The sequence below is a fragment of the Anopheles bellator genome, chromosome 2, assembly GCF_943735745.2.
Source record: "Anopheles bellator chromosome 2, idAnoBellAS_SP24_06.2, whole genome shotgun sequence".
Taxonomy (NCBI): Eukaryota; Metazoa; Arthropoda; class Insecta; order Diptera; family Culicidae; genus Anopheles; species Anopheles bellator.
This window is the reverse complement of record NC_071286.1, coordinates 31,674,760-31,956,029: the sequence shown is the minus strand read 5'-3', so window position 1 is coordinate 31,956,029 and position 281,270 is coordinate 31,674,760. Positions and strand designations below refer to the sequence as shown.

Sequence of the window (281,270 nt, the reverse complement as noted above, 5' to 3'; positions counted from 1 at the left end):
TGTGGGCAACAGCATCGACGAGATCGTGCTGCAGACGACCACCAATGGAGAGGTGATTCCCCATGAGCTGGAACCGAATCGTGTCGGTAGTGAAGTTTTGCTCATTCGTAGCCATCGGCCACTGAGCAGCGTACAGGATGGCCAAGTTGTGCTTACGATATCGTTCAGAGGGCAGCTCGGTCGTGAAAAGAAGGGTTTCTACCGGACCGAATATCGCGGAGCGAAGCGAGTTCCCGTGACGGTGGCCGCGACACACTTTCAACCCTGCTACGCTCGATACGCATTCCCGTGCTTTGATGAGCCTGCCCTTAAGGCCACCTTTCAGCTGACTATCGTTAGCAACGATAGCCACCTGGTTGCGTCCAACACGCCCATCGCGAACGTAAGCCCACTATCGGGCGGACGTAAAATGGTCCAATTCGAGCGCACCGCCCCGATGCAAACCTACCTGGTGGCGTTCCTGGTGACCAACTACGCGGCCATCCACACCACAAGTCCCTCGGGGGTGCAAGTTGGCGTTTTGGCGCCGCCAAAGGATAAAAAGACACTTCAGTTTAGCTTGGAAGTTGCATCCTCACTGCTGACGCACCTCGAACGCTACACCGGCCAGCCGATGGGGCTGACGAAGCTGGAACACGCGGCCATCCCACGGTTCGGGAATGCGATGGAAAACTGGGGCCTAGTGTCGTACGACGAGCAATTTCTGGTGTTGGCCGGCAAGAAGGTACACCGCCTGCAACGGATACAGGCGGTACTGACGATCGGTCACGAGACGTCGCATCAGCAGTTTGGCAATCTGGTCGGACCCGCCTGGTGGTCGTACCTGTGGCTGAGCGAAGGCTTCGCTACGTACTTCGAGATTGTACTGGGGAACGCACAGTACCCGGAACTGATACCGCTGGAGGAAACGTTTGCCATGCGGCACATGAGGCCAGCTTTGCATGCGGATGCTCTACCCATTAGCCATGCACTAACCGTAGAACCTCTTCCGGCGGACACGGTGCAGATCGAGGAACTGTTCGATACGCTCACGTACAGCAAAGCGGGTTGCATTTTGCGAATGATCAACTGCACGATCGGAGAGTCAGCGTTCCAGTCCGGTGTTCGCCGATATCTTGAAACATACCGAAACGCTGTAGTGCGACCGACGGATTTGTATAACAGCTTTGCCAATTCGACCCCAGGTTGGCCACCCGTGGAGGAAATGTTTCGAAGTTGGGCGGATAAACCTGGCTACCCGGTTGTGACGGTGGAGCGATTGAGCGCACGGTATGTGCGACTGCGACAGCAACGGTATCAGCTGCAAGAGGTGACCGCCGACCCCACATCACGATGGCATATTCCCATTACGTACTACACCAATAGCTCTCGCGGAAGATACGAGTATCGTCCGGCGTTTTGGATGCGTGAAACCGATCGCGAAATGGTTGTTAAACTAGAAATGACTGGTTCCGATGTGCTAATTGTGAACCCGCGGCAGGTTGGGTTCTACCGTGTAGAGTACGATGAAAAGGGCTGGCGCATGATTGTGGATTCCGTCCGAACGTTTCCTCCGACCACACAGGCCAAACTGATAGATGATGCCTTCGTGCTGGCAAAGGTTGGTTTGGGTGGATACAACGCGTGCATCCGCTTGCTTCAACAGCTGCCCGGTCTACGGGATCCTTTGCCATGGCTCACGGCGATGGCGGAAGAAAACGTTGGCTTCTTGCAGCGCAATCTCCGCTCACAGCGTTTCGATCGCATCGTCCGTGGATTGGCCGGTGAAATGTTTCAGTTCTTCTCAAACGCCCGTACGGCATTCGATTCCGAGGCCCTCGACCGGGCGTACGATTGGTGGAAAAGGCTCGGTGGAACAACAATCTCCGGTCGTCGCAAGTTCGGTCCCGGCTTTGACACAGGATGTCCAGTAAGGGCCACCCCGCTGACGATACGGGAACTAGTTTTAGAACTTAGCTCACTAGACGAATTAATCGAGTTGCGTGTATTTGCACGCATCAAATGCCAACGGAACGCACGGGACACGTTGTTCCTTGCCGCGTTCAACCGCATGTCGAAAAACAAGCTTCTCTCCATCGACGAGCTGTACAAATTGCTCGAAAAACTGATTAACACCGATGCTACCCGATTCCTCGGAACGGTTCTACAGTTTTTGTCGAGCACATCCCACGATGGAGGCGCCCAGGATGCGATGGCCATTGCAGAGTTGCAGCGATTACTCAACCGCATCGTAACCGAGGTCAATAACCGCGAGCAGATGGCGCTGGTACGGAAGTTGATCGTCCGAAACGAGTCTCTACTGCCGGGTGGTTTTCTTCAGCACGCCAACACCATTATGACGTCAACCATCAGCTGGCGTGAGGCGAATGCGCAGGAACTGAACCAACTTATTGCCCACTTTGCGAATTATCGGCCGTAGAAAGCGGTTTAGGGGCTGAATATCGAACGGCACACAAAAACCGTCACCAATAACGATTGCTTTAATCAAATGTCCTTTCGCTGGTTGGCCCCTATCGTTGATGCCTGTCGTTCGATTGCTTCAGATGAAGATGTCCGGATTCAGGAAGCTATGTACTTTGTCACTCCGCGTAGGGCCTTGTGTATCGGCCCGTAGCCGCACAAGCTGTAACAACTTTGGCGCACCATCAGAACTCGCACAGCGTTCCGCCGATACTCGACTAGGATGCTCGTAGCAATCTATCGGCGCAGTATTTTACTGATTTGACAAGTGTTTTTTTATCTTATTTCAAATTGTTCAATATATTCTCTGCTGTGTTCTATAACAACGAGTTTTTTTTATCGTTTTAATATCAGTTTCGGTATTTCTCCAACTAGGCTTCGAAGTTATTTTCGAATGATACTTAAGAGATAATAAAATACAACTGTAAACATATTTCAAAGAATTGACTAAACTTGTAAGAAAAAAACTGAGGTAAGTTCTATAACAAGTACTTTATCGTTACATTATTTTTGAGATGCCAGAGTGCGGGACGATATTTTTTTCCCCCTTTTCCGTTCACTGTTCTGATCATTTGCGTTTTGAAAGTTTAAACAATTTTGCCCAGATTAAATCGTTGGTTTGTGCACCTGGAGTGTGCGGAGAAGAATGCATCCTTTCGTGGCGACCACTGTCGGGTGCCATGTTTCGTCCTCGTTTCAGCTCTAATGTCTAATTTATGTGTGGTGTTATCCGCGCGTGTTGCGCATCGTCCCGGCTCCGCACGGTGGGTCCAACTTGTGACCATCAACGGATCGGGTGGGTGTTGCTGTTATGATTGTTTGCTCTTTCGCCCGTATCGGTCGCCAACAGGTTGGCGCGCACCTACAGCTTCCCGAGCGATCATTACATTAGTCAATAGAATCAGTCCACGGGCTTATTGGTGTTGGAGTACCGGAGAGGTGTCTGTGGTCGTCACTCGATTCCACGAATGGATGATTTCGGGTTGTGACTCGCTGCCCCCAGGACCTATTGGTCAGTATAAATAGTGTCCACCTGCAACACGCTAGGTCTCATTCATCGGTGAACTGCAGAGCACGTCGAGTATCCTTTTGGCGGGATGAAGTTTGCCGGGACTGTCGTACCCGGAACGGTGCAATAGTGATCGTTCTGCTCGGAAGCTGCCAATAGACCTTGTGTGTGTTTGTGTTCCCGTCCCGGGACGTAAGCGTCCGGGATGTGGCTACCGTTGGCACTGTGTGTTCTGCTGGAGTTTGCCGACATTGTCAGTGCCTCCGGGAGTGGTCTGGACGATGCGCTGGAAGTGACCTTTAGCGAACGAACACGTGCCGACTGGGAAAAGGTTTGGCACCAGGAGAGCCACTCGCGATGCCGCGAGAAGTTGATCAGACATCTGTACTGGGCCTGCGAGAAGGATATCTATCGGATTTCGAGGCGCGGTAATCGAGACGACAGCATGGGACCGGAAAAACGAAGCGACCCTTTGATTGTGGATGGTCCGGAGATCATTGGCAGAACCAACGTCGCCTTTCCGTGGGCAATCCGTCCCGAAGAAGCTCATGCATTTCTGCGTACTCGACGGACGGGTAAACGCCGTTCCGGTGGTTCCATAACGGCCGAATGCTGCAATCGCACCGGATGCACATGGGAAGAGTACGCCGAGTACTGTCCATCGAACAAACGGCTGAATCACTATCGGCGCAGAAAATGAGCTCAGATTTGGAGCCGCCGTTGTTTCATGATTGGTGGTGATGCGCCGCGCCATCGTCCGCGTGCGGTTCGTAAAGGACTATCTTCAGAAGTACTGACCACGACCAGCAGACGCTAAGCAAGCCCACACACGCCTGAAGAGGTAGAACGAGGAGGACTTCTCGGTATTCTTGATCATCGTACACAGCATAGGTTGTAGAGTTTCTAGTGTTTCGTTCGAAATATTTGTGAAATAAAGGTAACCGCACTACCCAACCGCCATAAGCAACAGTTTTTGGGCGTTTGGTCGGGCTGAAGCTATTGAGAAACCACACGGAACTGGCACTTGCTTATGTTAAAGTCAAAGGTTTAGTTTAATCGTTCATGACTCAACTCTCATTTTCGTACAGAGATAAACAAACCTGGCTAAATTAGTACATCTTTTCAAAACGCAACATTTATTACAATAATTTACAATTTATAAATATCATAACTTTTTGCAATCCTTCCTTGTTGCCTATTACTTTTTCTTCTTCCTATCCGTACTGTGATCGATATTTTTCGTCAATAAAAATGATATTTGATAGGAAATCCAGAAATACAACACCCCGACGGCACAGTATACACTTGTCAGCAGTAGTGGCACGAAGGGTAACCGTTCCCGGAGACCAATGGCATCGTGAACTAAATTTTCGTACACACAGAGTATAGGAAATCCGGCAAGGTAGAGAAATTCCGGAAGACGGAAAAAGTTTCCATGATGCAAATGTTTCAAAAGCGCTACGCTGACCGCGGTGTAAGCTACATGCAGACTGATCTTAACAATCGTTAGTTCCGGTTTAAAGAGAAGCGGAAACAGTGAGTAATGAGCGACGATGCCCAGGAAAACGGTCCAACGTGCGTCGTTCGCGTTGACGATCGACAGCAGCGTTAAAGGAATGAGCACCATAAGAATTGCTTTCTCGTGGACGTGCCAACCGAAGAGAAACGAGGTACAGCCACACAAAACGATGGCCCGGATAAAGCAGTTACCAAGGTATGCAGTTGATTCTCTTCCAGCGACCGACCACAGCTTGATGGCAACCGGAAGCATGGCGACGGCAGTGAGAACGAATGTTACGCCCGGCGTGACAGACGGCAGGACGGAATGCTCAAATGTTTGCACCAAGCCACTGCTCGTTCCAACAGGCAGCCCTCGGCGTCCCAATGCCAGGGCGAGCACCTTATCCGCTGCGTTGTAGAGAGCCCACAAATTCGGTGCCCAGTAGGCATGCGTGAGGCCACGCTTGAAGGGGAACAACCGCGACAGCACCTTAAACAGGAAGAACGTAATGACCGTATTGGGCCATAAATACAAATTAGTATCGGGACACAACCATTAAAGGGCACAAAATTGCACATACCTGCGGAAGGTGGTTGTGGAACGGGCCAAACGACAGCAAACAGACGCCCAGCGTGATGGAGCCGAGTTTGATTAATTTCATTAGCGCTTGTCCGCCACTCGAGCCGCGTAGGCAATAAAATCGAAGCAAATAAACCGCAAAAACTGGGGCGATGTAGATGAAAATGTGCTTCAGGTTAAGCAGCACCGCAAATAGTAGTGCCGACTGTAGCGGTTTGCTTTCCAGCAACGCTCCGATGCTCAATAGTAGTACGCCGAACAGGAACCCATTGTACTGGAAGTGAATGTGGTCCACCATGAGCAGGCCAGCGTTGGCGAGAAGCAGAGCACTGCCGATGAGCTGCCGAGACCGGGCAGGGTTCCCATCATCGCCTGCCAGTGCCCGCAAGCAACGTCGGGCACCAAGTGCGTAAATGACGTCCGCAACAATCACGGAGCACCGTTGGAAGAGGACCGTTTGTTCGGAGGCATAGTTGAGATTCTTCACCTCCAGCATCCGTGGGTCGAACGATTTGGCCAGCTGCGAGAGGGCCCACTCGAAGTAGGCAAACAGGGGTGGGTAATCCAGTGTCCATTCGCTGGTTTTCTCGTAGTACCACTGCGAAAGCGGTAAACTGTGTGTGATTGCAAGCCAGTTACGGTGTACCTCGAAATCAGTGGAGCGACTGTGAAACGAAACGGAACCATTGCGTTAAACGGGGCCTGTTTTATCGGATGTGCAGGGCTTGTACGTACTATGCAGGAATAAACAATAGTTTAATACCCGAGGTTAACAGAAAAACATGCCAAAACATCGTTATGTACCGGCTCGGATGAAACAACCGCCACTGAAACTTACGTGTTTGTTGCCACGGAAACTGAACTGCGTTGAGAAAGCGTTTACTACGCTCGGTCCATTTCTCCACGCATATTGCTATTAAAAGTTCAAGGCTGTGCTTCTGCCAACAACAGCCAAAATAACTGCGTTAGTAGTCAACACAAAATATCTACGAGGAATTAAATTTATTTTATGCTACAAATGTATTTTGTGAGAATTTTAAGTAAACACATCTCTGGAACAGATTTCGATCATAGCGAACTGTTCGCTTCGAAAACGTAAACATTGGCGAGAATGCTTTAGCGTTTCGGGGAATTTAAAGAAACCATAACATTGATTGTTTCCTATATTCCAAAGTGAAACAAAAACAGGTAAAAAATTTGCTTTTAATAACAATGATGTAAAACATACGAAAAAGTGCCAAAAACTAGCATTACAAGAAAGAAATCGAAGCGTTTTTCATTGACAGCTAAAACGCTTCACCACGAACAGCTGATTGATTCGGAGAATACAAAAGGGAATTTCGGTGGATGCGAAAAGTAGGTTGACTCAACAGTTGCCTCGCGATATGTTTTTACATTTTTATTTTCGCTAAGTGTAAGAATTCTGTAACTGTATTAGACCCTTACATCAAACTACTTTTTCGCATTGATTTTCCTTTCCTTTTTATTTCATGTATTTTATAATTTTTTAAAGTAATTGATGGAAAATTAAAAGGGTATGCTGGCAGTATGCTTTGGTGTAATATGTTATTGTTAAAGTTAAAATCTATTTCTAAATGCATAGAATCACTACTAATTATTAGTTTAATCTATTCTTTTTATTTATCAGCCCATTCAGCCATGTGTGCACCAGCGCGATGGACAACTTTATCTACAGCCAAGCCAAATGGTTCCTGTCCTTCGAGGATATCCGCGTTCTGGGCGAACTCGCTCATTGTTGTACAGCCAGTAGAAGTTGCCTTTGAAAAAATAAGTTTTGCCTGGGGCGGGAAGTATCCAAACGCCAAGGACACATCCAATGGAAGAAAATATAGTTATTAGCCTCAGGCCTCCATGGTCTGCCGTCTTTCCGGCTATCGTAGGCACCAGTACATACCACTAGCAACTGCAGTCGCCCCGTCGATATTGCTCGGAATGCCAAACCACCGATCCATGGACAACGGATAGCCTTCATCCATCTCACCGGCCGTGTCATTGTACCGCCAGAACTGATCGCCCGCGAAAAAGTATGTTTTGTCATTTTTGGCTGCAAAAAAGACACCAAAACAGGGGTAGTAGAGATCGTTGACGAAACCATGACCAGGGTACGACACGCACGCCAAACCAAGGCCGCATCGAGGCGTTTGAGGTCCTCCGGCAAACCGAAATCCGTTATGGGACGCACTTCCGGCTGGAGATAGTTCAGTGCATCGAACACCCAGTAGAAGCGGCCGGAAAACAGGACGATCGCATTATCGTCCAAGCGCTCGTACACGGCATCGATGTGAGTGACTGTTTGGGGGAAACCACGGAACACTTGCCAAATCTGCACCGGATAGCCTTCCTTTATGCGATACTTTTCGGTCAGCCTCCACAGGTAGGGTCCTTTGAAGATGAACACTTCCCCACGCAACAAACCGATCGCATCGAAACTCCCGCTACAGATGTCCGGGATCGGGTGAGGTTCCGGTGCCAGCGATACCGGTGGTGGCGAATGATGCCGAATGATGTGATCGTCCACCGTCTCGTAGTCCCCGACGTATGTGATCGGAACGTTGTACACCTCGGTGGTGGTGCTACTGGAGGGAACGTGCCCATCGGTCTCGACCTCCAGATCAGGCAGCCGAGGGGCAGCCGTTACAGTGATGACCTCCGTGATCTCCGGGGTCGTTTCCGTGGTGTACATCCAGTCAGGATCCTCCGTTATGTGCCGGTTTTGTACTGCGAAGACGGAGATTCACCCATTTTTAACTGCCCTGCTGCAAACCCCTACGGCAAAGCCACTCACTGTACAGCTGGTACATGGCCAGAATATCGTCGTAGTCGAGCGTCCCCTGCGTGATGCCTTTGTAGTACGGGAACATGAGCGACGAGTAGACGGGCGAATGCGCAAGGCCCAGCGAGTGGCCCAGCTCGTGAATGGCAACCGAGTAGAAATCGACCCCTTCACTAAGGTGCGTCGAATTTTCCTTCCAATTCTCGTCCTCGTCGAAGTGGATGTCACCGCCGTACGCGTTCATCTCGTACGGGTAGAAGGCGTGCGCCAGAATATTGCCCGGACCATCGAACGGGTAACTATTATTTTGGGAGTATTCGTTTTTGGCAACATTGATTTACTTGGTGGTCACACCTTTCAGATACTACTCCGCTACTCACTTGTCCCCGTGGTGACCGCTACCAAAACCGACTATGATGTCCGCCGATGGGTCGTAAACTCGCACGAAGCGCAGCTTGCTGTACTTGCTCCACTCGCCGAACGCTTTGGCCATAAACCTGGCCACCGACTCTTCGCCGACCTTGCTCGACCAATTCGCTATGCTGTTTAAGACCGTTTCCGGACCGACATTAGAAGTGGCAAGACCAGGTGAAACCCCCACCCCTGAGATGGCCCACGGAAACGGTGTCCCAAGTTCAGATTGTCACTGTTATAACGTTGTACAAGTTCTGGGAGGATCCATGGACAACCCAGCCGTGATTGCCGGTTAATTGCAAATTGCCAATCAAATGAGGCCCGCTCGCCGTGAGTGCGAGGAATTCAATATTCCTTTCCAGTTGCAGGCTGGAAATCGATGAAAATGCTAATGTCCAAATGGCACCTGTCCGAACGGCTGACCGGCTGACCGCCCCGAATCATGCGCAGCGAGACTCAGGCCTCGGAATGCACGCACGCACGCACCTATGCACTCTCATGATCGTTTTCAATTAAAGTGAAAGTTTATTCCTTTCCATTTACAGGGTGGTATTTTTTGCCTCTCTTTCTCTCTCTCTCTTTCACAGACACGCACACACTCCTTCTATCTCTGGCTGCTAATGCTGTGGCCACGGGCAAGTTGACCCGCCCGTGGCTGGATAATGAATGGCCGTACCAATTAAACGAAAATGGGTATCGCAGCGAAAGCTAATGGCCGCCGCCGAGAAGGTGGAGACGTGGATTACTTTTTTTTCACCGACTGTTTGGGTTGTCGTCAGCAAAAAATGGGGGCTTTCGCACGCAACCCTCGGATGCGGCGCCGACAGTGGGCCGGCGGGCTGCCGTTTAAGGTCGCGGTGCAATTGAAAATTAGTGCGCAATTTTGCTTTATTTTTCGCCAAAGGACCCAACGAACCGTTTGCGGCGACCACAAACCATGACGATCGCACTGGGTGTGGTTTACTAATTTTGACCGGGGGCTTGACCCCAGTGTTTAAACGGGTTTAAAATGTCAAAAAAGTTAAGCAAACCAACACCCGATGGGACCGCCGAAACCCGATCGGAGGGCTTGCTGGTCCCGAAAGGGTTAATGCCGGTCAACTCGTTTCGTTTATTCGATGATCGATCATAGATTATCGTCGATCGTTCCGGACACAGCATCGAGCGAGCCCGGTGTCTGACAGGTGCCGCCAATCCCCTCCATCCCGGGATGGAATAAAAAATCGCCCATCGATAGCGCTGCGCCATAAAAGGACGCGGGAGGTCCAATTGGGAGGTTCGATTGGGCTGTGTTTGGTCGGTGCCCGTCTACTTTCGCTCGTTCCTTCTCTCACTGTCGGAGGGGACTTGGCACCGGTGGGGGGGAAAGGTATGGGAGCCCGCAACATATAAAACATACCCGCCCTCTGGTGTGTCGCTGGGGGAAGGTAAAGTGGCCACTTACAAGTACGTTATGCGCCGCTTCCGCCAGCTCTCCGAACCGATCACGTATCGCCGATGGCGCAATGATTGATCGTGCTGAATTACGTCGGCCACACCGCACCGTGGCGCGGACATTAGCTGAAAGGATGAAGATGTGTTGGTTTTTGGGGAAGCTTTTCCTTTTTGGGGGAATTCGAAAGGGAAGAGGGATCAGACGGCGGACCGGTGGTGATACTACATGGTCTGAGCAAGTCTGAGACACAATCGCTCAATTGGTTCAGTGGGACCCCTTTTCCAATGGATGATCGAGTTGTTATAACGTGTTTTTCTAAGGACCTTCATTGCTTGGACTCACAAGTCGTCAGGTACTACGCGCCATCGAGAACCCTACCTACCTGTAGAGTGCGACGATCCAGGACGCCCGTTTGGGGCAAGTTCCCGAACTTCTGCACGTGTCGGATCGCGTCCACGATCGCCTCCGCGCTGTACAGGGCTTCGGCTTGCGTCGGCCCTTTCTCCAGATACCCGAAGCGGCGCATAAAATCGAGCTACAACACCAAGATTGGAGGGCCGTGAGTGAATCCGATTGCTGCCGGTGTTGGTCACTTCACAGACACACAAACCATTTCTTTCGTTGGCACCGTTGGAGCACCGTTGGCCGGCAACATAATCGAGCTGGTGATAAGACAAAGAGGAACCGCGAACACGAAAAGTGTGGGAATCGCCCCACGAGTCCAGCGGTCGCCATAATCCGTTCCAACCGCTACCAGCATTTTACGGTGATCGATCACTGGATTAGGGATCGCTCATGAAAGCACACAGACCTACACACTCTGAGGCGTGCAAATAACGAGTGGACCGGTTCCCGTTGATCGACGACCGAGCTGACAACCACTGGTGGGTGATCCTCCTCTTGCGAGGCGCATAATTAGACTGCGGCTCTGACAGCGGCTGCCCGCGTTAATGCTAATTATCAAACATACTGCGGAACTCTCGCTCTCTCCTCGCAGGAGAGAGAGAAAGCCAATCGAAAGTGTAGCACTTGGAAGCTGGAGTGACGCAGAATGTGGTTCTGCTGTCATCCGCAGCCAGAACCGTCCTCGGCTTCGGTTTTAATTTTCTCTTCGCTCCCGCACCGCACTAAGCGATCGTTCCTTGATTTGCTCCAATTAGTGCCGACAATTAATGCGCCCAACGCTCGGCCAGCCTTCCGCAAAACTCGATCGTAGCTTCCGCCACGCGAGGTCAAGACGGTCAGTCTGCGAATGTCTTGCCGCTCGATGGAGATTGCGACGCCATTCGCTCGGGGATCGTGGCTCGCGTGATGCGTAGTCAGCGTCTGATCAGTGATTAGAAAAGAAAGGGAAACACACGTTTTGATACGTTCCTTAATGGTCATTATGTCGTTATGTATATTATCCGCCATCTGTTGTGGGGCTAAATGGTTCCGGATTCGCTGTGGCATTTCTTTTCAGGAGCCCCCAAAGACCGAGTGTTACGTCAGGCAGTCGATGTTACTAGCAAAAGTTGCCGTACGGCAAAATAAATTTAAAGTCATCAACTCGAAGTATTGTATTTCATAGATACTATGTGTTTGAGTAGCTTAGCGTAAAGTTATAATGAAAACAACATGGCAAATTTCATTTACTATGAGCAGAACATATAATTAAAAAGGAGGGCAGAAAAACGACGATGGAAACAGATAACTTTCTCAAAGAAAAACAAACACGATTTCTAAAACTTCAGGAACACTTTGGATTAGATATCATAAAAAAGGGGAAAAAAGAGTAATTCAGGGAAAGTTTTTCACCGTTGCCAAGCTCTTAACGCTTTTTGGGAATAGACTGCTGCTGTTGGACGATAGTTTTCGCCCCGAATGGAACAGATAGTTAGGAAAGTGTTTGAAAAATACACATACAAATACTTAAAAAATGAAATAATTAAAACAATGAGTGTGATTTGTTTGTGTTTATGCAAACACGATGCGAAACCTAGCGATTTCGATGGGGAATGCCATCTAATCCTTAATGAAAGGGGAACCTGGAGAGGACGAAAGAGAAAAGAAGAGCTCCCACACAAACGTAACCTACAATTCGGTATAATTTGGGTTGTTTTCGAGCAAATCGAAACAAATTCTGCATATGGGAGTTTTTAGGAAGGTGAAATGTTCTGAAGAATGTTTTAAACCCTTTCCCACTTCATAAATGGGGGCTCCCATTCAAAATCTTGGTTAATTTAATCAAAACTCGTACAGTTTCAAGGAGTTTGATTCAGTTGATGCGAGTTTTGGCATCTATCCAACGGGAAGCTCGAAGAGAAGCCGATCAGATACGATCAGACGCCGATCGTCTGGAACGGAGGAGAAACGGAAAATGAGAAAGGAGTCCGATCAAACGTCGTCACCAAGAAGTACTTTCCTTTGAAACGTATTCGAACTAATATTCAAATTGGCATTCGTATTCGAAGTACACGAACAGACGATTTAAACGGCGTTTAAACCGAACAACGGCATGTAGTCGCATTACTCTTACATGCTCGTCTCTGGCATGCCCTTTTTATTAAATTCCCTCTCCCGGCCCGGATGACGTGCTGTCCCCGACGTTTACCACATTCGCCACAGATTCGCCAACAAATCGGCCGACCGACAAATAGCCGTTGCCAGGCGGCAGTAAAGTAAAACGAAAACGGGTGGAAAAAATGGTGGAAAGCTTTCCGACGCAATTTCCCACGAGTTTCCCGGCGGCCCCGGGAGGAAACGGGCTCGTTTTCATGCCATCTTTCGAACGCACACCGAAGACCACGAATGTAACAAGGCCGCGAAAGGAAGGGCGAAAAACAAGCGCACCGATGACCCGGCGTCCGTCTGTTTTGTCGACTTTCGTCCGGAGAAACCCCAAATTATACGCAAGCTAATCACGGCCCGGCGGACAACAATTGTCCGAGTGTCGGGCACGATTTTCCACGCTTTCGGTTTCGTCGGTGGAAATCGTCTGCTTCGCGCGCGACAGATCGCGGACAACATTAAGACATTTTTTGTTGTGTACCCACCACAAAAGAAAAACCCCAAAAAAGCATGTTTTAGCTGTTCCTAGGGATGACCCGGGCCGGCCATCCAATTTGCAATGGTCGGCCTTTCGGGTATCATTACGACAGCCGTGGGGCCATGTCGTGAGAACGCTTTGAGATTAGGTAACGACCGACCACGGTTGTCGGCCTTCGAGTTGCAAGCGGTAATACCTTGAGAAGCTACACACCGGTTCCATCGTTTAATTATTCTTTTCCCACCCGAAAAAGGGTGTTCCGAAATGATGCACCTACCTCCGAGTGAGCCATTCGCCTGTCGTTCCGGTGTGAAGCTCCGGAAAACCAGCTCGATTGTTCCTCGGGGGACTCCGGGGCGCATCGCACAATGCGCGCCTTCGACAGCACAATTGACGGCCGGCGGAACACAATTGTAAAGAAAATGCACTCCTCGACAGGCAAAAAAAAACGAAACGAAATGAAAGAAAAAACGGCAACAAAGGCAACCGGCTCCAGTTACTGACTTCACGCGGCCCCGGGCGACACCGAGCTACTTTCCAATCAGCACCCCGGCAATAACGCTATCACTGCCTCTACCGCCGCCGCCCCGGGCTGGGATCCTTTCCCGCACGTCCTGGCCCGAATCCTGGCCGGCGAATTTTTCGGGGCCCACGACGCCGTGCGCAAGTGGAATTCGAAATTGAGTCGAAAACTTTTCTCATTGCTCCCGCCGGCGCCCGGGCCACAACCCGAGCCACCCGGAGGCCGGAGCGGATGGAACCGTGGCCTCGGTTGTTTAGCGCACCCTCTTACAACGGTGTAGGGGAAGGACGGGGAGGGGAAGACAGCAACCGGCAAGTGAAAAGAAAATACTCGGAGCCATCTCTTCCGACCGCGCGCATTTGCATTCAATTTCCAGCCAAACTCCCCGAACGGAACTTACTCTGGCCTTCGGGGGCGGGGGGGGGGGGATGCCGTTTGGTTTTTTTTTGCCTCTTCCAAGGAGCACGGAACAGGGATGCTTGCTGTGTGCCGGTGTTCCGGTTCCGGGACGACAGGCACTTTGCAACTTTGGGGCCGCCAATCGCACATCAAACTTTAACCGGCTCCGGCGTTGTGCGTGGCGTTTGGGGTGGGCTCCATTTTCGCCACCGCTTGTTGTGTGCTCACTTTGCTCATTCCCACCGCTAGTTCCGAACGGGAGAGTTTATTCATTCCGGGTCTTAGCTCGTACTTTGGCCTTGGCTTTGACATTTACATTTTCCGCCCGGCTGGCGAGTGCGTATTACGTAAAATTATTCGCTCGAAACAGCCCGGCAAAAGTGGGAAAGGAAAAAGAAAACTGGGGTTGGCCCGAAGGTGTGCCCTTTAGGTGCGAGTCCCGGTTTTGTCGACGACGGAACAGAGGCTACCAAGAAATGGCGGCGTGGCAAAGTTAAACTTTACCTGTCCCTGGTTAATGCGCGACTGTGATTAATATCGGCAAAGCGAACGAATTTCCTTTGCCGTTCGGTGTCCCAAAAGCTCTGCTGCTTGTGGAACTAGAGTGTAAGGACTTTATGGCACATCAGGAAAAAGCCAATCGTAATTCGTAATCGATCGAATTGCTGATTGATTATTGACTGGCACAATTTGGAACTAAACCCACGTGAAGTATCGGCCCATTGACGACTACTAAACGGAAACGGTGAGCTGTTGGGAAACACTGAGATTAAGATGAAGAATTGTGGAATTTATCAATGGATAAACAATCAAATGAAGAAGAAACAATATTAACGAAAGTGACTGGTATTAGAATCCATTTTCATGTGAAAAATGGATTGATATACGAGGTCGGTACAAACAGTAACTTTATCGCCGAGCTTTACTTAATGCCACAGTCTCCATTGGGAATGATTCCGTGCACCTAATTTCGTTTTTCACACCAAAAAGGATACAGATTCTTTGCCATCCATTTATTGAAATAGACAAAAATCGAAGGTGCACCAAAATACGTGCAAGCAACAAAAATTACCTGAACATTCAATGGCGGCATGAGTACCGACCTAATGCCTGAAAAATTGCAAATCGAGTATACGTAACCCACAGAAATTTTAAATTCACGATACTTTTAAATACTTCGTAGTGTAACGTAACATAAAAATGGCTTTCAAATCATAACCAACGAAGATTGAGTCCTGCTGAAGAGCCTAGAAGGTACTTCCTTATGTAAAACCCCCATCATCACCGGAAATCAAGCAAAAACTTCAAAAACTCAACAGAAACAGCAAATAGCAAACTGTGTCCTGACTGGCTCACAAACGTGCGCAGAAACACCGACCTTGCATTTAGCCGCCATTTTGAATCCGGAACGGTCAGGCGTATTGCTGTTGGAACTTTGGTTGCAAATTGCGAAACGAAATGAGAATCTCTTACTTTCTGCTGTGTTTCCCGAAACGAAATGAAGTTATATTGAGTAATGTCCGCTTAGCGAGAAACAACCACAAAACTAGTAGCGAGCAGCGCCGGGCGCAGCATAGGAATGCCGAGCATGACTTGGCCCTTGTGTTCGTCATGCCCTCCGCTGCGTTGTTTCCAATTATGGTTATGAAATATTTGCAATTTCTACGCCAAGAACTGAAGGGCCGATGTCGGACGCGCTCTCGAGAGTGAAGAACCGCACGCCCCGTGCTGTGCCTGGGCTGGATGTTTCGCCTGATCTCCGGTAACCTGTAAACATTTCCAGGAACAAGCGAAGGCCGAACAGATTATCATTTCTCCGTGCGCACGCCAACCCGGTCGCCGGCTGAAGGCTGGATTTGAAGCCGCCCGGCCCCTTGGCAGAATGGAAATTATTCGCCTTCAAAGGCGGACCATGCTGGCTTTCTTCGGGCACGACCGAGTCAACGCAATCAAAGGATTAGGCCATCGATTAAAAGCCCTCAGCGCGCGCGCGGCGATTACGATTTGCGGGGTCAGGAACTCCAACTCCCCGGTGGGGCAGTTCCAGCGGGGAGCCGACGGGACAGCGGGAGGTCCATCGTGCGGTTCTAGGTTCCACCCGGGGCACATTCCCGGCCCACGCCAGGACACGAAAATCGTTTCAGGCGCTTTCAATCGCGTTTTCGACATCCGGCCTGCCCAGTGGCTCGTCCGCCAGCCGATTGGCCTAGGGGCCTGCGAGAAAAAGTATTAAATTTTTGTGTAATTCATTAGCGTGAAGTGCCTCGTCGGACGCATTTTTCTTTCGCTAGACCATCCTCCTCTTGGCGGGTCGCGGCGGCCAAGAACGTAACCCAAGCACCGTCGGTGAGCCGGTGAAGCCATTTAAATGAATTCCAAGAAATAGTTCTTCAACGCAGGAACCCCACAAACCGGTTCTACCCCGAGGGGGGGCGGGAACAGTGGTGGATAGGCACCGGGCACCTAGGGAGCGTTTCTCACGCAGCAGGACCACTCGTATGGCCGCATGTCAGGATGTTAAGATGAATTACCTTTTAATTCACCATGTAACATGCCGATGATGATACCGAGATGCTTCGGCCCGGGGCCCGGCCAGTCGACCTCACGAACCCCTCGGGCCGCTCCGGGCGTTGGATTACGTCGAGGCGGCCCGGAGCCTTGCGGTGGACCACATTCTGCCCGGTCATTACGGCGAACGAGCGATCCGAAGCTCGGGCTGGCTTACCCGTCCACGGCGCATTCTGACGGTTCATGGGGTCTTCTTGCTTTGTGGTCGGTCGGTTAGGGGGCCAAGATGGTCGGGTCGGGCAATATTCTGTTTGCGTCTCTCGACCTCCTCCCGGCGGTTATGCCGAAATTCGTTCCTGGGGAGCGATTGCCTTCAGCGCCCAGGAAGCGGCCCGAGCGCCAGTCATCACGTAATAAACCCTTCCGAAGGCAGCCGGATCCAATTTTACGCCCACCGTGTGCTGCTCCAGTTGATGATTTAATCCTTCAAAGTGCATTCAAACGGACTGAATGTTGGCAACGTTGATACCATTAGCTCGGCAGAATATGGCCGTCGGATCACAATGGTTGATCACACGTCCGGGTGGGGGCCGATCGAGGAATGGGTTGAAATGCTACGGTAATTACGATCAGTTTTGAAGAACTGAGCTCAAGCTCTAATAATAACATGCACGCAAATTTGCACCAAATGGTCGGTTGACATTAACAGTTAATTAACGAGTAAATTATTTTAATTATCCTAAACTATAATGGATAATTATCCTAACTGTAGAGAAACTATTCCGATTTAGGTTATCGCCTTCGGAAGGCTCGATGGTTGCCACACAGAATGTTCCCTTAGCGTACCAAATTGTCTTTACTTAATGATTTTTTTTTTCCTATTATTAATTAATAGAAACATACCAGAGTATTCGTTACAGTTTTGAAGCAAAGGCCAACGATGAAGACATTTACACAGCCTTAAAGTTATATTCGAATATTTTGAAATATACGAATATATATAGGGTGATACTTGACTTTTAAAACGTTAAACTTTACTATGGAGCTTGTAAACATTTAGTGAATCCTCGACATTTAAGAAATGTGACGTTGTACGCCTGCAAAAAATTGGGAAACATAAAATTAAATCTTACTTCCAAAGTGGTGAGTCTTCTACTTAATCTGTACAAGATTTGAAAAGCTCATTTCATTTAAGTTTTTTCCCACCTCGGTGCTTATGTTAATAAGCAGAATTGTCACGTGTGGGGCTCTGAAAACCCTCACGTGTCGTGCAAGAGAAGCCAATGCACTCACAACGAGCGATCGTTTGGTGCGGATTTCGGGCACCATCGGTCCATTTTAATTTTTTCCGAGATGTGTTGGCTGATTGGTTCTTTGGCGAAATTGAAGCCCAAAACTTGGGCAACCTTTTATTTCAACCGGACGGCGCTACGTCCCATACAGCGACAGCCAAAACCGATATTTTGTGCGCCATCTTCGGAATGCAAACACTAGATGGACCCCGCTACAGTCCATCAGCCGGAAGGGCTTCCAGGTCTCTCCGAACCATTAAAATTACGAATACATCTCCAGCAACCGGGGCAGCTGCCGCTCGTGCTCGTGCGAAACCAGCGACGACCGTAATTATTTCCGTTGTTAACCATCGGCCAACAAAAAAATGTCACCTGCGGTACACTTTGTGATTCGCCTCCCCGTTTGGCCCATAAAAACCGGTCACAAGGGCCGGTAAATAAATGAAGCATAATTAATATGTTTACCAACGAGCCAGATGCCCGGTGGCAGCGAATTGCAGCATTTCGGCGTAGTTTTCGGCGATCTTACTCAGCTTCCCGGTTGGAAGCGGGAACTACCATTGTTGACCAGTGTTGCATTCCGCGGCCTGGCCCAGTTCTTCGAAGTTCGGTTGAAGCGGAGCGGCCGGGCGAGCTTCGAAATTCGAAAGTTCTGCCGGTGGTAATTGCTCATGGAACGTTATAATGGCGCCCGTACCGTTCGCAGAACCGGGCGGCCGGCGAGTCCATGTCGATGGATGATGATATACGCGCGCCCTACGCTGGCCTCGTTTGGCGGGCCGTGTGGAAGTCAAGGAATGCCAGGGCCGGGAGGAATCTTCGATGCGTGTACCATTACCGCCGCGGCGTGCTGACGCCGAAAGGGTAAAGTGCCACACCGAGAACCTGGATGGGTTGTGCCCATTGTACCCTGGTTGCTTGGTATGTGTGATAATTATTGAGCGGAGTGCATCGGAAGGAGCATCGCGCGGGACTCGACTGACGGAAGTCTTCAAAAGCCTCCCGTCGGGGTGAGGGGAGCACCCATTACAACGTTTGGTTCGGGGCGAGGTAGCAGTATCATCTCCACTTGCGGTTCCCGGGGCAACCATTGGCAGCCGTTCCGTTCCGTTCCGTTCCGCTGCACCCGATAATGACATGGCATCACGGTGATCACGACGATCGCCGGTGGAGTGGTTTGGGATCGATCGATGTGAAACTGTCCCCGAGGCGCTCTGTCAAGTGGTCATTCAAAGTCGCTCGCTACCAGAGCTTCTTCACACGTAGAACGGTTTTTCGAGTGAGCCCGGGGGTTTGGCGGAGATCGAAAAAAATTCCAGAGTCACAGGGGACCATAGGCCGTTTTCTATTGCATAACGACAGGCGTTGGAAGGATGGATCGAGACAACTAGGCAAATTGAATCGATTGCAAACGATTTGAACAATGGCAATGATGTTGTGCTCGGTATTGTTGTGGTGTGTGAAACCTTCCTCTTCCTCTCGCTAACACGCAGTTCTCGAAAGGGTGCTGCCGGCATCGTCCGCATCGCAACCCATACGCAAGAACGAGCGAGCGAGCCGGCCAAAGTTAAAGTATTTTCGTTTGCCATTTTCTTTCGCTTCGTTCGGTTTCTTTTAAATGGCCGGCGGCCACAGACCACCCTTCACGCAATTATCTGCCTCATAGCCAGCCTGCGCATAGGCCTCCCCGTTAAACACAGGCCGGCCGTCCGTTCTCGGAGCGCTCCGGCTTCGACATTTTCCACCTTTCCTGCACTGCCGCTGGTGGCCGGCGGCAGTTTTTGGATAATGCTGCGAAAACCCAAACTTTGGTAACGGCTGCGCCCAGGGCGCCCCCGGGGATGATGGGCGTGCACGATAGCTTAGGCAATTTCTTTGGTAGCGCCGAAGCGCATTAGCGGAACCTCCAGCCTCGAAGCTTCTCGCGGTCGCTTGGAAGACAAAGCAAAAATTGAAAGTTGCTGGCAAGCGATAGTAAATGAAATTACAATGTACGGGGCAGAATGGAACGAAGCTCACCTTTCGAGAGCCCGAAAGGTGTATGTGTATTACATTCTTTTCTGTTTTTACATAATTGAAAATATTTGCGCCCGCATTGTCCGCAAACAATTGCCAGCGCGAACAAAGGGGCCATCGTTAGAAGAATGCGACAATGTTGTAGTCGTCTTCGGTTAGGGGTTTTGTTTAAGCCATCACTTTGGCTGATTGTGTTTTACCCAAAAAAAAAACAATAGACTGCTTCGGTTGAGAGTGAAGAGATGCCCTTGATGCATTCTTAGGCGACGAAGGTCAGAATTGAGGTCAGATCAATCGCCGATCCTTCGGACCAATGGACAAATCCACACTTCATCTTAAATATGGCCGAACATTTAATTGAAACCATGAGTTTTTGGAATGGGGAAAAAAAATCCTTCACAATCTTGCGGTTGCAGCAAAAGTTGCTTTGAAGTGGTTCGCGATTCGCTTCGCTGTCCGGCTGCTTTAGGCGGCACAAAAACTCCACCGGACCACAGGGCAGCTTAACAAGGAATCTGCCGAAACATAGCCGTCTTAAAGTTCGCCCCCAAATAATGCCCCAACTTGGGGAATCCTGCAGGGCCCGCGGTCGTCGCTAAACTATTCTCATGTGAGCCACAAACACACCATGACGAAAAAAGAAACAAACACCGAAACACTGTACGGAATGTGTTGCCACCATGCTGCCGACCACAGGACAAAATGTGTACTGGAAGATATCGTCCCAAACGGGTCCCCAACTCACGCGTCCGCACGATTAACTAGTTGCTGGAGGGATGGGTTGTGAAAAAACCGGGGACCAAACCCGAGCCGGGAGCATAGATTTCGGGGATTTTGCCGGTGACCGCAACGTTTAGCGAGCCTGGGGAAGTTCAGCAGAACGACGGAGTGAAACCGAAACTTGAACGCGAGGAATTTCGGCACCGGCCAAACCGGCTTGGCCAAATCGCGCGGACCAAACGTGCTCTCGGGCGCGTGGTAAACTTTTGTGCCGGAATCTCTCCGGCCGTTCGTGGAACACGTTTTCTGTGTGCTCCGTCCGACGGTCCGGGTCCGCGGACGGTTACGTCTTCTTCACCGCCGCTCGGCCGCCGTCTGTCAGCGGTAGCTCTTTATCTTTCCAGCATCATCCAGCCACCCACCGGACCCTCGCCGGGGGCTGAACGCGTCGCAGTGCGGCTGGCTCAACATCAATCACTTGCCGGTGGGGACGGACTCCGGTGGTGATGTGATGAGGTGCGATGAGTGCGAAGGATCACCGGTACACGCGCGATAGGCGATCTCGCCGAGCGATGGAAAAGTTAATTTTCATTCATCATAACCACATTATTGTCGGGTCCGGCGATCTGCGGAACCGTTCGGCAAACCTAAGCCCAGTCCCGGAGGACCCGGAGCATGAACGGTTTGCCAAATGTTTGCAGCCAGCCCGGCTAAGGATGGCTACTCGGTGAATTGTCATCGTGTTGGGTGTACAGTTGTTTCAACTCGAGCACTCGAAAGCTGTGTATCCCTGCAGGGACATTTGCATAGGATTTGGGGTCCGAATTAGTGTCAGCACGCCTGGCAGTGGTGTGCAAAAAGTACAACAAGATATAACCACCAGAGGAAGCTACTAGGTTGTTTACTAAGTTTTACGAAGGACACATTTTTATGGTTTGAAACACACTTTGTTATTCAGTATACAATACGATAAAATTGTTCCAACGAGATTCTAACTTAAGAATTCCGTCCCCGAAATAAGATTCTGGAAAGTCTTCAAAATACGCTTCCACAACTGCTATGACGTCATCATTTGATGAAAAACGCTTTGAACGCATGATTTTTTTTGGTCTGGAAACAGATGGACGTCACTGGAGGTCAAAACTGATAAATACGGTAAATGCTCCAACAATTCGAACTTTAATTATGGGTTTTTGCCATTTTCAAATTGTTCTTGTGACCTGGTGCATTGCGTCCATTTTTAGCGAATTCGGCTTTTAGGAACCCAAAACTTCAGTCAAAATATTGGTACATACTGCTCAATGAGATGGCTAGGCCTTATACTAAATCTCTTTCAGTGATTCAGTGAGAGTCCTTATACACTTTCAGCATTCATTCATAATTTTCGTTTGCTTTTAAACCTTCCAAAAATAAAAATTCAATCACTGCACGATACTTGGTTTTTTCCATTCTAAAAAATACTGTGACCTGTCGATACTAAATGGGTCGTAAAAAAATAAGTGACCGATTGAAATTAAATGAAATATGAAGAGTGTACTAAAATAACAAACAAAAAATTAGGCTGGTGGCAGCGCCCTCTGGTATCGACCCGCAGAACTTTGTAAACAACCTAGTACTTTACAGCATTCAAGACTAAGGTTAAAGGCAACCCAGCTGGCTGATGGCCGCCTTCACCGGGTGTCCGTTAGTCTCCGACTATCCTAAGTCATAATTAATATGTCCAGCGCGTTTTTTGACACTTACGCGAGTCGTCTCGTCCTGTCGCGAGCCTCACGATGATTGAAGTTGGGCTGATGGGAATGGAGCCGCGAGCCAAGCGATCGAATTTCTCAATCACGGCACTCAAGTTGAGCGGGTCCCAGATTGGAGCCACCCCAAGACACACACACCCACAAACCCATCACTGGGACGTGCTTTTCCAGTTCGGTTTCGGGCTCGATTTTTCTCTCCTCGGTCCGTCTCGCCCGCCATTCCCGCGCCATGGCATTAGATTGTGTTAAAGTGCCGTAAATAACCGCCGTTGACAACCTGACGACGACAGCGACGACGACCGTTGTAATCCGACCCCTGGGCCACCCGGGTTCCCCGCCACCACCCACCGCTGGCACTGATTCACACAGGACCTGTTTTTGTCAGCGAGCACTGGATGGATTCGATTTCACTAAAAGCCAAGAAGGCGACCGGAACATCCTGCGGTGTGGGTACAGCGAATCGGTTTTTGGGGTTAGGTCGGTTAGGCCGGTACCGCACAGCACCGCAACGCTGGTGGTGGTGGTGGTGGTACTGGTGGTTTGTGTGGTCCCTTTCTCCACCCAGCAGCAAAAAAAAGCTTTCGGATCCCTTCGGACACACACAGCGATTGGGATTACTCGATCGGGGGCTCCGGGCCACATCCACAACTAGGCGGCAGGCGTAGTAGGCTCCGTGTCACCGTGAGTGTCCTTCGGTAAGGTATCGTGTTCCGGGCGCTACCCCCCAAAGGGTCGAATTGCTGAGCGGCGTGGCATCGACTCTAAACTCTCGGTGTGCTTTCCGTTTTATTACGCCGCGGTTCAGGTCGAAATCGATCCCGGACTTTGCGAGGTCCTGGGCCGCCCTAATGGGTGTCGCGCGGCTGAAGTAGCAGCCGACCGACCGACAACCGACCTTGCCGGTCCGATGTCCGGATTCCCCTCCGGATGACTTTCACTTTGATGGCCGCGAGAGTAAACCGGGAGTACCCTCAGTACGATCGTTCGAGGACTCGTTGAATGTGTCCCTTCTGGGTCGCGTGGAGCAAAGTGGTCCGGTGTTCTGAGATTGCGAAAGATAAAATATTTATGGCCACCGTGGGGTGGACGTAAACCCTGCTCCGAAGATATCGCGTCATTTCACGCCAGGGAGCTACCATTGCGTCGGTGGCTTGGTTCTTCGCCATTCGTTGTAAGCAAATTTTTTGGTTCTCCCACACAGAATCCGCTTGCGGGTAATTGCCGGAAGTAGCCGATTTAGACGCTCCAGCGACCAGTTATTCTTCTACCGAAATGGTCAATGAAAAGTCAACGCTTGACTCACCGCCAGCGTCACCTTTCGGTGGTGCTTCCTAAACCTGGCACTCGGGCTAATCGGGTCAGGGACCCACCTACGGCATTCGGTTCGGGAAGAAAACAAAGATCGTCTGCTACGCACCAGCGCTCGCCTGGAATCGCCATTTCGAATCTTCCGTCAACGAGTGTCCGGCCATAACCGGAGATGCTCTCGTCTAACGACCAGAAGATGGAGCGTCCACCGGCCAAGTTACGGAAAAGGGGGTCACCGGGCGTACGGAATTGGCAAGGACTTGAGTCGCACTTTTTGCGACCGTTCACCGGTCGTTAACGGCGAAGAACCCCATTCAGTCAGCTGCTTTCGCCCGACGACGACGACGACGACGACGACCGGTAGCAAGCAGTGCTTTGTCCGAACCGGTTATGGGCATGCTATGTGCCAGCATAAAAGCCGCGGCCGTGCGCAAACCGGCCGTGCGCACAGATGAACATAAATAACAGATCAAAACGGTGGAGGGCACCCCAAGAAACTGTGTGGCGGTGTTTGTTGCTCGGAAGCTCGAAAAGTTGCTCACGCTCCGGCCGCGATTGGAAACTGAAAGTTGTGGTCTCCACTTGCCCATTGTGTGCCATTGTGTTGTTTTAATTGAAACTTAATTAGTGGACTGGTCCAGCGAAGTAATTGTGGTGGAAAGCAATCAATTCACCCGCACCGATTGTGTAGCGCCGAGATAGTAAATAGTGATTTTGTCTGAACTTTACCACCTGTTAGGGAAGGCAGATGCAAGCGAAAATACAATTTCATTAACCACCGGGGGATTTCTATCATGCCCAACAATAAGGGATGGCACCGGAAAACTTAGCCATAGTAAGTTGCCCCCATGGTCTATGCTCGACTATGTTCTCTAGTAAATAATGGCTGTAACGAAACCCCACTGGTGGTGTTACGTCATAGAAATATGTTCTGTTGATGTTCTGATATGGGGTTTGAAAATGCAGACGAAACTACAACACTTATTGAACTTATTGATGGACAACGCTATCGACAACAATTAATACGTTTGAAGCAAGCTTAGGCCATAAAATACCCACATCCCATTCTGGGTCATAATAATCTGATTTTTCATCATGAGAACGATCGACGGATCGATTTGGCAGCACAACGCAAGTTGAAAAATGGATCTCTGACCGGATCGCTGCTAAAGATGAGGAGTTCTATCGACACGGTATCCGGGCATTACTTCAAAGATAGGAGAAATGAAAGCAGCCATATTAGTCTATAGTTAGACCACAATTGTTCAATAAAGACTGCATGAATTAATTCACAATCCTACTATGTAGAGTAAAAATAAATAAAATAATAAATAATATTGGTAATAACTTTTTATTAAATTAAAAAATTATTGGTTCAAGCTCTAGGACTCAACTAGTTTAAGGCACGTTTTATGTTTTTCTGGCCCGAAGCCTTAGCAACTTGTCATTATGGGAAGGACGCTAAGAGAAGATATGCAGACCATTTCATCAATATTGTGCTGAAAGAGTGCAATCCGCCAAGCACCCTAGAACTTCTTGTAATTGACCGATTCTTTTGAAATACCGTACATTACGGGTATTAAGACCCTACATCTATTAAGACCCTCATTTTTATATCAAACATTTAAGATAAACCTAAATTACTTTTTGTTATTTTTTAACGACTTTTTTATAACTCATTCGTCATAGAAATTATGTAATTCTTCAGTCTCAAACATATCTTCTGTTTCCAAACATTGATTAACCAGTTTTCTTAACTAATTCTTCCATGTCATCATCATCTGTGTCTGAGGAATCACTTTGGGCAAAAATAGCGTCACCTTCAGAGCCATCTAATGCATTACTAATACCTGCTTTTTAAATGATTTGAGGATAACATCGTTCTTGATGGCTTCCCATGAAGTTTTCACCCACTGGCAGACTTGTGAGATTGTTGCCCTCTTCAACAGGCCTGATGGAGTAAGTTTGTATCCGATTCACTCATCCATTTGGTCCACTCCTCCTTCATATTTGCTTTAAAAGGTTTATTGATACTGATATCAAGAGGTTGCAATTGACTTGTGACACCACCCGGAATGACTGCTAACTGGGTTCTCAGTTCTTTAGCCTTTTGCTTTACTTTTTCCGTCAAATGCCCTCTAAACTGATCAAAAATCAAAAGAGAATTCTTCTTCAACAGGCGGCCAGGTAGCCTAGACCATACCACAAGTTCATGCATTGCTGGTCCATCCATCTGTTTGAACGAACATGAATCAATACTCCAGAGGGGATTTTGCCCTTATGGCCGATCTACACGCTACGATAACGATAACGATATCTGCGTAAGTGACGTCTCTGGAGACGTCATTAATGTCACTGACGCAGATCTACAAATCTGAACAAACGAGCACCAATTTGTGAACAAATTTCAAACAAGTGCCAGTTTGTCGGTTGACTTGTTGATGTTTTGTTTTGGCCTCTTATTTATATTTTGGACGCTTCGTCAACGTTCGCGAAAGTGTTTAACTGAATTTATAAAAATTTACGAAAGTCTGCCATGTCTTTGGCAACTAAAAAATAAAAAATATAGTGATCGCAATAAAAAGGCGGAGGCATACGATGCCATTTAAAAGCGATTTCCTCGACCTTGCATACGCTTTTGGAAGCAATGTACCATTCCTATTCGCTGATATAGCAACAAAAGCTAAAAAAACAAAAAATATCCACAAATCAATTTATTTGTCTTCTAATTCTGTTTTCTCGGACCAAAAACACGAATGTAAACATGTTTGACATTTCGTTTTTATATTTTTGCTGCCACACGAAGCATAAAGGATCTGACGTTTTCACGGTCCAATTTATTCCATTCCATTCCAAATTATTTCATTATTACAAAATAAGATAAATTATTCCTCGTTTGAATAATGCATCCCACATAAAATTTCGTAAGAAAAAGGACGACAGTTTTCATCGTTGCTTCTTCCATTATTTGCGGATCTTTTAGAGTTCCTTTTTAGGCCATATTGGCTGGGCAATTTAGTTTGCCTTTTGAAGGCGCTCAGTCTGTCCGGGTGCAGCCAGCTCTTTTGCTTGGCGCGAAAAATCGATCATATGACCCAGTCCTCATAGCTGTGGAAGGTGGTCCCGGTGCCAATCTTACGCATGCTCCTACGCGAGCATCGGTATGCGCAGCGGCCAGCAGCGGCCTGTTCGACGGAACGGCCACGATTTGTGTACAAACAAAATGCTGCGCAGGAGATAAAAATAAGCGGCTCACGCACGCACCGCCAACTGTCAAGCGAGCGCCCGACTGCGGATTTGGGGCCAGAGCTGCCAGACATTGCCGTTTGGCTGCACCCGAGAAGCTGACCGACCGCAACCTGTGTTGCCTTTCGTCGTGGACACTCCGACTCCTCGAACTTACGCGCTGGACGGAACCTTAGGCGGAAGTGGTTCTACATTCGGCGATCGGTGTTTCGGTGTTTACAGTGCTTTGCCGACCGCGGTACGAAGACCGCGGTAGCTTATGTAAGTAAGGTGCTTTACGTTTTGCACCAAACAAGTGCCGTTTCAAGGCCGACCGCGCATGCCTAGTGGTGTTGGTTATTTATTTCGGTTTCACCAAATTCTTCCCCCGTCCGTGCAGCGAAGCGAAGCGCCATCGTGCGGAAAGACGACGCAGAACGGTGTCGTTTGGTGATGTGATCGGAACCGAAATCCCGGTGCCGATAGAAAGTTTCTTCCGCTAGCTGGTTGCTGGTCAAACAACAACAAAATGTCCAAAAAGATTCCGGTTCGTACGCTGAGCGAAATAACGCTCGCGGACCTGGCCGGAACCATCGTCGGAGCGATCGGGACGATGGTGCAGACAAGCTACACGTTCGGCGTCCCGCCGGACTACACGCTGCTGATGGTGGAGATCAACTCGTACCTGGACAGTATGGGGGCGACGAGCAACATCTACGACGATCTGCTGCGCGTGATCCTGAGTTCCGACTCGCTCGAGGCATCGATGCGCTTCTGCTGCCTGCAGATGCTGCTGAACGAGGGCGTCCAGTGCCTGGCGACCGAGATATTTCCGGTCGCGTACTACGAGCGCATCCTGCAGGTGATCGCGGCCCAGGGGCGCGGTCTGCGCCAGCTCAACATGAAGGGCGTTTGGGTGAAGGAGGAGAGCATGTGCTACATGTACGAGATCGTGAAGCGGTTGCCGCGCCTCACGAAGCTCACGATACCGCACATCCCGAACGATGACCTGCTGAAGCACATCGCCGACTACAGCAAGTGCCTGCGCCAGCTCGACATCAGCGGCGAAACGGACGTCACCGAGATCGGCATCGAGTACCTGTGCTATGGCGAGTGCCACGAGCTGCTCACCTACGTGGACATTGGGTCGCTGGGCGAGGAAAACATTTGCCACATGGACGTGGCCCTGCTGCTGATGCACCTCCCGAACTTGGCCACCCTGCAGTCGTACTCGTACGTGGGCCGTAGCTTGCTGCACATCGTCGAGCAGAAGGATGCCGGGTTCCGGTGTAAGCTGGCGTACGTGCACGACATCGACACGAGCGCCAAAGCGATGGACGCCATCGTGGCCACGTGCCCCCGGCTGGAAGACCTGTACCTAGACTCACCGGAAGTCGGCATACTGGCGAAGCTGGAGGGGGTGCGGTTGAAGCGGCTGAAGCTGTACAAGTTCAGCTGCTACGAGCTGACGGGGCTGCTGGAGCCTAGCGGGGCCACGCTGTACCACCTGACGGTCATTAAGGGCTACGGCCCGCTGGAGGTCAATCGGATCGTGCGCTCGTGCCCGAACCTGATCGATCTGGACTTTTACATGATGGACTCGCTGACGTTCACCGGCGACCGGAGCTTCGACAGCCTGCAGGGGCTGGAAATCCTGAGCAGCCCCATTTCGAAGCCCAGCTTGCGGGCCTTCATCTGCAAGACGACGTCCTTGAAGCGGCTCGCGGTCGATGCGGTGACGTTCAGCGACGAGGACATCAGCGCGATGGTGATTGAGCACGACTTCTACCAGCTGGAGGACGTGTGGTTTACTTCCGCCCCGTATCTGTCCCTGGCCACGGTCGAGGTAGGTTGAGCCTCGAACGCGGACCGCACTTTCTGCCCTCTGTCCCCGTTCTTTCCAGATCCTGATGGACCGCTGTCCGGAGCTGCAAAGTGTCGGGCAGCTGAGCGGTTGGGCCCTGACACCGGACGACGTCACGCTGCTGCGCGGCATCCTGAAGAGCTGCAATGCGTCACTGGTACTGTCACCAGCAAGTATATTTCCCTAAGACTTCGTCCCCCCCCCCCCCCCCCCCCTTCGTCTGGCCCTGCGCTCGTGCAGATCCGTGGCGTAGCTAAAGCGTCTATCAACCATTCATTTTTCTATGTCCACCCTCCATGTGCCGGTCTCCGGAATGTCCATCGCGCGCCCGTGGCTCTCGCATCCTCGCAGATCCTGCGCCAGTGTCGGCTGCGCGCGAAAGTCCCGCACGCCCGGTCCTGGTTACCCGGGATAGTTGTAGCATAAAGTTACCCAAATAAACTGCGCCTCCCCACAATCGCAATGTTTTAATTTCCCCATTTTTCCCCCGTTTTCCAGATAATACAATCACTTTGATGACGACACGGGGGAAACACTTTGGAAGCCGTTCGATGCGCCTTGCTGACGTGGCGCGTTGAGAAATTCCCGGCACACAGCCAGTCCACAATAAAAGAAACGAACACAAGCAGCAGCATAATTGGTTGTAAATGGTTGGTTTGTTTTTTTTGTACTGTAGAGACTTTGAGCTGTAATAGCCTTACATTCGTCTCTTTTCACATACTAAGAGCTTACTACCTTAATTTAATTCTAATGAAATTTTTAAACCTAGTACCAATTTGTCAATCGGGGTACCTGGGCGATTCAAACCCTGGCCTTTCCGAAAGATTTCCACTGGCCTGGAGGTCTGAAGTACAAAAGCCCCGACTCTGAGGAGTCTGCGACTATTAGTCGTCGGCAAAGGTTCGCAAGTGAAGGAAAACTCTGAAAGGGTTTATGACTCTTTTGGGTAAAGGCTTTGATTGAGTCTTATGACTTCATTGGAGAAGACTGCACGATCTCTTCGAGGCGTCCATAGCTCTCCCAGTCTCTCCCAGAAACCGTAGATCCGTAATGAAGGTTAGCTTAGAAGTAGATGTACCCTTTGACTCTAAAAGAGTCGGTGACATTTTCATATTAGTTTTTTCCAAAAGGACTGGTTGTAAATGGTGAATTCTGTGCTTCAGCCGTCCGTACATCTCCAGTTCCAGGATTCATTCGGTTTCTATAGAGAGAGCAAATCAGCGTGTACCTATTCATTTGGTTAAAAAAAACGGCAGAAATTGTTTTTAATGTTTGAACTTTTACTTGAAAGAGTGATTTATGTAAAACAATTTTGGTCAAATGTTCATCACAATTGGCTTGGTAGTAGCCCATTCGTTCGACCTATTTTTGAGTACATTTTCAATTGTACCTGGTTCTATTTCGGCAATAGCAACTTGACTTTGGGTCTTTAGGTTGTCAATATTTACTAGTTTGTTCACATAACATAAGTATCGATTGTGGCTGTCGTTGTATGGCACGTAGCGCCGTCCTGTTGAAACCAAAAGCTGTCCAAGTTCTCAGCTTCAAGCTCAGAAAAAGAAAGGAGCCATTTTGGACATAAATTTTTCATACTTCCCAATTTTCTGCAACCAAAGTTGTATTTTATACATAAATTTTAAGAATCAACCTTTCAAATAAAAGTTCAAGCATCGAAAAAGATTCAGTCGTTTTTGTTTTACAACCAAATGAAAAAGTACACGCTAATTTGCTCGGTATACGAAACACGTCAGATCGAATCCTGACAGTGCATCAAATGGGCAGTAAACATTTAGCTTGATGCTAATGTGGCTCTCCTCGTTCTAACACACCTATGCCTTTGGAAATCACAATCCGCTACACCAGAAGTGTTGTTTCTAGGGCAATCGGTACAGAATGTTCCGAACAGCAGCTGCAAGATTGGCAGCACTTTGTTTTTTTTTTTTCGGCCGATGCTGCCTCTGCCATTGTCATTTGCCAAATCGACCGTACATAATCTTGAAAATGTGAACCTGCTGTGAGGAGGCTCGAACCCGTCACCCGATACCGGCAAGGTGAGTGCAACCTTTCCGCCGCATAAGACGAGAGGCTCCTTCTTAATGGATCCGCACGTAGAATGCCGAACGAAGTGTAAGAAAGCGACCGAGAAGCACAAATTGGGATGACCGGACAGCGTGGCTTGTGGTGCATCTTCCGCCGCTCTCTACCAGTTTGCCGGTGCGAAGGATAATGAAGCAAAACATCGCAGTCCGGCCGGGCCTGTTGGGAAGCTATACACGTTGGGTCCTCTTGGGCTTTCAACAAGTTGAACACCTGCCGTTTGGTGGACCTCAGGACCTCAGTTTGGCTGAGTCCACAGAGAGCGAGCGAGAGAGAAACACAGCGAACTTGTTTTTCGTCGCGGTTCACGACAACAACTTGGTCTTAAGGTCCCGATCTTCCCGGTTGCAAGAATGGTGACAAACGCTAAAGACGCGAGATGCAGTGCACTGCTCGCGCAGTTTATCGCGCCATCGCCTTCCCCGGGACATTAGCGCCGATTACGAACGTGGCTCACGAAGCCTGGTGCACCCTGCCGTGCGACCGACACGGGACGGTCAAGATTGCAACGGCAATAAAACCTGCCCCGGGAACCTGCAGATGCATTCTGAGTTCGTTACTGCGCCAAACGGAGCCGGGAGCCGGGAGCCCGGAGTCCGGTCCCTGGAGACTGGTTCCCGCGTGCCGTTCTGTTCGGTACCGTTCGGAACTTTTATTGGATCCCCGGTCATCCCGGGTGAGGGTGAGTTCGACCTTCATTCATTCGCCCGTGGGGTGTGCTATGTTTGGGTTAGCGAAACTTGTAAGTCGACGTTATGGGCACCGTTACGTCGCGGAAGACCCGAGCAATGTATGTGAAAGCGTGGCCAGGGCTCGCGTCATAAATTGGGTAGAAAGTTGTGTGCTATGACAGTTGGGATTAGCAGCGAGAATAGTGGCCTATAAACAAGCAGGAACCAACGGGCGGAAACGGGAAATTTACTGCTGCTTGGCGCGATGGCCTTGAACGGGTGCAGCAGCCCATAAAAAGCCAACTGCCAACTCTGCAGGGAACCCCAACCGGGGGGGGAAAAAAACACACACATCAAATTAACTAAACGAGGTCTTTGGGATGCGCCCGACAAGATTTATTGAAACGTTCAATTTCTCAACCGTCTCCTTGGCGGGTCGCTGGGTATTCTCTTCAATCGGTTGCCTAGTCGGCCATTGTGTTCGGCGTCGCGGATGCACGCGCTCCGTGAGAAACTCCGTTGCAACCGCTCTAATGTTGGATCCTTCGTTCCTCAGATCTCGGAAGGCACTTGCTTTGGACTCGCTACTTGCCAGTGCGCCGTTTGAAGCGGGGGCTCTTCATCGGGGCATCGAATTAAGCGGACCGATTCGGACGTACCACTACCCAGTGACCCAGATATTCCGGCGTGGCCCGGCTGGCCCCGATGTACAAATTATGCGAAACAAGATTGACGTCTACGTACTTGGGATTATACGCAGGTGCTCGTCGACTCCGAAATGCCCCTAATAAGACGTGGTTTGCGGGGCGGCCAGTAAAAGGTTACCCTGTAGCCAGGCAGCCAGGTTGCTCCATAAGCGCAAGACAAAAACGTGCGCCGTCCAAATATTTGGTCATCCCGCGCTTCAGCCTCGCAATCGAATCGGCCACGGGCCTCACCTGTGCAGCATGACGCTGCACGGTGCTGCCGATGATGTGATGCTTGATCTTTGGTAACCTTCGGCTTCGTGTCGATCCTCGGAGATAGAGAGATCCGGCCGGTCGGTGCAGTCTGCACCGCGATCCACTCCGATCGGTGAACGTTGCCAGGGGGGGTTGCCGAGGGGTGTAGAGAAATAACGTGGAGAAGTTAAACATACTCCGAGGAAACGTTGTGGTGAAATAAAAGTTGGAAAATTACACCCATCGAAGAATTGGAAAGGGTTCCGCAACAAACACTCGTGGCCGTGCCGTTATACAACCACCGGTGTGGTAAATCATAAAAGAAAAACATAGGCCAAACTCTCAAGCGGCCACAGTAAACCCGGCAGCGTACAGAGGCCCCCGGGCAGCAGGGGTTTCTTCCCGGGGCTGCGTATCTTGCGGATGAAGCAACGCCACGACGTGTCGGACGACTTTGCTGGTTGAGCAATGGCTCTTAAAGCTGACCGAATCGTGCTGCCGACGATCAACTTGAGAAGAGCACGGCAAGGCCACGGATCAGTGCGCTTCTAATTTCATGGAGATGGAGGCTTGCGCCCTCGAAAAATGATCAAACTTTAAATTGAATTTACGAGCGATCTTTTGGAGCGATACACCGGGCGATGTGGCCGATGAGCCGATCGGTGGTATCGAAAAGCAGTCAGAGCGAGCAATCAGAAGTGATCGTCCGGGTTTTCGTCCATTTTCGAAACATCTCTCGTTCGTTAGACGCGGCATCTTCCGTCCCGGTTTCTGCGGTGTCTTCGGCTTTCTTTTCGCGTCCGTCATGGCGCACCACCAATTATCGCTCGCTCTGTTCTGCTCTGTTCTACGGGAGCAGAACGGAACTTGCCCAGATCAGGGGGGCCATTAGGTGTGGAGGAGACGTAATACCGTATTTTTCCGTGTATAACGCGCACCTTTTTCACAATTTTTTTAGCTCCAAAATCTGGGTGCGCGTTATACAAGGGGAGTAAAAATTTTGTCTCCTCTAAATATACAAATGTGCCCTTTTAGGTACATATTTTATGGTATTATTGATTAAATTATGAAATGAAACATATGTTAGGAATATAATTATCCATACAATATTGTCATTAAGTCATGGCAGGGAGCTAAAACAGAAGTAGTTGTGAAATCATTTAAAAAATGTGGAAGCAGCAATGCTATGGATGGATCTGAAGATATCGCAATTTATGAGAACTCTTCAGAGAGTGACAATGAGGAGTACATTGAAGAGCAATTGGAGAATATCAATTTGTGAGACAGCAGTGAATCTGAGTTTGAAGATTATTACGAAATATAAAATACTAGTATGTCTTCTGCAATGTATACGCATTTTATCTTTAGTCTACTTTAGAATATTTAAAGAACATTTAGAATAATACATTATTATCATTTGATATTTGTTGGATATCACATTTCTGAAAAATGTATAATAAAAAACTGTTTTTTTCAATTTTTTTCTCTTAAATATGGGTGCGCGTTATATACGGAAAAATACGGTAGTTTGCCCCAGCCTCCCCATTGGGCTATGGTTCTCGGCCGCAAGAAGTTCTGGCAGAAGCCCAGTATAGCCCAGGATGAGGCGCAAGTTCAACGATCTCGCAGATACCGCGACCGCGTGCTATGGGTCCTAAAGTTGCGCTTTCGGCGCTTTAACGCCGTCCCTGGGGTAGCCGGTGCGCGGTCCTACTGGTAATTGCGGCCATTAATGGTTGATTATGCGATTCAGGTCTTTGAGGTGGAGATTGAAGGGTCTTTGTTCGAGATTTAGAAGTAGAAGTTTTTGGGGCGCCGTGTTTCATTCCCGTTGTTGTTGTTGGTGATGTCCAGAACTAGTTGCCGTTTCCATTCGCGCGTTAAGAACAGTTAATTAGCACTCGGCTCGGTAGATGGGGGGGAACTACTGACTACGAACTACGTTTGAAAGGTTTTGTGGTAAACAAGTTTGGTCGGACACGCAACCCGGGGTGGCCAGACAAACAACTCCTTCGACCGATCTACTGGTAGGGTAAAATGGCCGAGAAAAGCGGTGCTATAGTTAGCACCTTCGGGATCCGGCTGCCAACTGGGAATAGGTTTGACGAACAGATCGAAGCCCCTGTGGAACGGATCGAAGTGTAGTGCCTTTCAACTGTCGTCAGCTGACAGTACTGTTGCTTTCTGTAACGTTGTGCTTTAATGTGGACTACCCAGAGCTCCGAAATCAGGGGCTTGCTCTATGGCTCCAGCGTAGCGTCCACCTGACCACGATATCGTCAGTTTACCGAAAAAGCTCGGCACGGCCAAAAACAGCATCCATCAGCAGGGCGGCGACTACCTGCGATTAGTCAACGAGGAAAACCTTGAAACGGCCACCTAAGCCGGCACACACATGCGCAAACCGCGTTTGCGCAGCAGCATGTTCACGGTGGCCCGAAACCGATGCTACCTCCTTCTCCTATGCGGGCAGGTACGTGAGTCAGTTCAGCTTCTCCGTCTTCCGCAAGCGCCTTCCTTTCCGCCGTTGGGCTGGTGGGCCATTCGCACTCACGCACACAGCATCACCTGCGCAGCGCCTTCTCACTCCTTCGCGTGGCCGGTGATCAAGGTGTTTTCGATGGGCTCTCGCTCTCTCTCTCTCTCTGGCGCGCTCGCGCTGTATGCGTGTGGCGTAAGCCGGATCGCGCTGAACAGGTCGCGGCCGCGCAGGTTTAGTTTCTCCTCGCCACTCGACGACGACGCAACCCCCGACGTTTGCGTCTGCGTACCGCGTGTTTGTGTTCGCGCGTGTCCGCGATCTCGCCGCCCGTGTTTTTTGCAGTGACGGCGGTGGCATTTTGCTTGCGTGCATCACGAAATTTCGAATCATTCGAGGCCGGTTTTCGGGCAACGTTCGGCCAATACCACGGTCCAACGGGTGGCGCAACGCGTAGCGTGTAAGTTTCGGGTTGCAGCACCGTCACCGTTCGTTCGTCGTTGTGCTTTGTGTGCACGTTGAATCGGGCTGCGAGGTATACGCGCCATCGTCTCACTTTGAGGACCGCCGCCACCCGTCACCAGGGTGGAAAGCTTCGGCCGCCTGTGTTTGTGTTCCATTTAATCCGGGGGTCCGACTTCGACGACCGACGGGTTGTGTGTTGTGTGATCTTGTTTGGTGATGCTGCTCTGCGCCTGGCACTGAGCTGAGGCATTCGGTTTACCTTTTCGCTTTACGCTTCGCTACACCGCCCGCCGCTCGGTGGCTCTTTCTTCGGTTCGCTTCTCCTTTGCTTTTTCCCTGTTGCTATTCTTTTGTTTCTATCTTTTGCTCACTTCGTTTTAGTTCTTCCCCTTCTTTCGGCGCTTGTTTTTACCTTCTTGTGGCCTCTTCTTTGACTCTCCCTTCTAAACTCCGCGCGCCATCCCCGCGCGGACGGAGCAACCCGGTTTTCTACTGCTTCCTCTTCTTGCCTTTGACCACAGCGCCCGGTTTCGTGGCTTTCCCGCACACCCCTTTTTCGGGCACCCATTTTCCCGTGGTCCCCGCCGGAAGATGTGCGCTCGCTTGCGTTCCCCGTTTGATGATTCGCTCCATCGCGGCTTTTTTCCGGTTGTAGGAGCTGATCAGAGAGAGAGCCATTCCTTTAAAGAACCGTGCACTAAAAAGATTCCGAATATTCCGGTTACGAAACAAAAGGGGGTTCGGCAATCCGATGCATGCGGTCGATTTTTATCTCACGGTATGACGGACCCCGACTGTCACCAGCGTCAGCTGTCTGTGTGCCGGTGGGAAAGCAATAGAAATTATCCCCCTCTTACGGGACGAGCTAACCCTTCGAGCGGTGGGAAAGAATCGCTGAACCGGTCCCGTTCTGCCCGGGGAAGCCCAGTGGGAACGAATGCAGGGTGCAGACACCCCTACTCGGGGTGTCGCTCGGGTGGGAACAGAGTGTCGGAAAAGGCGGCTCATCAAATGCATGGTCACACACCACCTTTTGGGAATGTTTTTTTTTCCCCCCGGTGTCTGTCTTCGGTCCGATAAGCGCGTCAGCTTCGCGTATCTAACCCCCACAAGCGCATTCGCGCCCTCTGTTTTATCAGTGGTCCTGCCGGAAGGGCCACCATCGTGTGTAGGGGTGCAGTTTTTCGACAGCTCCCGGATGTACCGCTGCTTGTTTACAATTTCTGGATCGCCTCCCAACGACACCTTCATCCAGCTCATTCCGTTCCGTTCCTTTGTAGGTTCCACAGCCGACTCACAGTGACTAGTGTCCCCATTTCGCCCTCAGAGTCTTCGCGTGGCGAAACTTCGCGAAAGTGACGAAAGTTCGCGGTTCCTGCTGCACTTGCACCGGCTCCGTCGCTATCATCCCAGCGGACCTTCCCGGTATTTATTTTTAGGCCTCCACGCCAGTGAAAGAGTGAGCGCAAGAAACCACCCGAAGGGTGGCCGAATGATTAGGGGCTGCCTCGGTGGGGGCAAGATAACGACGAGTGGCAGTGTGTATGTGCGGTGTTCGTTAGTGTTGTGTGCATTGCACTGGCCGGCAAGTGGCGGAAGATAATCGAAGAAAAAAATAACGGCAAGCGACTCCGGCCAATCGATCAATCGACGCGCCAGCGGAAACTCCGTGCCAGGCTGGGCCGGGCGAATAACGGAAGTGCGCCAAGTGAAATCAGCCGGCCGGAAAGCTTCCGGAAAGCTCCACCCGGTGTAAGTGAAGCTGATCCGATCCGAGTGCGTGCCTCGTGTAACGGGAAGTAGGTGAAAAACACGACGGAAGAGCCGTGTAAATGAGTGCTACGAGCGAATGGTGCCCTCGAATCCGATCCGCTTCGATCCTTGCGAATGAAAATTTCTTTTTCGCTACCAACCATTTTGTGAAGCGTGTGCGCGCGTGTGTGTGTTAGATGTCACCGACGATAACGGAGATTTTGGGCATCACAAGCAGCCAGCAGACCATGCAGACGCGGGATCATCCGTTTAACCGGTCCACCCGGCCACTGCTGGAGCGCCGGGCCCAGCCGCAGGTGGTCAGCACGAAGAAGCAGTACAACGGCACGGCGGCTGGTGGCGGGGGCCTCGTGCCGAAGGTGCCGGTCCGCGGTTACAATGACTTCAACCTGATCACCCGTCAGTACGATGCGTGGAACTCGACCGACTCGCACAAGGGCTACCCGTACGGAAGTCCACCGTCTCCGACGGGCGACGGTGCTGATCCTGCGGTGCGGCACCACTTCCAGTTTTCGGACCTGGATGGGCGCCAGCGGGCTCAGCATCATCAGCGCACGGTCAATCAGTACACCGTGAACAGCAACAACAGCGATGACGATGATTACGACGAGTTGGTTTACCATCACAACCAACTGAACGCGGCCGGAAAGCCGCCGCCCCAGCAGCAGCACCAGCAACTGCGCCGCCGGCTGCTGGATGCGGCCTCACCAGCACCGCCCACTCCTCCGCAACGGATGTTCCTGGGAGCTCAGCAGCAGCAGCAGCACCATCACAAGACACCACCGCCGCCGCCGAGGCGAACCGAGTCACCGCCCGGTCCGGCAGGGACCGGGGCCGATATTGATGGACCGTTCGTGTTCGGTGTCCATCATCCGAACACCTTCACGCCGGCCTACGGCAAGGTGGCGACACTGTACGGCACCAACCCGAGCGGCGGCGGCAAGGATGCGAAGGATTCGGTTCCCACGTCCAGTCCCGACTCGAGCCAGGTAAGGCCCGGGGTTCTTTAACGGGATTTTTTCGGGGTTCCTAGGAAAGTAGTGTCGCTATGGTTTATGGCCGCTTCCAGCGGTTCCGCTGGTAATCCAGGGTCCAGAAACTCCATAGGCCCGGTTCTTGTGACCTACCCTGTTTCTGGTTAAAATAGCGAATTAGCAAAGGGAAAATTTTAACACTAGACATACGAGGGCTGTTCAAAAATTTCAAAGACATTTAAATTTCCGGGAGCTGCGTATGTTCGATTCTCGATTTCGATTTTTGCATTTGCGTGCTACACATGTCAGTGACTTATGGTGAAAAGTTTGGCTATTTTGCGTAATCGGTCAATTTTTGACAGCTGTTTTGCTTGGACAAAATTTGGCTCATCGGTGATGCCTTCTTTATCTACTAAATCGTAGCGTAGCTGCGTCCTTTTCTATCCTTTGGCAACAACTCAATCGAAGAAAACTGTAAGCAAAACTGTTCCCTTTCGACCGAACTTGGCTTTTCGACGTTCACCTCTTCTCGGACGTCTGAAAAATTTTTGAACGTTGCGTTTGGTCTTAATAGCTTCACCATAAGCCACAGTCAACATTTTGAATGCAGCCGCGCTCTTAGTTTCATTTTTAACACAAAATTTGATAAATATTCTTTGCCCTTTATTTTTTGGAAGAGACAACCATCGCCGATGAGCCAAACCTTGTCCAAGCAAAACAGTTGTCAAAAATTGACTTATTACTCAAAATGGCTCAGCTTTTCACCATAAGTGAGTGATATGTGTAACAACCTATCACTTCAAAACAAAAGAACTTACGTAGCCCGCGGAAATTTAAATGTCTTAGAACTTTTTGAATTGCCCTCGTACCACAGCGCTCATTTCGATCGGCCCGGTACAAGGGTGAGCCATTTATGATACCCTTATTTATTTTGCTGTAAACAACAAACGGCTTTATATTTTTCGTTTGTTTGAACTTTTATTTGAAACGTTTATATTAACCAGTGTGATGTGATCCTTACAAAAATTGCACAGCACTGTGTGCGAAACAGATCACAGCACTCTGCGAGAGCTTCACGGGAACGGCCTTACGGTTTCCTCAACTCCGCAGTCTCTTCTTGACGACGGTCCCTACCTGAGTGTCTAGTCTGGGGCGTCCTGCGAGGTGGCGGCAATGCAAACAAAGCAATCAACTTCGGCAAAGTCGTCCGAAGTATCATCTCGGTGCGACCGTACCTGTGAGCCCGAAGGGTCGTAAAATGGACCAGCGCAGGACGGCGATGGCTACCCGGAGAAGAGCAGTGCTGAACGGTGTGTTAGCAGCCACGACCCTATTTGCATAAGTCCGAATCCCGTGCTCTGATGGGCAATAATTTATGAGGCCACCGTAGCCTAGACCAGGGAGGGTTTTGTACTAAATTGTGGAATATTAAAGAACCCGGCAAACGACCAAAACGGCATCTGGAAGTCTGAGAAGTCGGCTGTGTGTTTCGTTCGATTGAATGCTCGGGAAAATTGTCCTCAGCCTCAGCCGGGGCCGTCTCCCCGTTCCCTATTTGTTTGCCCTTTTCTTTTCTGGTTCTGGCCGGTGCACCCAGCACCGGGGGCCGATAGTTCCTGGGTCCGGAACCTCTGCATGATGATTGAGGTCTCGCCCTTTTTAATAATCCATGCCCAGGCCATGGGTGGCACTCATTTTGGGGCGGCCTAGCGGCCCCACTGGCCGTTCGGCGGGGAAGTAATTGAATTTGATTGTGTTCCAGCCCAGCCACGCCCAGCCACCGATCGATACCCAGGACCCGGACCCTGCGATGCACCCTGGAATTGGATATTGCATTTGTTGGCGGTCGGTTTTTGGGGCGGCGACCGATATTATATGGGGCAGAGCAGAGAGTTGTTCGATCGATTGAGTCACGGTTACGACACGACTGTTATCGACGGGGCCGGAGCCAGCCAGCCGATAGCGCATCTTATCACGAATGTGTGCGAAATTCCGCTCAAGATAACGGGTCGTTGTGTCAGCCTGTCCATTCCGAGTTTCGCGTGATTTGCCGCCCAACGTTGTGGGGTCGTGTCCTTTGGGAGCGAAACAGCTGCCCCGGCTACTGTTTGCGTTGCGAGATTGCGTCAATTAATTGCACCCGGGGTCGCGCTTCAATGCGCTCCGCTGCTGTCACCGGGTGCTAAGTGGAGCCAATTAACCTGCATCTTATCCACCCGATTACGTCCCGCCCGTGGGTAGACTACGTAGCTTGGAAGTACGTCACTTTTGCACCGGGGACCGTGCTTCAGTCGCCGGAGAATCTCTTCGAGAGCGCTCTCGGAACCAGTTACCGATAATGAGCAATTACAGAGACTTAATCAGACTTTAATTTTAGAGTTCCCGGTAGAAGGATCTGAAGCTCGGTGGAAGATCCGAGCGCTACCGTTATTTCCATGAAATTGATCGCTTCTCTGCAAACCATCCGAAGGATTCGTTTGCCCGAAGCTTCTTTGGGAGCTGCACCGAAATTCTGTCCATCTTCGATGCACGTCTGCAACTCCACTGGCGTCTACGTCTATCGCCCAGCGCCCGACTTCCGATTCGCTGTACAAACACCACACTCGACACTCGGGGTGTGATGTTTACCGTGGCAATAAAGCACTGTTGCTGCCTCCCCGGAGCCGAATGTTGCCATTCGTGGTGCCAGCCGCAGGGAAAAAGTTTCCAGCTTGCTGCACTACTGACCTTGAGCAAGGCGTTACATCCGCCAAAGGGGCCCGGTTCTTGCGACTCTTCCCAACTTTGCACTTTACAATCGTTTCGGGAGAGAGCACGGATTGGATTCGCGACGAAGACCCAGATAACCCCCCCGGGGCTGTTTGGATCCTGTGAATAAACACCATCAACAGGTGCGCGATCGATTGTGGGTCAAACGATGACGACTGGGGTTTCGTTGCCCAAACATGGTCCACGGTGGACGATTTTTTTTTAACAAGAGCTTATCATTAAACTTGTTAAGAAGATTACGAAATTCTAGCTAGTGTTTGAATTCCGAAGATAGGGCGCAAACTATCGATTGTGGTTGTTGCTGTATGGTACGTCGTTCACACCAAGTGTCGTCCAAGTTTTCATCTTCAATTTCGCTGAAGAACCAATCAGCCAACATTTCTCGGTATCGTACGCCATCGGTTACGGTGGCTCCTTCTTCATTTTCGACCAAAATCTTCATTCAACAGCCACTCATTTTGGGTGCATTGGCTTCTCTTGCACGACGTGTGAGTTTTCCGAGCTCCAAATGTGACAACTCTGCTTATTAACATAACTATCGAGGTGGAAATGAGCTTAAATGAAATGAGCTTTTCAAGTTTCGTAGAGTTTTAATAGAAGACTCACCCCTTTGGAAATAAGTTTTCACTGAAATGTTTACAATTTCCAAAACAAAGTTTGTTGTTTCGGAAGTCAAGTAATCGATAGTTTAAAATTCAAGCACCTGAACCTCACCCCATAATTAAATAAATTGAGGGGCCATAAGGACACTACTCCTTACCGGGACGTTGCATCAGATATCGTAACAGTGTGCGTTGTGGTCGGTGGTGTGTGCGACTAATCTCTGCTCGTCCCAGCCCCCTTTGAAACCATTGTGCCCAGGGCCAGGACCACAAACGATATCAATTGTCATTTGTCACAAGATCTTCCCACGGAAACCGGCATCGCCCGGTTCCGGACTCCCCGAGCCTTCCGTTCGTCCCGGTTGGCCACAAATCATGCCAACCACCTTTCTGGTGTCACCGGAAGGCTGAGGGAGACTCCACAATCCGGTCCGCACGGGCCGGGCACGTTGACACGTCGCACGTCGCAGTTGAGTTGTACAGTTTAATTAAATTCATTGAAACTTCTGCCATCGAGCTTCTGCGTCGACGCCGGCCAAAAGGTTAAATCGACTGCAAAAAGGCCTCTGCTGGCGCGAAACAGGGTCTGCCGTTAATTATGCTTGCCTTGCCGACCGAATCCGAATTCACCGTCGCCGAGGTGCTCTCTGTGGACCGGAAAAGTAAGCACACTATTTGTGCGTAATGGCAATAACAATGAGCACACATTAGCAACAGGAGCAGCAGCATCGTGCGGCAGGCGCGATGTATTACCAGCCATTTCCGGCGGATCGGCCCGGCCCGGCCCGGCCCGGGGTCTAAATGGGGGCAAATATCTTCAAGGCTGCGCCCGGTAAGCCGTTTCCCGGGGCAGCATTCCCGGGATGCCGGGACGAGCGCACACAGCAGTCAGTAGGGCCCCAAGGACATCCGCGTGGTGGTGGCGCGTTCGCTAATAAATAAACCGACGAGGATAACCGTGGGGCCCGTGGAGCCTTGAGCCCCCGCATGCCCTCCCTGATCCTTGGGCGCCTGTGGCCGTGAAAAAGGGGCGCGTCGGTGTTGGGCTCTTGGTCACGTTCGGGCCCGCGTAAGGGAAAGACGTGACGAAGCGGCTCTAGGACCTAGTCGGTCGGCGTTGAGTGGGCACGTCCGACTCCTGGTCCGGTCCGGTCGGATTGTTTCGTCGGATTGTGTTCCAATTTTTTGCATTCAAATAGTTCTTTCATTCTCACACCGGATGACCAGCTAAGAACACAAGGACCCCCGAAGAGCTTTTGCTGCATCGGCGTGACGCTGGCTGGCGTTCCGCGTTGATTTAGATAAGTCATTAAACGACTTCTTGGCGACGGCTGGACCCCCCGTTACTCACTCCGCGCTCAGTCCGCCGTAAGAGAAACCATCGACCACGACAGACATACCGTCTTTCGACCGCGACCGCAACAGCAGCAGCAGCAGCCGGCAACATCAACAGCATTGCGCCACAAATGAAGGCAAACATAGTCGGCTCGAGCCACGTTATGTGGGTGAAGCAGTCAAACAGAGAGAGAGAGAGAGAGAGATACAGATTGTAACAAAAAACTGGGCCACCGGAGTTGCGCTATACGTGGCAACTTCCGTGGCAAGCAGCGCGTAATTATGCCGCAAAGTGTTGGGTGTGCTGGTCTCTGGTGTGAGGTACGCCACGCCGCAAATTACTGTTGCTTCAAATTCGGTTCCAAAAACGCACCTCCGTCGTTTGGGCTTAGCGTCGGGAAGCGTCTTAGCATAACGCCACATAATTCTGGTGCCAACCACGCCAGGTTGCGGCTATTGGACGCCGTCGGAGCACTCTCTGTGGCAGCCATCTGGCGGTGGAGGATTCAATTAAACAAGCGAGCTGCTAACGAGACCACTCCTGATGGACTCCGGGGGCTCCGGGGCTGCTGTCACCGTGGTTGGGGGGGTGGCAGGCGTTCCTTGTGCCACCCTGCGGTTGACACGGTCCAATTCCTGGCCCGTGCCCCAACCCGGCTGGTGGATGGGGCCAACAAACAAAAAAAAGAAGGAGCGCTTCGGTCGACCATGTTTTGGGTAATTATGTTTTCCGTTTAGACTCGGGCTCCGGGCAATGTCGGTGGGACACCCACCAAAAACCCTTTCACGGCAAACGGTTTTGGCAACTCCCGGGGGGCTGGCACTGTTGCAGACGATAAGTGTTCGCACATGATCGAACTAATTAAAACGTGTGTTTGGTGCTTAGCATCACATTTCGGGCACGTTCTCGGGCACGTATCAGGAGCGGGCCAATCGCGGTGTACGCCCAGCCCGGTGCAAATAGAGATGGCTTTCGAGACACCACCGAAAACGGCCAGCCCGATGGTGTGAAATTTGGAATCGTCTTACTTAAAACTGTTACAGAAAAGGAACTTTGGTTGTCTAAGGAGAAGTGTATGGTGCAGGGATCTAAATGGAATGGAACATGGGCCAGAAAGTCCTTCGGAACACCAACTCGGCATTGTTGACGAACGAAACGAAGTGTGGCTCGTGGTTTCTTTGCCATTCTTAGAGATAGTTCGCATCGTGACTTTGACGACAAGCTAAATGGAAACGATTGAAATGTGTTTAACTGCCCCGAATCATTACCATGTCTCCCATCAAAGAACAGATTGTTTGGAAAATAATGGACAAATAATTGACATCAATTGACATGCTTCATTTATGGGGATTTTAAACTATCTATTAGTTGAGTTGCGAAACGACAAACTTTATTCTGGAAATTGTAAACATTTAGTCAAACTTCCACACTATTTCCAAAGCAGTGAGTCTTCAATTCAAAATGTATAAAATTTAAAAAGCTCATTTTCACTTCGTATTTCGTATTCGTCGTATTCGGGGTTCGGAAAACCAATACGTCGTGCAAGAGAAACCAATGTACCCAAAAAGAGTGACTATTGGGTCAGGATTTTGGTCCAAAACGGAGAAGGAGCCGCCGTAATCGTCGGTGGCATACGCTACCGAGAAATGTTGGCTGATTGGTTCTTCGGTGAAATTGAGTCCGAAAACTGAGACCACATTTGATTAAAAACAGGACGGCGCTACGTCCCATACAGCGACAGCTGCGATCCCGGTAAATAAAGGAACTAACAGTTTGGCCACTTCTCCACTTCAGTTACGTAGCTCAGTTGGATTACTGTCGATGCCGTCAGCATCGTAACTGATTATGAAAAGAGTTTCAAGCCGTTCCGTTTTAACGTACAATTCATTCGCGCCTTTCGGTGAGCCCCGAGTTTGTTTAAGGGCCCAATTATCGTTTAATGAACATCGCAGCATTTGCATTGCAATTGTGAAGCCATTTGAATTAAAAATCTCTGCAAAACAATTCGCGTAAACCGCGGTACCGGACGATATCTTGATCGGTTCGCGGAAGCCGACGGGTAGTGGGCACTGCATAAGCATAAGCATGGCAGCACCGGGCACGAGCATTGAATGCCCGGCCGCCCATTCAATTGGTGCGCGGCGCTAATGATGATAGTCCCGTTTGTTACGGAATTAATTCCGCCATAATGAGATGGCCCAGCGGTAGGGCCGCTGGTCGATGATGAAAACGAGCGCGAAGAACATCGGAAAGAACCTGCCACTCGTTCAGGTTTATGCTTTGTGTGAAGCGCAATCGGTTCGGTCAGGTCTTATCGTCGGCCTCCGCCCCAACAACGAGGAAGTTAAACTTTCATTCGCTCCATTCACTAAAGTGCCACCCGCTTCGGGGCCGTGTTAAGGTGTCCCGAATTTCCCGAGCCCACGCGAGAAAAAAGGATGCTGATTCATTCCTTCGTCCAGGGAGTGCCAAGGTCGGACCGGACCCATTCGAAAGGTCGAAAAGCATCGAGCGGTGAAGTGACAACCAAAAAAAAAAAAAAACATGTCGCGAAGTAATAACAAAATGTTTTGCAAACCATCAACCAATTGTGACGATCGTCCCGAAAGTGGACTCGTCCCACGATGGAAGATACGGAATGGAGGATGTACCGCGAACTCAACAGCCATGTTTCGCCATGTTTCAGCAGCTCCTGGAGCAGGCAAATGAGCTCCCGTTTACGAGCTTTGTGTCCGGGGCGGGCGGACAACGTCGGGTCGGGTCCAAAAGGACCCAGGGAGCTCCGCGACATTAACGGCTCCCGAACCACCAACCACCGACCGAAGGGAGACCGACCGCCAGACGGAAAAGTAATTCCCCGGGGGCCGCGTGCTAAGAACTTCGGATTGCGAAGACGGCGCGGACGGCGCGTGCGGTGTGTGGTGGGTGTAGAAGTCGTTGTTGAGAAAGTAATTTTTATAATCTGATTAAAGTCGTCGGGATCCGGGGGCAGGGATGATGAGGACTGGCGCGCCGAGTGCGCCGAGCCAAAAGGACGGAACTTTCTTATCCCGTCGGTACACGGCGAAGCTGCTGCAGGAAACCAGATCCCTGTTCCTCTTCGTCCCGGGAACGCAGAGTATGGTGTTCTTCTTCAGCTGACTCCTACGAAAGCCTCGTCGTCGTGGCAGAAGCCATCCAACGTGCGCGGCCGGCCTCCGACAATGTGCCAAATGTTTCGCTCGCACAAAGCGCGAAACCCGCGAGTGATAATAGTTATCACAGTTTAGGACTGTTTAGGGCACGCCTAAGTGGATTAGGTACCTCTAGGAGATCCGGTTGTTCTGCCAGTTCGGCGTTCTGATTTGCTGCCGACTCCAAATGATTCTCCACGTGGAACTAAGCTGCGGGTCCCCAGAGACAGACAGACGAGCGGCCGTTTAGAATTGATGGACCACGATTGTGGGGGGATGGTCCGATCCGGTCCGAGCTACGGGCGGTTACGGTTCGTTCGGTCGTCCGGTACGGAAGATGCGCTTTTAAGAAGATTATCTTCCCGTTCGCCTACAGATGGCGCTGGCGAGCGGCCGCGCATGGGACGGAAAAGGTCAAACGGTAATCGGACGAAAGTTAGCAAGGGAGACACACTCTTGTGGGAGACATTCCGGTTTTAATCTCTAATGGTATTGTCTGGCTCACTCCCAGGGTCCGGGTCGTGTCCTGTTTGGGGGCTTCCGGACCTCACCGGATTTTCGTGGTCCGTTTTTGCCAGTTTCTCAGCTAGTGTCCGAGTCGCTCGATTCGACCTCTGTCTCTCGCTCATTCCGCCGGCCCGTATGGATTGTGACGGCCCGAGCCAAAGGTTGCCAGTGGCAAAGGGAACTGGTTTCTAGGTTTACGGTGTACACGTGCGAAAATTATCTTCCTCCGGCCAGGTGGCCATTATGCAGGTGTGTTGTGGCGTAATATGCAGCAATTCGGTTGCCGCAGGGCACTTACGGCCCTAATGAGACCGTATTGTCGAGATGAGTGGCCAGAGCCAGCCTATCGTTGGCGTTTCGAGCCATTTTTCATTGAACGAGGCGCACGCCAAATGTAACACCTGAGACTCTAATTTTTCTCCTCCGTCACGGTGGATCGCTGTTTATGTAAATTTATGCCATCCAGAATCCAATATAGCCCGGATCGGGATGGCTCGGACACCGTGCGGTCGCGCTTTTCAATGACACCCACTCTGGTGGAGACAAATTTATCGAATTTACCATCCTCCCGGGGAGTGTACTTTCCGCGCCGGAGCGTGGGCTAGCTGGTCCCAATCCGGCCGAAATGGATGTCGCATATTTATAAGCCGCCGAGCGCTGACTTCCGAGAACCGATTTGAAGCCAGCTTGCGGCCCGACTAGTAGCCGAGCTCCAATGCTAGCAAGTACCCTCGAGCCCGGGCACCTTATTCCAAGTATTCCCCAAGAATCTTATGAATAATCTTACCCCGCGCTGCTTGTCTCTGACAGACGCTCCGTTCCACCCGGACGAAGGGTTATAATTTTTGGTATCAAAACTTTGAAATGTTCTCGAGCGTGCAAAAGGTGAACGAAAAGGCAAAATAATCTCGCCAAGACCGTCGCCATCGGTCCGTCTGTTGGTTGTCTGCCGTTCTTGTTTGGGGGGGAAGCCCTGCTCCAGCCTGGCCATCCGCCTGCAAGAGTTGGGATAAATTTTGCATATGAATGCCTCTCGGCCAGGCCGACTTTGGGGCCATCGGTAGGTAATTCCTCTAATGGGTCGCCTGTATGGTTTCTGTTTCTGTGTGCGAGGCGTTAGGAACCGGCGTCCCTGCTCCCTGGGGGCTCCCTCGAGGTGAGAATTGTGTACTTTTAAGCGACACACAGATCCTTTCTAAATAATTGCCACCTCAGACCGGGTGGCTCCCGGTGGCTGCTCCAAGTGTAAATGGAGCTCCGAACACCGGCTGCAGACAATGCCTTTGAGCGAACGAAAGGGGAGCGAAACTCCTTTTAGCTTCCTTTTAGCTGTGGTCGGCCTCGCCAACGAAGAATCGCTAAAATGTGCCACAAAAATGGGGCTAATGCTGCGGTGTTGCCCACGGAGATCGCATACCTCCGGCTCGTGTGAGGTCGTTATGCTTAGGCTTCGCGTTTCAGTTGTTTCGAATGGCTCCTTCGAACGGCACGAGCTAACAGTCAGCTTGGGTTCCGTGCACGCCAGCCATAGCTCGAGTTCGATGGAGGGCGCTCGTGGGTGACATTTCTCTGGCTCTCGGTCACGCACCACGCAAGTCTGCGTTTGATAGCTTTCAAGATCCCCCGGCCAGCCGGCTTTGCGAAGGTGGATTGCGCTGCCATTCGTCGTTGTATGATGCTCTGGAATACGAGCGACACTCCGTACGGCAGACGGCGACCTTGTGAGGCGTCTCTACCGTATCGGGCCGTTTCTGCGAAGCTCTAATCAGTGGCCTTGCTCCAGGGATCCAGGGCTCCGGGGCCATATCGCAGGCCATGGCTTCCCGGGGTTAGGGTGATAGCGATAGCCACCACCGGCTGGCAAACGCAGCGTGACGCATTAGTCCACGTTTCTGCACCGAGATAATGTGTGTGCATTCGTTCCGCCAACGTATCTGACGAAGCATATCGTGCGCACTCAGCATGCATTTAGTAATAAGTTCTTCCGCCTGTGAGCACCAGTTGGCCCTTCAAGCCGGCAGCAGTGGAAGATTATGATTTACATCAGTCTCTAGCGCCAACAACTACAGCCTCTTTCGGGAATAGAGTAATGTCGGTTAGTCAAGAAAGTAGTTAATAAAATATTTTTAAAACGGTTTCTCTTTCGCAATTGCGATGTCGATTGAGGCAAGTTAGTGAACTTTTAGGTTATTTTCGATCCATGGCGATAATTTGTTTTCCCGAGACAGAGGTTTTATTATTTTTTTTATTGAAGATAATAAATAACGTCCGCTCTAAAAACTGTTAAAAAATTCATTTTTTTGGATCTTTGACATGTCCACTCGTTTCTATTTAGTTCGATGAGCGCTATGTTGCCAATGTGCGCAACATAGCAACCTGCTCATCGTCAAGGAAAATTATTAGGCCATTTGTCTTTGGATGTGTCAAGATTAGGTAAGACGTCAAATACTACGGAAGAACAAAAAACATTTTCAGTGCATTTCCGAGTGAAAATTCAGAGTTGCGTTGGGGCTTTGTGCTGCTTGGCTCGAATTGCCAAAGGAGTTAAATCGGAACCGCTACACCCGGCCACGGGCGCAACACTTCAGCACAGACACCAGCAGGATGCCAGGTTTGTATTAACAAATCCTCCATCACTTGCCGGCTCCGCTCACTATGCGCCGCTCAAACACTGAGAAAGGACCTGCGGAAAGGAACATTCGGAACGATAGAATGCAGCATTGGTACACTCGACTCCGGCCCGCACTAGAATCGCATTCCGGGGCGAAAATAAACATCATTAGGACCTTTCGGCAAGCCGGAATCGCCCGCGCGGCGCAGGAGCGGCGGGCCACCTCAAAACCACCGGCGGTCCTTTACCGGCCGGTGTGGCTTTCGTCCCATCCCTCGGCTGGGTGCTGGAAAGTGGTTAAGAGGAAAATTTGCGCTCCATTGTAAAACTTGTGCGAAAAGGTCATTGCCGGGACCGAAAGTCGAGTCTAGCGGCGTCGGGAGCGCGTCGGCTTCCGGAATCGCGTCGGTGTTGTGCAGAATATGCTCCCAGGCGCACTCACCACCCACTGGAAGCAAGTTCAAAAGCGACCGACACAGACCTCGCTCGTCGGGCCACCTCGCACTCTAATTTGTGGCACCAAAAAATGCCGGAAATAAAGGAAAACGTTGCCAGAAACACCGCCGCCCAGGGTGGGAAAAAAGTGGTTGCGGTGAAGCCACTCCGCGACCACCGCCGCGATCATAAGAGAGTCCTGCGCGAGAGCCGGGGTAGTGTCTGGGTCGGATATGGGAATTGTTTGCGCTTCGTTAGAGGGGCACAGCACAGGAGAGCATGAGTAGTCCGCCGGGATTACATGGGAAGTGGGTTTATTATGTTTGGTCCTTTGGTCCCGGGTGGACCACACGCCGCCCCCCGGGCTGTGTGTGGTAATGGTGGGCGTTAAAAATGACGACCAATTTCCCCCCGGGTCCAACCGACGCCGTTTGTGGCTGATGGATTGGGAGAGGATACGTTTTGCATGATGTTTAATGCCGTTCGGATTCGTTGCCATTTTCCGCTGGCAATTGTTTTAAAACTCGATTCATTTTGCCGCTCTCTCGATTTAATGGATTACTCGGACGGGTGATTTCCAAGCTCGCTTAAAAGCCTTCCGACATAAGTGGGATGCACTTTGAAGAAGACAGGGTCACGAAAGGCTTGGGAAATGTGACGTAAGAGCTGGGATATCTAAGTTCTCCGAGGAAAAATATGTTTCCTACTCCTTGGCTTTTACTAAATCCATATGGGAATGAGAATTTTAGTTTCAATATATGTCAATGTACATGTTGCATTGAAATGCATTTACATTCATTCCAGAGCTTGAAGCATCATCATTACGCCTCGTCTACAGTATGAGTTTTCTCTACAGGTTTTTTAAAATACTTGCGTCCACACTAGAAGCTTTTGCGCGAAAAATTCCGTGAGCTCCAGTGAGTGAAATGACAGTTCGTTTGTTTATGCTTTGATTTTTCAGTTTCCTTTCCTTCTCCTTCTATGGCCATTTTTGTCAAAATATGATCCGCTGTCGAAAAACTAGCCATATTTTTGGAAAGCAATAAAAATATGCCGAAATTTGCCGTAAACTGTCAAATTGAAAAAAAATACCCCCGAAACGAGAAAATATCCCATAAACATAAGGCGCTCAAAAGCAACTCAAAGTAACTCACGGAACTCTAGCAAAAGATTAATAGTTTCTTGGCCTGCCATACATTTTTTACCAAGTTTCTCATACTGTGGACCACGGGTTAGAGTGGATCTGAGGCCCGTAAAAAGCCTTCCAGAGCAACTAAACGCAGGCTGGGACTGTTATGTGTTCTGCATTTTGCGATGCACCCATTAGTGGATCGATTGAAGGCAGTGATTTTTCAGAGAATCCCATGGACATTTTGACCAGCTTAAGCGTCACCTGAGCTCTTTATCCTTGGGCACGATGCAAATTCTGTCACGTCTGAGGACGAACCATCGACACTAGCACCATTCGTCGTCGTCCGATAAAACCGAAAGTGGACGGTCCGTATTTGGTGAAGTTTTTCGGTTTATCATTTAATCTCGCCTGTCGCCACCGTCTGGACAGTAACTGAACCCTCCGCCGGCACTGCTTTGGTCTGCTTCGATCGCTGGCCTGTTTGCGTTTTTTCTCCTGCTAGGGTCTAGGGTACGTATTTGCCAACCGAACCTGTGCCCGGACTACGGTCACCAGCTGGCGGGTATAAGTAGAACCGCAGCGGACGTGACGAATGCCACCCGGGGCTACCGCCTGGCAGAGGTCGCCACTTTCTGTCCAGAAAACTAATGACAGATCGTTGCCTTCTCTCATAACCTTCTTTCTCTGTTTCGTTCCCATTACAGACCAGCAGTGATATTAGTTCTAGTGGAAAATCACGTCGCGCCCTGGTGAAGGAACGGAAGAAGGCGTCGAAACGGACGAAGAACGGTAAGTTACTCTTGGCGGGTTGGGTCGTTTCGGGAACTTCTCTTATCAGTGCTGTCAACCAATAGTTTCGTGACCGGACAAATTGCAACATGGCGGCCATCGCTTTATGCTGCCATTCCAGGGAGCGCCAGGACCGAACGAACCCATTACGTGTGGGGGGGCCATCGGAGAAAGCACAACAAACTGCACTCAATCGTTCCGGTCGTTGCAGTCGCTCGTGTTGCCGGTGGCCGGCGGAAGATCGATGGCTCCACTAAACAGGAACGGCACGTAGGCCGTTGTGTTGGGCCGTTTATTTTTCCGCCCCTCGGTGGCGACGACTTGGGGTTCACAATTTGCAAAACGGCTGGCCAAGAGATGCCCGGCCAATGGTTTCGATGGCGGACCGACGGCGATCTTCAAACGGGCGTATAAATCAAAATCCAGCCCAGTGTCCACGCGGCGGTGGATATTGACACGGGGCAGCAGTACCAGGAGCGATGTCGGAGCATGGCAGCGGGATTATTTATCTTCGTTTGATGGACCATGGAAAGCTCAGTTCCTCGTCCGAAGGCAGCCTGTTGCACGGTCGCAGTCCACCTTCCGGGGCCAGCTGTGGCACAGCGTGGTGCTCCGGTGCTAGAAGCGCCTACCTGGTTGGCCGGACCGAATCGAACCCATGTGTGCTGCTCCCGAGGGAACCGATCCGGAACCGATGCTAGGCCAGGGCAGCTGGCTGCATGCGCTGTCCCATTCAATCCAACTCCGCGCCCAGAGATGGCCCGCTTCCCAGGGCACGGCCGTGAACCATTTTCTCATGGTTTGCGTTGCCTCCGATCGCGCGAATAGGAGCTGTAAAACGGAAGGACAACAACAACAAAAAATACTGAGGGAAAAGCAAAAATCGCAGCCAAAGAAGGAAGTGTAGGAAGCCGTACGAGAACACGGAAAGCACAAAAACCAGGATTTGCCACTTCCGGTCGGGAGATGCCAGATTGTGAATGGCTTCTTCGGATACGCCAGGGATGTGCTCTTTCTTGCTTCTTTCCGCTCGATATTAATTAAATGATTCTTTGGCCTACCGAACAAGGATAACACTGCCCTTTTGGAGGGGGGGAGCTTGCCCAGGCTCAGAACCGGGCCGAATTCGCCGGATAACCGGCCCAAAACGTAACGTAAAATCATTAACATGGGCTTAGCCTATGGTGTAGGTTGTCTTTTTTTCTTTTCCCCTCGCTCTCTTTTTATACTCTAATTTTTGCTTCTCATTCACTTCGATCCGCCGTTCCCACGTTCGGTAAGAAAGTGACTTCGCCTTCAGCAAAGGAGCAGACTTCACCCTTGAGCAGAAGCGGGCGGCTCCTTTCGGGCGACCGAAGGTGACGGCACGGGATGGAAACGTAACATTTTTAATAACCAAAGCCTCCAACCAAGAAAAGGTCAAACCGGGACTCGCTCTTTGCTGGGGTCCTCCCTCCCTCCTGAACGGGTCCGAAGGTCCCGTGGTGCAATCGGGGAAAGCCATAGGAACCCGCTGGATGCGCATTAAAAAGCCGGGAAAGGAAAAATGTGTGAAAGGTTACGTTTCTGGAAAGGGAAGCGACTCATTCTTGCACAGCAAATATCAGCACGCGGCCCTGTGAGTGCATGCGTGTGTGTGCGTTACGAGTTTCTTTCGAAGTTTTTCCTTCCCAACTATTTTGCCAGGATTCCGGCCGGCTGTCCTTGTGGCTGGTTGGTTCGCTTTGGTCACTGGAATCGCTTGTGTTTCGTTTGAAGTTTCACCAATCCTGAAGTTGACCTTTTACACGTAGCATTGGGAACACCGGCGATGCCCTAACGTGATTCGAGGACATTAGACAGCCGGAACGCGCACCCCGTACGGACCCAGAGGACCCACAGAGGGTTTGCTTTCGTTTTGTTTGTTTGCATCCCTAAAAAAAACGATATTTTTTATATCGCCGAATAGATGTCAACTGAAGGACTCAAAGGACACAGGGCATCGAAAGCAGATCGGTCGAGAAAGATACGTTCCGTCTGTGGCCACGTTTCGTTTGGGTCACTGGCCAGGTGCAAACTGGGAAAACGCTCGACCGAACCAAACCTCCCAAGCCACAATCAACGTTCGGGTTGGAGGATAACTTGGAGCGTCTTGATGGACGCATCCTAGCAGAGCAGAGTTTATCGCGCGTAGAAAAAACGCATCCCTGTTTTGGGTCGCAAAAAAAGTAGGGCTCATTGCTATGCAAAGCTTTTCGGGCGGGTTGAACCACTCAATCAACATCCAGTGCCGGCGCGCGACTCGATCCTGAAGTGTCAGACAGATTGTTTCAATTTTCCATCCCGGTGACAGTTGCCGTTCCGATGGAGCTAGCAAAACCTGAATCCATTCGCCAGGGGGACCAGTGTCTTCCGCCAGTTTCGGGTGCATCTCACTGTGGACCTGCTTTTTGGTACCATTCCGCGTGATCTGATGAGCCACTGAGGGTGTTTCCTGCACGCGCCGGAAAACTCTTTTTGTTATATCGGGATCGGGATCTTGTCGTGCTGCCGGTCCAGACCTCCGACCAAACCGGCCAGTTCGTGCTGCAGTTGTGCTGGACGCAGGCCAAAGCATCCCGGCGGCTGCATTTAATCTGCAAATCGATCGCAACCGAACGTAACCGTTGCCAATCGTCGGAGGAAAAGCCGGACCAAAATGGGAGCAACCCAACTGGGCCGTTGGGCCAGCGGGTTTTGACGGAAAGCCAAAAAGCGACCGGCGCGACAATGTGCCAAACGCCACCGGGCCCATCCGGAGGGGCCTTCGGTGGCTTCGACTAATTAGCCACAGTGTGGCCGCAAACCCATCGTCCTCACCGGGCTCGCCGAGTCCGAGCTGGTGGGTCGAAAGTTTCATTCCCAGAACGTTACGCCATCGGGAGGAACCGCGGAACACCTTCTTGGTCGTTGGACACACCGAGGACTAACGACCACGTCGGTGTGGCTAAATGAGTTACCCTGTTTTCCGGTGGCAGCCACTGGCCCCGCTCTCCGGCCCTCGTCGTCCGGGCGAACAAATTAAAAAGAGTTTAAAAATTAATTTGTTTCGTTTCGTTCCATTACAAAACCTGGACGAGCGCGCGCGGGCACCAACTTTGACCTTCTTTTTCCGCCGGAAATCGGGCGGGCGGGCGTTCCGTGTCCTTGTAGAAATAAGTTTTACAGCAGCAATGCAGCAGCCAGCCTGGCTGTAAATGTCGTGGCGCCCACATTGGAGTGGGAAGAAACAAAGTAACGACACTGGCCACAAGTAATGGCACAGTGTCGGAGTGCAACCGACTGCAACATGCAAATGGGTGAAACATTGTAATGCGCAACGTCTCTGGAGCTTCCCACTCCCACCGCGTGGCATAATATTTCGTGCATAACTCTCGTTGGGCCTGCAATGATGACCACCGGCTGGTGAAGCCTTTTCCTCGGGCTGCGTGGGCTGTGCGTTTCGGACCAGAGGCAATGAGCTGTGAAAGTTCACTGTTCAAGTTCCACTTGGTTTCGGGTCGAAAATGGGGGCAATAGTATTGGAATTTCCTCAAGATGCTAACTAGTCTGTGGAACGGTCGTTCGGTGACCGGGAAGCACAGGTTGAAGAAAATTCCCGCAAGTGGCTGTGGAAATACTTTGGCGCACTCAACACTTGTTTACAAAATGCATGAGCTTTTGGCGTTTTCAACACAACTGCTCGATTAGTGCTCAATAAATAAGTGCTCGAAATACGAGCGTGGTGCTCGAATGGATTAAAAAAAAATAAATTGGATCTTTATTAGACATAACTTACACAATAACTTACACTTACACATAACTTTATTAGATTACATAAGAGTGCAGAGATTTTCCACATTGGGATTACAGCTTTTTTATAAATCTAAGGTATCAAAATGATTCAAATGAAAATGTTTCGAATTAAATCTACTAGGCTGTTCAATAAGTTCGTATGGTCGGTAACAGAGACCGCTGCTACGAGCCTGATTTTTTTGTTACATTGGTACACTCTTCAAATGAACGTATGTGAAGTTTCATTTCAAACGGTCACTTAATTTTTTTTACAAGCCATTTAGTATTGACGTGTCACAGGATCTTTCTACGGCTGTTATGACGTCATCATTTGATGGAAAACGCTTTCCGCGCACGATTTTTTTTGGTTTAAAAACAGATGGAAGTCGCTAGGGGCTAAATCTGTTGAATACGGTGGATACCTAAACAATTCAAAGTTTAATTCATGAGTTTTTGCCATTTTCAAAATGCTTTTGTGACAGGGTTCATTGCCCTGATGAAAGGGGATGTTTTTCTGCTTTCAACCGGGTCTTTTTTCACAAATTTTCACCTTCAGTAGGTCTAGAATGTTATAACAACAATCAAAATTTATTGTTTCATCAGTTTGCAAGTAATTCGCTAACAAAATTTTATTCGCATCCCATAAAACTGATGCTAACATCTTGTTTGGCATTTTTTAGACGAACTCGTTTCAGAACCGAAGAAAAAGGTTCACACCACTCCTTAGCTTCTTGTTTTGATTCAGGATCATAGTAATAGACCCAAGTCTTATCCACAGTAAAGATTCGATGCACAAAATCCACTTTATCCTATCGAAAACGCTTTGAATGTTGTCAAGAAAGATGCATTCGAATGCGTTTTTAGCGAATGCGGCACCCATTTTGCAAACAGCTTTTAGGAACCCAAAACTTCAGTCAAAATATTGGTTATACTACGATTGGTATTTTTCTACGATTTCAGGTGTTGTGTCTGTTTTTTGACGTTTTTAGCATGGATCGCCTTGAAGGCTACTACAACCACGTTTAAACTCAGAAACCCCCCTTTTAACCGCCAAATTAAAGGTGAAGAGTTCTTATACACTTTCCACATTCGTTCAAAAATCTCCTTTGCTTTTAAACCTTAAAAAAAAATTAATTCACTGCACAAGACTTGATTTTTTCCGTTGTAAAAAAACTGTGACACGTCGAAATGAATTGTAAAAATAAAATTAAGTGACCGATTGAAATGAAACTTCACATACGTTCATTTGAAGAGTGTACGAACATAACAAAAAAAATCAGGCTCGTAGCAGCGCTCTCTGTTACTGACCATACGAACTTATTGAACAGCCTAGTATTCAAAATATATGTTATGCCACGTGGCAGTGAGTCATTTCATCCTACTTGTAACTAATAACTAACAACATCTTACAATAACTAACAACAACCAATTTGACGGTTCGTATCACCGCAAATAATTATTGAAACCACCGCTTTTCTCACTGTTTTTCAGACAAAAAAGAAAAATCAAAACCGACGCTAGATAAGCGGTTCTCGGAAGCGAAAGCGTCACCGACCGTCAAGTGTGTTCTCGTCGGTGACGGTGCCGTCGGCAAGACGAACCTGATCGTTTCCTACATCCAGGATCGGTTCATCCACGAGTACGTGCCAACGGCGTTCGATAAATACAACGGTAAGTGTCGCTTTCTTCCACCATGCAGCTGATGGATGCCCCCGTTTGGGGTGTTGGTTTCCATTTTTCAGCAACCATCGCGGGTTTCGGGAGCAAACCTACAACCGGCCTCTGTTCGGTCGTTCGTGTTTGAAGTTGGTGAAGTAGTTTTGCATGGGAAGCCGTTAAGCGCGCTCTCCGATTGCAAATCATGAATGCGTTATTTGCCACGGCTGCCCGGTGCTGCCCGTTCGTTTTGGCTGGCTGAGCGTCCAAGAGAATTAAAGTCGGTGCAGGAAATGGTAGTTCGAGCATTTCCGGTCCCGTGAACCGGAGCCCACTCCGGCGGCGTACGGTACTCGGCGCCAACGGATTTCATCGAAACGGAAGAATGTGCACACGACTTCGGTCTCGCATATGGGGCAAAACCTTATGGGTTGGCTGGAGTTACCGCTTGGCTGCCGGTTTCGTTATGCGCCGCTGGAGTTCCGGACTTCCAGAAACCTCTGGAAAAGTGGAAACTGTCGACGGAAGCCATTTACACACCACGCCGACTGGTGAGAGACCATTATTTTCATCACCGGCTTCAAGCAACTGGCCGGCCGGGAGATATAGTTTCACCGGAGCGGCCCGACAGTCCGACAGACGACGACGACTACGTGTTGTTCTTAAATCACGAGAGTTCGCCAGCCCAAATTCACTCGTCCGCTGGATGGTCCACTGGAAAGGACATTCTGTTTCGTGTCTGACCTGGCCCCCGGGGGAGCCATGCTGCGCCGACGAAATGTGTGGCCGGCGAGTTTATGGAAATGGTTTTGAGTGTTGGGCACAAAAACGCCCCGAGTGCAGCATCCTTTGGCCGCCAAACAGGACTACGAAACGCGTAGGCGAAACTGCAACAGAGAAATCGAGAGGGAGAGAGAGAGAGAGAGTGAAAACATGGAGCCAAAAATAAAAATCATTATAAAGTATCGTCCGTCCGGCGCATCCAGCGCTTCTGGTGAGTGTTCCTCCCCGGGACACTCCTGTTAAATGGGACACCCTCTTGAGCTGGGATACGAAAAAAAGGGGACGCGGGAGCGAATTATCATCTTCCCGGCACTGTGTCATAGGAGCTAGCTGGTTAGCCAGCTAGCTGCAGCTTGACCGTGGACATAATTTTTCGTTGACTTCGTTGACAAATAGCCCGGTGAGCAGTCTGCGTGGGGTGTGGTCGTTTAGAACTTTTCTGAAATGAAGTCGCAGTCGACTCTACGAAAGAGGGGTTGCCACTTCTTAACGGCGGGTCCTCGGCAGTACTGCATCCTGCCCTTGTTGAGTTTCTTTCACTCCGGCGTCGCACCGGAGCAGGATAAATTTTATTACGCAACCATTTTATTATTTTCACTCCATGGCCAGGGTGGTGCCAGAAATGAATTTTGTTGCACAGTGGCCGGCAGCCTATCAGCGGTGGATCGCAAAAAACAAGCTTAAGCCTTTTTTGCGACCCTCACATTGAGGTCAATCGACGTTGCGTCGTTTGATCCACCATCCGTCGCCAATATTACTCAGTAAATTTTTAATTACGAACGGCATCCGCAGGGCTGCGGTTTTTTTCTCTCGATCGATTGGTTGTAGGCCACTGACGGCACCGGCACACCGCTTCGAATGCTCCCGTGGGTGTCCTGTTTTCTCGATACATTGGCACATTGACAGAGGGCGGCGCATTGGCGCAGCGAGCGCCACAATGTCTCCGCCGATGGCTGGGGGGCTGGTCGTGCCCCGGTGGCACACGGAAGGTGGCGCCAGCCAGCCCACTCATCCACCCACCTTCTTCCACCTTCCGTCGCATGGGTGACTGTAACACAAAAAACCCGAGCCCCATAAATATTCATAACGCAACGATGCACTTTTCTGCAGCGCACGCCCGGGGACCCGAGTCCTTTACACGGGCCCCTCCCGGTCGGTCGATGGGGGGGATATCGGGGAGCAGCCCGGTAATGTACAGGTCGTGTAAATGTTGCACTTTTTTCCATGCATTAATCGCCATTTTTTCCCACCCATTTCCCATTATCCGGGCTGGGGTCGGATTTTGGAAGCAACGCTTTGCGGATGAGGTCCGGGACGGAACGGCGTCGAAGGCGATGTAATTATGATCATCGTTAGCGCCACTCGGGTGTCGGTGTCATCTGGCTCGCTGCGTGACACGCCGTGGACAAGCTTCTCCGAGTGGCATGGAGGTTGTTGCGGAGCGCTGTTTGCTTTCACCTATGCGCTCCGGGGGCTTGCGGCTTGACGGACGTTTCTCTGCTAAATGTTATGGTTATTTTATGCAAACTTTTTCACAGCTTTTCGTGTGGGCTTCAAATCTCATCTTTGGCCTGAGAACATTATTTTATTAACTAATGTTGTCTTCCCAGATGCTAGGACCACCGAAACATAACTCGAAAGGGTGCACGAAAGTCGCACCCGGCACTGTCCTTTCGATAGCCATTTCGTGTGCCTCTTTTTTGGGGACAAGTTTCACATGGCTCCGGAATAATTAAAAAAACAACAACTGTATATGCTTGCCGGTGACCCCAATGTTTACGAGGATCATATATCGGGGGGGGAGGTGGGCGGATTGTGAATTTAGTGCCACGCAGAGGTCAAACAACGGGCCGGCGTCAGGGCGATTAAAATTGATCGATTGTTTTTTGTCCTTTTGAGCTCCGACCGTACGCCACAACAACGTGACGTGGTGCCTATGTTTGGTGTGGGTTTTTATTAATTTTCACATTGTTCCGGTTTTCCGTCCATGCGTTTGTTCTCGATCGATCAAACATCGGTCAAACTATCGATCCCACGGCCTCGTACCCGAGCGCCGATACGCCGTCTCGTGTGAAGGATAATGTGCGGCTCTCAATAAAAATGTTCAATCCGACAGCTTACGCTACATCCCTTTTCCGTATCGGATCCGAACTTTTGATTAATCCTCGCGTAGTGTGGCCGAAAAAAATGTGTTGTTTTTTTGCCATTATCTGGGTTTTTATGGGCTGCGCTGGCCGAATCTGTCCGAGCGTGATGTTCCGAAGAATTTTTCAATTTCATGCCAACCACGCCAGGAATGTGTGTGCCACGTTATTAATTCTTTCGCCCTTCAGCACACATTCCGGGCGTTTCCGTTTCTAGTTTCCAACGTCGAACGGCAGCAGGAACCCACCGAAGGGCGGGAAGATACTTCACGACCCGGCACAATTGTTGATAATTGTCGCCCACTGTCTTGCGCCTTGGCCTTGGCTTTGTTGGCACCTGGCACGGAACGCGTCCTTGCGCAACAGCACGGGACCCGGGCCAGCGGACCGGAAGCGGACGATTTTCGAACACCGGCCTCACCGGGAAAAGCCAACAAATCCTCGCACTGCGGCAGCCCAGCCCACAGAGAGAGAGAGAGAGTGGTCACGGTTGGACATGCGACGAAGGACAACTGCCATTCCGGTCGCAAGATGCCAAATATTTGGAAACCAAACAGAAGGGAAGCCCCATAACCGGCACGAGGCACGGGAGTGTCGCGGACGTTTACGGTCATCGTCTGCGAAGGACGACCGCATCACTCGACTCTCTCTCTCTCTCGAGAGAGAGAGACGACAATGCACGGACAATGTTGGGTGTTCCTCCCCAAGTACCTTCCGACCGCCCGAAGGCAATCTTTTGCGTCTTCCGGCACGCGGGATTTCAAGAGAAAAGCAAGAACGGCGAACGGCGGGCGTTACTTTTGGGTCGTTGGGTAAAAGGATTTCGGTTTGCTTCGCCGCCAGGCCAGCCTAGGCCCGGCGTGGGCCAGCCTCTCTGGCGCACCATTGATAAGCACACCGAAACGTGATATATTCGGGTGGAAATTTTTGTCCAAACAATTTTTATGCCCCGCCACGAAACGTGATCTCGGTGCCGGCAGGACGCAGGACACACTTGTCACACAAAGCTCATTATCGGCTGAGGCGTCGCCAGCAGTCGTGATTTGTTTGCGGTGTGAATTTCCGGGGCCCAGCAGCAAGAAAGTGTTTTAAATCAAAGTTTATATTACCATTGATATGTTTTACTGTAATTTGGGCACCCAAATTGGAGGTTACCGACCGGCGCTCGAATTATTATAAATTTCAACTACTGGAGCATACTACAGTAAACGGTACAGAGCACTCAGCGTTCACATCGATGTGATTCTGTTGGAGAAAGGCCCGAAAGTTCTCGAATTCCATACTAACGTGGCGCAGGGGCCAGTCATTACGCTCGTGCGTGCTGAAGATTTGAATCACGTCCCGTACGCAGAGTGTACGGCCCGCGCTGAAATTGAATGCAAACATCACGAAATTACATAACGATTTGTCAAACAAAATTTCCTCATCTATTTTCGCCAAACGACGACCCGCGTGGCGGCAGACTTGTCCTCCGTGGGAGCCAGTGACGTCACCAGACGTCAGAGCAACGTTTCTCGCTTGGGCCACGTGTTGTTTTGAGCGGATTTTAAATGATCAAGATTTATCGTCAGGGCCCCCCTCCGCCTTGCCTAGACCTCCTAAGCGACCCCTTATTGCGTCGATAATAAAGTAAAGATGGAAAACTCCACCTACAGGAAGCAGCTCTCGGTAAAAACAAATAACCGGCCCCGGTTGACGGTGTTGTTGGCCCGGGACGCTTAGGCGGCCTATTTTCTACCCACGTCACGTCGTCGTCGTCGTCGTGTTGTGGAGCGATATCGATAAGGATAACGGACAACCGGGCGGCCTCGGTTTTGCGGGTTCGACCGGACGGGAAAATCGTAGCAGCAAAAACAAAGAAAACAACTGGTCAAGATGTATCGATAAGCGACACCGAAGATTAAGACAAATGTTTGATGGTGGTGGACCCCCCCCGGTGACCCAACCGAATTCAGGACGAAGAAGCTCCAGGTGAGAGAGAGAGAGAGAGAGAGAGAGAGAAAGAGCAAAAAGCTGGGATATGTTGTCTCTTTTCTCACGCATCCTGTGATGTTGTGATGTTTTCGGCCATTCCGACCAGAAGTAATGGAAACATTCTTTAATGTTTCGCGTGATTAGGTTCTCCGTGGATAAGGTAAGCAAAGGTATGGGCAAAGGACATGGGGACAGACAAAGATGAAATGAGAGGCATCTCAGGACAGCTCTCACTTCGATTGCTGGCTCAATGATAACCCCCCGAACCCGCATTCAACAAACAGGATCTGCCCCTGCTAGGCACTGGGGAATGATGGGAGGGATCATCTTTGCCAGCACGGAACTGGACCCGGTGTGATTCCGGGTATTTCATCTATCGCCGCCGCATCCTTCACGGTGACAGTCTACTGACTGGCAATCGTTTCATGATGAACACGCAAACCTCGCTGATGAGGGTTCAGGGCTCGTTGAGAACGTTCGCAGCTGTCGTCCTTCTCCATCGTCGGCCGACTAGTGACGGGTGTGTTACCAGCTTCAAATAGTTTAATGTGAGCAAAATGGCACTCACAAAGGAGCCGCGCCCGTTTCCAGAGTACAGAGGAATTTGCTAATTGCCAAAATCAATGCCGTCCCCCGAGGGTTGTTCTTGGTCCTGCCGCCCCGTGTTCGGTGGGTGGGTGAAATGGGGCCCCGGGTTTATCTACAAAAGTGGCCATTTGTTTCACTTAAAATACAACTCCGAGAACGGTGGGTCCTACACTGACCGACATCCGGCATGGGAGGAATTTCTATAGCATTTTTAATTAAATTGCGTTACGCCTTGGGCGGAGATGGGAGCTGCTGCTAATTTTAGCACACTTCTGAAGAGCCTGTCGCGACGCGTTGGTCTTAGTGTCCGACGCTCGACAATGTCCGTTGTAAGTGTGGCTACATCATCATTACGAAATGAGGGGCATGGCAGGGACTTAAACCTTAATGCTTGGAGAGTGTCTTGAAGGATGTCTTGAATTCGAATAAAACATGTCTTGTAGATAGTCAAGCCTGTTCAAGTGTAGAATCGAAACGAAGAAGTTTGTTTCCTTGTGTCTGTTAATTACATGAACGGTTTTTCCTTTGGAACGGTTGAACTAAATTACGAAAAGGTGATAATTCGAGCTACTCACGCTTCACGAAGCGCCACGAAAACGATCAACTTCATCACGAGTTTGGTAAGATTTTAAGTCCAACTATCCCTCGTAAGATCCAAACGCAAAAATCTAATAATGCCACGAATCAATTGAATAACTTCCCAGTTGCGTGCTGAAGGCTCTGCTCCGTGCGTAGACCTTCTTCGCAACGATTTCCATTCCATCATTCCGCCACAAAACCTTTAGACAGCGAGAACGAAGCCATCTGGTGACGGAAGCAGCATCCTGTGACATTCTGTGTCAACCGGCGTAATCTTTCCGCATCAATCAATGCCGCATCGTTGCACCCGTTTATGCAAACGCAAAGCGAATGAAATTGCCCTTTTCGAGCCTTCATTTTTACCTCATATCGATGACCGTCCCGAACGGGACGTTCGGGTTGATGCGTAATGCAATAACCATCGACCGTACCGGAGATGGCTCAGGAGTGGATCCACTAGACGAGTGAACCACCACACTACTGCACTTGGCCCGCTGTTTGGAGAGAAAGACCGGATCGACCGAACGGTCTTTCCGTCGAACCGGTCAACCACTCCAGTAGGCACCGGTTCTGGATGCCGACCAGAGTGCGTTGTGCGTGGTAATTGTAGTGAAATCGATACAGTGCCTAACCGAGTTGCTGCTGATGATGTTGCGACCGCCGATGCAATCATTGCAATCGATCGACCGAAGCACTTGGTGCCGTAAGAACGGGCCATCGTTGTCCCGTCATCGGGTGGTTCTATCTGGCGAGCTCATACGGCACCCTCAGATCCGGGGGTTCACCGGAGGTTCAGGTTTCATGCTGGTGAAGGCAGCGTCTAGCCGCTTGGTGCTCCACGCTCCTCGTTCCGCGAAGACCGACTAAACTCCCATAATTAAGATATCAGAGCGTTCCACGACCGGAGCGACCGATGGCGGTGAGATGGTGTTTTATATAATATCGGGTTATAACGTATTCCCACCTTCGATCGTAAAGTCAGCCATAACACCGCGCAAGACCGGTTTCGTTGGGGGCCCCATTTAGTGTCCGGATTGAGCGTTTCACCTGAGCCCTGACGTTGCACTCGGGGCGGGCAACTTCACCTCACGGCCGTGCTCACCCCGATCGAAGGCTCCGTTATTTTTCAACCATTTTTTCCCCCGGTCTCGCTTGCGCTTGAACCAAGTTCCCAAACCCACGCTCAATTAAGAGCCAACGAAAATATGTTGCCAACGCTGCGGCGCGAACGGTGGAGCCCTCCGCTGCCTGTCCTGGCAACCCTGTCCTTTCTAGTGTCTTATCTTGTGTCGCTGTCGTGTGTGTTTTGCTTCGCCCATTCGGCCACGTGTTTTCTCGATGCTCGGACCAAGGCTGCCCCCTCTTGGCCGGGCCATTGGCACGGGACGGGCACGACGAGACAGTGTGTCTAGCACGTTCGTGACATCGTTGCATGCTCGATTCCGCTGCTGCATCTACACGTATGACCTCGATCGGTTTTGCATGGCCAATCGACAAGGAATTCGATTTTTCATAGCATGCTGTAGGGGGGGACATAGCATGCTGCGATGGAAGATATAAGGATAAGCGGTGCATTAGTGAACATAAATTGTTTTTTCAAGAATTAATGGAAAACGTTGGCCACATTGAAGAAGGTAAAAGTAAGAGTGATCTTTTGAGCCTGAAATGCTGTGACTGATGTTGTTGGATCCTTCCTGTTATGTTTACCGCGAATAAAACGACAAGTTCTAGAAATTCGAACATAGTTTTGTCTCTAGTGGACTCAAATACTTGCAGCCTTTTGACCAATTAAATAAGAGTTTTCCAAAGCATCCGACCGAAAGTCCAGGTCCTCTGGGTCCAGTTGATTGGACAAGTTTTGACAAACCAGTTCCTAGTACTCTATCTCTCCTACCAGGCGTACCGTAAGTTTTTCACTTTTAATCTTGTATTCGTTTGTCCTTTCGTTTCCCATTGACTCCCGCGAGGTAATGTCGAGGCAGCAGCCACGCGCTTGGTCCATGCTGGTTCCGTAAATGTTCCAAGAAACTATCGGTTGACGATACGGCTCGTTTAATGGTGGAAAAAAGTGATCCCAAATAACGGTTTGGAGAGCGACCGAACCCGGTGAAGTCACCTGCGCTACACACCTCCGTGTGGCCCTTTCTTTGTGTGACCGTGAACGACTCGATGCCTTCCGAGAACTCGCACAGACTGGGAGGGATGGGTTGCGCAGAGAACCCGGGGATGAAAGAAATGTCGCTTCGTCCGATAGCTCCGGTCGTTATTTAGATTAAAATATGAACTGACTCTAAACCCGCATGGCCACGGCGACGACGACGCAGAACGGGCGAGGATGCGATCGTAGCGTCCGATAGGAGCCCAAGAGCTGCAGCCCTCCACGGGACGGAATATCATACAAGCGACGTGTCGATTATTTTATGATTATTTTGATAATTGGATATAAATTTTAAAATTGATTTGACAGCTGCCGGTGTGGTGTGGTCGGGGCAGAACTTTCCAGCGCCTTCAGGCTAAACTTTCCTCTCAGGAAAGCATTAGAATAGGACGTACAGTCGGGGTCCTACCGTGCGGGGATTTCGGTCGCCTTTGAGCAACGCGCCGCCACTACATTCGAGTCCGGCCGGACACAAGTGGACCGGAAACCTATGTCTCTGTGGAAGGCTAGCAAGAAGTTCAACGTTTCGACGAGCGGGACATCCCTTGTGTGGCCCTGAACGAAACGGAAAAAAGGGTCCCGAGACCAAACTCGACCCGTTTCTCGTTTGCGGCCACTCGAGACCTCTCGGGTCCACTTGAACCGGTCCACCACATCGCGCGTGCATCGTCACTTGAATGAAACAGGTTTTTTGTCCTGCCGGTCCGAAAATCGGGCAAACTAGCCCGCGGACTGGATCATGAAGTCGCTCCGGAAAAAGGGCAAACGGATGTCCGACCCCCGAGCAACGCACGGGCACCTCCTCGCGGCGGAGTAAGTTCTTGAATTGATGAGTACGAGATGCTCGACGGACGGTGGTCCCCGTGGTGCTTGTCAGTATTTTGTCGAGAACCGGGCTCAATCTCCCCCTACGGCTTTATCCTGTACATCGCCGGGTGCAGGACATTCACGTCTTTCACCGCCCCATTCGTTCGCACACACCTCACGAACCGCTCGCTCGCTTCTCTCTCTCTCTTCCACAGTGGATGTAAGCGTCGACGGGAGACCGATCTGCGTGACCCTCTGCGATACGGCTGGCCAGGACGCGCTGGATACGCTGCGGCAGCTCTGCTACCCCGGCTCGGACGTCATCCTGCTCTGCTTCTCCGTCGTCCGGCCGGAAAGCTTTCGCTCGCTGGCGACCAAGTGGCAACCGGAAATCAGCAAACTGAAGGGCGTCTCCGTCGTGCTGGTCGGGACGCAGTCCGATCTGCGGAATGACCACGGTACCATCACCAAGCTACAGGTATGTCTCTCTTCGACTCTTTCCTCAGGGGGCCATTAGTTGTTGAGCCATTGGAATGCAACTACCCAGTTCCCGTATCTTTCCTCATAGCACGCACAGGGCGTTCGTTCTAAATTTTCCCTTTTTTCGTCCGGCACAGGCACAGGGAGAGAAACCGATACCGGTCTCGTCGGCGTGGGACTTTGCACGGAAAATTGGCGCCAAATATGTGGAAACGTCGTCGCACAAGAAGGTAAGAACTTGCCGGAGCCCTCGGAGGCGCAACAGCTGGGCCACTATCAATCGCGTTCGTGCCGCCGTTGCGTTATTCATGGCTGAGTGACGGCCGACCGTTGACACACCGGGCGCAAAACCCGGCCGCGAACCTTCACCTTAACTCCGGCCAAGGTCAGCCGGTGGTCAGCCGTTTGGTCTGGTCCGGTTTTTTGGGGAGGTTGTTTTGGTGCGACCCGCGGGTCACCAATCGACATGTGCCGACGTGTGGTGTGGTGGGCCTCCTTCCAGTTTCAAACCGTTTGGTTTGATGTGTCGTTGATTTGTTGTTTTCCTGGCCCCCGCCAGTTCGTCGTGTCGCTCGATGTCACTAAATAAGCGAAGAACTTCCGCGAACTACAAACCTTGACCGGGGGCTTTGTGTTTGGTGCTGCGGTTCCGGTTGATCCATATCTTGGTTGGCAGGTTGGACGGTTTTTGGGAGATACACTGGGAAATGCGAAGAGGGCCGTATCTATTAGGCTGTTCAATAAGTTCGTATGGTCGATAAGAAAAACACAATTTTATGGTTTGAAATACACTTTATTATTTAGGAATGGCCTTCCTGGACATCAATACACTTGTTCCAAGGAGACTCCAATTTATAAATTCCTCTTTTAAAATGAAAAACTGGAAGGTCTTCAAAAAACGCTTCCGCCGCTGTTATGACGTCATCATTTGATGAAACGATGCTTTGACATTTGACGCTTTCCACGCATCATTTTTTTGGTCTGGAAACAGATAGAAGTCACTAGGGGTCAAATCTGGTGCATACGATAAATGCTCCAACAATTCGAACAGTAATTCATGGATTATTGCCATTTTCAAAGTGCTCTCGTGACCTGGTGCATTGCGTCCATTTTTAGCGAATGCGGCACCCATTTTGCAAACAGCTTTCTGAAACCCAATACTTGACTAAAAAAAATTGGTTACACTGCTCAATGAGATGGCTAGGCTTTATACTAAATCTCTTTAGGTGATTCGACCATTTTCCAACAAGATATCCTGTTGGAAGTTGGATAGATATTTTTTCTGCGATTTCGGGTGTTGTGTTTGTTTTTTGACGTTTTGGACACGGATCGTCTTTAAGGCTAGTACGACCACGCTTAAACTAAAAAATCTCCCTTTTCATTTTCTAATTGAAGACGAAGAGTCCTTATGGACTTTCAACATTCGTTCATAAGTTTCCTTTGCTTTTAAACTTTCCAAAAATAATTATTCGATGACTGCACGATACTTGATTTTTTCTGTTGTAAAAAATACTGTGACATGTCGATACTAGATGCAATGTAAAAACAAACTAAGTGACCGATTGAAATGAAATTTCACATACGTTCATATGAAGAATGGGCCAACATAACAGAAAAAATTAGACTCGTAACAGCCCTCTTTGTTACCAACCATACGAACTTATTGAACACACTAGTACTTGAGACAAGCACCACGAGTTCTAAGAACATGCCTCCCGATAGCAGACCAGCGTCGTTGGCGTTTCGGTTCGTGACAGTTGCGGGTCGTAATGAATCGATGTCCAAGAACGCTGGATAGAACACGCGTCCAGGCGGTAGCCACCTGTTCAAAGTTCCACGGTTGTGCCACGATGGATTGTGCTGTTTACCGGCCACCGTATCAGCCCCCCACCCAATGGCAAAATTGGCCAGCAATTGAGAGGGCTCGCTTTGGGTCCGCCATAATGAAGGACATTCGCCACTCGCCGGTAAAGTTGTTTATCAACCGCGTAGCCAGGCAGCAGGTTGGGCGTTGCGTGGGCACTGGGAAAATGGCCACGGATTGGCCACGACCCATTGACAGACGGAAACACGGTTCGCCATCGAAGCCCTGTGGCCGATGTTTGCGTGCTTACGCCACGGCATTTATCATGTTTTTCTTTCGTTTGCCCTGATTCTCGTTAACCAGAGCCGAGCCGATGTAAGGTGATCCCGCCGGTCACGAGGAGAGCTTTCGGTGGGGTTGCTGTTTGTTTCCGATTTTTGGCTGATTGTTCCATGAATTCCATGGCCTCGCTGGGTCCGGTCGTTGGGCCGCCCGGCACTTAATGTTTACAGTAGGGAGCCGAGCAACATAAACAGTTTACTAACTTCACCTTTTACGTTGTTTCCGCCGCTTTTAGGAAGGCATCAAGGAGGTGTTCGATACGGCCATCTGGGACGCGCTGCAATCACAGGAGTTTAGCCAACGGAAGCGACCCCTCTGGAAGCGGTTATGCTGCTTGACCTGCGGATAACCGGAAGTGCCGCCGCCCCGGAAACCAGGGGGTGTATCAAGACTGTCAGCGCTCCGAGCATCGGCGCGCACCTCTGCCCGATGGCCGGAGCGATGGAAACGTAACCTCAACATACACAACAACAGGCGGGGAAGAACTAGAGACCGACGACAATGAATAGCTTTGCTTAGTGTTTAGTATATTAGCCTGGTTAGCGTGTAACATTATTGTACAGTAAACGGCAGCACGCAAAGACCGCAAATGGAAGACAGACCAATAGTGAGATGGTAGACTTGTAAGCGTTAGGGCGAGCGGATCGAAAGTATTACTTTTGTAAAGGAAGCAGAAACAATATTTACGTGCGAAAAAGGGAGATTGTAGCGGATTGGTTAAATTTGAAGGTTTTTATTTTTACTCACTTTTACACTCAGAGATTACGTGTCCTGCGGCGCCAACTATGGGAGAACTAGACTTATGAGCGCACTAGGAAGGTTGTGGTAGCGTCGTCGAGGCGATTAAACGGTAGTAAGGTCCCTACGGTCCATATCGAATACTGTGCAGAGTGTACCTACCTAATTATAGCGTCATCACAGATATAAACAAGCAGTTAACGAAAGACGACACCCTTTTGTGTGTGCGTAGGCCACCCCGTAAACTGTCCGAAAGATTTCCCCCCGGGACACCGCAAATGCGGAGCGAATGGGAATCTCGGTTGAAATCAGCTACGCTTCCGTATCCTCGCTATGTCCTGATGTCATTCGGTTCGAACTTAGGCATCTTCGGTAAACGTGTGGCAAACAATGGGCAACTCTGGAATGCGTTCTGCTGGCCGATCTGATCAAACTTTGGGGACATGTGTCTCCCGGGTGCCGTTCGCACACCGCCGCCAAACTAACGACGACGACGCCACGAAGCGAAGAAACTATTTCCGGTTTCGCGTAGCCCGGATCCCCGGGCTGCCACAGCGAATCGATCTCATTTGCATTTCGACAGCTTTGGACCGGCCCAAGTCGACGCCTGACAATAGATAGGACCTCCTCCTCAGCCGTGGCGTGCTCTCCGTGTGCTTCGGAACTTCGTCACGGCGAACCTGCGGAACCTGAGAACCGTCCACCACCGCGACAGCTGTCATTCTACCGCACTGCTGAGCCCCATCATCGTACGCCCCACGAGTTTGTCTGCCGGTGAAAAGTCAATAAACTGGAAAGCTGGAAATTTAGCTCACCGCACCCGAGCAGGGACGACCGACGAAGCGGCCCGGTGGGAATGGAGCAAGTCTTAAACTTCTGTCAGTTGTGTGCCGCGGCCAGCCAGAAGCTTAACGAAGAAGCGATAAGAGAGAGAGAGAGAGACCTTAAACGGAGACTGGTGCTACGAACCGACACTTGACAGTGCACGGCACGGTTCAAGTGGGGCGTGCAGTTCGGCCACAGCGGCCACAACAGCAGCGTTGCGGCTGACTGAGTCCGGACACGGAGACCGGGACCGGGTTAAACGAGTCGCATCCGGGAACGCGCCCGCTGTGTGTACCGGATCTGGAAAACTACACCAGAACACCATCGGGAAACTGTCGGGGAAAATTGGGACCTGCCGCCGCCGCCGCCGCCGCCGCCGGTTGTCTCCCAAAATCAATTGAACAGCAGCATAAACTTTTGCCGAATCGTATCGAGGACGAAGGCTTCCCCCGCACGAGGAACCAGCGACAAAAAGGCACGAACTAGTATCACATCCTTCGACGCAAGATGGACTCCCGGTGCCGTTGCCGGTGATACTTTCTTTACGCCCGGTGGACACTTTCGGAACGCCCGCTACGAACGGGGCCAGCGCAGAGTTGATGATGAACAGTCAAGTACGAAGGAACGCACGTACGGCCGAAAGCGCCCTCTCAACGATGGTGACGATAATTGCAGTTTCACCGAGTAACTTATTTCTCGGGAGGAGGTCATAATACCGACAAAAAAAGGGCACCAGCGGCAAGGTAGCCCCGTCTGTATCCACACACTGTTTGGCAGAAAAGTTTTGGACCGAAAGGACCGTGCAGCTAGAGTTCCTCCTGTACCACCGTTGACTAAATTGTATGACTTCGTGCGAACCTTCCACGTTACGGTGGAAGTAGGACATTGCTAGGGAAGGGTACCCGATTCGATGGCAGATGGCCGGAAAGGGGACCGAATGAACGCTGACAATGGCAACTTTTGACGCTTTCACGTCAAACGCAGACTGAATCCACCCGTGGCCAATGTCGTTATGCGGACGCAAAAAGAAAATCATCATCTTGGGGAGCGCAAAAAGAAAAATGAAACCCGCTATCAATAGAGTTATCGATTTCTTCTTCGTTTAACGTGTCCCTGTGCCCCGCGCAAAACGGGTGACCCATCCTCTGTCATCTTCATTCATTCGTTCCCGGGTTGATTTTCCCCATGGTTTTTGTGCACCCGTTTTTTGGTGAAGTTTGAAACTCTGCAAGACGATTCCATTCATCTGCCATCCGCCTAGCATCTGCGCTCGATTACGCGCCGCGGGAAAATGGTGACCCTCGGCGGGGACTTCCCAGAGTGTAGAAACTTTTCGTTAATCTCGCAAACCCCGTCCCGGCATTCAGGTGGTGGGAAAACGCTCTCACGACGCTTTCGTCTGCTCCCACGGCGCTCAGCATAGGGTGACAAAGGAACTGTCCGGTCTGAGGATGCTTTGTCAGAACGGACAGTGTGCTAGCAAACCGGACAATGAAACACTTTCATATGCGGGTTTTTATCCCTAATGCAATCCCCGTACAAACGAAACGCTTACTCGACACGTCGTTGTAGCTTAATAGTGTTAACGAACGAACATTCGTTAAAGCTCAATTTCCCGACCATAAAATCTCTCGGCACCTCCGCCGGATTGGGTTTTACTTATTTGCTTTCGGTGCTGGGCAAATAGTTGGAACGTTCGGAGAAGCGTGGCATCAACTTTTCGATTGGTTTATTGACAACTCTGGATTTGCCAGAGTTCTCTGAATCTCTGTTGTTGATTTAGGTCTGCATTAATTTTCCCCGGAAAAGAAACGGAAATATTCCAGAGTGCAGAGCTTCCGGTGATCCGGCGATTGCACCTACACGGAATGGCTCCACAATCTGTGTTTTTGTCGAGATTCTACATTTGTGTATGAAAAGTCAATAACCTAACTAGGTCAACAAGCAGCAAAGGTAAACAGCAAAAACTCATCCGTGTGGAGGTTTACCGGTTTCCGTGTGGGTTTCGGTATCTGCTTTCTGCTGCCCACGCATAGAGAAATCGTTGTAACATTTTCTTTTTTAACGTTTACTGAAGCCTCTTTACTGAAGCTTACAAGAATCGGTTCTATAAATAGGACAGTTCAAACAATTTGAGGCAGGATAACTCTAACAGAGAGCATAAATCCTGTTCAAACAAGCATGTATTAGGACAGGAAATAGTCCTCAAAGTTCATGACTGTTCACTCTGCAAAATGAATTGCATAATAATAGGCGTATTACGCCTAGATGTAGGCAATCAGAACGAATGCCATCCAAAGGAGCTTATGCGAGCTTTCTAAGGGCTTATGCTGCGCCGTGTTGCTTGTGTGGTGTTCCGATTTTTTGATTGATTGATTTTCACCCCAATTTCACTCTAGTTTTAAGCCAGTCGCTTTTAGTTATCTAGTTTCGAAATTAATTAGAAAACAATTAAATATTAATTTGGTTTTAACAATTTATTAGGAGTATGCATAGAAATTTATCGTTTTTTTACCAAATTGAATCGTTTATTGTTCAAAACTCTTAACAAATTAGTCAATCGAAGTAGTGTCCGTCGCTAGCCAGATCCGGGGAATACGGCGGGTGGGGTAGGACCTCCCATTTCAGCGTTTCAAGGTATGTCTTTACTGGTTGCGCGACATGTGGCCGAGCATTGTCGTGCTGCAGAATGATCGTGTTATGCCTTTGGCCATATCCTGGCCGTTTCTCCTTCAATGCTCGGTTCAAACGCATTAGTTGGAGTCGGTAGCGGTCTCCGGTAATTGTTTCATTTGGCTTCAGCAGCTCATAATAAATTACGCCACGCTGGTCCCACCAAATGCAGAGCAGAAGCTTGGATCCATGGAAGTTCCGCTTGGCCGTCGATGTTGTCACATGACCCGGGTATCCATACGATTTTTTGCGCTTGGGATTATCATAATGAACCCACTTTTCATCGCCAGTAACTACTCGATGCAAAAAACCTTTGCGGGTGTGTCGTTGGAGCAGTTGTTCACTCATGCACAAACGGCGTTCCACATCCCTTGGCTTCAACTCGTAAGGCAGCCAGTTTCCCAGATTTTGGACCATTCCCAACGCTTTCAAACGTCTGGAAATTGTTGTTTGGTCCACTCCACATGCATCTGCAAGCTGTTGTTGTGTTTGGCACGGGTCATCTTCCAGCAATGCTTCCAACTCTTCATCTGCGAACGTCTTCGCTGGTCCCGGGTGCTCCTTGTCCTCAGTGCAAAAATCACCACTTTTGAAGCGCCGAAACCAATTACGACAAGTGGCTTCGCATATAACAGCATCGCCATAAGCCTCCTGAAGCAACCGGCATGCTTCGGCTGCAGTTTTCTTCAGATGGAAGTGATACAACAACACTTCCCGCAAATGACGCTTTGTTGGCTCGAATTCGCACATGGTTTCGTGTTAATAACAATCTCACAATGGAAAAATTGACAAATGTGATGATGCAGATTTGTTGACAGATGCCTAAGCTTGACATTTGACAGTTATTTGATGACATTTGTGCCTTCTATCCAACAGTAGCGCCCCCTATATGTAAACGATAAATTTCAACGCATACACCTAATAATAGACAGGAACCATTTAACACAGTCTTGTACAGCAAACACTTGTTTCAAACGTTAGCGCTATTCAAACGTGTACTATCCGTGCTGATTTCGTTGTCGATCGAGCAGCATTTAACGAGATTCTACACTATTTTGGTCCGCTCCATACGTAAAAAAATCTAATTAAAGAAAGTGGAGAACGCCATGTGTTCCCTCAAGCATCGGCTAAGCAATAATTTCGGGCAACAAACAAAAGGGTTCTTTACATAAAGTTGCATTACTGCCAATGAAAAAGAAGCGATCAATATTCTCTCAACTATTGCAGCGAACCCATTTCTTGATGCGCCCAACACTTGGTGTCGGCAAACCGGAAAACCAAAAACGGCGTGATTTTTCACTTCCAAACCCGACGCCAAACAGCGTTGCTCTTCACGTGGCTGGCACAAATATGAATGTAGAGCGTGGACACTACATCGTCCACAAGAGGATTAGGCCACCGCCGGGAGGAGAAAACGGCCCGTTGCACTTGCGACAGCAAATCGGATCGGCACTGGCTTCTGGTGCTTCAGGAATGCACTGCGACTGTGACTCGGCGTGTCCTGCTTAACGCTGGCGTTGATCCTGGCTAGTAGCACACTGCGCCGACGGAACGGGCATCAAGCTCCTTGCTGTGCTCGTGCGTGTCCTGTCCACGGGTAGTAAGCTCCGGCTTAATCCCTGCCGAAGCCATACATCACGCAGAGAGCTTTCGGTTCGGCGGCACTGTTTTCCGTTTGTTTGCCGTGTCGGATGAGTTTTTTTATCCGTCCGTCCGTCCGGGCTTACACTGTTCTAACCAGACCCGCCACGGATCGTCCGGAGATGCAAGCGGTGGTGGCGTTGGTGCGAAACGGAATAGAAGTTGGTAATTTTCTCGTTTTTCTTTCCCAGACACGGCCAAACAATCGAATCCACGAAATTGAATTCCGGTGCCACTTATCGGAGCCGGCATGCGGCGTGATTCGAAACAATGATTCATCGACTCCCCAATCACGCGCTCACGGACGTGTGGGTGTGTGTGTGGGTGGGTGGCAGTGCAGTGGGAGAGCCGTGCCGGGTGGCACATTTCGTTCCCGGCGGAAATCGAATCATCGAATAAATGCAATTTTCCAAATCTTCTCTCTCACCTGTCGTTCTGTTTGACAACAATTTTCTTCTTCTCCCTTCTCACTCTCTTTCCCTCTGTCTTTCTCTTTCGCGTGCGCTTGCGATGGAGAGGTGTTGCGCCACGTGTTCCATGAATCCTGTTTCGTCGTCCTTCAGCAGCAATCGGTACAAACAGTCGATGAATTTCTCCACAAGGCACTCGATTCAGTTCCAATCAACTTCGGCAGTGCACCGGGCGTTCCATCGTGATGGAGCAACCGCTGCCACTGACGATGAGCATGACGATGAGGATGATGAAGTGAAAGCTCTTGTTCGAAATCGCTAAAATTAAGGACCTGTACTTGAGAACGGGGAATCGAGACAACTTCCCGTTGGCGGTGGCTCCATTCAGCGCTGCTGCTGCTACTTTTCTGCTGATGAGCCCGAAAAAGACGGAGCTTAACAGATCGGAACCCTAATCCTGAACCTTCGAGGAACGGACAGAGGGAGAGAGCGAGAGAGAAGCCGAAATACGCAACACACTACCTACGTCATCGGGGAGGTCTCGCCCTTTTTCGGGCAAAGATCGGGGAGGTCGTTAGGGATTCGTGATGCTTTGGTGGTCCTCCTGTTGCTTACTGTGCGCACACACTAACACAAATACTCACCCACACGTGCGCACCGAGAAGCTCTCCGACGTCGAAGGAAGTTTGACGAAGGAAGGAAAAACCTTTTCTCGGCCGACGCCGGTGGTGGCGACCCCTGTTGCTTCTTCTTGTGCGCATTTGTGCCCGGAAATGTTCACCGACTGCAGCTATCGAGATTTATGCTTCCCCGCGGCTGATGGAGCATTATTTATCAGCGGGCTCGTTAAGACGGCGGGTCAAAAGTACGGCGCTCGGGAAGAAACAACATCAAACTAACTTCCGAACCGAAGGAAGGCGCACGGACGGAAATGAAATATCACATTTCAAACCGTTTCGCCCCGGGACCGGGACCGGGACCGAGAGCGGGTTGCCATGTTTCCGGTGGCCACTGGCCAGCGTTTCTTTTGTTTTGTGTGACGTTAATTAATGAAACCCGATCAACAGTGGCGGTGGCTCTTCAAACCGACCGGACCGGACCGGGACGGACCGGGACGGATCGGCCACGAGGCGCGCCTCGGCATCCCGCAAACATCCGCACGGGGTGAAGATAAATGTCACCAACGGCGCAGGACAAAAAGCAATTAATTTATGTGTCAATTTTAATTTTCCAATACATCACCGATTCACTGTGTTGCGTATTGGGGCGTCGAGTGGCAACGGCCACGTCTCAAGGCCCGAGCGAATGACATATGTTGGGGCATGACTTTAATTACGGCCAACATCTTGATCCGGGTTAGGAACTGTTGAGGTGTCAGCGACTCAAGTGTAGGTTAATGCGGTGTCCTCCTGAAAATATCTTGCAAGCCGGTCGAAGGTTGTAAAAGAGTTTTCTTGGCGCACGTAGCAATTGTATGCCGGAAAGGGACAACGATGTCATTTAAATGTAAAATTTCAATCTAAAGCAGTCAAAAAGTTTCCGAATGCACTTACAATGCGTTGTGACATTAGTAAATTAAACAAACGTTAAATGTATGTTGAACTACGTTCGTTCGTACACTAAATAAAATACCTAAAAACATAAACAAAAATATTTAGTTTGGTTTGCAACTTATCTTTGAAGAGGTTAGACCATGTCGACTTTTGTACCTGTAAATAACGATTTGTGCGGATCATTGCTTTTCAGCTACCAGCTGAAGAAAACTGTTACAGAATCGCATCAAATGCTTTCGAGGCTTGGTTGTTAAAGATCGCAGAGCTTTGAGTGGTTGAAAAAAAATTAAAAATGACGATTCTGACTTAACAAGCAAAGAGCATCGGAGGACTCCCAAAAAGTTCGAGGACGCTGAACTACAAGAACTTTTGGAACTTTTGGAACAAGAACGAAACTAACATGCAAACGCAACAACAATTCGCAGATCAGCCATATGTGTCCCAATCTCTATCTATCATCTCCATATCTCTATGTTCGAAGATCCTAGGAAAGATCGAGAACATTGGAAAACGGCTGCCACAAGAACTGAACGAAAAACAAGATGGCAACCGAAAAACCGAATGTTAAATTGTGCTCGCCAGGAACAAAAGGAAGTTAATTCTCCATTAACAAAAAGATCGTGATTTTGGAAAGTGGATTCATTTTGAGACTCCTAAAAGGAAATCAATGATGGGTTAGTTCGGAAAAACCATCAACTTCAATTGCAAACCAGATCGATTCGACAAAAAGAAAATGCTATGTGTCTTGGTGGGGCCAGCGACGTGTGGTGTATCACAAGCTTCTGAAACCTGGAGAAATTGTTAATACAGGTTGCCATAAACATTATAGTGGCTGAAGCATCATTGCCAAACTTAAATCTACGTTAGAGCAACAATAGTTTGTGCATTAGAAAACCGTACGAAGTAGTACAAAATTGTTAGGGCAAGACGCTTAACCTTAAACTCTCAGAAATTCTTACATTTTTGTCCGTTTATATTAAAATTAACCTCAGACCAAGGAGAGTTTTCTCAATTGTGCCGTGAAACATAAGGATTTTTCTGGAACATTCGTATCGCAAATGCCCTCGGTTTCGATGCTGATTATCGTAGTATCATGAACAAAGCGGTAAAAATAACCAAACCGATTAGCGAGCCGACTCGCAGGATGGCGGAAAAAGTAAATAGCACGTATCGGGAGCTTGCCGCCCCACGGCTTTCCCTACCGAAAAAGCGCCATGAGCGATGCCCACGAGCACCCAGCGTCCGAGGAAACTCGCGCACCGCGCCGAAAACGGATCAATTTATCAACAAACACAAATCGCTCGTCCCGGATGGATTCACCGCCGTTGGCGGAGGCCCTTCGCCCACGTCCGCTCCCGTGGCGCTATCCATCTTCGGGCTATCGGGGCCAGCCCGGAACACCGGTCCGGTCACCGGTCGCTTACTTTCGGGAAAAATGGACCACCCCAACTCTTTATCGCACAAAACATTATTCACAATAATCAAACCAATCATCGGCGGAACGGACGAAATGAAACATTTCAACGAACCGCCCCAACGCCCCACGCTTTTCCGGCCCCTCCGGACCGCCCTGCCCTCCCCGGACGGGAAAACCTTCTATTTTCGGGCACCTTGTTTCGGTCGGGGTTTAGTGCGCCGTGGGCTCCGAACGGAACGTTGGATGCTTCTTGGCGCCAACCGGAAATTGCCCCTATCTGGGTCGGGGCAGATGGCGCAGCAGAACAAATATTATTTATTGCCACGTTATTGACCTTCTCCCGCTGGACCACGGGAAGGTGCCACGGACCGTTTGCCGCGTTCCGCTGCGCGTTCCGTTGCACGGTGCAGGTCGACGGCGACTACGATGACCATCGTGTGTCGGGACACACCATTCCGAGTCCACTCCACGTTTCTCGTGCTGTCCCTCCTGTAGGCGATGGTCTGAATCGAAATGTTCGCATCGGAATTCGATGTGAAAATTGCTATATTTCCTAAGCGCCACTGAAGGCCGACCGCTGGCCGGAAGTGCGGCCACGGAAGGGTCCCGGGGGTGGTGCGGGACGGACAGCTGGATGAACCGGTCGCTTTGTGGCGGTCGACAGTTGTACAATGGCACGTTGTTGGCACTTGCCAGTGGCTCGTAAATCAACAGGAGGACCCAGCCGAGCCGAGCCGAGCCGAGCCGAGAGACCATCGATTCCCCCCAACCCGATCCGATCCGATCCGACCCCACCCGACCCGGCTCCTGCGGTGGAGTGCTCGTTTTCGCACGTCCCATAAAATCGATCACGACGGGGCCACGGCAGCTGGATGGAGACAGCATCGTTCGAACGGCGGGAGACGGCGACATCGAAATGGGCTCAGGATGGGTCCACCATCCTGAGCGGCGGCAAAAGAGGAAGTGGCCGATTTGGCGGCAGCCTATCTTTCAAGTCCTCCCCGCCCTCTCTCTCTCCCCCAGGGGCTGGGAACAGGTTGCGACATCCATCTTGGTAGCCGGAGGCGGAAACCTCCGGAGCCCGTCGGCAACCGATGAGCTAAGGTGCCGGCAGCCGGCACTTCATTTTTGACCGGGACCAGTGAGCGATTGACGACAGTGGTTGGGTGGGAAGCTCGTCCGACCCCCCACCCCCACGGCGGGGGCAGCTGGAGGCTGCCTAAACGACCTACGCCCAGCTTCGCGCGGTACCGTAGGCCGATGCGATCCTGCGGGTATCCCGCCGCAGTCGTCGGAGATAAATTGCGAGCTGCTGGGCAACACGTTCGCGTGGTTCGGCCGGAAATCGCTCTGTCAGCAGGAGCCCCGGCCACGACCGTGACCGTGTCGGGTCGTAGCGTCAAGCGATGGAAAATCGCTCGGAAAATTGTGATCAGCCCAAGGGGGAAGACAAGGTTTCTGGCAGTATATTGGAACGGCGACTGAAGAGTTCGCGAAAAATTCCTCCAATTTTCGGATGCGCTGCGTGAAATCCGGGTTAATCTACGATGATACGGGACGAAAGGAATGCGCAATAGCTTTTATGTAACAGCCCGAGACGCCACGTGTTTGACAGCACCATTGTAGTGGCAATCGGTCGGCAGTCCGTTAAAAATATTCGTAAACAACTTTTACGGAGGCAACTTGTTTAACAATAAAATGCATAAGTAGTTGCAGTTTTTGTATAGTTGGGTTGATGGTTTTGAAAACTGGCGGGCCTTTTACAGTGATTTCGAAAGTCTAAAGATGATTTTGTGCGTCGGATTCATCACTATGGATTAGACTTGGGTCTGTCACCATGATCCTGAATCAAAATAAGAGGCTAAGGCATGGTGTGAGCTTGAATCTTCGGCTCCCAAACGGGTCGCTCATGTGAACGTTCACATGAATGGGTCTGAATTTTATGTTTGGCCTATTTAGTGTTTGACCCTTCCTGGCCATTAGTCTTAGATTGGCTACCCGTTGAACTGCTTCATGAAGCTTAGGCTCCGATAGTTATCACACAATATTGTCTGTTTTTATCCCATTTTCACCCATCCACAGTACTCATCCGTTTAAAATAAATCGGTCAATTTCATTTTGTTTGGCCAAAATTACGCAGATGACCATCACGTTTTTGTATTAATTGGTGTAGCACCCATTCATCAAACTTCTTTGTGAATCTCGCCGTTTGGACAAACTTCTTGAAACTGTTTGATGGTTAATCTTTTGCTCCTAGCCAATCCTCTGATTACTAACATACCGATCAACTTTGATTATTTCTGTAGTTCTATCGACATTTTCAATGACGCTGTAGCACTTTAAATTAAACACCATGTAATCAAATTAAAACAGACAATAAAACACCAGGTAATTAGTAAATATCATTTTACCTTTTTATAACAAGTTCCCATTAAATCCGCGCTCCACAAATCGACCCACGGTACAACAGTTTGAAATTCTATATTCCTTTCATGATGCGTTTCTTTTAATTCGTCCGATTTTAACCTCAAGTTGTTAAAATACGGCGGTGCTTAAGTACTTCTCTAGCTTCTCAGAGTTTTATGGAATCAAATAAAACTTGTCGGTAGTTCATTGAGTTGGGCCACTAACTTTGACGTTTGTAATGGCATTTTTACGTCGTAACCAACAAGGCCAAACACAGGGTAGGGTAGGATTTTACTCGCTTTGGTTTGAAGATCGTGGACTGGTCAATTGGTGGCACGTTGGCAAGTAACCCGAGCCCGACCCGATTGGCCCGACCTGTGTTATCCGTCCGGTCCACGGTGCGCAGTTTTATCGTCTATCTATTGCAAATTATCGTATGATCTGGGCTTAGGTCGTGATTTCCCGACGCCAATCTGCCCCACTCGCTGATTTATGCGATCCTGTGGCATGGCGTGGTCGGTCCGTATCCTGATGGCCACCAGCCAGGCCAGGACATCTGGTAACGCTCGGTTGGTGCGAGTGGGCCACCGCCACCGACGCCGGGCTTGCTAATCCCGGTCACGTAGATCCGTTCTTCCGGATAATTTAATTTTAATCTGATGCCAAATGGCGGTACCAGTGGCACCGAGGACCATTACCCGCCCGTTGCGCCCAGGGCCACCGCGGCTTACGAGCCATCCACAGAAGTCATCCGATCCCGGAGCCCCGGAGCGGTAAACAGATTCCCGCCGACCGCGGACAATCCTGCCCCGGACGTCAAGCCGTCAAGCCTGCCCCTCGCTGAGCCATTCAGGGGGAAACCGGGGCCAACCTATCCCGCGAGGATGCCGACGGCTTTGAATGAATGAAATTGGAGCCAAAGTTCCATTCGCCATGAATTCCACGAAAACCCGGTACGGAATCTTTTGTGCCGACTCGACTTCTGCAAGGCTCGGTCCCGGTTTCTTCGCATTGTTGAAATAGTTCCCGTTACGCCCCGAGCCGGTCAGGTCTAGGCGGCCGGTGTCCGCACTGGTAAGCGTGGAAGGATCTTGGTCCTAAAAGCCCGATCCCAGCCTGGGCCAACGCCATCGGACGCTCGAAGGATCATCATCATCGTCATCATCGTCGGTCCCAACTCATTTCGAATTGATTGCCCCACGGTCCTGTCACGGTCACGGCAATGACGCAGTTGGCTCTCCGTTCCGTAATTTCAAGGGCTTCTACGCACTTACCATCATCCGAGCGACCGAATCCGTAAGCCGAACTTTGACGCCACCAGGCGATAGCGTAGATCCTATAATTTAAGCAATTACATCCTGCATCGTCCGGGCACCGGGCACTGTTTTGCTGCCCGAGGCTAATCCGGGGCGTCGGACCCGCTGTTTCCGGTTCCGGAGTTTGATTGAATATATCGCCCACCCTGGACCCGGGAACCAGTGATGCGTCCGAGCATTCTTCGTCCATCTAGCATCAACATCATCATCGTCCTCGTGGCCCTGCTCGAGGCCAAACGAACCAGTTAGCAAGCGTTCCGTTGCGTGCCCAAGGACGACCCGGGAGTGTTCCTTATTGCCGGGGGGCCTTAGCAGTACGGCCAGGCCAGGCGGTGACATTCCGGATATCCTGCGATGGCTAACCCGCTCGCCCGGCCCGGTCCATTTGGATGGTTTATTGTCGTTTTTTCCCGCCCGTCATTGCTTAACTTTCCCCATTGTTTGCTGTTGAGTTTCTTCAAGGGCCAGGCTCAGATTGATAAAGCTAATCGCAGCCACGCGTCGAAGTGTGTAGGACGTCCCGGTCGTTCCCTACAGAGAGAGAGCACGGATACGACCGGGTTTGCTGGAAGGATACTTTCCAATCTATCTCCCGGGACAGCACCGGGAACGGCATCGAACCACTCCCGGGCAGGCAGGCACGAGAGAGAGAGTGGGAGAGGGACTATTTATCTATCTTTCCACTCGACGGGCCAATTCGGGGTTCGGCGATCGATAAATCCTTCATCCACAGCCTGTCATCACACGCCTGAGCAGCGAGAGCGCCTGAGTTTGCACCCATCCTTAAGCTGTTGCATGTTCGAGGCTGCGAGCTCCACTATGAATAAATCGTGCGGTAAACGAACTGGCTCCTGGAGAGCCCGTCCGTCCGCTATCCTCTCGCCCGGTCACCGATGAAGCGACGGAATGTCGCTCTCGTGGAATTTCCCTTGCCCATCGATGTCCAATAACTGGTCCGGAGGGCTTGTCACGAAACCGGGACGGGCGTGTGGGCTGAACTCGCAAAAACCCGGAGGCGATGCATCTAATTTGACCACCAGTTACCACGGCCACCACCACGGCACATTTCGGGGACACCGATAATGGCGCCGTTCCATTCACAAGTGAAATCCACCCGGTTCGGTCCCGCATTGGCGGACGCGCACTGGCGAGCATCCCACGCGGGATGCTTCACATTCTCCTATCTCTGTCTGTCCACCCGCCCCACCGCCGCTATCTGTAGCACCCCCGCCCGGCACCCCCCTCCTTTTGGTGCTGTGGCCACAACTCACGCACGCTACATACACCGCTTTCATTGTGACCGCCTTAGCAATGCCAACCGGCAGCACTGCGCTCGTTAAAGGAAGCGAAGTGTCCGATTTCATTCATCTTTTCTCTTCCGGCGTCCTCGGTGCTACGCCGCCTAGTGTATCTTTCGCCCCCCGTTTCTCTCTCTCTCTCTCTATCTGTCGCTCTGTCTGTCTCGTTCCAACACATATTTCGCTCACTACATCTAGTTCTACAGCTACTTCTGCTCCATACATTTCACTACATCTCTGTCTCTCTTTCTCTCTCTCTCGCAGTCACTGGCTATCCTAGCTATCATGCTTCCCCCCCCCCCGATCCACCCGGGAATCCTTATGGCCCCCACGGTTGGCGTTGCTTTTCGATTTTTCAACGACTTCGACTCCCGTCCGACAGCGCCGGGACCGAAAGCGCCGAAAGCTCTGCTCACGCCGCCGTCTGGCCCAAAAAATCAAAACAATCACACACTCGCAAAGGGAAAAACTCCCACACCGCAGCACCGGCAGCAGCAGCGCCAACCGCCAACGGCTCTCAGGACCGTCACGAAGCAGACCGACCGACAGCCGAACGCCGCACGCATGCGGCCTGTCAGCGTTCGCGTGCTGGCTCCCTCTCTGTGTATGTGTGGCAGCGACTCCTGGCCAGGTCCTGCCTCGGCCAGCCTTCCATCCAGTGCAACGCAATCCATTGAACGTGGGGGCCCGCAGAGCCCTAGCCCTCCCACGCAAAGCTGGCCGACGAGGACGCAACGTCGCAACACGTGCATTCGGATTGCCTACCTCGCAGGGGAAAGCGACGCCCGAACGATCGGCTTTCATTCATTCAGCTCTCGGGCTCGGGCAGACAGGCAGCGCGGGCCGAAAGCTCAGCCTCACCATTGACTCGGTCGGGAGCTTCGGGTACACCGTGACCCAAACAGAAGCGCGGTATCAGTTACAGCAGTGCTCGCGACCAGTGCGGAAGCTCTTCATCTGGCGCCTCGATATCCACGGCACACGGGGACACAGAGAGAGAGAGAGAGAGAGAGAATATACGATTGCACACCTGTTTTGAACCACGTGAGGTGAGCGTGAAGTGTAAGTTAGGGTCGACCCACCCGGAACTGCTGGGGAACTGCTCCTAATTCTCTAGTCCAAGTGAGTGGTCCAAGAATAAACACACATCCAGTGTGGTCAGGCTGTTGATCCTTCCGGAGCCCGGAGCTCGTCGATGGGTTCGTCTGAAGGAGTCCGCGCCGCGGTAGCCCGCCACCGTTACGATACGCAATCAAAATAATACTTCACGGCCCCCCTCAAGGTGGGTCCTTGCCAGGGTGGACGCGACACGGTCCAAAGGACGTTCCGTTCGCGTTAGTTTATCGTCGGCAAACAAACACAATGACATCGCAGTAAGCGTCGGCAGGGAGTGTAACTGGCAGATCGCGTCGCGCGTTCACGCTTGAGTAGGCCGTGCCTATCATCTCTGTGGCAGCTCCTGCGTCCTGGCAGCGCAACACGTAGCAGGGCACGGGGCCAGCACCGCCACCGTGAAGGTACCATGATCGACGTTTACAGCCGCTCGGGCGAGTGTTTGAATTGCCGTGCGATAAGTGGCGATTACACGTAGTGCACACCGAGAAACCCGGCCCGGCCGAGGATATCCGCCTCGCCGCCGCCCGTATCGCGCTGAACCAGTACTGCACAAGTGACGGCGTGCTTGAGCGTGTGCCGTTCCCCGTTCTGTTTCTTCCTTCCGGACGGACGGAGGCCGTGGTGTGGCCTGGCTCCGCTCTGTGAGTGCTTCTGGGGCTTCTGCTGAGTGAGTGCTGAAAAACCGTGCGCGTGTATGTGAGCGGAAAATAAACATGAAACCACTAAGTCGTTCCCGGGCACCGCTCTGCTGTCATCTGCTGCTGCTGCTTCCGCTGCTGCTGATCTGCGTTCTGACCATCGTTCGGGGCGCCAGCACGGACACGGCCAGCGTACCATCGTCCGCAGGTAAGTGGGCCAACCGATTTGCGCCTGAAAGTGCGGCAACACGCCCGACACCGGCGGCCCGTCTGCCAGTGGGAACGGCAAATGGGATACTATTTTTGGAACGGTCCAGCAATTCCAGCTCAAACCTTCCAGTTCCAGGAAGTGGCCACATTCATAACTGCCCCTGACGTCCACGGTTTGCGTTATCCGTGCGTAGGGTGACCATCAGCCGCACCTACGCGGTTGTTTGGGGGAATTTTTGATTCGCCATCCGCCTCTCTTGCTCCTTGGAGACGCGAGCCGAAAGCGACGTACTAATGGCGGCGTCATCGCTGCCTCGTCGATTGTGCGATTATTCGTGTTTTCTTCCCAAAGTCGACGAATAATAGTCGCCAAGACGGCCATGGTGAGCTAGGAGCGTTTGTGGGCGGCTTGAATGAATGGCTGATTATGAGTCCGTACTCCGAAAAGCAGTGGATAGATGGAGTAGAACTCTAGTGAAAGGCAATCACAGAACCTACGTTTGCAAGGCACTTAGAGCAAAGTTATGGATGGGTCCGGATTTTAACGTAGTTTGGGGTTTAGTAATGGTAGACATTGGATGTGGTGTTAAGTATATTTAAGCTTTCCATTCAGACCTGTGGGGACCTATTGGTTTTGTTTTGATAAGAAAACGCCCATTACTTCTTCGCTATGTGAGGGATTGGTTTGGGGAATCTATAGAATTGATGGCCTGCGAATGAAAATTTCCATTTCAATCCGTAATCCTCTATCCAACCACAGCAACAGTATTTGCACTGAAAACAAACTTCATATTTTCGGAAGATGCTAATTCCATTTCATACGAAGTACAATCAAGGCAGGCATCGGGAAGAAGTATAGCCGAAAGGGGTTGCCACATAAAAAGGGCCTCGTTCCTCAAGTTTCGAAACTCCTTCACAGCAGCACCTTCACTGCACGTTACCTGGTTGACAGCTCTTAGCCAAAACGGTAGCTCTCAGGGTGACAGAGTGGCAGCAGGCAGCGAATGAATGTCAGAAAATTAAATACAAAAAAAAATAAACACGACTTATTCAAAAGCCTCGCAGCGCTCGAGGAAGCTTAAGTCGGGATGAAATTAAATTTATGTTTCATTCTACACCGGGGCTCGGTCATCCCCCTTGCCCCGTCGCTGTATTTTCGTACAATTTTGTCTCCCCCTAGCTGGCTGGTGAAAAGTTCATCGAATCTGCTGCCATGCCAACACCGTCAAATGGCGCCGGCAAAGTTCACGGGAAAAGTGCGCACGACAAATAGCAACCCAAATTTCGTCCTTATTTCACATTTTATTTTTTTTTGTCGTCCTCATGCCACTTAGACGTAGACATTCGCTCTCCGATTTTTTGCGTGCCAGACCTGTGGTAGACCAAAAACTTCTCTGGTCTGGCTCTCCCTGGCCGATTCGCTTGTCAAAGTTGTTATGCGTAACCGTAGAATGAGCAGGAGGGTGAAACGTGCCTTGCGCGCGTTATTTTCTTCACGTTTCTGTTGGGCGATCTTTTGCGTGAGCTCTCTGCTCCGACGTGGGACAGAGAATGTGCTCAAAATTATCGTATTACCCGAATTCGATCAAATGGCGACCGAATTTTGCGGGTCAGTTTTGTGTTGCCGGGTCGCCGTCAGAGATTCGACAGAGATTAATTTTTAACCTTCCATCCGGGCAGAGTGATTGGATTTGCATCTCATTACCGGTGTCGGCGTGGAGGCTACCGTGCTCTTAATGCTTGTGCATGATACCGACACACGCCCCCGATGCTGTCGGGAGCATAATTTCGGGATCATTTGAATTTGCTTTTCAGTTCCGAGCACTTCCCTGTTAAACTGTTGAATGTATTCGTTTTGTTCCGACCCCGAAAAAAGAAAACGCAGCCCCATCGGTTATGCGTGCCCACTCACGTCCGAATCAATGGTTCGAAATGAACGAAAACTCCGCTCGGTGTTCGGTATGTTTTCATAAATCAATAATCGAAAGCCAAAAAAATATGTTCCAATCCAACGTGTGCGATGCGCCACATGTCACCGGCGAGATGAAGCATGGCCGGGGCACAAAGTTAACTGCCCCGGTAGATTGAAGCATAAATTATGCACGGCCATACGGCCGGGCTGAGCCCGGTCCATCCATCCGGTTTACCATTTTGGGGCGCCATGCAATTAGGGCCCTCCCGAGATGACCACTGGACAGTTGGTCGGATGGGGCTGCCTTAATAAAGTTGCCCAGGGCCAGCCCTCTAAAGCTCGTTCCCTTTCTTTTTGCTTCAGGTTTGTGGCCGGGTTATCCGAACGCTTCTGCAGGATAACTTGCTACTATTAAAATTTATTGTCCATCTCCTTCCCGAACGGTAGCGTCTGGAGGGAAAAGGTTAACTGCGTCCACCGAAAGCCCAAGCCTCGGCTAGCGAACCTGTGCGCTGGGCTGCTTTCATAAATAACTAATTAATCTCTGTGGCCATTTTTTATTCACGAGACACATTATTGCGAAAACGAGATTTTCCAACGAGCCACACGAGCGATCGTGGACTTTCATACCTTCCACGGCCCATTAGGCACGGGGTCTCGGAGCACACGGCTCGGTGGAACGGACGGATTCACGAAAGGTACACATCTTCGCGTGATGCGTAGCGAGAAGGAGTATTTGAGAAAGGATAATTACTTTTACCATCCAACTGGCTGCGGTCCACCGCGCGGCTGGTGTTATCCATGGCGAAGTCAGCTCGAAAGCTCGTAATTTTATTTATGCGGCGATGCCGGAGTGACTTTCGAGTCACAGACCAACAGCCGGAGAGGCTAATTGCGGTTAATTACCGTCAGGCCTCGAGCGCTCTTTTTCTGGCAGCGTTCGCTTCCAGGATTCCATGGTGCGCGAGATCGACGTTTGAAACGGAACCTTGAACCAAGTCGTCTTGAGTTAAAAGTTTTCAGGTCCTTTACAAGACGGTTTGTGGCAATCGCACACCACAGTGGATTCCTACATCAGGAACTAATGTTAAAGATAGCAAAAAGTGTATGGGATAACTGCAACAATTCTTCCATTGCGTCTTCGAGCTCGAATGTTTTCAAGTTGAATGGTGGACATACGAGGTGTGTTCAAAAATTTTCGCAACTTTTGAATTTCTGCGAGCTACCTATATCCGATTTTCGATATTTTGGGTGGCGTTTGGTTGCTACACATGTCAGTGACTTATGGTAAAAAGTTCACCCATTTTGAGTTATCAATCAATTTTTGACAGCTGTTTTGCTTGAACAAGGTTTGATCCATCGTCGATTTTTGTGTACTCCAAACTCCTTTGAGTTTTGGAAAAGGGAAAAAACAGGAAAAAGTAACAGGGGGCCAGATCTGGGGAATGAAGTGGATTTGGCTTCACTAAAGTGTTGTTTGGACCAAAAATTCGGGCAGAAACAACGATGTCTGAGCAGGGCCGTGACAACCAATTTTGGTTTTCCCACAAATCCGGGCGTTTATGACAGATTGTTTCAGGCAAATGGCACATAACTTGCAGGAAATATTCTTTATTGACCCTTCTACCCTTTAGCATCAACTCATAATGCACCACGACCCTGCAATCGAAGAAAATTGTAAGCAAAACTGTTCACATTCGACCAAATTTGGGTTTTCTACGGTTACATCTTTTCGGCCCTCTGAAAAAGTTGTGAACCACCCATAAACGCTGCTTTCGGTCTTAAAAGCTTCAGTGAAAATCACAGTAATCATTTCGATTACGTCCGAGCTCTTAATTTTGTTTTCCACCCAAAATTTGATAAATGTCTTTGCCATCCATTTTTTGGAATAGAGAAAAATCGACGATTAGCCACATCTTGTCTAAGCAAAACAGCTGTCAAAAATTGACTGATAACTCAAAATGAGCGAACTTTTTACCATAAGTTACTGACATGTGTAGCAACCAAACGCCGAAATCCCGAAAAAATATCAAAAAACGGATATACTTAGCTCGCGGAAATTCAAAGGTTGCGAAAATTTTTGAACACACCTCGTATATACTGCAATGTGGTTCTTGGCACATATGTTATTTCTATGACATAGTTTTATAGAAGCTGGTTTGTTTCATAGCGCACTACAACGTTGATTAACGATTTGAATAAATATGTGGTTCTGACTGAGGAGTCCATCAATTAGCTGAGTTGTTTTGGGTCGTTTTGTGGAAAATCTTTTCCTAGCTTTAGTGCCACTTACAAGTACGGATCTCAGATGCACTCCACGCAGATCAAAATTCCTGCTCAGGTCAAAAGAGCTATTCCTTCGTCTATGCCTTAACATACCATGCCAGGGAATGGTAATCAACAACCAATCGGGCGGAACATTCAGGTCCATGCTTCGTAAACCCCTTCACGCGCGGTCAGGTGAACCGAAACGGACCGCATACGTTCCCGGGGAAAACCTCTTGCGATCCTAAACCTCACCGACGGATGGGTTGTGTGGATGCCTGCTGCCAGGTCCAGCACCAGAGTTCAGCTGGAGATCCCGACCTGACCAGATGGGGAGAGTTGGATTTATTTCACCCCCGAAACGTAAGCTCAAGTCGCCGGGGCACTTTCCTCTGGAAATTATTCAAATCATTCACTTACCACATCCGTAATCCTTTCAAGTTCGCACTTCACATCACCGGAACGTCAGCCGCAGCCGGCGTCCGGGCCAGAGTCCGGTCTTTGTCTCGGCCCAGCCCGAATGAGATGTCTCCGGGTCCGGGGATTCACACCGGCCGACACACCGGCCAGTCAGCAGTCCGTCCATCATCAGCTCACCTTCCCCCCACCAACCAGTTCCTCGGCCGAACGTGTCCGGCGGCGGTACGGCGAATGTTATCTTTCGCAGAGACGACAACAGCCACGGTGACTTTGGGGTGGCCCACAAAACCCATCGGCCGACTGTTGACGGCGAACGTCACGCGTGTCCGTATAATGCGATGTGACAGCGCTCCGGCGATGGAGCACCGGAATGACAGACTCCTGCCCGGTGTGTCATAAATAATTCAACTGCGACGCCATCCCAAGATGTCGAAAGATGGGTTCTCAGAAGCCACCGGGCGTGGGCTCGGATGACACTCTCGGTGCTCGGTGCTAGAATTCGGTGAAAAAGGATGGATGGGCCCGTTTGACCCAAGCCACAGGGTGAATCAAAATCCGACGAAACCCGGTGGCCCGAGATTTGTTTCGTTTATTTTATGCCATTTTTCGCTATTTCTCGCTCATCCCACTTTTTTATTCGGAGTTTTGTTATTGAAAAGTGATTGCTTCTTGATTGGCCGTTTATTGCGCCGCTTCTTGGTGGTGGTGGTGGCCCCGGCTCTGACTGTGGGGATTGAAAAATATACGATGCGCCCCACCGAAGGGTCAGGGCAATCGGCATTCGGCATTCGGTTATTGCTATATTATCGATTGGGTCGTGTCCCGAGTTTCTGCACTGCTCCTGCTCCGGCACCGGTTCTGGGGAGGGGCTCCGTGGGAAAGCACTGAACGTGGACGGGGCAGAAAGCGATTCGATTTATGATGGGGTCCACGGGCAGACAGGGCAAACGAGGCCCTCGGTTCTACCCCGTTGAATTATGGACCTTTTGCCGGAGGTCATTCCAGCGGCGGGGGTTGCCCACTGCCGTTATAAATTGCCTTCACCGAGCCTTGCCTTGCAAGGAGGCCCAAGTAGCCCCAGCGTGATCTATAGTTATTTGCCAGCGCACATCACTTCGCTGCTGCACTTGGCGCACCTCACCTTCATGGCCGACTTTCCGGCTTTTCCGGTTCGAAGCGCTCACGGCCTGTGCTGCGTCCTTGCGTTGCGTGTGGAACACGAAAAGTGGGCTGCATATTCACCCATTCGCCGACGCGGGTTTGGCGCACATCAATCAACGTCTATCGAGGCCTCCGGCGGACACTAAATTTCGCATAAAACCCCGAAAACGGCACACGTGCCGTCAGCCCGGTCCCGTAAGTTAAGAATCAGGGATAGGTGTGCGTGTATGTGATTCAATCCTGGCCGGGGCCAAAGCGTTCCCTAAACGTCCTTCAATTTGGGGCCCGTGCTCGGGGTAGCCTCGTAAATATGGCTCGTAAATGTATCGCAGGTACACCTTTTTTTATTTTGGTCCATTCGCCACGCCTCGGAAAATTATGATATTCCATTCCTTCCCGGTGCCGTCCCTGGGCTCCTGATCCGCCCTGTCCTTGGTCTAAGCGCCGTTTTTGTGCTAGGCGAGAGGATAAGCTCATAAATTCATAAAGTTGTGCACTTGAGCCATGAGCGTCGGTCCCTTTTTTATGATTGCCAAACACCACCCGCCCGTCGGTCCCGACGACCGTCATGCAAATAACAACTCGTTCCCGCCCCAATTCCTGTCTCTCTCTCTCTCTCTCGCTCGTTCCCGTGCAAACACACAGAACAGATTTAACGGTCGCTTGCGGAGCCAAATTCGAGCTCCCGGGGCTCGGGACGGGACGGGACCACGTTTATCCCTTTTGCCCGAAGATGGATGGCGCCCCACGGCACCCATTGGGTTTGAGTATTATAAAATGATAAATATTACCCACAAAAACCGGCACGGCACCCCCGCCACGCACCGGGCGCTGCCAACTTCCGGCGTCTGCGTTTGGCGCCATCTGGCGGCGGTGCGCTGGCGGTGAAGCAAATTAAAAATAAATTAATTTCAATCATCGCGAATGGCGAATATTGCGAGTGTGCCCGGTGGCCCCTGACAGGACCTCCCCTCGGACCACCACCACCACGGCGGGTGTCTGCGGGGGAAGATTGACGACCGGAAATTGTGGTGAATCATCGCGCCCGGAGCGTTGCGAACGCGTGTCAAGCTTACATGCTAACCGATTGCCCCGCTTAGCCGGCGACAAGCCTTGGGCCAGGCCAGCGGTGAACGTGTAAGCAATTAGGGACAATTGAAGAAAAAGGATTAGAGTTGTTTTCAGACCGTGCTCGTGCGGAATGTGAATCCGGCGTCCCGTCGACTCCAAGGAACGCTGAAGTGGCTGAATAAGATGCCCAGGATCCTGATCCGAGGGTTGGGCGGGGGGCAAATTAGGTTTCCACGCCAGAAGCGCTCTACTGGCAGCTGCGCAAAAGCGCACGGGAACAGCACGGGAATCATCAATCACTCCCGGGGTGCCGGGTCCGGTCCGGCCAGTTGGGATAGTTTTCTGCACCGACATGGTGAAGCTTCCTCAGGGGGAACCGGTTTCATTCGGTGTTCTTTTAAATTAAACCTTCCAAAGGTTTTTCATGCATTCGGCGCATCTCTTCCGGCGTCGTAAGGCTGTGTTTCCACTACACGACTGGACTGCACGACTTGTGATTGAATCATAGGATATTTGTGTGCTATTTTGGAGGGTTGTGATGGTCCTTCTTAATGGAACTAGAATTGGCATGGCATTGGCATTAGCTTAAACATTCTCCTATCACCGTGACTATCCCATTTGTTCATATTGTGTTTTATATCCTGGATTTTTATATTATAAATATTTTATTTTTTTCAACATACCGAGATTTTCGGAGAAGGTTGCTATTTTAAGGTATTTCATGCCAAACTTAATAATCATTGATTCAATTGTACCCTTTTAAATACATTTCTTTACTTATAATTGGTAGATTATCCTTTCACCCATTAAATTATTTAAAAACAAAAGACACCAGGCGCCTCCATTCGACTTTAAAAATGGAATTACAAGATGAGTCTTTATTTTGAAATATAAAATATTTCAGTCACTAACAAACGTACTTCGTTTGCATCAATATCCAAGGCTTCTCTTTTTAATTTAACTCATGAATTGATATTGATTTATCAGTATATCTATACAATAAGCACCACAATAACCAGGCGCCTCCATCGTGAACTTAAGTCGCCATACGCAACATAATTCTACACTTACAGAAACTAAAGTAATTGTAAGTCCACTCGTGTTTAAAACTGCCCCAATTCAGAAGACCCATACTCTGCGAACATTTTCCTACCATCGTTTTGCTTCGTTTGCAAACGAAAGAAAATTTCGTTTAAATCGTTCCACCCATACACCAAGCTAATGTGCCGGCAGCCGTGCCGTTAGTCAACACTCTGGCCAGCGGCACCACAAAGGAAAACAGCCATCGGACAGATGAGTGTGCTGGAATGTGTGAAACGGAAGAGCTGTTGTAGCAGCCGTAAGCAGACCGACGATAATTGCAACCCATAATCCTCTAATAGGATTTGGCTGGATTTGGTCGGGAGCACCGGCACACACTCTTGGCTGAACTTTGCCGAATCAATATGGACCGAGACCGTAAATGGAGGATCCGCAAACACAAATGCCGAGTTTCGCCGAATTTTGTCCACCACTCCGACACCGAATTGCATAATGGCACGAACGGCTTTCGGCGGATCGGAGATCAATAATCCCATCGGCATCGCAATAAAACCAATCCGTAAGCATTGCGGTGCCCTGGCCTTGGCGTAAGTTCTCTGTTTTATTTTTTCTTGGTTTCAAATGCTATGTTTCGACAAATACGCTACCACCGGCTAGAATGTCAAACGTGGGTCCCGATGGTTGGTTGAAGCATTCCATCAAAAGCGACTTCCAACGACGACGACGACGGAACGTGCCACGTTTGCTGGCCGAGGGACGGGCAACTCCACGGATGACGCACGGACCGACACTTAAGCAGTGCCTGAAAACTTGTCGACATTTGCTGAAGATTAATTATTTTTACCCTCCGCTCCGTCGGGCGAAGTTAGTTCTCCGTGTGTTCGCACCGTGCCGCGCCGGAGAAAGTATTTTTAATGCGGCCTGCATTTGGCGCACAGGGTGGGACACAAAAAATGATCATCTCTCGACGTCACCGAGCACCGAGAAATGAAATGTACAAAATAAACGTGGACGAGGAGATCGTGATGTGCTAAACGCCGCATTCCTTCCTGCCGGGCGAAGGGCGTTCATTAGGAAAACCTCAACCTCCCTGTCCCGCTCTCTCTCTCTCTCTTTCGCACACTGGCATGTTTTTCTTTGGCCGGCTCAAGAGTGCTTAACTTTGTCGCCCCGTTCTATAGGTGGGTGGAAAATGGAAGCTCGGAGCATTTTGCACCCACACGCGTCATCGAATTAAAAGTTTGCAAAACGAATCAAGAAATTTGCCATTCCGTAGATTATTGAATCGTGTTATGGCCCGAGGCTGGAAGCCGGAAAAGCGTGTTTACCACTCGTGGCAGGCAACATCTTTAACCAACTGTAACTGGCTGGCTGGCAAGACAAGACACAAGGGATTGTTTTTAAAATCCTTTCGCTGCTGATGGTTAAATTCTCACGAGAGGTGTGCTCTTTGCAGTGCATAACGCCGTGTTACGATGTTGAAAGCTTATGCTAGACACTATCGCCCCATGTCGGGCCAGATTCGTACGCCGGCGTATGGGGAGCCGAAAATCATTAAAGCGCTCAGACTCGGCGCCTTCACCGTTGTAGACGGACGTGAAGCGTACCTAACGGTGGCCGATTTCTTCTTTTAGTTTCCCTACTATGCCCCACTGTTTACCTTCACTCCATTGCACGGAACGGATCTGTGGCGATATGCTAATTAAATAAGCAAATACCGTGATTAATATCGTGCGCTTCTTCTGAATGCGTGTGCGCGAAATTAGCGTGAATTATTGGCGCTGCGAAGACAGCAGATTGCGCGAACGTAGCGTTAATTAAATTATATCCTTCGCAACACCCCGGACCGGTGCGAGGGTGCAATGGTTCATGGAAACGAAACGCGGATTGTTGATTATTTATAACGTGTGGGATGTGAATCGGAAGCCTCTTAGTCAACTACTTTAATAATAATGTTTGCAAATTTTAATCATATAGTTTATGTGATGAATTAAATTAATATTTTTCTCACTGAAATTGGCCAATATCTTCAGGAGTTGATTTCGTTAATATATTTCTTAGATATATTTAAGACGATGGCAATGGTTTTCTAACCCAGAGGTCTTTTGGTTACTGCTTTATGAAACGTTTTCCGCTTCACAACATTATTTCATAAATATTTCCGCGAATCTTTCATTCCATCGAACGGTTCTTTTGATGCTCTTTGGCCATTCAGGACGTTCCACAGTTCAAATTGTGCTAATCAAAGTCGCTGTAAATCCTGAACACTGGTTCATTACATTCATTACCTACGATTTGGCGCTTGTCCCACGGACGACCGGGATGCTCATTTTCTCTCGACCAAGAGCCCACCCGTCGTTGACTGCATTCTTCTGTCGTTTCTGAGTATTTGGATCCACAGATCCGATCCCAAAATCAAACCGAGTTCTCCGAAGGAAAGATGTTCCTACGCACCACGTGAACCGGAGGAAATAATTGCCGAAAAAGAGGAGAAAAACTCCAGTATATGAATAATCTCTCCCGGGGTTTGTGACCCCGGTGCCTCTGTAGCGCCCTGTAGACACCAATGTCTGCCAATGCATGGGAATTCGTCACGCCAGTTTTTTTTGTGGCCCGAGCGCTCTGAAGTTTGGAGGCATTTTTTCTCTCTCTTTCGAAACGGCTAACGGAATCTATGCCATTCCGATCGTCTCTCCTACTTCCGGTGGTCCAACAAAATTTGTCGAACGAATCTCTCTCTCTCTCTCGAGGTAGCATCGGACCGCAGGCCGCCGACGGATCGAAAGGTAAACTTCCTTCACAACCCAGGCGAGCTCCGAAACCGAGCCGGTCCGAAAAACACTTTGCTTCCGTTCCGTGTCTGCCGGAGAATGTGATTTCTGCTTTGATGTTACGCCGATCGCCGGTCGCTACGACTACATCGACCGGCAACAAAAACGCCGTCATCGTTCGAGGCGAAGCTGCAGACCACGTGACGTTACGGTGGTGGGCAACTTCCGGAGATACACTTCGGTGTGCCGGCAGGACTCATACATGTTTGATGCGTCCATCGAACGGCGCGTGAGGAGCCGGAAAGAAAACAAATCCAGAACTTTAATTTTCCTTCTCCCTGTCGTACGGAAGCGGTTCATTTTTCCCCCCCTGATGTCCCAGCAATCCAATATGCGCAAAGGCCTCACATTGACGTTGAGAAACACTCTGCTGTCACTCAGGGCCCGTGCAGCGTGTCCAATTTCGATTGCTTTCCTTCGGGGCTCCATGGGTGGTGCCATTTTTCCACAAACATCGGCCGACCCAAATCTCACACCATTAATCATACGTTGCCCTGTCACGATGCATATCAGTCTCTTTTCCCGTGGAGCGTTTCACTATCTCGCCCTATCAACGATAACAGGCAGTGAGCCAATCACAACAACATTGGGCCGATCAGCCGAATAACAAGCGCGGTGTAGGTGCGAACGTAAACAACGATGACAGCGCCCCCGGGAAGTTTGACAAGCGCGCGTGCGTTTGGCGGAAAATAAACGGTCCGTGCTGTTAGTGCCAGGTCACGGACCTTGTGCCAAAGCATGCTAAAGCTTTGTTTATCTCCAACAACTCGCGGACCGGGCTAGGGCCGTAGGTCCGCAACTTTGACATCGCACGGATCGATGGCGCAGATTTTGCGTCTACGTTGACGGCCATAATAATGGCCTACATCAACATTGGACCAGACTCGCAAGACCTTTGATGTTGGGGAGGGTTGTTTCAGTTTGCCTGAGCCGGATTCCACCTGGGTTAGCGTTGGCGGCAAGGTTGGGTCCCTGATTGACGGAGACATCACGCTCTCTACAGCGGAATATGATTAAATACTATATCTACAAATTATAGCGATGACGCTTCCACCGTCTGAAGAAAACCTAAAACCGACGTCAATCTTGCTATTCATCCGGAGCGAACTCTCGAACTTAATTAGCACACACTCTGTTTGTTTTTACCGTTCGCTATCGCTCGCGACCACCGGTCAGTGCGGTGCATATTTACTTCTCTAAACGTCTTCATTTTGTCGCACTAAATTCGTACCAACCGGACTTGTTTGTCATTGGTAGACGATGGCTTCATTTGGCTGGTTCCGCGTATCTCCGGTTCCGGTCACCGCTGCCGCACGGCCACGACCGTCACGGCAGTCCATTTTTCATCGGGTCCACGGTGGGTGAGACCACTGGCAGCAGCGGACCAGTCTTTTGGGGCAGTTAATTAAATTTAGAAAGAACTTAAATTGGATTATCTTTTAATTATTATCCTTTGTGTTTGTTCCTCCGACCAGGACAGTGGCACAGTGTGTGGTGGTTTTTTTTTGTAAGATCTCCGCGGCACACTACTGGCACGTACTGACCCGCGCCGCTTGGCACGCAGTCCTTGCCGCTCCTGCGCCTTGCGATGAAAATTATAAGAAAAAGAATAATTGGAATAAATTGCCAAGCCAAGCGCACTGCTGCCCGTGCCTCAAGAAGTGCCAGCGATGATGGAGCACATCATCACGGGACGTGCTCGTCGGGCGACAGTGCTGGCGAAGCTTTCATCTGCGGACTGCGGATGCCACAGTCGTGACTCGGTCCGGTTGGCAGGTTTTCAGAGATTCAATTAATTTCCCATGGTCGTCACGTTCGGTTATTAAAGAAAAAAAAGGAAACGTCAGATACACTGAACATAGCACCGAAGCGCACACAAAATACAGCCTTTCCTCTCGGAGCTTATCGCAATGCGTGACTATTTGGGATAAGAGCCGGAGTTCGGCTTGTCGGTGGGCGGGCTGTCAGTGAGTAGGGCAAACATTTACACTGATAATATGATTAATTTAATAACGGGGTTTTTATCGATCCTGTGCTGTGTGCTGTGCTGGTTTGCTAAAGAGTGGCAATGCACTGCCAAGTGGCTTTTTTTTTTTTTTTTTATTTAATTCCGGTCAAGCCGGCGCTGCGGAACCCCCCGCTGCCTCGGGCCATAGGATTTCGCACGCGGGGGGACCGTGACCTCATGTGGTCAGCCTTATTGTTCTATACCCGTTGCCCCCCGGCCGCCGTTGCCTCGGCCCTCCGCCTGTCCCGCGCGAGAGCGGCCGCCAGGGTCCGTTGCTCCGCGCGCCACTCCGCCTGGAGCGTGCGCAACATCTCCCGGCAGGCCGCCGCAATCGCCGTCCATCGCGCGGGACTTTCCAACATCTCCGGGACCAGCCTCTCCGGTGTGTTGGGGAACCCGCCGTCGCGCAGTGCCTCCCACCGCCAACACTCGAAGACGGTGTGTTCGGCCGTTCCAGGGACCCCCGGGCAGCTGGTGCAGTCAGCAGACGGCGTGAAGCCCTTGACGTGCAGGTACTCACGGAAGAACCCGTGTCCGGATAGCACCTGCGTCAGGTAGAAGTCCACGCGTCCGTGCTTCCGACCGCACCAGGGTGCTACCTCGGGGATCAGGCGCGCCGTCCACCGCAAGTAGCGGGATGCGTCCCGGCCGCCGGTCTCCGCCGTCCACTTCCGTTGCCACTCCCTCATCGAGCACTGACGTAGTGAGCTGCGGGTGGTCGATGTCCCCGCTGCCGATGCCGCTGGTGCTGATGCTGCTGTCGTCGCCGAAGACGCCGTCGCCGTACCGATGTCCCTGCTGCCACCGCCACTGAAGCCACAGTCGCCGCTGCCTCCACCGGTGCCACTGCCGTCGTCGCCATGACTGTAGCTGCTGCCGCCGCCGCCGCTGCCACCGCTGCTGCCACCGTCGCCGCTGCCGGGCAGGCCGTGACGTGCACGGTACAGGTCCGCGTCCTCCCGCAGCTGGAGCTCTATCGGCACCATGCTGGCCAACAACGTGGCCACTGCCCAGGACACACTGACGAACGCTCTGGCGACACGCTGCGCCGCGGTCCGCTGAACAGCGTTCAGTTTACGCCGGATGTCCTGGATTTTGACGCCGTCAACCCAGACCGGCGCCGCCTAGCGCAGCGCGGACATTGCGCAGTTCGCCAGCAGCCGCCGTGTCTCCTCCGGGGGTCGGCTGTGGTTGGGCAGCAGCCGCCGCAGTGCCCCAACTCTGGCTGCCGCCTTGGCAGTCTGGTGCTCCACGTGGTCCTTCCACGAGAGGTGGTCCTGGACGACCACTCCCAAATAGCGAATGGAGCTCTTTGCATCTGCGCTAGTCCCGCAGACGTCAATAGGTGGCGGCTGCTGACGGCCACCGCGGTGGCAGCTAACCACCATCATCTCCGTCTTGCTGGGAGCCAGCTGGAGTCCCACGCTGTCCACCCAGCGAGCCACCTCTCCAAGAGCCCTCTCGGCTTTGCCCGCCGCGGCTTCGGGGCTGACGGCGCGGACAACAAGCGCCAGGTCGTCCGCGTACCCTACCAGCCTCACCGATGGTGGGAGGGGGAGGCGCAAGACGTCGTCGTACATGGCGTTCCATAGAGTCGGCCCGAGGACTGACCCCTGCGGAACGCCAGCAGAGACTGTGCGCTCTTCCAGCCCCAGGTCCGAGTGGTACTCTAGGACCCGACCACGGAAGTAGTCCCCCAGAACTGCCATGAGGCCAGGGTGAACTCCCCTACTGCTCAGCGCTGAGCCGATCGCCGTCCAGCTCGCGCTGTTGAACGCGTTGCGGACATCCAGTGACACGACCATGCACTCCCGTTCCGCTGAGGCGTTCGTGCGATTAATCGCCCGAGCCTCTGCACCACTCTCCACCACAGCCCGGATCGCGTCCACGGTCGAGCGACCGGCGCGAAATCCGAACTGGGCGGCTGATAGGAGCGGGCCGTCAGCACCGCACTCCAGGGTGTCATTCAGGCGGTCCAGCAGGACCCGCTCGAACACCTTTCCCAGGGCATTGATCAGGCAGATCGGCCTGAAGGAGGAGGGCTCGCCGGTTGGTTGCCCTGGCTTGGGCGCCAGCACCAGCCGCTGCCGCTTCCACTCCTCTGGGAAGGTACCTGCGTCGAGGAGCCGTTGAAACAGCTCCCTGAAGACTTCGGGGTGCTCCCGCATGGCCGTGGTCACCGCCCCGTTGGGAATACCGTCCGGTCCTGGGGCCTTGCGAGGGGGCAACCTGTTGGCGATGGCCACCACCTCCTCGCAGGTCACCGGACGTAGCTGTTCGCGATCCGCTGCGGCACTCTCCGCCGGCCAGACCATCGGAGGGTGTGTCGGGAACAGCGCGTCCACAGTTCGCCGTAGCACCTCCGGGTCCGTTTCCCGCGGCTGCCTCCGGCCAAGCAGTCTGCTCATGACCACTCGGTATCCGGTCCCAAACGGGTCGTCCGCAACACTGTCTGCCAGCTCAGCTTCACAGCGCCGCTTGCTGGCCCGGATTTCTCGCGACAGGGTGCGCCTCAGCTCGCGGAACTCAGTTTCGGCCGCGTCTCTGGCGGGGACACCGCGCGCCCGGTGCCACCGTCGCCTCACTGCCAAGTGGCTCCCGGCCAGACTGTGGTATTGAACCGCCCGATGAATGACTTTTATCAATTACACACTTTAAGTGTAACTTAATATTTACTTTTAAAACTGTCATAAATTGTCGGTTTTCCCCCCCCCCCAGGAGACCATTGAGCCTTATTTTTACATCTTTTGCCACGCATTATGGCACCCCTCAATGGAGGCGCCCGGTAACCAAATTCACTTGGAACACGAGCTACCTGGCGCCTCCATTTGGTGCGCTTCGCATTGGAGAGCCAGCAGGTAACGCGCAGTAAAGTTGCGAAATTTATCTAACGGCGAGTTAATTGTGATGCTCGATCATGCAGATTTGGGTGTAAAATGTAAACAAACTGATCGTATTGTACGAAATTTGTGTGCTCGCTGGCTGTGCTCCCGAACCGCAATCGGTTCGTCGGCCCGAACCCGAAGCCCGAGACTCTTGCAACGCACGCAAAACGCGAAGCAACAAAAACTGTTGCTGGTGTACCCTTGTTAACGGCAAGCGAAAAGGGTTCGAAGCAGGGTAGCAACAAGGGTTTTGTGAAATTGGCTTTTCATCCCCGCGGTACCGACCGTCCGATAGTTGCGCTAACGTTTCATAGTGTACCTTTTTCTCATTGTTGCTGGGCGCAGGAAGTGTTGCCACAAACGCTGTTTACCACCACCACCACCATACGGCCATAAGGATAAAGCCCGGCGAATTAGGCACAAAGCTCCCGTCAGACGCTAAACCGAAACACGCGTTTTCACCGTTCCGGAACGTGTCGCGGTTTTGTTGCGGGCCTACCGACAGCAAAAAAATTTAATCTAAATTCATTTAACACCGCGAAGCGTTATCAAATATGATGAAGAGATAATTTATGGCCACTCTCAACGAAGGACTCCCCTCTGTCGATGGGTTCTGGCGCTTCGGGCGCTCGTTACCGGAGTTTTAGAGGCATAGAGGCCCGAAATAACAGAAGGAAAAAAAGGCGAAAGACATAATTTATGAAGGAATGGTGTTGGGAAAACTTTGTCCTGGCGCAATCCTTCGCCCATTTAACGCGCGCCCGGCCTGATCGCGCGGCGCTTGTTTAATAAACGCGAAATTCATTGCGTTCGGTCCGCAACTTTTAGTACGCAACAATGAGGTGCACGAGCGTTACGATTGTTGCCGTGCCACGCGTCAAGGTGCGTCCTTTTTTTTTCGGTCGCACTTGTCTGTCCCCGTCCGCTCGTAGCCCGAGTGTTGACAGTTTACGAGAATACGGGAGTCAAAGTTATTGTTCCGCCCCAGAAGTACCATTTAATAGCCTTCCTAAAGGGCAAATGAAAAGATTATGATGATTTACTGTGTGTTCGCCCGGGCGCAGAGCGAGACAGAGAGAGAGAGAGAGAGTCAAAGTTGGAGACAGCGGACCTCGGCTCGTGGAAATAAAACGGGAGCAGAAAATAAAATAACATCGCGCCAACGCGCGTTCCGTGTGTCGCGTAAGGACCTCCGCGACGTGACGACTGCACGGGCAATATAACCAACCGGCTCCGGGCCGAGCCGGGCCGGCGGCGGCAGCATCTTGATGCATATCGAGAGCCGCGGGTCCAGGGCCGTATCGTACGCCTACGCCTTCGCGTGTCGTCTCCGTGCGAGTGGGCGGATAAATGGGAGTTAATGAAATTACTCATAACACTCCCGGCACGGCCGGCTCCCCCGTTGCGCCGCAGAAAATGCCACAGGGTGCTCCGTTCCGGTCGTAAGAAAGTTGGCCACCCGGCCACCACCGGCTGGCTGTAAAATTGATTGCATAATGGGAAAGAAAGTTGTAACATTTTACGATTATTTTTATATTACTCCCCTAAGCTGCTCAAGCCGGCTTAGCGCCGCGCCGGCCACGGACACGCAACAGCCCTCACGCCGTGTCATACACTGGCGTCGACTCCGGTCCCGGCACAATATATGTACTTGTTTTATGGCGTTGTAACAAACCGATTTTACGCGTAGGCGGAATGGGCCCGACCGAGAGCACCGATTCGACCACACTCCAGCGTAACGGCGGCCTTCTGACACTGCACTCTGAAGTGATTTTAATGGGTCCGCCCGAAGCGCCGATCTTCCAATCCGATTGCGCTTTTCTTGGTGACACACGTGAGAACCCTGAGTCTGAACGGAGTTTTGCAAGGGTTTTTCCCGGGGTTCTTGGTGGAAGATTTCACTTTAATTCTCTCTATCCGAACACCGGAGATTGACGAGGGTACCAAATGTGCTAGCACCGTGAGTACCGGAGTTTTACCGGAACCGAACCGTTTGCGCTTCGCAAACACACATGTCTCCCACATCCCAATGCCAACGCCGAGGTCCGGACCCGACGACACGTGGTTCAAGTCAAACAGAACACTGCCCGACTACCTTCGGGATTGGCCCCTAATCTGATGCCGGCCGGGTCGACGGACCGGTGGAGCTGCGCTGAGTAGACGATCCTTGGACGCTCTGTTGCGCCCGTGCGGTTTCGGACCAGCCGGCAGACATCGCCGTGTCTGTGGCGGGCCGGGTTCGGATGAAATTTGGGTAAAGCAAATTAGCATATGTATGAATAAAATTCACTCATCTGATTCAAAGGGACGGGACGTGCGCCTCGACATACGCGGCGTAAAAGAAAACACTAGGTCTCGTAGGTCGCGTCTTGGCACTTCGGCTTCTTCTAGACACGCGTGTGTGGAGGTGAACATTCATCGCAAACACTTCAAATAGCAAGCATCAAGCACAAAGCCCGCCACACATTGCCCGTGAATGTGTGCTGCGTTGCGGGGTTGCATAACTCGTAGGCGCAAAGGTTGTTGCCTTCATGGCGGCGTTCCGTGCTGCGCGGTGGCCGCGGCCAAACCTCTTTCCCGTGTCATGAAGTAAGTGATTTCTTGCCTCATCCGTCATGAAGACGAGCTGCCGGGTTCCGCTGTCCCGCACCGCTCGTCGCGCTGGTTTATGAGCGCAATGGAAGACGAATTTATTGCAGCCCGAATGCTTTGAAGGCACCAGACGATGATGGGACCGGGCCGTTGCCACACAACGCACCGCTCCCGTATGCTGTCACCCCTTTCGGTGGCAAAACAAATGGGCAGGAGCCATCACCGGGCCAGGCCGTGCCGTGCCGTGCCGCCATCGTTGGAGGTTGTGAAGGATGAAAAATGGATTTTGATGAAATGACTTACTATCGTGTTACATGCTCCGCGGTTCGCTCTACGTGAGCCAGCAGCCCACGCAGTGGCAGCCACCGTTCGCCACCGTTCCGAACGATAAATCGTCTCAAGTGGTTGTTCCACGGAAAATCACGCGAACCGGGAACCAGAATCGATGTTTTTCTTTTTTGCTCCCCATTTTTTTTGCCTGTGCCAACGAGGATGCAAAGGAATTTTCCCCGGGGGCCATCATCCGGTGTCTGGTGCGAGCGAGTCCTTCTCGAGACCGAACGGTGCCGGGAACGAGCGAAAGGCTTGTTGAAATGATTGAATGGATTCCTAGCAACGAGCGGCGCACCTCGAGGGCAGCTGACGATGGAGAATGTTAACCGTTTCATAAACTATTCACCCGGCTTTCTGTTGGTTTTCCTTTGCCCGGTTTGGTGCTTTTTATTTAAACCACACTCTTCCTTCCACCGGTTCCAACGCCTAACCCCCTTAAGAGGGCCCGCGGTGGAGTTCTTTCGCTGAGTTTTCCAACATAAAATAGGCTGCGCTGCGCCACACTATGCACGGTGCACTCCAGTTTCTTCACCTCACTAGCTCGGCTTTTCTCACCCGTCGGAAAGTTATGGAAAGCGGCTCGATGCTAACATTTTCCCTCGTGGCGTACTCGCTGAGTCAACTGAACCAGAAATCAAAAGAAAAACAAAACTCCTTTTCACTCGCTTTCGCACTCCGCGTAGCAGTCATTAATCTTTTCACGCGTCCGCATACGTGGACCTACGCCACTCGTCTCGGCAGAGCGGAGCATAAATTGGAGCGCAAGAAAAATCGGCTTTGTGAAAAGTTCCACCCTAGGAAAACTCAGTTCATTGACGCTCGACAATGAATGGGAAACACGGGGGAAAATCAGCTTCGCCACCCGAGTTACGCTTCACACGTTTTCCATCGACTTTGTGCACATTTTATCGATGTCATTCCTTCGCCTTGTTTACGGGCGCTTGTGGTGTGATTGGCAATTATTCAACCACTTTCCGCTGGAAAAGAAGTACGTAGTTCGGATTATTTTCCTCTCATTAACTGTGCTGTAAAATCGGTGGTAACGTTGATATTATGGCTCATCTGCCTCACCAAAGTTACAACCATGTTGGAAGAGCAGTTGTAACAGGCATTTGAGTGAGGGTAAAACACTCAGGAGCATAATTAATCCGTATCTTCAACGGAAATTCTCGACGGATGGTGGATCTTCACAAACTTAAATCTCCATACCGCCAAGTGAAACTCCAACGTTAGCAACTAACATTGCACATGATGTTTATGCTGACCTTTCAATTTTTGATGAAAAAGCACGAATGTAGTATTCTAGCACAAGGTTTGCGATTTTGAATAAATTATGAATTTGATGTTTAAAAAACCCAAACAACAATTAGTGCATAAAGTTTCCCCTTTATTTTCCTCTCTTGTGAAAAATCTAATCAAAAACGAATAGTAAGCAACAAACAAAGTAGTAAGCAAATAAATAGAATGTTCTTGTCCATAATCATACTTTCCCATAGTTGAAAGCACTGGAGTACCGTCCTAATGGCAATCTCGCTTCGCCGGAGGCACCACTTACCGTAGGAAAGGCCTTACGAACCTCTCTTTGGCAGGAAATATGCTCCTAATTATGTTTACAATTTTCCAATCGCTCGTTCGTATCGGAAGCAACCTAATAACATATTCATGCTTCGTACCATGGCGCACATCGGCACAGGGGATTCGGTGATGGCTTCGATCGATGATCTTCCGTGCTATCAGTTAATAGGCCGATACAGGCCAAGCCAGCATGGTAGGACGGGAAACGACACACGCCAGGACGTGAAATCAAGTTACCCAGCAATCCGATTAACCGTGACGACCGCATGCGTATTTGCCTTCCGTTTGGTGCGGCTTGCCAAAACGGACATCCTTCGCCGGGGCGAGCAAAATGTAAGCCAACCATAACTCATTTACATCGTTAGGTTCCGGTCCAAACACGGGACGGAATTTCATTTCTTTCTTTTGGTCGCCCTTCTCCGGGGCCGTTTGCCGGTGCCGGTAAAGCGTCGCCCAATTTCACCGTTAATTAAAGTAAATTAAAACGCTCATTACAATTTTATTCAATTACCACACGCCAAGTCAGCGTCCTGGGTGCTGCAGGACCTGGAGTCTTCAGCCGCAGTAGCCGAGCAGCGGCGATGGCCATCGGACTAATGCGCACCACAAGACGCCAGCCGAGCGTGGCCGGTGGCGACGGTGGCTCAGTGATTAAAATTAATTATACTAAACCGCCAACCAGTCGTGCGTTTCGTGCAGAAAAGCGTGCACCACCGCGAACCACCGGAACGGCGTGGCCACCGTGGCGCAGTGTTTGGCTAAGTGGCTGGAGCGCGAAAAAGTCACAAGTACTAGCGAGCACCAGCAGCAGACTGACTAATGCCGTTCCGTGCAGGACTCCGAGACACGTGGCCCCACCAGAGCCACAAAATGGCCGCCCGCCACACGCAATCAGTTGATCGATTTTTCAGCGCAGCGTTTAATCGATGACTGGTTTGCCGTAGTGCTGTAAGCACATCAATCATAAAGTCAATGCACTGCAGCTGTTCTGTCACGCAGCACTTTAATCACGCATCGTTCAGCGTTTCAAATAAATTGCAATCGTTTTTTTTTGTAATGTACCTTCTGGCCACGTCACTACGAAAACGTTTCTGTCAGGTTTTAGCGCTGGCCGATTTTTGCTTTCCATTCTGCCAACTTTTGATGACAGCGAACGAAATCACCGTCAGCCTCTGATTTTCCCATCGACAAAGAAGGCTGAGAAAGCATTCGAGCAGTTTCGAGCACATTTGGGATAGTGCTCGAAACTGCACGAATGGCGGATATTTATGATAATGTTTCGAAGTAAGAACCATACGGTAAACTTTAAGGCTCAAACGTGCCATCTAATTGTGCGGAGCGATAGTTTACTTCGCCTCCTTCGATACAGAACCGTCCATTGGCACAAGTAGTTTGAGGATCTAACGAACGGCACACCGGCACGGTTGGCAGTCCCCTGACCGATTCGCAGCAAATAAGATCCCCGGTAAACCAGACCCTGGAAACCGGATCCGTGGAACACTTTAGCGACCGTAGCTGATGGCTGTCTCACTTTCTGACCACAGGCGCCCGATTCAGATTACAGTTTGGTTTCGGTGCCAAAGCCAGCGCCATGGACTGCAGCCGAGGGCCCCGAAGCACTGCGCTTCATTAGCTTCGAGTTGAGATTGTTGTAGAACCGATTCATCAGCCCCCGACCACGGACCGGGACCGGGAGGTTCCTGTTGCTGACGGTAGCAAAGCGACAAACGTAGAGGCAGTGCCACCTCGGCCAGTGCGACCTCGGGAGGCCTACTCGGCTGTGGGACTGCACGAAACTCAATTAACGGCCGAAAAACTTTCGATCGGGCTTCCATCTGCCGCAAAGTTTTCGCAATGAAAGAGGTAAATTATGCCCGGACCGAAGCGTCCCGTTATCCGCCGATGGAGGGAACTGGAGCCCCCGACTGGAGGGAAAGTTTCCATTCGTTTCGGGAAACCACGGGTCGGGCTATCGAATGGGTCGCTATGTGCTGCGGTAATCATTCCGACCGCCTCGGGTGGATATTTATTTTGACGAGCAATCGTTTTGCTATCCCGGCCGTGGGCGAAATAAAACCATAATTTTCGAGGTCGCAATCGCACGATTACGATTGCGGGGTGACTGTTTCTCCCGTTGCGATAACAAATAATCGGGGCCTGGTAAACCATGAGTTGCTCGCTGCCTTGGGCTGGCACCTCGGGAATCAATCATCTTGTGCGACGCCTGCGGAGGGCAGTTGTGATCTCATTAAAAGTTACTTTTCTATCATTAGCGAACCCGGTCACACCGGGCGGGTGGAGAGAGTGGAAAGCAATTTTCTTTGGTGCCACTGGCGGGTAGATGAATGGCCAACTGTCGCTGGGTTGCACGACCACGTCCGCCATTAGTCCGTATACCGGCTCCCTAAGGCACGTCCGTGGACGACGTTTGTCGACTCACTTATGGCCTGAAGTTTGAACAATTGTTCAAACAGTTGTTCAACCAGTTGTTCGAGCAGTTCTTCAAGCAGTTCTTCAAGCAGTTGGTCGAGCATCGTTTTGGGACGAATAGTAATTGTTTTGTAATGGCCCTACCAATTGTGATACGTCGCAGACAATACAGATTTCATTCTAGAGATTTACCAAAACATTATTGACAGTATTTAAGCATTCATTCCAGAATTTATTCAGATACTGTGCACATGTAATTTCTAGATTTGGAATGAAATTAAAGACAAATGGTTTAAATGAAACAATTTCTAAGACTTCATGTTGCCAGATCTACTACTTTCGAACTACTTTCTTCGGTCCTCAGATGAATTGAGAATGGAGCAAATTTAAAGTAAAATAATGTTCAATGTGTGACGATATTTCCGTATCTCAAGTTCGTTTTGTTGAACGCTGGTGAAAGCTTCAAAACCCATTAAAGCTCTACTTTGCCGGTCTTCACTTTGTAGGTGGAAGGAATAATTGGGAAAATCACATTAGTTTCACCTCGTTCCTATGTGGTGTTGCTCTCTTGTACAGGGACATTTTCACAACTCCAGCAGACCAAAGCCCAGTACCTTCTGTAAGATCACCGATGGCCAACAGATATAGAAATAGGCGGTGCGTAGTGTCCAATACCGGATCCAGCCGTTCCCTCGGCTGCTTTATGTCAAAGACTTGTACACATCAAGATTACTCCGGCAGAGAAGTGCATTTCCCGGACAAGCAACGGTTCGTTGTTGCAAAGTCAATCCGTTTAAAGGCTGTACCAACGGAACGGATGGTCCATGTTTTCTTGGACCGTCCGCCCACTTCCACCGCCGCCCAGCAACACCGCTCAGTCAACAAACTCACGTCATTAAATCAAAACCGTCATCTCATCGCACGCGGTGGTCCGTATCTCCAAGTCACGCTCGATGAAGCACGAACCCCGTGAATGGAATGGGCTGTCCATCGCTGGGACGGCCCTTCACTCCGTTCGATCCTGGCCGGCCCTAGCTTCGCTTCCCTTACGGTGGGGCTTGAGTCAACAAATTTCATACGGACAACTTTTACCCCGCCGCCACTTCACTGCCAGTCCTTGCGCGAGCCCCCCCGGGGCCATGGACAATCTGCTACGTCCTGCAGCGCTACTGATGGCACATAATTTCGATCCGGAACTATCCGTCATCTTAGTGCAGTGCTGACTTCTCCGCCGTCTTCGCCTGCGCCAGCTCAGGATAGAGCAAAGCGGTTTGGCTTTCCTTCTCCTGTTCTACGCTTTTTTCCGCTGAGGTATGCAAAACGGGACGGACCTTCGGACAGTGGATGGCCGGGCGCAACAGAGTGTAGTCCACCTGGCGTGGCAAGCCAAAAAAATTCCCCACCATCGGGGCGTAACTTCCCGCCTATCCCTGCACCCCGTGACGCGAGTCCTTGGCCTCGGCCTCGGGAAGGAAAAGTGTTTCCATATCAAAGCAGCGGAACGTGATTTGAAATTTTTATTAGTCTCCACTCGACTTGCAACGGCACGTCGTGGCCCTGAGGCGGGGCCTTCGGTAAGACCTTCGACGGGTCGGTAACAGCCAAAGGAATAAAAGGCTATAAAGTACATCCTTTCCCGGTACAGCACCCGCCGGTTGGTCGGTAGCTGGAACGGATTAAAATCGTGAGACGCCATCGTGGGGCGGTTATCCTTGGCCTGCCCGAGCTAGTCCGGAGCGCGCCTCGTCCGGGTCCGATCGGGCACGTCAAAAGTTCCGTAACCCCCCAGCTCCGATCGAAGCCTCGATTGTGGCCCGAAAATGATGGTGGTTCGGATGGAGTCGGGAGTGAGGGGGGAGGGGGCTGACGTAAAATTATCCCACCCACCGATCAGCGGTCGATCCCTTTCGCAAACGGTTCAATCTGCCCGACGACGCTCATCACGTTCATTAGCTGTCGAATTTACGTACCAAAAGTTTACGGTACCCGTACATTCGGGCTGGATCGATTTCCCAGGATCCCTATCCAGGAGCCGGGTCCGAGTGAAAATGTGAAAAGTTTTCCCTTTTTTGGCCACCGGCCCCCGTGGTAATGGCGTCCATTTTGGATGCCCAATATTTTGCCACCATCATCGAACCGAACCGAGGGTCGTCCCTATTTTGACGTGAGTGTACTCGTTCGCGCATGTGTGTGCGCGAAGTGTCAAAAAGCCAAAGTTACACCCTCAACAGCACCCGGGGATCAGGGTGGTTGTTGATTTTGGGCCAATGACTTTGGGCCGAGCCGGTCCAAGTCACTCCGAACTAACATCAACATACGATAAGCCTTCGTCGACGGGAAATTTAAAATTAGTTTGTTAATTAACATTCAGAAGCATCGTCCCGGGACTCGCCGTACCACTACGGGGCCAGAAAGGTCAACAGCAGCAACAGCCAGCTGTTGACCGAATGATGTTTTAATCGAGTGCTCGGTGGAAGGAAATTGAAAAATGGAAAATCGAGCGATCGATCGAACGGGCCCGAGGATTACACCAATGATTGACAGCCCTCTGGCGTGCCAGTCATTTCGGTGCTTCCGGTCGGGCCTGATTGTAAATCGAGTTTGCGAGTTGACCCACTTTCGCTCCGGATCCGGCAGTCCTTCGGGCGAGTCCTGTACCCGGCCCGAAGCGGCCAATGCATTCTCGGGCCACATCCTGGTGGTGGTGGCCATCCGAACAACATTATTCCGGATGCTCTGCTCGGCCGGAACATAATCAAATGTTAATCTCTTTTCTCTCTCTTTCACTCTCTCTCTCACCCACTTACTCACTCTCTGTTTCATTCTCTCTCTCTCTTTTTTTTCGGTGGCATCCCTCGTCATCGGCCTCAAATCCGGCAGATGGTCCCAAGTCCTCGCAAACAAGCTTAGCGGAGCACGAAACCAATCCGAAGGTAAGTCTGCGGTCTGCGGCAACGGCAAGAAAATAATTCCCTTCCCGATGCGCTCACACAATGGCCGCTCACACAGAGTGCAATCGAATCTGACGTCAGCGGTTCCGGTGGAGGCCCACTTCCGGCGGGCTCTGTTTTATCGCACACACGTACACATTCACACACGGTTCCTTTCGCTTCCGGCGCCAAATCCGATTACATCACTATCAGCCGCCCTCAGCCCCAGCAGCGCCCACGGTGTCATCGCGATCATTACCGTCATCATCACCGGATCGGTCGGAAATGGTCGCCTTTCTGGCAAATCAGCCTCTGACCGTTTGTTTTTTTTCTTTTTGGTTCGTTCGTTCACGCAAACCGTGCTCGTGCTAAAAATAATGATTCGCCCCCGGGTTAAAACCCGGAACCCTAAAAGTAAAGGCGATCGGTACTGTGTGGTCCTGCGGTCCACACGCGCTGTGGATCCAGCGGACGAAAGCAATATTTTCCCGTGCCGAACCATGTGCCGTGGCCAGTGACTGCTTCGGTGTACAGGTGAACGGAGTTCGGAACCGTTCTAAGGGGCAAGGATTTGCCAGCACGGCCGATGCTAAGCCTCGGCTCGAGCGCCGAAACCAACGACGATAAGCCTCCGGAACAATGCATCAAACATTGAAGACGACGAAGCCTGCAGCGCGAACTGGCTCCCTGTGATCCCTGAAGTCAACGTTGCCAGCCTCGTTCCGTTCCTGGCCGTTTCGCGGGTGTCGAGTAATTATTAATAGTTTTGATACATTTATTGAGCGCAGCGTGGACCGTGTAGACTCTCACATGGAGTGTTCCCACCGTGCTTCCCACATATCCGGTTTCCGGCTTTAGTAGCGCCGTGTTTTGGGGTTCGAGTCATGTTTTATACACGCTTCCGGCAGACTTTAATTTGTAGGCATACTACTGTGACCAGCAAATATCGGAAATTCGCTTATAGCTCAAAATTTCATCTCTCTATGTCTACTTTTTTCCAAAAAGTCCTTCTTTGGAAAAACCTTCGACACCTCGAGCGGCGTCTTGAGCTTAGCGAACAGCCGAATACGATGGTTGCCGGATGATATGGCTCGAGTTTTTGGCAAAATGATGCCAAAATCACGAGGAAGTTGAACCAAGAATTGATCCTCTGAACAGTTCCGGGAAAAGAGCATCTTGAGCTCCGGGAAAAGAGCAACGCCTAGCATCTTGCTTCACTTAAAGTTTTCATTTCTTCCTCTTTCATTCCTTCACATTAACATAATTCGAGTACATTGTGAGATAAAAAATTACTTTCCTTCAGCGTACGTTACAAAGCTCCCGAACAATGAACTGTGGGCAACGTAAACTCATTTGATGGACCCGTCTAACCCGGAGTTCGTGAAGGATAAAGTGTCCTATGCGGTGGTTTACTTTTTTTTATCGCGTTAGTTCTACTCTTTCCCCCAAACGACCAGTTCATCATGATAGATTATGAAAAATGGGAAAACCCGACCGTTCGGGTCACCACGCCAATGAGATTGAGCCCTGCCCTACGCACCCCCCGGGATACTTTGACGTGTTAGGCCGCAGGATCGAGGAAGGATCGAGGAAAACGAGGAATCGATAAGGATATTTGATGCCGACGAAAGCGACCGACCGACCGACCGGGCGACCAGTTGATTGAATTTTTGGCCAAAACCAACACTCTCAATGCTCCGCCAGGGGCCGGATGCCCCAAGAATCTCCACCGACCGTACCGAGCCTGGGTCTGGACCTGGGGGCCAGGCTTTTCGGGAAACGAAAGCGCTCCGAAAATTGGAAAATACCATAAAAGTCGGGTAATCAATGACTACAACAGAGCATTGATTCCAAGACCCCCACCAGGCTCGGGATCGGGAAACGCGGCCCCATTGGCCGGGCGCTGATTGGGTGGCGCACGGTTCTTATCCGTTTTGCTGGGAAGCGATCCAATTTGTCCGATTAGGGCTTTCATTAGGTGGATTGTGTAGAAACTTCGGCGTCACTTCGGCGTACCGCCGACCAACCCGCCCGACGCTGTCTGGGAAATTAGGCGACGATAGGTTGGGTACGTTGCCGGCACCGGAAGCGTCGCTTCGCACCACGCAACAGGCCGCGGGCTTTAAGAAGCTTGTAATTTCCGGCGGACTACGGGGGACGGTAAAAGTGCCAACTTGAGACAAGCGTAGAGCCTTCGAATTTACAACTTTGGAATTTACATATCATTTTAGTATCTTAATCTTGCTTTAACCGGAAGCCGTTGGTCTCCCCGCTAACTGTATAATGGGAGCTAAAGAGCTCCGAGGCATTCAAATCGCTTAATTATCGTCTTGGACTGTCATCCGTGTGACTGACGCAATCTAACCACAAACCAGCGCCTAATTATGCGACAAGTCGCCCCGTGGGAGATTGCCAAAGTTCAAACGTCTTCGTCCGCCGTCCATTACGTCCACTGTTTTCGGTGCCACGGCACAGAAGAAAGCGCAAAACTATCGACCGCCGGCAAACGACCGCTGAGAGACAGGCTCATTAACGTGCCAGCGGAACCTCTAAGGGCAGGCAAACTGTTTCAGGATTTTCCCCTTCGGTCGACAGCCCAATCCCCACCCCAGGTTGTTTGCAACTAACCTCCGGTTGTTGGTTTGGGAAAACAGGCATTAGCGTCATATCTGGCGCTAGGAATCGATAGTTGGCCCGGGTGTTTGGAAACGGGACTGGAACAAAGCGTGTTGAGTTTAACAAATGGCCCACAGGACAGGACTTTTATTAGTGATTGTTTTATATCAGCATACGTGTAGCGTCAGGAATCACAAACAGCGGTTTAGGTGAAATACGATGATTTACCAAGAGAGACATACCAGTCCAGGCAAGTATTCTTGACAGAAAGTTCCCGTTGGGCGGTCCATTTTCATCACTCGCCGGCAACTGCAACAATGTAGACGGGTGGAGAGGGGTCGAAGCGGGTACCGAACCTGCCAATGTTCAGCGACATTAAACATGGACCGCGTGGTCAACCGACATGGTATTTCGCAGCGTGCGACTCAATTTATCGATAATCTGATTATGGCCGGAGTCAATAAAATTACCATAATCCACCGTTCGACCGGATCATGTCAACGGTACCGGCCGGATTCCGGCGGTGGCCAATCGCCACGAACGAACATAATTATTCCCCGGAGAGTCCATCGCAGACCACTCCGTGCGCTGGAAGCTGGAAACATTGCAACACACGGCGACCATCCCGATCGTTGACGGGTAAGATGCAAATGTCACCGCAGTGACGGCCGAAGAAGGAGCCGGAAAATGCCAAGAGCCTAATTGAATTTCCATTGTGCGACGGCTGAAACCGTAATTGATTTATATTGGCCCTTTGGCCCACCGTAGCAGCCAATCCACCGAAGGAAGACGGCGACGGACCGAAACGGCGGCCGCCCGGTGCGATGTTTGCGATGTTTTTGCAGGGTTTTCCACCCCACCCAGCCCGGTTGCCCGGGTTGCCCCCCTGGTTGCCCCCCTGGTTGGTGATAAATTTTTCCACGAAATGAGCCCGAAAATCGACTCGATTCCGACCGAAAACGAATGCAACAAATGGCTGGGCCCCGGCAAGGCTCGGATGAAGTTGTTCGCCTGGGCAAAAGTTCGGCAAGTGAGGAAAAGGCAGGAAGAAGAATGAAGCCATTAACACTCCGGTGCTTGCGACTGCCGGGCCCAGACCCGGGGCTGGCTTGAATCAAAGAGCGAACATTGCAAAAGGACAACAGGTTTCCGGTAGCCCCGAGCGACAAACGGTCCGCCACCGCTCCCCCTCGGGTAATGGACGCAATTTTTCGGCCACCAGCCTCGCACCCGGAGTGGCCTCCGGAAGTGGCTCCTTCCCCAACCATTGGCTGCCGTCGTCTGCGATTGATGAATCGAGCTAAATTCGTCGAAGTACGGTTTCGGTGCAAACAGAAAAAAAAGAAATGACGAAAGCCACCTTTCTCAAGGCAGGGCCTGTGGGCCTCAATCAGTCAACCCGAGTGCACAAGTCGTAAAACGCAAACACTGGAGAAATGGGAAATGTATGTTCGGAAGGTATCCCACCCCGAGGCCGTGTGGTCGAATGGTCCAACAGATGGCAGGAAAATGGTTTTAGCCCGAAACCGGAACTCGTGATTGCTTCATTTGGTCATCAAATTAGGACGAGTGTGTCCTGCCGCATTACGCACAGGTCCGGCTCGTGGCTCCCCCGCACTTTGTTTTGATCATAATGTAACAGTTTTACGGTTTCACTTCTTTTTATAACCTTTTAGCCATCGTGAAAAGTTATTATTTGACGCAAGCGATCAGAAGCAGCTCTGAAACTCGGTGACCAACGTTGGTGCCGCAAAGTACAGCAATTAAATATACAACTCCCGCAGCAGCATCGCTCAGGCGGAACCCGTTCATCAAACCAACATACGCCGGTTCCGGATGGAGGCGCCTGGTGCCTCGTTGGTCGCACCGAACAGAGGCGCCTAGTTAATGTGCCCAGGCAAACAAATTTATCGTCCCATTTGAGGCTCACTCTGGCACCGTACACTAATTGGTAATTTCCTCGCGCGAGTTCCGCGAAAATGGCTCGGTCGGTGAAAAGTTCCGCCAACAGGAGATCGGCATGATCGGACTGATTCATTAAATATGCGTGTTCGAATGGGTCCCGCCAGCGGTGGGACATGTTCCGACGCAATTCACCGTTGGCACTGAACCCACGGACGTGTCCGATGGGTTGCTTCACGAGGCCCACTTTGATGCCTCCATCAAAACGGTCGGTGAAAATTAATTCACTCCCATTTCCGCCATCCGATTGGAAGCTTTCCTCACGCGCAAACGGTCACAATTGATTAATTACTCGCCCCCGTACGTTGCCGAAGGGCTTCGAATCGTGTCGAATGGAAGTAACATATTCAAAATGCCGCATATCGAACAGGTTCACACAGCTGTCACTGTGGTGCCCTTTTTTCAGTCTCCCCGCGTGGGCTGCCTGCCTTAGGAGGGTCGTCTTCTCCGGCGGAACGGCTCCAGCGTGGGATGGAATTGTGAATTTATGACCTTTTCTGTCAGCGTGCTCCCGCACTCCGATTTCCGGGCACCACTCGGTTGGCTTCCAATCCTCGATTCCAGCCAATCAAACGTTCGAGCGGTGGCATCGTCGGTTATCTATTTTCAAAGTTCGCTACCAGCATGCGGCGACGGTGACACGCGGCTGGAAAAACAACCATCTGCCAGCGTCGGTCGCGCATCGGTCGTAGTAGTAGTGAGCGAAACCCGATCCTGGTTCCTGCAGAAGGAACGAATGGGGCATGTTTCGCCATTCATTCGACTGTGGGAAGAATATCGCAACTGGAACACGCTAGTAATGGAAAGGAAAATGTTTCTTTAAATATGCTCCAAACCACGCGTTTTGTGAGCCACCAGGCGCCTCCATTGCTCCTTTTTATTCTTGACAGGACTATTCAATAGAACAGTCACAATAGGAAATAGGTACCAAACATAGTGTAAGGTTCTCGCTCTTGGCACTACTTTGGAATGGAAACTTTTCATTCACCCAAACTAATAAAGAAATGGCATCGTTGGTCTTTCGCCGATTTGTCGCGTCAAACACTTCCCGTCATTTTCGGTCCAGGTCAGTCCAACAAGAAGACAGGTGACAGAAAGCGAGTAAAGATTTTCACCCTACAAATGAACCACTTTCGACACTTCAAACAATGCCCTAGGGCACCGCGGCCACCAAAAAAACGCAAACCTTTCTGTGCCCGGGAAGTGGGCTGCTAATGCCGCCATCAACCGAGTGCCACCACATTTAAAACCTCTTAGCGCCGAAGCCGAATCCGTCCGACCGCCGCGAATCCGGAAAGCGACCGTCTTCAGGCCGCACCAACACGGTGCTGACGGTGCGTAAAGTTCGCCGAAAACTTTTTCACAAAACAGCCGCCTCCGTTCCCAGCCGCAGGCACTGTTCCCAGGGTTCCGGTTTCCAGCCAAACATTCTTCCGACGTCAGCTCAGTTCAGTGGCAGAAGATGGTACTTTATGCGCCCCGCAAGCGAGCGGGCCGTGGACCAGAATTTATGCGCCCCCCCCCCCCCCCGAAACGTTGACTCGGTGGTCGCGGACTCCAACCTTCGTTTGGCGAAAATATGAAAATGATGCAAAATAATGCCTTCGCTTTTAAGGCGGATGCAAAACGTCGATGAAAAGTATGCGCACCGCAGCACCGACGCACCACCGCAAAATCCCGAGATCCTTGCGATAGGGAAAATTGGAAGCAGATCGCTCGTACCCGATAGCGGCGAATAAAACCCGATGGACGTAAACCACAAAACGAAACACCAAAGTCCCGGTAAGAGCTTCGATGCCTCCACCAGCCTCCCCAAGGGAAGCCTCCCCAAGGGGCCTCTCGCGGAGCTTTATGATAATGGTGATCATTGCAAATGAAATCGGAACCCCACTTCATCTGCCTGCCGGTGGCTCGAAGCATCGAATTATGTACCGAGCGTGGGAGGTTGTGGCATTGGTTGTCGATGTGAAACAAGCGAAAGAAAGAAATAAAATTCCGCCGGCCCCGCTGCCTCTCCGTGTTCTCCGCTCGACTCGCTGCTTGTGGCGGTCGGCAAAAATTCAAAGCGGGCAGAGAAGTGAAAGAATTTACTGATTGTTCCCGGGTAATGACGTTGTGATTTTTATTCGTATCATGAAATGCTGGCGGGTTGAGTCGAACGGTCGAGTAAATCAGCAGTTTCGCTCCGCTATTGCTGAGGGTGGATTGAGTTTTGCTGCCTAATGTATCGTAACGTGTGCCGCCAGATTTGAGGGTCACCTAACACGGTTCGCTTCGAGTAGCTTCCGTGAAAGTTTTGTGTCCGACAACAACCTTGATCACCGTTTTCTGATTGGGGAAGTAAAATTGTTTATGGGTTTCGGTAAATCTTTGCCATTTCAAATAACGTATTACTTTTTCGCAACGCTAAAGGGAGGTCTGTGTTACGACTGCAGGACAGCGACCTTTTCGCAATAACTTGTATCAGTCCTCGATGGGACGATGTCCAGAAATAACTATCACTTGATAACAAATGCAAATGTAAGCAATGAAGCGCGGGAAAATACACAACGCAACGCTCGTTGGGATGCAGGATACGTGGACCGATAAATGTGTTCTGCAGGTTATGAATTCTGAAACCGATCACCCATCCGCTAGCCGGATATGGATCATAAAGTGTCAGAATCGAAACCGGTATGAGTCCAGAATGCTAAACGAAAAGGGCCCAACGCGTCTATTGTATTGACCAGAAAAATATCGTAATTGGTTCGACCCAGAGACAGACGCAGAATGAAATCAACGCACCCAAAACCAGTCATGCAAGAATTGCGTTACTCAATCACGAGAGTTTCTCAAAGTGAGGGTCCTTCCCAATTCCTGTACGGTAAAGAACTTTCCTGCGTTGCTACAGCTGGATTGGAATTAGTTGTTTTGGTCAAGCCGCGCAATCAACTAGGAATGGAGAATAAACTTAAATTCTTTTATTCTGAGGTCCTGCAGCTCGGCTGGAACAGCACTGCCTAACTTTCGGAGACTCTGCTCAAGCTATGTTTCAATAAAAACATTCGTGTTTTCCACTTTCCTTATTTAGAACATGGATTAATATGTCCACAAGATGCTTTAGAAATAAATAATAGATGAATATTATGTGATGGTTCATGTGATCGTAACATACGAAAACCATTCTCAAATCTCCAGAGTGGTCTGATCGACTCTAGAACGTAGTGGTAGATCTAAGAGTCGACCATTGTTATACAACACTAAAACCTGCTTTTCATTTTCCATAAACTGCTCGAAAATCCTTTCTCTATCGACAATATATTTTTTTAAATGGATTATTAACAAACGAGGCTACTTTTGTCTTGACAAGTTATAAATCATAAAACATTATGTGTATTTTGTAAAACTAGCGCAACCTTTGTTGGATCTTTTGAATTTATTGGCCGTTGCAACACTACCGGCATTATAATGTTAGTCAGTTATGTAGAAGTTGTGTTTTCCTAAATGAGCCCAAAACAACACAAACACATTGCACATATTTTGATTCCGTGTTTTTCATAAACGTCAGACGTACGTAAGCGAATTTCGGCCCCAATCATTGTGCTATCTTTCATCACTCCATCACTAGGTCAATAAATTATTTCAGTTTCGGGCTTGCCAAACAAAACTCCAATTTGCCGAAGGCCGCCAGCAGCGCGCCCCAATTGACCAAACACGGCCAATGCAATCAGACAGGATATTCGCCCCGTCTGTCAACAGATATCAGCTATGTCATGATTTTAATACAGCGGCACCGTGGCACCAATTTGTGTGGTGTTTCACCTCACCCCACATACAGATACAAACATACACATACACAGAGCCGATGGCCAGCTATCGAAACCCTGCGTGGCCCAGCCAACCTCGAGCGCTCCGGGGCAAGCCTCAAATTAAATTAATTAAAACTAACTTAGCAGCGTCAGCGGGCGCAACCCGCGGCCACAAATTAATAGCGCCGTCGGACCGCGTTTTTCACCACCGGAAGTTCCGCCAAAAATGGCCCCACCGCAGGGTGCCACAAAATTTCCTAATCACGACGCCCGCCAAATTCGAAGCCGAAACCCGGTTTCGACCAAGCAAATGCGCCGTGATTGATTGGGCGCGGCTTTGGCTCCAATCTTTTTTACTTTATTTTAAAGTTCACAATTATTTTCCAACCCTGTTTCACCTTCTCCCAGTGCATAATTAATTGTGCAGCGCCCGACGGGGCCGATCAGCGACTCGAACTCTGCCTTAGCTGTCTCGCTCGCTCTCGCGCTCTAATTGTTCTAATCCCGAGACTTTATTTGCTGTTTCTTGCAGGACCACCAGCAGCCGAAGCATCGCCACCGGCGGGAAAATGGCGCCGTCGGGGACGAGGGGCCGGAGGAAAATTTCATCGCCCTCGCGCCAGATGAGGCCGATATTTATAACTTTCCAAACATGATGAGCATGACCATGGCAAACGGGCCGGCCGGCGGCGACGACGGCGGCGGCAGCGCTAGAGGCGATCGCAATGTAAATGAAGCGAATCCATTTAATGAATTTCGCCATCCGCCGGGCGGACGACCGCCAGCCGCGGCCGTGGACGACCAGCTGGCGCGGCCAACGGGCGAGAAGGAGTTGCCGGAACTGACGCTCGATGACGACGACGACGACGACGACGGAGGAAACGGCGGGTTCGGTGAGACAGACGGGCGGGCTGGTGGCAGTGCGCTCCGCTTCGCCGACGCCGCAGACGCCACCGACGACGAGGACGGCGGTAATGGGGGCGAGGTCGAGGAAGAGTCCGAAGATGATAACGCCATCGACGGGAGTCGCTTTTTGCGGCCGATACCGAACGATCGAGGTGGCGACGGCAAGGGAGAGCCGGGAGCGGCGGTGTCGCGGACCGAGTCGGATGCGGCCCTGCTGAGCAAAAGCATCGACTTCCTGAACTCCATCGACGGGGCGTACTTGCTGGCGAACGCGGTCGGGTCGGAGAATCGAGCGAAACCCGGCGACGGTCGCTCCACCGGACACAGGACGCGGGGCCAGGATGATGGTAAGTCGACGGTGTCGGTTATGAAATTACTGTTATTATTGTTATTGCGAGGGTCCTGGACGTAGACGAAGCACGACTCGGAGGGCGCGGTTTGCTTCCTTCTCCGCCAAACATCAAATCGGAGTTTCAATTGGAACATCGGATGGATACTGTTGAACACTCGCGTAACGTGAGCGGTTGCGATTCACCCCATTCAAGCAGTTTCGAGCAGTTTAGATAAATGACGGACTCAAGCTGGCCACCAGCTTCCGGTGCCAAACTGCTGTAGTTATGATAAATTCATGCAATTTTGATGTTGACGTCTACCATTATATGGGGTGTCATAAAATGTGGCACACTCTCTGCCAGCAACTGCTCGAAAACTATAATATGTGCTCGAATCCGCAGTATAGACGCAGAGCTACAATTTTTGGTGGATTACATTAGTGCATAGGCATAGAAATCCTGAACTTCAAAATAAATGTAAACAACAGTTCTAATTGAACGTTTCCGTTTTCGAGTTGACGCTGTATACAAACATTTTTCTGACTGCTTAATAGCCTCATAGCATCTCTGTTTCTATATGTTGCTGCTAAAACCGATCAACCTAGACTTCGATCAACGCCGACTCTAACAATTCACGATTCAGTTCGCTGCTAATCCATGGTCACGTATAAGGAGTATTATAGGTTTTGCCCAAACAGCTCGAAACTGCTCGAAAAAGGAAGAAAGTTTTGCGAGGTAAGGGCTGCGCAGTGCAATGCTACAACTTGCACATCATCATTGACAGTTACAGACTACTTAGACCATTAGAAGTACTCGAAGACGCCATTCTGTTGGGAATCCTAGAGACAGTTCTGGACCCTATTTGAACCCTGCAATTCACCTATTGCTCTTGTGGTGTGTGTTTCTCATTCGCAGACAATAAGCTTTCCACACACAAACCGATGGCGAAGGGGGCGACGGCGGCGGCCGAAGACACACCCGACACCGGCGAAAATGACGTTTTCGAGCAGATGGAAAAGAAGGCCAAGTCGTACCGGCTAAAGCTGTACAAGAAGCACAAGAACTTCAAGCACACGCACCATCACCGGGGCGGCCTGTACCATCAGCCGTACCACACGTTCCACCACGACTACTACCGGCGCAAGATGCTGGAGCGGGAGCGGGAGCGCTGGAAGAAGATGCAGGACCTGAAGCCGGACTACCAGGGTCAGATCAACTACTACGAGAACTCGAACAAGCTCGAGACGAACGAGGACATCATGGCGCACCTGAACGGCCGCAGCAGCAGCAGCAGCAGCCAGGAGAAGTGGCCCAACTTCGACAAGGTCATGAGCTCGCTGAAGACGGAAGCCAAACCGGACAACGTGCCGCCGTACATCAAGAAGTACAATCGCCGTAACAAGCAGTTGATCGACCTGCTGGAGGGCACCATCGCGCCCCTGTCCGACTACAGTGCCCACAAGCACCGGGAGCGTAAGTACCATCGCAGGAAAAATCCACACTGGATGGAGGAGGACCTGTTCGAGGAGCAGCGGCCGAGCCAGTCGAAGACCCAGGGCATGCAGCGCGACTACATCCAGGAAGCGATCCAGTCGTCCACGATCCACTCGAACGCGCTGCCCGGCGAGGGCATCCACATCATCTACGACAAGAAGCACGGGCTCGGCGACGGGCACGACGACCTGGACGAAGGAGGCGGAGCGTCCCACATGATGTACGGGCGGCCCACGATGTCCAGCGGCCACGGCGGGGACGGCCATCCCAACTACAAGCTGTCGTCGCGGGCCGGCCAGTTCGTCTACCACCGGGTCGCGTCACCGCAGTCGATGGGCGGCGGCGGCGGGTACGGGCGCCTCAAGCGCCAGCGTCTCCCGTTCGTGGCCATCACCGACCGGCGTCTCAGTGCACCGCCCAAACGGCGCCCCAGCAACGGGCAACCGGGCATCAGCAACAGCAACAACGGCGGCAACCACATCAGCGGCAACAACCTACTGAATCACCAGCCGATGCCTTAAGAGTCGAGATTCACCAACCCTCTGTCCTCCCTCTCCCAACAAAGCTTCTCTTGCGCCGGCGAATTATGCGCCACCGCCCCCGGCTTTTTTATTGCTTCTTCACAGGATCGCACTCCACTCGGCGCGCTTCCGAACTAGCAACGGTTTCGATACTGTGTCCGACGGAACCGAAAACGGCTCCTGGCCGAAGAAGGTCCTCCTCCCAGATAACCGCCCCCCGATAAATCACCCTTGATTTATCGCCAGCTGTGGGCGGAATTTAGCAACACTTTTGGCTCCCGAGTCTGGGCTCGTCAATGTTTTCGATTTTTTGTTTTTTTCCCCTCCGAATGACGCCCGTATCGATCCTGGGGGGTGAGCCAGCTAGGCTCACTATCGAAATCAGCCACACAGTTCCACCAGAGAGAACGTAAACAGCACCGGAGATTGGCACCCCCGAACGAAGCCCACCCGAAGGTGGTGTATGGAGAAGGCGGCGGCGATGACGACGACGACAATATATATTTACTGAATAAAAAAAAGAAAACAGAACGGAAAGATGATGGACGACAGATTATGCGGCAAAGTGGCCGCACTGGTCGGCGATGTCCGTTTGATGGAGGAAGACGAGAAAAAGTAAACGTTACATTCGCAGAGCCCTCAGTGGACGCCGCTTCCAAGGCGAAGCGCACAAACTCTACAACTCTGGTGAGCGCACCTTGAGTGCGTCACCAGAACACTTAGCGATGGAGACAAATAAGAGCACCCCCACACCCACACGCAAACACCCGGTTTGACATCGATTTATAGAGGTGCCTGGCCGCCACCGGGCCACCGTGCCGGAGCCTGTTTGAAGGAAGGAGATCTGGAGATCCACCAACCGACCGACCGAGCGACCGAGGCACACTCTACCGACATATCAATCAGAAGAGTTCAAGTTCATCCATTCTCGCCCTGATCCTGTGGGCCCCTGTGACCGGTGTCCGCCGCCGTGCTCGGTTCGTGGATCACTCGATGCAGGCTCCAGCCGCAGGAGGTCAGCTCGAATTGGCACGCCGAAATTGCCGCGGGGCCGAGCAGAGAAAACAAACAAAATCATGACAATAATAGACATTTTAAAGTACGTTTAAAGAAAAGGGCCAAGAACGAAGAATGAGCCGGAATCCCAACCAGGGTCCTGTTTCTGCTCCGATCGCCAAGCCAAGGATCACGCGGCTCAGTTGTGCTCAGAATCGATCGGCGGGCTCTCAATAAGAGTGTGTTTGTGTGTTGCGGTGCGCCGCGAATCGGTTAGCGTAAGTTTTCTATGAAAACGCATAAGCAATAGAAAATGACAATATCTTATATGGTGTGTGCGCGCTGCCACACACGAAGAACAGAAATTAAACACCACCCACCCGAGTCGGTGCCCGATTTTATACCAACACGCACACACAGGGGTGAGCGCCACAAGGATGCACCCAGCAGCAGCACCAGCTGGGATATCATTTGATCCATCCACAGCAGTCATGCAGTGCCACTCAGACCCCAGCAGGAGGCACAATGGCGATAGGAGCAAAGGGAACACACGCTGGCGTCGGGCTGGCCTGATGGTTGCTGTGGCTGGCGAACTGTGCACAATTCGAGCCGGCGGCCGAGCCAAACCCATAAATGGATGTCAAACGGAAGCGCATCGAACAGCCCGGATTGGGCAGCCCCACACGCGTACGCACGACGACACGCTTGTATTGCACCCGTTACGCAACTTGGCCGTGGATTGAACTCACGCACGACGGGGGTATCGCAGCACGAACGCATCGCAATCCACAGCTGAACACCCTTAACCCGCGTTCGTACGTGCCCGAGCAAAAGGAAACCATTTACAACATAAAAAAAGCACGAAACGTGGAGAGAAGATGAGCACTCCACGAAACATGAAAGAGAAACACAGCAAGTTATAGTCAATTTTCTAACGAAAAACCAAGTCGAAGAAAACCACAAAACCCAAGAGTGAAGGAGCAAAGGCGCTGACGCAAGAGTTGCGAAGAACGATCAAAAGCGCGCAGACAAACGGCTCACACCGAGAAACAGTGAGAGGGAGAGAGAGAGAGAGAGAAAGAGGAAGCTATGTTTTAGATAAGGAAGTAGAGAAGAAAAAAGGGAAACCGATAGAGTAGAGTAAGCAAACAAATCAATGAAGTGTAAAGGAAGAACACAGAACAAATAACTGCTAAACCCTTAAAACCAAACAGACAAGTATCTTAGCCGGTAAGTACCTACATTCCCTTACATAAGTGTGAAGCCCTAAACATGAAGCAAGCCCGAAAACCGAGGCAAATCTTATCGATCGCCTAACGATCGCCAGACCCGCATCCGGAAGGTCAGTTCCGGGCATTGAAACGGGGCGTCAGGGGCGCCCAGGGGAAAGGTGGACATTTTTTACACTTTCCCTCCTACTTCCTCCTGGGCGCCACAGGGAAACGCTTTCCGGCGTGGACCTAGCACATCTCGCCCAAGGAGGAGACGCCGGTTCTTAAGGAAAATGGAAGCCCACTACACGGTCAAACCGGCCCACCGGCGGTTTTCCGACGATGTCATCGGCAGCTACTAGCACGTAAACAGTTAAAACGCCCCGTTTTAGTAACCCCCCCCTCAACCCGCCACCCGAACCGAACCGAACCGAAGGCCGATGCTATGAAGTAGAGCAATCGCTATACACTCCGATATCTAGGTTTTTCCCCTATCCCCGGTTCCCGTCAACGTCACTTGCTACAAACTAGACACGTTAAGGTGATAAGGCGTTTAAAGAGTGTAGGAGGACGGCAAACACAAAACAGCTATCAACTGTATGGCGATGGTTCGTTCGGGGAGATGAGATCTATGATTTATGTTATCGGTAAAAACTCAGAAAATCTCAAAATGAAAAACATCCAAACGGCAAAGTGACGGATCGATCGACTGAACGATTGTTCGACGGCACGCAACCATTATTATAACACATAGTAGCGCAGGATCAGTAGCGCAAGCAAGTGGAAATCCCTTCTCAATATCAGCTTCCCAATGGGGCGTGCAGCTAACATCACGTTCGCGTTCAGCATAGGCAACCACGTCACGTCACGCCACAAACTTAGACACGTGTACACACGCGGTAGACACGGTATTTTACCAGGAATTATAAACACAAACACGCTCACATTCACCAGGAATGGAAACAAGTGAAAGATTTACATCTACTATAGCTCTAACTGAGTGCTGCAATTGTTATATTTTTCAAAAAGATCACTGCAAAATAAGTCTTCGGAGGAGTGGATGCGTGAACCTGTGACAAAACATTGGGGAAACAACAAACGGCAAAGGAACAATACGATCAAAATAAAAACAGAACGAATGGAAAAGCTCCGCCTCCGGTGCGTTCGAGTGTTTCTTGGTCGTTTTCTTCGTTCACATTACGGGACCGAAAGTGAAATTCGCCCCAGGAACGGGAGCTTCAGAGAGGTCCTTGAGCTCCGCGCTACAAACGGGTCCCGTGCGTTGGCTTCATCTGGCGGTGAGGCGGTGATTTCGACGCCAGCTGCTCGCTGCCGTCGTTTGGCCTGTATCTATGAATATTTTTCTTTCTTTTTAATAAACCCTCAAAAGGGCTCCGATTTTATTCACTTTAGTAAACTGACCCCCTTTCCGAAGATCGCTTCGTGCCACCGCTGCTGCTTGCTACCGTCGTAACCGTATCAAACGCATACGTTATTCCACATAGGTTATCGCAAGCCCCGCTGTGGAAAACTGGGACAGGATGCTGCAAAATGCGGCAACGAAACCCAACTCTCGCAAAGGCGGTGGAAAATGGCGTCATTCATACGGAACGATTCCGCAAAACGTAAAAAAGGCCTCGCTGGGGAGCGTTTTTAAATAAGGTTTCCGTTCCCTGGAAAAAGATCATCTGTAGAATGGGTGCAGGAAAAAGAAAAATTGGAAAGCCACAAAAAAGGCAACCGGAGTTGGTGAAAAGTTTAATCTTACTGACAACCCTCTTAGTCCGTCAGGGCCCGGTGTCAGTCTCCCGTCTCTTTCTCTCTCTCTCTCGCCCTCACTCTGGCTCTTGTCGTTCTAATCTCACATCGACAGGAGAGGCGAACAAATTTTCCATCGGCCTTGCCTGTTCCCGGGGCAAACAGATACGATCCGGCGCCTATCTTCCGATCGGGTTCTCAATCGATGCGTGGGCCCGGAGCCCAATCCCGAGCAGCTTAATCGATTCCGACAGTCCACTGGCAGATGCGCTGCTGACCAGCTTTGTTTTACGGCTTTGGCCCTAACGTCCACAGGCCCGTTCAGGCTCGGCCCCAGCCCGGTGTCTCGAAGAGGTCAGCGTCTCGGTAAATTTTCCTCCAAACATAGCAGAGCATCGCAGGGGATCACACCGGCTCTCACTCATTGAAGGTCCTGACCGCACCGGCTCGGTATCGATTTTGTACTCCGGTTCTCCGGAAAAGAAAACTTCATTTCGGTCCAAACGCAATGTCCCTAACCTTAATCTGTTTCTCCATCTATGAGGAAAAAAACAACAAAAGGCTTAGCAAGACAAGCCATATGGTGGTACGATGGCTTACCGTGGTCCGCCTGAGCCCAATAAGCTCCTGTCGGTGTTGGATTTGTTAAAATTTGTCGCGTTTCACAGCATTCGTCGTCGCTCTGAATCGGTATTCACATGGTGGCCGTTTTCAATCTAAAGAAATGCATCTAAAACTCAAAGGTTGACGACTTTTTATTGAAACAAACATAGACATGAGAATTGAAAATACGTCACGTCAGTTTCAATTCATTTTATGGGAATGCAGCTTGCGTAGAAAACACTTTGAAGATATCGTTTGACGTGATTTATTTAGCTGCTTAACTAATCTTAAAGTTAAACGGAGCTCTCTTCCTCTTCCCTATCAGGTGAGCACAAAACAAGCAGCCTAAGCTCACACACTGATAGTTTGGCAAGAAAAACAGGTCCAGACAGCTTTGGGACCGCTTTCAACAAGCTGCAGGTCGGATTCCTGGAACGGCCATGATTTATTTACTCAGCCAAAAACAAACAGAAGGTCCTTCGCCCAAACATTAAGACATTCGGCTGCTGACCTGAACGTCCTATCATAACAAGCGTACCGTGCGGGAAGGGAACTTCCAAAGCGACGTGCTTTAAGCGCGTAGATCCAGTGGAATTTTAAGTCGCCCAAATCTAGCGGAAGGTCCGGAGACCATTTCGTGTATGTGGCGCTGGCATCCTGTGGTTTATAAGAGCATGGGCTAGAAACCGGCACACACCGCTGATTACTCCTGAAAACATCCTTTCATATTGTAGGCATGACTTTATTAAAAACACATAAACAACTCTTTGTAATTGCCCCATATTTTTGGAGGATTACTGATGTGGCCTAAAAATAGAGGAAAACGATTGTCTTCTTTTATTGTGATGTGGTGCATAATGAATCCCTTCGAACCGGCGAAGCTGTTAACAAACAATACTATTTAAGGGCTGTGATTTGAATTGATGGTGAATTTTGAAGTTATAAGCAGATTCCAGATATTTTTTGACACAAAATGCAATTCGATGCAATGCAATGTTGCACCCTTTCTTATTGGCCAGATGTTGAAGGAGTTTAAGCGTCGAACCTGAACTGGTGGGATTTACTCAATTACCAGCTATACGTTGTCTTCGCAATTTTTGGGGTTCATTAATAAAGTTCCTTCACGGTAGCGATCCAAGACGCTTGTGTCCGGCGAGGCGGCTACTTGAGAGAAAAGTTGGCGCCATCCTTGGCGCTTATCGGAGGGACTTAACTCTCATTTGTCTCTCCGCTCGGTTCCGCATCCTTCCACGGGCAATCGCTAATCCTTAAGCGCCACTAAAACAAACGACCGGGCGGTCCTTGTCGTTCGACGGCGGCGCGATGCCACTTGGCGCGGCCCGGCCAAGAGCTCTCGGCTGAACCGGAACCATCTCTTACGTTACTTTGCATAATGGGTCGCGTGCAGGAATTGGCCAGTGGGCGACGTCCCACTAATGGGCATTACGTGCTGCCACCGTGCCCCAGCCGCCCTAAAGCCGCACCAGGACTTTGGCGCCGGCCGGATGTGAATTAAACCCCTACTCACGGCGCGCACGGCGTCACAGTGGCCACTGTGCCGGTCGGCGGTCGGCAGGTCACAGGTGGGCCGGCAAATAATTATCTTCTATATTAATCGGCAAATTTATGACCCCCTGGGCCTTGCGGGGCGCCGGCATTTTTGTCACTTTAAGGCCCGGGCTTAGATTTTTCCCCAAAACCCCCAAAACGGGACGCTTCAAGGACCACCACGGGCAGCGCTGGCTGGACCCGGCTGGGCCGTGTTGTTGATTTATCTCCTCCACACGGCCACCTCAAGGTAAAGCAATAAACACCGGCACAGCACGTGGTCTGCCGGCCTACGGGCTGGCTGGCTGGCCGTCCGTAAGGCCACCAGGACTAATGGCTTTCCGGGGGATAATTTCGAAATTATTTTCTTATTTCCTGCCGCCTTTCCCCGGACCAGGCGCCCCCGGGACTGTGTGGCTAATGTCTAAACAAATGGTGAAAATACCTTCTCGCTTGCGCCCGGCTCCCACAGATTTATGCTTCACGTGTCCGTGAGGGCCGTCATACTACGCCCCCTCAGTCGACGCCACGACCACAGCGCGGAGGCGAAGGCTCCAGAAGGACGGCGATTTTCATAAAAATTCAAATTCGTTTTCAGTCCACCCCATCCGCGACCCAAGCGGAAGCGACCTCGTCCTGCTCCCACTCCCGCTTCATTCGGTTTCCGGTTGGCAGTGGTCCGCCCACATGTGCTCCGTTCGGCTAACGTTTTTTCATGCCAACCGATGAACTCTGTGGCGCCCTTTTGCGCCTGCAGGGTATGCAATCGCGTGTTCGTTACGGCGTATTGGCGAAAAACAAGCGACCACCTGGCCCCACCATCGTCTTCGGCGTGTGTTACAACAGTTTGACAATTCGCAGGGCCATCGAATCAGGAACAGGCGAAGGAAAAACAGTTCGTTTCCGCTTGGAATGAATCGAAATGTTGGTACCGCTTTCGGGGGCCACTTCCCGCCGGTCACCCTGTTGGCCCCGGCTGCTTGGTGCTTCCGCCAGCGCTCCGCGTATGGCGGGCTCCCTGAAGCCAAATAATGCTAATTTCTGGCCCACTTGGCAACAGCCACGGGCCGGCTTCAGCCGGGCAAAGTTGCCGAACGGAATCCACCAGCGGGCGACGCTCACGACGAAAGGATGTAATTTATTTTCCCCGAAGCTTTCTTATTTTCGTTCGCTCGGGTTTGGAAATGTTTCGTTGCGTCGCGAAGGACATTTGTCGCTGTCGGCGCGACCCGGGCCCACCGGGCATTGTTCCACGGTATATGTAACGTATTTTGCCGGTCGCCGGTTACATTTCTATTGAGTGCCGCGAACCACTTTCTTCTGCCACTCGCCGTCAGCCTCCAACAGCTTTTCGCCAACGGTGCCGGCCAAATTGATTGGCACCTCGTGATTGACGGCGCGCACATGGGCGGCCGGGTTCGCGATGTGATTATTGATGACAGGCGCGTGGATTAAATGCGTGAACAATCGAGTGTGGCCTCGCACACAAATACAAACCCCTCGAGCATGTGTGCCACCCAACAAAGCCCCACACGTCAATTAGCGTCGCGTTTCGAAAGCTAACTCGATTCACAATAACCGCGTTGGGTTGCGAACGTGGCGCGAATTGGCATGAAAATTTGAAACTTTTCCAAGAAACAAAAACCTCCACTTTAAAATGGGTGACAATTTGTTTCTCACTCGGGTGGTGTGTGGGTTGGTCCAAACTTTCGGTGGAGCCAATTCAATTCAATGCCACAAGAAACATGTGTTGGCGTTATTATCGGGCCGGAGAAAAGCATTGTCACGCTTCGTGGCCCGCCCGGCCCGCGATACGGTCGCTTGAGGTAAATATAGATTCAATAAAAAGCCAGAAGGCAAACGAGTCGAACAGTTACGATATCAAGACTTTTGCCAAAGGCAAAGATTGCGCCGGGCCGGCCATAACCAGTATGCCGATGGGCCGATGGCCACCACAGATGAAGGTGTTAATCTTCCGGCCTACCGACTTCATAGAGGTTCTAGACACACGAGAGCCACCGGCACCGGAACGCCAAAGTCCTTTGGCAAACAGCTTACCGCTCAAGCGCTTCGCTGCACCAGATGTGCCCATGGCGAAGCCATACATGTTTGCGGCCGAAAATATGCAAATGGTAAACATGAAACTATGTAAATTGCATTACATCCGGTGACAACGGCCATCGCCGGAAGGGCCCGGACTAGGTTTCTGAAGCACCGGATGCGGGCCACAGCAGAAGGCCAGCCCAGCATCCGACCTGGGGAACGGCCATTCCGCAACGCCCTCTGGCCAGACATTTGGAGAATAAAGGCAGAATTGTTTTTTCTCCTCTCCACCGTGTGGTTCGGGCGATCCCCTTGTTTGTCGCCCCTTATGCTCATCCGTCGATAAACTCCTCGCACTGACTCAAGCCCAACTTTCAGGTGAGTGTGACCGCATCGCATCCGACCGGTTCTTAGCCACGGTCTCTGGGACGATAGTTGGGAGCGATAGTTTATAAAACTGATAAAAACATGTTTGCATAATTTAGCTCGCTCAACTCACCACACACTGACGGTCCCGGAACTATCAAACGGTCAAATCAATGACGGTTCCTGCACGGGACTGGTGTGTGATTGGTTTTTGTGGGGTGATAAAAGTTTGCTACCTTGGTCGGCCGGCGGCCCCGAAGGATGTTGCCGGTTCATTTGCCACGGCAAGGGCTCGGGTTGCTTCGGGGGCCTGCGGTGCGGTTTCGGTGGTACCTTGTCGAAACCCGACGGTGGTGGTACACCTCAAACAGTGTGTTGATGGTGGGGCCTTAAAATTTTCGGTTGTGTAATCGAACGAGGAGCAAGGATGTAGGATAAACCCTGCGGGCCTGTCAATGGCAGGGGTTTGCATTTCATCTGGAAAATTGAAACGTAATTAAAATTCATCACATGCCGTCAGAAAGTTCACTTGCTTACCCTTACCGTTTGTTTCTCGTTGTTGAGGGTTTCGGAGTCACAGGAAAACAATAACTTAGATTAGTTTAATCACTGTACAATAACTTTTGATCGAGCAAATCTGTTGTTCAAATTTACTGACTCATGATTCGTTTAGCGACTACAATAACCGATCGGGCACCGGCAGATCACAGATTGCATTGTGTGACGGTATGGCAGCAACACCGGCCAGCGCAATGCCGACCGAGTCCGAGATGGACGTCACCATCATGGCGTACTCGCGGCGGGCAGCGGGCACCTCCGTCTGCAGGCGATAGAAGGTGTTCACATAGCCGCCACCGCCAAGCAGTCCCTCCCAGAGAATGAGCACGAAGATGATCCAGATCGATGGTGTGAAGAAGTAAACCGCCTCGAAGGTGAAGTACACCACGTTAACGAACTGCAGCACCGCCATGATCCACACGTGCCGGAACTGGATGAGGTTGACCGACGATCGCGATATGAACACACCGATCTGGTAGATCACCTGATACCAACGGTACTGTCCCGATTGCGACAGCCAGATGCCGGGGAAGTAGAGCAGCTCGAACTATGGGCAGAAGATCAGTTCAAATGAGTTCTACTGAAAGTTCCACCGTACGACCGTTTCTCACCAAGCCCTGATTGATAAAGTACTCCAGAAGGTACACCAAAATCAGTGGGATCATGTAGATGAACAGCGATGGAATGTAGCGCAATCGCTGACTCCAGTTCTCCAGCGGGCGTTCCTCTTCTGGCAGCGTGCTGTAGTCGATTTCCTTGCCCTCCGCTTCCTCCGGCAGGGCCGGTTTGCTTGTGTCTTTGTGGCGCAGCAACACCCAAAATGCCACCGCTTCGAGGGCCGGCACGACCAGCATAATGAGAATGGTAGTCTTTGGCGTCAGCCCGAGCTCGGTGAGCCCGGTGTACGAGAGTGATCCGGCAATTCCTGCGCCACCCGTGCCGGAGGACCACGTTGAAATGACGTTCCTATCCGGGGTGCCGGCAAAAGAAAACCACGGCCGCCAGTCAGGCGGACGAGGTCACACACATTACATGGACTCATTAAAACCTAATAAAAGGGCCGCCGTCGGGGTACTGACTTGTTGAAGTACGTTGCATACGCCAGGAATGTGGCTTCGCCGAGACCGGAGGAGAACGATGTCGATATCACGCCCAGGAACAGGACCCACTGGACGGTGGCAAATGCCGTTAGCAGGAACCCGGCCGCCGCCGCAACGACACACAGGAATATCCGTATACTGTGGATGGAGAAAAAAAGCGTTACGCCACGCCACGATGCTTTAGCCAGGGCCCGCCAGGCATGGCCCGAACGAGGTGCTTACTGCTTGGCCAGCGGGAAGAACGATGCAATTGATTTGACAGCCAACGCTGGCAGGATGTCCGCCAGCAGAATTGCGCCGGTCGATAGCTTGTTGCAGGGCCGCGTTTCGTATCCGTACGTGACGTCGTCCGAGCGGGCCGTCGTCGTGTTGTGTACACTGAATGCATTCTGTGGCGAAAAAGCAAAGCGTAAGAAGGGGGTGAATGTGTGCCGCCTTTAAATTGAAACACAAATTAAGCTGTAATTTTACTCGAGAATAGCTCCATTACTGGAGCAATCGTGCACAGCATTCAGGGTCCGAAATTCAAGAGCCCCGAAACATAAGCTCGACGAAAGAAATATAAAAATTCTCAGAATTTTTTAGGTTTTAAGTATGAAGAGCCCGCACACGAGGGTTTAAACAAGTTGGTGAGACAAGGCCAAGGCCTGAGACAGCAAGGCTCAAGTTGGTGAGACCGACCAACGTTTGAAAGGGAAAACTGCTACTAATATAAAATGCAGCTGGAGCATACACATCCCATACACTTGAAATTGCGCTATTTTAATATTCATTTCCGTTACCAGCACCGGTACCGGGTACTTTAGTTCGTGGAGAGTGCCATTATTTGGACACTTAGAACAGTTTGTGAGGGCCGCCATCTAACGAACCTAGCCGGGCTGCAGGACTCGGGCTCGGGCTCTATTCATTACGGTTATGCCGGGTTAGCTTTTTGCGATGTAAAATATGCTTACGGGCTCGGACGGTGGCAAGTAGTGCATCAAGTGCAGTTCATAAGTGGCGCCCAACTAGGGCCAGTGAGAAAAATAGCGCCACGGGCCATACCAGTTCGCAGGTACCGGCTTTTCGCTTTCCACGGTCCGTATATTGTTCTTTCGCTTTTTGGTGCGCCCCGACGCCGCTGACCACCGGCGCCAACTGCCATCGCAATATCCCGAGCATAGCTTCACCATAACTAATGGTCTGGCCGGTGCGCTTTACATTACTTTTCCGCAAACTGCCGAACGGTGGCGTCCAACGGGAGATCACACAGCAACTCAACCACACACTGCTATTCAACAAGCTCCATTCAAAGGGTCCACTTTTTTACAAATGGTCCAGATTTGGCCGACACAAAGGGGAAGCGTTTATTTTGTCAGTTGCAAAGGGCAGAAGTGGTTTTTAGTTGAGTAATAGAACTATGTTCAACCCAAGTAATTTCACTGCCACTGGCCGTGTTTTGTTCTGTAGCGGTAGGAAAATAATATATTAAAATTAAATCATTAGCATAATGGATGGACCAACGGCCAACCAGGAGCATGATGGCGTCCAATGATTAGAGCATGTTCACCCAATAATCCTAGAGCATTGTTTATTTGTTAATTCATTGCATAAATAGAGTCAAAGGTCAATATAGCCTGATCGACAAATTGAAAGAGTAACTTAGAACAAAAAGCATAGAAACTTTTAGTTCCCATCGATGCATACATTTCGAGGAACGCGAATTTCTCAGAAAAACTCGTTGTGGGAATTGATATGCAATCGCTTATTTTCTCCACAAGATAAAGGTTTATTTCGTTTCAGCGTAAGCTTAAATAAACGGAACATGCGTCTATGCGCTGATAGCAACAGGTGAGACAGTAACGAAGGCATTTGAATCCCCATGAAGAAACTCAAACTAGTAGTCGATTTCTCCAGTTGAGATTGTTTATTCTTGTTTCGTTTTTCTTTAAGACAATCAATTCATGAATACAATCACAGATCAAAGTGAAAACTTTGATTGTATCTTTCAACAAATCGTTAGATGGATGGTTCCAGGTGTTTTCGTCGAGTGCTTCCCGAAACAGCCGTTACATTATTAACTTGAAAATTTAAGTAATAAGGTATATGTATCTATGAAACCGGATATCGAGAAGTGCTAAGCCGACCCGTCAATACCTGTAAGATGACATCCGAGCCGAGTTTGCCATCGCATCCTCTGCTACGCTCGGATGCTTTTAACAAACATCAATGTCTGTGACTCTTTGCGTAACATGGGCATTCCATTTTAATGACGAACCGCTAACTCGACTCAACTGTTGAGCTTTGTATTGTATTTAAAATATGGCAGCAGATTAACGTGGCTACATTTTATCTTAACGCTCACTTCTGTCAACTTGCAACGAAAGAGGTGGCACTATAGGCAGTTGTTCCCCTGCCTGGTACGGGCCTGGTAACCAGACACTTAAAACCTATTCAACCGCCACTTTTATAGCGCTCTTCTGTTGCTGAATTACCGGGAAGCGATAAATTACTTTGAAGCAATCTCATCAATTTCGAACAACAACACAATCGTCTAACCATAACGGAAAGGCTGGATTGTTTAGATAGTTGCCGTTCATTGATTGCTGACAGTCGTACGATAACGCGGATCACTTTGAATTCACATCCCGTTAGCGTTTTATCTTGTACGACTCGGCGGCTGATAAACTATCAACCGTACAGGTCTGGGGCAGACAGCAGACCACGCGAGCCCCTTCCGAAGCGAAGGTCTGTGTATTGTTATGGTCCGTGCAAAGCTTATCGGGTTCCCAAGGCCCGCGCCATTGGCCGCCAAGAGTGGGCCTAATCAATCATTCAAAGGCTTGTCCACGGTGTCATAAATGGCAGCGCCAAGGCAGAAGAGCTACCACGTGACGCGCCAGCTTTAGTCACTGGTAGAAATCACGGTCGATCGACCCTCGAGTGCTGCCCCCCAAAGTAGTTCACGAGTGAGCCATGGAATCCCCCGCCCTCGCTCATCGATCAACAACAACAGCAGATCGCACCACTACACGCCCCGGTGATCACCGCGACGAATGGCGAGAAATCCCAAACAAAGCTACTTCGTTTCAACAACAACACCACTACGATCGCAGATCGCTACGCGTCAGCACGTGCCGCGTGCTAAAAGAGTGTTTCGTCGCTTTCACTCCACTCACCAGTGCACTTTTGGCGTGATCGTCACCCTCCTCCAGGTCCTTCAGAATGTCGTGTGCGGCCGTCAGCATCACCACGTAGCCGTAGTTGTTGCACAAACCCAATATCCAATAGGCAACCAGATCTCGCCACAGGCCTTTGTCTTTCGGCGGTGCATCGTCGGCATCGCCGTCGGTCAGCGGAATCACCGAAGGTGAGACACTCTCGCCCGAGTCACCCATTTTCCAGTATACTCTACTTTCGCCGCCGTTCTGTTGGCTTTTCGGTGCACTATCAGCTACTGCGCAGTGTGCCACGTAGTCGTCTTTCGCTATGTTCTAGGCTTGCAGCAACTTCCACGCAAACCACACATTCCCCGGTGCTGGTGCCAACGTGCTCTCTGGATGTGTACTTTATCAACATGCCCCACACAACACTGACCCCGGAGTTGTGATCGTTCGAACAACGGTGGCACTCCGAAGGTCGACAGCGAGTTCGCGACGAGGTTCGAGTATGGGGCGATCCTCTCGCTCCGAACGCAGCGAACTGACTAACGCACTTGCCGAGCAGCGCTCCGCGATCGGCGCTATCAACTCACAGAGGCTCGCGCCGCCGGGAACGGGTCAGTGGACGGATGGTCCGATAGCCACTCGAGTGGGGTTGATTGGCCAACAACGCAGGGCGCAGCTGTTTGGCACCCGATTATAGTGGCCCGGTTTGGCACAGTTATCGAAATGTGCTCTGGATGCGGTCCCGAGGCACCGATGATTATGGGTTACGTTCGCCGACTTATGGTTACGGTTACGGCGCTTCCGAACCAAACCTATTAAAGGGAAGATCGGAAGCAATCGTCCCAAAAGATTCGAAAGCTGCAGCAGTAACTCTGGCGTTGGTTGGGGTAGAATTAAGGCAGAAAGATGAAAATTGTGCAATTAATATCTTAGGAAATGACAAAACCTTAACGATAAAGTTCGGTGTACCCGTATTCGAAATACCCTGAGGGCATTGATTATTGATTCACAATAAGAATCATTTCTGGACATGAAGAAGTCTCTACATCCTTCTCGGAAGAGTGCAGAACACGTCAGCAGATTTGAAATGTCGGTTCCGAAGTAGCAGCAATATTGGTTTATTTTAAAGTTTTTGAATTCGATTGAAACATTAAATTATTAATTAATTTAATTCAGTATCATCCTGAAAGGAATCTAATAATAACGTTCAGAAAGGCAATATTATTTGTAACGTATCCGTCATCATACATTCAATTCGTTTTTCAAGGATCCAATTGCTTTACATCACAATGTAGTACTTGTGACCAATTCTCGGAAGATATACGGATTTAATCATATACGTACGTTAAGATAACATATAAATTGGGTTGGGCAGCTTTCATTTCATATAACCGTCTACGCATAACAAGACTTCATGGTCTTATACAGGAACGAGATAGGAAATATTTCCATCCCCCTGATTTACTATTAGTGTCCCATTGAATCCGCTCCACGGGCAAAAGTGGTACAAAAGTACTAAGTAGGGCCCTTATCCTGGTGCGTAGTTGTTCAACAAGTTACTTCCACCGTCCAGGGTGGTGATCGATCATAAAGGAAAAGGCAAACACATGTTTATTAACCAGTGTTGATTTGTTCGCAAGTATTGTGCGTGCTTAAAGTGGCCGTCGAGATGGCAATTAATTAATTTGATCGTCTTCTTCGTTCGCCGGTGTTCGCGGCTACAACAATCTCCGCCAGCGATGCACACTCCATACTTCCAGACGCTTCCGGTAGCGACCGGCGAGCCGTTGACGCAAGGAAGCGATAATGGTCCACAAGTTCCATTTCGCAGGATCGGTGGCTTCGCAGGAACTCTCGGCAGTCCGTCCTGTCGACCGCGCGTACGTGCAGACATTCTCCTGCAGGGGCTTCGCACCGTCTTACCAACATGTACGGGAAAAGTATGCAAAACTTTCCCCACTCTCCTACGACAGGACCGTCCCGCGGTTGGCCATAGTGCCACGTAAGAACGGAATGGCAGTCGGTACGGCGATCCTTCTTTCTGTTGCTCACATTCCACCCATTTTGTGCTGTTTTGCACTCGTTTGCTTCGCGGAATGCGGTGAGGCATAAGTTTTTTGTTCGTCGTCACATTCGCAAACCAACGCTCCCCCAACGTCCATTCAAATGCCACATGAAGTGCCGTGCCTACGAGGAACATTGAAGGACGTCTACAGCGAAGGCTCCTCCAGACGCTTGGGTTGCATCTGCATCAGCTGCAATCTTCTTAACAAGAATATTGTTTTCTGATTGGAGGCCCTTCCGCTGCGGAATTTCTCCCATTTTCAATACTCAACTACGCCGCTACAGGATCGGCACGAGTGTGTGGTCCTTCGCTTCCGATTACTGGCAGCGGTCGACTCCTTCGAAACGGTCCAACTATGGTGGTACTAAAAACTTTTTATGCTATTCTTCCCGCCTCTCGTTGCTCCGACCTGAGCCGGCGCTCGCCGGTTGGCCGCTTCCGCCTCGTTACAACTGAGTGGTGCAAACTTTGTGTGGCGTGTATATTTTTAGCACACCGTGGCCTTCCGGGTTTATTTGCGTGGGAGAAAAGTTGGAAAAAACGTCCCTCGACAGAACGAACCAGTCGCATCACTCATTCCATCCCAAGTGTCTCTTGTCGGCCATGTTCATAGCAATCCCAGCTGCTGTACGTCACAGTCAGCCAGGAGACAAATAACACTTTTCCTGGATTCCCCTTTTCCATGTCCACGCTCGAACCCCGAATGTCAGTATCATTTTTCCGGATTTCCGGATATCAGGCTTCGGCATCGCAGCGAGCGATAGGTTTGTTGGTCTCTTGTCATAATTATGGTTTACCATAAAACTAGTACCCCGGTTAATCGCAAAGTGTAGGATACGCCGGGTCCGGTTTTCAGTGCAAAGTGAGTCCGGATAACGTATGCAGAATCCAATCGCAAAAAGTCAGCCCAGACTGCGGGGCTTCCATCTAATGGTAATTGAAAATGAACCATATTTTCCCTGAGGGCCTATTCACCCCAAAACCCCCGAAGTTCTGCCACTGGAAGGCACAGACCAGGGAGATAAATAATTGAGCAACTCTTACATGCAACTCTATTATGATATGTTCCGTGTCTCTGCGTACCGCCGTAAAATAGATGATATTTGGTTCGTCTAATAGTAATATCCGGGTGTGAATGTTAAATATGGATGGCTGTAGTCGAAATTCATAACACTCGTGGTGGCTGGTTTTTTCCGGGGCCCAGAGTTTTGTTCAGATCGGCTGAGGCACGTGCAATGGGACCAAAGGAGATGCTGTGGCATGTAGTGCCATTCGCCATGACGCTTACCATGCATTTTTAATGATGAGATATAGACAGCCCTAGGATGCACCTCCAATGAACTCTACCCAATCACGTAGGTTCGTGGGCTCTTCGATAACGGTCTAGGCTCAGTTTTGTACCGAAAACCCCTTAATACCGCAATGCCGATATAGTTAGTTTGAAGTAATCCAATTAAGCAGAAGCATATGCCTTCGGAGTAAATATGGCGCTTAGTGGTTACTGCAGGAAGCTGTTGAAAACGAAAGCCTGCAGTAACAGCTACCTTTCCATCTAGTCTACATTTTTACAAATGATATGATATTATTTCAATAAGACAATTGAAGAAATATCAGGGAAGCAGTTGTTGATATAGTGTTATATATTAACTTGTATAATCTCATTAAAGTCACTGAAAAAACAGACGAGACAACTCTCATTTGTTATATCAACACTACTTTGAGGCTAAAATAACAGAAATGATGCAAACTGTTGTCTCGTTTTTGTTTCTGCTATAAAGTATACATCTTTTCAATACAGCAATTCCTGTGCAATGTTTATAATTTAAATGTTTTCTGCATTGTGCATTACAACATAAGTTTTTGCCCGATGCTCGATAGCAATCGAGAGTAAAACATGATACTTCGCACAACCGTTTTGAATTTCGTAATCACGAAAAACGCTGACATCCGCTGAAAGTAATGAACTCGACACTATAGCCAATCGTTTCGGATAGTCAAAGTCGCAGCCGACGTCAAAATGACTTTCACCTTTCGTTGACAGCGCGAGCCGCTGAAAACAACAAAATCATCGCCGTCTAACCCCACATATCCGTGTACCGTCGGTGGCCAATTGCATTTGTGAATCCGCTCCGTAGACAAAAAATCAGTGGAGTTTTCCGATTGTTCTTTTGCGGAAACTGCACGTTAATCGAAATGTCGCGCGGAAGTAGTGCCGGATTCGATCGTCACATTACGATCTTCTCGCCGGAGGGACGTCTTTACCAAGTCGGTGCGTAAGGGAATACTGCACCCCAAACAGGATTGAGATTGTTAATCTTATATTCCATTTTCCTCCAATCACACACAATAGAGTACGCTTTCAAAGCAATCAATCAGGAGGGCCTGACTTCGATCGCACTGAAGGGTAAAGATGTGGCAGTTGTGGCCACGCAGAAGAAGATCCCGGACAAGCTGATCGATCCCACCACGGTTACGCATCTCTATCGCATTACCCGTGAGATCGGTTGTGTCATGACCGGACGCATAGCAGACAGCAAGTCGCAGGTCCAGCGTGCCCGCTATGAAGCGGCCAACTGGCTGTACAAGTACGGATACGAGATTCCGGTCGATGTACTGTGCCGTCGAATGGCGGACATATCGCAGGTGTACACCCAAAATGCCGAAATGCGTCCGCTCGGTTGCAGCATTGTGATGATTGCTTACGATCCGGAGCACGGACCCGTCGTCTACAAGACCGATCCGGCCGGATACTACTGCGGATACCGAGCGATCTCAGTTGGTGTGAAGCAGACTGAGGCCAACAGCTATCTGGAAAAGAAACTCAAACGGAAGGCTGACTACGGCGAGGAAGAATCGATTCAACTCGCAATCACCTGCCTATCGACGGTACTGGCCGTCGACTTCAAGCCCTCGGAAATTGAAATTGGCCTGGTGACGAAGGACAAGCCGGAATTCCGCACCCTAACGGAGGAGGAAATCGAAGTACACCTCACGGCGATCGCCGAGAAGGACTAAGCAACGCACTGCCTTTTCCGTGGGCTTTCTTTGGTCGGTTGCAGGGTTTCTTTCACTCCACAAGCATTATTACACATTCGCGAAATAAACAAGAATTGTACGAAGTTCCTTACGCTAGTTTATTGGGGCGCCGAAATCTGGTTTCACTTGCCGGCGGCAGTGGCCTGAGGGTTACGCAGGACAAGGATGACCGAATCACCGCGCAGGAACATCTTCGAGATAAAACGGTCCTTGTTAACGGGCTTCACTTTTTTCTTCCCTTTGCCGGTGCGTGGTATCTCGGTCCACATTTCCTTCACGTTTTCCAACACCATGTTGCAGTGTCGATCGAAAGCTTTCACGCGTCCCAACAATTTCTTATTGTTACGGCAGTTGATCAGGACCTGGGTATTGTTTTTAACCGACTGGGTTAGTACGGATAGCGGGCCGGTATTGAACTCTTCTTCTTCTTGTCTGGCCAGCTCCTCCGGCGTCAGTTCAGACTTTGGTTTCGCCATAGCCCTGTCGAGGAAACGAAATGTTAATGCTAAAGATAACATAATATGTGGACAATATTTACATTTTGTAAAGAGAGGAAAAATATGCGAATAAAAGCGCACTTCACAGCGGCACAAAACGATGCTGGACGCTAAGCGAAAAATGACATTTGTCCTTCCGGATGACGGCTGCGAAATAGAACCTTACAAGTGCTAATATTTCAAACTCACCACCCTGGTGGTGATTAAAAGTGTTATTCAATTTGGCCGTTGGACGAATGGCAATATGACTTGACATCACATAAATTATTATCTTATTCTTAGTAATATGAGGGCAAAGTATTTATATAAAAAATAATTTATTAGGGTTAATTTAATTCAAAATTTATTTCATCAAAATAATATCGGTTTCCAAAAATATCGAAACAAGTGTGTCAATTCTTTTACGAATTGGTGCTGTTTCAATGTCCAGCGCGTTGCAGAACGGCGTGTTTGTAGAACGGTAACGCTTCCCTGTCCGGGAATTGTTTGATTTTTGACCGTTCCAGCGCGATGCTGGGTACCAAGTGGCAGTTGGATCGTCTGAAAAAATATGTCTCATTAGACTAGTTTTGCCTTTCGTCCAATACCGTGCGTTTTACTTATGAATGGGTTTCTCCGTCTGGCTCCAAGGCCATGATTTTTGCAGTTTGATGACACGCTCCAATTTCTCAATTCGCAATCGCTCCTCTTCACTCATTTCTGGCTCTGTATCCTCCTCCTGATCGGATCGGTTGTCGTCCTCAACTCCATTTCGTGCCGGCAACGATTCCAAGACCTCGGATTCGTCAAACAAGCTTTCCAGGGTGATTGCAAATTCTTCGTCTGGGTCATTCTGAGTCGATTCATCCTCTTCGTCAAGTCGCTGTAAGTTGATTGGGTCATTGGTTTCCCGCACTTCATCGTTCGATAGTGTCGTCGAGGATCGTAGAGCTTCCGGGAGTTCCATTTGCAACTCGGGGGGAGCAAACTTTGAAAGTGTTTTGGTGAGAAAACTGAGTGTGGCATGAATTTGCATCGGAATCACACTGATTTCGTTCAACTGCTGCTGCATTTGGCGAAGCTGTTGTTCCACGGCCTGGACACTGATGCTCGACTCGCACGATTCACAGGACACGGACCGATGATCACGCGAGGATACCGAATCGAAACTCGTTCGCCGACTGTTAAGCGGGACTGGCAATGAGAAAACAACAGGTAAATACTCAAACCACCCCTCGACACAGCCAAAATCTTCCAAATATGAAAAAGAAACGATTTTATTCAACGATGGAACATTTCGAGGTTAAGTACATTGAGCAAAGAAACAACAGGATTTAACAATTCATTTTCGTTTCATTCAATACACTAACTACGTCAGCTGTCGCATTGCCTATGCAATCGCGTCAAAATAAAAACTGATTTGGTCGGTTATTTACGTCTAAAATAATCAGTGGCCGCTATGTAAAGCGGGTCACATTATTTAAACAAAAGTTATAATGTTTAGCCTACAACATTGGGTTGGCCGCTTCCTGAGCTGCTGGGCTCCGAGCGCGCTGCACTCAGGCGTCGGCAGTCACTTCTTCCGGAATAGGTTCCGCCGGGTGGGCAATCGCAGACGACGCTTCCGATACGGAGCCATCCTCCGACCCTTCGCTGTCCAGGCGCGGTCGAGGTGCGGTGGCCCCTTTGCGAGCCGTCTTTGCCTTCTTCTTCTTCTTTGGCTTTGGAACCGGCTTAGGTTCCTCCTCTTCGTCCTCTTCTCGCCGGGAGCCCGTCGGCAGCGACAGCATCATGCGTTCGATGTGTCTTAGCTGCTCCTGCGGTTTGGAGCGCGTTTCTGTGAGCAGCCGGCGAATGTTGGCGATCAGCTGCTGATGAGGAGCATCCTTGCCGTACAGGTCCGGTGGGATCGGCGGCGGTGGTTGCTGCCAAACGATCGGGTGCCACACTTTACGCTCCGGCGGCTGGGTCCAGTTCTCTGGATGCGTTGAAGCAATGCACATTAGTTAGAGACAATCGGACTGAGGAAACCACATTAGCACATACCACGATCGTCGGTTTTGGGTTTTGGGGCAGGTTTGTTAGTGACATCGGCTTCTGGCTCCTGCTCGTTACCTATGAACTTAACCTCCGTCGTTTCCTTCGGTTTTCCCTGTTCTTCGGCTTTGCGGTTTTCCTCGTTGTCTCTGAAAGTACGTACACAGTTATATGCAGCTCTCATATTTCACATTAAATTTAATCATTTTGTCTATTTTTTGTTTTGTTTTTAGTTTTAAGAAGTTTTTTTAAACCTGGAGGAACAGACTGGGGTGTATTTATGTTAGAAATGATTTTCATCAAAATTGCACACACAGACAGCATTACGTAAACATATTAGCATAACAATGCATGCATTACACCAGGGTAAGGACACGTTTTTGCGTCGCAGTTACCAATCCCGTATGCAACCCGTTGGATAAAATAAAAAAAAACCGGCGAACTCAATGGCGGCACTCGTCGTGGTTTGGCAGAGAAAAAAAAACGCGATCAAAATAGAACTACAAGAAGCAGGCCCATCGGCACAACGTCAACACGGGTCAGAAATACAAGCTTGACCGACGAACACCGATAAGAGACCGAGTCTGTGCCGATTGTTAATGTAAACCTGCTGGTTCGTTTCCCGTGCGATGATATTTGTAAACGAAAGTAAAAAACAAAGAGTTATTTCTGTTGGAAAGATATCCTCTCAAGACAAGTTCACCGAACGAATTGACCTGAACCGTGGTGCAATGGGTTTCTAAGAAACTACGTTCGATTGGGTAAAAGGACGTATAACGATCCGTTATGCCAACAGATGACATGTGATGGACAGAAAGGCGTCCAACCTGTTGAGAGCTAAAAATCGCCATTAAGAAGTGCACAATGCCAAAAAACAAAGATTTCACGTGCGCCAGGCTTCAATCCCACCATAGGCTAATCATGTGGCTGTTTACTGTTTTCGATTGAATGTCCTTGCAACTGTAATCCTAGACACGAAATTGGTGACCCAATTGTAACAACGATATTCCCGGTGATAAGTAGGGCATTTAGGGCAAAGTTTTGAAATCCACCCTGATTGCCACCACCAAGGCACAGGCCACAGGGCTTTGGCGAGAGATTTGCCGTGCGCACAAACACATTCGGCGATCGGACTGATCTCGAGATTTTCACGAAAATTTCCGGTTATTTTTATCAGCCTAGACTGATTACTCTAGCCGTCACGGGCGGGCCATCTTGAAACGCCAGATTGACGACCAGATGGGCTCCGCACGGGGTAAATTTTCACTGCTCACCCCGGACAGTACGCTAGTGTTGGTACTGTGCCGTGGATTAGGATTTCAAGAATAATAAAGGGAACACATATCGCGAAATGCTTACTTTGCGACGATCATCTGCAGCTGTTCGCCGGCCTGCTTGATGACGGATTGGGCCGTGGCGAGGCGCATGGCCGACGCGTCGGCCCCGTTGATCTTCAGGACCTGGTCGCCCAGTTGGAGGCCGGCTTTCTGTGCCGGGCTGCCCTCAGACACCTGATCCGGGATGAGAAAACGTTCCCGGATTACTCGCACCGACAGATCGTCCGTTTCGAACGGGATGATGTTCCGCTTGAACTTGGGTCGTTTGTAGTAGTCGGGAGCATCGTCACGCTTAATTTGGCTATCGCCATTCTGGACCGGCTGTTGGTCACCGGCCAGCTTCGGTTCGTCCAGTGCCATCCTGAGGCTCTGACTGTCTCAATCACTCGCGGTTAATAAGCGATCTTCTAGTAGCTAGTCGGTTTAGTCTTTCGAGTTTAAAATATGAAACAATTGTTGGCTCGAAACCGTTGTTTCCAACAGGATAGTCAACGTAACACTGACCCAACGGACGAGGCCACATCACCGACGGCCACAAATTTCTCGATTTCTCTCGATTTTCGGTTTCGTGATCCAAAGGGCTAAAAGTTTTTGTTCTACGCGTGTCGAGATTTTAGTCGTATTGTCTCGATTTTCGTATATACTTTACAACGGATACATGTCTTAGTTCTGTGTGACTCTCTAGAGTGGCGAGAGATCCCAGAGCTTCGAACACGGAGAGCGGCATTGTCGATCGCGGTAGATCATCTTTCGTGAGATTCGGCCAAATTTCGAAACATCTTCATCCTGTGACGTCGATAATTCCGGCGGCCCGGCAGGGTGTGTATAACAACGAGCACACTATCTGCAGCACAACAAAGTTACGGTTGGTCAGATATGCGCATGACCCGATCGACGACGGATCCGTCGACAGTGCGCAGGTCGTCGCGTCGGGCGTCACGCCGCCCATAAGCCAATTCGTCTGCCCGAAAGCTAGGTTATGTTTGCGGCCGCGACCAGTGAACGGACCGCAACAATCGCGACGAGCCGAGCGCACTGGTCGGTAAGCCGTGTTCGAGTTCAGCGAACGAGGAGCTGTTAACATAGATTCGACGCATCTCTAGATCTATTTTAGATCCGGGGCGCCACACCACCACCAAATCTCATCTCGCCGCCTCGGTCGACGACTGAAATCTTCACTAGGTACTTTTGATCGGTACAGGCTTACTGCCGTCGCCGCGATCTGCTACTCCCGGCTACTACATCACTAACCTGGTCCATCGTCCATCCTCACCTGGAACACCGTGACCGGCATTTCGAAGTCAGCGCCACCTGTGATGCGGAATCCTAGGGGGTTTTCGCCATTCTCGGGACCCGTGCCGACGGTACCATCCCGCGACGAAACGGTCAGCACTGGAATATTGCGTTTCTCAATCACAAACTCGGGCATACTAGCGATCGATTATGGCTGGCGATGATGCTGTGTTTCTGTGGATAGCGGTCAATGGCGGCAAAACGTATCAGCCCAGTAGTCGTAGTCCTCGGTCGCCTCGATCGCCTCGGTCTCGATCCCCGTACTACTCACACAAATGATTACGTATTCGTGGCCTACTTTCGAGCAAATGATCACCTCACAATCAGCCTGCGTTCTACAGTTCTGGAATTTCACACGAATGCACACTACACTGCGAGTGTTCCAGAGAGAGGATGCACCGGAAGAAGTGCTTTTGGCGTGACTGCGTTGGCACTGTGTTTGGATCAATAAAATGATCAATCACTCACGACGATGCTACCGCGACTGCACCTACAGCACGGACTCATGAGAGCTCCACTCCGGTAAGACAGCAGAGTCTGTCTGCCTATGAGATAATTTTAGTGAGTCGGACTCGTCAGATGCAGCGCACTGCCGAAGCACTAGCATTGACTCGTACCGTCCTCGGCGACTCGTTCCGAACGACTCGGTCCAATCGGGTGCGGAGTCGGTGCTGGGTTTTCCGTTGGAATGCACTACAAATATCGCGAGACCAATGCACTCGGGGAGTCCTGCATCGTGGCTTTTCTTTCTGGCCGCCAGAACGGTGGAAACATTTTTTTTGTGGAAAAAGTTTGAAGTTTTATTGCGATTGGAGCGCATTTTTAAAATATGCCAGTAAACGATTCTTAAGACTTATTTTATCACCTCGCCAACGTTACGGCACGGCACAACTCACACCTCACCTGTGCCGCTGTCGTCCGGTTCAATCATATCCGTACTGACTTCGCCGAGGTCCTTTTCCTGTTCCATCAGTTCATCGATGTACCGGTCTGCGTCAGCATCCGCCGGCACTTGCTCCGGCTCGATTGCTTCGCTCTGCAGCCTTGGGGCAGCCTCTTGCTCCTGGCGCTTCTTCTGTTCCTCCTCGAACGCCGTAAGGAAACGATCCTCTTCAGCGCGGCGTTCTTCTTCCTCGCGGCGTGCCTCATCGATTTTGCGCTGCTCTTCGGCCTTCTTTTCCGCTTCCTCGCGTTCACGCTGCAAATGCTTCTCGTACTGGTCCTCGGTTGCCCGTAGTTTCATTTCTCGTTCGCGCTTTTCTTCCGATACGCTCGGAACCAGGTAGCAGTTAGACTCCCTAATGCAACGAATCAAAAGTAATGAATAATAATGAAAATTGTAACGCACATACAAAAAAAATACGATGACGATCCGATGATCGTTCAAATGAAAACGCCTAAATGACAGCAATCCGCATGCCACTGTAACACCAGGAAGGTGGTGGCTTGCGTTACAGAGAAGCAGGATCGAACCTCCGCACCCCACACTTACTTGTACACACACTTTCTACGATCATTCCACGGCCACAAACCATTCCATTTGCCCGGCTGAAAGAAAAAGCGATTATTATTCGGTGGCGCCTTCGGGTTTTCCGTGCGAAAACTTACGTTTCGGTTGGCGCGCAACCGAGCTTCCCAATCTAGCATGGCCCGATCGGCATCACCCACTGAGAAAAAGAAACCATCTTGATCAACGAGGGGGGTAGTGACTATTCCTCAGCCGCGCATGGGGAAACGGGATGGGATAGGACATTGACGGGATGATTGTTTGTGGATGGACAGAGTATTGGGAGGAGAAGGTGCAAATTTGTGCCGGTCCGCCTTTGGCCTAGGTCCCGTCGCCGTGATCGTGTCATAGATGCTTGATGCTATGGAAGTGCGATCATTATGGTGCCGGTGGCCGGAGTGGTTGAAGGAGGCCAGTACTTACAAGGTTTGAACCAAAAGTCGACCGTCATCTCGTCTTCGCTGTCCTCCTCTACTTCCCTGCGAATGGAAGCCAGCCCGAAGGATTAGTGCTATCCTGGTACACCGAGTTCCTAACAAACTTACCCGCTGACGAATATTTTCACCGTTCGCCCAGATTCAGCAATCAGTTCCTGTGCCTGCGCTAGGGTCAGCTTATCGGCGTGCGTTTCATTGATCTTGGTGATGATATCGTTCACTCGAATCCCAGCCCGTCGGGCTAAACCTTCGCGTTTCACCGAAATCACTGTCAACGGCTCGAACTGGTCCACGCCACCGGTTACCTCGAATCCCCACAGGTTATCCACAAATGACATAACACGGCGATCGAGTTCCGTCGTGCCCGAAACACGCACATGGTATTCGCAGTTCTTGAACGACTCTATCGGAGGCAGCGCCATCTCCATTGCATCTACTGGGACATCCATGTTGTTGCTGTTTGGCTGTAGTTGGACCGGACGGTAAGTGGCAATAGGTGCACACCGCAGACGAAAACACTAGAAAACGCAAACGAGAATGCTACACTCGGGTACCGCTGTTCGAGTGGCTTTGCTTCAAACAAATTCGTAGTTCTGCATTAAATTGCCTGCCTCTCAATGTCATCGAACACGATCCTCGATCGTCGGATCGGGTATCCGACGATTCCTTACGAAATCCATTTCCGATGAGTCGCTTGCCAAGCCATTGTCATTATCTAACCGAAAGCGGATCCGATCTGAACGGTTCGGTCCGAGGAACGAATATCATCGCGATAAGAGTCGTGGCTAGTGCCGCTGACATGTCATCAAAGTATTTTTAATTCATTTCCGATTCATCAATCGCGCCCACGATCGGTTGGCGATTTCGCTGCCATCGGTTTAGCTATTATTAGCGGGCTTCCGATGTCATCTACAAGCGTACGTTTGACTACTGATCGTAGTCTTTCCGGTACCGGTTCCATTCTATCGCTACATGGGTGCCTCGCCAAACCGCTAGCACGCTTCCTTCTCATGCCAATGACCGGCAGAGTCCTTTGACAAGGTCTGCAATCTGCGATGCTACAAAGTGCAATCGTGGCGTCAGTATTTCGCAAGCGATCCTTCAATCGAACATTTGGAGTAAGGTTAACGCGTCATTTGAAGTAGAGTGTTAAGACTAGCGCCACAAGCAACTTTGAGCTTCAAAAGACTAGATCAAAAGGTTAACTGAAGATTTATGGCATTAGTTAGGTTTGCATCTTATTTTTCAGTGCCTCGCAGGTTTCTTTCTCGTTTGGAACTCATTCAAGATTGTCACAAGAATTGTTTTAGTTCTGAAACAAAATTGATGTCGGTCATTCTAGTCCAATTCCAAAATTCAAAATTGCATTAAGAGAATTACCGCTGCTGCCCGAAAATTATTAAAGCTGTTACGCCAAGAGCCACGCTCTCATATTTTGGCTCAATAAAGTTCAGCAAACAAAGTTCAGTTCAGTAAAGTATTTGTATTTATTGTATTTTGCCATAATATAACCATGAGTTTCCAAAGGTACCAGTAAACATTTTACTAATGTGCATTCTGTCGAATTATTATTTTATTAAACTTCTCATTCCAATGTCAAGCTCTATAAAAATCTCATCAACTTATGGTAAATAATGCGAGGCCGTTCCGGTTTAGAATACATTTCTGGCCATTTCCGGTTTGAAATACATTAGGGTTCAAGGAGTGCGGTACACTTTGCATTGTGTATTCGATCAACAACAGTTGTACAATGTTCCACAAAGGTTATCAAAAAGAATGCTCTTGATACGTCTATTTCTTTGTCCCAATCGGGCCATCTGCCAACACCAAATCGTTCCTCTTCCGATGGCCAACGCAAAGATCACACCACCAGCTTTAGACACATGCCGAACGAGCCATCCCATTCCTTCTTAACAGATTCGGTTAATATTAAGTCGACACCAACAACCGTCCGCAGTTTTATTTTTATTTCACTTATTTACACAGCAGTACCAGTCTATTATAGTTACTCGCTAACGAAGGATAACTAAGCGATGATCGATACAGTAACAGAAGACGATGAAAACAGAGAAAACCTATGATCGTGATAGCCGGATGAGCAGAAGCGCAAAACTCGCAAACTGTTAAATGATTATTGTAGGGCCCTCACCATTTGTCCTTTCTCACAGCTGAGTTTAAGAAATAATAGTAAAGAAAAGAAGTAATGTCCTTCATAGAAGCGTAGGAAACTTAATCAATACGAAATTGCTCTTTGGGAGAAGGAAATCGGGAACGGGAAGGTCTAGGGGCTGGGAACCTCTTCAGCACGGTGATGCACACTACAGTGACCGAGCCGGAATTGCAGCCATTTGTGGAATTAGTATCGTTGATGAGGTGCCAATATCCGGTTAGATGATGATGGGACGACAACAACGGCCGGAACGGCGAGGGAAAATTTATCGACGAGTGGTCCGAGTTGTTGCACGACGTCGCAGGGAAGAAACGATGGCCGATGAAAAAACGAGGAATCAGAAAGGCGAAATTGAACCAGTCGGCAACGCAGGAATCGCAGGAAAAGTCCAAAAGCTCAGGGTATACTAATTTTGGTAGAGGAAAACCTTCGCCTTGCGAGGCTGGAAAATGGTTTCGTCCTTCATTACCTTTCGCACATCTTCTTCGGCCACCACCATCTCCGGGCGCAGCTCGATACCGCTCTTCGGGGGATCCATATCGTGTACCAGCTTGTAGACGTCGCTGTTCCGAATAAAGCTTAGGTCTTTTTCCGGTTTCTGGTACTTGAGAAAGTTCACCCTGTAAGGTTGGAAGAGAAAACCGGAAACTGTAGCACGGTATGGCAGAGTGCGCAGTCCAAACCAACGTAACAGAAATGAAATGCCACAGAAGTACAAACATTCGGAACACTTTAAACTCTGTTCTACTTACGCCCGCGAACATCAGGTGCGTTACTTGAAAAGCTCACTTTCAAACTTTTCCACCAACAGTTCACAGTTGGAGAATTTCTTCGCTTTGTTCGACGTTCTTTGAACGAAACATACAGAGATAGAGAGAGAATATGCACAAAATGAAGATGAGATGATAGTGCCATACCCTGCCGTGATCTACCGGAGTCGTAACATGGATGATGATGTGCTACGTACCTATAGACGTGCGGTGATTTGTCCTTGCCATCCGACCAGTAGTAGTTCCAGAACTTTACCTAAAACATAGAAGGTGCTGTTAGACAAGATGATACTTAGTGCATAGATGATTTGATTATTAGTGCATTGCGAATGGCTCTGAACTTTCTCGGCTCTATCTGAACTGCAGTGACATTCAAACGGCTTGTAACGAATCGAATCCAAATTAGTAACAATTGCATGGGATAGTAATAGTTTAGCTAACAGTTGGCAAGGCACAGTGCAACACCGAGCGACATGAATCAAGTGACATGAAACAATAACCGGTTACCTGTCGTCGTAACCCAGATGAGGACTTTCGTAGGAGATACTACAAAAGAAGAAGAAAACAATGATCGACGAATGAACGTCACCCATGAGAGTGTGCGGTGTGAAAGGATCGGGCGAAAGATCCGGCGATGATGCGGACGCTGAGGACAAGCTAGAAAAAAAACGACAATTACCCCAACGTTGTGCCTTGGATCAGTTCCGCCTGAGAGCTGATCACTTCGGCGATGAACTGCTCGTTAAACGCATCCTTGGCCGTGCGCCATTTGCGCCCTCCGGGCAAGTAGATGGGCCGCTCCTGCGGTGTCAATGGGCCGAAGGCACTGGTGGCCTTCTTCTTCTTTTTCACCACCTGCAGCTTGAGCTCGTCTTGCACAGCGGTTCTAATGTCTCCGCTCAGATGGTTCTGGCTGGAGCTATCGGAATCCTGTGGAGATCGAGACCGCCAACCGAGTGAGGGACCCACGCGTCAACACGGTGGAAGATCAGATTGGCAAAAGTGCCCACGGTACGGCAGACGGATCAAGGAAAGTTTATAGTGGAAAAGAAAATAATTAGGTCGGTTAAAAAATGTACATTACACCCGTTCTAATAAACTCTTCATCCTTTACGCGATGATTGAGTCCTTGGAAGCGGTCGATCCAGAAAAAGACAGAAAACATGGAAGCTCCTTCGAGCCTGCCGAAAGCTTAGAGACTACAAGCAGGCACCAGGTTCGATAGTGTAAGGCACGTTTATTCCACTCCTATTGGGCTACGTTCGATGAGCACTAGTGTTAGCACACAGTTGCATGTCTTCGTGGAGAGTTTGGCTCTGGAATGCAGCATATAGCGCTGGTACTGTTTCGTATTTCGTGTTCGGGTGTAAAGTGCTGCCAGGTCGGCCTGCTTTAAGCCTGCCCCGACAGCAGTGCGGTTTCATCTGCTAGTGGTGGCTGCGGAAGTTGCTCTACCGATTCCTCCCCGCCGTCGATCGTGAGCGAGATGCGCAATGGCAGTGTAATGTATTCAACTTCCTCCTCTTCGGCAACGTACAATCGACAGCGCTGGGACACGATCGCCCAGTCGATCGTCTGGTATTTTGGCTTCTTTCGTGTGGTTCCCGTGTTGTGCGGTAGCAAGGTGTCCGAGTGTGGTATGCGTGTACGCAGGTTAGCAATAGTATTAATCGCCAGTTCCCAATCCATCAAGGATATGCATAGGCACGGTTGGTAAGAAGAGATGAAATCGAGAAAAAAGGGGTTCGAAACACTGCGATCAAACACATTGGACAGTATTGGCAGGTAGACAGCTTGGGCGGAATGGGGGGCACCACTGGATCAACGATAGCAATAGAGCCGTCCCTATTTGTGCAGTTCCGGCCAGGCAGCGTTCGGCGCATTCGGCAAAAGGTGGCACTAACTAACCTTATCGTTGTTATTGGTCCACTCGATATCGTGTTCCTTCATCCTTTTCTGTAGCTGCTCAAGCTCTTCCGCCGTATACTGGATGTGTTCGCCTTCGTCGACCGATGAGGACTGCTCAGCGTTGCTGCTGTCCGCCCGGGTGAACTCGGTCACCTCGAACGTTTCGGACACTTCGGGCACTATGGCCTCTGCCGACTGTTCGCCATCATCGGCCGCTGTTGGCTCTGCTTCTGTAAGAATGTAAACACTTTCACTGCATTATGCACTCGCTGTCGGGGTGTTGGTGTACTGTGTGCTGTTTATGGGTGTGCGGGGCCTTCGCACAAAGGACACGCGTCCTTGGCCTTGTGGTCAATGTACATGTCGTTTTCAGGTTTTCAATGGTAGGTGTGGTACGGTGGTATGCATGAGCACCGAACAGCCGAGCACCAAGGTGGGGGATGATCCTAGAGTCAAACACAACATAGTATACCTTCCGGGCGAGGTGAAATGGACTTGGACTTCCTTTTCGGAGCGGCCAGCATGGCCAGCTGTTCGGTCAACGCGGCTATAGTAGCCTGAATCGTGTTCGGGAGCGCAGATAGCGCCTCCAGTTGCTTTTGCACATTCTGCAGCTGTTCGCGGAACTCTTCCGACGGTTCTTCTTCGCTGGGGCTTCCGGAGGCGGGCTGTGCGCCTCCCTCTCCGTCACCTGGATTGGAAGTGGCGTTAGCATTCTCGTCTTCTTCACCACAGTGGACACCATCGGAGCAGACGTAGTAGAGGGATGGGCTGGAACCGGGGTTATCGAGGTTACCTGTTTTCGGTTCACCCAGATCGATCGTTTCCTCGACGAACGTCTTGATCGTCTCGACTTCGGCCTCCTGGCGTTCGCTCAGATACTCGTCGTACATCGGTATCGGTTCCGGTTCCGGTTCGGGTTCCTGCATCGGATTTGCATAGCAAACTCTCAGCCGGAATTCTCTTTGCGCACCGCGTGTAGCCTTAGTATCGCACCTTTTGCACTATCGAACTTACCGGCGATTGGGGTGGCTTGTAGTCTGGAGCAATTTTCGGTTTCGGTTGCTTTACGATTCGTACCTGGTAGCGCTCGGTCGGTGGGTTCCGTTCGAGCTTCTTCTCGTCCGGCGTCTTCGGGGCCGGGCGTTGTGGCTTCTGCAGGAAGGTGGTCCACTTTTTGTCTTCCTCATCCGCCTGAACCAGCTCGCTGTTGAGTGTTTTGAAGACTTCGCTCTGCTTGAAAACTCCCGACGTTGGGATCATTTTGTTGAAGTTCACCCTGATGGACGGAAATTATGGTAAAGAGAGCAATCAGCCAAACTGCGTAACCGATGTTGATGTTGAACGGCGAATGGCGCCCACCGGGCCTGCCACCTACCCGATAATGTTGTGCTGCTTCAGCACTTCGGCTTCACCCGACAGAATCTCGGCAATCTGCTCGTCGGTGATCGGAACGTCGGGGATCTGCTCGTCGATCTCGCGCTCCTCCTGCGATTGACCCAACAGCGGTGCGTTCGGCGTCCAGAACGGTTTCGGCGAGGTGTTGATGTACTCCACCTCACCCGTCGGGGTCTTCTCCTTGATCAACCGCTGAGACGACGATACCTCACGTGCCCTAGCGAAACCGATATCGCGTTGATTGAAAGGGACACTTGTCGTGCGGGGGTAAGCTCACGTTGCCAGGACCTTGCTGTGTACTAACCTTAAGATGCCGAGCACGAATTGGTTGCCGGCGCAGGCCAACAGCTGGTGCGCATCGTAATAGGACATGTTACCCGTCGGTATGTCATTGATACGCATCACTACGTCCCCGATACGCATGCCAACCGCTTCGGCAATGCTTCCGGGTAGGATCTGCCATAGCCATGGGTAGTGCAAGTGGAAACCGAAGAAAAGAAAGCAGCCAAAACAAATAGAAAGCATTTTCAATGATTGACATTTCGAGTTTGTTCGGTGGCTATTTTTATCGACACTATCGCTCTCTCTCTCTCTCTCTCTCTCTCCTTCTGTGCCTCTCTTCATCGCTTTAATCGATTAGCGATCTAGTTGATCACAAGTTGGTTTTCGTGTTTTTAGGTTAACACGGTATCGGTGCAACGGTTATCGACCACCGCACAAGCTTCAACGAGCTTCATTAACCACTTTGCGGATGGTTGCCAATATGTTACTAAACCGTGTCACAGTCAGGTCCTGTGTGCCAACCATGTTCATATTAAACACGTTTACGGTCGAATTTGAAAGTTTAATTCGATTGCGTAACACAACGACATCCGCTGTTACGCAATGTGGAAGGGACTCGAAGGACACAACTTTTCTCGATTTCAAAGTGCAACAGTCCTTGGACAAAACTTGCTCGAACACTCAAACGTGTGCTTTTGTGGAATTTGAAAACTCACTTTAACCACCGTCAGCGGAACGTCGAAATCGGCTCCACCGACCAGCTTGAACCCGAACGGAGTGGTGTTATCGTAACGGGAGAAATTTAGATCCAGCACCATTGCGGCGAGTAAAGGTCACGTCTGATAAGGTCAACCAGAAGCTATTCTCACTAATTGAAAAAAAAAACACTCTTTTCAGCACTGGCGCAGACTGACGAAGATAAGAGAGCGCTTTCGAATTGCGAACCACTTCAACCGACCACTACTAGGGAACTGAATTGCAAAGCTGCTGCTGCGACCCTGTCGAAGCTGCTGCACGATTGTCGCGATCACGAAGTCGGGATCCTGCACGTGGTACTCGTGAATCATTCTCACCGTTTTTTTTGCGATCATATGATCGCATGGCACATTTCCCGATGCCATGCTTTTTATTTTCATCCAGCCGTTGCAACTGTTTACACGCTTAGACCGATCGGGACGGAACTATTCTTAACAGCTTGCACGAGACATTGGGCTGGTTAATTTGGGAACCATCAAATTCAGGCAGAGTTAATTTGTTGTTTCTTTGATCCACGAGAAGGAAACCACAAACAAATATGCGCCATTAAAAATGAAGGTATGTTGTTCCCAAGCAATGCAACTGATCAAAAAGAAATCAAACCAAACAAATGCTAATCAATTCTCAACATTCGTTAGCGTTTATGGTGGTGAACAGTTTCCTTTATGTTTCCCTTTCCTTTCCCTTTGGCGTTTTCCTTTCCCTTTGGCATTGTGCTATGGGCCTGAAAGATTGGCAGAAGTTTAATCCAACGTTCAGCACGGTTAATGTGGTTTAGATCGATTTTCCTTTTTTTACCTCTTATATTGAGAATGTTTTATCATTTCCGATGTTTTCCTACCTCCTAATGCGTGAATGGGGTAAATATCCTGTAATCGACAAAAAGTTCTCCGCCCATTCGCACCAAAATCCGGCAGGTACTGTAGGGAAAAAAGAATTAAGAAAGGATTCATTTCGGCCCTACCCGGTTCACGTGTAGAACAGCGGCCGCAATCTAGCTTCCCGTTCTAACACCGGCACGGCACTCACGGCGAAGTGAGATGGAGCGAAAATGTTTTCAAACAAAACGGATAAGTGGTGGTGCGTTAGATCGGTGCCCTCACGCACACTCACGCCCATTCTATCGGCCTCTCGTACGATGAATTTTATCGGCTCACAGTTTATCACAGTCACAGCGATTGCAACGTGCGGTATTCGACGTCTGATCACTTCTAGTCCTGCATCCGCCGGGTATACAGTAAATGTGCCGTCCGACCGGGGACAGTGCTCCGCGCGTTATCGGTCGATCGGTGCTGCGGTGAAATATTTTTGTCTCGCCGGTTTCCAGCTCGAACCGAACAAAGGCGCCAAAAAGTGACCGAACGTGAGTGACCGCCTGTCAGCCAAATGAATCGGCCATTTTGGATGGTTCACTTCTTTGTTTCCCGGCACATCGGCGCGAGCGATAAGGTGTCGAAAATACGGTAACTGGCAGACAGTCGAAAAAGACAGTTTAAAACAAAGTCAACTCGTCGTCAGCTTCATGCCACGCCGGCTTCGATGAGGAAACCGCCTTTCCCCGTAAAAAGAAGGTGAAGTTAGTGAGCTGAAAAATTCCGCCAAAAGTCTCGTTCACGGTGAATGCAGTCGGTGAGTGAACCGTGCCTCAGCACTGGCCACCAACACTGGTGCGGCTGTCGTGCGGTTACGCGAGCTGGCGGAAGTGAGTGAGCAAGTGTGAGTGAAGGCAACCAATTTGAACCCCGTTGCCGTTGTCGTCGTTGGGGGACAAACGGTCGTACCGAGAGCGCTGGAGTTCAGTCGAGCACGAGAGTTTACGCGGGAAGAGTGCACGAGTGAACGAGCGAACGAGCGAACGAGCGAACGAGCGAACGAAAGAGGAGACCATTCGCCGGGGTCCAATCGCATCTTTAATTTTGCTAACGTTTTTTTCTCCACGATCCTGTGTTCTTCCCTTCTTTCCCCTCGTACGTCCGCGTGTGTATGTTTGTGTCCGTCCGTTGGCGCTTATCACGCCAAAGAGTAGTGTGTGCAGTGGCAAAAATTTGAGCTCGCTCTTTTGGCGGCCACACTTCAAACGATCGCCAAACAGTCGCAAATTTAAACACTCCACCGGAACCGGGCTAGCCAAATGAGGCCGTCGGATCAGGTGCCCGCCGCTACTACTGACCACCGCCTACCGGAAGCAGCCGGCTGCCTTGCGCGATATCGAAAACAGTCAAACAAAACAATTACGGAATAAACAACAATCGTCGAGCTAATCGAATCACCACCCTCCCCCCAACGCACACCGCGTACGCGTGTGGGGTAGCACCCGGAACCCGGAGCACAGCAATAGGAAGAGGGCCAACAGGGGGACGGTGAAGAGGGCAGAGTTTTTAAAGTAGCAACAATTCGCGGATCACCATGTACGAACTCGACGACATCAGCACCGGATTCCACGACGTTCTGCTGAACAAGTACAACGTAAGTAGACACATTTCCCAATAAACTGAGCGAAGCAGTTTCTCTGTGCTCTGTATGTGGGCACGGGAGGGGAAAGAATGTGTCATCAAGTTCGCAACCCTCGCCCCCCTGCGATAAACAGTAAAAAACAAACAGCGCCGGCGAATCCGCCGGCAGATGTTCCGCGCGCCGGAACACGCGTGTTCGACGCGGAACCCTCGTGCCATTGCTATGGCAACCCGCGTTCGAACCAGTCTCCTTCGGGGCATCTGTTCCGTGTTGCGTTTCCGTCGATTGCCGTACTTTCGCGTTGCCTTTTTAACCCATTTATGTTTGACTTTTTTTTTGACAATTTACGATACGCTAATCAGAAAGAAATTTTTTTTTTTCCTGTGCCGTTCTGGATGGGGATTGTGGGCCGAGTGTGACTAACATGCGGTGGAAACGATACGCGAGATCGCGGAAAGTTTTCCCACCCTAAAGCGGTCATTGGTCGGATCAACAGAAATCTTCCACCGACATGTGGGGGGCCCGCGAAGTTCAAGGCCAAAGCGCCGGCCGGGATTGGTGGTGGTGTGTTAGTTGCGTGTGTGCTGCTTTGTTTGTGGCCCCGCTGGGCGGCCCTCCCTGCGCCACGTGGTTGTTCGCAGCCGGTTCGCACCGGCGCGGCCCCGTCCATTGCGCGCGCCTTTAATGAACCATCATCAAATTCATCATTAGTGAGGCGGCGGCGGCGTCCTCACAACGATGAGAGGATCAGCGCGATCCTTCCACCCGGTTGCCCATGGCAACAGAAGAGTGGGGAGAGTTGGGATGAACGAAAAAAAACTCCGTGGCTCCCCCACCACCATCGGTGGTCGGTGCACAGGAAGTTTCGCGCGCAAATGCGTAGCGAAGACGGAGCGGCGACGAAGAAGTGGCGCACAAAGAAAGAGCTGATGATTATCGTGTTGTGTGCCTTTTGCGATCTGCGCCTATCCGCCGGTCGCCAGTTCCTCCCATCCGTTCGTGGTGGGTTTACTGTGTTCGCTGCGGACTTTAAATCGATCACCATTCCACCACCCCCACCGCGCGCGGGGAGTCACCGAAAGCAAGTCAAGTTCTTGCGTGTGATGCGCGTAGCACATGGTCGTGGTTAAAGGCTTCCAAATCTTTCCGTTGCAAACCAACCTGCACGGACACGGCAAACCCTTGGGAATGCGGCGTCCGACCGGAGCGAAGAGTGCGCACAATCGGTGTAATTGTTTTCTTCCCGTCCCACAAATTGTGGTGGCCGTGGGCAAAAATCGGAGAAGGGCGCTGCTGGTTCTTTGCGCGGAACCACAAGGACATCCGTCTCGTTGTGGTAGAACAGCAGCAGCACCAGCAGTATCCACACGATCCCGGGTCCGATTTGGTCGCCAACTTCAAGGATGGACCTTTTTTAGCTCGGCAATTTCCAAGGCCAGGACTCCGTGGTGGACGATCGCGCACTTACTTTGCACAGTGCTCCGGCGAGTGCATTCCCAGGATTCAGTGGGATAACCCAAGTGACCATACTGTAAACAATTCTGTGCGTCAAAAAAGTGTTTGACACTTTTGTGGTTTGGTTAAATCTTTTTATTTCTCACTGCTTTTGCTTTATAAAACGTTGTTCACTTTACACTGAATGCCAACGTTGCGATATACGAAGAGTACAACCTCTTGCATCTGAATTAATATTGTTCTTGATCCGAACCAATCTCAGCCTACTGAGGCCTAACTATGTATGGTCGAGACCCTTTCTGCTAGGCTCAGCATGCTGAGCCCAGTGTTTATAGCAGCACGTCAGAAGGCGTCGTTACAGTGTTTATACCAAAACACACCGTTTCGAGTTTTTTTCTCAGAGCAGAGCTCACACTGATGCATTTCTTCACTTGAGATTCATACACTATTAGGCCACTTTTAGCTGGCACTGCATCCACCGCAGAAGAATAAAGAAAGTTTTTTTCGAGAAAGAATTTCCTATATTTTTTGGCCACAGTAGTAGGATCGGTAGGCGACGAATTTACAAATATCCACCAATTGACGTACAATTGTCATTCGGTCGTAACTGAGCCGTGTTAAAATCACCAACTTCATACTCCAACGGTCATCGTTCGCTTGGGTCTCCATCGTGGGTAACCTTTTGTCCTTTTCCGGTTTCTTCGACGCCCGAAGTCCACGTTTTTCAAAAACTAGGTCAGCGCTGCATACAGGAACCGCTGTGCATCCTCCATGCCAGAGTGGAAACCCGGGGCGAAACCACGCAATGCATAGGCAAAGTAGGCAAAGGGCAAAAAGACACAAACCCTCTCCGACGAAAGCCGCGAGCAGCGGATTTGGAACCGGGCGAATAGAGACAATCTCCGTTCCACGTTTCGGTTCTTGAATGGAGTTTTTGGTCGGTTAACAGAATGTGGAAGTCTCACTCACTCACTTTCCTCATCTACCACTCGGCAGAGTGGTGGCCGGCGGCAGCAACAACAATAAAAAAAAACACACAGGAACGAGCGCATCCTTTTTCGAACGGAACATATTTCCCGGGACGGGCTTACCCGACGACAACATTCCAAGCGTCCCCGTCGTCGTCGTCCCCCGTGGTTCTCGTGCAGCCAGAATGGGTGAATGTTTTTATTTTTTAAATCCCTTCATTCCCTCCAGTCAATGGGTCTTGTTGGTTGCCTCTCTTCCCTCGCTGGTCCCGGTGCTGCCGGGATCTTCGGCGGGAAAAATTAGGAAATCGCTTCTCTAAGGTCAGTTCTCGTCGGGAACGCTTCGTGCAATCGGTCCCATGCGTGTGCTCTCTGGTGGTCTCTCCTCGCTGTCCCTGGGAATCAGGGGCGAAAAGAAGGGAGAAACACCACCACCAGGGGAGAGGGGAGGGTCGACCAGATTTTTCTTCGAACCGATCGTAAAACGGCGACCGTAGGTTCGGGTCGGCTTCTCCGGGAGGTGCCTTTTAAATATTCCATTCCTCGTTCGCATCGCGCATATCGATTGCAAATCACACCGAAAGCATTAACCGGCGGCGCCCCATCATGGTCTGTGTGCCTTGGGTTGTAAAAGTAAAAGTGAGCCCAAATGCAAATCGATAGAGAAACACAGCACATAGTAGGAAGGTTTGGTTGCCTGCCAAAAAAAAAGTGTCCTTTAACATGCTGACGATCCCATATTCCGTTAGTTTCTCGGGCGCCGGGCGCTTCAGCTGACACTTTTATGCTCGCTATTTGTTTATGATGTCCTAAAAGTCACCAGACGGTTCTCGGGGACCTTCATTTGCCGATGGCCACAATTTGTGTTTTCAAAAGTCCCACAGTATTAATAAAGTAATCGGATTTTCCAAAACCCGTCCCGTGAAAAGTCCATCCATTCTTTTGAAAGCGGTTCCTTTTCAGTTCCCTGCCAACATGTGGCCAGCGGCGACCAGAACTTTTCGTCACACATACACACAGTAGTAACATGAGCTCATGAAACATTCAGCACACACTTGAACTTTGTGTGTTTCATGTTTTCAAGTTCACGGCCCATCGAAGAGAGCGACCACGGCCGTGACTGTCATGTTCGTTTTTACGCTTTTCCGTTTACGGCCATTCTGTCTTTTGAAGCCACCGGAGTGGAATAATGTGCGGGCGCCGTGGTCGGTCGGTCCCCACTCACCCCCCGGGGGGTGGCCTAGGATTCGGGGGGAGCTCCCCACGCGGTCCGCGAACGGGTTTGTGAAGAAGCCCGCCAAAAAATAGATCTTCAGTTTCGAACCCGAAGACGGGGGCGCGGAAAATCTCCGACTTCGGAAGACTCTGATCGTATCGTAAGATTTGAATAAATGGTCTGTTTTCCCCCGCATCGCGGTTGTTGACTTGTTTGTGGGGAGCGGTGGGGCCACCATACGGTTTATGGCTTTTCTGATTTACATATTTTTCACAATTCACCGATTTTGGCTCTCCAGCTTGTAGTTGTGCCGAAGGGGTCGTCGACGTTGTACTGTTGTTGATGGACTGTGTGTGGTGAATATAGCAAACCCTCGTTCATCGAAGCCGATCGAAACCTCTCTGTGTGTGGTGCTTGTGGTCTGCGGCATATAAAATTACGAGGATATGCAATACGATATTTTTCTATCGCCATTTTTTGCCCTTTTCGGTCAAAAACTGTTCGCCCTTCTCGATCTGCCGTTCCCCGGAAGACGGGGGTGAGTGTTCTATTCCACGCCTTTCGAATGGGGGGTCCGGAGCTTTCCCCAAAACATAAAACCTTCCACCGGTTGTTGGTGGTGTGGGGTCAGTGGCAAGTGTTGTATTTTTGATGGAAAAACCGAACCACACCGCGTTCGATCTGACCCGACCTCTGGTCTGGAATTGTTTTTAGGCTTTTCGTTTGTTCACAATTTCTTGGGACCGAATGCACTTCTTGCCGAGCCGAGCAGTGAGACGCGGTGAGAAATATGCTGCTCTTTGTTTCTGTGCTGTGTTCCAGTGCTGCGGTGTCCAGCATGATGTTGGCGAGTGTGTTCGGTTTATGCTTCACAGAGCGCAATGCTTTTCGAACCACAACGAAACGAACGGGGCATAAAAAAGACCACCACGCTCAGAAACAACAACAAAAAACCATCTCCAAGAAAAGAGTAAAAGAGTCAAGAAAGCAAAGAAAAAGAGGACAGAAAGATAGAAACAACTTAAGGGCGGCGGCAGACCACAGAAACAGAACGGATCGAGTAAGGCGAGAACCACACGACGGCCCAGAGCGCGGAGCCGAAGAGAATTGAGAAGGCAAGAACGACTGAAAGACCCACACCACTGAAGGGTTTGCAACAGAAACATTAAAAAGCTTAGTTGGGACCTCGGGATGCCAGCAGAGCAGAGCGGCGGCGGCGGCGGGCGTGTTGGCATAGGACCGGAGTGGACCGAGGAAGGGAATGCCGAGAACGAGAGAGAGAGAGAGAGAGAGAGAGGGAGATGGGATGGACGGATTTTATGCTTTCCGCCAACAACCGGATGATGGTGACCAAGACAGAGAGAGACCGAGAGAGAGAAGGATTGGAGCGGTACGATGATCGTGCTCCTGGGGGGGGCCAGAGGGGAAGCGTGGTGTTGTCCATGGTTCAGCCACCAACCAGGCCTCTTCTCCGCCACCCGGGTCGCTCCGGGGTTCGGTTCGGGGTCCGTGTGAAATATTTTCCTTCTAGCGGCGCGGTCACAGGGTGGTTCTTTCGCCTCGCCTTTTGCAAGATGATGACCCGACCCAACCCCGGCTGGGCGAGAGTGGGAGCAGCCCACTGGCGCGCTCGTCATCCCTACCCCCACCCGTCTTCGTGCCCCAGAGGAACCGGTTTTCGGTCGGATCGGGCCGAAGAAGATCTTCTCGCGATCCGTCCGCAGAGCTTGGCGCTGTGCCGTTCTGTTGGTGCTTTTAGGAGCTTGGCCCACTTGGTCCACTCTTCCCGTCGCTCTGGATGATGCGCTGGTCCGTACTCCCGGAAGATACGCGATCAATCTGAGGCTGATCTGTGCGATTGACCGACGACTTGGGCGTTGGTGCGGGATGATGTGGGCTGTTCTCCAAACCCACCCTCGTCAGACGGCGATCGTGGGACGTTCACCTAGCGACATCTATGTGTGAAGTCTCTCTCTCTCTCGATGTGTGGTGGCGAGTCCTGGAAGAACTGCGGATTTTCCCAGGCTCTTTCCCAGGGATCAGCCTTCGTGTTGCGGACACTACCTGGACCGCTGCAAGTGTGATTATTGGCGCTTTTACTTTCCTTGGTCAGATCTGGGACCTGGGTACAAGAAGAAGGCTCTGTGTGCGCTGGTGCCAAATCATGTTAGGGTCAGCCCAAGAATTAGGGGCTGGAACAATTGGACGAATTGGTTTTGTGTCTCATCTTCGGCCGCTTCACACTTTTGTTTATGACTTTTATTGTTTTATGGCCACCAATTTTCGTGCAAACTCATGCAAGAGGCTGGTGCACCTTTTTCTGTTTTCGTTATGCTTGGGCGGGATTCGAGAGGGATTTTTTTCCACCACATCCTTTCCAAATCGACCATAACATGCTCTCGGAGGAGACGTGCCCGGGAATGGGCACGTAGCAAAACTACTTAGCCCAAGGACCGAGAATAATTCATCGTAACGGAGAGGAACAATTTGGCATCGTACCAAATTCGTAAACCATTTATGTTGTGTTCCATTTTTTTTTCCATTTTTTGTTTTTGTTCCATTCAACACTTTTTTACAACAGCCTAGACACCAGTGTTCGGGAGCATATTATACCGCATTTTGGCGAAATTATTCAGTTTATTTATTTTCCCTATTGAAGTTATAACGCCACATTGGATTAATGCTTACTGGCTTAAAGCTATCTTTCCGTAATGGAGCCAGTGGTTAAATCAGGGGCCAGATCAGGGATTCTTCGAGCTTTTGAAGTGTTGGACTTTTTGTTCTCCCAGCAAAGGGTCAACCATTTCATTAAATTTTTGTGGGAACTTCCACAGCTTTTTGAGTTTAAAATTATCGCAGAACTGGCCTCGATGTAGACGTGTTTAACATTCCAGATCTGGTAGTGAATTGAAGTCAGATTTGACGTTTTTTTTAAGATCCTTTTTTGGGATTAACGGGTCGACGCAACACTGGCAAATAATTAATTCTACATTCGTGCTGTTGTTTCAGCTAATGAGGTTCCACTGTAGGCATTTTTGGTCCGAGAATATTTTGGATATTTCGACAGTTTCGAAAAAGAATTCGTCTTTTGCGAGGTACCAGGCACCCAGGCGCCACTCTCGGTAGCGCCAGGCCCTTTGACTTCCAGGCTTCTCACCACCCGACCGTGGCTTAGAGATGATGGGCGTGCATTTGTGTCCCCATTTTAAGACTTCTCTCGATTGATCGTTGTTTTTTTTTTCACCCGTACGCCGGGTTGAACCAGAAAGAGCGAGTGCGAGTCCTACAGCAGAACCCCGCGATCAGGTGTGGTTGTCCCTTGCCGCCAAGGGTGTGTTGGAACGTGCGTCGTACACTGGAACACGTCGTTTATTTTGTTCTCCGACACCTCCTGCACCCCGACCCGACCCGGGTCCGGTCCGGGTTTTAGTTTCATTCGAAGGCCCCCCAAAGGGTGGGTGTTTTGTTTGGTGTGAAATGCTAAATGCATATTCATACACCGGTGCTGACGGGGGCAATGACGGTGGTGCATCCTCCTCCGGTCCCACTGATACAATCTCTGGACAAACAAATCGAGAGACAGACAGAGAGAGAGAGAGAGAGCGAGAGTCAGCGGCAGGTGAAACCGTATGCTTTTGGAACGAATTTTATACGCACGCCGGTAAGTGATCGCGGGGAGACCACCAAGCTACCGAAGCATGTCAAAGAAGAGGGGTTGTGAGGCTCAACCGACCAGCCGGCTTGTCGGCCGGCCCGGCAACCACGTGCCACCACAAAAGAGGATGCAGAATTGAATTTAAAATAAGAAGAAAAAAAGCAACGTTAAATTATCCACGTGTCGCGCCAGCATAACCCAGCAACAACAACAACAACAACAGACGGCCACACCACCGGAGGTTGTGTCGGGAAAGAAACACATGCCGCTCCGCATTCTAACACAACATGCACATAGAACAGTGAACAGAGAGTCCGCGCGCGAGAGACCCAGAGTTGAAAGCGAACGGAAACCGCCGGTGCATAGGAATATCCTTTCGTTCGTTCGGCCACCCGGAGGACACTCCTGGGCGCCTGGTACTTCCCGGAAGTGAAAATACTTCCACCGAACGCATACGGACCACTTTTGAACGGCTACTTCCACCGGAAGTTGCTGGCTACAGACATCGGCCACATGTTATTTTGATTGGTTTCGGGGTGTCGTTACCGTTCTTTTCGCAACACAACAATCTGGCCCGACCGGCTCGGCCAGAACCCGGAAAGGAGGCGGCATCCCATCTCCGGGTAAGAATGGAACACGGAAAACACGTTGCTTCTGGCGCGCGCGGCATTTATCGATCGATGAAGCGAGACAGAGTGGGGCCAGTGCCCCGTTTCCGGGTCGCTCTGTCTCGCTCTTGACGGGGTTGGATTTTGCGCGGTTGCGCTGACTGGAAGTTTTGTTGGGGCACAGCTCTCTCTCTCTCTCTCCAGCCGGCCAACCGCCGGAGGGTTTGTGCTGGTGAAAAATTTTGAATGGAAATTTATCGCATCGCGGGTTCGAAAATTTTGATTAAAAATGCACACAGTCTCCAGCGCGCGGTGATTCAAGATGGCTTTTAAGCGAACTTTTTAAGGCAAAGTAATGGGAGCCCATAGGAACCGGGGATTCACTGTGTTGATTTTAAAGCGGATGATGATGCGGTGGTGGTGGCCGGGGCGAGAGAGAATCCTTGGCCAAGTCTGCGCATGTGACCATCGTGGGGTGTGTTTGTGTCTGTTGTGTGGGTCCCATTGCCGCCGCCCTCCACGGAGTGGTGCGCGCCTGGCACCGGCACGGAAAATCAGCGCGCCAAAGGAACGTGCCGCCGGCCCGGTTTTTTGTGTTTGTTTTCAGCCTCCCCCCAGGAAAGGCGCTCCCCACTCACGCGAGAAGGGCCGCCACCGAAAGGCTCCGTGTTGGAGCCGTGAAATCGAAAGTGTTCAACCTTGGCACGTCCTGCGGCGAAGACCCGGGGCGGTTCAGGGGGCCCCCAACATCGACGATGACTAATGTGTCTTCCTGCCGGTTCCGGGGCCCAGAGCATGGGGATGGGCGGACGGGCGGGATCGGATCATGCGCAGATCCGTTCGCCGGTGGTCGGCTTTTGCCCGGCAAAATTCATTGCCATCACACACATATACACGCCTCATCCCCCACCCTTCCTCTCCCCACAAACAAGCGCACCGATAAATCCGTTTATCTGGTGGTTCTTGGTTTGGGGAGACCAGCACCACCGAAGCCGGAGCACCGAAAGGACGAAGGACACACGGCCAAGGACATACCAAGCGCGCCGATTTCCCGCGTGTTTTCTGCATGTGGAGGAGGCGCATGGTGCCGGAGCGTGCGGCGCGATGGGGAGATTAGACCTCCAGCCGGGCGGTTTGTTGGATTCATTTGTCACGGAGAAGACCCTGGGGTGTGGCAGGCAGGGCTGTGGAGGTCGTGAGGGCCGATGGCCTAAAGTAATTGGACATTTTAAATTGCATTCCGTGCGTCGATTGCAGAGCCGCCGCCACCGCCGCCAGAGTAATGCGATTAGCACCGGAGACGAGCTCCTGAAATCGAGCAGCCCTTTAAGGTGTGCGTTTCGGCCTCTGGTGCTGGGAAAGAATTCTCGAAACTCCTTTTTCTCCACAATCGCTGCTCGGTTTCCTTTCCCCCCGAGGGCCGCGCCCGCCATGATTAATGGTTTTCCCGGAAAAATTCCCACCAAAAAGACAATCGGTTCCTCCGTGGCCGACGTTCCTGGTGCTGGTGTTGTTGTTGAGTGTGTTCCGGATTCCCTCTGATGGCTTTTCCCTCTCCTCTTTCTTGGCAAACCAAAGTTCCCACAAGAGATACGCACGAGAGACCCACGAAGAGGGGGGAGGCCAACCAGGCGTGTGATGATCGACGGTGTAATTGTCGAATGAGCAACAAAAGTGTTGTGACGATTCGACGGGAAGTAAACTCCCCTGTTTTCCCGAGTTTCCCTTTGAAGACAGACCCCAGAGGCACACATAAAAACAGGGCGGCCCGTCTAGACATTCCAGAAACTGTATTGATCCCTCTTGCGATCCTCGGAATCGTCAATTCAGAACACGAACCAACAAAGCCAAGCCGTGCGCTGTTGGAAGCGATCACGACGCGCCTGCATTTGAGTGCGCGGCAGATGCTGTTGCAGGGAAGTGCGTCGACGCAGTTCCCTGTCGTCGCTACACTCGACTACGAGCACGTGCCGGGTGGAGCAAGTGCACGGCAAAAGGATCGCCGAACGGAAGAAGAAGCAGACCTGTGAGGAGCCGTACACATCTGCCGGCCGGCCGACGTACAATATTTTAGCAGCATGTATCGATCGGCGGCGGTTGTGTTGTTGTTAGTTTGCCAACCATATGCGCGACCGACTTGAAGAACGCATGGGGATCGCCTTTCGTGGAGTGAAGGTTCGAAGAAACTCCGAAGAAACTCTCAGCCAAAGGCTTTCTTTTTGCGCACCGGAAAAGCATTAGACTGTGGAGCACAAGGCAACCCGCTTGTGGGGAGTTTAAAGGGAAGCTAAATTATTATTAGATTTCCCTCAGATTATTGACCGCTCTCTGGAGCACTCTGCCGACGACGACGACGACGGAAGTGGGGCGATGTTATATTCTAATTTGAACCCGGCGTCCCGGAGTCTCCGCCGCTTCCCGCCGTCGTTGGGTTCCGGACGTGGCAGATCAAATTATTAATATCGATCGCCGATTTTCTTGGTGCCATCACACAGATACCACTATGAGATGTGACACTCGCGGGAGAAGGGGATCCCGTGTGTCCCGTTAGTGCGCTAATCGAATCTAGGTGTGTGTGTGTGGGTGTGTTCCCGCCGCGGGTGTAATGACCGCGCAGTGTTTGGCGCGCTTTTCGTGCAAACCGCGCGCGCGACTCCAAAACATTACTTGCCCCATTTGGTCTCCACACCGCACCAAGACACACGGAAGCGGGAGCCGGTTTGTTGTGTTTTGATCTGGCAACAGCAACTGGAGCCCCGTCGAGATGAGATATGCAAACAGCAACAACAAACCCCCCAGCGGGGAGAGATTTGAGTCCGCAACCGCGGTCGCAGTTTCAGTGTGTCTTGATTGGCCTCGACGATAATCAGCAAGAGAGAGAGCAGAACGTATCCCCCCAACCGGCCGAATCTCCATCCTGACACGTTGCCGCAGGACCTCGCTGATGAGCGACGACGAGACGGACGGACTCTCTTTCACTCCCCCGGTGTAGTGGCCATAAATAATTTTGGCGCGAAATTGTTTGCGCGAGAAAGCACCGCGCGATTCCGATGCTGTGCGCGAGTGAAAGCGGTGGTGAAGGAAAAGAGGGTCACTTGAGACACCACCCCCCCCAACATGATACCGCGGGACTTTGTTGCGTAAACACGCACAGCCAGCATATTTCTGGGTTCATGTTTCCATTTTTAACGCGATTATTTTTTGGCGCCGCATGAGCAACTTTCAGCATCCGCCGAACCTGCCGAGTAGTGTCCAGTTGACAATCGCCAGCCATACCACTTAATGATGACCGTCTCTCTCCCTCTCTCGAGTGGATGACGTAAGATTGGCGCGAAACTTTTGGCGCGAAAATATTATCGAAGACAGGTTCGTTCGCGCGCGCTCGATCTTGTGATCGCACATAACTTCTACGGGGCGAAGTCTACCGTTGTCTGGGTATGTGGTTTCCACTGTCAACAGATGGCACCAGATTGATTTCAACTCGATTCGATTAGATGACCATCCGGTGATAAGGTAATCAAACGGCGGGCCAGACATCCCGTTCAGTGTTATGGCTTCAAGTTTCGCGCCAAATTGACATTTTTGTTTACGTTTATGGTTGCTTTTTTTCACGTAAAATCCCCAGGTCCGGCCGACTGATTTGTGCGGAGTGAGCCTAGGTCCGAAGGACTTCACTTTTTCGTATGGAGTTCGAAACGATGGTGACGGCCGGGTCCTGAACCAGTTACTGCAAATCGTTGATAGTATTTTTTCACACACCAAATATTAGTCTAGAGACCCTTAGTCGCATCCAAGGAGCGATGGGGAGCGAGTGATGGTTGCGCCAGTATCACTTCTAACCGAAAGTTCGCCAAAAGTTTCGCGCCCAATCGGCGGGAATCGCTTTGTTGGGGGCCGCCTCCTTCGATGGGGATCCGCGTGTTGCACGTTTGTTTATGTTGCATTCCGTTAGAACGGGGGTGGTTGGGAGGATGAGAGCCGCCGCCCGATGTCAACACACGAACGCGCACCGGACTCTCTCGCGCGACGTCCGATGAGCAAGAAAATAGATGTTTTTGGAGGAAACAAAAAAAAAGGAACTATCCAACGCCCCCGCCCGCCCGTTCCTCTATTATTGATGTTGTTTGTCGGGGAGGGTGCCCGCCCTGCGCGCCGCCCGGTGGAGCCTACCTCTTGCTCTTACCCTTTAGCCGGCAACGGGAGAGAGTGTGAGGTCCACGTTGCCGGGGGGGCCTTATCGCTCCCAGGCTGCCCCTTCTCAGCGGCGACGATGCAACGCAACATGATGCTCTCTCGCCCCGAATCATGGAACGCTAAAAAGAGCGCACCAGTGTTCAGTGCGAGCGAGCACCGCTTTTGGCGCGACTGTACTTTCCCGAGCGCGCTTCTCCTGCCCTGCGCCGACTCGCCTGCTTATGTGTGCGTGTGTATGTTGGGCACACAACGAAGGAACCGGGAATGGGATAAGCGACGATGACCAATCAGCAACCCCTCGGTCGGCTCTTGGGTAGGGTTTCGGCGGCGTCGGCTCCGTGGGGTGCGCGGGGTACCGTGAGTTGCCAGCCGGCCGGCCGGCCGGTCTTTTTTCGAGTGCCCGCGCGCGTTTCCTTTTCCTACCCTTTGTGAGCAGCCGTCCCTTTCCGGCAGCTGCCGTCGTCGTCGTTCGCTTTCGCTCGACGGTTGCTTTGCTCCGTCGCAGCAGAGGGGCGCTCGAAAGAGGGTGAAAAACGATCCAGCACAGCACAACAACGAGGGTTTCGATTTTCGACCCTCTCTGTCTGGCGCACGGGCGGCCCACTCTCTCCGTCACGCTCTATGCGTCAGAACATTTGGCGCGGTTTGCGCTGCGTGATGATGATGATGATGTGCGTTGTGCCCGCTCTCTTTTGAGCAGAACTGTACTTTTCCGACGGGAACACACACTCTTCGATTCGCTTTGGGATACTTGCGTGCCACCCTTCCGCGGTAGGGTCGGGAGCGTGAAAATAATGGCCTGGCTACGCGGGACCAGAAGCAACATCATGCGGTGCGAGGGGTGCAAGTTGTGAGCATCGCGCCGTTGTGTGAGAACCAACTTTTATGCTGCGCAGGGTTGCATCGAACCCTTGCTCCATGCCATGCAATTTTGTTGCGTATGAGTCGCAGGCACGAGAAAAAGGATCCATGTGTGGTCCGGAAGAACCATTTGCGCATGTTCCCCGATTTATTTCGTTTTTCAAAATTCCGTAACACCCAGAATCCGTTAAACTCGTTTCGTCCTCATTGAGCCAATTAGCGATTCCAAGAAGCTTTCAACGTATCCAGTTTCCAGAGGCTCGTTCGATTATCTTGAGTAAACACTAACGGTGGAACATTCTCACATTTCCCATTGGCAGATGTCGACGGCCCCGATTTCGGACTTGTACATTACCGATTCGATGCAGGACATGCTCGATATCGACATCAAGTCGGAGGTGGCGACCGTGGTTGGCGGAGTGAACGAGTTCTCGTTGCTGCTTAACCACGACCTGATGCCCCAGCTGGAGTTGGACTCCAACTCCCTCGACGGTGGGGACAGCTTCCTGAGCAGTGCGCTCACGACTGCCAGCGATCTGTACGCGGACGTTGGGAACTGCGCCAACCCGAATTACGTCATGCCGCTGGCCTCGTCCTCCGTTTCGCTATCGACCACCAGCAGCAACACACTGTCCACGTCGTCCTCGATGAGTGCGCTGGTGGCGGCCCAGTCGCTGCTCAAGTCCCCGAAACAGACACACTCCCTGAACCTCAACATGCTCGCCCATGGCACGGAGCGCGACCCGACCCTGCCAAGCCCGAAGGAGCGCAAAAGCCACCTAACCTTCTCGCCCAGCACGGTCAAGGTCCCGTTGATGCACGACGCCCGGAAGCTATCGAATCTGACGCAAATCACACGAGTAGCCGGTGGCGGCGGCACCGCCACGACAAAGGTGCCGTACACGGCGCCGTCGACTCCGGCGGACAGCGTTCGTAAGGATCTGAGCACACAGATGGCGCTCAAGGAGGAGAAGATTGTCGTCCGCACCGGGATGGCGATCAAGGCGGAGCCGCAGGAGCCGAAGGGGCACGGTGAAGCAATGGCAGCGAAGAAGGTGTCCACCACCGGCCTGGGAGTGGGGCTCGGGAAAGGCAACACCATCAAGCTGGCCGCCGGTATCGGGGGACTCACGTTCGCCAACAGTGTGCAGTTCAAGAATCTGAAGAGCGTGCAAAAGATCACCAGCATCGGTTCACTGAAACGCTCCGGCAGCCCGCAGCCGGCCGGCAACGGGTCCGCGAGCCCGAAGCTGTACAACCAAAGCCTAATCATCCACCAGGGTGGCAAACCGTCGCCCGGTGCGGTTGCTAGCAGCGGAATGCTATCCCCACGCTCGCCGACGACGACGACGGCGCGGCAAAGCCACAAACAAAAGTTGGCCTTGTTGATCGGCAAGGGTGCAAGCGAATTTCCCAAACCGGCCTACTCATACTCCTGCCTAATCGCGATGGCCCTAAAGAACTCCCGCTCCGGCTCGTTGCCCGTGTCGGAGATCTACAGCTTCATGTGCCAGCACTTTCCCTACTTCAAGACGGCGCCCAACGGCTGGAAGAACTCGGTGCGTCACAATCTGTCGCTGAACAAGTGTTTCGAGAAAATCGAGAAACCCGCCAAGAACGGAGGCGTGCGGAAGGGCTGCCTGTGGGCGATGAATCCGATCAAGATCTCCAAGATGGACGAGGAGGTGCAGAAGTGGTCGCGCAAAGACCCGCTCGCCATCCGCAAAGCGATGGTGCATCCGGAGCATCTGGAGGCGCTCGAGAGGGGCGAGATGAAGCACGGTTCGACCAGCGACGACGATCTCGACCCGGAGGAGGACCTGGAGAGTGACGGCGGACCGTCCGACGTTGACGCCGAGGAGGTGGACGAGGAAGTCGGCGACCCGGAGGACGCGGAGGACGAAGAGGACGAAGAGGACGAGGTGGTGGAGCTCGAGCAACCGGACCACGACATCATCGATGTCGATGCCGAAAGCTTCATCATCAACACGCCGGAATCGCTGATCGATGGCGACGATGAGACGGGCGAACCGTTAGATTTCGATATCGAGGTAAGATAGCCGGGGATTAGCTGGCCAAGGTCGTCTAGTGTGCTGATTGGTGCACTTCCACACTTTCAGGTGCCCGATTTCTACGAAAACATCAACGTCGATTCGAAGGACGGCTCACTGGCGATGGAGCTGACCCAACAGGACCTGCTGACGTTGGAAGATGAGGACGAATCGCTGTACATTAACCAATCGCACCTACAGCAGCAACCGCAGCTGGTGCACAGGTTGCCTCAGCAACAGCAAATCGTGCGTCAGGCGCAAATCGTCACGCAACATCGGCAGCAGCAACATCAACCGCCTGCCAAGCGAGCACGACTCGACGTCAGCTACACACATGCTCCCGCCCACAAGACTACCCTAGTCAGCAGTGGTGGAAACGGCGTGGTGAACATCTTGGCGACCCGTCAACCGACGATGGCGACAACGGCTACGTTGCACAGCGCCAACAGTAAAACCATTACGATCGCGAATGGAGGCACCGCAAGCGTTGGAGCGCTCAACTTTCAGCAACACTTTCAGCAGATGCAACTCACAACACAGCAACAGCAGCAGTTACTACGGCAACAGCAACTAAACGGCAACCGTAGGAAGATGCCCGTCGTCTCGCGGTTGGTTCAGTAGCTTTTTTCAGCTATACCGCCGCCGGCCCCTAGCTCACACTAGTAACTCGACACAGCCAACAATGGCCAGTTGAGTGCGAGATAGCTGGTGGGAGTTGTTCAGAGCCATGTTTGATGCAATGTTTAGACACTTCATTGTGGAATTTTCTATTACATATTCGCTGTGTGGTACCCTTTTTTATCTTCTCCATGTTATGTCTATTCATTTATTTTGTTGAAATTCCATTCCATATTTGGTGCACACATTTTTCAATCCTCATCCGAGATCCAAATACCGGTAGACTACGGAGTACCACTGATAGTGGCAAACCGATCGAATACAAACAGAATTTTTTCGTTCTTTGTGACGTTATATTTCGTTCAGAAATAAATGACTACAAAGAATCGCGCAAAACCTGTGTTTGCCGCAAGGCGATAGAAATCATGTCAATTCTTGAAATTGGTTCCAACGAACCACACCGTTCGTGGGTTATACCAAATTTGTCCCTACCTGATTACTTTAAGATCGCTTCTCTTGCGGGACATTGGTAGTGCTCGAAAGGATGTTTGCTTTTGTGAAGTTTCTTAAGACAATCGTAGTGTGGAGACATGCCAATGGTACTCCAACCGTGTGTTACACTGCCACCGATTTCGTTGTGGCTTCGATGATTTCGAAGCACAGCGGAAGAACCAGTTGGTTGGTCACAAAATTATACAACTTTCGATTGGGGCTCCTCAGACGTTCTGCGTGCACAAAGCGATCTTGTTGGGAGCAATTTTGCAAAGTCAGAGAAGGATTGTGTAGCTCCGGCACTCATATTGTAAATATGTAATCTTTATAAAGTAAGGCGTTCGGTAAGGTTAACAGCGCAGATAACCGTAGAAGCATGTGAACAAAAACAATGAATGCGACTGAAGGTGAAACATCAATATAATTTTACAAAAACATTCACACAAACAGTTAACAGAAACTAAATTATCTAACAACAATAGCCTTGATATACTTTAGTGAGTGAAATTCTTGCGTTGGCCAAGATGTTGCGTTCCGTCAGTGGAACGCCACTGCTTTGCCAACCGTTTTTCTAAACCACACTTCCTCGGCGCGCGAGAAGACAGTGTTCCGTCTCTCAGTGCAGCGGAAACAGAAAAGGAAAAAACATAACAGACCACACTTACCTGATAACAATTTGCGTACAATCGTGTTTCACAAACACGTTTCAATTTGTTGTTATTGTTTACGAAAGCTAAACTGAAAGCGAATATAGTACCTTTTTTACATTTTATGAGATAATATTCCTCAGAAACAAAAACGAAAACAAATCAATGCCAGTGCAGTATTCGTCGTGTTTGTAAAGAGATGCGGCAAGAACTAAGAGCAATTTACCGAACAGACAGGAACTGTTGGTCGGAAGGGCCGGAAAGGGCTGTTGTTTTAGGATCACGATCCTTCCTGTCCATTTCATATACCAAGCTAAGGCGACCGTACTTAGTGCGAAATGGAGTGCGAATGATCGTAGCACAGCAAAGGCCCGTTTAACCTGATATTCGTTGGAAGTCCGGGACAGAGAGAGAACCCAGGGGATCTCTTTAGAGGAAAAAAGGAATCAATTTTGTTAACTTAAGCAAAAAACAATCCGTCAGTACAAAGTCGTGCGAGCGAGAGCAGCAGCAAACAACGACACCCAATGACAGCACTAAAACAGTTTGAAAGGACTCTTAAAACACCCAATGAAACGATTCGTGTGTTGAGTGTTTCCAAAAGTTCTTTGCAATGGATGCTTTATTCTTTATTTTTTATCTCATTTTGAGCTTTATACTATTGTTGTTCAACCCTTCAAAACGCACGCGAAGTTTTGTTTGGCATATTATTTCCATCTCAAAGTATTTTTCTTCGAAAAGTACAACAATTACTTCGTTGCGATACGTTTAGGCTAAGCTCGTTGTGGAATGTACAGTGTACACAACGAACAACCGACAGGCCCCGGAAGCCGCATCAGATGATAGTCTCTGGAGACGACTGATCACATCAGATCGCTAACCATCCCAACTACGAGAATACGAAAATTGTAGCTTTCGAATGAAACATCTTAAGGCAATTAATAATCGAGATTCGCACGTATTTATTGGTAAGAATTAGGTTGCCGCAGTAGACGGGTATGAGTAACTACGCGTCTACGAACTATAGCCGCGGAAGTGTCCGTAAGAACGTTGTGTGATGTAAATGGGGGGGAATGTACAGACTCTAGGGTTCCGCATTCGGCCGAGGCGTGAAGCGTAAAGCTAGAGAACGCAGAAAACCTATGAACTGTAATGTACAATATACTTATTATAAGTAAGGTAAAGAGAGAAGGTATGGATTTGCTTTCGAGGCAAATTTTAAATTTTTGTATCAAAAATAATGCAGAGATATAAAAAAAATCATAAAAGGACAAAACATTGACAGAACAAAAAAAGAATAAAAAATACTATGAAAAGGAAGAAAAACTGTGTCGTTATTTTTCATTATGGTAATGTCACATGAATATTCACATTCAGATCTATTAATTATCACATAAAGTCCATTGCGAAGTGGATGCGTTGTTTATTTTCAGGGGAATTTCCCAAACTTATACAATTTAATTTCTAGCAAAATCGAATCAAACGAATCAAAATCGAATTCTTCCCAACTTTGTACACGCCATAACATGAAGACAGAAAACAAAAACTTGTTTTGATAACCGATTTCCTGTATCCTTTTTGAATTTCAAAAGAGCAATAGGTGCTGTCACATCAGCCAAATGAAATCTTTCACACTGTGAAACATCGTGAAATCATTCATCTGATTTAGTAAATCCCAAATGACTTCGGAAATGACTTTGCAAATGACAAATGAAGACAGAAAACAAAAACTTGTTTTGATAACCGATTTTCTTTATCCTTTTTGAATTTAAAATGAGCAACAATTTACAACAGTCAATTGAAACCTTTCACACTGATGAAACGGCGTGAAATCTTTCATCTGATCACATCCGTGAAGGTCGGCCAAAGTTCACTGCTGGCAAGCCGCAACAAATGCCAATCGATCGAATTTACTGTAAAACGATTTCTATTTCATTTTAAACTTAATTTAACATAATTATGCCCACTTCTAATAGGACGCCGCATCATGCAACACGCTTATCGGCGCGATAGGTCATCGCCAAATCGCCCTCTAAGGTTGTTTCTTATCGGAGGCCGTCGGTTGGGCATTCGGGGTTCAGAAATCGTTCATGGTTCGTCGTAGTACCTTCGCTTCATGGCTCGATACTTCCGCACACTATAAAGCGCTTCAATTTCCTTCACGACATACTCTCCCAGGTCGATAGCCTTCTGTATTTTTGCCGGATCGTTTTCGGTGCTCTGCCGTTTGAAGGCGTTGTAACAGCGCTGACGAAACTTCTCTGGTCCACCAGGATACTCGCGCCCCATGTACTGCAGCTGCAAGAGGAATTAACACATTCAATCGACCACGGAAAATAGCCGACACATTCGACACCGTTTACCCGTTTGTAGAGATCCAAAACACGTCTCCGATGGTCCGCCATCGCATGGCCAGAGGGGCAGAGAGATTTGCGCAAACCGCGGACACAAAACGTAAACTTATTCTCCGTCCAAGGACTGGACTGTCAAAAAATGCCACTTCTCGCGAATTCACAAGCCGCGGATATAAACGTATAAACAGTCTCAGCTCCGCCAGGGAGCTGTCAGTCAGTCGCGATTTCGCTCGTGCTCTACGCAGCCGGTTAACAACAAATGTTAACAAAGTTTCACAAAGTGGTTAATAACAAACGGTTAACTATGTGTAATCCCGATAAAGTTGTGCAAACGTGACCAGCACTCCGGGCTCAGGAATATCTCGCTCGCCAGGTTATCCGGTGTAAGAGGGGAGCGGCCGTCATCCGCCAACAGCTCCGCTCTCTCTCGCTGGAACCGCGGGCAGTAGAACACGTCATGTTCCGCTGACTCCGCGACCCCCGCGCACCAGGTACAGTCACGGGATCCTGCGAACTCCTTTCCGTGCAGGTACACTCGGAAGAAGCCGTGGCTCGAGAGCACCTGGAACAGGTGGAAGTGAACACGTCCATTCTTCCTGCTGATGCAGCGCGTGACTTCCGGGATGACTCGGCGGACCAACCGCTGATACCGGCTGGCATCTGGCCTCAGACCTTCGGCCGTCCACTGCCCCTGCCAATGGCAGAAGGTGCGCAAGGGCATCGCATCCAGAGGAGGATCTTCCGTTGACTGCCCAATCGATGGCCAACTTCGCCCGATGCAGCGTTCGTCCTTTTGCAGCATCAGTACGATGGACGGCATGCTGGCGAGAACCGTGGCCACACTGCAGGAAACACTGCGCTGCCGACGGTTGCTTTGGACCTCGGGGCCCAAAGGCTCAGCTGATTACAGCGGCCAGCATGTGTTAGTGCGAGGGCCGGCTTGTTGTTAAACAAAGCAACTGTGTGTGGAAAGCAAAACATCTGACACAACGGCCCCAAGGGCTTTGGCATACACAGCAGTTGGTTTGTTAACTTACGACACAACGCTACGCAGTGAGCGTTTTATCGCAGCTCGGCCACACTTAGATGGAACTGTGAGTAGTAATTTATCGTGCCAAAGCCGTGACACATCCGATATTATTGCTGCTAATCACCCGTGATTAGCAGAATTAATTAATAATTATTAATCATCAGCCCTGCCGAAGGACCCACGTCCTACTGTCGTTTCTGCTTGGGCAAAGACGATCTTCGGGGCCTTTTTGGGGACGACAAAACGGCCAACAGTAGATCCGCCGTCGACGTGGACGCGCTGGTGGAAAAGATTTACGAATGCACTAACATCAAGGTACGGCGAAAAAAAAACAATTCAAGTACAACTGGCAAACTGGTGACAATGCACCGCAACACGGGTTCACCTTGGGGCGACGTGCGGTTGCGGCGTTTTGTTTTCGTTGCCTCTTTAATTCTGGCTTATTTTTAGCTCTGTCCCTCCGCGGACGATCCTTGTGCCATCTGTCGCCAGTGCTTGCAGGCGGTGGAAGAGTTTTACCATTTCCGAACCCGCAGCAAGCAGGTAAATGATCTCATCAAAGTAACAGCCGTGGTAACCGCTAGCAACGAGACTAAAAGCACGGCAAAACGCCAATCACAGGCTGCACTCGGTATGCGGCGGTCAACCGTGCCCAACGAGAAGATGTCGAAGGTAAACACGAAGCTCCTTCACCGTTGCCGATACTGTCCAAAGTCCTTTCGCGGACAGGACGCCCTTACGGAGCACTGCAAGCGGGCGCATGTTGCCAATCGGCAGCACCACTGTCCCAACTGTATGGCGCAGTTTCAGCATGCGCCCTCGTTGGCGCGACACGTGCGCAATCGAAGCTGTTACGGATTTAACAAGTATCGGTGCCGGGTGTGTAGCGAAAGCTTTACCGATCGGCTCAGCTGGGCCGAGCATATACAGGTGCACGCGAAGGACTTTCCGCACCAATGCCCCGACTGTTGGTCACAGTTTAAGCACAAAGCCACTTTGCGCCGTCATGCCAACACTGTTCATCTGTTGGTGAAATCCTGACCGGTGCCACTACTAGTACCTTTGAACCAAAAACCCTTAACTTCGATTGCGTGGCTAATTTATTAAGAAAAGAATTTAGAAAGAGTTGACACAATAGTTAAAACTGAGCGAAGAAGCGATCGAATAAAGAAATAAAGCAGTCGAATAAATTTTACCTATTTTGGAAAGAGAATTTTAAAACAATTGTGCAATATTACTTGTTGACTAATATCATAGTAATGAATACGTTACCCTTCTTATTCTCGACCACAACAATGGCCGGATTAAGAAACAAAAGCATATTTTATCGTTGGCTTCGACAATTTTGATTCACACAAAACCTTTGTACAGGTAATGTTTTAAATATGATAAAACAAAAACAACATACAACTTTGGTCAATATTTTTTCACATATTCGTTTTATTAATTTCACTCATATATTATCGAAAGTATCAACTCCAGTTCCGGCGATCGTTTCTCATGTATAGTTTTGCATGCTGTTCGATGAGTTACATCGATGTTCGTTCCCTTAAAACCAATCGAATCGGATCGTGAACCGCTCGAAAGAAAGTAAGCCCGTAAGTAGCTAAAACATCGCTAAGAAACCCGATCGTTTCGGTTCAGTTTGCGTCATTCTATCACTCCTTCCCGTGAACGTTAGGATTAAAAATATGCTTCCTCTTGACCCCGACGATCCGTTACCACCAATTTACACTTGCACTTCTTTACAATCTTTGTGATCTTGGTAATGGGAACAGTTATGCCCACCGTCCACTAGCCCGTTCAATAAATTGCACAGTTTCAGACCGAACAGAAGAAGGTAAATAAATTCTCAGTTGGATTCATATTAAAATTGAAAGTGCATCAATCGCCGAACTTAATGGTGTGATTTTGCATTACATTTTTGGTAATTTATCTTAAACCTATACTATCAGGCAAATAGTTTTTTTCATTTGGGTTTTGCGACTAGATGGTTGTATCTCTCGAATGAGCACAATCAAATGAATGTACAAACATAAGCTTCTAAAGTTCCGCATCAAGTGGCTCCCTAGCGCCACTACTCTGCGGCTTCTGTAATTAACTTCTTTTCTTACTCAAACATATTACAATTGTTGGAACCACGCACAAGGGCCGGTTATGGCCCTTTTGCTTGCTGACGGATCAGTTACTCCGTTTCATTAAGCCCGTAGCAACACTTGGGGGATCGGGATGGGTATATGAAAACTGTGCGAATGTTTTGTGTCTCTTTCGAAATGTGTAATGTAATTACGTTATGCTCTAATGGTACTGCAGATGATCACGAGACAGGCACATACATATTCATTCATCGGTACACTAGCCCAATCACACGCCGTGGCGTTACCGTGGCACACTACCGTTCGCCAGGTTCTTCATCGTTTCAAATGGTAGTTTAATTTTCATCATCCTTCGGGTCGTTTTGATAGCACGAAAGAGCTGCTACTAGTTGATAAATATATATTTTGCTTTTACTCTATCTTTTTCTCCCATCCGCGATCGCACGTCGCTAGATTTGTGGCTCTGCTTAAAAGAATGCATGGTTCTGCAATAGACTCAGTGAAGAAATAGTTAGTCATCTTGGACTTAAGGACGACCATGGCATCGAACAACTGGCTTATATGCAATAAATAAATTATGTCCACCTCGTACAGTACACTTCTTTGCTTCATTGATCTGACGCCGTTTTGTGCAAGTCGTCTGCACACTTCGGTTATAGTATTCGATACAGCGGCACTACTTGCCGATGAATGGTGTGCTCAACACCCTCAGAAAGAATAGTGAAAACAACAAACGAAAGAAGAGAGGAACGTTTAACGTGCTTTACGATTAAGCTTAGTGTGGTCTGCCTTACATAAGATCTTCGCCCTACCGTCTACTGGTCTGGTGCCAATAATAAGAATAATTTTAATAAATATTAAATCGGAATTTTCTGAAACCCGCATCGTCAAAAGGTTAAATCTGTTGTTCGCATGGCTTTTTGTATGTACAGTGTATTGGACAATCGCTAGGTTTTATTAGTGTGTGCCATAGTGCACACAGTAATGAAGAACAAAAAAACAAAACAAATATACCGGCTCCATCCACAGTGGAAAAAAGCAAAAACACGGCACATATGGTTCTGGAGCGGCTTCGAACGCTGGAACGGTTGCTGTTCCAGACTGCTGATGAGGATGAAAAAAAAATCAGTTAGCTCAGAGGATGGCCGTGATTGGGAAACCTTGGTTGCTGACCCGCCCGGGGTTAGAACATTAAATGCTGTGCGCGACAAGATATTGATTCGTTTCGTAAGTAAGGAAAAAGAACAACCCAACACCCCCCCACCACAAGGAATGATCAAACATCGCGCACGTCCGCACAGCCGTACAGTTGGGGCGACTAACTCCGCATCCGCTTGGCGTTCGGTTCCAGCTTCACGTTCACCATGCCGTACTCGGTGCTGTACAGCATGCTGTCCAGATCGTCGTGTGTCGGCCGTGGCGCTACTTTCTGTGTGGACAGGATAGCGAAACGCAGTTAGTAGAACGGCGTCAACCGCCAAGCGATCCCTAATGGTCGCTTCTTACCTCTCCCATGACCGCGATCGGTGTGGTGTTGGTCGCTTTCGCAACCTTGTGCTCGATGATGAAGAACATGTACTCGTCGTACAGCAACCGTATCAGATGGAAGCTACCGAAGCTGCCGGCCGACCGGAGCGTTAGGTCGCGGATCACCATCGAGCTGTAGAAGCTCCACTTCAGCAGAAACTGGCGGGCCGCATTGACGAAGCTCGGTTTGCCGCGGAAATCCTGCAGCGCGTCGTCCACCACGTTCTGCAACCAACAGGCCCACTGCTCCAGCGTGTTCTGCTGCTGGAGAGCCGCCTTGAAGTCGTTCTCCAGCCGCTGCACGATGGACGTGTCGCACTGGCAGATCCACGATGCCTGCTCCTGCACGTTGCGGAAGTCGACCCGATTCAGGTCGCTCAGCATTTGCGCGATTTGCGTGCCGTTCTGCAGCACGGCCCGGGCCGCCTGCGCCAGGTGATTGAGCGACGTGTAGCGGCGGAGCGTCTGGCCGAAGGCCGACACCGCCGACAGCTTGATGGCCGTGATCGGCTCCGGGCACCCGCTCATCGCCGAAGTGAGCCAACTCTCGAGGTTTTTCGCGAAATTGCGAATGGCCTGCGTCAGGCCGGTCGGTATCGGTCGCAACACGTCCGGGATCAGCACGTCGACCATGTTCTGGTAAAACTTGAAATCGACGTGCTTCACAAACTCCTGCACCGGTTCGAACTGCGTCAGCAGGTACAGCTTCTGTTTGCTGAGATACTTCTCTTCCTCGCACTCGTCCCCGTTGTTGTTGTTGTTTTCGGCGCGCCAAAACTCGCGCCACAGCGACTCGATCATGTTGAAGTCGAGGTTAAGGATGGCATCCAAAAACGCTTCGCAGTGCTCGCGGTAGATCGAGCGGAGCGTGTCCACGTCCTCCAGAGTTATCTCGTCCGGCAGCGGGTGGATCATGTCGATGATCGGAAACTGCGGTATGGCACCACTCGGATCACCCAAATACTGTAAACAGAAACTCGAACCGTATTAGAACCGCCAGCGAAGCGAAGGTAATGTTCCTTACCTGCGCGCACGAATCGGGCATTTCCGCCTTAAAACTGTTCTTCTTCGGACCCCGTCCATGGCCCATCGACATTCCGTGCCCGGCCGCTCCTTGGTGATGCGCTACACCACCGTGACCACCGCCGGCTCCCATCGACCCGTTAGTTTGGATACCGGTCCCACCGTTGCCACCCGATCCGGTGTTGCCGTGGACGTGCATACCGTTGCCGTTGCCACCACCGAGGCAGCCGTTCCCATTGCCCAGCTGTTGATGGTGTCCGCCCATCAGCTGGCCCGAGTGTTGCGGCTTGCAGTCGATGGCGTTGACCAGCGGGCTGGTGGGCTTGATGCGAATGCCGTAGTAGTGATACTTGCTGTTACCGCGCGTTCCCAACCGGCGCGTCCGCAACCCGCTGAACACCGAACGGATCAGCTTGCCAAAGCTGGCCGCATTTACCGCGTCCAGTTTGTTCTCGTTGCAGTGCCACATGTAGTGATTGTAAAGCGTCGACCGTGGCAAGCTCACACCGTCAGCCGTCTCGTAATTTTCCATCAACCAATTGACCTGCAAGTATGGAAACATCGACGCAGCCACAGGTTCCGCGAGTTAGCGAGGCATGATTGGGGCAAGTGCCGTCGGTACGCGAACGTTTTATTGGCACAACGGAGAAGAAAAGACGGTAGGCAACAACCAAACAGAAACAAACCGAAACGAAACGATGAAACACGCCGCTAACAACCAATAAACCCATTGCTTACCGTAGCGGGCAGAACGCGAGCAGCATGGGCCAGATTGGGGCTGTGATCGAGATCCTGGCCCGATGCTGCAGACGCTTGCTGTGCGTGCAAATAGGAGACTACGTCCTGGATGTTGATGAGAGTGTCAGGCGAATTTGGACAGTTAGAGGGAGAGAGAGAGATAGAAAGAAAAACAGAACCGAAAACCAATCGATAGAAAGCAGGAAGATAGAACAGAGTGTTAGTATCCTTACGGTGTGTGTTTTATGAAAGGAAGGAAAAAGCTGCAATTACTATTGACGAAAAGCAACAGCGATTGTGATTCCGTTAAAAGCAGGCACTCTACTGATGATGGCGGACATGATCGGGAAAACTGTGCGCGATGTGCGTAAAACTAAGCCAACTGGAAAATGCAACCAAACCGGGCAACGGCAACCGAATCCCCCCCATGACAGGCACCCCTAACGTTCAATGGTCTCTTAACCAAATGACCAAATTTTACTTAAAGACAAATCTTTGCAAATTCAAGAACCACGTGCAAATTGTAGCAGAGTTCTAGAAATGGCGACAATGTGCTGCTTTGTTTGCTGGGCATCCGTAGATGAATGTATCAACTCGAGTTGCGTTCGTAGGTTACTTGATGCTTCCAAATGGCATGTGCTGTGTGTAAAACGTGTACTGCTGTTGTCATGTAAAATTGTTGCAAACAGTTGGCTAGAATACATTCGCGATACGCATTGTTTCGGCCATTTTCCATCAGTACGATAGTATCAAGAATAAAAATCAACTAGTGTCCTATGTTTAGAGGGCTAATATTTTCCAAACATCAGTTACCAGCATCAGTCAGTTGTCTGCCAGCGTACGCCTCGGCATGATGGGACGCAACAGTTCACAGTAACTCTATCACAGTTGTCATCAACAACTCAATTGAACGTTGCATGCATGAAATGGTTGGAAAACCACCGACAGGCTTTCAGGTGGGACAAAAAACCATTAAACAGTTATCCGATGGTGCGGGAGTTAATTAAATAACAACTCCACCACCAGCAGCTTCCGAGCGGATCACAAACCGTCGGGAGGGCATTAAAAGCTGCCTACAACGGAATGTACACCACCGAAAGTCACAAAAAAAACGACACAACGGATAATGTCAATTCTCACATGCATTCAGGATCGCAACGAGCCTCGACGGTGGGGAATCAATGGCGGGTGTTTGTTTTTTTTTCTGCTGTCTCTGTGCCCACAAAAACAGGACATTGTTTAAAATGGAAACTCGGCATCAATTACGCAAACGAAGAGGAGTTCGATAACAATCATGCACCTGAGCGCAGCCTCGTCATCCCGCGGTAGACCGCAGTCACTTCTGTGGATTCTTCCAATGTCCGCTCGGGTGGAGCCGGCGCGCAAAATTGTCCGGCTTCGGTTGGCTGATTGTGGTGTCGGTTGCCGTTGCGGTTGCACCTCCGAGAGCCCGCCCTCCAGCGATTATCCTTGCCCCGTTGATGGACAGGCTGCGTCACCCACGCACTTACCGTCATGTTTTGGGGCGACGAATCCGACTGCTGTTGCGTTCCGGGTGCGTTCCCATTGCTCCCGTTGACACCGGTGCCCGTACCGAGCAGCACCGATTCGTCGACCGGTACAATGTACTGCTGCTGCTGCTGATTAGCGGTTCCAGCATTCGGTGCAGTGCCGTTACCGGTGGAAACGGTTCCATTAACGGTTCCGTTCGGGGCCGCGTTGGAACCACCGTTGGTCGAACCGTTTCCGGTTCCACTGGCGTCCGAGTGTGTGGTATTGGTACCGGCTCCGGTCGTACTATAATTTCCTCCTGCAGCATAATATTGCTGCTGTTGCTGTTGCTGCTGGCCGCTCGAACCGTAGTCGCCGACGGTATACACGGGGTACGACCTGCAACGACGGGATCGTCATGTGAAAACCAATGTTTGAACTCTAATGATAACAGTGTTCTATGAATTTCTTTTGCACAAAGTGTCAGTGCAGTTCTAGTAACAGGACAAATACGATCATAGTGTTGCAATAAACGGTAGGCAGGCACTATAAGCAAGGACCAACAGGGTTGGGAACGGTACCAAGTCCAACACGATTCAATGAGGCATAGCTGAAGGCAAGGTATCGCTGGCGAGTACACAAACAGCAGATTAGAGGAACTGGCAGGAACAAGACGGTGCGACTTACATTTGTGTCTGGCCCTGGTTGGAGGCATTGTACATATCCGAGTCGACGTACTGCACGTACGTGTGGTGGTTGGGGCCATTGTCGGGCGATGAGACTGCGAAAAGAAAAAACAGGAGGACGGAGCATTAAGGACGATTATTTTCGATCTACTTTTCTCGATCCATTTCGGGCGAAAATTGGCCACTCATTTGCTTTATCATCATCGAGCGCGTGTGCGTGTCGCGGCGAAAGGAAGTCATAAATCGGATTACAGAATTTATTTGCCAATTTTTTCGTTTCGGCCCTGGTTCCGGCTTGGGTCGGCTATTTTCTCGACCCGGTCCAGTCGGGCGCGGTGTCAACGTTATGGGCTTACCCGTGGACATGGCAATGTGCAGTTCGGTTGAAAAATGGTGACCCCTCAAAGAAAAATCATCATCCACCGAGACATGTGCCCGGGGGCCGCTGAATGGATATCGCGAAAATGGAGTCCACGGCCAACGGCCATCTTGTTTTTCATTTCAAACATTTCTCGTCGCGGGTTCCGCGTCCCCTCCTCTCTCTCTCACTCTCTCTTTGTCGCACCGTTTCCGTTCCTTTTTCCGCCCTAAGCGTGCTGGCACTGCAAAACGCGTACAGATGTGTAGGGGGACAAAAGCGTTCGAGAGTCGAGTCGAGTCCTGTTCCCGAACGCCGCCTAGGAGCGCGTCTGTGAGCTCAATGAAGCCGTAAAAATTCTACAAAATTCTCCATCGACGGTCGGTCGGTCTGCGACCGGATTGCCTCCGGGGGCATCTGGCACCGGAAATGCTGGGCCCATTTACGGGACTGTCAAAACGAAAGCGAATCGTGGATCCGTCGCCAGTTAGCTCCGGTCTTTGAGGATTCGGTGAGAGCACCGTCACAGAATTTGCTTTTCGGGTGGGTGTATATTTTTGGATTTGCCACAGAACTCGAAACCAGCGCAGGATTCCGGCGGAAGGGGCGTCCGAAGTCACCGGAAGAGAGACTGCACACCGCTGGAGGGTGGTTTTTCATTTCTTGAAAGTATTTTTATTCTCATTTGATTTATGAATAGGAAATACGTGGCGGGGATACCCTGCTTCGCCGGCTCTCGTGCCGTGGCTAAGCCATGCTTTGTTGGCCCTTCTCGCCGGGGTCGCCACGACCCGGATGCGAGAAGATGGATGCCATTCCAAGATTTGGGAAAAGCCATTTCGAATGCCAGGAATGGTGAAAAGGGACAAAAAAAGTACAATAAAAGGAAAAACGCACCGACTCTGACCATGATGGCCGCCATCGTAAGCCTGTGAGCCTGTCCCACGGCACCCGGTACGGCCCGGCCCGGCCTCTCGGGGGACCTCGGGAGCGTGTTTCAAGGGCCACGGCGTAGTCACCGCTGAATGGCAGGATTTAACTTCAAAAGTCACACAATCAACGAGAGATGAACGTACAAGATGCTGATGATAGGATGTGCGGTCGAATGGAGCGAATGAAAATGATGACTTTTTATTGCTTTTCAGAAATTCATTGTTTTCCCTTCGCTACGGGTGTGCGTAGGTCGTAAATTCTCGTAACCGTGAGTGAACCCGGCGATCCATTCTATCCCTTGTGTGGCGTTTGGTTTAGACAGATTGCAGAATTCGTACTCGGTTCCGTGTGGCCCAAATTGACATTCCACAGCCGCCAGGCAGCATCATCCGGCTTTGCCTGCGACGATCTATGGGCAGTTTTGTTAAATGCTACACGCAAACTGAAAGCTAGAATTCAACAAGCACCCGGAGCACAAGGGGGTCAGTTCTTGATTTAATGAAAAGCCCTTGAAAAGCATGGATACTCGTTTGTGATTTTCTACAAATATTCAAACGCTTTAGATACTTGAAAGAAAGAATGTTTTGCATCAGACAAAAAATGTTACCACCAAGCTAGGGCTGTGCCATAAAACATCCGCAAGCAAAATGGTGGTAAAAAGACAAAAAAAGTTACTCGTAAAAGCCCCTTTTTAGCATCCCCAACAACAGAATGATTCCGGTAAAACATTGTAAATCTCCAATAGCGCACAACGATATCATCGATCCGTCACGGTGCTACCAAACAGAACAGGACCTAAACATTGCACCACACGTCGGGATGGACTGTGTCCGCCGAGGCAAAACAAAAAAAAAACGGAAGATGAACGAAAAAATGGTTCGAAAACCAATTGCATGTGCCCAATGCTTCGTAGGTTTTTTGCAACCAGTTGCAGGACGAAAGGGATGAACCAAAAGTATTGCGCTGACGAAGTCACTACAACGCGACCCGCTTGGTAAGGGTTTTTATTGCACCAATTTAGTGTGCAACGGTTCACTCTCGTTCCGGGAATCGGCCCAAAAACGTAAAACAAGCAAAACCAAACGCCAAAGTTGTGCAATATCAGTGCGTAGGGGGCATGGTACTCGGACCATTACCAAGAAGTCCGAGGGCCGAACGGCGCAGAGCCCAACTCTGGTCTGGTTCACGGTTCTGGAGCGATGAAACGCACAGTAGGGTTTCGCCGTTTCGCTCCAGTTTCGGACGTGTGCAATCTGCGTGTCTCGGGGATCGACCGCAATCCCGATGGACGAAACATCCCGAGATAGCCGAAGGTTCGGTTGGGTTCCATTTTCTTGTGACTCTTCCGGTGCGTGGTGCAATATAACGATAAATCAATCCACGAGCAGCAATCTGGGGTTACACGGCACAGTTTCCACGGACTGAATTTTTAGGGGTTCCCATCCGACAGAGGAATCCATTCTCGACATTTATCGATCGTTGCGATGAGTCACGGATTCGATTTCTCCCGCTGCCGTTCATTGTGAAGAAGCAAATCTCCGGGCGTCCCGGTGGAGAAACTGAGAGAGCCAAATCCGCAGCTTCCGATTCCGGAGCCCCGGGCGCTACTTCAAGACGCGCAAAAAGTATCCCTAATTGAGCCCGCCGTTTTGCCCACCGCCTCCCGGTTGCAGCAAATTATGATTAGCTCGTAAAATAAAACCTCGCCAAAATACGATCCGATCACTCCGATCCGGCCTGGATGACGGGGACGACGAGTAGGAGGTAACATAATTTAATGCGCCAGAAAATTTGCTGACCCTGCCCGAGGCCCAAGGGCCGTCCAACGTACGAGCGCAAGCTTCTAAAACGACAAGAATGGACATGGTTCGATTAGTACACTCGATCCGTCGGCCATTTTGACCGCCATCCGGGGTGTGGTAGCGCTTCGCTTTCGCCTTCAAAACGCTGAAACACCCACGGGTGAAGGATGGAAGTTGTTTTAATATTGAACCGAAGCCCCGGAATGGGCAAAGGGTGGCATGCGAGACATGGAGAGCGTTCCCCTTTGATGGCAAAAGTAATAAAGAAGTGAACTAAAAACATAAACACACGTACGCACGGCTACACGTCCTCTCTATCCTGAGCGAGCGCAAGGACCTCTTCTGCTAAACTTGCGAGCCATAAACACATAAAAATACTAATGCACTTATTGTGTGCGCCGCGGTGTGTTGTGTTGGGGACGGTGCGCGAGGGGACGTTCACATCAGCACGGTTCCGATCAGGACACTCCCCGCTCGGTCGGATGCTGTCAGAAGGGGCTTACGGTTCCCCTCCGGGCAAGGCGGCCGTACGTAAGATGGAGGAGGTATTGTTATATCTCAACTTAACCGAAAGAAACACAATAATGTGGGATGTTTGGCAAGCGCGGGAGGTTATGGCGGATCCGTGCCGTACCGTGTTCCGCAAGATGGATGAATAAAGATCGGGACTTTCGGCACGATGCGGGAAGTGCGCGTGCTGTAAACATAAATTTAATGTTGATTGGATTTCTGGCAAATGACAAGTAGAGTAATATTGCAGCCCGCCAGCCAGCCAACCGGCAGCGTGTGCATAAAGCCATGTGGCGCTACGCCTCGGTGGGGCGTAGGCGGATCGGAGAACCTGGCCACACTGGGACGGGTCATAAAACAAATGCTCGGCCCGCGTTGCTAATTCGAGGGCCACAGAAGGGGACGCAGGGCGTATTAAAACCGCCATAACCATAAAACGATACTACGCAATCGGAAGCTGCAAACAACACTTGCGGAAACGGTTTTCTTGAAGATGGTTTATCTTTATCGGAACTAAAGGAGTGTGCTGCTCAACGTGCTATTATTATTGAGGAAACACTCGTTGTGTTGATAATTAATGTTGTTTGGATTTTTTCAGTAATGATTCTTTTTTCTCATTTTGCCGATACGACAACAAGAACCGTAAGACATTCAACAAAAATTAGCCCTCATCTGCCGCTAGAGATCGGCTTCGGTTCGAGTTCTCGAGTTGAGGCAAAATTTAGTTGCCACATAAAAGTACCGTATTTTTCCGTGTATAACGCGCACTTTTTTCCCAATTTTTTTAGCTCTAAAATCTGGGTGCGCGTTATACAAGGGTAGTAAACATTTTGTCTCCTCCAAGCATACAAATGTGCCCTTTTAGGTACATATTCTATAGTATTATTGAATAAATTATAAAATGAAACACTTGTTAGGAATATAATTATCCATACAATATCGTTTTTAAGTCATGGCAGGGAGTTAAAACAGAAGTTGTTGTGAAATCATTTAAAAAATGTGGCATCAGCATGGATCTGAAGATGTCGCAATTTATGAGGACTCTTCAGAGAGTGACAATGAGGAGTACATTGAACAGCAATTGGAGAATATCAATTTGTCAGACAGCAGTGAATCTGAGTTTGAAGATTATTCCGAAATATAAAATACTAGTATGTCTTTTGCAATGTATACGCATTTTATCTTTAGTCTACTTTAGAATATTTATAGAGTATTTAGAGTAATACATTATTATCATTTGATATTTGTTGGATATCACATATCTGAAAAATGTAAAGTAAAAAATTTGTTTCCCAATTTTGTTCTCGTAAAATATGGGTGCGCGTTATACACGGGTGCGCGTTATACACGGAAAAATACGGTAATTTATTTACAATTTGAAATCTTCAGCGTAAAACGAAAACAATTCTAATAATGTGAATGTAAAATGCGAATAACCATTGTGTTTTAGAGCAAACAAATTAGAACAAAACGAAAACAGAAGAGGACTGAAACACATTGCACGGGATTCGCCATTCCACTTTCGCCAAGTTTTAGGTACTACTTAGTTCTGGCATTCGACCATTCAGGGCCAGAATTCACGAAAAAGCGCGTCAAGAAAAGAAAGTTTGAAGTTGGGACACTTAGTACGAAGGAGGAAGCTAATTGTAATCACATATTCTTGGTGCAAGTTCTTCGAGACAAAGAAAAGAGCCAAAATGTATTTATAGAAAACGAAAGAGTTAAAAGAACTAAAGAATAGAAGATTGTTTAAGTTTTACCGGTAGGAATCCTTGTGTCGTTCGTGTCCCGCCGAGCAATACACAAAAAACCAACAATGGGCGTGGGACGTTTAATCTTGACTTTAGGCCAATCCGAAAAAGCAAAAAGCCAAAATCTTGTGATGAAAATAATAATGGACAAGAGCGACGGATCGAATCGAGTACACAAATCGGACCGCTGCGTAACGCGAACAATTAGTGGCTTTCTTTTGTCGGAATCCATCATTATATGGTTCCGGTTTTAAGACTATTTCGCATAACAGTTGCTACATTCTGCATGCATAACTTGAACTATTAAAGACTTTTAAGCTGAATAGGTTGAATCCGAAAATAAAACCCTTGGAGGTCTACAACCACAAAAGTAAACTTGATAGGAGTGATAAAAACACTAGATTAAGTAAACACTTGAAATACTCATAAGCGATTCAAAAGTACGGTTTAAGCAGCAAAAATACGTTACATGAATTGTGCAGGGTGTAGGATTTTCCGCAATAGGTCATGTTATTGCAGCGCCTATTATACATCATGGCGGAACAGGTTCTCCGATGGGTTGTTGCTTATTTCCTACGGTAACCACTTGAATCCGGCAGAAGCCTTGTAAGGTAACGGTGAATCACTTTATCACACTGAACCGGTCGAATGCTCGATAGGACCCAGAGCCCGATGAGGGCGTTGAAGGTGCCAAGGAGATGATCCACGTGGTCAACAATTTTATGGAGAGCGTACTCTTCACATCTACTTCACGGGCAAGGACACCGTAGAGTTCATGGAGTTCGTAATCTGCGCTACGGAAATGTCAAGGGCACTGTCAAGTACTGGCGGACGAGGAGGCTGCTGATACACTCGGAACACTAGTAATTCTACAACGGTCTAACGAACTCCTCACCGTCGCGAGCAGTTGCAGCAGAAAGCTCTCGGTGTCGCTGATACCACTTGGAGGTGCGGAAAGTCTAAGCATGTGCGAAATACGCGGGCGCAAGATGCGGGAAGAAGACTTTTCTCAGGATCACGGCGCTTCTTGACATTTGATTCTGTCCGATCGGCACCACGCTCCACGGCGGCAGGTATCCATGGGATACCGAGCGCAGACGACGACAACGCCGACGTGGCGTGGGGTCGAATCTAGGTTACAACGCCACTGCTCCAACAGCTCCAGGAAACAAGCCAAGGGTCTGTATATTGCGAATGGCCTGATTTTGAATGCCCGACGTCGATGACGACGACGAAGAGGATGGCGGTCCGTGCGGCGGCGGAAGTATTGGGCGATTCTCAAGAGGAGTCGTTCTCCCGTCGTTACTACTACTCCGGGCGTCCCCAGAACTTTCAATCAGCAAAATCGATAGTGAATGAAATCGGTTAAGTGAAGGGATGCCTGAACGGGTGTGTTCACCTTCGGCGGTATCGGCTCACTTGCTCACTCCTGTGTCGGGTGGCCGGGCACTGCCTTCGCTCCGTCGCTGGCGCTATCTGTTGCGCTCTGCCATCTATCAATGGTACTTCCGGGCACTCCGCGCCCGTCCTTCCGTATTGCCAGTGGAAGCGGTGGCCGAGAGTGAAAGTGCTTCTTGTTCGATCGATGACTTGACTGAGCCGCCCAGCACTCAGAAGCCACTGGTCCTTGGGAGCCGGCGCCACGGGGGGCTAGCAGCAGGATCAATTGTATGCCTCAGGTGCGCTTGCGAAGGGTTTTCTCTCGATTTCTCAGTGCGTTGTGTGTGGTTCCAAGTCTCACACAGAACTCGCGCCCACCAATAAGTCACACCGAACTGTTTCCCGTATTACGCACGTTCGTCCTTTTCTTAATTGCCGGATCCCAGCTGCATCACTGCACCGCACGGTCACTGGTTGAAGTGGCCGAAGAAAAATTGCAACCTCACCGCGACGATTCGCCGACAAGGATGGTGATGCAACGACGGCCAGCAGACAAAACGCGCGACAACCCTTAGCAACGGTCCACGACAACGCGACGGTGTAGAGTGAACTGAATTCGATACCGAAATCCATCCCCTGGTGCACCGCGCTCCGGCGGCGTGCTGAGTCCGGTGTCCCGGGCTGTCAACACCCCCAGCACCCAGCAGCAGGCTCAGGCCACATCATCTGGCCACTCATCTCGCTCGCGATCATCAACAACCGGCAGCGGTGCGTGAGCTGGTTCCTTTCCCCCGGGGCCTACTTCCGGGGGTGCGCCGTCCCACTCTCGCAAACGGCTGTCTCGCTCGCTCGGCCAGCGCACGATTGCCTCTCCCAATCCGAGCACAACCAACCAACAATCATTTGCCCATCCCTTCGCCCAACGGTCCTCGGTTCGGTCCGTCACTCGGCAAATCCCGTCCCGTCGACCCGGGGACGTCGGTATTGGTGGGATAAGGACGAACCGTCGGTCACCGTGTGGAAGATGGAAGCTGGCGCGCTGCTCCTGCGTTCGCTAGTACGGTTCCAGCATCGGCGGACGACACTGAACGTCGACGTACCGTAACGCGCTGACAACGTGTGGTTTATCTGCCATCAAACAGTTGGCCGCCGCTCTAGGATAACACAGCAGCAGCAGGTCTGCAGTCCTGCTCGTGGTCGGCCGACATCCACAGCGCCGGCGGCGTCACAATGGCGAGGTCATATTGCTTTCATGGTAATCCCTGTCGCATCGCTTCGAAAAAGCACACGCGAAAGGTGTGGCCATACCGAGACGCGTCTTTCGCGCTTTGCGATGCAATTAGGCTAAAAAAGAGGCAAGCGTAGTTTTCTTTACGATTAAGCGTTTCTCTGCACTGCCAACGAGGGGTGTCCATGTCAGAATTATACTCTGGCTGCTGCTGCTGCTTCTGGCGCCTCAGGATAATCGGAATGGGCTAAAAATGTGATAAGGCTAATTGTTTTGTTATTGCCGATTGGCGGTGCTCACGTTACCGTCGCACCGCGCCCTCCTGTCGCTTCCGGCCGAACAGCGGGATCGGGCCCAGGAGGCAAGATTTCGATTTTAACGTCCTTGAGCGGATGAGCGGGGAGCTGAATTCCATTACTGACCGCGGCGTCGTCTACAAAATGTCGCCCAAACCAACCGAGCGACCCAGCGGCCAAAGGAAGGGCGCGCGCGGGACGCAAAAAGGGGGCGTAAACATGGCGGCAAACAATTTCCCGGTGTCCTTCTCGGAACTATGCACGCAGATCCTGGAACTGGCAGGACATAGGCTCCGCCCTCGAACACGAGAGCACGAGATGAGTGCCGAGAACGCGCGCACTCCGTGGGTAGCGCGCATGACAGCCACGCAGCAGCTTCAGCAACAGCAGCAGGAACATTCGCCAGTCATCTGCGATGATGGCCGTCGTCTGCCGGGTGCGGGACACATACACCTGAGAACGAGAGGTAACTCGAAAGGAAGGAGCACTCATCGGCCTGCCGTGGAATCGGTGATTTGGCAATTGTTTCCGAATCCTTCCTGCCACAAACATACACACACGCGTGTGACGTGGCGGCGGCGGCGGCGGCGGCGGCGGCAGATGGAGTGAAAATATTGTCCAAATTGTAAAATTCCTTCCCCGCAAAAGGATGCCGTTCCGCCGGTCGAAGCGGAAATGTGGAGGTCAAAACATGACTCGGCAATACGGGAAATACCTTACAGCGTGAGCATAGCATACCGAAAAGCTGGTCAAGTGTGGCGTTCTAGAAACGCTACGGCTGAGGTACCGGCTTTTGGCACGAGGTGCACCCCCTTTATGTGGTTTTATGCCCGCTACTCACGTTAACCTTACCCACGACAGAATGCAATTACGAGGCCGGGACTTCCTCAGTTCACCTTAAACTCCGGCGCCGGCCTGTTGCCTGTGTTTTATTAGACGAATTTCCGCATATTTGAATCAAAAATGTTAACATGGGGCAGCGAAAAACGCAGCGTTCGCAAAACACTCTGCAAGCGTCTAGAGCGTAAGATAAAAGGACACATTTCATAAAACATTGAAACAGCTAATGCAATTTCAAAATGCACCGTAGAGAGCTTGTGCCGCGCAGATGAAACGGAAACGTTGCAAGGGCGTGCTGTGGTTAAGCGCATCTTGGCGAGTTGCGGGGTTTTAATTACATTAAAAGAGGTTTATTTCAATATCTGCTGAAACATGTTTAGTAGGTAAGTACATTCCATAGTGAGGAATTGGCTTTTTGGGATTTAAAAGCAAAAAAACTTCTTCAGCAACTTAAGCAACTTAAGCTTAAGCAAAGCAACTTCTTCTTTACAATTCCTCGACGTAATTTCTCTCAAACATTCTTTAGATTTTCTGCACCATCTGTTATTATCTTAGAGTTTGTTGAATTGAATATTAAAATTCCAACGATTTACCGCTAAGGTTAGGTTTCTGGAAACTATCACAAAATTGTGATTGTTGAACATTTCATTAATTCAAAGTTACTTTTAATAAGTTTGTGCAGTTAAACGGTATGGATGGGTTCTAAGCGATCAACCCTTCGAAGCATCATCATACGTTGGCGCGGAGAAAATGAAAACTGCTAGAGGGAAATATGAGAAGCCTTCATGTTTCGTAGGAAAACGGCAACGTTATTCAAATTGAAAATAGAATTTTTTGGTAATCAATCAGCACAAACGTTAAACTTTTAATGATCAGTGCGTTACGCATTCACAAACTTAAATTTTATCGTTTTTTTTATTCGACTTCGATGAACCAGTGTCAGTCAGTGAGAGGTCGTTAGAAGGGCCAGACACTAGTTTTCTATGTTTTTTGAAGAATTCTCCTCCTTCTAAAATAGATTAGCAAATTGCTAATTGGGCTCAGTTAATCTTTCTTCTCTAGAAGTTGATGGAACTAACAGAGTTAGAATGAATATGCTAAACAAAAATGTTATCGTGCATGAAGCATAAAAATTGAAGTATCTGGAGCCATTCCTATTGTACAATTAAAATAACTTATTTCAACAAATCAAATGCACACAGAAGATGCCTGAACAGGCTCCGGTCGTTTGATGAAAGCAGGACTCGGGAGAGTTTCAAAAGGCTCGGTAGGTTTGCCCATTTGAGTAGATGGACAAAGAAATGTCCGATGTGAACAGCATCAGATGGCTTTTCTAAGCGATCTATCGCAACGAGGACTCCAGGAAGCAGTATATCGCACCAAATTGATGCAGCATTCTACAAACGAACGTCGGGCCCACAATCGATGCCCAAATCGATCAATCGGTCTTTATTTTACCGTTTTTTTAATTTTCTAACACGAAATCGATAAGCGAAACACAATGGCCTTTGTGTAGGGATGATGATGTTCCTCCCGAATAGGACCCAAACGGATATCGATCGTTCTGCGAATGGGAAGCTGCTCACCTGTTGCTAAATGTCTGCATGGCGATAGCATCAGCGGCGATGGCAAGTGCACACCATTGAAACATCACACGGTGATGCCAACATCTCGTCTCTATGTGCCACAAACTTATCAAGATTGCAACGCATATGGTCTGCTATACGTAGCGAAGCTACGGTTCACGATGTTTTTTTCAAAAGGATCTACCCTTTCGCTATCAGCACACCGCACAACATAATTTGAAGCGCTCGTCCGATAACGCGTGGAGGAGAGAAGGGGACGAAAGCACATGTGCGTTTGGCCGCACCACGGACTAGCCATCAGTGTCGCAGCATCGTTCGAATCACCTGAGTGGCACAGGTATCAATTACCCGTACGCTGCACGTGCAAGCGGCAAAGAAGCGTCTCGAGGGGCACGTGTTGAACAGGCTCCCGTCATCGCGGAGTGCCAACCGAGAAGACCCACCGGCGTCACCGCTTCTGCGCCCTCTATAGGCGAATATTATATTCCTAATCGTGCACCGGCGCTGTACAGGTGCCGGTTTGATAGACATTTTCCACCCTTACCAGCCGGCGACCGACCGTTCCGTTTTGTTATTATTCGAAGTTTTCCCGGAAAAGTTCGCCACCCCTTTTTGGAACGAGAAGTTTTTTCTTCCCACTCCTATACTGAGATTGGACCTGGACGCCCCGGGACTTCGTATCTCGTCTACACCCTGCTGGTTAATCCTAATTAATTGATGCGCAAATGTTGTCCAACAGAACCGGCCGACGTACGCAGGGCGCGGTGCATCCTTCCCTCACGTACCGGTTATTTTGCCTTTCCCGTGGGCAGAGAGCGCGACTGACAGCGGATGCCACACCACCCATCAACAATTTGGGTCGACTCACCGGTCGCCACGCTCGCGCTGGGAAGGAAAAGTTTGCAAAAAATTAAAAATATCAATTCAACGCAACAGTCGAGAGCGTCACGCCGCACACGGTAGAAGTTTATACTTTTCGAGATTTTGATCCGCACATTATGCTCTGAGGCGGGCAAAGCGGTGGCCATCCGGGATTTTAGCCCCCCGTGAGTCTGCCGCACCGAGCCAGCCAGTTTTCAGGGATAATTCTTCCAATCAAGACTAATTATTTCAGGATTACATTCGCTTCACTACACCTCGATGCATTGCGAACGGTGTGCGGTGCCGCACACCGCTCCGTCGGGCTTTGCCGGCAACATGCGAAAGATCGGGTGAGTTTTGATCGTGCACAGTGGTCCCTAGTTTTTACACTGCCTCCGATGAGCATCACACAGGAACATGGGCTCGTCGGTCCTTGCCCCCTGCACCGGGGACTTGGGCTTTTGTTACGAAAGGATTTACCCGTTTAGAAAGGACGATGCACACTGATCGAAAGATAGACGAGGCCCTCGATACCGCTTGAAAGGGGCCCTGGTACGTGACCTTCCGTGTAAACGGCGGTGTACGTCGAGCGAAGTGGTTTATTGGGAAAGCGGATTCCAGACGAAGTGATTTTTTTTTATCAGGCAAACTTGCGCCATCACTTGACCCCGGTGTTTATGCACTTTGGTGGCTGCTTTCAACGGCAGTCACGTAAACATATGTAGACAATCTTGAAATGTAAATTGGTTTCGGGTGCCTGCTTCCCGGCGCCGGGAGAACGACTAACAAGCATGGTTTTTCTGTTATCAAATTAAACTTTTTGATAAGGTTTAGAAATCATGTAACATATTTTTGGCCGTTATTTAAATTAAGTACAGAAATTAATAACAATGTGTAACACACAAATGTTTCGACCACAGCCCTCATAATACAAAGCAAACGTTCTAACGTGGTGTTTAATAAAGTAACACACAAAAACAATCATTTTCACATTTGTGAAAGAATTCTACCAAAACTTGTCGAGACAACTTTACGGTTTTTGCCATGCTTTCGGAACGGGAAAACCACTATCTGGTTGACTGCCACCGGAACTCACATTTCGCAAAGTTTTCCATCATCTCGTCGGCCGCTGCCACTCCAATAAATTTAGATCAAGAGATAAAACTTTACCCTGCCACCACCGGCGACACTCGCTGGCACACCACCCGCGATGCGCCAGCGCGAGATTGTTAGTTAAGAGTTTTAATTAGTTCTACCTCACGGTGAAAGCATTCGCCATGTCACCACCACAAGAGGACGGCAGGAAATTGACGGTCTGTAAATTCGGTCTCGCGTAACGTTCCGCGGGCATACAGGCTTAAGGGTGCGTACCGTGCCTCGCTCCCACGGCGTGTGGTGGCGAACATCTTACGGTGCTTCTGGCTCGGGCAGCATGAGTTTTCTTTGTCGCAAAGGAGGAAAAATATTTACTGCTCAAAAATCCGTAAGCCACCGACACCGGCGCCGGGAAGGTGATTTCCACTGGGAAAACGCGTGGCGAAGCCTTGCGAGGTTAGGAGGCAAAAAAGCGGCGCAAAAGGGAAGGTGAAACCGTATCAATTTCACCCCAATTACTACACCGCTGCTTACACCGTGGGCCACCGTCCGTGCTGCGATGCTGCGAAGGTTGACCAGTGAGCGCAGGGAAAGGTTGTTAATTTATGATGCTTGCTTTCTTTGCCCTCACTTCCCTTATACTTCCCACACACTGCGCCGTCAGACGGGGAAGGCGGTCTCCACTTGACGAGATAATGAGTGATGAAGAGCCGAAGGTGGGATTATGCTTGTATCAGCCACTGTGTCCCTGCTAACCAACATCGGTCAAGGGGGCGGAAGACGAGTAGACGGGTGCGGCGACGGCAGCATCACGTTAAAAGTGATACATTTAATTGTGCTAGCGCCGGGGACGAATGCCGCTGCCGACAAGGAACTGGCGGTCGCGCACCGGTACCCGTAAACCGGAGGGTGACGATGGGCTTCGGTGATAGATAGATGGGTCGGTGGCAGTGAGCGTGTCTGATTACACGTATTTTGACGTATTTGACAAGTTTCGTACAGTTTTGTTCGCGGGGCCACCGTGCAGCAACAGTGCCACCACATGGGCGACGATATCTTGCTATTATAAAAAGGATACGTTTAATTAAGATACCGGCGATATGATCGGAGCGTTGGTAAGCGTTGAATGACGGGTGATGAGCCAGGGAATCGAGATAATAATAGATCAAAGATGAGTTGTTTATCAACACTGATTTGGCGTGATGCACACTTACGCTGGGGTGTGATTCGCGGAAACAGAAGCCTTCTTTCATTTGGGGCTGTGGAAAGCATCTTTCCTGAGAGCCCATCAAACCATCAATACATCAAGCCAGTAATATCAATAAACGGACATAAAAAACAGTCAGAACACTAGGCGGTGTAGCACAAAACCTTGCGTTTGAAATCATACATGCTTTTCTAGCGAATCAACGAAGGAAAAAAACGCGTATAAAACAATTTGTAACGATCGATGCAAATTGGTTCAAAGGAAGCAATCCCTTTTCTATGTTCGCCTAATGTATCGAGTTTATTTGCCAATTTTATTGTCAGTTCTACTGTAACACGTAGCTGCTGGTTGGGCATCGTTTGGGTGAACGATTTACGCACCATGGTGGCTGAAAATGTGAACATTCGCGAATGTCCGTAATCCTCTTCACTTGGGCCTCCAGCACATCGGAATCACCATTTCGTGGGAGACAAATTGCTCCTCAAGCGTCACTCAACCGTACCGGGCGAAGAGGCTACGATCAATGCCCTTTACTGCTAGAGGTACAAGCAAGCAAATGTGTGTCAGTCTCCGTAACGCACGTGTCGTCACGCAGAGTGCCAATTGGCGAAAAAATGATTTTCCATATCGACGACTTTTGGCGACCTTAGAAGGCTACACATTTGCGACACCAATGGTGCACACATTTGTGCCCTCCACATGTGTGAAAATGGTCTGCTCTTGAGAAAAAGCTGGCGATTAACGAACCGTGAGCAAAGTATAAGGTTTATTTGCCTTTTTTAATTCTAAAATGCACGGCAAGACTGTATTTTTTCATTCGTTGTATCATAAACATTTTTCGCAATCACTGAACCTTACAAGTATCGCCAATTAGGATCAAGCCATTGAGCAAGGCGTAAAGAAGATAACGTTAAATTTTGTAAGGGTTTTCGTCTGTCGGCATGACCTTTCCATCATTTTGAATTCGGAAAGGCAAACTCTTATACATTAGACCACTTAATATTATAATGTCGCAATAACGAATTTTCCACCACACAGACGAGTCTACAGGGTGTAAAGATGCTTTTCGCCACACGTGGTCTTAACTTAATCAGTTAGAGAAGCTTGTTAATATTGACGTAGATCAGCTTCATTTAGCAATTCTTCGAATGGCATGGTACTTACATCTAAATAATTTTTTATTTCTATATAACCTGATTTAAATTGAATATTACTTGCTTACTTTGATCCTTGGTACGTTTGGAGGTTTCGTTTTGGTTTTTGCTGCACGGGCGAGTACAATTTAAATGGAAAAGTAGAATGCAAATTACTTACCAGTAACAGTGATATACTGCGGTGTGCCATCGGCTGAGTTTTGTGCCTGCACTACGGCCACCTGGGCCGTAACTTGTGGTGTGTCATCGGCTGTAGCTTCCGAAGTACTACCGCTTTCGGTACTATCGTTTGCAGGGTTGTCCAAGAGCTTTTCATTGTCTGCCTTCAAATCTACACTTTCACTCTCGTCACTGACAGAATGCAGAATATTAATGACGGTTCCGTTGGGATGAATCACAATTTTTTTCTACAAAACAAAGAATATAGACAACCGATGAAATCGTGTTTCGCAAATGCAACATGTTTCGTTTTGCTCCAGCTTACCTGCTGTTGTATCATCTGTTGCAAAGAGAGGCCGTTCGTTGTGTTGCCCAGTAGGCTCATGATGTTCGAGTTGTTCAGTAAGGCGGTGGGCAAAAGGGCGGGTTTTATGGCGCCATTTTTAAGACTTCCTGCGACGGCAATCGTCGGTATCTGTGTCGTTCCGGTGGTACACGAAGCCATCACGGGCGTAGCACTTGAAACGTTGACCGATGCTTCTGGTGTATCGGAATTGACGGAGCCATTGGGTGCGATCGTGGCATCCAGTGGTTCGCCAGATGCTTGTGCTGCGTTTGCTTCGTCCCCTTTAATGCCAGTTGCTGGGATTACGGTAATAAAGTTTCGTTGTGTCGCTAATCGTGTAGCCATTCTGCTTTAGTATCGGTGTCAGTTGTTTCTCAGCATAAAAATATTTTGCAGCGTATTGTGGTGCAGGTTCACCCAGCTTGCTGTTTGACTCTTTCCTGTATTTAGGTATTACCTTTCCTTATCGGGACAAGATAAAGCTTGTGTTCGGTTGCGCGTAGACTAAGTTCTTGATATGAATTGTTTTTAACAATTGGGCGGAACGATTATCACTGGATTTAAAGTAGTACGTAAATGAAGGACGAAAGGAAGAATAGAAGTCCACCAGCGGTCGGTGACAGTGTAAGGCTTTGAGGTACTGCAAACGGTTTCGAACGTCGAACGTCTCTAAAACGTATTTCTTTCACTCTGCATTTCCTCGCATAATTCTGTAGTTGATTTCAACCGAAGGATGCCGGCCTTTTATGGTGGAAAACCTGGAATAAAGAAAACAATAGTTGAATTATTTATCCACTTGTTTTAGCTTCACTCGACACGAAACGGAAACAATAGAGCAGCACTTCGACAACGAGTAGCTGGACGCCATCTGGCGAGAGCTTTGGGCACAATGTAGAAATCGTGGCATACTGCTGACCCAGCAAGACTGAATTTGATAGCTCATTTGAACGTTTTTCGTAAGCTTCAAAATGTTATAGGGACGGGACTGACATTAAATGTTCATACATTTGTTCAGCTCGAAACCTATTACGCACATTGTTACAACCAACGTTTTCATGGCTCGTTGCAATGTGATTATTTTCACATTTTGTATTTAAACATTCGAGAGCCTAAGTTGTTGTCATTTTCAAATCACTTCACCTGCAACAGTTTGGCGCAATGCACAGCTATCTTCGTTGTTTGCTATCACAATTAGTGGAGAGAAAGGACAGTAAACACCGGTATATAACAAACAGCAACTTATGCATCAAGCACAAGCACACAACGGATACTGACGCCTAGCGATCGAACGCTGCTACTAAGGACTCTGCAGTGCTGCTAGGACACCGCTGCATGGCGCTGGCAACATCGCGGACTTAGTTAGAAGCAAAAAAGGCACGCCTGGCGTATTGATCAAACATGCTGCCCTACTGTCGTTCCGCCTGAACCGGTAGCCCCCCTTTGAAAACGCTGTTCGGATACGGTAAGGCACACAACCGCCAGCTGCAAAGGATATCCTCCGATGTGGCACCGTTGCAGCAACGACAAGACTCGTGCGCGGGACACGGCTCGCTGAGCATCGCCGCGTTTGTTGTTAGGGTCCTTCAGGATCACCGGACTTGTGGTTGCTGGAGGGATTGTCCGGACACCATATGGGGCCACACGCATCGACACACAAACACACACATACACTAATGTTTCATTATACAACCGTTTCCCCAGGTTACGCGATGATGGAGAAAGGACACATCGCAACATCTCAAGTGGAACCGCAGAATGGGTTTTGATCTCGGGGGTATGGGTTTAAGTAGGGAACAAAATTGAGACCTTCGCATTTGGAGAATGAGACTACTTGGATCATACGCCTTATGCGAATGTGTTTTTATTTATGATTCGAAAACATTTTCAAAAGATGTTATTCGTTCGATCGTAGAGCAACGGACTGGCCCGTATTTGTTGGAATAAAATAAATTGTTAAAACAAAGAACAAAAATCTGTAGAATGTGTTCGTTTTCTGGCCAAACTAAAATGTATTAAAATAAAGAATGTAATTTTCAATCACATTCTTTTGTAGAAAATGCTTCTTTGATCAATGCCGAAAACTCCAAACAAACAGATCCAAAATAGGCAATCCAATGAAGCGTGGCAAAAGCAGCAACCCGTGGCAACGCGTGCCTCGTACTTGGTAACCGTTGTATTCTGCCGCGTATATAGGAATCGGGTTCGTCCTACGGCACCTTGTAAACAATGCACGGGGCCTTCCCAAGTTGTTAGTAATGTCAAAAGAAAAATATAGATGCGGTTTGTTTTTCGACTCTAGCTGATCTGTGGGATGCCCAGCTACTTACCTTTCTATCCTTTCTTAAGGATGAACTGCAATTCCGAGGAACATTCATTTTCGCTGCGTACGTTCGAGTGCATGGTTCGCACATATAGTGGGTTCCTTGGGAACCGGTGACAAGCAGGTTTCGGGATTTACATCTTCAATGGTTTAAGCGCGAAGTAATAGGTGTGTGAACAGCTTGGCTTCAAAAGCCACATTTTCATCGTTTTGTGGTGCTTTCTAAGCATATCCCGATTTGGTAAACACGAAGAGCATTGCCATTTTCCAACTCACGCCGTCCCTGCTATTGCGCCGAATCTTCTAGTTGGTGCAAATATCACCAATATTCGTTTTCAGTGCACCTCGTCCGTTTGCTACCAGCAATACTGCTTTTCGTAGCCAAATTCTTACGGCCGGCTGGATCGTAATGTTGGCGAAGGCAAATTTCAGCACGGATGTTACACCTCACTGTGCACGAATTGTGTACGTTTATTTTGGTTTCACAAGATCATTGGGTTTGCAGTTTGCACAACGTATGTGTCACTTCGCGGTCCGTGGAAACGAGCAGTGGAAAAATCTTCCCCACACAGTTTCGTAGCAACTACTTTGATGAAATCTCAAATCTCTTTTATTTTGTTATTCGTTTTTCTACTCGTTGCCAAGGAGACAAAATTTTGACAGTTTGCGTCAGCAGGCGTTCGTCGATTTGCTGTTTCGCGACACCGTTCATCGACTGTGAAATATTTCACTATTGCTAAATATTTAAAAAATGTCTGTTGCTCATTGTAGCTCACAACGCCCAAATAGAAACAGTTCTTTTTAGATCAAACCCAAATATAAACAGTTGTAGCTGATCATGTTAGATTCGTTAGATCATGTTCGGTCGACATGTTGTTGTGTTGTTATAGAGACTTTGAGCCTTCTTCCAGAAGGCGTCCGCGAAAAGTTGTGAAGACTTCCAGGACCGTCGTAGCGCTGAAGGGAAATCGTCTAGGTTCACCGGTGGTTTACTGCCATTTGAGCTTCCGAGTATGAAGTGGTTGGGCGTGAGTGGTGAATCGGAGTCGATCTCAGTTAGCGGTCGCGAGTTAATGATCAGCCTTGAACGGGGCGACTCATCGGTGGTAGATCGAAGGTAGCTAGGACCGTTTTATTGATTGCAGCAAACGTTCCCAGGCGCCTCCAAAGTGTGGAGCCGACGGAGGATTCAATGTCCATTTCGTTTTAGGTCCTTCAAATTCTTCGACGAGGCGTGACGTTTCAATGTTGTCGAGATATTCCCGAAGTTCTCGAGACGCTCCGACGAAATTGGTGCCGCGGTCACTTATGAACTCAAGCGCATTTCCTTTCGGGCTGCAAAGTTCCGTATTGCCAGAATGTATGAGTCGGTGGTTAGGCTGTGCCGCGCATCGTTAGCCCACCAAGATCACTCCCCACCGTTTCTCAACGCGTCTACCCACCGCAACGAACATGGGTCCGAAGTAGTCGATCCCGGTATAGGAAAACGGACGTTGGAATGCCGCAAGTCGCTGGACGGGTAAGTTTCCCATGGCTGGGGTGACGGACCTTGCAGTACTAGCAGCGGCGTCTCAAAATGTTATACGTGGCTCGTAAGTGCGGGACGTGGTATTTTAGCCGTATCTCGTTTAGCACGGTCTGATGGTTCTCGTGGCGATATCGTCGATGGTAGCTGTAGATAATCGCTCTGTGATGTAGTGCTGGCGAGGGATATCACGGGCCGCTTCGTTTCCTCGCCGACCCAGATGCAGCGGCCGATCCTTCCTCGCATTCGCCATTTTCGTCGATCATGGGGCTAAGCTGGCTCAACGGACTATTGTTTTTGACGGTCTGCTTCCACGGGTGCTGTACGGACTTGCGCGAAATATCGCTAGTGATGTATTCCAAAGCTTTGGGATACACAATATTTTTAGTTTGGTTGTTTGGTGCATATATGAAAAGACCTGACGGGTTCCCAACGCGAGAGCAGGAGACGTATAACTGCCCATGAGCAATACAGGGAGTTTCTAGATTTATTCCACAAATATTAAACGATTGACCTTGGATTTGTTTATGGTCATGGCGAAAGCAAGTCGTACGAAAAAACTTAAGTACGAAAAAATCTTACAGCCGTCAGGGAAGACAATGTTTTGTATGAAATCAACATTTATATGGTTATCAACATTGTAAGAATGGAACCTGCCTTACCACAGTACATTTCATTTTAAGTAGCACCAGCGATTAGTGTCGAGCAAAGCAGCATCCAAACTAGAGACAACGGTTAAAAACAGGAAAAGTAAAAGGAAATTTCACCGTGAGTACGGAAAAATGTTCGCTGGGGCTGAAATACCGGAAACTTTCCAGAATCTTTCCAGAATCTTTTTGTTTGTGTTGTAGTACCGCCTCCCTTTCATCTGGAACCTCCTTGGCTCGAAAGGCCTCTTTCATATTTCGAATAATGCCCGGCTGGCTGTCCTTCTTAAACCAATAGTCGAACCAGGCGAAAAAAAAAACTCTCGCCATTCCCCACCGTGTGTTCGGTGAGGTAGGTTAATCCGTCGGGCGCGTGCGGAGGACGTGCGATAAGACGCATCCTGCAAAGATTTGGCGTTCAAGAGCCTCTCCCTGTAGTTGTCCTCGCCCCGGCGGGATTTATTAGATTTTTCGGCCACCAGCGCGCTGTTTGATTTGATGGAGGCGCTTTCTGCGTGATGGAGGCCCACTTTTATTATCTGTCAAGATGTTTTTTTTTCTGCTTCGAACCATCACCGCACAAATCCCTCCAGCGGCATAAATGGTCGTCCAATGAAGTCTGGCGCGTATATTTTATGAAAATATGTTCATTGCCTTTCAATCACTATCGAATATGGTAACGACACTGACCACCGAATCCTATCGTTCGAACACGCGTTTATTGGCGAAATTTCCGTGAACCATTTCTTCCAAAAGTCCTGCTCAAATTGGTGCAAACATCAAAGGTGCATTGAAAGAGCGAATTGTCATTCTTGTACATAAACTTAGGCAATTTGGCGCTGGGAAAGCGAGTATTTCATATTTCCACCGGCCAAGCGAACCGACAAAAGCTCAAACAAAGCCGTCCGAAGGAAAAAGAAGCGAAATTAAATGTGGACCTCCAATTCTGCCGCTTGTGGCTTCTGTCGGGAACAGTGCCGCACATTCCACGCATTCCGGCAGGATCGTCAAAATACCACTCGAAAGCGTCGAAGAAGAGAGAGAGGGCGAGAGAGAGAAAGAGAGAGAGAGTGCGACAAAGACAGGGCGTAAGGGAAAAAGAGAAAACGGATGGCAATGGAAAAGTGGCAAACAGCGAGAGAGTCGAGCCTAAAACGTTGGGAAAATCAATGGAGCAAAACGAAGTTGTGTATTCTTTCCGTACTCCAGGAGGGAAAACTCCAGAGAGTGACCGAACGCGCACCAGAGAGCGAGAGAGAAACTGGAACCACGACAGAGTGGAAGCGTCGTTAGGAAGTGTCCCCAAATGAATCGTTAGAAAGTGATGGCCATGGTATGGGCCGGACCGTTTGATGGAAGCGGATTAGCGTGGTAAGTAGACGAATCGTCCGGGGTGGGTGGCGCGAGGCTCTGTGGGGTTCACCGTTGCAGAAGCTGTCGAGGAAGTGGTATAAAGCCAGACCGGAGCGAGAGAGAGAGAGAGAGTATTGGCCTGGAGCGACGACGGACACTGAGCCAGTTTTCAGTGATCCCCACGACTCGCATTTGGTCACCGCCATCGGGAGCGCCTTCACGCTCCGGGTTATACATTTTTATAACCACAGTTTCTTGGCAGGCACTGCTTGGCACTGGTCCTGACTGACTGCAAGCCCTGCCTAGTGGCCCCCAACCCCCGCAGCCAGTCATTCCGGAAGAATTGGGGCACTCGGACCCTGCGCTTCCGGGACATCAGCGGGTTTCGCTTCCGGGTAAGAGTTCGGCCGCCCGCGCACGGGTTGCCACCGTTGTGGGTTGTTCCTGGATGGACGGAAAAGTGTGATCGGAACGTGGGCCCGAAGGTAGATCCGCGCAGAACGGGACAGGCCGCTTCTTCGCGGTGCCCCAATATGTGATGTACAGTCTACGGCTCTCCGTAGTCAGCGTACAGGAAGCTCTCCCAGTGTCCCGGAAGGATTGGGGTTCCCCGAATGGCTTATGTACAGTGGTGTGCCTTGATCGTGCCGTGCGCGTGTGTATGTGTGCGGGTGGCTTTCTCCCGCAAGAAATTGTGACCAAGTTTCCGTTGCCTAGTCAGTGCGGAAGAATTGGTGGTGGTTGCCAGCACTGGAACGCGTCAGCAATCCTGGCGATAGTGTCCACGGGATGTCGGTTTGGAGTCGAGTTCGAGTGTCAATCCGAGCGATGTGAGAGCTGCGTTGTGATTTATTGTTTTCCCTTTTGGCGAAGAAATGGGCGACAAATGATTTTCCCGTGCGTTTCCGCCTCGGTGCGTGTCGTGTCAAAGTGGACCTCGAAGCGAAGCAAACGATGCAGCCGAACGGCCCTCGGTAGTAGACAGCAAGCAGCAGCAACAGCAAAGTAGTGTAGCAGCGAAATATCGATCGCCCCTTTTTTCGCGTGTATGTTTCCGTTTCTTCGCAGTGAAAAGCCGAAGCAATCGCGGCGCACGCTACGCACTCACCACCACCAGCGTACGTGCGTACGCCTCCCACTCACACGTACAGCGTGCGCTACTATCATTCACCTCGCCGCCCCACAGGACACAATCGCCCGCACGACGGCTGTGCGGGCGTCTGCAAGAGCGAGAGAGAGAGAGAGCAGCGAGAGCGAGCTAAAGAGAGACAGGAAAACTCGGGAGAGAGAGAGAGAGAGAGGAAGAGAGAAAAGCTAAAGCACGGCCGACTGAGGTCGTTGACGGTAACGGTTAACAATGTGTTGGATATCACCGCGGATACGACGCGTCTCGGGCCTTATCCTAGCAAAAGGAGCCACGCTCGGGGGAGTCAATAGCGGGTGTGTCGGTGTGTGCGTGCGTGTTGTTCTGTGGATGATTGTGGCGAAACACTAGACCGTCGGAACCTGTGCCATTCCTTTCAAGTCCCACATTCGCTCACGAGCTGGACTCTCTCAGTTCAGCACTCCTTCACGGAGTGGCGCGCATGCACGGAGGCGAACTACCACGCTGATAAGAAAGCATTTCCACCTGACCGATGAGACATTGTGCAATAGAGAGCGAGAGAGAGAGAGAGAGAGAGCCAGAGAGCAACGCAGCCGTGAGTGCTTCTTGGTGCGCGTCCGAGTTGTAGGAGCTTTGGTCCTCCTTTTCTCGGCCGAGTCACGTGTCCTCGAGTTGAGCCGCGAGCGTGTGTTAGTGAGCTGCTGCCAGGACACTTGGGGCAGGGTGCATAAGAACGCGCCTCTGTCTCCCGACATTGCCCGACGGGCGACTAACGGAACTGCATCCTTAAAGCCTGTCGTTGCTGTCCTTCGATGCGCGAACGAAGCCGTAGGATGTAGGCCACCCTGCAGCGTTTGGGCGATGGATGGAGCGAAAATCCAGTCCCATCGGCAACAAGCACTGGCGCCTGCCATCCCGATCTGCCTTTGAGAGTCCTTTCTTTTGATAGGGCCGAAGCAACAGCACACCCCAACTGTGGCTCAACCTTCCTCGCAATGGCTACTTGCGCAACATTCCCCGTTGGGAGGAACGTTTTTCATTTTGCTGTGGAATTCCTTTTCCCGAATGCTTCACAGTGGTGCCAAGGTTTCCTTAAGTTCTCTTTTTATAGTACATTCCTAGTATAGAGGGAAAGTACGCGAAAGGAGACACTTTGCTTGGCGACACGATGCTCCGGAATCTGTCGGTCGGTAGGTTACTCCGATTACTGTCAAGTGACTTGTTGAAAAGTTTCCAAGTCTCTTGTCGTTTTTTTCTTGAGGAGTGACTTGAGACAATGTCCGTGTGGGAGCGAAACGTCTTCGTCCTGTCTTCAACCTTTTCTGAAGAGTGTCCTCAACCCCCGACCGGGGCCTGGCCCCTGCCTCTGAACCACCGCATCGGGGCTCATCCGGCTTTGATGGCAAAATTATAATATTTCCACCTTGCCGCAAACACCGGTCACCCGGGTCCCTTTCACCTCGGTACTCGGTCGCTTCCCACGGCGTAGGTCACGTTCGGGCACGTGGGGGTTCGTAGGGCTGATTGCAGGTTAAGTCCTCTCGAAAATATGGAAATTAAATTAGATAATCAGCCATTGGGTGTCCCGCCAACAGTTCCCGCCAGCACCGACTGAGGCTAACGTGTGACTGAGTGATCTGGGGCAGGGGTTTGTGGCCGTGCTTTGGTTGCTGCCTGCAGCGAAGTGTGCGAAGCGGAGTGAGATGTGACCGACCGACCCGATCGGTGGCACGCAATGTACGCGAAGTCGGCGCTCAGAATGAAGAAGGACCAGCAGCTGCCAACGTCTCCACTAAGTCTCCAGCATCCGACGCAGGACCACGACCAATCGGAGGAGCAGCAGCAGCAGCAGCAGAACTGTCAGTGTCGGCGTCTCGAAGTGTTCGGTGCGCTTGTAGTGACGGCCGGCGATCACGCCGAGGTCCTGCGGGATCCTACGACCATTTGTGCTTGCGCCCTCGAATCCGCCGTCAATGAGTCACGTTCGTTCTAACCAGAGACTTCAGGAGCCGTTCGAGCCGCAGGAGTGGCAGCAGGTGCCGTACGAGTACGCGGAGTGGCACCGGGGTGCCAGTCGAGGTAGTGAGCAGCGGCACCAGGCGCATCAGGCGCAGCAGTACCAGCAGCAGCAGCGACAGCAACAACAGGACGACGAGGACTCGATCGAAGAGGTGGTACGGCTGCACCAGGCCCAGCTAAGCCAGCAGCAGCTAGGCTCGGGAAGCGGCACCGGAGTGCGCAGACGGTCGGCCGGTGTCCAGGTGGGCGGCGGTGGGAGACGGGGCTTCGTGGCAACGGTTGGCGGTGTCGTCGGGCAGGGATTCCTTGCGCTGCGACGGACCCGGGTCCGAGCCGGCTGCGCATCATAGCACGGCCGGAACAGTGCTGCCAACTGCACCAGCCCGAAGCTAGTCGTCGTTACTCGCGCCCGACGTAGACTAATGCAGTGGAGGAAGTTCGCACGACTGAAAACGACTGCTACCGGACATTCGCGTACGCGAAGAATGCTTTGCTGTGGCCGAAGAAAGGTGAGTTGACCGTTCGCTCTTGGAAAGTCAAGCTTTTTGTTGAACACGAAGTACGGATGGAGAAGTGTTAGATGTAGTCGAAGTTACAGAACTCTGGATGACTAGTGACTGGTTTGTGGTCAACTAAACCTAGCAGGAAATAAGGTTCTTCCTATTAAGGCGTGGTACAGGATTCGCCATAAACAGTCTCTACCAACAACTACTGGAACTGGGACGTCCGACCTGCAACTGGGCAGCGTTGTGTGTTCGATGTCCACCGGTGAAGTGATGGACCGGGAGGCTTCATGAGATTGAACACTGCTTGATAAGACACCGGGGCCACTGGGTCTTCTCCCAAGAAAGTTGAGAGCATTTCGCAAGAGACACTTCAGGAGCGGCTCCACGGCGCTTGAAGCAGTGGGCCAAACTCTCGAGCGCGCCACTGGGGAAGAACATAATTTATGAGGATAAACAACGGACTGAACGACGTCCATATTTCTCCCTCCGCTAGCCAGTGCCCTGCCGAGGAGGTCGTCGGGTCGTCTGCAAAAAGTGTCCGGCCGCCAGCAGTAGGGCAGCGCGGTCTCTCTGGCAGCAGTCGTCGGCAGCCACATGGCACGCTACCAACGTGAATTATGTTTGGGAAACATTATGGGCTATCGATTTTCCCAGGCCCCATACAGGGCGTCGGTGTTGTCGTTGGAGTTTTATTGTTGGGCCCAACCTCTTACGGAGGGCTCGAGCACCGTCGACCTCTTCAGCTCTTTGGCCGACTCTCGAAGCGAGACAGTTGGGCAAGATGGCGGATGGCCGGTGGAGGCGCCCGGTCAGGCGTGCAGGCGGAACGTTGTGCTCCACTGTTGTGCTTCGCTCCCTTTCCATTGTTTCTGTGACCCACTGTGCGAGTTTCGCTTCTGTTCAGAGGCCAGAAGCTAAATGGCTTGATTGGAGAAATCATTCTACGGGGGTTGAGTCACTTGTTACTTACCCGTTTCGCACGTGACTTCGTACACTAAATTAAACCGTGGACGTCCACTAACACATTGGGCAGAAAGAATAAATACCATTCTTCATTGCAGAACACGTTAATGTGTCAAAAGATTTCCAATAGCAGAAGTACAAATTGGACTGCTCGAAACATAACCACAAGGGTTTGGAGGACAAGCGTAAGCGAGTGCCAAAAAGGTGTTGAGCAACATCTCCGCATTTTATTACCATAAATTGGCCATTATTTTAAAGACGCTCATACACTGGTCTTCGCTGCGCTTGTCCATCTTCCACCGTCTTGGCTGGGCGTAGTGCGCGGAAACAGGACATTCCTCGACACCTCGCCACGTGGACGTGGGTTCGATTTAATGGTCACGGTGGTTGGCCCCACGGTAAAACAGGCACGGATTCGCTTCGCTTTTTTTTGCGAACCCTGACCTGATGGAAAATACCTCTCCGAACACATTCCAGTCATGTCCGAGGCTTTTGGCGAGGGCGAAAACTGTTCTCACCCGCTTCTGGCTGACTCAATAATGGCACCCGTCCGCGGAACCGCCATAAACCGGGGAAGCAGGTTACTGAGGGCTCCGTTGGTCGCCCTACCCCCGGCCATCCTACGGTGGGCCAATCTTTGGGACGTGTTCGTCGACCACAAACGACACCGCTCCGGTTCCGGTTTTATTGATCGCACTCTGTCGGCGTGCCTTGATTAAAAAGAAATTAACGCACTAGTTGTTCCAAATGGACGTTTAAAATATGTTGTACAGCTTTCTTTAGCAGGTTTTACAGGTTGTGGTGTATACAATCAGCTAGGATTCGAACGCAGCACAGTACGTTGAATTTGTCAGGGTTCCGTGAGGGCACACTTGTACGGCAGACACAGGATTTTAATTGAGTTTGCTCCAACGAAGACCGCCCCCGCGTTCGTCGTCGGTTTTTAAACTTCGGCGTAAAAGTCCCCAAAAAATCGGACTACCAATTCCCCAAATATGACATTCAATGGCCACTCAGGTCCATCAGTTCCACCGAGCACATAGCGCTAGTTTGAAGAGGTTATCCAATAACGTCTCTGGATAGCCTCAGGGGTTCGTTGAACATTTTTGGGGAAAATCTATTTCCGACTCGACCCGTGTGGGTTGTGCTCTAGGAAATGAGAGTTTTTGTACAGTCGGCCATCAGACGATTGGTTCTTTCCTTTATTTATCTACTTTTAGTAGTAGTATTTTATTTTTTCGCAACCTGATCTACGCAGTAGCTCATCAATCCTTTTTATGGGCTCAGCGTATCTTTCTGCTCATTGCAAGAGAATGAAGTATCTAAATTTTAGCCAACATTAACGAGATTTCACTAACTGCAGTTAACGAAACGATGGAAAAACGTTGTTAATTAAGCGTTATTTTGTATAATTTTGCAGACTGACGACTTACGGAGGGACGTGAACTTATTTGGACGGGAAAGTTTAGCGTTTTCGTGAATGTCTGTAATTTCATATCAAGGGGTTAAGGTTACGAATGGTCCGGTCGGTCGAAATTGTTTTCCAGTTTTCTCGTTCTTTTGAACATTTTTTACAAGTACAACAATGTGAAAATCGTTGACGATTTGTCCATCGTGTAAAATAAGATATGAGATTTGGTTACAAAAAGTACGCGCAAACGAAACACAATATAATTGTTATTATATATTAGTAATACTTACAGACTCTAAACTAATATTGACAGGATAATGTCTCCCGAACTGAATCAATTTTCTATCTGAGTTTTCTACCTTCTTTCGAAATGAACTATGCAACCCTCAGTGGTTTATCGTGGGTGCATCGAATGTAAGTACGGCCACTTACAAAAACGGGTCTCACATAATTTATATAACATGCCACAGTGAATGACATCCTCCGGACAATCGAACACTTTCTATTTCTTCATCCACCAACACCACAAGAGCATTTGGGTGGGCAAGAGCGGGAGTAAAACGTGCTGTCATGGTTGTCCCAATTCAGCGTTCGAGTTCGAGAAGAACCAAACGTCGTGCCAGGACAATGGTGCCTGGCGAAACACAATGGCGCGCAGCACAGTTCGACAGCGGCAACCATTGCATTCCGCCACCGATATTGGCCAACCGAGGAGATTCCCGTTCACGAACTGGGGAACGTACCGGAATCCGGTACATGTCGTGCTTATTAGGGTCACTTAGGGCGTAATCACACCCATTATCGCCGCTCCCGCCCCCGCACGTCCCGCTGCCTGGTCCGGCAACTCGGAGTGACCAGCGCACGGCGAGCGTGTGACGAGCGAAAAACGGCTTTATAAATAAGAAAAAGGGACTCGGCGAGGCACTCCGTGTTGGTGACCGCTTCTGGGATTTCTGGACCAATTTTTACCAGAATCGCATACGTACAGCTCTCTCGGGAAAACGTCCTTTCCCTCGTTGGTGGGCCGGTGTGGGTGTGAGTGTGGGTCCTTCGGCGTGGCGCTCTCTCTCTCTCTCTCTCCGCTCCGCTTTTGCAGCGCTGCTCCCGCGCACAATCAGACGATGCACCACCCACCCATCCACCCGCCCAGCCAGATTCCGGATTTGTTGCAGTTGTAGGATGCAGCGTACTTTCATAGTATTCCGTTTGCGCGTAGTACAACCAGGACACACGCCTCCGGTTCCTCCGCACACCCGCCTCACACGTGGTCGCCTCGCTTGGACACGCTCCATTCTCCCACGGGACTGTTCTCTCTCTCGCTTTTGCGCTCTCCTTCTCGCTCTCGCGTTCCGGCACTCTCTCGCGGACGTGTGCCTGGTGGCCCCATTGGCCAGTTCCTGGAGGAGTCTTTTCCAGCTCTTCCAGCGTGGCCATTTGGTCCTGTGACAGGCGAAACAGGGTGACCAGTTCGTTGACCAGCCAATGCACAATGCTGTATGGTTTTCCTCATTTATACAGCTTTTTGTTGTTGATTAAGTTGATGTCTTTAGAAATGCTTTATCTTCGCTGTATGGGAGGGTAAAAGGGGTAGCCACCGGTGTGGCCGTGGACATGGTTCGGGACGTTAATCGATATTTTAACCACTAGTTCGTGTCTCTCACTCTCTCTTGGTCGGTCTCTCGTACTCACTCTCTCTCTCCCGTCCCATATCGGAGCGTACGCAAACATGGATTCATCCGGCGTACAACCCACCCCACCGTACCGGAAGTCCTGTCTGGTCCGGTGGGCTGGGAGGCCGAGGTACTACCGACCCGTTCCGGTCAATAATCATTACGCTGGTGGCAACGGCCGCGCTCGATGGTGACCAATTTTTCGGCATCGTAAACCGAACCGAACCTCAGACCGGGCCCACAAGGCGAAGGCGCTTGGTGCGGGTGTCTTGCGCGGGGAAATTGATAGCGAAAGAGGTCGAGAGCGATTGAGTGTATGCGTGAGAGAGCAGAGCTCGGACTCGGACTTTTGCCAAGGAAACGTTGCACCTACGATTCTTATTCGCATACATCTGAGGGCCACCAGGACCGGGCGGGCAATGTAAGGCCGGTGCATCAACACCGGATGTGCCTAGCGTCCCCTATTCATCTCGAGTGCATAGGAGTCGGATACGTGGGGGTCTGATGAATGGAAAGCTTCACTCACTAGGCTCGGCTCGGAGCTCGGCTTTCGGTATGGAATATTCATACCGCCGATAATCGGAGACTAATTAACGTGTACCGCCGGAGACTCTTGGCTCGCACCGGTTTTTGGCTTCTTATCAGTTCACACCGTTGCCGCCGCGGAAGGATACTCGGTGGCGTGGCGGATGAAAGAAGAAGTCCAACGCACGGACACACGGCGCTGTTGGTAGCAGCGAGACACGCATAACGATCATTAATGGTTAATACATAATTTCCTCTGCAGCAGCAGCGGCGAGCCCGTACCGTGCCCCAACCCCTTGATTGATGGCGGTCAATTAGTGGACCTGGCCGACTGGTCGGCCGGGGTGATGGCGGGGAAGATTTATTATGCGAAGGTCATGCGAGTGCGCAGAAGTAATGAACAGCAGTGACGGTATTTTATGCTTCGCTGGAAAGATTGAAAGACATCAACAGGCCAGCGCACGGGGCTGAGTGATGAATCAGTTTCAGCCTTCAGCCGGAGTGCTGGAAAGAGTCAATGGGCTAAAAGGAGAAAGATAAGGATCGAAACCTGAAATTCTCAAATGCAGGATCATTATAGACGAAGTGCCAATCTATTAGCAAACGAAGCCGAATCGGTTGAATCTTCCACGGATGCTTGACTGTCCATAAAACACGGTTGCCAGACTCGAACACCGACTCGGGCGCTGCTTAAACATTCTTTATGTTTTCCTATAACGCACTTTGGCTGTGGGCGTTGAAAAGCTGGAGGCGGATCATAAATTCCTAGCCTTGTTGAGGTGGGTTCATTATTCTAAAACTCGATTGTGGCGCCACGGGATTGTTGAAATGATGAGCATCACACTGATCTAGTACTACGATAGAATATTTGTTTTGCGAACGATATTTTTCGATTTATTTACTGAGGTGTTCAATGAGTTCACAACGACCACGTTTAAATTCAGAAACACCTCTTTTAATGTTCTAATTGAAGACAAAAAGTCTTTATACACTTTCGTTGTAAAAAATAAAGTGTCACATCGATACTAAATGGCTTGTAAAAAAAGATTAAGGTGATCGATTAAAATATGATTTTATAAATAATACGTTCATATAAAGAGTGTTCAACCACAAAAAAAAGCTTGACTCGTAGCAGCGCCCACTGTTCGGATCGTAGCTACGAACTCGAGGCTCCGAACTTATGGAACACCCCAGTATTTGATGCGTGATACTAAAATTATCTGTCGAAAAACGAATACTAAAGTTCTGTTGGCTTACAGCATCTAGGACCCCCTTTATGGAGAATTTCCGATCAAGAAACACCTGGAACGCTCAGCAATTCACATCATCCTCGTTTCTAGATCGTTCGTTAGTAGCTTTGATATTTTTAACTGGTCTTGAGACGATTTAACTTGCTCTTTTAGTTCGTGCAGATTCTTGATATTATTCTTTCCATAAGTAAAACGTTTCCTGAGTGTGTCTATACTTGGCAAGTTTGACGCGACGTAGAGTTTGATGAGTAACAAACAAACACCTGGTGGCTGCCAAGAAGTCGTCGTCGAATTGATCGATCACCATGTGGTCCTTGTATCGTGGTAATTAATGTTCACATGAATTGTTTATTTTGGATGGGTTAAATCAGAAACAATTCAATCAAATCGTGTCAATGGTTGCCCAGTGTTGGGTGTACTGTAGCGTCATTTTTTGATATTTTTACCACACGTTATAAGCAAAAAAGTCACAGAGCACTTTTAGTGCAGTATTGATCCGCCTTAGGAGTTACTAAAATATGACTGGCTCCTAGTCCTCGCCCTATTAGTTACACATCTTAGTAATTAAGCATCGCTGTCTTCGCGTTACCTGCCGCTCTAAATTTAACCCCGCACAGGTCGTGAAGTTATTTTCACCCGGCGAAGCCTGTCGGTTCGCTCCGAAAGCAAACCCACGTCAGATGGAACCCTCGGGTAAATGGCGTGCATTAAAAATAATTTAATTTTCCCACACACCACCTGCCCACGCGCTGTGGGTGGGTGGACACCCCTTGATCCGCCGAAGTGGGCCCGAAGAACATTGAGCCCGGTCCCGGTTCGATTTCAAGCATAAACGGTCGTAAACATCGCTTTCCACTTACTTTTCGCCGATTCGCCAGTGAACGTTGGCGGGTAGAAGGTTACCGACGGCCGCCGGTGGCCGAAGTGTGGGATGGAAATGGGATGACGCTGGGTGCGCTCCTACCGCCTTCTTTCCCCGGCCGACATCGATCTGACGATGCACGTCCTGTCCAATGCCCCCTATTGTGTCCAGCCCGTTGGTCCCCGGGCTGAGTGGGCGCCAACTTTGGAGAGGTTGGCCATCGAACTTTGTAGCGGTCGTGTTGGCGACTCCGAAAGGACTCACTGCACTGGCCGGAACAAATGACTGAACCACTTGAATGGCAGGGCCACTTCCTTTCGTTCAAGTTTTGCATGCGAATGTCACAGTTGATCCTCGGCTTGGTCCGGCTTCACGCACACCACGAGACACAGAGAGAGAGAGAGAGAGAGAGAGAGCGGGCACCCACACACAGTAGGGGGAAGTTGCATGTACAGGAGCGCTCTCTCCCCGTCGGTTACTGCGTTACTGCGTGGGGCGCCGCTGTGTTGGTTACTGTGGGTTGGTGGGTGAAAGTTTACTCCCGCGTACTACTCCGTTCTGACTAGTGTATGTCGACTCTGATCGACGAAACGGGCGGTGCGCGTCGCGTGGAGGACACACGGGTTGAACGGATGTCCTTGGATGGGTGTGCGAATGAATGGAAGCGATGAGAGCGAATCATCGAGTGGGAGAGCGTGCGCTCACGGGAGTCCTCGGGAGCTCTGGCCTCCGGTGGATGTTGGCGTAGTAGTGGACCAGCCTGTGTCTTCGGCTGGCGCACACACGCGACACACCGTCCCAGGACCGACGACGACGACGACACTCTCGACACGCGACAGGATCTGGCTGGCGATGAACCCGCTCTCGTCGCGGGTTCTCGTCGAGAGCCTCCGTTTGCTCTGCTTGTTCCTTCGGTCCGTGGGCTGATTGGTTTGCCCGCACAGAAAAGTGAAGCTCCTCGGTGGGCCACCCTAGAACGTGAGCGCCATATTTGACGTGCCAGGTCTGTCGGTGCGGGTTCTAGTCCTAGGTCTGCTCCGGAACGGAGCGTACACTCTGGCACCCTGGCTCCGGTTCCGTGTGGGTCCGCAGCGCACTCTAGACCAGGAGTATCCCGGAGTCCGCGGAGTAGGGCCACGAGGCCCTGGTGATAAGCTTTAGGCGTCGGAGGACGGTCCCACAGTGTCCTGAAGGTGACCCGCGGTCAGAAGCCACGTTGCAGGAGCGATGCGGACCGAGACCAAACCGTGACCGCCGTGTACAATCCAGCCACCTGTCCAATGGGTCCAATTCGAAACCAGCGACAACATATCAGATGTGCAGTGGGTGAAGCGTAGTGAGGCGTGTAGGTGTAGCCATAGGAGCCTCGACGCGAGCCCTCGAGGCCGTAGCGTTACTCAAATGTGTGATAGTGCCACGACCGGGTGCTTCTTCACGCGGAGCAGCAAGGTGAGCAGCAACCGTGGAGGGGCGGGGGGGCTGGTGTGGCCGATTCGCCATCCTTCCCCGTCGTAGAGTGGCCGTGGTAAGGCCGCTGGTTCCGACGGAGTGGAGTCCTGCATTATTAATTTATTTTCCTGGCCGTGGTGTGGTGGCGGGGTAGAAAAACTGTGCCAGTGTGTAATACACGGCACGCACTCTCACTCTCTTGCTGCACCCCCCCCACACACGCCACCCACCCGCCCGGTGGCCCGGCGTGTGGCTGTGTAGGTGCGCGTGTTCCGAGAAGCGTTTGCGAGAAGAAAATGTCCTTCCACAGCGTTCGCAGTGTTTCGCAGCTGCGAGTGAGTGACCGAGTGAGTGGCGCACGAAGGACCCCCCCCGGGCGGGGCGGGAGGGGGGTTATCCTTTTTCACCTTTCGGAGTGGCCAATGCGCGCGATTTCGCCGAAGCTCCACCGTGTCACTCGGTCGTGGGTGGCTTACGCGCTTGCGTGTGTGTTCGTGTGGCGAAAAGGATGTGCTATGCGTGGATGTGCACCGCGAGTGCCTCAGTCGGGGAGACCGTGGAGAGTTGTCCAATTCAACAGTGGAAACTTTCATTCACACCACTACAATGGCCACGCCGCGGTACCGTCGACGCCACGTCACGGCACGTCACAGACTACTACGGTTTCGGGAGCCTGTGCCTGCCACCTACCAGCCCGCCTACCTGCCGGACGGACGGACGGGTGGCTGGCAGCGTAACGTCACACCGTCACAGCGTTGGGAGAGGTCCTCGGTGGGCCAATGACTAACGTGAAATTTTCATTGCAACCCTCGGTGCAGCCCGGTCTCAAGCCCTTTTCGGCCGCCACTCCGTTATTACGATGGTCATGGATGTGGGACACACACCCACACACCACCCAGCCGTCGGGCCAGCCGTCCAGCCGTTGACCAAGGAGCAAAAGGGAGAAGAACCCGCACCGTAAATGGGACCAGAAAGTACATTTTTAATGAGTTGAGAAATTTCAATAATGGCAGCCCCGCGCTAGTGTTGCTCGGAAATCCAATAAAACAAATTGACGTTGTTCTCGGGGGTCCGTAAGGAGTCCCAGTAGTCTAACAAAAATTAAAGCAAACAAAAAAAAAAACGAAGAAGAAATTGGAACGCCTCAAGTGGGTTTCTCGGCTCGAAAGTGGCGTTTAATGAGGAACCGAGAACCGGAGGCTCCTTGCTCTTTCGAATAGGGTTTTTGGTGGAGATTTTCGGGGCACGGACCGGAGTTGCATCGAGATGCCGTGTTGCAGCTGCATGGTGTCTCGGCGGATGTCTCTCACATAGTCTCTCATGATAATATGTTTATGGAAAAGTCTCATGGAAATTACTGGGAAGTTTCCCTGTTATGGTAGACTTAACCACCAAAGAGCACTTTGAAGTGAACCTTGTACGTGACATAAAACACTAACCCATTAACATTTTAGTAATTTGAATGGATTTTCCCAAAACCGCATCACTGGAGCTCATGCTCACGAGAATGGCCGTATACGCCTTTACATTTAAAATAAACAGCAATTAAATACAATGTACTTCACACAACTTTCGCTACAAAAGCGGCCAATCGAGTGGAAACAAAAACCGGAACCTCCTGCACCGAACCGAGCCAGCATGACAGTGTTGCCGACAGAATCGGGTTTTTCATTGGTTCTCCGGAACCGGTGTCCCGACGCCGGAAAGTCCGCGGAGTGCGTCATCGTGCATTCCATATGCAGATTGTGTTCGATGTCGCCGATTTCGCTCCGTCAGTCAGCAACGGTCCGGTGCCGGTGTCCTTGGCGGTGGATACTTGACGAGCCGAGCCACGCTATTTTATCGTCAGCCCGTGCCATCTACCTCGAAGAACGTTCAATTGCGTTCGCCAGCCGGGAGTCCATTTTAATCTAATAGCCCTCCCGGCCAATGACAATATTTTCCACAACTCGAACGGGCGGACGTAAAGTAACGTAAGCATTGTGCTGGAGCAGCAGACCAACGTAACGTAGCTGCACTTAAGCAATGAGATTTTTTAGTCCTATTTTTGTCACATTAATTGGTGAGCGGTCGTTCGAGTGTCCTACCGAGGGCTTTAGTGGGTCACCGGCACAGAATATGGCCAGTAATGTTGAAACATTATTACTGTTATCTGGCGTTATCTACCAGAAAGGACATCGGGAGAGCCTTGGGTCTCCGTGACTGGTTCCATTATATGCAACATCATCTTTTAACTAAGAAAGGCTCATTGGATTCATGAAAGATCATAAAGAAAACAATAACACAAGACACAGCAATATTATTTTGAAACGAAAATAATGTGGTGTTCCACAAAGTATTTGTCGAGTGCTTTTTCGTTCTTCGTCGTATAAGTTGTTTTATTCCTTTTTTAAATAAATAGACCTTTCGGCGGGAACCCTTTCGGCAAGTAAATCATCACAACGTTTGTCTTTAAAGTGTGATTGTTCCGAAAAGCATTAAAAGAACGGCTCTTTAATGGGTCGCGTGTCCCTTTTTCGGCAATTAGAAAAAGAGAAGTGTTAAGCAAAAGACCAACACACGGCCAAAAATGAAAATACAAATCTGAAAGAATGGAACAAGAAACGAATTGCCGTTGACAATGGCCAATCGTACCATCATCGACGGCGCACGTTGTTAAAATATTCATACATGTGCTCAGTCGGCCGTCATTTTGTGGTCAAATCGGTCAATAAGGCGGACAGTTTGCTTCACAAAGACGACTACGATGATGATGATGATGATGATGAGGATAATGGGGGCGATGCGGTGATGGGTCGGATTGAATTCAACAAATTGTGTCACAGTCCTTTCGCGCCATTCCGAGCGAGGTGCTAGACACCACACCTCCGGTTGGGGGGGGGGGGTCGGAATTCGTCCTTCGTCGCTGACGCTCCTGATGCGGGCAGGCACTGTGTCCGGAGTCCGAAATGTTGGTGAAAATTACGCTCCAACACCTCATCGTCGGCGCTGCACCGACACCCACCGCCATCGGCCGCTGTCTCGCTCGCTCGGCCGGAACCGGAACGCGCTTTCCGCGGCCGGTAGATTAGATAGTAATTGAATCCGGAAAAGTATCCCAATTAGAGGGCGTTTAGGCGAATTAGCAATTCAAATCCGGACGATAGTCCGCACTCGTCACAGGATTCGCGGCCGGCCAGTGCCCGTGAGGATTGCCCGACTGACCACAGGACTCGCGTGCTCGGGGTTTGCGGTGGGAACACTTCGCCGGCTGTCCGACACCAAATCGTTGCCATTTGAGCCCCACCGGGAGCGTTCGGGGCAGTCGTCCGAAATGGCTGTTTGTTTAGGATCGTTAGCAGATGCTGCCGCGGCCATGTTGCACAAGATCGGTGGTCGTCGGTTGTGGGGCTGCGGGCAGCTCCTCCGAGACCGGGTTGGTTGGCTCCCGAAGGGTCGTTCAGATTGCGCTCGTAGCACTCAGAGTGGGCCCACTCGAGAGCAATCGGCGTTCTGGCGTGGACAGCGGAGAGATTGCAGGATGGCAGGCTGGCACGATAAGGATCGAGGACACCGGTAGCCGATGGCAAATTATTTTTAATTGTTGGGTCAATGCCCCCCCCCCCCCCCGGTGGACCGGGTGCGACCTTGCGTCGCCCAACTGGTCTACTCATTTATTTGTTTTCAACTTTTCGAAAAACCGCACGATGGGGCTTATCAAACAGGGTGCTCGAGTGGGTGGCTGGTTCTGGTGGCAAGGGGTGGGAAGGAAATTAGTGTTGATTTTCCTAACCAAACAGCGAGAAAAAAAGGAACGGAAATCGATGCCACCGAGCAGCGCCGATTTGCTATTCAACGTCGAACGTGGTTCGTGGGCATCGGACCGGGAACCGGGCAACCGGGTCGGGAAGATCGAGAGTGAGAGGGTACGTTCAGCAGGAAAATGTATGCAATGTATTGAAAGCCAGCCGAAAGCCGCGTGAGGGTGGTTCACTTTTAACGGTTTCTCGCCGAGAAACCGGAACGCGAAGTGGACCGGAGCGGAAAGGACCTCGGAAAAGCCTTTCCGAGCGCCGAGTCCGAGGCGCGATTGAGGAGCCGATCGTGGAGGTTAAAGTGGGGCCCTGTCTGCGTGACGGCTGCTGAATTATTAATCATCGATTGTTCGCCGTCGTGGAAGCGTTCGGAAGCTTCACCACGTCCGCCCGCGCTGGGCATGAATTTCCAATATGCCGTTTCATATTCTCCGCTCTTGCCGTGAGATCCAGCGCCAGGAGATGTTCGAAACCCAATTTTTTTGGGGGGTTGCCTGCTTTGTGGTACTTACGGGACGACGTCAGGCTTTCGGGTCCGCCCGTGCCATTCGGCAACGTTCCGCGACGGTCTCGTATATGTTTCACCGAAATGATAATCTGATTTCCGGACGTGCTGGCTAAACGTTTGGTTCGCTTATTTTTCTTTTCGCAGGAAAATGGAAGATCTGTGCCTGACCTCACCGCTAGCCCCGGGCGGGCACCGCCGGGTCCGATGCCTCCTCACCAGGCGCAGGCTCTTCAGCAACAACAGCAACATCAGCAGCAGAATATGCAGGGCCACCACCAGCAGCAGCAGCAGCAGCACCAGCAGCGGCAGGGCGTTAAGGAGCCGGTCCTGCTGCAGGGCGACTTCCGGAAGGTGTCCGGCATCAGCTCGGAGATCTTCCGGCAGATTGAGGCGGTGGAAAACGACCACGATCCCAGCACGGCCGCTGCACTGGAGGTAGGTGCGGGACGGGGTCTTCCGGGGCCTTCGCGAAACGGGACACCATTACTTCCCTTAATACCCTAAGGCGCTAAGACGCTGTGTAAGACAAGCTTTACCAAACCGTTTTGGTTCATCAATGCGTACACGTAAGCGATTAACGAACGAGACACACTTTGAACGCGTCAAATGTAAATTACATTCACATATTACTATTAGAATTTGAAATAATTTATGCAGTTTTGTAATACATGTTTTCTGTGGACCATGACCAAGAGCGATCTGGACAGCCAAAACACGGTTTGATGATGAAGAATTGGCAGCATTGCTCGATCAGGATGTATGTCTTTGGTTCTGAGAAGAGCTTGCAGAAATGTTAGGAGTTGACTACTCGACAGCTTTCAAACGCCCGAGTGCCAAGGAAAAAATGATTAGAAAAATGTCTCATTTGTGGTTCCACATGAATCGAAAAAAGGATAACCATTTGCGAATTTCTGCTTGCAGAGACAAAAAAAGAAAGGTGTTCTTGTACCGAATCGCCACTGGTGATGAAAAGTGGATTTATTACGAGACTCCTTAACGCAAAGAGGGCTGAATACAGCCGCGTGAACTGGGAAATAAATCGCCTTCCTCGACAAAGCATCTGTAGAGTAAATAAAAAGAAACGCTCACGGTTTTGTTCTGTTCGATTAAGATCGATTACTATACCCTGTCCATGTTTTTAGGCTGTTTTAATATTAGATTTTTCAGCACTGACACAAACTCAGTCGCGGATTGTAGTTTGATGTGCTAAAGTGATGCTAAATGCCAGGCGTTCGCAGATAGTTCAATTACATTATGAATCTTTTGTGTCCTTTTAATTCTCTGTTGGAGGAAATTTCAAACTCCAAATTCAGAGGTCTTTTTACAAACCAAAATTTGGTGTCCTTGTACCTCTTCTATTCTCTGCTTGCTGCATTCTCCTCATACAAAATTGAGGCAGAAGATGTTGTCACAATTTGAACGCACATTGTTACATTTTAAGCGAAAAGACATTCGGAAGTTGGAAAAGATAAAACCAGCAAAACACTTGTGTTGATCTGCAGGAAATAGGAACATCATTATCTCCGTTCATTCACAATGCACTTTTCTAGTCAGACCTCTGGAGCAACCTTAGATAACTTAATGCTAAACCAGCGTGAGCATGTGAGCATGTTATTACCCTAAATAGTTTTAATCCTAAAAGTACCAACCTTCTGTATTCTCCGAAGAAGAAATGTACACTCAGTCAACTATCTATAGGCGCACCCACGTTTTTGCCGTATCTTCCAAACCGTCTTTTCGATTCTACTTCTGGTTTTGGGACTTTTTGAAGTAAGAAAAATTATCAATAAACCCATTTAGTTGGATTGAGTTTGTTTGATTTTTAGCTTTTTTTCGACCAAATACGATCAGCACTGTCAAGTTAATATAGGCGCACCTAATAAAATGATCAATACGTGTGTCTTTTTCAAGTCTCTGTATTTATTGTGAGGGTTAATAGTCAGTTGGCTTTCCTAATCGCGGAATGACTTGGAAAATTCTGCTTGTCAAACTGTGAACCAGGTTTTTCAAAATTATTGGGTTAATTTGTTCCCAAGCTTCCAAAATGGATGCCTTAAGCTCATTAACAGAGCTGTATTGCTTCCTATCCGCATAAATTTGTTTAACCAATATTCCCCCGACATTTTCAACTGGATTTAGATCCGGAATTCGCGCTGGCCACCCAAGCGAATCGATTTTATTGGTAGCAAACCATGTTCTAGTTGTCGAACTGTTGTGAATGCTAGCATTATCTTGCTGAAAAACCAATTCTTTTCGGCGGTGGGCAGCTTTAAACGGGATCAGACAGTCTTCTAGAAGCTGGATGTAATCATTAGAGTTCATTTTACAAGATGTAAAAGCCAGCTTGAGCTTGCCCGCAGAGCAAAACCCAAGCCACACCATAAGAGATCCTCCTCCAAAGTTACGGGTGGAGAAGTACTGCGGATCTTTGCGTAAATCGCGCCAATAGCCTGTTAAACTGTCCGGCCCATCCAAATTCAACTTTTTTTCATCAGAAAAGATCACCTACAATAAAAAAACCGAAAAAGGAATTGATTTTTTTGATAGAAAATATGCTCTTCAAAAAGCAGAAGAAAACCCAAAGATACCATTTCCCACCGACGTACCATGTTTCGCAAATTCTACACGTTTCTTTTGTTGTAGTAGGCTTAGATTTGGTGCCTTGGACATTTTTACTCGAGTTATATTCGGGCTTTTTAGCAAAACCTGGCGAATAGCTTCCCTGCTAACTGGCAGATCCAGTGTAGATTGGATTTTTGATAGCGATATTGTCGAATTTGACGCCAATTTAACAATGTTCCGCTTGGTTCTCATCGACATCTTGGATTTTCTCGGATTACGCTTCGCAGTTCCATACCGTTTAGGATCCTTTAAGTAATTACGAATCACATTATCGGATCTCTTCATTCTTGGCGCCATTTCTCGAATAGCTACACCCTCCTGCTTATATGCCTCTATCAATCCCTTTTCTGTTTCACTTAAAACACTTCCTTTTGGTATATTTAAGAATTTCACTTGGAAAACTCGTCACGAACACTACTCTCGGAAGCAAAATTCAAAGTGCGTGTATACAAAATTGACAGTCACGAAATTGACATATACTAATTTTGACACATACTGCACACACTATATCACAAGCAAGCACTTGATTGATGTTACTTGATTTTTTACCAAAAAAATCACACTGAAATTGTCATTATTCAAAAAACACGTTACAAACATGGTGAAGTGCGTAAAACTTGGGTGCGCCTATAGATAGTTGGCTGAGTGTATTATTCACGGAGTTGAGTAATTACTATCTGATCCCTGCTTCAGTTTGATAACCACTGCTTCATTTCAACAACTGACCGTGAAACGATAAGTGAAGGCGAAAGCTATGGCAAAAAGTATTCCACGTAAAACGAAGTAAATTCCACGAACTGCAAACATAAATTTGATAACGCTGATGCTGACAAGCCAGCTATTTGCGGGCTCTAACTGGTAGCGAAGACCACCAGGCGAACCAGTGAATGGTTTTAGATGTAATTTCAACAACATCGCTACATTTCAAGACTCGCCCGGCGTCAGTGGGCGTCCTGCGGACAAGTGCTTTTCGAGTGGCCGGGTTTTTTTTTTGAGCTTTCATTCGCTCACTCGCTCCAGTCGTGCGGATGGCATCCGTGCGGGGCCGTTGTTCTTCTGCCCGGGTCCAGTGGCTGTTGCGCAGAATCTTTCTCCTGGTTCCGTGGTTCGAAACTAAGCAGCAGCCACAGCGGTGCGACCGCAACAGCCACCGGCGGCTTCCGGCCTGTGGCGGTTTTCGGACCGTTTGAAGATCAAAGCCAAAATGCATGCTCCAGTTCCCGGGCAAGGGTTCCAAACCGTTCCAGACCGAAAGCAGAACCATCCACCGGTTGGAAGCAGGCGAGAGTGTGCCTGGGCAGCAGCACACCTTCGATTGACGATAAACAGGCCCCGAGTCCTGCCAAGGTCACGCTGGTGGTCTGCTGGGACCGAGAAGAGAAAGTTTAAGACGACACTAATTGAGTTTCGGTGTTTGGGACGGGGACAGCGTGTGCGTGTTTGTTTATCTTGCCTTTTTCTCCGTTTCTTGACTCGGCAGGTGGTGGAGAGGCGCGGAGAAATGATAGTTCGCATCCTGGAGCCGCGATGTATGGGCAGCCGGCAGGCGATCGAAGCGGGCCAGAAGTTTCTCAACAAGAGCGACGCCAGACACACGGTCCAGGTACGTAGGGCGACCAGCCACCGGGAGCACCCGGAGGGAGCTGTAATGTAATGTCCTTTCTGCGTTGATCCCGTTGATTCGACAGCTGGTCGAGATCGTGAAGCGGCCGGGCCAGACGCTGGGGCTGTACATCCGCGAGGGAAACGGTGCCGACCGCTCGGACGGTGTGTTCATATCTAGGATAGCTTTAGAGTCGGCCGTTTACAACAGTGGCTGTCTGAGGGTAAGTAACGAACGGGCCTGGGAAGGGAAATTTCAATTAAACTCCAATCGAGCGAGTGTGTACGAATGTTGCCAGGCGTCAAATTGGTTTTTATTGTGAAGTGGCATTGTGACGGGCGACGGCGCATCGACGTTCCTGTCGCAAGTAGGCGGTCAAAACTTTGTAAGAAAACAAGGCACCGCTCGTGGGTGGGATGTCCGCACGGTAAGGAACAACTTTCGCTCGGAGATGTCGCACGAAATAAAAAAAAAAGGAAACTTTTGGAACTGTCGCTCGACACCAACACACGCAAGCGGGGTGGATGAATTTCGGAGAAATTTCTTTACATTATTGTAAGAGTAAGTTACGTCCAGCTAGGGACAGGGAACGTTCGTAAGCTCGTTGGCTCGGTTTAGTATAACATTTTCCGGACTGACTACTAGTCTGTATTTTTTATTTATTTCTGCTTAACGCAAAAGCATGTTTAGTACTCTCGTTACATGAAGATTGTTACTTCTCTAGTTATTCGTTATTCGGACTTAAAAAAGAATAATAAGGAGTCCCGCATTCACTCAAAAGGAATACTTCACTCTGTTCTCTTCTGTTAATGTATGTTTCGCCATACAAAACCCATAATCATTAAACATAGACCATCGGCCATCGGGACATCGGTGTACGTGTGGTCTAATTAAAAGTTTCCCCGAAGCCGAGCTTAACAAGGAATCAGGCTGCGGTTGTGACAAACAACCGCGTCGTTTAGCGTCATACTCCGAGCCAACCGAAGGATGCCCCTTGGAAAAGCCAGTGTTTCAGCGGTGCTTCCGTGAACGGAAGGAATTAAAATGTCGCGAACACCATCGCTCTCGCGCCCTCGGGAAAGTGTTTCGAAAAGCGTCGTCTCCGGGCCAGGCTTTTTGCCGGGAACGTTGCCGATATCGATGGAACCGAAAGCACTCCGGCCGTCCCATGCTCGGGCGTCCCTCAGTTCCATGCCAGGTTGCCAACAAAATGCTTTTATCGGGCGTCCCGAAAACTCGCTACGGTTCTCGAGGCCCCGTAGGTTATTATTAAACCTCATTCTCACCGTTGGCCGGCCGGCTCTGTGTGCCACTTTCGATTCTCGTTCGTTCGGGGCGAACGAACGCCACCAGGCGCCTCCATCCAGCCACCAGGCGCCTCCATCAGTCACCAGGCGCCTCCATCGAATCTTTTAAAAGTATTGCCTCCCGGCCGGCCATCTCCCTGGTCGTTGCCCCGTTATGTAACGTACCTGGTGGTGTGCCTGCCGATGTCCGCTTTTTTTGGGTCCAAAAAATCCGAGACATCTTCGCCTCGACAAAAGGGGTTCGGAACCGACAGTGGGATGACTAATAAAATAAACCAGCGAAATGTGTTCCCGGAGTGTGTGCCACATCCACATCTGATCGAATTCGACAAGGCAGTTCGCCTTTTTTTTGCACTTGGTCCTTTCGCATTTACGAACTCCATTGAGTATGGCTGTCATTATCGCGGATCCTCAATGTTTTGATTACCGATGCAATTGTCGCTGATTATACAGCTTCGAAAGGCATCAAATAGAACACTTGTTTCATCTGTTGACAATGCGAAATTAAAACGAACTACATATAACCGCATCCGATCCGCGCGCACTCGACTACGAGCTGTCATAGCAGCGAATTGACTTTGTTAGGACACAGGAAACTTAGGCCATTACTGTGTCCAGACCAGTTTCTTCACCAACGGTTAATGTGTCGCACGACTATAAATGATGCGGTTCGCCACGATTGTTCTGGGCAAATGGGGAGTTTACGAAACAGACAACGCTTCCGATGAGTTTTACGGCAAACCAGCCACCATCCTTGAAGTGGGTAATGTTCTGACGTGGCTACCCACTGTTCACCAGCGCGAGCGGAGCTCACCGCGGAGCTTTCCGTTGAAACCCGAGACAACTTCGGGCCCTGCGGACGCAACAAAGGAAGGCATCGGAAAGGATGTTGGATACAGAACGTGTGTTCTTTTCCAGTCTACCAGGGTTTTGCTGCTGCTGCTGCTGCCGCTGACATGCTGGCCCTTGTCTGGTCTGAAGTCCTTTTGTGGAAACCTGTTACCGAAGACCCCGTTCTTTGCAATCATCCCACAAAAAGGGTGGCCCACTCGCCCCTCAAGTCGGTGGACCCTCGGAGTAAAGGAGCCCGCGATTTTCTTATCTTGTCTGTGGGCTCGGGTCATTGTGTTTCATTTTCTTCCCCGTGGACTGGACTGTGCCAGGACGCTGCTCGGCAGAGCATAGCTGTATGACTATCGTTCTAATGCTCTGTTCGTCGGTTGCCCCGCAGGTGGGAGACGAGATTCTGGCCGTCAACCTGGTGGACGTGACGCGGATGTCACTGGACGACGTGGTCATCATCATGTCGATCCCTCGCCGGCTCGTCCTGGCGATCCGGCAGCGGCGTGGTAACCGTGGCGCGAACTCACCCGGCCCACCGCAGATGTCGCGGCCGGAGCAGAAGCCACCGCCGGTGGTCGTGATCAAGCGCGATCTGCGCGACGAGGACCTGGACGACTCGGACCGGGCGCCCCGCTCGTCGCGGTCGTCCCGCGAGCGTCGCACCGGCGATGGGCGCGAGATGACGGAGTCACGCTCGCGGCTCGGGCTGGGCCTAAACAATTACAGCCCGCAGAGCGAGCAGCTGGACCTGTACTACGGCGGGCGTGGTCCACCCGGTGGTGGCCCGGTGGAGACCCCGAGCTGGGGCTACAAGCCCCCACCGCCACCCCCGTCGGCCTCGGTCATCACGGAGCAGCCGAAGGGGATGCACGGCTTCCAGACGTCGCACTCGTACTACCAGAACGCCGGAACGCTCGAGAGCCTGGCGGAGAAGGTTCACGCTTTCTATCCGTCGGCCACGCTTGGACCCGGAGGCGGCGGTGGCAGTCGCCGGATGTCGGCGGGTGGGTCGGCGGGTGTCGCGATGAGCCAATCGCATCAGCGGTTCCCACGGAGCGGCTCCGACCAACACCTGCCGCGCGTTGAGTACGCGGATTACGCGTCCCTTGGCCGACATCCGCTGCTGGCCCGCTCCAGTCTCAAGTCCGATTTGGTCGGGGCCGCACCGATTGCCGGTGGAACCCTCGGGCGTTACGGGCGTTACGATGGTGGGCCGCCATCATCCCGCGGGCCCAAGTACGGACCGAGTCCGCTCGGCGCGACAGGATCGCTTCAGCGCCGTTCGCGGCCAGCGCTCGATTACTCGAGTGATACGGAGGCTACGATCGGGCCGCGGCCCAGCTACTACTACTACGCGCACCCGGGCCAGCTAGGACATCCACCGTCGCAGCACCCGTCGCAGCACCCGTCGCAATCGCATCCGATGGGACGTGGTGGCGGCGGCAGTACGCAGGCGCTCGGCGGTGGGCCGGAGTTCGCCAAGTTCAACTCGTTGCCCCGCGAGCGGCCCGGGGCGGGCGGGCGGCTGGGGTTGCGCGGGCGCATCGTGGACCGGCTGGCGGACGAGGCGGACGGGAACGTGTCGGCGCCCGAGTACTCGCTGCCGATCCGGCGCGATCTGCGGGATCTGCGGCATCGGATCACCGCCAGCCCGTCGATCTTCACGTCGGACGAGTACCGGGCGTGGCTGCGGCGCGCCCCCAGCAGCTCCGCCATCTGCGAGCAGATGCGGGCGTCCCGCGACCTCCTCAACCAGCAGCGGGCCCACCGGTTCTCGTGCAGCGCCGAGAACATCCACGACGTGCTGCGCAACACCGAGCACATCTACAGCAGCCGCACCGGCCTGACGATGGTGGCGGGCGGGGCGCCGGGGCAGGGCGGAACGCTCGATCGCCACTCGATGGCGGCCGGTGGCCCACGGATGTCATCACTCCCCGTGCGCTCCCTGTCCTCGCAGCACATCGGTGGCCCATCGTCGATCCGATCGCCGAGCGTCCGAAGGATGCGCCAGCTTCTGGAGCTAACGCAGGGTGGCGGAGGGTTGCCCGGAGCGATGTCCGTGGCGGCGGCTCTCACCGGCCACCAGAGTCCGGCGCCGACGCCGAGCACGACGTTGCCGAGACCACACCGTCAGATCGACATCAATCCGGCCGAGTACACCAAGTACAAGCTGGACAAACCGGTCGTGGACGCGGTCGGAGTGTCCGGCATGCTGTGGATCCACCTACTGGCAGGACGAGGTCTCCGAGCCATGGCCGACAGCGCTCCGATGCAGCAACAGCAGCAACAGCAGCCGTTGATCCGCGATCTCTACTGCGTCCTGGAGTGCGATCGCATCCATAAGGCGCGCACCGTCGTCCGGTCCGGGGATCTGCAGTTCGACTGGGACGAGTCGTTCGAGCTGGACCTCGTCTGCAACAAGCAGCTGGACGTGCTGGTCTACTCCTGGGACCCGCAGCACCGCCACAAGCTCTGCTACCGTGGCGCGCTGTCCCTCACGACGCTGCTCCGACAATCACCGATCCACCAGCTGGCGCTCAAGGTAAGCAGAGGGGACCTTGGGAAAGTAAATATGATGTTACGCCACTGAACATTTGAGTAATATGGGAAAAAATGAGTGTAGCTTCGTTTTGAATCGCTCTTTTCAAACGTTAGAATGTTAGATTGGTTCTAAGATCAAAATTATGACATTTTGAATTAACTTAGGGGGCTTGTACCGCAATAGGCGAACTTCAGCACCGCGAAAACAAATTTAGTTGTAGTTAGAAGCTTGAAGTTTTTAGTTTTTCGTTTTTTAGTTTTTAGTTTCAAAGCATGGCCCAGTTAGAATCTGGAACAATTGCATTAGCTCTATCTCGGGGTTGGTTTGAGTTAGGAAACATATCAAGGTGTCAAATTGAAGGTATTTTATTGTACTTTAAGAGAAAAATTTCAGAAATTTATTATGTCGGTCGTCGGATGAAATCGCGAACTTTCTTTGGAATGCGCGCCATCATTTTTTGCACAATTCTGCATTCTTTGTGGTGAAATCCACCTTATTGGAAAAGTATCACAGAACTACATCCCTGCTGTAGTGGCAGCTTTCCAAATCAGGCCAAAACTTTACCAGACCTTTGTGTGACCTAATCAATGATAGTACTCGCTTTTTGAGGCACTCTTCCTTGTATAGAGTTGAGTTCATCGTCGTGTTTGTGATGAAAACCTTGATTTCTGTCCACAGGTACAAATTCCTTGCCAGATCATTAATTTCCGTGCAAATTTATTGACGAATACAAATTTGAACTTGGAGAGGACATCTCCCCGTGCCGTGGCGAGATAAAATTTTGGTCCAGGAAGCCGTCCAAAATCAAATTTCACGTATGTTTCGTCGTCCATAAGCAAGCATCCTTTGTACCTCGTCACATAACCTTCTCGTGCAACTAGAAGCGCGTGTTTTAATGACTAGATTTTGTTTAAGTGTCCTTTTTGGATGCTTACATGCAAGGAAAAAACAGTAGCCTCTTCGTTGACAGATTTCCCGGGCAGTACTTTTGCTGGTACCATATTTTTTTGCAATATCCCGAACCTAAAGTCCAGAATTTGCCTCGATTGATCTTAAAACCTTCCAGTTCAGCTTGCCGATTGTATGTTCCACTACGACGTCTACTCTGAATCTTTCAATCTACGGTATTGGGTTCCCAGAAACGGTAAAGCACAACATATATAGTTGATTTTGCAAATTTTTGTGTTTTTGAGATTTTTAAAGTAGACTACGTGGTGTTTTCGACGTGAGTGTGTAGAATTATTTTTCCTCTTTCGAGTTCAATTAAGCATAACTTTCCATAAACTCCACGTACTAAGATGAAACTTTCAGCACTGAAAGTAGAATGTTTGCTAAAGGTATGACTATCAACACTTTTGAAATCCGACCACCAGAGGCGCTGCTAAAAATCATGCAATTGTTTCCGATTCTAAGTGGGCCATGCTTTAATGAAATCGAGAATTAGTGAGAACCTAACATAAATAATCAAGGGTTTTGAAAACAAAGCTCGTATTCATTATATTAATGCTCGTAGGTGCGAGAAATCTACCAAATCGAATTGATAAATATGTAATGAATATCTTCTCCACAAACCATTTTCTTTACTAACAGCAGAATGTAAAGAACTCCCTTTCGTGCATATCATTGGATCTAGTTTATAGTATGCAGGCAAATTTGACATTGTTTTCAACAAAATTCCGCACCAAACCAAGGCAGATTGAAAAAAGAATATCTTATTGTCGGCCTTGAAACCTCGCTTATTGTGAGAAAAGCTTCTCTGCTGTGATGATTTTTTGGTAGGACTCAACTATCATTATGAGGAGTTGACATTTTCTGCTATATGGGTCCTAAATCATCATTAGGAAACAAATTACAACGACATTATGTTCCATTATTTATATGAAGTCTACAAAGTGATGACCTTTCATGGTGACTCGAAAGATGCCCAAAACTAGACAAAAAACAAAAAAAAAACATTCACAACAGGAACAAGTCTTATTGGTGAAGATTTCACCTTGGAACAGGATAGTGCAGCCCATCCAATAAAAGAAGTTCAATTTAAGCGAATTAGCTAAATTTATTAATGTAATCTACACCAAAACAGTAGCTAAGGACTGTAGAAAGGGCCACATGACAAAACCACGATACTTGTCAATATTATCTGCTAAAATTGTTTTCGTGTAGGCGAAATTTTGCTTGCTCTAAATATGTATGGTCAAAATAATTCTGTTGTATCAATGATCCCCCAAATGCGGCAACACTATCATTTACACGTTTTACAGAATGTTTTTGATTGACTAAAGTAAATTTTCCATCGCCGTATTTTGAAAAATCTTCTGCATTCTTGAACTGGCCAGGTTGAACCGAGGGGAACCATCTATCTGCGGCTGCGGCACACGGACCCATTCCAGCTGTTCCGCCGCCGGGGGCTGCCGAGCCTGCGCGGCAACGTGCCGGCCCTGTTCGGGGCGGACCTCGAGACGGTGGTGACGCGCGAATCGAAGGGGGCGCCCGGATGCGCCCCAGTTCCTATCATTCTGCGCCGCTGCGTCGAGGAAGTCGAACGCCGCGGTCTGGACATCATCGGCCTGTACCGGCTCTGCGGTTCGGCCACCAAGAAGCGGCTCCTGCGGTGGGTCCCTCCTCAAGGCCACCCGGTCGTCCTCACTCACTAACTCACCTGCTTACTCGCTCTCGCTCTCTCTCTCTCGCTCACCAACAGGGAAGCCTTCGAGCGGAACAGCCGCGCGGTCGAGCTGACGCCCGAGCACGTCCCGGACATCAACGTCATCACCGGCGTGCTGAAGGACTACCTCAGGGAGCTGCCGGAGCCACTGTTCACCAAGTGTCTCTTCCAGATGACGGTGGACGCCCTAGGTAGTGCTGTCGCCCAGCGCAAGACCTTCCCATTAATACGGTCTCTCTCTCTCTCTCTCTCGGGGTCTCTCCCCGCCACAGGTGTGTGCCTGCCGGACGATCCCGAGGGCAATGCCAAACTTATGCTCAGTATTTTGGACTGCTTGCCGCGCGCAAACAGGGTAAGTCCGGGGCGGGATTTGGGCGTTTGGCGTTTGGACTGACACTTACCCTTCACTTCGCCCAGGCCACTCTCGTTTTCCTGCTCGACCACCTGTCGCTGGTGGTGTCCGCGGCCGAGCGCAACAAAATGTCGGCCCAGGCACTGGCCACGGCGCTCGGGCCACCGCTGATGCTGCACTCGGCCAGCGTCGGGGCGAACGAGGAGATCGACCACGCACAACCGATCGCGGTGCTCAAGTACTTGCTGCAGATCTGGCCCCAGCCCCAGGGCGGCACCGGGCCGGGCGGCGGTCCGCTCGCTCCCGGCGGCGGTCCCACTACTTCAGGTAACGTAATTCTTGCACTTCAACCGCTCGCCAACGACCGCTACCTTCCTTCGTACACGCACTCACCCTCACACACCGGCGCTGAACGCTATTGCTGTTAGCCGTTGTACTGATCTGTTGGTGTGGTCCGGATGTATCCACCTGTCACCCGCCGCCTGTCGACCAGCGGGACCTCAGTCCAGGCATGCTCCAGGTCCAGGTGTTTTCGTTGTTTGTAAGCCTTCTCCAATCGCGGGTTCCACATTCCACTAGCTGGCTACTGCCTCCGTTGTCTTCCTCGTAGTAGCACTGTGACCCCGTCCTGTACTGCCTCTGCTCGTGTTTCGTATTTTGTGTTGTCCCGCCCCCCCTGTGTGTGCTTGTTTTGCTTTTCTATAGGATCACTCTACTCTACCGTAACCGATTCCAGCAACTGTTCTGTTGGTGAGACCAACAACAGTTCTTGGAACTTCTTGGAATTCCCGTATGGTAGAGTGGTCCGCGTTTTGTACAGTCGCTCCGCAACGCACGCACCTCTCAGCCGCGTCATACTCGTGGTCACCGGTCAACAGGCAACCAGGATCGGGTGGTTCCTTCCGGTGGTTCCGGTAGTCGCACTGCTTTCTTCTGCTGGCCGCTTGCTTGCTGTGTTCGTGCCACGTGCCATTTTCTGTTCCAATCATCCCCAGGCCCCGGGATCGCTTCTCGATCGCATTTTGTTCGATTATTCGCTTTTAGTTCTCGTCTCGAAATCACTTTCCGTTCCGACCGTTCACGAACGAACGGCGGGGACACCGGGCCCACCCTGGACTGCTCGTCCCGATCATCCCCATCAAGCGTGAAAAGGCCGCGAGCGGAAGAGCCGGCAGAAAGGGAGAGAGAGAGAGAGAGAGAGAGCGCGTGGAATCATCGCCCGTTTCGCCCTCACTCACCTCACTTCACTCACGCTCGCACTCATCGACTGCCACCGACACACACTCTCTTCCCTCTCACAGCCACACACACACACACACATAAACACACACTCACAACACACACATCGATGCGCATCTAGCTAGTGATCCGGTCCGGACCATTCACATCCCGGCAGAGTCCTTCCAGAGTTCCGACCACGTATCCGGATACGGAACATCGTGGAGATGAGACGCGAAGAGACTTGCTTTCCGTTTTCTGTCAGAAATGGACGCAGCAAAGGGTAGCCACCGTCAATCCGCTCGACGCCAGGATGAATTAAAACTCGAGATTGAGCTCGCCCAAAGGTTAGATAGAATGGTTTGAAAAAAGTTGGAATAACATTTTTACCGGCACAGGGTTTTGCTTTGGCCAAGTTTGGCTCCCAGCCCAATTAACGGTCACAGCAGGTTTTACGAGCTTGTGGTATACCATACCTTTCTGGTCGTATCTGGACAAACATCGATCTTGTTTTGCAGTCATAGTTAATGGTTTCCCGGACTAACCCGGACTTTTCTGTTTTGGGATTCTCTAAATGAACCCATTTTCCATCCCCAATCACCAATTGGGGTTTCGGAGTGCCCTCCGTCTTTCGTTCAGTTCGTTTTCCAATCTTCTGGATCTTTTCTGGAGGCCCTGCAAGTGTAGGGAGATGCCGTATTGGGCCACATTTAGCTGATCCAAAAGTGATTTTGCTGGTCCAAAAAATCTTGCAGCTCAGTGTCGTCGGTCATTTTTGGAGTCCTCCGACACTCTTTGTTTATTAAGTCAAAATCGCGCAAGGGTTTGGCGCGATTCTGCAGCAATTTTCTTGAGCAGGTAGCAGATAACCCCACGTTGAGCAAAAAAGGATACTGAGGAGGCCCAATTTGACAGCTAGAGCCATCTGTTTACACAATCCGGTTTTCGACCTTTAGACCTTTGGTACAGCCCCGTTCGCCATCCATCACTTTGCATCTTGCGCGTTTTTTTCTTTCGTTTTGAGTTTGGCTGCAACTAGCTCCACTCCATAGTGCACATCTCTCGTTTCTTCTCCTCAACTTGATTTGATTTTCAATCTAGTCGTCGTTACGTTTGAATTCTTCATCCGTTTTTCGCTCTCCTTTCCCAATGTTGACACGACTGTGTTGATTGGGAGCCGCCAAGAGATGACCTGGCCCGTCGACCCGTCTCACAACACAAACAAGCGCTGCCCCAACTACACTTTCAATCACACACACACACCAACACACACACCCACACGAGTGGGCGGCGTGGGAAGATAATCTGGCCAAACATTGGGATCACGCGGAAGTCGGTCACGAAGGATCAAGACCGATCGATGTCGGAGCGTTGAGCGTGAGCGTGAGTGAGAGAGATGGATGGCGAGAGCGAGACCGGCCCGGAGGAGCCAGAAGCCGGTGGAGCAGGTGGAGGTGCTGAATGGGAAGCTGCTGCGAGATGTGCGCCCCCGGCAGGATGTGCGTCTGCTGTTGAGCCAAACGTTGAATGTTCGTGTCCGTGTTCTTGGTGTTCCACATTAAGTTTCCCCTCGTTGCTTGCAATGTGTGTCCCCCCCTCTGTCCCACCGTTAGCTGTCCCGCCCCCGCCACCCCCTATAGCTAAGTGTTGTTTTGTGCGTCTCGTGTCGTGTGCCGGGATCCTGTGCCTGGTGAACTTTAGAGTATCGCATCGCGCATGACGGCGATCGCTGATCGATCGCCCCTAACTATGTGGTTTGGTGTGTCACAAACTTGCCCTGCTACCCACTACTACTACTACTACCTCTGTCGAGCTTGTGCCACAACTTCCCTCTGTGCTCAAACCCCGGACGGTACCGAGCGACCGTCGCTCGCAGCAGCAGCAGCAGCAGCAAACAACCACACTGATGAGGCCAACCTTTTTCTTAAACCGAACGCAATATCTCGTGGTTAATTCAGAGTCCTATGTAGACAGGTCGGCGCGGCGAGCCAGTCGAGCCGCGTGGAAGCAAAGCCAGTGCGTTGCCAGTGGGCAAATCGCCGGCTCTGCTGCTGCCGGCGCCGGCGGCCAGCACCATCTCCAGCAGCAGCCACCAGCGCAGCAGCAGCAGCTCCAACATCCACCACAGCACCAGCAGCAGCCTCCTCCTGGCGGCGGGCTCGTCGGCGGGGCCCATCAGCTCCAGCACCAGCAACAGCACCCAGCAGCAGCAGCAGCAGCAGCAGCCGTCGGCACTAGCGTCTACACAGCCCCGTTCAGCAGCCAGCAATCCATCAACCACATCCTCGGCGCTCGGTCCGCATCTGCTCTCAGCCACTCCCAGCACTCTTCAGTATCAATCAGTAGTGGCTCAGTTAGCTCAATCGCATCGAGCCTTGCAACAAGCGGGCCCACAGGTAACGCAGTGTACTAACGACCTCCGACACGTTACGTTACGTTACGGCCCACGTTCGATCCCCACTACGACGACCTACCGACCTTTTAGCGAGGAAGCAAAACGCAAAAACGAAACCAAAATTGCCCAACGATCTTCCCCGCTTCCGAGAGAGAGAGAGGAAGAGATGTCCACACCAAACAAACACTTGTTCACACGCTACAGATAACGCCTCCACATACAGGACACACCCGCCCCAAACACACACACCCATAGTCATGCCACTCGATGGCCGTCGTCGATGGCCAAATCCTTCGACGCCGTCCACATCCGAGACAAGATGTGTTCGTGGACGTATAGCCACGTCGGGAACCGCGCGACGTCTAATCGAACTCTGCTTTCTCTCACCCCACATCTCCTCCCTCCGCCACACTCTGCAGCCCCATCAATCGGAGGTCTCAGCGGGCTTGGTGGAGCGCGTCCAATCGCCACATCACGCCACACCCTCCCCAAGCTCTAGTTCCACTTCTTCCGCGTCCGGCTCCGGGTCGGGTAAGCTGTGATTCACCGGCTTCCTCGGCAGTACACTAACGCATCGCCACCGTTCCGTTGCAGGTACTGACACCATCAAGCGTGGAGCGTCCCCTGCGTCGGTTAAGTTCCGGGAGTCCACCAGCAGCTACTCGCTGAAGTCCGCAGACACGCCGAGCCGCATCCTGCTGAGCGGTGCCACGGCCCGCACTAACGGCTGTCCTCCGCCGGCGACTGCCAGCCGGGACACACAGCCGGGATACAGTGCGACGTCGGCGGCGGCGGGTCTGTTCCTGTCCTCGTCAGTGGCCGGCGGCGCTGACTACCTCTCGTCGACGTCATCCATCGCCTCGTCGGTAGCGTCCGGATCGGGAGCGGCTACGTCCGGTTTGCGGCCATCGGCCCCCGTCACCAGCACGCTCAACATCACCACGTTCAGCTTGGACGAGAAGAACAACCTGGTCGTGTCGCCGTCACCGTCGTCCGCATCCGAGTCCTCGTACCGCTCGTCGAGCCCGGCGTCCGGCGTTGGCACGCAGCGTGACAAATCGCCCGCCCCCAGCCTCGGAGCAAGCGATCGCCAGTCGGGCTCGCCGTCACCGTTGCGCCGCCAGGAGCAGTTTGACCGGGCCGACAGTCTGCCGGCGGCATCCACGACTTCCGGGGCGGGCGCTACGAGCACCGGTTCGGCCACCGGTTCGTTCATGTCGTCACTGCGCAGCCAAACCCTCGGCAGCTACCAGTTCCCCTCGGCCAGCCTCAAGCTGACCGGCAGCCAGCTGAGCGGGGACTCGCAGGACGACGGTAGCACCTCGTCGTTGCTCCGCAAGCTGACTTCCTCGCTGTCGCGCACGATCGTCAGCAACACGGGCAGCACCTTGCCGCTGTCGCTTGGCCGTGACAAGTTGAGCGAACTGTCGGCCGGTGGTGGTGGGGGTGGTGGGGGTGGTACATCGGCTACCGGCTACTCCGGCAGCAGTGGCATCGGCAGCATCAGCAGCAGCATCAGCGGCAGCAGCAGCAGCGGCGGCAGCAGCAGCAACAGCAGTGGCATCCGCGCGATGAGCTCCTCCCTGGGCTACTCGGGTGTGGGGGGCACGGGCGCTAGTGGGACGGCGGGTGGGTTGGTCGGCACGACGACGGCCGCCGCCGTCACCAGCATGAGCATCTACGGTACGCTGCCGAAGAACTCGTCGATCTACTCGTACGGCGGTTCCGGAAATGCGGCCAGTGGCGGCTCGGGTGGCGGTAGTGGCGGCTTGTCGGGGCTGCTGTCGGGCACCACGAGCTCGTACGGTATCAGCGAGCGGCTGCGGGCCCTCACCACCGGTGGTAGCACCGGTGGCAGTCTGAGCGGAGCCGGAGCCGATGGCGTCGGCTCCACGAGCACCACGAGTGACGGCGGGGGCACCACCGGCTCGTCCGCCGGTGACCTCGAGGGCAGCGGGTACGACTACGAGTCGTCCGGTTTCTCGTCCGCCTCGTACAGTGGGATGGCCACGAGTGGCGCCTCGATCGGGTCCGGAACCGGTGGGCTCTCGTCGTCGTACTTTAGCACCGGCAGCACCGGCACCAGCCCATTCGCTTCCATCGGTGGTAGCGGCGGGGGCACGGGTAGTGCGATGGACACGAGCGCCACCTACCGGGTGCAGTACGCATCCACCAATCCCTTCCTGCCCAGCTACAACCCCGGTGACGGTAGTAACGGTCGTAATGGCGATTCCAAGACGAATGACGACTCGTTCGACCTGAAGTAAGGAACCCTATGACGTGACCACGTCATTGGTCAACTTTCTTCTTCTAATCCCGCGCCCCTGACGGGGGCTTGGTGACAGCGGTGGGATACGAACCCACGCCCTTTCTGACTGGTGTAACCGTCAACAGTATTAACCACGGAACCACATCCCCGGGCCCGGTCATTTGTGTTGTGTTCGATCGTTTGTTGCCCGCCTCCATGCCCGCCATGTTGCTTGTGGTTTGTTTCATCCGATCATGTAAGGGGACGGCTGGAGTAGCAAAACCCATTTCAACTTACCCAAAATAACACCAATCCTCTGTGGTCCTCTAACCGGGCGGAACCGGGCGATGTAGAACAATCAAAAGCGATCCGCGTTTCCACGAGTAGCAGTACTGTGTTTTTCCCCCTTGTTGTTGATATTGATGTTGCGTCTAATCTTTAGCAAAAAAAAAAAAAATGGCGGACAGATAGGATTAGTAGAACGGAGAACACATTCGTGCAGTACGAGATACGCTTTAATTATCGGTGTAGGATGAGAACAATAATGCTTGCAACATAACGTCGGTCGTTCAAAGAAGCTCCATACAGTAATCTAATCGCTACACAGCCTACTAAACTTCAACGACCGGTAAATGTCGGCACGCCGTTCGAAGAAGTAGATTAAACCCGCGCAAGTGACGTTTGGACACTGTCGAAAAGGGAAGATTCCGAACCGCTCGGGTACAGGAGGAAAGTGACATTTAAGGAGGGCCCCGCAAGGCTTGCTGCGAAGTTATTGTTTTAACAAAGGATCGTCGCGGCCGAGAGCTTAATTTTTTCCGTTCGTCACGCAGGAGCTTACGGATCCGAGGCGAGTGGGCTCGTAAGTCGAAGGGAAGAATGATTAATGTATGTGTGCGAGAGAGAGAGAGAGCGAGGGGGGGGCAACGATACTGTATGAGCGTGTGTTTGTGTGTAGTAGAATGTTAAGATGGCTGGTGTGGTGGTATGTGTGTATAGCAGCGCGCATTGTTAAGCGAATTGAACCCAAAACGCCTTAGATCGTACGCATTTGAATTGTTTTTCGTGTTGCGTGAGCTTCAAGTGCTTCAAGTTTGATGATACTGAACGGTCAGGGATCGCTCGGTGGGATCGCAAGGATTTACTTAGGTAGTGTGTGCGTGCGGGTGTGTGTACATAGGGGGTGTCGGTCGCCATTGGACTCGAGCCTCTCGACGTGCCCTGTAGCTTGTATTGAACGCGAAACGAAGGCAACGAATTCCTATCCGTCATCCAGAGATCGCATTGATGGTGGCGCCCTCTCTAGCGCCGTCACCGACTTGCTACAGTATACTCTCAAGCTCTAGGGACGTACGATGGGTTTTCGCGCCCTATAACTAAACTATTCCGGCCCCGAGGCCAGCGAAGCGTACCCGGGCTATTATAATCCGTACGTTCGTTTTAACGCATTCTATGTCAATTTTGTGTCACACTAATTAGCACACCCAGGAAACTTACTAACAGGGATCGTAGAAAATTATGCAAAATCGGCGAACGAACGTACTATCTATGCTCTCCCTACACGGGAGCAGATGCTTAAACAAACGAAGTAAACAGGCATCACACATTACGTCGTATCCACTAGAGATAGCGAGGTAGAGAGGGAGAGAGAGAGAGAGAGTAACGCGCATCCTGGGACTTGGTGCTTGGTGTTAGCCTAACCCATTCGTCGTCCGGCACAGCCTACTAGAAAAGTTTATCTGAATACAGTCCGTTAGTCTATTAGCGTGGTTCCCCCAAGTTCCCGAGCTATCCGCCAGGCAGTGTCAAGACTCCAGCGGGGCCGAACCGAGAGAGAGTCGACGCCGGCGAAGTGTTGCAGTTTTGTTCCTGTTATAGTTCGTAGTAGTTGTAATCCTAGAGGTAGAGGCATGGCTAGAGAGTCTCGCACGTCGCACACGATCGCTGTTTCCTTCGCATTCGTTGCAAACCCCTTAGTCGATGGGGTGTTTCCTTTGATTTTGTCGTTATCGCGAAGCGTTTGTTCTGCCGTTTCTGTGTCTGTTTGGAAAGAGATATAAAATAACCTTCCCCACTATCCTGCGGAGTCGACCTACCTTGTCATCATGTGTCTTAGTTAAGGAAGAAAGTACCGGCGTACGTCAAACTTTCGATTGGGAAGCTTTAAGCCGACGGGGGGAGGTCACGCCGGAACACGAGGCCCTGGGCAGGATACACCTATAGGATAATTGTATTGTTTGGAAGTGAGAGCGCGTCTCGGTCGCTCGGAATTGTGGGAACGACAAACGATCCCGATGTCCGGCCCGGCCAAGAGGATAGGGTCATCCTTTTTTCGAGTACTTATGTCAATTTGATTCGGGCCACGCGTGTCGCGTGAGCGAAAGGGGTGGAAAAATGAGCCGAATTATCTCTCCGCCTTTCTATCACTCTCTCTCTCTCTCTTTCTCTTTCTCTCTCCCTCTCTGTCTGTCTGTCTCTCGCCCTCTCTATTACCGTCATCTAACACTTTAAACTCTTCGTCAAACTTTCGTCATTTGGAGCATAGTTTAGTGCAGCATAACCAATTAATACGCTACTACCGTTACTACCGTTACCGTGCGGGTAGATTATTCGATAGTTTTTAAATGAAACCAAAATATTATCGCTTACTGCGCCGATAAGATTGCAAACCGAGCGAAGAAACAAAGTCACACTCATACACCCATACATACACTCAGTCTAGTGTTTTCGTTCGCAACTACCTTTTTCTCTGTGAGAATCAACTAACATACTCGCACAATATTAGCATGGTCCCGAGCATTTAACGTACGAACGAATTAAAGGAAAGCGTAACCACCACGTAACGCCACTGATCTGTCATATAATCGACCTCCGACCATTATCGAACGCTGGTTCTAGGGGTCTCTCTTCGAATGTTGCGCTGACTCATCTAGCTGGGTGTGTGGCTCGACTACCGGGGGGGAAAAAGGACTCGGTGAAACTGTGCTGCCACTGCCCTTCGTCGTTTGCTGCTGCCGCCGTCGACTGCTGTTGCCGCTGCCGTCGCCGTCAGGAAGAGGTCAGGTCAGGTGCTCTATGATGCAGGTGATGCCATGCAATGTGTTTATGCTTTGTCTAGTTACATTCCACGCAGGTCAGTACCCCGGTTCCCGCGGCCACATAAGAATGCACACCGAATATCATACCGTTTCATATCGTTGATCTACAAATCACATTCTTACACTTTTACACGCAACATAATGGCAAACGTCGTGAAGTGATGGGAATGCTAGGTAAAGCAAATATATAGAAAAAATCGAACGAAGCGAACGTATTATGAAAGTCCTTCAGTAAACCCACACAACCACAATCACGTATTCTCCGAGAGGCTAGCACATACGACTTAATGTACACACGCGCGATGGATGTAGGTAACACTGGTAATCATTTGTCTGTTAACTGCACTGTCTCTACCACACCACTTAGAGGAAGCCAACCCAACGGAAGCCAGCTCCTTACGCGAATGTAACATTGCCTGAGTTTCTATTGACACGGTGTAAGAAGAAGGTTTTTCTGGTCAATCAAATTGTGGGTCCCTCCGTCTGAACCAACCGTTTTGGTCTTTCGTTTTTTTTATTTCAAACAACTCCTGCATTGATACGTGTGATTCGAGGATCGTAGCCATAAGCAGGGCGTCTGCGGACCCCACGGAGAACCAACAGATAGATACTAACCAATTCCTGCATATATTTATACAGCAGCTAACGGGATAAGCAAGTGCGGCCACTATTTTCGGGTGCAGCGGTAAGGGCAACCGAAGCGACCAGATATCGAGTCCTTGCAGATATCACTCGCTGCAGAACGCCCTTCGCTGCGGCCACCATTATTTACCTAATGTCAATGTCCTGATCGACAGCCAGTTGTCAAGTCTTTTGCGCGTGGTACTTACGTTACTCTAGTCGCCATTGTTTACCAGTTTTACCACAAACTTTTGTACGAACGGGCGTGTTTTTTGGGACGACGCGGAACAAAATAAATTAATTGTGTTAGACACTGCCCGAGCGCCGAGATGCCAATTGCAGTCGTCGTGTTATATTACAAAAAAAAACAAACGGAACAATCATTTACCACGCAGGAGTGGAAGTGGATTTCGCTCCTGCAAGACTTTCGTTCGTTTCTTATGGACCACTATTGTTTCCACCGTTCAACCGCATTTACAGACACACTTACACTCCGTTCAGTTGCGTTGCGGACGGATGACGAAAAGACTTATTTGTACCGGGCACTTTCACGCAATGCAGTCCCACCAACGCGTACTACTTAAGTGAAGCGATCCAATGTGCAGAGATTGAGGCGGGGAGAGCGAAAAACAATTGACAAATTTAGCGTAAGAGACCGGCTTCTACGACAAAAGGGGAAATCAATCGGAAAACCCGGAATCATCCATCCATCGTCTTGCAAACCACCTTTCAGAGAACGCGTTGAACTTGCCGCTCGCCCGCTGAACTTGCGCAATCCCCACTTTTTGGCACATCGGCCGGCGGCCCCCGATTTTGTTTCGGTTCGGTTAGGCCGACCTCGCCAAGGGAGCTTTAAATTCCAAGCATATCATTACGACGTGTTTCCGTGTGTCCGAGTGTGTGCACACACACAGACACACTGTTACACTTCCCATACTCGTCACAAACACATCTACTTAGCACGCGTAAAGCTAGCGAGGCCAAGAAGATTGGCACGCCATCCTTTCTCGAATTCGCGTCGACCACCACCGCCAGGAGCCACGGAGATCTCGGAGCACCAGGGAGGGGGATTGGTTTTTGTGAGGGAAGGGAGGAGGAGGGAATTTTCGGGGGGAATGTCGGGGGTCGAAAGCTGATCGAAATCTGGAAAACTAACCTATTTTTTGATATAAATTTACAAACACGATATGCAGTGCGTGCGGTGTGCGGTCAGGACAGACAGACGGGTGGGCAGGGTTTCGACCTGTGAGACGGGGCCGTCAGTAAATCGGGATGGGAAAGGCACAGCTTGAAGGATGAAGGATTCTGATCCTGTGCCGGTCAGCTTCGGGCGGGACCGAACCGCCCCAGGGAGCTGTGCTAAGACGGAGTGGCCCCGGAAGAGAATGTAGGGAGAGGGTGTAGGCTTTTGTCCACGAGTCCCCCCACTCGCTGCCCCTTCGCGCCGACGGGGCAACGTTGGACGGCTTGGATAGTTTATCCGTTCTGGGGTTTTTTTATGTTCGTTTCCAGCTACCTACATCTCTACATCATCTTCGCCAGTCGCTCGGCGCCATCTTTAGCCACCTCGAGCCACGCTTTTGCACACCAGCACCACCAGCACCTACTACACCAAAGTACCCGGATGGATCAATCTATTAAGGCACCGCCGCCGTCGCCACCGCCGCCAAACTCCTTACAGTGCGACGGGCGACAGTTAAACCAAAACGAAAAAAAAAAAAACAAACGAACGAATGATGATCGTACCAATCTTAGTAGCGAACGAACCCGATTTTTGCGCTTTCCCGGCGAAGGCGATTTGAATAAGCTTTTTAGAGCTGTTTTGCAACGAATAATAAGACACAGACACAGACACACGACACGTAGAAATCTAGAGTGGGGGGGTTGGGGGGAAAGGCCGGTCTATCGGATCGGGGTTTTGGGTTGATTTTTTGCCGCTTTTTGAGATGCCCTCGCACACGTCTTTTTATACTGCACACATACACATAGACACTTTCAGGTACACGTGTACTTAGCGACAGCAGTAGCAGCAGCAGCAGCACCGCCCCAAGCCCAAGCACAACTTGCACGCACCCGTGCCTCCTTCGATGGAGGACGGCACATACTCAAACGCGCTGTACATTCGACATATTCATCTGTCATTGCGAAGGCGATCGAAGCCACCCACGGTTGGAATCGCGGCGATAATCGTAGTGACTCATCCTATATCAGGATCAGGACGTTTGCGTGTCCCCCGTTTCTGGCTCGCAACCCTTGAGCTCTGCTTCGAGGCAAAGCATTGGGATCTCCGTGGGAACACGGAAGCAATAGCAGCAGCACAGCCTTTGGGGCGCTTTTCAGTCAGGAAGAAGCTAGAGCCTAGCACCATTCGAAGAAGGATCAAACGAACGAACGGGGAGCTGGTTAATGGTTTAGAGAGGCCATACGAAAACGTCTATTGTTTCCCCGCTTTTAAGAGGTCACACACCGGAACGCCAGCGAAGAAGGGAAGGGGCAACGGAGGGAGGCCCCGGCTCCGGAAAATGTGGTTCCTTTTCTTCAGTTTTCTTCCCCTCGGTTTCGCGCGTTTCATGTAGAAAATGTTCCGGCAGGTCCCCTGGGGATTACGGGACTACACCTCTACTCGAAACACGTTTTAGTGTGTAAATATATACGCGCGGTCGGGGTGCACGCGGGGTGACGGACCACACCGCGCGCCCCACCGTTAGAACCAATTGGATGCTAGCAGAGCAGAAATTAATACAATTAGAAAGGAAATAAACAACAACAAACAAAAAAATTAGTCGCATTTCTCGGTTGGTAAGAGTTAGTAGCGGAATTAGAGACAAAAAAGCTTAAAATAAAACATGGAAGAGAAAAGAAAACATGAAACTAAACATAATAACACAGGGAAGGAATCAGGATGCATTCGTCAGTTGGGTTTTCGTTGTTGTGTAGGAAATTGATTTCGAGCTCCCGGGCTGACACGGGGCACTCGATTCGGGTCGAGGGCAGAGCAGCAGGTGGAACACTTAAAAACATAACCAAAACATAATAAAATTCAGCAAAGATAGCGCGAAGGGAGAGCGAGCGAGAAACCTAACAGCAAACGTTCGTTCATAGGAATTACGCAGCCGGTTGTGTGTGGGAGGCACAGGCCCGTGAAGGCAACATCTACCAACTTAGCTTTTGATAAACTTAGGCGAGCGTAGGCACAACCCCTCCCGTTGAGGCACGCACGAGGCACGTGCGCGTGGTGTATTTTGGACGACAAAAAAACTAAATTATCACTCTGTGTCACCGGGGGGTCTGGGGTGACCCCGGGTGGAAAGGTTTTGCCATTGGTTTTTAATCAGGTCGGGTTGGAGGATGAATTCCCTAGAATTTTGTTACTAAACGGCACTTGTCAATCGTTCCACCGGCAAAGTAGTTATCGATTTTTCGTACTATTCGTACTGACGAACGTTTTAATAGCAATCCTACAAAATGCGTTGACTTGGTGCATTCAAACCAACTTTAGTGGATGTAGCAATGAACCATCATGAGTTTGAGAATCTACCGATTGGTTTAGAGGTGTGCGTTGCCATGACAAAACCCACTCTCATACACGATCTGATCTAAAAGGAGGCTAAAACAAGTGGGGGAGATATAATAACTCTTCGACATCTTATAAATATTTGTAGCATGCGAAATACTTACATTCCATAGAACAACGTGAACAGTAAAAAAACAAAACCGAAAAAAAATGATAACAGAAACCCCATTCAAGCCCAATCAGTCAGAACCATGATCGACCGACAGACCGGTGGCAGCAGTACTCGAAACTCAAGTTGAATTTACAATCTCCAGTTTTAGTAACAAGCCAGAAACAGAAATAAACAGACTATTGAAAATGCGATACACTTGCAACCTTGAGGCAAACTCACTGAAAATCTAGCTACCATTTAACGAATTAAATTGATACCAAAAGAAAAAGAACAAAACAAAAGAAGAAGCAGAATAAACGAAAACGATAGGCGAACGAAAATGTAAAAAACACCACAAACAGTAAGCAACAAAATAATACAAATAAGCTGGTAGACGGCCGTACATCTCATCCTACCAGTGAACATACATGTTATACACTCCATCAAACACTTCGATACGAAACGCTCAAATGCTCATCTAGCCCGCTGCATCAAGTCCTACGAATACGGTACGAATGCTCGCCGAACTCCGGTAGCAGACGCACCCCAAACAGAAGTTTCGGCGTAGAAACTTGCGACATTAAGTAAAACCGCCACTATACAAAACAAATAAAATAAATACAATGTAAACACTGGTGCCGTTGCGGACGATAATGCCAGCAAACCCACACACAAACCGATCGCCGGTGGTCGTTTACTCGTAGGAGGAGATAATACTCTAATGTCTCAACCACTGCCACAGGAGATTACGAAGATTATTAACATTAAACAAGGCTTATAGAAGAGAAGGTGTTTGCGTCGCAAATTCACAAACAATACGACAAACATGATAAAAACCAAACCGGGAGAACAAATAAACCGAACGCAAATGGAACAATGAAGCAACACCCACACACAAATATTAAACCGAACAAACATTCTATTTATCATCTCCATACGGGGACCCCCCCCACGAATTGGAAGTCATGGAAATTACGGCAGCGAGCACGAAATACGCTTGAATCAGTACGATCCTCGGTGTAAGGCTCCGAGTGTAAAGGAAAACTAAAACGGAAAAAAGAAACCCGATGTACGTAGGCAAAAAAAAACAAACAAAAATTGAGCAAAATAAAAATCAGCAAAGCAAGCGAACGTGAACGTAAGTGAACAAAACTAAAACAAACAAAAACACACAAAACGCGAAAATACAGCACGCGACAATTCGCATCACAAAGTAACGGAGCAAGTTCTCAAAGGATCTGTAGAAGACCGGCAGATCCAAACCGATTGCCACTGGACAAGAACACAGGAGCACACGAATATACGGGAATGAATCTGAACGAAGAAGCGAGAAAGGGAATAAGTAAAAAGGTAAAAATATTAATGAATATATAAAAGATATGTTATGAATATATATAAATATATACATGATAAATATTGAAAACCATCTGCTTTTGCCTCGGCGTTTTTTATTTGCACGAAAGAACGCTGAACTTTCATGTTTTATTCATTCTTTTCACTCAGTTTACATTGAGTGATGTCGCCTTGAGGGGAACGCTTGTTCTTCGTAGCTTCCAACGTTTGTTTTGAGCCACCCCTCAGCCAGTCTTCAATCTAATTAATAGTCAATTTCATTAATCAGTGATCAATATCTCGTGAAGTATCGATCGTATTGTTTCAAGTTCATGTTTGTTTTTAAAGCTGACGCTTTACACTTAAAAAATCAAGAGAAGATTGTGAAAACAGATTGCTAGAGTTTTTCGCCAATAGCAACCAAGACTTCTACAAGAGAGGCATCAAAAGGCCACCTTTAAAAAGGCAACAAATTTTCCGTCAAAACGGTGCATATTTGACGCTAATCGGGCCATCGGAAACATCTTAAATAAAATCTTGAAATTCTCTCAAAAACAATGGATTTCTTTATAGCCAACCTGGAAAAATCTGAATCCCGAAAAATCCGAGATTTGACTAGGGCAACAGGAGCGATTGCTAGATAGCACCAGTAACTTGCATGCACTATTGCACGCAACATTGGTGCAATTTTCCGGTGCATGATTCGTGTACAAGTTCTAAGTCACTGGTGCTATCTACTAGTCACTCCTGTTTCCCTAGTGTTGTTGGGGCTCCAGAAAACCGTTTGGCCAGGACGTCGATGGTTTGACGAATTTTTGGACCATATCTTACTTTCATCCCCCATTTCTTTCGATGGCCAATTTCTTTCCAATTTCAGTGGAAAAAAAAAGAAAATTCTAACGATAACGTATAAACGAAATTACACATTTCGATACTATTTGAATGTTTTCTTTTATTATAAAACAAACCATACCGATATCAATTTAGCACTATTTATATGCATATATACCTTTTCTATTTGGCTTGATATTGTTGCAGTATTCCTTTTTGTTCCCTGCGATTTCTCGTATAGCTTTTGGGTGCGTTAAATGTATTTGTAAGAATTCCTTCTAGTGTGGATAGGGTTGAAACTGGCATTCTGCGCCCTGTTATGTGTCTTAAAACTTGCAATTCTTTTTAACACTTGAACAATTGATAGCTACTTCATGGATTTTTTTCTGAGCATAATAGAGTCAGCATTACGTTTCATTTTTTTATCATTCACGATTTTTCACTCTGCTGCTTTAGTGCCCATTTGCTTTCCCAACAGCTGGCGAGTCTGAGACAATGCTTTACTGTTTCATTTTTGTGCTAAATTAGGTATGTTTTTGGTTTGTTCTTTAAAGTAACTCTTGCCTTCAATCTCGCTGATCATAATCTGATTGGAACATTGTTTTTTTTTCAATTTCTTTCGATCATCGTGCTGTAAATTTAAAAAGTAAACGAAGCCTAAAGCTAAACGAGCTAAAGAGCTGGACACATCAATGAACAAGAGGACGAACAAAAGAGAGCGCTGTACACAGGTTTATGATTTTAAAATTGTGTTTCTTTTATTTTCTATCGGTCATACTGTTTGCTACAATTTTGGTTGTTATGTTGAATTTTTAACACATTTCCGTTTCCATCCGTTCTTCTGGCGATGGTGCATCGATTGTGCACTGTTGCTTGTTTTCAAATTTATGTTCAACTCGATCGTTCATTTGAACGACCCAAAACCAGTTCTCTTGCTTTAAGCAACCGTTAAAGTGTTTTATGTTTTTGTTTTTTGAATAAATTAGTTGAATTGTGATTAACTTAATTCGGGTTGCTTCGTGCCGTACTACTCCAATTCCAATCCCTGTCCATCTTGGCGAACGGTAGCGTTCTGTGGGGTTTATTTTTCGGTTAAAGCTTCTCGGCGTCTATTGTTTGGCGTTTGTTGGTCACAGCTGACCTAAACCGGTGTGTCTGTGTGTGGTTTGAAAAAAAAAAACGGCACTAAAGAGAAAGAAATCCAGTTTCAGCTGAGAAAGATGTTTAGTTCGTGTTACGGTACATGTAATTCACGTAAACACTTTACATTTTTGCACGATTGAACAATGGCGGATCGAAGTCTCAAACAATTTTCGTATCTCTTCCAGCTTTGTCTTTGGGACAAGGTAATGGCGTTAGCTATACATTTTACAAACACTACCCATGCGCCATGGTGATCCGTCCCTTCCGCACTAGTCGCTATCGGAATCTAACAAACGTAACGCCTGTAACACGGTACGCGGTACACACAGTCGAACCTTCCTAGGGAAAGCCTGGTTTTATGTATATGGTTGCAACACAGCTAACTCTCTTGGCCATTTATAACTATAATTACTCAATGCGAACGAACTGGATCCTATCGCTTCTTCGTCCCTGTTGTGGAAAATTACGGTTCGGCGGCTAATATAAATTCCATTCTTTCCAATTGACTTGCGCATTTTTTTGGTAATTGTTTTGTCATGTACTTCCTAACGGGCTTCCGAACACTCGCATTTTGGCGATTGAAGAAGAGGCTAGTGGAGGAAAGTGAGGCCAGACCGGAAGTCTAGCAGAAGGTAGTAGAATGGAAGAAATGTATAGATTAGCCACAGCAAACAGTTAAAGGGCAATAGCAGAGAAGAGTAAAGTTTGAGAAGCAAAGTTGATGGGCACCTCTTTTCTACGGCACCAACGATTTTCGGTTTCTGTTCTGTTTTATGTTTTCTCACGTTCAGCCTGCCGAAGCCCGCACGAAGTGCTACAGCTTACACTCCATCTCCAGTTCTTTATCACTGTAGGAAGAACAAGAAAATAAGCTGTGAAATTGAAAATAAAAACAACGTTTCATGAAGAAGGCAAATAAGTGGAAAAGTGAAAATCAACAAAGTGAAGTGACAGCAATTGAGAAAACAGTGAGCAGACAGAGTGGAAAGTGTAGAAAACGGAAACACGAACCAGCGTGGCAGAGTATTCGTATTCTTGCGCCGCAAACAGGAGCGCAATTCGCAGCGAATGTCGATATTCGATAGATAAATAGTTTAATGTTTATTATTAGCTTATCGGTTAGTTTGAAATATGTTTTGATTGTATTCCTTTGCACAAGTTTGCGGTACCCGCCGCCGGACCCGGATTGAACACTAGCATGTTTTAGGTAGTGATAGTATAAGGAGAGGGCAGCGGTCTGAATCAACCAAGCGACCTCTGGCATCCTCCGGTGCGGGCAATACTTACAATGAGCCAATCCCATTTATTGGTGAAAGAGATTGGATTAACGATTGAACTTCTAAATTGCGCTAACTGTTTGTCATTCTGTTTAATCTGTACGAATCCGTGCTAGTCCGGACGGTTCAACGCGAATGACAGTCACGGTCGGCGGTGCAAATCAAGAATAGGAAATCGGACAGATCAGAGTAGTCACGGAGTAGTTTGCGCATATTTAAGAGGTGCCGGAAACTGGTAGTCAGCATAGGAGATAGTTGAGAAAAGGGTAACAATGTTCACGATAGACGAAGAAGATGTGTCGATAGACAGTAGACAGTAGTAGTGTACTATATGTGGCAGTAGTAAACAGTAGTGAAGAGTAGCGTTGGAAGAGATAATCGATAGCAGTAAGGTAGGTAGGTTTTAGCAATAAGACTTTTATTGATAGTTGTATTCATCATAGAGTATGATTATAGCTAGAGATTATTAAATCAACTTAAATGGATTAAAAAAAACATAAAAGTAAAATAGATACGTTCGATAAGACACTTTTTCATAGTGCGGAGTGCGGATACTTGATTCTAGTCTGCGTTTGGAGCGGACTTGCGTTTTGTTCGTTCCTCGTTTCGTCAGAGCTTTAGAGCCTACTGTGATCCGATGTTGTCAATTCACTGACGGTATTTTCGCGCGGTACGGTGGTTCGGTGGTGTATGACCCACTGGCCACACCCCACACGTTCTCTCTATCGGCCGGCGAGCCCGCCAGGGGCCCGCTACCGCTACCGGGCTAAGGATATGATTGAGTGAGTCACAGCATCAAGTCTCGAGAGAGAGTTTAAACTGAAGCAAGTGAGAAGAACACAGGCGTGGAAAGGACAGAAAAGGTGTAGCTCGGATCAGATCAGATGCTCGATAGAGTAGCAAACCAAGTTCGGAAGTTCGGGGAAATTGTTCAAGATTCACTTTACGCATGTTAATGACGTTTCGTCGTCGTCGTTGCCGCCTTGTGTCACCATTCTTGTTCTTTCTTCGAACCGTTACAATTGCACCATTAAACCCACTGCCTCTCTCTTTCTCTCTTTCTGTCACTCTCTTTTTCGGTTTTACTCAATAATTGTTTATATCAAATCGAAAAGCTTGTAGTGTAGAATACGTAACAAAATTATCTTACATCCGTTTCCATTTTCCGATCCATTTAGGTGGCCAATGATCTGTCTCGCTCTCTCTCTCTCTCTCTCTCTCTCTCTCTCTCTCTCTCTCTCTCTTTCTTTCTTTCTCTCTAAAGCTCACGTGTTGTGTTGTAAACGTAACGTATAATTAACTTACTTAGTAATTCTCCAGCGCGCACCATTCACCGATATAACTGAAACGACATTCTAACGACATCTTTTGGCTAGCAGCAATAACGACCTCCCATTCCCATTCGGTTCCATTACCTCCCTCTTCCTGGTCCTGTTCCTGTTCCCCTCTCGTTCCTTTCTTCTCTGTCCCAGAGCCGTGACACGATGGTGTATCCTGTTCCGTTTTCGCTGTTGTGTGTGGTGATGATATTATTCGTCATTGAAATCTCTCTTGCGTGAATATATCTGTATATATATCTATATGTTTGTCTGTATACATATTTTGCTCCATTGTGTAAGAAACCCAAAGTAGGAGGAATACCAAGGAGTAAAAGGGTTACAAGAGAACGCTAGTTGGGACATTGACTCGATTACCGTTTAAGCTGCTTCCTAGTGAAGCCTACCACATTTGTGTTGTAAAGAGATTAATACGCGCTTTTCAATAATGTTTGCAGAGCAGAGCAAAGGTGCTGCCATTAGTTAGTCATATTGATGTGTGTTGTGTGTCTGCTGTCTGTCTGCTGTCCGTCGGTCTCACCGTGTTTAAGAGCTAGAGTAGTAAAAACTGAGCGATTCCTACCAGACAACTTATAACTAGGAAAATTGTGGGAAAAAGTGTAGACAAAAAACCTTAAGTTCAGAGAAATAAGATACTAGCTAGTAATCGACGCATCGCGTCCATTTTAAACCGTTTTCCTTTTTTCGTTTGCTCGCTTGCAACGGTGCTCAATGGGGGTTCAACCGAGTACCAACCGAACCGAATGGTTGAGATTGAGGAATACACCAAACGAAAGCCTTCTGCAGCCGCTGCACGCATTGCACTTGGTAGTGTGTTGGCCACGGCCACGGTCCGATGTCCGCCACGAAATCTCCGATCGAGCTAGAGTGGAGTGTGGTGCGCCGGCCTAAAAAAGGACGGCAATGCACTGCTCCGCTGAGCCGATCTTGCCCCGGATATGAGAGTTCGCCGTTGTATGTGGGTATGTGGTACGTTATAGATAAAGATAGTATTTTAAGCTACACATATGAAGAAGATTCAACGTTTTGTCGTAGATTTTGTTTGTTCCTTTTTTTGTTGCTTGTATCATTCCTTGCGTTTATAGTGTATAATAGAGCTTGCTCTTATAGACCATTCATTTTAAAGATTTATCGCTAAAATATAACATCATCTGATTGTCGAGATTTCTCTTACATATAATATTCAATCTCTTCACGTCGTCGAGCTCGTCGAGTCCGTGCGGGATATTCGGTTCGCGGTTTCCATGCTACTAACTCTGATGCACTTTGTCCCTCGTGTCCCTCGTGTCTCCGCACGTCTGCCACTACGCTTCCGATCTCGCCGGCGGCCCCTCTTTTGCCGGCTCCTAATTTGATTCCCATCCTTCAGCTGCGCGATACTGCTGTGTGTTGTTGTGGTTTTCTCCATGTAATGTATGTGTCTCTGTGGATCTGTGTTACGCTTTCTTATTACGTTTAAATGTTAGTTTTGTCTCTCCACTACAACGCCCGAGTTGCTAAACCTTAAATCGTTATGCTTTACATTCTCACTGTCGGCTGATTATCTTTGTGATTATTCCTGTGATTTAGGTTGCTTTCCCGATCGTGTAAATACGCTTCCGATTCGGCCGATTCGGTCCGGGTTCACTCGATTTTTGCAGTGGGCCTAGGGTCTAGAAAGTCGGCTACTACAAGATTGTTACCTATTTCTCCCCGGCGCCCCCAAATACTCTCTCGCTCTCTCTTTCTCTCTCTTTCTCCTCGCGTTCCCCAAGGGAGGTTCTTGATATAGTCGCCGACCGGTTTCGTTTGCTTATCTGCATAGCGCACCGCTAGTTCCCGTGGGATGTACAAAACTATTTCGTTCGACATTTGTAGCTACATTTGTATCGATTACATGTTTGTCTCGACTCTTAATTTTTCGCTCTTTTCCTCCCGTGTTTCATTCTCATCGTGCTCTTTCACTTTATTTCGCTCTCTCTCGCTTTCTCTCTATGTTTTCTTTCTTTTTCCATGTCTGTTTCAGGTTCGCTCCAGTTTGCAGTGTAGTATTCTATTTGGCATCTTTGCGTTTGAGACTTGCTTTCCGTAGTGGGCCTAAACCGTCGGACCGCCGGTCAAAACACCGGCGACCGTCGGACTAACACAGACACAAGTTAGTCAAAGACCTCACTTTGCCTGCCCGTTATGTTCCGTCCTACCGTTTCGGCCTACAAAAAAGAAACGGATTGCAACTGCGTTAAACATCAACAAACAATGGTGGCAGTAAACATATACACAAAAACACACCTCCGCTACTCAAACCCAACTCATTCAACCGAACTAAGCTTGTGTTTTCTTTACATGCTTGAACACAAGAAAAAGCCGTAAAAGATCCCGTAGATTGCCACCATCCGCCGCAAAACACGGTGCGCGTGGTAGAGAAGTGTAGAAATAAATTTTGCTTTGCCCGAAAACTTCTTACAACAGAAATTTTCACAGTAACGTCCCCTAAACATATTGCACCCTGTTCAGTATATGCTTTTTGTTGTTGTATATATTTGCTGTTTTGTACGCTCTGTGTGCGCGTGAGAAAAAATAGTCCGCCGGAATGGTTTCATCCATCTTTCAGCTCCATTGGGTCTTCCCCACTCGGGCCCATCGTAACACCCGGAAACGGGTGGGGCCGGGTGAGGAGGAGGACCACCACTAGAACGGAGCCGAACAAAAATAAAACGGAAAAGAAAAGAAAAGTAATTTCTATCACATCACTCTGTTCGATAAGCAAACAAATCACAAACGAAAGTCCAACAAACAAACAAAAAACAAATGATTTCGTAGTTCATATAATAACAAACAGTAAATCTCATTCGTTACTTAAGCCTACACCTCTAAACCTACGGTTTCAACACAAAAATATCATCATCTTGCACTTTGCACATTTGGAAGGCTAAAGGAAAGCACCTAACAAGGGGAGGAAAAAATGATTGGAAAAGAATTGGCTGGAACCGAAAACGAAGTAGGAACCAGCATGGAAAGTACAAATAGAACACGACAAAAACAGGCACAAATGCAGAATGTAACGAACGTAAAAAGGAAACAGAGCAGAAGCAGAGAGACAGAAAGAGAAAGAGAGAGAGAGCGCACGAGAGAAAAAACAAAAACAGAGAAAAACAGTGAGCGGTAGAAAAGTTCGTGTGATCAAAAGGTGTAAAAGTGAAACCCACAAAAGCACACACATTTTTGCAGCCATTCCGTAAATAGGACACGTAAAGGCTACCGTGGGCCACGTGTGTTACTGCAGACTTCAGAATAGACCGTACAGAAAAAGGCGGTTTCAGAGAAAGGATGGAAGAGTCAAGAGTGAACGCATCAACCCGGGGCGCGGCTACGCTCGGTATCGAGGTTCGAGGAGACAGGAGACGTGCGCCCTTACCGCCTAAGGATGAACCAAACTCAGCTACTCGGTCGGCCTCGGAGACTCTCGGTCGGTAATATAGTATCAATAAGGATCGTAATGATAAAACTATGGATAATTGGTTGCCCAGTGCCCGTTTAGTCCCTGTTCTTAACAGTTATCATTATTCAATACTGGAAATTATTTCGTACGCAGCTAGACGCCTTTTATTGCCCTGTGCCTTAAACTCAAATAATACCTACCAGTGTGTATGTGTGTGTTTGTGTGCGGTTTGTGGTCGCAGTTTGGCGGCATTTCTATGCTTCGCTGAACCGCTCAAACCGGGTGTTAGGGGTTAACAACAAGAAGTGTAAGTGTTTGGGGGATAGAGCAATGAATACTCGTGGCTTGAAATTGAAGCTGTGACCTCTGCTGCTGCTCCGTGAAGGCCGTAGGCCGACAGTAGGACAGTTACAAGGAGCAGTTGCTGTACAATTATCGCCCGCCCATCGGCAGACATCAAATTTCCTTCCGATCCGATCCGTTCGTCCTTCGCGATCGCTCGAAACCCTTTGCCTACTCTCCATCCCAAACCCGTTCCCGTGGTCTTCTGGCTCAACATTAAATGTGTCTCTTATATACCTATAGCTGTCTGGCTCTCAGTTGTTAAATATTTTGTTATATTAAATGAAGACGATGTGCATATTTTACGGTCGTTCTTTGATTTGTTTCTCCTGCGCGGCCCAGTAGGTGAGTTATTATGCTTTCAATTCCGGCTCCGGCTGCTTCACACTAAATTCGCTCACATTGTTACAATTCGCCACGGTGCTGGGTGCTGGTGGGTCGCTCCCGTTTTGTTCCTGCTGGCTGGCTGTCGCCCGCCCGCTCTGGATAAAGATATTTTGTGTTTCCTTTCCCAGTTTTTGTTTTTTTCTCGTCTGCTGCAAGATGAGCATGGTTTGTGTATGAATAACGAACAGATTGTGTGGGGCAACGCTTTTGCGCCCCGTGTTCCACGTTCGAATGGTTGATTTGTTGATTTTTGATATTTTGCCACTGATATAGTTAGTTTCTCTGTATGGTCTTCCGCGATCGTCCTCGTTCGCAGCCGCCGCACGCACGGGCATGGGATAATATTGTTCAAATAAACTGCTGCCTCTTCTCTGGTTTGCCTCATTATAAAGATATACTTTGTTCCCTTTAAACGCACTGCACTGCCGGGCTGCCTCTCTGTTGCAGTAGTGAGCGTGAGCGTGTCTTGTGTCTTTTTGTCGGTTCCTCCCGGCGCTGCTGACGCTGTCTGCTGATACTCTGATTTCGTCTACATCGTGGTTTTCATAAGTTCTTTAAATTTTCACTACCTATCCATATCCGCCGGCGGGCGCCCGGTTCGGTTGCCCGCCTTCGCCCTGCCTTCGTCGGTCGCCCCTCGTCGGCTCGGCGTAACAGTTCAAGATCCAAACGTGAACAAAAATCTTGCTATCCACAAATGTTACAAAAACAGCTAAAACACACACATACAAGGGCTAACGCGCACACGCGTCCGCTGAAGGGCGCTGTGCGCTCTCCGCTGCTGCTGTTGGCTCTTATCGGCTAATGATAATTGTTGTTCCTCTTCCTTCTCACGGTTTTGTTTTTAGGTTTCGCCGCCGCCACGCATTAGTGTAATGATAGTACAACATCAGATGTTTTCACTACAAACATTGCCTACGTCTTACTATAATCTCGTCAAAATCACTGCGTCCCTACGTGCGCGACACCGGATGTTGCGCCCCGGAGCGGGGCGCGGTATTGTGCGGTCCTAATTATGCAGATATTCCCTGTTGTTCGCGCCGAGATGAAAATTCGTATTCGCAGCGCTCGCCGCGACGCCAAGCTACCGTGGTTGGTTGGCTGTGGTTGAATGATTGTTTCTGGTATCGATTGTTCCGTGTTTGGCTATTTCCCATTGACTGGCTCCCGCGTGCACTGTCCGGTGCCGTCGGCTGGTTCGCTGCCCGATCATGCGGTGGAGGAGCAAGTGGCCGTTGCTGGTGCGAGCGCTGAGGAGGAAGGCGATGCCGATGATGTGCTGGTGGTGCCGGTGCCGGTGCTGGTGGTTGCAGTGGCGATGATGCTGCTGGTCGTGGTCGCCTCCACCACCGTCGGTGGCGTCGGTGAGGTTGATTGTGGCGGGACTGGCGGGACTGTAGGGGATGCCGGGGCCGCTGCCGTCGGGGTGGCGGGAGCGGCCACCGGTGTAGGGGGTGATTTGGGGGAAACGGACAGCTGTGGGGTGGTGGTATGTTTTACGCTCGCATGCGCGGGCGCTCGCAGTTAGATGTTGGACTTCGAGAAGCTGACGCGCAAATGGTTCGACTCGGACAGCTGGTAGTTGTGCATCTTGATCAGCGCACACACGGCGTCCTCCACGGAGCTGAGCTGTATGAGGGCCATCTTGTGGTCCTTCCTGTAACAAACAACACGGGGAGGCAAGCATTAGGCAGGTCGGATCCAAAAGGGGCGCAAATCTGAGGGGCTACTTACGGGAAAAACTTGAAAGCTTTTACGTCGAAGCTGTTCTTGGTGAAAGCTTCCTTGATCTCGTCCTCGGTTACGGTAGATCTGTAGATCGCGACAGAAAAAACGGGTATTAGTTGGCCAATTGAATGTGTATACATAGAATCAATAAAACCAGAAAGGTGCTAGAAAGTGCTCCGATTGCTTTTCGTCCACGTTTATCCCCGGTAAATGGCCACTGTGTTGGAACCCGTTCGACGCCGCGCAGAAGGTCTTCCCGCGAACGGCGAGCCACTTTTTGCTTTAATTACATTATCATAATTACTCGCGGCGAATGAAATCGAGCGTGCCAACGTGTCACAGAGTCAGCGAAGTTCTAGTTCTTGACGCCGCGGGATGCCGCCAGATGTCGGAGTTCCAATGGCGCACGGGGCGTGAAAGGACACAACCAATAAAAAAAAGTCACTCAATGGGGAACGAGAGACCTTTCACGCCCTGTTCGGTAAGTTAACTACCCCGACCCGTACGGCGGGGTGGAGAGTTTTCTTTTGAATTACCGCTTTCATTTGGTGTAATTATGTGAAGGCGTCGCGCGGTGAATGGGCAAGGAATGAAACACTTCATACAGTCAGGGGGTCCAGACAGTTGAATGGCACCGGGTATAGGCCGGCGTAAGGCGGAATTCCACGAGAGTGAAAATCCCAATCCCTGGTTGGTTGCCCGGTCGGCAATGTCCTTTCTGTCCCCATGTGTGTGACTTTTGTGTGACCCCCCATAGCAGAGGGTAGTTTCAAGTCCACTTATTTAGTTACAATTATCTTTCCGTTGGCCTCCACCTAGTACAAAGTTCCATCCGGAGCCGGATAGGTGCCTCATGCTCGCCCTTTCCACCATGTGTCACTCTGGGGACTCTGGGGGGGCATAACGGAGCGAGCCCAGTTATGATTGTCGCCCCGTGCCGGGACTCGGCCGGCTTCCTCTGGGCGATGGTTAATTTATCGACCATGTCCTGCGGCGACCGGACGGGGCCCTACCAGGTCCCCGGTCTAGGGTTGGGTTCAGGACTAAAGGCTAAGCCAAACAAAAGGATTAAAAATCTATCCTTTTTGCTCCGGCAATCAGCGCGCCGTCATGCTCCACTCCGTTTGAACTGCGGGACTCCATAGAAAACTCTGAGGCAATGGGTAAGGCTAAGCTGCGACCACCTGATACGCCGGTGGACACCGCTGTGGCCCTGTGGTTTGTAGCCCCAGCGCCCAGCGGATGGATGAAGGAAGATAATTAAAAGTTTGTTTTCTCTTCGCTCGACACCTCGTCCTGCTACGAGGACCTGCGAGTCTGCAGACTCCCACAGTTTGTTTAACTAGGAAAGAGAGCACAAGAGAGAGAGAGAGAGTGAGAGAGAAAGAGCGAGCGAGTAATCCGGCACGGTACCAAGTTCTTTAATAGTTACAGCAAAGTACTGTCGCTTCGCTGTCGTCCAATTTGCGAGATCCAACTGCCGGGACCGTTCCGGGAACGCCGGAACGGCGGAGTACCGGCGGAAGCTTTAATTCCGTTTCTGCCAACATACTCATTGAGGCAGCTGGGAGGAGACACCAGGCAAAGCTGGCCCCCGCCGCTGAAAATTACTGAAGTGGATTATGCATAAAAGTGTTTCCATGTCCATTGTTTGCCCCCTAATACCGCCACCCTTCGGGAAGTGCCGTCCCTTGGCCACTCCGACTTTAAATCGGTCTGGGTCGTCTGGGCAAACTGGGGAGATGGGGTAAAGTTTGCGTAAAGTAGACAACTTTAAAAATCTTATCAAGTCCCTGGGTGATCTTCTGGTCCCGCTGCGGGTCGCTGCGTTCGCTTTCGTCCTCACTCATCGATGGACTAGGCTGCACTAGAGCGCAGCGGCCAAGTCAAGGAACTTTTCCGGCGGTCGAATGGTAAACAGCAGACGAGCGCCTTCTCGAACGGCAGGTGAAGAAGTTTACAGTCTGCAGGTCTTGGGAGACCTGATAGGGGCCAAATCCCAACCCCTGCACGGCGTGGCCAATACTTACGGAATGTTGCTTAAATGCAGCGTAGCTGACGGTGGATAGATGTTCTGGTAGTTTTTGCTGCCCGGCTTCTTGAACCGATGCAGCGGATTTTGTGCGTAGTCGCGGGTCAGGCCGGCATCCGGTTGGCCCTCCTTCGGTAGCTGCACCGCCTGATGTTTGCTCGGCATCACGCGGATCGCTTTGTTCCAGATACGGAGCTTGTCCAAATGGGTCATAGCTGAAAGTGGATCGGCCAACAGGCAGACAGAGAGAGAAGGAGAGATATTAGAGAGAGAGGACCAATTACGGTAAGAACGGCTGGAGGGTGTTTCCACGAAGGGCAGCCCTAGATTTCGGACGCAAACCCTCAGCAGCAACCTTCACAATCCTTTCACGCCTTGGAAGGCACCGGAACCGCGTCGGTCCGAAGCCAACCCGGTCGAGGTAATCGTTTTCGGTTAAGCTTTTCATTCACTCATTCAATTTCGGGCGGCTTATTTATTTAGATTCCATCTCCGGGCCCACCATCACCGGGACCGTCCTGTGGTTGGGCTTCGTGGGGCAACCCTCGGACGGAAAGTCAGGCCCGAACCCAGGCGGCAGGGAAAACCCGGAAAACAGCGGCCCGGCACGCAGACCGGTATGCTTCGAAGGCCGACGGATGCCGTGATCAACAAATGAATTTATTCGTCGCCTACCCTTCGCTTCGGTAGGATTCTGTCCGAATCCGGACCGGGCGCTCCATCCGGACAAAGAAAAAAACGGGGAGACCAAATGAAGGTGCCGAAAAAGGGGAAACAGTAACTCATACAAAACAAAACAGACCACTGCAAAACAAATAGTATCTCCGGCTCGCCCGCCCGACCGGGAACTTCCTGTCGATAAACACTGGCGGGCTGGCCACGTTGTAAACATTTCTACCAATTATTATTTAATATTCACGGTGGAACACAGCACGGTGGCCACAAAGGCGCGTCTTCTGACAGCAGCCCACGTAAGGGGTGCAAAAAACACGTGTAACTTTCCACCTAGTGCCGTCAGTCATGGACGCAAAATGGCAGCTTCATCAGACGTAGCCGACGCACCGGATCGATAAATACACCGTGGAGGTGGATGTGTCGGTTCAAGCTACCGGTCGGTTGGAAGCTGCGGAAACTCCGGGCCGGGAACTCAACTGGGAAGTACTTTTTGTTTTTTTTCTGAAATTTTTGAATTGGAAAACGGCCTCGGCGCCCTGGTGTGGTCCGGGCAAACGCCAACCGGAACGCGAAAAAAGACGCTACCAACCATTGGTTGGTTCATCATTTTTTTCGGTTACCGACTTTTATCGGAAAACCCAACGGTAGTTGCGTATTTTCTTTCTCTTTCCAGGTGGTCCTGCCTTTGAGTGTAAGCCCATAACAAACCACAGCCCCATGGAATATGTGGGCTCCGGTGCCCCACACATGTACGGTCAGTCAGTATGGATGCGCCCGGCATCTTCCTGTTGATTATTTATTTACAACGAGATTTATTGCGCGTAAGCCAAGCCCGCCGAACTAAAGCGTCGTCGGTTGTGCATTTTTAAGCTCCAAACTTTTTGTTTGTTTGCACGAAAAACACCGGGAAACTCACGAAAATAAAGAGCCCTTCAATGGGAGAGACAGAGAGCGAGAGTTGGTTCTGGAGTTGGTTGCCGTGAAGTGCCGAACCGCAAGCCGGCACCAGCTTTGGGAACGCGTATGTTTATTCGGCAGACCGACAGGCCATTCGAACCGGAATCTGGTGAAAGTTTCGCGCCGGAGAATGCAGGTGAGTTGAGAAGGAATACATACAGTTCGGCCGTACAGCAGCTACTTACCCAAATACGCCTGGTAGGGTTCAGCCATCTGAATCAGGGCTGAATCCTTTTTGTTGTAGAGAATCTTTACACGTTGTACATCACCATACACCCCTGTGCAAGGGAACGAAGTGGAAGCATGGATGGATTGGAGAAAGAAAACAAACGAAAAGTTAGTCAATTTCCCCGTCCTTGAGAGCGTTTTGTTTTACTGTTCATCAAATTGTGAATTCTAATGAAGAATGACCACCGAAGGGGAGCTGGGCCCGAGCAGGGCACATCCGTTTGCCGATTCGTTGACCTTCATTCATTCATTGCTCCGTGTTGCTGTGTTTGTGTGTTAGTTTCCTAGTGGTTTCGGTGTCTGCGTGTCTGCGTGTCTGTATGTGCGCCGCGGTTTATAGGTTTCCTTAATCCCATAATCACCATTCGACCCGTGGATTCAAGAGAGTTAGTGGAACCAAAACAAAAAACACGATTTCCCAAACAGGACTCGGGCGCGATTGGCGGTTTTGTTGCGTCGTCGTCACAGGACCTCATTTGTCAATCAGTCGATGAGGACATTCATTCCAACGGAATTCTACAGATAATTTCTCTTCAAATGCACCTGAGAGTCGGTGCGTTAATCGATGGTTTACCTTTCGAACGAATCGAGTATCAACATTCTCCAACATGCACAGGCATAAACAGTATACTAAGGTGTTCTATCAGCACTGGTTCGCTAGTATCAAATAAGCGCTCATTGCAAAGATGACATTTTAATGTAATTGTCTAACTAATAATGTTGATGTTGGATCAGACTTTGTGTGCATTGTCGCAGAGAATTGTTGGCTTTCCTTCAGTCCTTGAGGACGGTCGATCAGAGAAAAAGTCGCTTGAATTTTTTACCCATTCAAGGGGCTTTTGCTAGCTGAAAGTTGACTTTCTTAGCCAATCAATCATAATGGTGACAACATAACACACCAAAATCTCTCTCAAAATGCATTTAACAAAGTTAAAATCAAATCATTTGGTTACCCAGCATTCGACTTCAAAGAACTGATGTTCGTATTGTAGGTTACGTTTCCAAAGAAATTAAATATCTGCCACCGTTGCCAGCATTTTTGGCCGAAGCTTGCGGGGAACCGCTCAGTGATGGTCTTTTAATGCGTCGCATGCATTTGCGATGCAATGAATTGAACGTGCTTGGGAAAATCCATTTTACTATCAGCTATTGTCCTGCTCTGCACAGCGCACTGTGCGTGTCGCAAGGTGGTAAATGTTTTCACAAAGGATTTTCTGGCAACTTTAAAGGTAAACAACACACCCGACGAGAAAGTTGCACATTCTCCGTGCCAACCGTGCATAACACTAAGGCGCACTGTCTAGCGTGGTGCCCTGCTGGCCGAACGGGACACCACGGGGCACCCTGGCACGCAATCGAGTGAAGAAAATTCCATTCAACATGTCCCCGCCGTTGTGGCGAAAGGACGGCGCGGAAATGGAAGCATTTACCATCGGTCAAAACACCTGGCCGGGAACACGGACCCCTGGAGCAGGTCGCCAAAGGTCGCACCCGTTCGGGTCCGGGCTGGCGGAAGTAACCTGTTAGCACTCCTAAATACTGCATCCTGTCGTTTCCTTTTCGAGCGCTTCCTTCCGGCGGTCGCGTTCGGGTCGGTCGTGCTGATGGTGCTCGGTGCTCGGTGGCCACTAGCGTGTGCGCACCGACAAAAATGTGCCACTAAACACACAGCCACACACACGCGAGCCAACAATCGAAGGATGGAAGGTGGGTGGCGTGTGTACACATGATGTTTGCACTTTTGTGCTTCTTGAGGACACCTTTTCCATTTCGTCGCCATTTGTTAAGCTGTCTGTGGCCCGCAGCCGACCGACCTGGCGCAGGAGAACTCCTCCACGGCGTCGGAAGGCGTCGTTAAAATCTGGTTCCGTTCTGATTCCCGACTCCTGCGGCAAGGAACTGCCCCGTCCTCGTCTTCGTCCCCGTCTCGACCAAAGGATCGGTTGCGTGCGCGTGTGTGTGCGCGTGGCCACATTTTTAGTTCTCGCCCCGGCACCTACATATATTTTTATTGCTATTGCCATATTACATTTATTATTATCGTTGCCGCTTCACGTGTGGTTCGTTCCATTCTGTGGGCTCCTTTTCTGCTCCAGCTTACCGCCGGGTGGACGCGACCCCCAGCACAGCATATGGACATCGTCTCGAGCTCGGTGAGTTCGATCGTTGGGACCGAAAATCCTTTACCCCAGACTCGGTATCTCGGGCGCCACCCAAGACGGGAGCGGAGTTGACAGAAAGAAAAAAAAAATGAAAAGTTGGCCCCCATCCGGAGGACGATTTTTCAATACACTCCCCACTGCCCGCCCGTCCCGCGAGCGGATCACTGGTTTTCCACAAAAGAAAAATGTGTTGATAAAAGGATTGAGAATCAATAATTTACAAAAGAGGGTTTTCTGCCGGCGACGTGCACCTTGCCCGTCGGGTAGGTGTTACGACGACGACGACGAAGCTGACCGTGGGTTAAGGGACGTGGCACGGGCGAGGGGGAAATCACGTTAACCGCCGGATCCGACGGGTGCTTTTTGCAAGGTTGCACAGCTTGGCAGCGGGTCACCATTTTAATAAGATTAAAAGTTCAGTGAACGGCGAACGGAGACAAGGTTTCGCCACTTTCCGTTTGGCTTTTCCATTTTTTTCCGTTTTGGAAAATGCACGTAAATTTCGCAAAATAATCGAGCGAAAGTGTGTTTGGTCATTGTCAACCTCTTTAAGTTTTGTCTTCAACTCTATGCTCCGGAGATTGGCGGGGGTTCGTGTTGTAGTGGAGAAGCGTGTGCCGTAATAGTTACAACCTAAGCTGAGATAATGAACGGCACTGACAGGGAAAAATTATAACATCTGAGACTGATAAATAATAAAGAAAAAATAATAGAAATTATAAGCATCTGAGACACGGACTCTATTCAAAACTGCTGGCTTGGTCAAGAACGGCTTGGTCCTAAAATGAATCTAAGAATATGTTCCAATGAAGTTCAAGGCGCCAGAATTGATCATCGTTTCAACAATCGCTTTGAGAAGCACAACAAATTAGTCTTCGACAATCTAAGATATCAAGTGTTACTTGTCACAACAAAATGAGAAAATATTTGAAAAAATTAAACTAAAGTAGTAGCAAAAATTACAATAGAAATCAACATTCTTAGAATGTATTATGGTAGACGTTGAAAACAATATGCCACCAAGCAAAGACTTAGACAAATTGAAGGGGAAATTGTCCAAAATTTACGAATAGTTATCTGATTTGGCACCTAGCGACTACTTTGTATCTCCTAACCTAAAAAGGGTTCAAAAACAGGCTCAGCATTATTTTGTTTATTGGGCCCTTTCATTACTCCAAATGTTTGTTGATGAAACGCGTTTTTCTACCAACATATCGAGAGCCAATTACTTAAAAATTTTCATCATTAAACAACAGAAAGCTCACTTTGAAATAAAATATGCATATTTCCATTCAAATAATGTTACCCGAAGCTGCTACAGATGCTGATTGATAGAAAAAATGCAATCCCTTCTGAAAGCGGAACCATCGATTGAAACAACTTTCGTTCGAATGGCAAAAACCTCGTATCACTCTTTGGGATCAGGTCGGGAAAGGGATGAAAACTTGAAAAGAAAAGTAAAAACACTTTACCGTGAAAGATGATGAAAAGCGTGTTGCAAATTTTCCAAATCGCTTTCCAATCAACGGTAATGCCAAAAACAATCACTGGCGATCAAAAACAAAGCCACCGGGGTCGGGCCACAAAAAAAAAGCCGGTAGACAGATTATCTCGGCAAGCAAACACCACCGAAACCGGAGCCCGGAACTCCGGAGAACTCTTTCCCCGAAAGAAACGCTTCACAGAAAAGCGGTAGATAAATTAAACCATTCACAGCTTCGTTTTTGCGCACCGTATCACGTTGAGTGCACCGAATAATGCACTGCCCACGTCGGCACCGGCCGAAAAGGGGATACGTGTGGACCGTAACCGTGATCCCGCCAGACCACCCGACCACCCGTTTTTTTTTTTCGGGTGGATGGCCACACCGGGAGTGCCCATACAATTTAAAATCCGTTCGCAACGTGCATTTTCCCGCGAAAGGCGGTCGCGATCGTTGCTGGGTAAAAATGGCTCCCGGGACGACCAGTCCGTCCATCAGTCGAATATTCGCAGCCCGCGACCCCGCGCATCCCGTAGGGCAACAAAGGGATTTGTTACATGCAGTTCACCTTCGCCGCAGCGTATGTGCCCCGGCGAAAACCCGAAATATGCAAACCCGGAGCACGGCCGGTTCGCGTCTTCCGGCTCCGGGCCATAATCCGTTCCATTCGACCGCAGCACACACGATGTGGGGCCCCGGTCCCGGGCAATCTTCTGCCCCCATCGGGGCGAATGTTGGGAGTGCGCATAAGAAGCATACACAAGGACGCGGACGGTAGCAAAAAACCCGGAGCGCTGGTGATGCTGCACACGGATGCACTCCGGCAGGGTGCGGTCCACCGTTCGGTGTGTGCCGTGGAACGTGCAAATTTATATAAATTGATTCGATTCCGATTCGATGCCGGCAGCGCAGACACAGACCAACCCGTTCGGCGGAGTCCTTCCGTTCCGTGGCAGGACGAAGCTTAAATCCCTGGCGGGCCCACCGTATCTCGTACGCTCCCGATCGGCCCCGTCTTTGTATCCTTTTTGTCCTATCCCTGTGTGCTGCCGCCAGCGCCACTTCTCGCCGCCCAGCCCGTGATAGCTATCGAAACAAATTAAGATTAACTAAGCCCGAGGGAGCCTGCCGGGGGAAGGATGTGCGCGCGCGGAGTTGAAAGATTAGGCCATCGCGAATTGAATGGGTTCCTATGAATGATTTATGAAGTGATGGTACTATGACACACCACCAACACCAACACACACAGCCCGGATCCCGCTTGGTGCCCAAAATGCGTGCACGGTAATTAGAAAAGGATCGCCGCACGGTTTCGTCGGGACACACGGGCGCACGCAAACAAACCGAGCGCCCGCACCGAGACACACGCGGAGAAAGTTGGGCAGCAGCCGGCCGAGCTCGGAGCTCGGCTCGGACGGGACGAAGGATTAATTTGTTTCGGTGGTTTGCTCGCCACGGTGGCGGCGGCGCCCGGAAAGGGACAGGGCCGCAAGACGCTCGACCTCGGCTCGGTGTCCCCGGTCGTTCCGGTGAGTTGAAATCGAAATTACGCCTCACGGAGCGTAATCGTTTCTGTCTCCTGTCGGTTGCCCGCCTCGTTGGAACCGCAGCCGAAACCACGCCCTCCCGAGCTGAGATTGCAGCACGACGGAAAGATGCTGGCCAGGCGGGCGGGCAGGCTGGTGTAATTAGCTAAGAGGAAATTTGCCTCAGCCGCAGGAGTTTGGGTACGAAATTGGACGCGATTCGAGGAATCCTCGCGTTTTTGAGGCAAAAAGGCGCGAGTGTGAAGCGAGAAGCACTAAATGGCGATACGAAACAGCAAACTGACAGCTTCTTAAGCTGCAGAAATATTTCATGTGAAATATTTCAGTAACCCACAATTTTTGTTTTTTACTAAACCGTGTCCTGCTGTAAGTTCCCATCAAGCGAACCAATGTAATTGAAATGTTCTACGTGATGGTTCGTCCTTCGAGAAGCGATGTACGACTCCCCTCAGTTTTAAAAATAATTGAGGGATTTTAAAAATAATTATATCAACATCCTACGCTGTATCCTTACTCAAGACCCCACACTGAATGGCTGTCTTGTGAAGGATACGTGTGGTTGTTTCGTGATCCACACGGTCGTACGAGCACCGCAGACGAGCCACTAACGGTGAGGGAGTTATCACAAAGCACCCGCCATTTACTAGTGACAACAAACGCCAAACCGCTACGTTCGCAGTGTGGCAACATCCCGAGCGTTGATAAGACAATGCACGGATTATGTCTGCTGTCGATTACCGTCGACGAGACCGAAGACTCAAGACACGAGCGCTCTTCTGTTTACCCGATTCCTTTCCTAAAGCGGCACCCGATAAGCACGCTCACCGAGGCCAGTGCAACAGATGCCACCGTCGGGCGGATTACTCCTCCAGACTGCGGTTCCACATACTTGTACGGCTGCTAATCGAGCTATTCAGCCATTGATTTTTGAGGACCCGCCACCCGCCGCCGGGACTTACTGCTTCAACATAAATTTGAAAAGGAAATCATTCAAATGTAATGCCAGTCAGTAAATCAACCACCGTCGGGAAGTTTAAGGACTTGCCGTCGCTGCCGTAGCTTTCTTCGGTTCCGCAACCGTCAGCGGCACACATACGCTGGCGGCGTGGCGTAATTTATTACGCTCCAACATAACCTGACGGCAGTTGGAACGGGGAATCCCAGCGAAAAAATAGAGAAACAGCCGCCTACATTATAATGGCAACATCGTTAATCGTTGCTGGGACCCAGAGGCAGGAAGTAGTTTTTCCGCCACAATTTCCGGTTCCTTCTTGGTTAACGTGGCGCATCGAATCATTGCGCTACAAGCGGTCCCTTTTGGGGGGCACTCGAAAACATCATCATCGTCGTCGTCGTTGTTGCCACCGCATCATTATAATGTTGATCCGTGTGCGCGCGTTCTGATGGATGCGATACTGTGGCCATTTCTTAGCGGAACTGGCAGCAGAAAAAATAAAACTGAATTGCCTTTGCGAGGTTAAAAAGCCTTCAGTCGTCGAGTTTTTCGGAACCCCGTACGCCGCGCTGCGCTGGGCTGGGTTTTATTTACATTTTCCCTATCGCCAGCGCGCCATAGGAATTTGTTGGCCGCTCAAAGTGATGACACTGCAGTCACTGCTGACGGTGGATTTTTTTTCGGGGTGCTGTGCGTTGTCAGATGTTCGTCCTTTTGCTCGTTCCGCAGCGTGGTCTTAAGAAAACAGCATCAGCATCACAATATTGGCGCACACCCGGAGCCAGTGCCGTATCGGTTTGAAAATGTTGGCTTCAGCTCTTTTTTTTCTGTTTGGTTTTGCGGGTTTATAATCTCTTCAATACGCTAATGTTGCGGTCTTGCAGAAGGGCAGAAGAAACCCACCGTTCCACCGGTAGAAACGGAACCAGCTCTTATGGAACAGGCTGATTGGTGAGCACAAGGGTATCGGTGGGCAAAAGTTTCCATAATCAAACTCAAGCGCAAGTGCACCATTGCGATGATCGAATCACTTCCGTCCGGGAACCGGGGATGCCTGCCGGGCCCCGGTGGGGCAAATAAGTTAACCTATCGAGAAGGTCTCCGATCGCAGCAAAAATATGAACACCGACCACGACCAATCTAGCGGTGGCCACCTTGTGGGACCTGATATTGCAAAACTTGCTATCTATCGCCTGTGTGTGCCTTCGCAAACGACCCAAAGTTTTAGGGCACAACTTTCTTCACAGAAAGTGAGTTTTGATGTAAAGTCCTGCCGGTCCCAGACGAGAGGAAGCTTTCGACATTAGTTGCGACTGTCGGACCCAACAACGCACACCAGACGCATTGGGACAGCGGGAGAAAGTTTCCGTAATTGGTAAGATTGTGAATATAGTATTTTCCTGGGTCCGGTGCATTTCCGGGTGCAGCGGGCAGAAGTTTCCAAAGTTTATTCACCACTCGGCGTCGGCCGATTGATCTGCACTTTCGGTGCACGATTGATACGTCCGTTTAAGGTATAGGTTTCCTTCAGCTCCTTCGGCCGGGAGCTTCGATATTTTCTTTAACTATACTGAGGGGACGCAGGGCGGGCTTTATAAAGATGGAGCGCGATTATGAAACGAGAAATGTGGAATGGTTAGCACGCGGCAGATTCACAGATCTGTTCGGTTTCTGTTAAAAGGAAATTCAGCTCCTCGTCCATCCGTCCGATAACGACGAAGCGCATCCGCCATCGGCACCGATATCCATTTTGGCGGGCTAAGGCGCACACAACCCGATTACATTTTTTTCACTCTCTCTGTCCTTTGAGTCGTTCTCATTATAAGTGTGTGCTGAGCTTTTGGGTAAGGCGACGAGAGCGCGGCCAACCGCGAAGAACTACCGAAAGTAATATTCCATTTTCCGTTTCAAATTCAATTTCCATCTGACAATGGTGCGAACGATTCGACCTGCGGATGTGAGCGACCGAGCGGCTTCCCGGGAAAGGATTACGACGAAACGGAAACGAATAAAACATGACGCGAGTGACGCCAGTCCATCTCAGGTGTACGGTTTCCAGTCAATAGGAGTTTGGAGTGAAACTCAAAAAAGTGGAAGATTTGAGACACAAGGATCTGCGCATAATCTTGCATTGCCCGAGCGTCCCGAGGAGCCGGAAATAAGGCCGTCTTCTTACCGGTGGTGGGAAGCACCACAAGTGTGCCTTTAATAACAAGTTACCTTATCCTTCCACCTTATCCACAGACTCAGCGGAGCCCTGTGCCCGGGGTAACCTGTTGGCAATAAGAAATGCCACTGTGTCGGTGTGTGTCACAACTAACGAGCCGTTCTGTACAGGGCCCCCGGGGGCCCCTGGCAAGGATTGCTCGGTTCGGGCGCCGAGAAGCGGCGGATCCAGGCGGGTGGCGAGATGATACATTTCGGATCCGGATCCGGATATTCCCCGGAGAGTCTTCGGATGCTTTTCCGCCATCAAGCCGGCCTCGAGCTGTGGGCGAAGGATCCGGCCCTAAATTTGACAACCAACTGACAGCGCGGCGACGGCTCGGTGGGCGAGAAGAGCGCGTTTGGCCAGGACGTTTGCCAGCTGACGGGCAAACGATTATGGAAAATGATGCAGGTTGACGGAGGCGGGGGCCGTGAGACGGGGACACCATTTTGACACTGTTTAGGGACCGCCGGGACGCGGTCCACGAAGAACTTTCTTTTGACGCGCTCGGTGCGCGGACCAACGCAAACATAATCTGAAATAAAACCGAGAAATGATGAATGGATGCAAACTGGTGCCGGTGCCGGCGGAACTGGCGCAAGTGGAAATGAAGTAAACGGGCCTCGACCACCCAACTACCCGCCCGCCCGCCTGCTCGCCAGGAAGCATTTAATCGGTGCCGTGTTACGCCGGGACGAAAAACTTTGTTCGAAACAGTTTGGGACGTTGCGGAAAACAATCTTTCGCCCAAAAAATGGTCTCACTCCCTGTGGCCGTCTGGCGTCTCTCTCAGATGGTGGAGATGCATCGCGGCCTCGCGGCCCACGCGAAACGTGACACATGGGCCGGAGCGGAAACGCCGAACGAAAACCCGGTTACGCATAACACGCGGTTGGAACTTGCAGCTCAGCGCGACAACAAGAGAAACATGGAGCGAGACATGGAGAGAGAGCGAGAGAGAGAGAAAGGGAGCGAGAAAGGCAGAAAGAGAGTGAAAGTGAACACAAAAAATGATAACGAAAGCATTAAATGGGACAAACGGCTAAAATAAACAAAATCATAAAATGTTGTGATGTTCTGTTTTTGGGTCTGAGGCGATGGCGAGTGGTGCTGTATGCGTGTGTGTGTGTGTGTGTGTCTGTGTGGTGGTCTGTGTGTATGTGTGGGGTTCGTCTCGTGTGTGTGTGTGTGTTGTCAATGTGTGTGCGGACATACCAAAGAGGGTAAATAGAGCATCAGGCGTGACCATCTACAGAAGAGAAGAAAAATAGAGAAAAATTCAGTTAGCAGATGAGAAACATTTCTTTCGTGGTGGTGGTGGTGTGTCGGGGGGATTCGGGGGGATCTGGCGGGGACACACGGTACGATGGATGCACCATCGGCCTGCCAATTTGGGAGCGATTCATCCGGCCCAGAAGTGGACGGGATCGGGTTAGGATGAATCAAACAGTAGCACATTTCGCACCACCATCCGACTCGTATTGTATGGTGTGTGCGTGTGTTTGTGACAGAGAGAGAGAGAGAGAGAGAGAGAGAGACAGAAACGTGGAAGGAAGGAACCGGCAAAAGATCCGGCTAGGTCAGGGCCAATGTTTGGAAAACGGTTTTCTTTCTATAATATTCTTTGGAAAATGTTTACTTCAAGTGCACCGAGAGGAAAGGAGGCTGAGTTCGGGAAATCAAGGTTCGGATCGGGACTCCAAATTGAGCCAATTAGATGGGCGGGATCGAAGGACAATCGTCTGGTGGTAATGTAAAGTGCACGCCGATCCGTAGGATCGCTGGGAGCTGCTGCAGGGAGGACGATAGATGATAGAACGACAGAAGGAGTAGAGAGAGACAGAAGAGTATCTAGGAGGTGAGGAGCAAATAGATAGAGAAACACAGTCATAGTAGAACTAGATAGACACACAGATAGAGGCAGTGCACAAAATGTAGAGACACATAGAGTTGGTGTACGTAGTTGCGTTAGATGTAGAAACAATGGAAATGATACCGAAACCGATACAAGTGGGTTACAAGTGGTCCTTAAACTCAGCTCCCCAAAACCACCGTTAGACTAAGATCCCAACACGCGGTAACAGCGCTTGGGACCGCACAAAGAACCAGCAATAATAATCATAATAATACAGTAAAGGATAACGTACAACGGAATTACGGTTTAGTAGAGCGCTATTACAACAAACAGGTGAGTTGAGTTGCTCAATTCTTCACACAGCTACCAAGCAGCTTGGAGACACAACCGGAACGGCAGCACCTGAAGCGAAAGGGGGCACTAGCCCAACGGTTCTTCTCCCACCGTTCGCCTTGGCCCGACGAAAGACGGAACGATGCGCTCCTCGAGGGCGACCGTTAGTTTCATTTCGCCAACATTCTCTGTGCGTCCAGCGCTCGGAGGATTCCATTCCAGGACAAAAAACGGCGGCCACGTGGCACGACCACGCCGCCGTAAGCAAGATGAACTGTAGTGGTTTTAATGAATTTTTAAACGGGCAAAAACGAGCGAAAATAATGAAGAGGAAAAGCTAATGGACGCTCCTGCTGCTCCGTCCGTCGCACCGAAAGGGATAAACGTAATAAAAATAAACGATAATGAGTCACCGGAAGTGAGCACGGACGGGGTCGACGCGTCCGTGCTCCGGTTTCCCGTCTTCCACCTTTCGCTGGGGCTCGAATCGATCGGGCGGACCGTGCCAGGATCCCGAGACTGAGGATACAGCAGGAGGCGTGAGTGTTGCGTGTTCTATCGCCGGCGCAGCACGCGATTAACGCGAGCTCGAGGGTGCCACTTTCGGGACGGATCGGTGAGATCAACGTCACCAGGAGAGCTAAGCAGCGACTTCAAAATGACTAACGACATTAGCACGCCCGGAACGACACGGGGTCGGCTGGTGTGAATGTTGCATTCACGCGGCTCACAATGGGTCATTTGGCTGTTGCTGTGGAATTTGTGTTGCCCTGTGCTTTAGAACCACCAGAATATGAGTGGGCCCAAAACCCCTTTCGGACCTGCAAACGCCGCTGCAGATTTGTGTTTTGTGTTACCGACCGTGGTGGAATCGAAAACACACACCGACACCCGGTGTTAGGTGGTGAGTAGCGAATCCTGTAAAAATCTACAGAAACATCCAGGAAAAGCGTGAAGTTGTAATAATGGAAGAGAAAGTGTAATACACAGGAGACATAGATTGATAGTCGGAAGATAAGAGCTAGGGGAATAGTTGAAGAGAAACTACGGACTGTGAGGACTGAGTTGGAAAATACGGTCGAAGGCTCTGGGGTTTTCTGGCTGAACGAACAGGCCACCTAATACAAAGCGGCGCAGCTATTGGTTGAATGTAATTTTGTTCTGTGTTTCTAGTGCCTAGCGAGTGGATTATCCGTGGAATGCCCAAAGCTCACACTTCTAATCCAAGCTTCAAACTGTTGCATGTTTGCCACTTCTCAAATAAAGTCCGTAATAAGTGGACCATGCCATTAAACTTGAAAGACATTCCGCAAACAACGACGATCTGGTACGCTTGAACTTGTTAGTCCTTAGCCGAGTTTATGATGATCCGGCCAGCTTCCGTGGCAAAACAAGAAAAGAAAATTAACCAAATTTCCAGCTTGAATCGACAGCAGCGCCTGGTCCCAAAAATGTGTCACAACCAACCACAAGGACACCGAACGGGGCCGTTTTTCTCGGGCCCCGCTTTCGGGCGGTTATTATCTTTAAAACCATAAAAATGATTGCAATTCGTGGTTGAATTCCCATCATTCTTTCGCGTGGCATCGGCGTCCAGGCCGGCTTCCGGGTGGCGTTTCAATTGGAAGCCCGGCGGCCCAGCGCTCAACGTTCCCGGCGAAGATATTATTTCGTCGCACCGTTCCGTTCCATTTCCTGCCGGCCCATCAGCGGCCAACTTTTTCATCGCCCCAGAGAGACCGAGGCCGAGAGCAGCGCCAGCAACTTGTGGCTTCTTCGTGGAACAATACTTTCCTGGCCGCGCGACATCCGCACACCTGCGGTAACTGAAAAGATCCGCTTTCCGCCGGGCCGGGCAGTCTTCTTAGCGAGAAGTTTCATCTCCTTTTAGTTTTAGTGGAAAAGTTGGGTCCTTGGCGCCACCGGAGAAAGAGCGTTAAAGATGTTTGTTGCGGTGTGTTGGCTACTCTCGGGCGACCGGTGCACGAGAAGGACGAGCTCAGGGTCTACGGCAAAAAAAAAAAAAAAATCCCTGGTCCTTGCGCTCCGGAGCGCCAGAGGGGATCGTTTATGTAAATCGCAATCCATAAAAGAAGATAATTTATTCCACAATAATACAGCTCCGACGCCGGGCGAACGTAGTGCCGCCCAGGCGGACGGACCACAAGGCGGAGGCTGCGACTGACCAGGCTACGGTTAGGACGACCACAAGCCCCCCCAGTAGAGCTCTACCGGGACACTGAAAAAGGGCAGTATTCTGGGAGGTTTTTGCAAGCATCTACCGAGCGCAGTACGGCCGGTCTGGCTTGACAGACAAATAGACTGCCACCGCACCTCACTGGTCGCAGCTGAGGGCGTTCCGGACAATAAGAGGGTAAGCAAATCGTAAAAGAAAACTTAAGAAAGCCATTGCTCTTGCTAGCGTGCGGTTTTCGATGCTGCAGTATTGTTGCCGTGCCGGCTACAGTCGGAAGAGCCCCGAACCACCATTCAGGACGTGGAAAAAATCAACGCAAACGTCTTCAATCTGTTGCTCGAAGCCACTGATGATGAAGTGGGCTCTCGGAAAGGGAAACGGCTCTTTCCGGTCATCGCAGGACAAACGGGCTTAGCACCGTTGCTATTCCGGGGCCAGGTCGTGCAAATCTGCACACGGTCGAAGTTTTGCACAGCAAACCAGGGCAACCGGCTCCGACTTGAGTTACATCACCAAATACCAAAAGCATTCAACAACCGCGGACTGGCGCTGGCGAGTAGCAATTTCAAATGTAAATGATGCCGCCAGATGATTAATTAAAGAACCGTCATCCGTAGGATTGTCTGAAGCTCGGCCTTTGCGACCAGGTCCTCAACCGGGGCACAGTTGCACATTAAGTGCATTTGTAATAAAATGTTCTTTTTTGTAATACATCAGCCCAGTTATGATACATTTGTTACCATCAATAGCCAATTCAGAGCCCTAGATCTATCAGCCCTATTAGATTTCCGTTAGCACGCTCTGCTGGGCTAGTAATTACAGCGCTAACGAAGAAAAATAAACTAGCTTCGTAACTGATCCGCCGTTGTCTTCGGCTGAATCTCGATCCGATTGTTAGTGAAAACACAGGGGGCTTCTACGTCCACATGGAGGCGCCTGGTTGCCTGAGCAGAGCAGGAAGGTCGGGCACGAAACGATAATTAATTCCATTCAGTCGGACTGTTTCTCAACCACTCATAGCTGAGCTCGTAGGATGACTCGGATGAAGGCTCTTAAATCAGCTTTTCCCGATCCGATTGGCTATCCGGGCAACGGGAAAGTGAAATTGTTGACCCATTCCTAGCTCGTGGCCATTGATGCCGAATGGAAGAGGTGTGCCATCGGTCTCTCGCTTCATACGGCACTTGAGGTGCGGACAGGCGGAAGAGAAAAGGGATCCTTTGTAGAAAATGTCGGAGAAACGAAAAGCCGGAAAGATGAAACTAATAACGTGGAACGAGAGAAAAAAAATGAGAAAACAAGAGTAAAAAGTGGAATGCACAGAACTGAGCACACTAGAGCGCTAGGGAGAAGCTGGAATCCCACGCTAAAGGCTTCCAGGAGGTGGTCCAACAGGCGTACATCGTAGCATAGCAGCGGGGAGCGCAGGAAAAGAAGGAACGCATAGACAGGGTTGACCGGAGCACAAATAGCAGCAACGCAACATCGACCGGACAGTGGACAGTGGATGGGTGCCATAGCAATGATAATTAATGTGCAATCTGCATACAGATGAAATCTGACAATGGTTTGCGTTTGTTTGTTGGAGAAACCAATAAAGAACGGCGTTGCAAAGAAAATACTAATCGCTTCCAATGAAATTGTAAGTAATGAATAGCGAAACAAAGAGCGTTATACCCCAAAAACCGACCCAAAATCATACAACTATGAACAAAAGCCCCCCCTTTAAAGCAATTGATGATTATCTCAAAGAAAAGCTTACAACCTAAAGAATGTGCGCAATCAAACAAGAAGACCCAACACCAGCAAAAAGAAAATAGCTACATCCAGAACCCAAAACAAGAAAGAGTACCAGGAATTGATGTTGTGAATAAGCAAATAAAATTCAGAGTGTGAAAAGGAACAAATCAAGCAGACATTTAGAGAGAGAGAAACAAAACCGATAGAGAGTTGATGGAATTGATGAACTGAGGGCAGGACCACAGACAGGAAATGGTGGGCACAATTTTGAAGTAAACATTTGACAGAGAGAGAGAGAGAGCGAGAGAGCTTTAGTTGACCAAAGACAACATGTAATCGATAGATAAACACACAGATAGGCTTCAAGAGATAGGGACCTATGCATAGAGAGTCTAGAAAGATAGAGAAAGAGAGAGAGGATAGTGAGTATAGTGAGTCAGATAGACAGAGAGACAGAGAGAGAGAGAGAGACAGGATGCAGGTAGTAGGTTGCGGCATATAGTATATCTGGCTGGTCTGGGCTGAGTTACCTCGTCGTTGAGATTCGACACGAGCAGCACGTTCGACAGTCCGCGCACGTTGGCCGGGTTCGGCGTGCCGAGTCCTCCGTTCGACGCGAGCGCAAACGCGTTCAGGCTGGGCAGGGCGCCCCCGTAGGCGCTGGCGAGGGCCGGCGTTCCGATGCCGAGTCCGAACGGCGGTATAACGCCGGGCGTCGCTAGGCCGTTCACTAGAAAGTAGGGAGATTTGTCTAATTTGACTATTACACAGAAGTTGCACGCTATTTGACAACATCGAAAACATCGACACACGAATGTTTCTGGAGCCATCAAAGGTGAGCTTTACCTAGTCGATCGCGGCCCATTTGCGGCCGTTGACCGGCCGCAAGGAGCAGCAGGTCGCTGGCGGACACGAGCCCGCCGGCACTGGCAATAACGTCACTACCTGGTTCTCCCGACGGCAGCGACGGGTTCGTGTAGTCCCGCGACTTGTCGTTGTTGTACTTCACGTTCAGCGCCGTCAGCTTGCTGTTGTCGATGCGCAGCGTGCAGCAGCCGTTGTAGATGTTCTGCCCGTCCAGCGACTGCTTCGCGTTCTGCGCCGTCTGTGCGTCCGGGTACTGTATGAGAGCCTGCGATGAGAAGGACCCCGGGAACCGGTGGTTAGGTCGGTTAGGTAGAGAGCACTGGTTCACACTTCTTACCTGGAACGAGTTGTTCTTAGTGAAGGTGACAATCTTCAGCACTTTGCCGAACCGTTGGAATATCTGATGCAGCACGTCAAGCGAGACCGGATAGAGCAGTGACTCGACGATCACCCTTAGCACGGTGTTGGGGGCACCGCCGCCACCACCGCCACCACCGCCGCCGCTGCTCTGTGTCGTGGTGGTGCTGTTAGAGTTGTTGGTGGCCGAATTCTGCGAGTTGCTGTTGGTGTGGTCGATCGAGAGCGGTAGTGGCGATCCGGTCGGTGATTGCGTCAGATCCTGTGCCTGCAGCGCATTCGTGACATTCTGTTTGGGGACGAAAAATGGACACAGTAAACCTGATGGACTCGCAAGGCGAAATCCGCACCGCAGGCGCAGCCACTCACCGCTATTGCGTGGTTCTGGTCGATCTTCAGTTCCCGATGGTTGGAGTACTGCACGTAGACCGTTCGGCCACGCACGAACGGTGGGTTGGTGTGGAACACGCTGATCATCGCCGAGGCCGCCGTCTCGTCCGCCATCTCGATGAACGCCTGGTTCTTGCCCTTCAGCACCAGAACGTTGGTGACGCGCCCGAACGGCAGGCCCAGGTGCATAATGTCCACCTCGCTCGATTCATTCGGGATGTTGCGGATGTGCACCACGCGCGATGTTTTCGCTGAAAAAGGAAAGCAACCGGATTAATGCCGAGCGTGCAAGCAAACATAAAACAATCAAATTTCGCGTCGTGCGCCTCAGCATCACTGGGGGACTTTAGGACAAAATTATGATCCATAATAGGCTGGCCACTCCAGCACGACCGTCCACCCCATAAAGAGTGGTAATACTTTTTACAACGCTCCATAAAAATATTCCCCCCCGGTTGTCGGCATTCCGACGTTGGAGCGGCTTTCGCTTCGGGGTTGGAATTGGCCCAGCGAAAGCATAATCATTCCCATTAGCATAAAGTGTGATTCGGAGAGCATTCCGATCTTATTACAGCGTTTCGAACATTTCTCGAATTATTGAACGCCATCCGATACACCCGGGTAACGGTAATGAAGCTGGACCGAAGCAAGGGGTGTATTGTCGGGAACATCCTGGTAGTCAGCTTGTGCCGCGACTAAATGATCAATAATTTAATTGATTTTAAATTACGACAATTAGCGAGCGTTTGTCCGGAGCACGGATTGTTGATGGTTTTGCCGAGTTTTAGATCGGGCTTGGAAAATGGTCGGAGGAAATATAATCGTCCTATTTTGGGATACGCAGGAAGTCCGCACTAATCCTTCGCGGAGTACCGATTTTTGGGGGGAAAGAAATGGCGTTATCCTTCCGCGTTTTACGATTCGGTTATGATTCGTAACCGGAAGAAACACCGGTTAGTAGCATAAAATCATCATTTGAATGGCCCAAAAAAGTGTGTCCTTAAACTGCGAACCGAACATAATGGGATATTATGCTTTCACCTGCTTCATGATGACAGAATGCAGTCAATATACATGTACATTAATATACTTTGCACGTCAACTTCTTCGTCGTAACACAAGACACGGGATCGGTACACCGAGGATAGTGGCCTCCAGAGCCTCCAGCCTTTAGTGATGACTTCCCCACCCTGCCAGCCCCGACTGAATAGAGATGGATGTAGTAGATTATTTTTAATGATGTCCTGTGGCCACACATTTCGGGCCGACCCAAACGGTGAAGCGAATCCCGGTGACGACGGGCCCTTTGATTAGATATCATAAGTCATTTGGGATTTCTTTTGGCCGCGGGCGTCGGACGAAAGGATCACCCCCCAAAGAGGCACCGAAAATGTCCTTCGTTGGGTGGTCGGTCGGCGCTCGGTAAGAAAAATGATTCATCGAAGCACGGGCGCCACGTGTGTAACCGGAAACGGTAGAAGCCGACGAGCCGACGGTGGTGATGGACGCGTTTTGAAGATTATTCAATTTATCGCCAGAGGCCCCGAGGGCCCGGTGGCGGTAAAAAGGGTTTCTCGAGAAGGCACAAAAGAAAAGAAAACCAAATTTGTTTCGACTGTCGCCCTGCTGGACCCTACCCGGCTTGATGATATTACCGAAGGTGAAGGTGCCAAGCTTATAGCAAATCTTATAAAAAGGGGTGACATTGTACTCAACATCACGATGGGGTCCTGTTGATGGGAACTCACATTAGGGTGCTGTACCCATCCTAGGTCGTGTTATCAACGCAGAACGATTATGTGAAATGGGTAATCAGCGATTGCAGAGACGTCATTTAATCAGCAGCAATTTCGACTAATGCCACACACCACTGCATGTCACCAAATTACACAAAAAATATCCTTTACCACAGCTATAGTACGGGCAGCAT

General features: G+C 50.2%; 20 protein-coding genes across 29 annotated transcripts in view; 9 read left to right on the top strand and 11 right to left on the bottom strand.

The window, feature by feature from the left end:
* Positions 1 to 2,831, top strand: part of LOC131207386 (glutamyl aminopeptidase-like) — a 3,058-nt gene extending 227 nt beyond the window's left edge. Inside the window, exon 1 of the mRNA XM_058199998.1 lies at positions 1 to 2,831. This exon is cut by the window's left edge and continues 227 nt beyond it. Within this exon, the coding sequence (XP_058055981.1) occupies positions 1 to 2,419 (2,419 nt within the window). The 3' untranslated portion in view covers positions 2,420 to 2,831.
* A 700-nt stretch (positions 2,832 to 3,531) lies between these two features.
* Positions 3,532 to 4,329, top strand: LOC131210235 (probable insulin-like peptide 7). The gene has a single exon (XM_058203447.1). The coding sequence runs from the start codon at positions 3,675 to 3,677 to the stop codon at positions 4,167 to 4,169; it is 495 nt and encodes a 164-aa protein (XP_058059430.1). The 5' UTR covers positions 3,532 to 3,674; the 3' UTR covers positions 4,170 to 4,329.
* Positions 4,330 to 4,604: 275 nt separating this feature from the next.
* LOC131210417 (probable dolichyl pyrophosphate Glc1Man9GlcNAc2 alpha-1,3-glucosyltransferase) lies at positions 4,605 to 6,356 on the bottom strand. The gene is made up of 3 exons (XM_058203660.1): positions 6,285 to 6,356; positions 5,551 to 6,214; positions 4,605 to 5,459 (listed from the first exon to the last, which is right to left on the bottom strand). The coding sequence occupies exons 1-3, from the start codon at positions 6,341 to 6,343 to the stop codon at positions 4,668 to 4,670; spliced, it is 1,515 nt and encodes a 504-aa protein (XP_058059643.1). The 5' UTR covers positions 6,344 to 6,356; the 3' UTR covers positions 4,605 to 4,667.
* Positions 6,357 to 7,075: 719 nt separating this feature from the next.
* Positions 7,076 to 11,049, bottom strand: LOC131210657 (matrix metalloproteinase-2-like). Its single transcript, XM_058203937.1, has 8 exons — positions 10,803 to 11,049; positions 10,575 to 10,727; positions 10,202 to 10,317; positions 8,724 to 8,885; positions 8,356 to 8,642; positions 7,686 to 8,288; positions 7,465 to 7,614; positions 7,076 to 7,348 (listed from the first exon to the last, which is right to left on the bottom strand). Exons 1-8 carry the CDS (start codon positions 10,950 to 10,952, stop codon positions 7,236 to 7,238), a joined length of 1,734 nt encoding a protein of 577 aa, XP_058059920.1. The 5' UTR covers positions 10,953 to 11,049; the 3' UTR covers positions 7,076 to 7,235.
* A 16,029-nt stretch (positions 11,050 to 27,078) lies between these two features.
* Positions 27,079 to 29,382, top strand: LOC131209679 (uncharacterized). Its single transcript, XM_058202799.1, has 4 exons — positions 27,079 to 27,244; positions 27,368 to 28,808; positions 28,867 to 28,983; positions 29,325 to 29,382. The coding sequence occupies exons 2-4, from the start codon at positions 27,492 to 27,494 to the stop codon at positions 29,340 to 29,342; spliced, it is 1,452 nt and encodes a 483-aa protein (XP_058058782.1). The 5' UTR covers positions 27,079 to 27,244; positions 27,368 to 27,491; the 3' UTR covers positions 29,343 to 29,382.
* An 8,046-nt stretch (positions 29,383 to 37,428) lies between these two features.
* Positions 37,429 to 69,535, top strand: LOC131207385 (uncharacterized). The gene is made up of 6 exons (XM_058199997.1): positions 37,429 to 38,241; positions 51,496 to 51,580; positions 56,864 to 57,043; positions 66,277 to 66,539; positions 66,679 to 66,771; positions 68,923 to 69,535. Exons 1-6 carry the CDS (start codon positions 37,429 to 37,431, stop codon positions 69,034 to 69,036), a joined length of 1,548 nt encoding a protein of 515 aa, XP_058055980.1. The 3' UTR covers positions 69,037 to 69,535.
* Positions 69,536 to 101,359: 31,824 nt separating this feature from the next.
* Positions 101,360 to 122,001, top strand: LOC131207384 (uncharacterized). Its single transcript, XM_058199995.1, has 3 exons — positions 101,360 to 101,404; positions 119,281 to 120,001; positions 120,902 to 122,001. The coding sequence occupies exons 1-3, from the start codon at positions 101,360 to 101,362 to the stop codon at positions 121,999 to 122,001; spliced, it is 1,866 nt and encodes a 621-aa protein (XP_058055978.1).
* A 9,188-nt stretch (positions 122,002 to 131,189) lies between these two features.
* Positions 131,190 to 135,842, bottom strand: LOC131209925 (battenin). 2 transcript variants are annotated; one of them, XM_058203085.1, is made up of 6 exons: positions 135,343 to 135,842; positions 134,564 to 134,576; positions 132,407 to 132,497; positions 132,164 to 132,322; positions 131,696 to 132,050; positions 131,190 to 131,631 (listed from the first exon to the last, which is right to left on the bottom strand). In XM_058203085.1, the coding sequence occupies exons 1-6, from the start codon at positions 135,559 to 135,561 to the stop codon at positions 131,203 to 131,205; spliced, it is 1,266 nt and encodes a 421-aa protein (XP_058059068.1). In that variant the 5' UTR covers positions 135,562 to 135,842; the 3' UTR covers positions 131,190 to 131,202. The 2 variants fall into 2 exon arrangements, with proteins under 2 accessions (XP_058059068.1, XP_058059067.1); XM_058203084.1 differs by lacking the exon at positions 134,564 to 134,576 and having other exon boundaries at positions 132,407 to 132,573.
* A 3,599-nt stretch (positions 135,843 to 139,441) lies between these two features.
* LOC131208673 (proteasome subunit alpha type-6-like) lies at positions 139,442 to 140,514 on the top strand. The gene is made up of 2 exons (XM_058201488.1): positions 139,442 to 139,664; positions 139,746 to 140,514. Exons 1-2 carry the CDS (start codon positions 139,589 to 139,591, stop codon positions 140,408 to 140,410), a joined length of 741 nt encoding a protein of 246 aa, XP_058057471.1. The 5' UTR covers positions 139,442 to 139,588; the 3' UTR covers positions 140,411 to 140,514.
* On the bottom strand, positions 140,512 to 141,067 carry LOC131208674 (probable small nuclear ribonucleoprotein Sm D2). The gene is made up of 2 exons (XM_058201489.1): positions 140,970 to 141,067; positions 140,512 to 140,911 (listed from the first exon to the last, which is right to left on the bottom strand). Coding segments are annotated over exons 1-2 (360 nt in total). The 5' UTR covers positions 140,972 to 141,067; the 3' UTR covers positions 140,512 to 140,553.
* A 280-nt stretch (positions 141,068 to 141,347) lies between these two features.
* On the bottom strand, positions 141,348 to 141,994 carry LOC131207383 (uncharacterized). The gene is made up of 2 exons (XM_058199994.1): positions 141,528 to 141,994; positions 141,348 to 141,468 (listed from the first exon to the last, which is right to left on the bottom strand). Exons 1-2 carry the CDS (start codon positions 141,977 to 141,979, stop codon positions 141,348 to 141,350), a joined length of 573 nt encoding a protein of 190 aa, XP_058055977.1. The 5' UTR covers positions 141,980 to 141,994.
* A 203-nt stretch (positions 141,995 to 142,197) lies between these two features.
* LOC131209089 (PDZ and LIM domain protein 7-like) lies at positions 142,198 to 146,104 on the bottom strand. Of its 3 annotated transcripts, none has more exons than XM_058202073.1 (5): positions 145,846 to 146,104; positions 145,555 to 145,748; positions 144,304 to 144,455; positions 142,954 to 143,093; positions 142,198 to 142,885 (listed from the first exon to the last, which is right to left on the bottom strand). In XM_058202073.1, the coding sequence occupies exons 2-5, from the start codon at positions 145,708 to 145,710 to the stop codon at positions 142,467 to 142,469; spliced, it is 867 nt and encodes a 288-aa protein (XP_058058056.1). In that variant the 5' UTR covers positions 145,711 to 145,748; positions 145,846 to 146,104; the 3' UTR covers positions 142,198 to 142,466. The 3 variants fall into 3 exon arrangements, with proteins under 3 accessions (XP_058058056.1, XP_058058058.1, XP_058058055.1); XM_058202075.1 differs by having other exon boundaries at positions 145,555 to 145,673; positions 145,846 to 146,102; XM_058202072.1 differs by lacking the exons at positions 145,555 to 145,748; positions 145,846 to 146,104 and having other exon boundaries at positions 144,304 to 144,790.
* Positions 146,105 to 146,361: 257 nt separating this feature from the next.
* LOC131211775 (inner centromere protein-like) lies at positions 146,362 to 148,114 on the bottom strand. Of its 2 annotated transcripts, none has more exons than XM_058205383.1 (5): positions 147,627 to 148,114; positions 147,505 to 147,560; positions 147,183 to 147,259; positions 147,067 to 147,122; positions 146,362 to 146,872 (listed from the first exon to the last, which is right to left on the bottom strand). In XM_058205383.1, exons 1-5 carry the CDS (start codon positions 147,965 to 147,967, stop codon positions 146,467 to 146,469), a joined length of 936 nt encoding a protein of 311 aa, XP_058061366.1. In that variant the 5' UTR covers positions 147,968 to 148,114; the 3' UTR covers positions 146,362 to 146,466. The 2 variants fall into 2 exon arrangements, with proteins under 2 accessions (XP_058061366.1, XP_058061368.1); XM_058205385.1 differs by having other exon boundaries at positions 147,183 to 147,241; positions 147,627 to 148,113.
* A 1,354-nt stretch (positions 148,115 to 149,468) lies between these two features.
* LOC131211773 (PDZ and LIM domain protein Zasp) lies at positions 149,469 to 155,028 on the bottom strand. Of its 6 annotated transcripts, none has more exons than XM_058205379.1 (9): positions 154,763 to 155,028; positions 154,069 to 154,220; positions 153,745 to 153,981; positions 153,384 to 153,645; positions 152,839 to 153,289; positions 152,367 to 152,596; positions 151,138 to 151,388; positions 150,158 to 150,308; positions 149,469 to 149,836 (listed from the first exon to the last, which is right to left on the bottom strand). In XM_058205379.1, the coding sequence occupies exons 1-9, from the start codon at positions 154,862 to 154,864 to the stop codon at positions 149,819 to 149,821; spliced, it is 1,854 nt and encodes a 617-aa protein (XP_058061362.1). In that variant the 5' UTR covers positions 154,865 to 155,028; the 3' UTR covers positions 149,469 to 149,818. The 6 variants fall into 6 exon arrangements, 5 of the variants coding, with proteins under 5 accessions (XP_058061362.1, XP_058061363.1, XP_058061361.1 ...); XM_058205380.1 differs by having other exon boundaries at positions 149,469 to 150,308; positions 152,839 to 153,057; positions 153,163 to 153,289; XR_009156914.1 differs by lacking the exon at positions 149,469 to 149,836 and adding an exon at positions 150,656 to 150,714 and having other exon boundaries at positions 150,213 to 150,308.
* Positions 155,029 to 157,208: 2,180 nt separating this feature from the next.
* LOC131207381 (uncharacterized) lies at positions 157,209 to 173,264 on the top strand. The gene is made up of 3 exons (XM_058199993.1): positions 157,209 to 157,268; positions 170,534 to 172,264; positions 172,334 to 173,264. Exons 1-3 carry the CDS (start codon positions 157,209 to 157,211, stop codon positions 172,883 to 172,885), a joined length of 2,343 nt encoding a protein of 780 aa, XP_058055976.1. The 3' UTR covers positions 172,886 to 173,264.
* Positions 173,265 to 176,109: 2,845 nt separating this feature from the next.
* LOC131210842 (LYR motif-containing protein 5A) lies at positions 176,110 to 176,687 on the bottom strand. The gene is made up of 2 exons (XM_058204139.1): positions 176,385 to 176,687; positions 176,110 to 176,319 (listed from the first exon to the last, which is right to left on the bottom strand). Exons 1-2 carry the CDS (start codon positions 176,424 to 176,426, stop codon positions 176,110 to 176,112), a joined length of 252 nt encoding a protein of 83 aa, XP_058060122.1. The 5' UTR covers positions 176,427 to 176,687.
* A 92-nt stretch (positions 176,688 to 176,779) lies between these two features.
* On the top strand, positions 176,780 to 178,595 carry LOC131209689 (zinc finger protein 287-like). The gene is made up of 3 exons (XM_058202811.1): positions 176,780 to 177,469; positions 177,570 to 177,720; positions 177,856 to 178,595. The coding sequence occupies exons 1-3, from the start codon at positions 177,462 to 177,464 to the stop codon at positions 178,444 to 178,446; spliced, it is 750 nt and encodes a 249-aa protein (XP_058058794.1). The 5' UTR covers positions 176,780 to 177,461; the 3' UTR covers positions 178,447 to 178,595.
* Positions 178,596 to 180,819: 2,224 nt separating this feature from the next.
* LOC131209458 (DNA-binding protein RFX2) lies at positions 180,820 to 200,817 on the bottom strand. The gene is made up of 8 exons (XM_058202535.1): positions 200,452 to 200,817; positions 200,128 to 200,374; positions 184,968 to 185,061; positions 184,301 to 184,679; positions 182,790 to 182,894; positions 182,053 to 182,595; positions 181,008 to 181,991; positions 180,820 to 180,930 (listed from the first exon to the last, which is right to left on the bottom strand). Exons 1-8 carry the CDS (start codon positions 200,815 to 200,817, stop codon positions 180,820 to 180,822), a joined length of 2,829 nt encoding a protein of 942 aa, XP_058058518.1.
* A 9,046-nt stretch (positions 200,818 to 209,863) lies between these two features.
* On the top strand, positions 209,864 to 240,193 carry LOC131209053 (rho GTPase-activating protein 100F). Its single transcript, XM_058202024.1, has 12 exons — positions 209,864 to 209,950; positions 222,524 to 222,814; positions 226,482 to 226,604; positions 226,690 to 226,827; positions 229,143 to 231,296; positions 233,633 to 233,907; positions 233,998 to 234,155; positions 234,234 to 234,313; positions 234,379 to 234,604; positions 237,506 to 237,927; positions 238,346 to 238,457; positions 238,521 to 240,193. The coding sequence occupies exons 1-12, from the start codon at positions 209,864 to 209,866 to the stop codon at positions 240,191 to 240,193; spliced, it is 5,739 nt and encodes a 1,912-aa protein (XP_058058007.1).
* An 18,956-nt stretch (positions 240,194 to 259,149) lies between these two features.
* LOC131212262 (polypyrimidine tract-binding protein 2) overlaps positions 259,150 to 281,270 on the bottom strand; it is a 131,445-nt gene continuing 109,324 nt past the window's right edge. The window contains exons 3-11 of the mRNA XM_058206055.1: positions 279,329 to 279,591; positions 278,931 to 279,239; positions 278,573 to 278,858; positions 278,257 to 278,456; positions 272,817 to 272,850; positions 263,203 to 263,295; positions 261,384 to 261,600; positions 259,360 to 259,437; positions 259,150 to 259,282 (exon numbers count right to left, since the gene is read on the bottom strand). Of these exons, the coding sequence (XP_058062038.1) occupies positions 259,150 to 259,282; positions 259,360 to 259,437; positions 261,384 to 261,600; positions 263,203 to 263,295; positions 272,817 to 272,850; positions 278,257 to 278,456; positions 278,573 to 278,858; positions 278,931 to 279,239; positions 279,329 to 279,591 (1,613 nt within the window). The remainder of the gene's footprint in view (positions 259,283 to 259,359; positions 259,438 to 261,383; positions 261,601 to 263,202; positions 263,296 to 272,816; positions 272,851 to 278,256; positions 278,457 to 278,572; positions 278,859 to 278,930; positions 279,240 to 279,328; positions 279,592 to 281,270) is intronic.

Bases quoted from the DNA above. Each gene is read 5' to 3' on its own strand.
- LOC131210235 (XM_058203447.1), top strand. From the start codon at position 3,675: ATGTGGCTACCGTTGGCACTGTGTGTTCTGCTGGAGTTTGCCGACATT.
- LOC131210417 (XM_058203660.1), bottom strand. From the start codon at position 6,343: ATGTTTTGGCATGTTTTTCTGTTAACCTCGGGTATTAAACTATTGTTT. The intron at 6,215-6,284 runs GTACGTACAAGC...TTCGTTTCACAG, and splicing joins CTATTGTTTATTCCTGCATA to TCGCTCCACTGATTTCGAGG. The intron at 5,460-5,550 runs GTATGTGCAATT...TTCCTGTTTAAG, and splicing joins TCCACAACCACCTTCCGCAG to GTGCTGTCGCGGTTGTTCCC.
- LOC131210657 (XM_058203937.1), bottom strand. From the start codon at position 10,952: ATGCTGGTAGCGGTTGGAACGGATTATGGCGACCGCTGGACTCGTGGG. The intron at 8,886-10,201 runs GTAAGTGGCCAC...GGTCTTAAACAG, and splicing joins AAGCGGCGCATAACGTACTT to CATAGCGAATTGGTCGAGCA. The intron at 8,643-8,723 runs GTGAGTAGCGGA...CCAAAATAATAG, and splicing joins AGCGGTCACCACGGGGACAA to TTACCCGTTCGATGGTCCGG.
- LOC131209679 (XM_058202799.1), top strand. From the start codon at position 27,492: ATGTCCAAAAAGATTCCGGTTCGTACGCTGAGCGAAATAACGCTCGCG. The intron at 28,809-28,866 runs GTAGGTTGAGCC...CGTTCTTTCCAG, and splicing joins TGTCCCTGGCCACGGTCGAG to ATCCTGATGGACCGCTGTCC.
- LOC131207385 (XM_058199997.1), top strand. From the start codon at position 37,429: ATGTCACCGACGATAACGGAGATTTTGGGCATCACAAGCAGCCAGCAG. The intron at 38,242-51,495 runs GTAAGGCCCGGG...TTCCCATTACAG, and splicing joins CCAGTCCCGACTCGAGCCAG to ACCAGCAGTGATATTAGTTC. The intron at 57,044-66,276 runs GTAAGTGTCGCT...TCTCTTCCACAG, and splicing joins GGCGTTCGATAAATACAACG to TGGATGTAAGCGTCGACGGG.
- LOC131207384 (XM_058199995.1), top strand. From the start codon at position 101,360: ATGAGGTGCACGAGCGTTACGATTGTTGCCGTGCCACGCGTCAAG. The intron at 101,405-119,280 runs GTGCGTCCTTTT...TGTTTCTTGCAG, and splicing joins TTGCCGTGCCACGCGTCAAG to GACCACCAGCAGCCGAAGCA. The intron at 120,002-120,901 runs GTAAGTCGACGG...TCTCATTCGCAG, and splicing joins GACGCGGGGCCAGGATGATG to ACAATAAGCTTTCCACACAC.
- LOC131209925 (XM_058203084.1), bottom strand. From the start codon at position 135,561: ATGGGTGACTCGGGCGAGAGTGTCTCACCTTCGGTGATTCCGCTGACC. The intron at 132,323-132,406 runs GTAAGCACCTCG...CTCCATCCACAG, and splicing joins TTCTTCCCGCTGGCCAAGCA to TATACGGATATTCCTGTGTG. The intron at 132,051-132,163 runs GTCAGTACCCCG...CACCCCGGATAG, and splicing joins TATGCAACGTACTTCAACAA to GAACGTCATTTCAACGTGGT.
- LOC131208673 (XM_058201488.1), top strand. From the start codon at position 139,589: ATGTCGCGCGGAAGTAGTGCCGGATTCGATCGTCACATTACGATCTTC. The intron at 139,665-139,745 runs GTGCGTAAGGGA...CACACACAATAG, and splicing joins GGGACGTCTTTACCAAGTCG to AGTACGCTTTCAAAGCAATC.
- LOC131207383 (XM_058199994.1), bottom strand. From the start codon at position 141,979: ATGCAGCAGCAGTTGAACGAAATCAGTGTGATTCCGATGCAAATTCAT. The intron at 141,469-141,527 runs GTAAAACGCACG...ATATTTTTTCAG, and splicing joins ACGGAGAAACCCATTCATAA to ACGATCCAACTGCCACTTGG.
- LOC131209089 (XM_058202072.1), bottom strand. From the start codon at position 144,641: ATGGCACTGGACGAACCGAAGCTGGCCGGTGACCAACAGCCGGTCCAG. The intron at 143,094-144,303 runs GTAAGCATTTCG...ACGTACTTTCAG, and splicing joins CTGCAGATGATCGTCGCAAA to AGACAACGAGGAAAACCGCA. The intron at 142,886-142,953 runs GTATGTGCTAAT...CAACGCATCCAG, and splicing joins ACCCAAAACCGACGATCGTG to AGAACTGGACCCAGCCGCCG.
- LOC131211775 (XM_058205383.1), bottom strand. From the start codon at position 147,967: ATGGATGTCCCAGTAGATGCAATGGAGATGGCGCTGCCTCCGATAGAG. The intron at 147,561-147,626 runs GTAAGTTTGTTA...TTCCATTCGCAG, and splicing joins GTGAAAATATTCGTCAGCGG to GGAAGTAGAGGAGGACAGCG. The intron at 147,260-147,504 runs GTAAGTACTGGC...TCGTTGATCAAG, and splicing joins CGACTTTTGGTTCAAACCTT to ATGGTTTCTTTTTCTCAGTG.
- LOC131211773 (XM_058205378.1), bottom strand. From the start codon at position 154,864: ATGGTGCTGGATCTAAATTTCTCCCGTTACGATAACACCACTCCGTTC. The intron at 153,646-153,744 runs GTAGGTGGCAGG...TCCGTCCATCAG, and splicing joins AAGCAGCACAACATTATCGG to GGTGAACTTCAACAAAATGA. The intron at 150,309-151,137 runs GTAATTGTCGTT...CCAACCTTACAG, and splicing joins ATCCAAGGCACAACGTTGGG to GGTGAACTTTCTCAAGTACC.
- LOC131207381 (XM_058199993.1), top strand. From the start codon at position 157,209: ATGTACGAACTCGACGACATCAGCACCGGATTCCACGACGTTCTGCTG. The intron at 157,269-170,533 runs GTAAGTAGACAC...TCCCATTGGCAG, and splicing joins TTCTGCTGAACAAGTACAAC to ATGTCGACGGCCCCGATTTC. The intron at 172,265-172,333 runs GTAAGATAGCCG...CCACACTTTCAG, and splicing joins CGTTAGATTTCGATATCGAG to GTGCCCGATTTCTACGAAAA.
- LOC131210842 (XM_058204139.1), bottom strand. From the start codon at position 176,426: ATGGCGGACCATCGGAGACGTGTTTTGGATCTCTACAAACGG. The intron at 176,320-176,384 runs GTAAACGGTGTC...TTCCTCTTGCAG, and splicing joins TTTTGGATCTCTACAAACGG to CTGCAGTACATGGGGCGCGA.
- LOC131209689 (XM_058202811.1), top strand. The intron at 177,721-177,855 runs GTACGGCGAAAA...GCTTATTTTTAG, and splicing joins ACGAATGCACTAACATCAAG to CTCTGTCCCTCCGCGGACGA.
- LOC131209458 (XM_058202535.1), bottom strand. From the start codon at position 200,817: ATGGCTACACGATTAGCGACACAACGAAACTTTATTACCGTAATCCCA. The intron at 182,596-182,789 runs GTAAGCAATGGG...CCATACTTGCAG, and splicing joins CTCGCGTTCTGCCCGCTACG to GTCAATTGGTTGATGGAAAA. The intron at 180,931-181,007 runs GTAAGAAGCGAC...CTGTCCACACAG, and splicing joins CGATCGCGGTCATGGGAGAG to AAAGTAGCGCCACGGCCGAC.
- LOC131209053 (XM_058202024.1), top strand. From the start codon at position 209,864: ATGCAGTGGAGGAAGTTCGCACGACTGAAAACGACTGCTACCGGACAT. The intron at 234,314-234,378 runs GTAAGTCCGGGG...CACTTCGCCCAG, and splicing joins GCTTGCCGCGCGCAAACAGG to GCCACTCTCGTTTTCCTGCT. The intron at 238,458-238,520 runs GTAAGCTGTGAT...GTTCCGTTGCAG, and splicing joins CGCGTCCGGCTCCGGGTCGG to GTACTGACACCATCAAGCGT.